Genomic DNA, 288,358 nt, shown 5'->3' on the forward strand with positions numbered 1-288,358 from the left:
CCATGTATCCATGTGCCCCACACATAGATATGTCAGTTTTTTTTCTGGCAGCACGGATTATAATACATACCTCTCACATTCACACGGATGACAAAGAGTGACATCTGTGTGACACGTACCGGAATAGAATGCAGAATACAAATTATAGATGTTTGGGTGTTAAAGTTGTGCAAAGATAGAGATAGAAAGATAAATAGATGGATAGATATGGAGTAAATAGATGATTGATTGATTGATAGATAGATAGATAGATAGATGAATAGATAGATATATACTGAAGATAGATGGATAAATAGATAGATATGGGGTAGAAAGATAGCTAGACAAGTATCCATGGGATTCTTAATTAGTGCCTTTCGTGTGTTGCTTAATGTACATGTATTAAGCTATTAATAAATAAATGACTAAAAAATGACACAGGGTCCCCCCATTTTTCATAACCAGCAAGGGTAAAGCAGACAGCTGCGGGCTGATATTATCAGACTGGGAAGGTTTATGGTTATTTGGCCCTTTCTAGCCTAAAAATACCAGCTTACAGCTGCCCACAAATATACATCACATTAGATGCTCCAATTCTGTCGCATCAATTTTGTCAATGCAAAAGAACAATTGAGAAGAGCAATCAGGGTAGTGGGGCTTGGGTTTGATGTCAGCTGTGATTTGTCAAAAAGCACAGCTGGCATCAGACACCTTCATTACTAACCCAGCAATAAAAAAATAAAAAGAACACACACAGGCGCACAAAAATATTTAGTTTGAATAACAACTCACAGCTGAAATCAATCCCAGCTACCATTATCCCGATTTCCAAGACACCATGACTATTGAGAAGAGCCGAGGCAAAGCGCCAGAACTGGCTCTTCTAATGTGATGCACCACTTCTGGGGCAGATGACGACTGGTATTTTTGCACCGAGAAATGCCCAATAACTATGGATCTTCCCAGCCTGATAATATCAGCTCACAGCTCTCTGCTTTACCATTGCTGGTTATCAAAAATTGGGAAGACCCCACGTCATTTTTTACATTTATTTGCTTAATAGATGTACAGTAAGCTACACACGCAATGCACAAATTATATATCTCATGGGTATATAGCTATCTATCTACTCCATATCTACGGTATGTCAACCTGGGCCGTGGGATAGGTCTTGACATCTCCATGGATACACCTTACCCCCACCCTCTTCCCAGGGACTAGCGGATGTAGAAGTGTGGCAGAAAATAACTTCACCAAACTCCCTGAGTCCAGGAGTTCATTCACAGTCACACCGATCACCATCACCTGGCACAGCTGAGGTTTCTCACCAGGGTATGGTATGGTACTGCACGCTGGATGTGCAAAAAATTTGAATTATTGGCCTACAGAGCAGTTTATCAGTTCTTGATCCATAGGACAATAGACAGCTATATGATCCAGGGCCTGGCACCTCCAACAGCCTTGAAACCGGCTCTGACCCTTCCTGGATCTTGGTGCACCCCTCAGATGTGAACTTGGTCCCTCTCTTTTGGGTATCCAAGAATGGTGACCTCAGGCTCCCTTGATTGCTCAGCTAAATATCTTTCCATGAGGATCACAAGGTTGTCTGCATTCTGGGGATCTCCTTGGGCAACCAAGCTTTTCACTGACTTTGGTCTTAAGGAGGCAAACTGATTCACTATTACTCTTTCCACCAACTGTGCTGGAGAGCAGGTTTCAGACTACAGTCATTTTAGCAACAGGTGTAACAGGTCAAAAATCTGGAACCGGGGAGACCTGTTCCTTTGATGGTGCCATATTCTCTGCCTTCAGCTTGCCGCATTTCTTGACATCCGGCAGGGCAAGGTCTTACTACGCATTCTAAGGGTCCCTAGCAAGCTATGGAGCCAGGACCTATTCCCATTGCTCTGGGGGCAGTTTCCCCCTGTCTGCCACCCTCTCAAAGACAGTGAGGAAAGCCTCAACATTGTCCTCCAGAGTTATTTTCTGCATATCCTCTCGTACTGTTCGCCTCACAAAGGTACCGTCATTGTAGATTGCGGGAGGTGCCATCTCTCTGGCCCGGACAATTTCTGTCAGGAGAGCCATCTGCTGCTGCTGCTAAAACTGCTGCAGGTTGGCCTGGATCAATTGCTTAATAAGCTTCTCCATGATTTCCGAGCATGCTTACAACACTGTAGCTGCCTTTACCCAGGACATTCAGCCTTTAAACTGTAATCACCTGTGCTCTTTGGGACTTCATGCCCCCATTCAACCACCAATTGTAGGCTTTCAGCTCTCTGTATACACACTAGCACAGGGATTTTCAATCAAAACAGCATAAAGTTTATTGCCCATCATAAATTTTACAGCTTCAAAATTAAAGCAACTTTTCTACAGTACAAATGAATAACATAAACAGTCCTTTCTTCAAGGACAATGAAACAAAGTAAGTGTAGCAGCCTCAATAATCTCGATATTGCAGGCAGTATCAGCTCAAGCAGTTTTAAACACGTACATCAAACAAACACAATTTTATTCACCTCCAGCCCAAACTCCACTCTGCTAAGCTAACCCAGCTACTGTTATTAGGCTCGCAAGCCCTGAGCTGGATTATGAGAATAACCTTTCGCACCCAAACTCTTTTGGTTGCTCCTAAATCCTGGACCCAAAATCCAATCAAATAAATTGACAAAAACAGGCACACAGAAAATTATGCATCAGGGCATATTTTCCTTTTGTGGAGACTCCTCCACCCATTCTATTTTCAAAAAAAAGTCATTATCTCAGTAAATTAGAATAATTAGCAACAAAACACCTGCAAAGGCTTCCTACATCTTTAAAAAGGTCCATTAGTCTGTTTCAGTAGGCTCCACAATCATGGAGAAGACTGCTGACTTGACAGATGTCCAGAAGGCCGTCATTGACACACTCCACAAGGAGGGTATGTAACAAAAGGTCATTGCTAAAGAAGCTGGCTGTTCACAGAGTGTTGTATCCAAGCATATTAATGGAAAGTTGAGTGGAAGGAAAAAGTGTGGTAGAAAAAGGTGCACAGCCAACAGGGATAACCGCAGCCTTGAAAGAATTGTTAAGAAAAGGTAATTCAAAAATTTGGGGGAGATTCACAAGGAGTGGACTGCTGCTGGAGTCATTGCTTCCAGAGCCACCACACACAGACGTATCCAGGACATGGGCTACAAGTGTCGCATTCCTTGTGTCAAGCCACTCATGACCAATAAACAACGCCAGAAGTGTCTTTCCTGCACCAAGGAGAAAAAGACCTGGACTGTTGCCCAGTGGTCCAAGGTGTTGTTTTCAGATGAAAGTACATTTTGCATTTCATTTGGAAATCAAGGTCCCAGAGTCTAGAGGAAGAGTGGAGAGGCACACAATTCAAGCTGCTTGAGGTCTGGTGTGAAGTTTCCACAATCAGTGATGGTTTGGGGAGCCATGTCATCTGCTGGTGTAGGACCACTGTTTTTTATCAAGACCAAAGTGAGCGCAGCCGTCTACCAGGACATTTTAGAGCACTTCATGCTTCCCTCTGCTGACAAGCTTTTTGGAGATGGAAATTTCATTCTCCAGCAGGACTTGGCACCTGTCCACACTGTCAAAAGTACTAATAACTGACCCAAAGAATCAAGCTGTCTTATCATGCCTCCCAAAAATCAGAACAGAAATCAATCAAAAAATGTTAGCAAAAAATGGTACCAATAACAAAGTCAACTTATCCCGCAATAAACAAGCCAACACATGACTCTATTGGCAGAAATATAGAAAAATTATAGCTCTCGAAATATGGTGATGCAAAATCTTTTTTTTTCAAAGAAAAGCGTTTTTAAGTATGTGATAGTAGCCAAACATTAAAAACCAATATAAATCTGGTATCGCTGTAATCACACTGACACGAAGAATAAAGCCGTCTATTCACTTATACTGCACAGTGAACGGTATAAAAAAATAAATAAAAGCAATTCTTGACCTACTGTTGATTTGTTCATTCTGCATCCCAAAGATTTCAGCAAGGCTCAGCTCACATTTATCCTGCGCTCTATGCTGAGCTCTTACACCGGGGTTTCCGTGTAAATCTCTGAAGTCCGTGATTGAGACAAAACCCCGAGTGGAAGATTGGCCTATGATCCAGCGGTGTCTGCCTTTTTAAGCGTGTATAACAGCAGAGTTGACCACAGTTTTGTGCACCTCTGAAAAGAAGGACATCATTTAACAGAGGCCAAACAGTGTCCAGAGTAATTCTGCTGCCTCATTATAGTGAATGGATCGCTCAGGAGTTTCATCTGAATCACATTAATCAGAGATTTAGATGGAAACCCCGATGTAAATGCTCCACGTAGAGCCCAGGACAAATGTGCTCCAAAATGTTTTCCAACTATTGCCAATAAAAGCTTAAACTTGATTCACAAAAATGCAAGTCTCCACTCAGGTCTGTTATATATCAATGGAAACATAGGGGGCTTCCACATTACTGGAAGCACAAAGGCTCCGGAAATGCGCTATCGCTGCTCACTCCCCCCCCCCAAAAGAAAGCCAGCAAATTTTTCACTCCCAAATTAAAATGCCTTTCTCCCTTCTGAGCCCCACAGTGTGCCTAAACCACATTTAACATCCACATGATTGACATTTCTGCAGTGATGAGAGCCCACTTAATTTACAGGTCCATGTCTCCAAACGCACGAGCTGGGCATAATGTATGGGCACTACAATGTACTAGACATTACAATGTACTGGGCACTACAATGGTAGATTTGCAATTTTCACTTGCAACATCCACTACTGCTTGTTTCTGGAGAACACCCATGGTGTCAAAATTGTCACTACACCTGTGGATAAATTCCCAGAGGGGTGTAATTTCCAAAATAGAGTCACTTGAGGGGGTATTGTGCTCTTCTGAAACTTAAGGGCTCTGTACATTGAGTCCCCAAACTATTCTACAATATGTTAATTTGTTCTCCAAGAGTCCCTTCCGAGTCTTGCCGTGTGGCTAACCAGTACTATACAGCCACATATAGAGTATTGCCACGTTCAGTAGAAATTGTGTGACATATTTTGGTGCCATTTTTACCCATATGAAAATGTAAAACTTGAGATTAAAGCAACATTTTTGTGCTAAAAATTTAATTATTTTTTCGTCACCACCCAATGGAGAGAAATTCTGACACACTCGTGGTGTCAACATGATCACTGCACACTTAGATGAATTCATTGAGAGGGGTTAGTTTGTAGAATGGGGTCACTTAGGGGGAGTTCTGATGTTCTGTCACTTCACGGGCTCTTCCAGTGGGTCATGGCCCCCTCAATCCATAACAGCAAATGCTCACTACACGACTAGATGAATTTCTCAAGAGGTAAAGTTTCCAAAATTGGGTCACTGATGGAGGTTTCTGCTGTTTTAGCACTTTCCCCAACATATGGGGTATCGTCGTACTGAGGAGAAATTTAACAACAATTTTTTGGATCCATTTTTTCCTGTTACCCTTGTGAAAATGAAAAAGTTGGAGCTAAAGCAACATATTTGTGGGAAAATTTTGATTTTTTAATTTCCTGACACAACATTATAATATTCTGTGAAGCACCTGTGGGTTCAAGGTGCTCATGACAAATAGATTCCTTGAGGGCTGTAGTTTTCAAAATGAGGACACTTATGGGGGGGTTTCCTTTTTTTAGGCACATCCAAAGCTCTTCAATCACGACATGGTGTCTGCAATCTATTCCAGCCAATAATTTTGCTCTCCAAAAGTCAAATAATGCTCCTTCCCTTCCAATCCCTGCTGTGTGTGCAAACAGTAGTTGTTCAACACATATGTGGTATCGATGTACTCAGAAGAAATTGAACTGAAAATTGTATGGTCATTTTTCTCCTTTTACCCTTGTGAAAATGCTACATTTTTGTGGAAAAAGGTAAAATTTTAATTTTTTCCTTCCACATTGCTTTAATTCCTGTGAGGCGCATAAAGGCTTAATAAACTTGTTGAATGTGGTTTTGAGCACATTGAGGGGTGTAGTTTTTAAAAATGTGTCACTTGTGGGTATTTTCTGTTATATAGGTCCCTCAAAGTCACTTCAAACATGATGTGGTACCTACAAAAATTTAGAAAATTATGTACATTTTGCTGGAAAATTGAGAAAGTGCTGATAAACTTTTAATCCTTCTAACTTCCTAACAAAAAAAATATGCTTTAAAATGATGCTGATGTAAAGTAGACATGGTAAATGTTATTGATTAGCTATTTTGTGTAATAAAACTATCTGATTTAAGAGCATAGAAACAAAAGTTTGAAAAATGTGCATGCGCCAAATTTCTGATATATTCACAAATAAATGTAAAACATGCACTCACTTTCCTATAGTACGCTCTATTTTTTACCGTATTATATACCCATATGGTTCCTTTAAGCACCAGGCATGCACACTTCTCACTTCATTTCTCGTCTCACACTCGGCTTTTTCCGATTCTCTTTCAGGCTCGGCACATGCGCACTTTCACAGAATTGTCTCCTCCGTGCACACAAACCAGAAGTGATGCTGCGTTGCATCTCATCCACTATTTAAACGGTGCAGTCTCTTGATCACACCTGATTTCAATGGGACAGGTACGTTTGTTGGATCCAGCATTGCATCTCCTCACATGAGAGCTATATTGTAGGGTTGCTGTGTTTACTGACTTGTGTATGTGATGTGGCGGCTCATTCTCTGATTCACTTTTTCAGGTAACACATGCAATATGATGCACTATGCTGCACAGTTACCTTATGTACCAACAAGACACCCCAGACGTACTGCACTTTGAGAGCTTTCTTCTCTACACCTTGTAATTTAGCTGTTTCCAGTATATTATTTTATCCTTCCCTCTTTTGCTTTTTCTTTCCTCTTTATTGCTTGTCTCTTCCTACTCCTCTGTTCCCCTTCCTCTTTTTTTTCCTCTTTTTCCTTCTCCCTTCTCTGTTCCGCCCCCCCTCCACCTCTCCTATTACTTTATTTTATCCTGCACAACAGGATTGGACATGGTTCAGAATTATATTAATAATATGCACATCTTGTACAGTATACATATGTATTATTAGCAGAGACATACAGTATGTATATACTCCCAGAGATTTTTGTAGTTATTGGATTTAAAATGTTTTATTTTCCTATTTATTAATTTGATTTCTGTTTTATAGACCTTATATGGTTTTCTATATATTCTTCACATCAGCTAAGTGAATAGGATCGCTTCATACCTCTGGAATAACTTTATATGATATCATGGATATTGTTCGAACCAATGTAATCGATTTGAATGATTATGGTCCATGTGACTTTTCTCGGTCCAGCATTTATGGAGGTTTTCATATTTGTTCATACCTTCTTTTCTTTTTCTTTTCATTTTTTGTATATCTATATATTTTTTACTTTATTTATGTATACTGATAATCTTGACAAAGACATACTAGCCGAAACTTTCGATGAATTTATATCTGTTTTTCACCTGTTGATTTGAACTCTTAAATAAATACCTGAGCTTGGATTTATCGTATTCATCTTTTCAATTTTTACCTTACTTTCTGTACTAAAGGTTTTACTACATATGAGAACTTATTTTTTCCTTCTGAGCACAATTTTTTGATGTTGTTGTGAGGGCCTTTATAATCATATAAAGTATATTGTGTCATGAAAAAACAGTCTCAGAATCACTGGGATATGTTGAAGCATTCCAGAGTTATTGCCACATAAAGTGTCATTGTAAAATTGGGCTTGGTCAGAAAGGTGAAAACAGGCTCGGAGGTGAAGGGGTTAAAGCTAAGTTGCAATGATTTTTGCCTCAAATTTATACTTTTTATATATGAGAGTGATTGGTTGGTAAGATTGGGGCACAGTGTCATCTTTATTTGGCTTTGGGAGTAATAGGATTTTTGAATCCAATAATTGATCGTTTGATTATTAATATGCAGTACGTTGAGTTAAGCAGTCTGGTAAGTATAGATGCTATATTTGGCAGGAGAAGCTTATAATGTGAAGCGGAATATCCGTCTTGACCTAAAGCTTATTGTTTGATGCAGAAGACATTGGCGGTTTCACTTCTTCCTCTTTTATTTGAGCATGAAGATAATTTACTTCATGTGTAGATAACTGTTGCAGATCTTGGGCAGTAAGAAATTAGCTAATGGATCCTAGATCAGTAGGAGAAGCTATGTAAATATAGATCTCAAATTTAGATATTAAAGAGAACGTGTCAGCATGATCCTTTCACCCCTTAAAAACCCAGACATTTTATGTTATTGTGCTGGCATTTTTTTCCGCCCCTTATTCCAACTTTTTAATTTTTCCTGTGATGGCTTGTTTTTTCATGCTGAGCTGATGTTATTAATTATACCATTTTGTGGTGCAAATTACTTTTTGATGTATTTTTTTGAGAAGTGGCAGTTACGGAAAAATAGCATTTCTGGTGATAAGATGTTTTCTTTCTTTATTGCTTTTAGTGTATGGTTTAAATAATATTTTGATACATGTGACTTTTTATTTTTTTATTTTTGAAGGAAGAAATGCTGGTGATTTACAATTATTTACGTTTTTTATTTTTTTTTTTAAACTATCTTTCTACTTTACTGTGTTTTTAGTTCTCTCAAGGGACTTGAACCATTTGATTGCTTATACTATATACTATAATGGAACACTATTGCAGTATATTAAGAAATAGTGGTTCTCCTAGGAATACCAGCCTGTGACTGAGTTTCACAGGACTAAAATGACAATTATGGGGGCTTTCAATAGACCCCCTGCCATGGTAACCCACTTGTTCCCTGTGATTGCATCTCAGGGGTACAATGGGAGGCAGTGCACGCTCTCACCAGTTATCACGCATTTAAGGGGAACATTTCACGTGAAAAATGCTATTAAGCTGCAGATATGGGGTTAATCTTCAGGTTAATTGCGTCCTGAACCTGCCCAGTGCTGGCACTTAAACCTCAGCTGCTGGGAGGAAATGAACTGTATTGATTCCAGTAGCATTCAGTGTTCAGTCAAAGGCGTGGCGTTGGTGCAGGTTCAGTCACCGCTTTGTATATTCGCACCCCCGAACCTGACTGACAGCTGGCCCTAATACTGAGCTGCTGTCAGTCAGCGCCAGGGCATGGTTACAGCCGCAGCTATTTATACACAAAGCAGTGACTGAACCCGCACTGGTGCCACCCCCGTGACTGAAACCCAAACGTTACCGGGAGGAATAAAGTTCATTTGTAAAAACTCCATCATGCACTAAAACATGTCTGCTTTTTAATATTCCATTGTATTATGACAACCTATAAAAATAGTCAACCTTTGTAATGCTCCATAATCTTAACATAATAAATATACACTGTGTTCTGAATTATTAGGCAAGAGAGTATTTTGTCCATATCATCATTTTTTTGCAGATTTTGCAACTCCAAGCTGTATAAACTTGAACGCTGACTGGATGATTTGTATTTGTGTAATGAGGGACGATATGAAGGTGTGCAGAATTATTAGTCCAATTGTTTTCAACAGGCAAAATGGGCCGAAAAAGAGATTTAACTGACACAATAATTGATACTAGAGATTAGCGAGTATGTTCGGTTAACCCTTTTGGCGAGTATGCTCGTGTGAGTACCGAGTATCTTCAGCGTACTCGGTGATATGTTTGAATCACTCCCGTGTGCATGATTTGCGACTGTTTGACAGCTTTAATACATGTGAGGAATGCTTGTTTCATTCGCATTCCTCAGATGTATTAAAGCTGTCAAACAGCCGCAAATCATGCACACGGGAGTGATTCAAACATATCACCGAGCAGCTGTAAATACTCAGAGCTCGCCCGAGCATACTCGGCGAAAGGGTTAACAAAACATACTCCCTCATCACTAATTGTTACAAGTCTTACAGAAGGAAACAAATGTTATTTAAATTATATTAAGACATCATTTAAAAATTAAAATACAGGTACCGTACTTTCAAATATCAAATATCCACTATCACCTACAGACTTAAATCATGATTATGAATTTTCACATGCATATGCCACCAATTATGGCAATAACTAAAGTTGCATGCAAATATTCATTTATATTCCAGAGTCTTAGCTCTACCAGTAACCTGGTTTTGTGCGGGATAATTTAGGGTTTTTCATGGTAATACTTTGGGGTACATCACATTTTTTGATCGCTTTCAGTATAAGGTGGGATCCCATTCTTGTGTTCTATGCTGAGCAATTACGTTGGGGTTTCTGTGTAAATCTCTCAAAAATGTGATTCACACGCTCGATAAAACCACTCACTCTAATGAGCCACATGGAGATGCTTTGGAGTCCATCTGGCATCTTCTCCAGTGGTGTCCATCTTTTTAGGTGGTCACAGAACTGTGGTCGACCACATTTGTGTGCTAAAAAAATGCCTAAAAAGAGGGACACAGCTGGAACAGAGACCAGATGGAGTCCAAAGGGACTCCATGTGCCTCATAATTGAGTCGTTCTGTCAGGAAGTTAGTCTGAATCGTGGTTAGGGGGATTTACTGTGTAAGTGCTCAGCAGAGAGCACAGGATAAATGTGATCCGAGCCTTATTACGATTTTTGCGATGTAGAATGAACAAATAGACAGCAGCATAAGAACAGTTCTTTTTTTTTTGTTTGCATGGTTATAAGGCGGATTTATTCTTCAGGTTGGTGTGATTCCAGTGATAACAGATTTATATTGTTTTTTTTAATTTGTTTTGCTGCTATCACATAATATATATATATATTTTTTTTTAATAAAAAATATTTTTTTGTTGCCATATTCTGAGAGAAGCAACTTTTTATTTTTATGGCGAACAGAGCTGTATAAGGGCTTATTTTCTGCGTGACGAGTTGGAGATTTATTTGATACCATTTTGGGTCACATAAAGTTTTTTTATTGCCATTTAATCATATTTATCAGACACAGAATGAACAAAAAACAGCAATTCAGTTATTGCTTTTGCTTTTTATTTTTTGCGCAGTTAGTTGTGTGGTAAAAGTGATAAGACCGATAAATAAATTAAGTGTCAGTATTATAGATCGGGTCGTCCCAGATGCAGCAATACGAATTATGTGTACTTTCTTTGTTTATTTTTATTTTATCACAAAGGCTGCATTTTTTTAGTGGCGATATGGCTTTTTGCGATTTTTGGCCACTTTTTTTTTTACTTTATTACATATTTTCTGTAACTTTTTCACTAATTCACTTAGTTGCAATGTGAGGCATGTATCTATGTATAATTTTTACTTTGATCTCTGGTCTCATACACTACAATACTCATGTGCAGCAGTGGCATGCGACCAGTCAGTGACTCTCTGACAGATCCTGGGGGAACCAGCTTACAGCTGGATCTCACAGGCCACCATATTGTCACGGGTGTGTTGCCACGAAGATCGTCACGAGTACACAGCCTGACTTCTCGCAGCTGACTTGTTGGTGCTTTGTGTTTCTCGGCAGTGAGGGAGTTAATTCTCTCTCTCTCTCTGGGCTAGATGAGGTCCAGCCTCGCCCAGCTGCAATCAATACTTCTGTAGTGAGACTCCTTCATATACCTGCTGGTCTGTTTGGGAGGTGTCGGTGAAAGCATTTCATTCAGACTGACAGAGCGGATCGTGGTGTTTGGAGTTGCTGAGATAAGTGTATTTGGAAGTGTTTTTTCCCTTTCCTCGCTTTATCATTTATCTCCTTTCCCGTTGGTTTTCCCTCTGTTGTAGTTGAGTAGTTGTTTGTATGCAAGGTGGTTTTGGTTTTTCCCTTGTACTGTCTCGTTCGTCTAAATACTGTGTTTGGGCATATTATTTCTTGTTCCCTTTGGTTGTGATCGGGGTCCTTCTCAGGACTAGATTACTGAGGTGCAGGGATCTTCAGGAGGTAGGGGTTACGCTGGTGGCCTGGACCTCTGTACCTTTAACAGTACCTCCAGGTTGAGGGATTAGTCAGGGCCCCAGCTTAGGGTCAGCTTAGGCCCCCTACCTCCAGTATACAGAGACAGCGTGACACATATCCTGGGGTAATCTGATGACCTCAGGGTACCATGGAAAATATTGGCACCCACGATTACAATTGCAGGGGGTCGATTCTGCCTTAGGGGGTCTTTTAACTGCCTTTTAACCTCTTATATACTGCTGTCACATGACAGCGGTATTTAAGGGGTTAATCATCATGGATTGTTTTTAAAACTGGCAGAGGCCAACACTGCAGGATGTCAGCTGTCATGTACAGCTGTCACCTGTGGGAATTTCAGCCACAGGGCAGCGCTATTCACATATTCCTCAGCGCTGTTAAAAAGAGGAGATGAGGAATTAAGCCCCTTAATGACCGGCGTTGAAAGGCGTATTGCGGTCGTTAAGGGGTTAATGTTGTATAAACTGAACCCAAGTGACACCATTTTGGAAATTACTCCCTGTAAGGAATTTATATAAGGATGTTGTGAGCATTTTTAATCCACAGGTGCTTCATTGAATTTTATAACATTGTGCAATTAAAATGAAATATTACTATTTTTCAACAAAAATGTTGCTAAGCCTCATATTTTTAATTTGACAAAGCATACTAGCAGAAATTCGACTTAATTTGTCATGCAATTGCTCTCAAACACAGCAATACCCCATATGTCTCTGTGTATACTGTAAGTCAGGGCCCAGTAAAGAGTACTTTTTGTCTTTTGGAGCGCAATTATTGAAAGACCAAAGACCCCCCTCCCCACAAAAGAGTGATGCCATTTTCAAAACTAAACACCTTAAGGAACTTGTCTAAGGATTCTAGGGGTGTAGTGAGCATTTTGAGCACCCAGGTGCTTCACAGAATTTTTTAATACTGGGACATGTAAATGAAAAATTAAGATTTTTCCACTAAAGTGTTGCTTTAGGCCCCAAATTTTTTTAAGAAGGAGTAATAGAAAATAAATACATAGCAGAGATTGAAATTGAATGCTATTTGACCTTTGTAATATAGATTTTAATGTGCCCAGTGAGTGCTTCTGGAGATTCCCACCCAGTAAGTTGTTAAGGGGGTTCTCCCTGTTAAAGCAATGCCTTCAAGTGGAGGCTAACTTCAGCTTTGGCACACTGCAGGGCTCAAAAGAGAGGGGGCTGTTTGGCTCTGAGAGCACATATTTTGTTGAATTTTATTTTGGTGAGCCCTGAACAGAGACCAGATGCCTTATTATAGTGCCTTATTATAGTGAATAGTTTCTTAAGCAAGTTATTTATTATACATATTTTCCCTTACTTAAGCATTCTCCAAAAAGTACCAACATTTGTTGGGGAATAACATCAAATGCTTTGGAAAACAAAGTTATACAACTAATATTGACTCACGCAGATCCAATCTAAAGCACATCTTGTCATTATGGAAACCTTAAAAATGGTCTTTCTATTACATGGTTCTATTTACTGAGAGTGATTGTCATTTGGATTAGATGATTTGTCTATTTTAGACTCTGCACCTCTACACTTTAACGAATAGGTTATGTTACACCTTAGCGATTCACAGGATAATTTATAGAAGAACACATTTAGCTTTTTACTCGTTAGATTTTTCAATGTGTACATTTTTTGATAAATCTATAAAACTGACTAAACACAAATGTAACTCAAAAAAGAAATCTTTATTAAAGCATTAATTACATGATTAAAACTAATGAAAAAAGTGGGGGGTCATACTGTTACAAGGATCAATAAGGGAGTACATAATTGATAATCAAAAATAGTGATATTGCTTATATATTTTTAGGCTCAGATGTTCTGATACATGAGGATACAACCATGGGGTATAAGTGCTAAGTGCATAAATACATAAACCCTTAAATAGAAAATGCTAAATGTAGTAGAAAATGCATACCAAAAATGTAATAGACGTAACTCATTGAATGAATCATATAGAGACAGAGTAAAGTAATAAAATATTTACCCGAGTTACTACTCCCCAAATATATGCATATCTTCCTCCCTAATCTGTTAAGTAAGAGAAACACAATTAAAGGAGCAAATACATTTATATTCCCTTGTTTGGTTTATCTCAGGTCGCCAAAACACCGAAATCTGATGCCTTTTGCTTATTGGCACCCATGGACCTCGTTCAGAGATTCACCACATTTTCACACTTGTCTTCATGGAGATACCACTCCCTACTCTGGTGACGTAAATTATCAATTCACAATATAATCCAAAGGAACCTTTAAAAAGTCTGCTTTTCTTGAATTAATTTTGTATGGACAGTTTACCTCCGACCCCCTACCTATCCTTTCTACTTTTTCCTTGGTCTTTGGGTGGTTAAGTACAAAAGGTGTGTAACTAAAAAATTGTAAAAAAATTAGGTACTGAAGGTCAAAGTTATTAACTTAATAGCCTGATTTATCAAAGCTGTCTAATAGTAAAACTGTCTTTCTTGCCCATAGCAACCAGCTTTAGCTCAGCTTTAATTTTTATAGACCAGTTTATGAAAGAAAAGCTGAGCTCTGGTGAATTAAAATTGGCTACCAGCAACAGTTTTTCTTTGGGAAAGTCTTGGTGAATGTTAAAAATCTACATTTTTTACATAAGCATGTGTATCCTTCATTTATGCATAATACAATTTTTTGTATTACTTAAAGCCCATCCCCTTGTATAAACATTACCAAACTAACTGTATTTGAAGTTTTTTTTTATTGTTTTGGTAAATTTAAAATGAAAAATATTTAACAGGCTATTGAATAAAATAAGTACATGGCAATACAGTTAGCTTAAACAAATTAAAGGAGCTGCTAATGCTTTATATGATATATTTTATAAGATCCTATGTATCAGTATTTGTAGTATTAGGTTTATATCGCTATTATTTTGGATATTATAAATTGTGAAAGCTTCAGGTGTGTTTTACAAGTGTTTCATTATTATGTGTTTCCCAGCATCTTTCAGTTAATATTATTACATTGAAGCATCATATAATATAGCATCTTCAAGATTGGTAGAAAATTACTGAGAGAGAAAGCAATAAATATTTGACCATGTAACCTACATATTTCTATTGAAAATGGTCCTAAAATTCTGTCTATTCCTTGTGTTTGTTCAGAGTGACTCTACTGTCTTTGTGCATGTGTGTAAAGTTAATTCATCCCTGCAGACATACTTATTGTTTGTTACACTGTGAATTGCTGTCCAATGAGCGAAACTGAAATGTAGCACTTCACAATGACTGCCACATGTGGAGCAGAACTGTGTAATATTTCTATAGGCTCTTCTATTAGTCAAGAAACAGAACAACTCCTGCTGGCAGTTTTATCAAGGATGTGGACAAACTAAAGGAAAGATCAAGATCACCTTTGGTAAAAGCAAGATGAACGTCTAAGGAGATGCTCTGTATTCCTTTGTGTTGTCTGATAAAAATATATCTCACGTAAGAGATTGAAAAGTCTGCTTTTTGTCCTTGCAAAATGAATCATGTGCTGCATTTTCTCTAGAATACAGTACACGCATATAACGCTGTTTTTCTACTATATCTTTACAACATGGATATTTTTTAACTCTGAAAACAAACGTCGTTGAAATGACTTGAAGTTTTATTTGTTATTTTTACTTTCTTGCTAAACATACCCATTATCCAACAAAGACCAATTAACTTGCTAGGCATAAAATGAAAATCTGAATATATATGGACATGTATAGTCAATATAGCAGGTGTCATACTCATGCAGCCTCAAGACTAATGTTCTGCTTCACAAAATGTATGTTGTCTAAGGGCTTGTTCATATTCTGCATTTTTGACACTTTTTTGCACATTTTTGCTGCAGAGAATAAACACAGCATTTTACAGTCCCAGCAAAGTGAATGAGATTTCTGAAGTCTTATGCACATGCTGCTTATTTTTTCCTTGCAGATATGAACCAAAGCGTTTTTTTTAGATCTGCAGTATGTCAATTCTTTAGTGTAGTATTTTTCACCCATTCAAATTAAAAATCTGCTGGAAATTTTCATTATGTGCAGATACCCTACGATTTTGATGTGCAGGAATCCACCTGAAAAAGCAGTTAAAAAATGCTAAAAAGAAATAACACATGCACTGCAATGTCAAAATTAATTGTTATGCTTAGGCCATGGCCGCACTATCAGTATTTGGTCAGCATTCGGTCAGTATTTTTTCTCAGGAGTGGGAGCCAAAACGAGGTGAAGATCAATCAGAGGAAATGTATAATAGAAACAAGGAGAAAATAGGGGAAAATCCAGGTTCAGCACAGCAACCAGGTAAAAATATCAAAAAGTTTATTTAGCCAGTTTAAAAACAGAAAAACTTAAAAACACCTTACACGTTTCTGGCACAGTGAAGCGCCCTTAGTCATAGTATACAAACAGAAAATACAGGCTTTTAAAAATACAGGAAATGACAAAATCACCAGAATGGTGAAAATCACATTACAAATAGTGTTGAGCCACCCCCGTAGTGTTCGGGTCCTGTTCGGTTCGTCGAACACCGGGATTTTCGTGGAACTGTTCGTCGAACACCTTAGAACACTGTCGAACACCGTTAAAACCAATGGCAGGCAAACAAAAACAGTAGAATGTAACCCGCAAGGGCAGCGTCCTCTTCCCTCCGTACCAGTCTATCATTATTAGTTTGTTTACTGTAAGTGATATTTTTACTTGGTATGTAACCCCTTCTTATGTACAGCACCATGGAATCAATGGCGCTATATAAATAAATAATACTAATAATAATAATAACAGAGAAAACACCTTCAAAGGTGTCCAAAAGCTGACAAACTGCTCAGAAGACACTCTCTTTAACAAAGCCGGCCGGCAATTCAGCATCGGTACCCGACAATTTAGAACAGAAAGAATAGAGCATCACACATAGATTAGATAGATAGAAACATGTCAGTCACATATATAAGAAGTACAGTGACAGTGTTGGTTACTGTACTTGTCATTTAGTGCTAAAGGATTTATTAAAAAAAATAATAGTGTTTTCATGCACCTATCTCTTTAAAAAATCTGACCGGCAATTCAGCATCGGTACCCGACATTTTAGAACAGAAAGAATAGAGCATCACACATAGATTAGATAGATAGAAACATGTCAGTCACATATATACTAAGTACAGTGATAGTGTTGGTTACTGTACTTGTCATTTAGTGTTAAAGGATTTGTTAAAAAAAATAATAGTGTTTTCATGCACCTGTCTGTTTAAAAAAGCCGACTGGCAAATCAGCAGCGGTACCCGACAATTTAGAACAGAAAGAATAGAGCATCACACATAGATTAGATAGATAGAAACATGTCAGTCACATATATAATAAGTACAGTGATAGTGTTGGTTACTGTACTTGTCATTTAGTGTTAAAGGATTTATTAAAAAAAATAATAGTGTTTTCATGCACCTGTCTGTTTAAAAAAGCTGACCGGCAATTCAGCATCGGTACCCGAAAATTTAGAACAGAAAGAATAGAGCATCACACATAGATTAGATAGATAGAAACATGTTAGTCACATATATAATAAGTACAGTGATAGTGCTGGTTACTGTACTTGTCATTTAGTGTTAAAATAAAGGATTTATTAAAAAAAAAATTGGCGTTGGGTTCCTCGTAATTTTAGTCTCTAGCGGAGGCTAAGCAGACGGCTGGGGCAGATGTTTGAAGCCTGGGAAGAGGGTAATACCCATGGAGCTTTCCAGGCTACTAATATCAGCCCCCAGCTGAATACCTAACCTTTACTAGCTATTAAAATTGGGAACCAAAAAAAAAATGACGTGGGGTCCCCACTATTTTAATAGCTAGCAAAGGCTAGGCAGACCACTGGGGGCTGATATTAATAGCCCAGGATGGGTGCCAGGAATATTGGCCCCCTCCCAGGCTAGAAACACCAGCCCTCAGCCGTCCCAAAAATGGCGCATCCATAGGATGCGCCAATTCTGGCACTTAGCCTCGCTCTTCCCACTGCCCTGTAGCGGTGGCAGTGGGGTAATAGAGCTGAGGTTGATGTCAGCTTATAATGCCAGCTGACATCAAGCCCAGGTTAGTAATGGAGAGGCGTCTATAAGACACCCCCATTAGTAACCCCATAGTCAAAGTTAAAAAAAACACAAACACCCAGAATAAAGTCCTTTAATTTAAATAAACACACAATTCTTTAATGTTCTAAATTAAACCATACTTATCGTATCGCCCATACCAGCTGAAGCCAACAATCTCCTGCAATAAATGTAAAATAATAAACCAACCTCATTGGACATGTCCAATGAACTCAGCTCACCTCATGCACGTCACTGACAGCGTGGGAGAATTCTCCTGCGCATGCGGTGAGCGTGAGAGAATTCTCCTGCGCTCACTGACAGCGTGAAAGAATTCTCCTGCGCTTGCCGTGAGCGGAGGAGAATTCTCTCACGCTCACCGCATGCGCAGGTGAATTCTCCCACGCTGTTAGTGACGTGCATGAGGTGAGCTGAGTTGATTGGACATGAACTCGGCTCATCTGGATGCTGTCACAGCGAGACACTGAGGAGCGCAAGCATGACTGCGCTTCTCAGTGTCTGCGGCATGGCAAGCTGGATGGCAGCTTTCTGCTGCGATCCAGCCTGTCATGTGAATGTAGCCGAGCTGGAGCCGTCCTGGGAACCATGGAAAGGTAAGGATGAGGTTGGTTTATTATTTTACTTTTATTGCAGGAGATCGTTGGCTTCAGCTAGAATGGGCGTGACGGTAAGTATGGCTTAATTTAGAACATTAAAGAATTGAGTGTTTATTTCAATTAAAGGACTTTGTTCTGGGTGTTTGTGTTTTTTTTAACTTTGACTATGCGGCTTGTAATGGGTGTGTCTTATAGACGCCTCTCCATTACTAACCTGGGCTTGATGTCAGCTGGCATTATAAGCTGACATCAACCCCAACCCTATTACCCCACTGCCACCGCTACAGGGCAGTGGGAAGAGCAAGGCTAAGTGCCAGAATTGGAGCATCTTATGGATGCGCCATTTCTGGGGCGGCTGAGGGCTGGTGTTTCTAGCCTTGGAGAGGGCCAATATTCATGGCACCCTTCCTGGGCTATTAATATCAGCCCCCAGCTGTCCACCTAGCCTTTGCTAGCTATTAAAATATGGGGGACCCCTCGTCATTTTTTTTTTGGGTCCCCCATTTTAATAGCTAGTAAAGGCTAGGTATTCAGCTGGGGGCTGATATTAGTAGCTTGGGAAGCTCCGTGGGTATTACCCCCTTCCCAGGCTTCAAACATCTGCCCCAGCCGTCTGCGTAACCTCCGCTAGAGACTAAAATTACGGGGAACCCCACGCCAATTTTTTTTTTAATAAATCCTTTTTTTAAACACTAAATGACAAGTACAGTAATCAACACTATCACTGTACTTATGATATATGTGACTGACATGTTTCTATCTATCTAATCTATGTGTGATGCTCTATTCTTTCTGTTCTAAATTGTCAGGTGCCTATGCTGAATTGCCGGTCGGCTTTTTTAAAGAGTCGGTGTATGAAAACACTATTATTTTTTTTTAATAAATCCTTTAACACTAAATGACAAGTACAGTAACCAACACTGTCACTGTACTTCTTATTTATGTGACTGACATGTTTCTATCTATCTAATCTATGTGTGATGCTCTATTCTTTCTGTTCTAAATTGTCGGGTACCGGTGTATGCCGTTGCTGAATTGCCGGCTTTTCATGTTTCACTGTGAGCACTGTTCCCATCGATTTGGGCAGCCACTGTAATGCAACAACCACCATGGCTGTGGCATTACAGTGAGTGGCAGACAATCCCTGCATGATGTGAAAAAATACAGTTACGCTTTGGGCGCACGAACAGTTATCGAACATAACCTCGAACAGCCGAATTTTTTGCAAATCGTTAGCGTTCGTCGAACGACTCGAACACCACCCAAAACAGCTCGAATTTGAGACTGGCGAACAGTTCTAGTCGAACACAGCTCATCTCTAATTGCAAATGCAGCAGCTGCACAAAAACTAGGAAACAAATGGATGAATGAACAATAGCACATCAATATATATAGAGCAAGTCGTTCTTAAAATTCATTCCCCTAGAATATTTGGTGTCCAAACGCAATATCCAAAAAGCTTCCATGGCCATAAGATTTTTTTGCCAGTTACCACCACGCTTTGGATATTCTATTTTTTCTAGACCAAAAAATGCAAAATTACTAAGATTTGTGAACAGTCACAAAGTGTTTTGCAGTGCCTGAATAGGAGCTAGTTTTACCATTTATATTTGATATGTGAAGCTTTTTGGATATTGCATTTGGATACCAAATATCCTGGGGAAATTAATTTTAAGAATGATTTGTTCTATATACAGTGAAGGAAGGAAATAATTATTTGATCGCTTGCTGTTTTTGTAAGTTTGTCCACTGACAAAGACATGAACAGTCTATAATATTAAGGGTAGGTTAATTTAAACATTGAGAGATAGAATATCCCCAAAAAAATCAAGAAAATCACATTGTATAAATTAGATAAATTTATTTGCATTTTGCAGTGAGAAATAAGTATTTGATTCCTCTGGCAAACAACACTTAATACATGGTGGCAAAACCCTTGTTGGCAAGCACAGCAGTCAGACGTTTTTTGTAGTTGATGATGAGGGTTGCGCACATGTCAGGAGGAATTTTGGTCCACTCCTCTTTGCAGATCATCTCTAAATCATTCAGATTTTGAGGCTGTCGCTTGGCAACTCGGAGCTTCAACTCCCTCCATAAATTTTCTATGGGATTAAAGTCTGGAGACTGGCTAGGCCACTCCATGACCTTAATGTGCTTCTTTTTGAGCCACACCTTTGTTTCCTTGGCTGTATGTTTTGGGTCCTTGTCTTGCAGAAGACTCAGCCATTTTTAATATCCTGGTGGAGGGAAGGAGGTTGTCACTCAGGATTTTATCGTACATGGCTCCAGCCATTCTTCCATTGATGTAGTGAAGTAGTCCTGTGCCCTTAGCAGAGAAACACCCCCAAAATATATGTTTACACCTCAATGCTTGACAGTGGGGACGGAGTTATTTGGGTCATAGGCAGCATATCTCTTCCTCCAAACACGGCAAGTTGAGTTAATGCTAAAGAGCTCAATTTTTGTCTCATCTGACCACAGCACATTCTCCCAATAACTCACAGAATCATCCAGGTGTTCATTGGCAAACTTCAGATGGGCCTGCACACGTGCCTTCTTGAGCAGGGGGACCATGCAGGCACTGCAGGATTTTAAACCTTTAAGGCGTAATGTGTTACCAATGGTTTTCTTGGTGACTGTGGTCCCAGCTGCCTTGAGATCATTAACAAGTTCCCCCCGTGTAGTTTTAGGCTGATCTCTCACCTTCCTCATGATCAAAGATACCCCACGAGGTGAGATTTTGCATGGTGCCCCAGATCGATGTCAATTGACAGTCATTTTGTATTTCTTCCACTTTTTTTCTATTGCACCAACAGTTGTCTCCTTTTCACTCAGCGTCTTAATTATGGTTTTGTAGCCCATTCCAGATTTGTGCATGTCTATGATCTTGTCCCTGACATCCTTAGAAGCTCTTTGGTCTTGTCCATGTTGTAGAGGCTAGAGTCTGACTGATTAATTGAGTCTGTGTACAGGAGTCTTTTATACAGGTGACTATGTAAGAGAGCTGTCTTTAATGCAGGTAACAAGTTGATTAGGAGCGTCTAACTGGTCTGTAGGAACCAGAACTCATAATGGTTTGTAGGGGATCAAATACTTATTTCTCACTGCAAAATGCAAATAAATTTATCTAATTTTCTTGATTTTTTTTTGATATTCTATCTCTCAATGTTAAAATTAACCTACCTTTAAAGTTATAGACTGTTCACATCTTTGTCAGTGAGCAAACTTAAAAAAACAGCAAAGGATCAAATAATTATTTCCTTCACTGTAGATATAAGGCCATCGAGTTCAATTTATAGCCTAACATATTATTCCAGAAAAAAAGTCAAAAACCCATGAAGCAGACGTTAATTGCCCCATAATAGATAAAAAATTCCTTGCTGAATCTAGATACGGCAATCAGACTAATTCCCTAGATCAATGTCCCATCACAGAATTTAGTTTCCATAAAATAAGACAGGGTTTTATATTATTTTTTCCTCAGAAAGATGTGCTAGGGCTTATTTTCAGGGAATGTCGTCCAATGAACAACAATCCCCAAAGGAAATTTATTAACAAAATTTAGATAAAATACAATTTATTGAAAAATACAAATTAAAACATAAATATATAAATTAGCCGGTAAATGGCACCACACAACAAATAAACAGGGAAAGGTATGCACAAATAAATTACCGCAGTAACCCCAAGTGAAGTATACTGATTGCTAATATTGATTTACCTCCAAAACAATCACACGCACCAGATCCTCAACAATTATGGAAGATTTGGTGTCATGCTACTGGGTTCAAACCTTTGAGCCTGTGCTTTGTGGTCAGCTTCTCTTTCCGCCGAGCCGCAGCAGATACACCTTTTCTTCATGTGTTTAGTTTCTGTTATCCTTGCTTTAGTCTTTTTAGGGTAACGTCTTTTCATTTACTCATTTGTCTGCCTCTCACCTTTCAGGTGTGGCTTTATAATGTTTCCCCTCTGGTATTTCCTGCAGGTGATAGTCTCATTTGGATTTACAGCCATACTGCTGTAGTTTCAGCCAGTCAGTAAAAGACCAGCTAGGGTTTATCTCTCTGCTGTTTATGTTCTTTACCCTGCACCTATATTCTGTTTCCTTTTAGGATATAGGAGGCATATTCTCTAACAGTACATATTTAATACTTTGTTTAGCATTTTGTGGTTTCTTTTACTCACTTTGGGATCTTTTTCTATTTCAGTACACTTTCTCTTCTGTAGTTAATTTGCAATCTGCTCTGCTCTCCGGTTCTTTAGGAGGAACGTAAAGCTCTTGATGGCCTCTCAGGCAGCATAGATCCAAGTTTCCATAGCCTAATCTGTGGTTAGGGCTATCTCAGCTCATAAAGGAACCACTAGCGTTTGCAGTGTCAGGATCTGTAATCTGTACAGGAACCGATAGGGTGAGTTGAAGTTTTTTAGGGAGTTACTGTTATGATCTGCAACAAGTACTAAGGAAAGATAGGGGAAAGCTGTCCCTACAGTAAGACTAAGCTGAATCCCTACGATGTAGCGGGCTGCCTGTTCCTAGTGAACAGACCCGCCTTAGTCCTCGGCTAGTCTGAACGAAGACCTATAGCATAAGGGGAGGGGTCCGTAAAAGAACTAAAGACTGGAACAAAAATGGGACACCTCCTAAACAGAAAAGTTGTTGCAGAACACACAAAAAAAAAACAGACAAAAAGGTACTAGAGGTCCCAGAAGGACCAAGCGAACTGACAGAGATAGGCACTGAAGCACCTGGCTAGAGAACAGTCAAACACTGAAGTCCAGCACAGCCAGAAGGGTGGAGCTGGAATATAAAGGCAGGTGGTCACGTGACCGCAAAACACAAGATGGAAAAAACAAACAGGAGGGTTCTAACTAGAGATGAGCGTTGTTCTACTCGAACTGTTCGCCAATCTCAAATTCGAGCTGTTTTGGGCGGTGTTCGAGCCGTTCGGCGAACACGAACAATTTGAGAAAAATTCGGCTGTTCGAGGTTATGTTCGATAACTGTTCGTGCACCAAAATCATAACTGGATTTTTTCTCAGTAATGATGAAAATTAATGTTAATACGCAGTTTGAGTGTACAGCGGGGTGGGGGGAGGGGCAGGGGATGGATCTCTGCAGGAACAATGAAGATCTCCATTTTTTTTTCTCTTTCCCGCATTTACAGTGGGGAGGTGCAATCTGTCAGCCTATCAGCAGCGCACACACGGAGCGAAGTGCTTTTTTTCACACAAGCAAGGGCATGTGTCATTGGCAGTGTATGTCACATGTCCTTGCCCTATAAGACCAAGCCATTTTCCCCATCGCCACCATTTTCTCACTGCTGCAGCTGCGTGTTAGACGGCACCGCTGTTGCTGTGTGCGCTATACCTTGTTAATTTCAAGCCAATTTTCGCACAAATATACAGATAGCTTGGGAGTAGGGAATAGTTGTGATTGCAGTCCTTTTAAGGACTAGGTTACAGCATTTCCTACGACTTTTATCAGGCAGGTCTGTGCTCTTAAATAGATAGGTTGTGGGAGTAAAGACTAATTGTAATTGGAGTCCTTTTCAGGACTAGGTTACATCAGTTCCTATCAGTTTTTGCCAGGCAGGTCTGTGCCAGTGCTGTGCAAGTTTTTTTCACAGCATTTGGCTGAATCTAGCAAAGCTAATCCTTTTTGGCCTATTGCAGAGTGTGTTAGTCAGTGGAGTAGCCTATCTGTGTTGCAAGATATACCACCTGTGTATAGAATACCAATTTTTTTACTGCACCTAGTGAAGTAAAATCTTTTGGGCATAGCATCATTCTATTAGTCCATCTATACTGACCTCCATCAGGTTGCAAACTGAATCTAATTTTTTTCTGCATCTAGCTCTGAAAAAATATTTGGCCTTCTAGCAGTGTGTCGGACTTTCTCTATTAGTCCATCTATACTGACCTCCATCAGGTTGCAAATTCAAAATAATTTTTATCTGCATCTACAGTACCTCTGAAAAAATATTTGGGCTTCTAGCTGTGTGTGGGACTTGTTGTATTAGTCCATCTATACTGACCTCCATCAGGTTGCAACTGAATATATTTTTTTCTGCATCTACCTCTGAAAAAATATTGGGCTTCTAGCTGTGTGTGGGACTTGTTGTATTAGTCCATCTATACTGACCTCCATCAGGTTGCAACTGAATATATTTTTTTCTGCATCTACCTCTGAAAAAATATTGGGCTTCTAGCTGTGTGTGGGACTTGTTGTATTAGTCCATCTATACTGACCTCCATCAGGTTGCAAACTGAATATATTTTTTTCTGCATCTACCTCTGAAAAAATATTGGGCTTCTAGCTGTGTGTGGGACTTGTTGTATTAGTCCATATATACTGACCTATATCAGGTTGCAAACTGAATATAATTTTTTTCTGCATCTAGCTCTGAAAAAATATTTGGCCTTCTAGTAGTGTGTCGGACTTTCTCTATTAGTCCATCTATACTGACCTCCATCAGGTTGCAAATTAAAAATAATTTATATTTGCATCTACAGTACCTCTGAAAAAATATTTGGCCTTCTAGCAGTGTGTCGGACTTTCTCTATTAGTCCATCTATACTGACCTCCATCAGGTTGCAAATTCAAAATAATTTTTATCTGCATCTACAGTACCTCTGAAAAAATATTTGGGCTTCTAGCTGTGTGTGGGACTTGTTGTATTAGTCCATCTATACTGACCTCCATCAGGTTGCAAACTGAATATATTTTTTTCTGCATCTACCTCTGAAAAAATATTGGGCTTCTAGCTGTGTGTGGGTCTTGTTCTATTAATCCATCTATACAGACCTCCATCAGGTTGCAAACTGAATATAATATTTTTCTGCATCTAGCTCTGAAAAAATATTTGGCCTTCTAGCAGTGTGTCGGACTTTCTCTATTAGTCCATCTATACTGACCTCCATCAGGTTGCAAATTCAAAATAATTTTTATCTGCATCTACAGTACCTCTGAAAAAATATTTGGGCTTCTAGCTGTGTGTGGGACTTGTATTAGTCCATCTATACTGACCTCCATCAGGTTGCAAACTGAATATATTTTTTTCTGCATCTAGCTCTGAAAAAATATTTGGGCTTCTAGCTGTGTGTGGGACTTGTTGTATTAGTCCATCTATACTGACCTCCATCAGGTTGCAAACTGAATATATTTTTTTCTGCATCTACCTCTGAAAAAATATTGGGCTTCTAGCTGTGTGTGGGACTTGTTGTATTAGTCCATCTATATTGACCTCCATCAGGTTGCAAATTGAATATAATTTTTTTCTGCATCTAACCCAGCCAATAGTTTTGGCCTAATACCACAGTTTGGCCACTCAGCTCTGCTCGGTTACCATCCATTGTTTTTTTGTGCAAACAACTCCAGAGTTGTGAATTAGTTAACCACCAAAATGAGTGGAAAAAGGCCTGCTGCTGGTGGAAAGGGGAATAGGCGTGTTGGGAAGGGGAAAAAAGGTTGTGTCCGTGGGGTAGGTGTTAAAGCAACAGTAACATCTGCAGAAGAAAGACCATCTTCCAGCCAAACTAAAATGTCTACTTCTTTTAGCGGACAATGTGATAAGATCCCTTTCTTACGGCCACGCCAATCGCTACAAATTCCAGATGAGGCACAAAAACAGCAGGTGCTTCAACGGATATCAAGTGCTCCTTTAAGTGGGCTCTCCTACACATCAACTTCAACATCACAAATACTCCAGTCCTCAAAGGTGTCACCCAAATCGCACTTGCTTCCTCACAGCTCCCAAATCTCCAGCTGCCCGTCTGAGTATGAGGTAGAACAGATGGTTGAGTCTGCAGAGCTGTTTACTCATACTATAGCCTGGGAATCAGAGGTCGACTCCAGCGCTTCTGTGAATCCAGACGAGGAAATGATCTGCACTGATGCCCAGAATCTTTATGAGTCGGATCCAGGACCAGACGCAGAAGGTTCTGACCATAATGTAGACCCTCATTCCCAAACTGTAACTCCTGTTGGTGGAGACAATGAGGAAGACGATGATAAGACTCAAATACCTGATTGGAGCGACAACTTTAGTTTTTTGTCAGGGCAGGAACAGGTTGGCTCTGAGGACGACGGGTGTGATAACACACAGGGTGATGATGATGAGGTTGGAGATCCCACTTACTGTCAACCTACAGTCAGCCAAGAGATGAGGTCAGCAGAGGAGGTGGAGGAAGATGCTAGTGACGACGAGGTCAGGTTGCGCCTTCCTGGACAGAGACGTAGTACTGGAAGCACGTCAACAACTGCATCCTCAAACACAACTCTGCCTCTCACCACAAGTCGTGGTGGCTCTTCAGGTCGCATGGGTGCTAAGCCTTGCATAGCCTGGGCATTTTTTCAGATCGATAAAGATGACCCAACTCGTGTTATCTGTAACATTTGTCAGCAAAAGCTAAGTAGAGGCCAAAAAATACATAGTTTGAGTACTTCATGCATGAACCGGCACATGGACATGAAGCATAAGTTGCAGTGGGAAGCTCAGTGTGCTACAATGCGGCCTAGCCGGCCGGGCCAACCACCGTCTGCCATATCTTGTGCATCCGCGGCCTCTTCATCCTCTGTGACTGGGGGGACAGCAGTCACACCTGTTTTGGGGCGCAGACCTGCCACCTCTTTACCTGCAACAGCCAGCGTGATTGGCAGGTCATCATTTTCTTTGGAGGTGGTAACACCAGCTGGTGTTGAGCGCTGTCCGACATCGATAGCACCACCTTTGGATCAAGGCAACCTAACATGTCCGCCTGCATCTTCCTCACAGACCGGCAGATTGCCGGGGACACCCTTATCAACCCCGTCTAAGCACAATAGCCAGCCCTCGGTCCCTCAGATGTGGACAAGTAAAAGACCATTTCCTCCTAGCCATGAGAAAGCTAAGAGGTTGAATTTCACCATCTGCAAGCTCTTGGCTACAGAAATGCTGCCTTTCCGCCTGGTGGACACAGAGGATTTTCGAGACCTTATGTCCGTCGCAGTGCCCCAGTACCAGATGCCCAGTCGGCACTACTTCTCAAAGAAAGGTGTGCCTGCGCTCCACCAGCATGTCGCACACAACATCACCGCTTCTTTGAGAAACTCTGTGTGTGACAGGGTGCATTTCACCACAGACACTTGGACGAGTAGGCATGGACAGGGGCGTTACATGTCGCTGACTGGGCACTGGGTAACTATGGTGACAGCAGGACAAGGGGCTGCTGTCCAAGTCTTGCCGTCCCCACGAGTTGTGCGTCAATCCTCTTTATGTCAAAGTTCCTCCACTGATTCTGCCTCCTCAACCTCCTCTCGGTCTTCCACCTGCACCCAAAGCCTGTCTGGTCATGCCACAAGCTTTCTAACTGCGCAGAAGGGATCCTGCACACCTCCTTACTATGCTGGCAGTAGGGCTCAACGTCATCAGGCGGTTTTTACTTTGAAATGTCTGGGAAATGTGAGTCACACAGCTGAGGAGTTGTGGTCAGCTCTGGAGAACCAATTTCATGAATGGTTGTCTCCACTGGACCTGAAACCAGGGAAGGCCGTGTGCGACAATGTTGCAAACCTGGGTGCGGCCCTTCGCCGGGGCAATGTCACACACGTGCCTTGTATGGCTCACGTGTTGAACCTGGTTGTCCAGCAATTTTTAGCCCACTATCCCAGACTAGATGGCCTTCTGCAGAGGGCACGGTCGCTGTGTGCTCACTTCCACCGTTCGCATCCCGCAGCTCAGCGACTTACATCTCTACAGAAGTCGTTGGGCCTGCCACTTCACCGGCTAAAATGCGATGTGCCTACCCGGTGGAATTCAACTCTGCACATGTTGCAGCGACTGTGGCAGCACCGACAAGCCCTGGTGCAATACGTTCTGACGTATAGCCTGGGCCAATGAGATTCAGAGGTGGGGCAAATCACGCTGGAGGAGTGGTCTCAGATCAGGGACCTATGCACCCTTCTGCACAGTTTTGAAATGGCGACGAAGATGTTTAGTGCTGACGATGCCATTATCAGCATGACTATTCCGGTGATTTACATGCTGGAGCACATGTTAAACAGAATTCGGAGTCAGATGGTGGCACAAGAGGAGGTGGAGGAAGTAGAGGAGGAGGAGTTGTATGCGGAAGGGCTAACATCTGCAAGGTCCAGACGGTCGGCAGCACCAAGGCGGCAGGCATGTGAGGGTGGGGGAGATGGTTTTACCAGGGCGCATGGTAGCAGCCAAACTAGTGAGGAAGGTGCAGGAGCCCAGGAAGAAGTGGAGGACGAACTGATGGAAGACTCATCAGATGAGGGAGACCTTGATCACATTTCTGTTGTGCGAGGTTGGGGGGAGAGGACAGAGGAAGGAAGCATGATTGTTACCTCGCCACCAACACAACAGGGACTTGGTGCTCCTGGATGCGCAACACACATGAGTGCCTTCTTGCTGCACTACCTGCAACATGACCCTCGAATTGTGAGAATTAGAAATAATCCTGACTACTGGGTTGCCACACTGTTAGATCCCCGGTACAAAAGTAAATTTGCAGAAATTATTCCTGCCATAGAAAGGGATGCACGCATGCAGGAGTATCAGCAGAGACTGTTGCAGAATCTTACATGTGCTTTTCCACAAAATACCAGTGGTGCACGTAGTGAATCTCACAGTTCCAACTTGCCAACCGTGGGACCGTCAAGTGTTCAGCACTCAAACCGTAACAGAACCACAGTATCTGCTGGTAACATCAATTTTGCGGAATCATTTCACCACTTTTTTAGCCCATCCTTTGCAAGGCCACAGGAGACAAGAAGTCTGACACATAGTCAACGCCTAGAGACGATGGTACAGGAGTATCTCCAAGTAAACATTGAAGCCACGACTGTGTCACTGGACCCTTGCTCTTTTTGGGCTTCCAATCTGGATAAATGGCCGGAGCTAGCCACTTACGCCTTGGAGATCTTGTCATGCCCCGCAGCCAGCGTTCTGTCTGAACGTGTGTTCAGCGCTGCTGGTGGTGTGCTGACAGATAAGCGCACGCGGCTCTCCACTGATAATGTAGACAGACTCACGTTCATAAAGATGAACAAATCATGGATCCGAAACGACTTTTCTACCCCTGTGTCATCCTGGGGAGAGTAAAAGCTTGATGATTGGTTAAAATCACCCTACCAACCGTTTTAAGCTTTCAAATTACTAATCATGTTTATCTGTATCTTGACTGGAAAATAATTTGGGCTGTGTAGCAGTGTGCAGCACTGATCCTATTAGGCCATCTATAATAAGCTCCACCAGATTTAAAATTAAAAATAATTTTTAGCTGCATCTAGCCCGGAAAATAATTTTGGGGCTCCGAGATGCGCAAGACACATAAGTGCCTTCTTGCTGCACTACCTGCAGCATGACCCTCATATTGTCAGAATTCGAAGTAATCATGACTACTGGGTTGCCACACTCTTAGATCCCCCAAACTTTTCGATCAACCTTTTCATTTTAATAAAGACCAAAAAAAATGGTCATTTTTGAAATTATAAGCATTAGCAGGTTGTTAGAAACTGAAATCAAACAGTTTTCAACTCAAAACTTTATTGTAGGTGATGTTACATTTTCACATAGGACCCCTTGTTCGAAAGGAGCTTCTGAACTCTCTCGTCCATTGAATTTGTCAGGTTTTGGATGGTTTCTGCTTCAATTGTTTTGCATGAGGACAGAATACCCTCCCAGAGCTGTTGCTTAGATGTGAACTGCCTCCCGCCATCATAGACACTCCTTTTAATGATGCTCCAAAGGTTCTGAATGAGGTAGAGGTCAGGGGAGCATGGGGGTCACACCATAAGTTTGTCCCCTTTTATGCCCATATCATCCAGAGATGCAGATGTTTTATGTGCAGCATGAGATGGTGCATTATCATGCAGAAAAATGATCTTGCTGTGAAATACACGGTTCTTCTTCTTGAACCATGGCAGGAAGTGCTGTTTGAGAAAATCCACATACATTATGGAGTTCATCTTTAGCGCCTTCAGGGATCCTAAAGGGGCCGACAATCTCTCTCCCCATGATTCCAGCCCAAAACATTACTCCACCTCCTCCCTGTTGGCGCTGTAGCCGTGTTTGCGTGGGGTGTCCATCAACCAGCCATCCTCCACTCCATCCATCTGGACCATCGAGCGCTGCACGGCACTCATCCGTGAACAAAACAGTTTTGAAATCAGTCTTCATGTAATGTTTGGCCCACTGGAGCCGTTTCTGCTTGTGTGAAGTGGATAGAGGAGGTCGACAGGATGGCGTATGCACAGCTGCAAACCTCTGAAGGACCCTGCATCTTGTTGTTCGGGGGACGTTGGAGGCACCAGCAGCTTCAAAAACTTGTCTGCTGCTATGACAAGGCTTTCTTGCCGCTGCTCTTTTAACCTGACGTAATTGCCTGTAGGAAAGAGTCCTCAATTTGCCCTTATCAGCACGCACACGTGTGTACTGTGAATCAGCTACATACTTCTTGATTGCCAAGACACTTCATCCTGATCATCGCACAATGTTGATTGTAGTCATGCCTTGACCTAAACACTCCACAATTTGTTGCTTCTCAGCAGCCGACACATCCTTTTTCTTTCCCATTATGGCAGAAAATGTAGGCTGCTTAATAATGTGAGAGAGCCTTCTTAAGTAGTCTTGCCTTTCATTGGACACACCTGCCAAACTAATTAGCACAGGTGTCTGCAATTGCTTACAGTGATATAAAGAGCCCTGACACACATCACCATCAATGAGTTTAACTGACAAACAAACAAATTCTTCCCTTATCACTCCTAAACACTTTTTGCATAATAATTTGGAACGCAGTGTACATGTGCTTTTCCACAAAACACCAGTGGTTCACGTAGTGAATCTTACAGTTCTAACTTGCCAACCGTGGTCTGTATGGAATTGTTCAATAAAGGGCCCAAAATTAAGATAACATAGATGGGAGAGGTCTCTATGAATAGGAATTCCTAAGTATTTGATACCCTGTGAGGGCCAGGCAAAGGGAAAGTTGGACTGGATGGAATCCTAAATGGATTTGGGGAGGGAGACATCGAGGGCCTCAGACTTCGCTGCATTGATTTTAAAATTTTACCATGTAACAAAGTGATCTATTTCAGCCATAACAGCAGCGATGGATATATGTGATTGAGTGATATATACTAGGACATCATCAGCAAATAGAGAGCACTTGTACTCGGTGCCTCCCACCTCAATCCACCTAATATTGGGGTTATGGCGAATTGATGAGAGCAGGTGCTCCGTCACTAGGATGTATAAGAGAGGGGACAGAGGACATCCCTGCCTTCTCCCATTGGTGATTGTGAAAGGTGATGAAAATGTTCTGACGCACCCCCTGGCCCTTGGGACACCCGGAGCCGGACCCTTTTTGGTGGATGCTGGTGGTTGTAGTCTTCGTGGCGGCGACCCGGTTCCCTGGCTCAGGGCGGTCAAACCAGTGGTGGAACTATTTATGTGGTTTTGATGTTTAAATGTCCGACTACGCCACCCGTGGATTGCGGTCAGAGTGAACCGCCGCTACAGGGCAGACCGCTGAGGCTGGTGTTGTGGGTGCAGCAGAGCGTAGCATAACTCCCCACGGGAGGAGTATAGCCTCAGGGCAGTGTATGCGGAGGATGGAGGTGATGGTGCAGGGCAGCAGCAGTAACGACACGGAGTCAGTGATGCAGTCCAGGGCCTTTACTCACAGTTCTTATTATCCAGACCACGTCTGCAGGTAACGGCTGCCCACGTCGTACTGTGCTCACCAGGTGAGGGGCTCAGACAACTCCCAGATAACTTTGGAGCACTTCACAGGACCCCCTTTGTGTGTCCTTTGTCTGGCCTTTCTTACCAACACTTCTGTCCGGCTGCCTCGGGCCTCCTCTTGGTAAACTTGGAGCCAGTTTCCCTGACCCTATGTGGTGCCTTGCTAGCGGGTGTAGCGAGGGGCTGCGCCACATAAAATGTCAGAGCCTCCGGTTTCTAGCTGAGGGTCGTTTCCTGCCTCCACTAGTTCGGGGACCGGTCTCCCCCTTTGCCCTGACCCCTCCACGCAGGTGGATTCGGGCGTGCGGTGGCGACTCGCCCGTCCGCACCCCTGGGATCCCTTCATTCCTCGTTCCTGGAGCCTTCTCCGCTCCTCTTCCTTCCTTCTCCCTCTTCCAGGCCTGGGCCTCTGTTACTAGGCCCGCCTCCGGAGCAGAGCTCATGCAGAGCCCCTGCTCCCTGCCACTTCTGCTCAGACTTCTCTGCACTGAACTAAGATGGTGCCCACCTTTTATACTCCCTTCTCAATGCACCCATGAACTGCTTCCTCCCTGCTCCTGCACTACAGGGTTCCCCTTCCTCAGTGTTCCCTCCCCCCACTCCAGCCAGGGACAGGGACTGTCGTGCCCATCTCAGGGGCATATTGGTCGCCCTGCCCCACGGCAATGTGGTGTAATGCATGCAGGTGTCGGGTCCTGATCCACACTCTATCCTTACCTGAGAGTGAGATATCACACCTCTGGGTGAGGTGCAATACGTCTGTAGCAACCGAGCCCTCAGGGTGCTACAGTTCCATTTATCTTCAGCCTAGGTGACGTATTGCGATACAGGGCCGTGATTTTGGCTATAAAAGGGTCCCCTAGACCCCTACCCCAAGCTTTTTAAGACAATCATATATGGCGTGCCAGGAGACTCTATGGAATGCTTTCTCAGCATCCAACGAGAGTATCTAATTACAAATTTTTAACTGCATCTAGCCCAGGAAATACTTTGTGCCTAGTAGCAGTGTCTGCTAGTCAGCGGATTATCCCGGCTGTTAAGCAAGCTACACCACCTGTAGTTTAGACACTTAATTTTTTCAAAGGAAATGCTTCGGGACCATGGGATACTTAGTGAAGAGCATCAGGAGGCACCCCAAGGCATAGGGGCTGGGACTGGCAGTAGGATGCCTTGCGGTGGACAGCCGAGCTCGATCCTTATAAAAGCTTTTTAACTGCAGCAGCTTTAGTGGACGCTACTGGAGCTGGAATTACCGCGGCTGCTGGCATGAGACTTGCCCTCCAATAGATCCTTGTAAATGGATTTAAAGTGTATTCATTCAAATTAGAGAGACAATTTAAATTAAAAAGCTTAGAGCTGCCTCCACCACAGGAGGGCTCGCTCGACCCACCAGCGGACAGGCACCAGTATTGGGAGAGGGGGGCTGGCCGTCAGGGTTCACCGCGGCTCTGGCACAAACCCGGCGACACGGAGGTGGCACGGGCAGGAGCGGACTGGCCGTGTCGGCTTCTCACTTTTTGGATTTTAGAAGGGCATGACATGCCTATATCTGTGTCTCCCCCTCCTTTTACTCCTCCACCTCTTTTATTTTCGCATGACTATATGTACTTGTCACTTTTCCATGTGTTAGTTATGTCTTCTGAGCAGTTTGTCAGCTTTTGGACACCTTTGAAGGTGTTTTCTATGTGTTTCTATGTGTTTTTGTTTGCCTGCCATTGGTTTTAACGGTGTTCGAAGGTGTTCGACGAACAGTTCGACGAACAGTTCGGCGAACACACGGGTGTTCGACGAACCGAACCGAACTCGAACACTACGGGGGTGGCTCAACACTAGTTCTAACACTACCCCCTCTTTTATGAGGATCCTCCGGATCCTCCAGGCCCAGGCCTATCCGGAAACCTCCTGTGGAAAGCTCTAACAAGTATAGGAGCAGAGACATCATCCGCCTTTAGCCAGGAGTTATCTTCGGGACCGAAACCTTTCCAGGAGACAAGATACTGTAATCTCCCTCTATGCCATCTAGAATTCAAGATACGAGAAATTTCATATTCGCCGTCTTCCACCACAGGAGGAACTGTGACAGTGGAATCCCTACCTGATACATCAGCCTTTTTCAACAAGGAAACATGAAACAAAGGATTAATCTTCCAGGAAGTAGGAACATCCAACCAAACCGCAGACGGGTTAACATCCTGAAGCACTTTAAATGGACCCACAAACTTAGGACCCAGTTTTTTAGAGGGAATCCTCAACCACAGGTTCTTTGAGGACAACCAAACCATGTCACCACAGTAAACAAAACCTCCTTACGTTTCCTGTCAAAATACTTCTTGGACTTCTTGTTAGCCTCTTGAAGGTTGCAATGTACATTAGTCCAAATTCTCTCCAAATCACCGGAAATATTCTCCTCCTCTGGCACCGCCGACCCCAATTTGGAGAACGAACCAAAAGATGGATGTCTCCCAGTACAACAAAAAAAAGGAGAACACCCAGCAGAGGAGGATGTATGATTGTTAAGAGCAAATTCTGCGAGAGGCAGAAACTCAGACCACACCTCTTGATTGTCCGCCACAAAACAACGCAAAAACTGTTCAACATCCTGGTTCTTTCTTTCAGTCTGTCCATTAGACTCAGGATGATACCCAGACGAAAATGACAAATGGACTCCCAACCTGTCAGAAAAAGCACCAAAAGAGAGCCACAAACTGAGGTCCTCTATCAGAAACAATATCCGTGGGAACACCATGAAGCTTGAAAATCTCCTTAACGAACGCCTTAGCGTTTGTTAAGGCGTTTGTTAAGGAGAACCAAATGACATCTTACTAAAACGGTCAACGACCACCCAGATGACAGTAAAACCCTCGGACACAGGAAGATCAGTAATAAAATCCATTGTGAGATGCGTCCAAGGTGCACTAGAAACCTCCAGAGGGCAAAGCAACCCTGCAGCAGTAGTATGTGAAGCCTTTGACCTAGCACACACCGTACATTGACGCACCCACTTGATGACTTCCTTCTGCCATCCAGGCCACCAAAAACTGCGACTGATAAGTCTCTTAGTCTCAGAAATTCCTGGATGACCTGCCAACCGAGACTCATGACACTCCACAAACAAATCTCTCTTGAAGGTTCTAGGCACGAACAACCTCTAATGTGGAGTATTAGATGGAGCATCATCTTGAGCTTTCAGAATCCCATTCTCCAAAATGGAGTCCAATGCGCCACCACAACTCCTTTCCGTAAAATGCTCTCCTCCTCCTCGGCACTGACCGCAGGAGAGAAGCTGCGAGATAAAGCATCGGCTTTAACATTCTTAGTACCAGGGATATAGGTAACAGAAAAATGAAACCGAGAAAAAAAAAGTGCCCACTTAGCTTGACAGGCATTCAAGCCCTTGGCAGCATCCAGATAGATCAAATTCTTATGATCTGTGAACACCTGAATGGGAAATCTGGCGCCTTCCAAAAAATTACGGCAATGTTCAAACGCGAGTTTAATAGCCAGCAACTCCCGATTTCCAACATCATAATTCAGTTCGGTTTTTTCGAAAAGAAGGCACAAGGATGTACTCCATCCCTGTTCTCCTGAGACAAAACTGCTCCGACCCCCACCGATGAAGCATCGACCTTGACCAAAAAAGGCTTGGTCTCATCAGACTGCATAAGGATAGGGGCAGAACAGAACCTCTCTTTGAGATACTTAAACGCTTCAATGGCCTTAGTAGTCCACTGGACCGTATTCGCACCATTCCTGGTGAGATCGGTTAGAGACTTAACAATTGCAGAAAAATTCTTAATGAATTTCCTGTAATAATTGGCAAAAACCAAAAATCTCTGTATAGATTTCAAACCAATAGGCCTAGGCCATTCCTGCACAGCCTTAACCTTCACCGGGTCCATCTCAAAGCCCTCGCTGGAGACAATGTAGCCCAAAAAACTAATTTTTCTGCAAAGCGAACTCACACTTCTCCAGCTTAGCAAAGAGTGAATTATCACTCAATAACTGCAAAACTTCACGTTCACTCTGCCAATGGGACTCTAGATCTGGTGAATAAATCAAAATGTCATCCAAATACACAACCACATTCTTACCAATCAAAGGTCTCAGGATGTCATTAATAAGGTTCTGAAAAAATGCAGGTGCATTGGTAAGACCGAAAGGCATCACCAGATTCTCAAAATGACCTACCGGAGTGTTAAAAGCAGTTTTCCATTCATCACCCTCCTTCACTCGTAACAAATTGTATGTCCCCTGGAGATCAATTTTAGAGAACCACTTGTCCCCCACCAACTGGTTAAACAAGTCAGGAATTAACGGCAATGGGTAGGAATTGTGTACGGTAATCTTATTAATTTCACGAAAATCCAGACATGGACGTAGACCCCTGTCCTTTTTTTTAACAAAGAAAAATCCAACTGCCACAGGCGACTTAGAAGTTCTAATGTGACCGGCAGCCAGGCTAGTCTGTATGTACTCCTCCAAGGCATTTCTTTCAGGGATAGTCAAATTAAACAAGCGACTCTTGGGAAGAGTAGCTCCCGGAACAAACTCAATGGCGCAATCATAATCCCTATGAGGAGGTAAAACTTGCGACTCCTCCTCCGGAAAAACCCTCCAAAAATCTTGAATAGGTACTGGTAATTCCCCTTTTTCCACAGCTGCAATGCGACCATTACAACGTTTGTCATAGCACTTCGGACTCCAAGACTTAATCACATTAGTAGACCAGTCCAGTAAAGGATTGTGCAGTTTTAACCAAGGCAAGCCTAGAACGATCGGAGAGGGTAAATTATCTAATACAACCAAGTCCAACTCCATTGATAGTGAGGGGAAATGCAGCAACCTTGTGAGTAATACATTTCCAGGGAGTGTTATCAATTGCAATCACAGAAATAGGTGATGACAAAGGTTTGGATCTCAATTTAAGTTTTTCCAAAAACCCTTTATCAATCACATTAAGTGTTGAACCACAATCCACAAATACCTGAAATTCAATCAAATTTTCCTGCAAAGTAATACTCCCTAAAAGAAATACTCCTGCAGAGCGTAAACAAGCTGTACGGGCGTACATGACCTCTTTTTTTTCTTTACTTAAGCGAAGCTCATAATTCTTAATCAAATTGTCAGATTTACTACAATAAAGACACAATCCCTCGGTGAACCTCCGGATTTTTTCCTGAGAGGAGAGCGAGTTCGCCCAAACCTCCATCAGTTCTTCGCCATCAGAGCAGATTAACTGGGGACTAGGACCTGGCTTTACAGGAGTCTTTACCTCATTCTGCCTAAATCTCAGCCTCCTGTCCACACGAACAGCTAATTGCATGGCATCCTGCAGAGTCTCAGGTGCGGGGAATGCAATTAGCAAATCCTTAACACTTTCACTCAGACCAGCAAGAAATAGACATTTCAGAGCAGGATCATTCCATTTGACTTCTGAAGCCCATCTTCTAAAGTGTGTGCAATAATTTTCAACATCACCTGACCCCTGATTCAAACGCCTGAGTTCTGCCTCATCAGATGAGATTCGATCAGGATCTTCATATAATAGACCCATAGCCGAAAAAAATCTTGCTGTTTACCATAAAAAACATCAGGCAGTCCTACCTTGGGTTCCACAAAATGCGCTCCAGAACAGCTACTCACGTGTTGCTGGAGCTCGCCAACCTCCAGAGACAATCCCTGCAAGCATTGAGCCAAAACTTGGATGGAAGCCACACTGATCCCCGAATTTCTTTCCTTTAGTTTTTTTTTTTTTTTTGGGCTGGACTTACTGTTATGATCTGCAACAAGTTCTAAGGAAAGATAGGGGAAAGCTGTCCCTACAGTAAGACTAAGCTGAATCCCTACAATGTAGCGGGCTGCCTGTTCCTAGCGAGCAGACCCGCCTTAGTCCTCGGCTAGTCTGAACGAAGACCTATAGCATTAGCATAAGGGGAGAGGTCCCTAAAAGAACTAAAGACTGGAACAAAAATGTGACACATCCTAAACAGAGAAGTTGTTGCAGAACACAAGAAAAAAACCAAACAGACAAAAAAGTACTAGAGGTCCCAGAAGGACCAAGCGAACTGACAGAGATAGGCACCGAAGCACCTGGCTAGAGAACAGTCAAACACTGAAGTCCAGCACAGCCAGAAGGGTGGAGCTGGAATATAAAGGCAGGCGGTCACGTGACCGCAAAACACAAGATGGAGAAAATAAACAGGAGGGTTCTAACAGTTACCTCTATTCCTGAGTGAGTTGCTACACAGTCATAACAGTTAGCAAGTGGATGCGCTCTCACACACAAACCTGCATTACTGTCACGTTCCCCTGACAATGGTTGGCTCCCCCTCGTGACCAGAAGCAGAAAGAACGCTCACGCTCAGGAGCGGAGTGATGCTGGTATCCATTCTGTGTATGAGAGCTGCAGTGCAATGCAGCCGGAATGGTGAGGGACCTGACAGTAACACAGATCTCTTTGTGAGAACCCATCCACCATCGGCACTTGTCATTTCTAATTGTTTGGGGACTGGGGAGTACGATATTTTGGGGGTGTCTGCTTTCTTTTGAGTGTCTCAGCTTTATTTGATGAAGAGTCCTGTTCTTTAACTTTTTTAGCTGCCTTGACACTTTCTTATTGAACCACAACCAGGGCTTATTTTTGGAGTAGGACTGATACTTTAAGCATACTCCAAAAAGCCTGAAAAATCATGATAGGGCTTATTTTCAAGGTAGATCTTATTTTCAGGGAAAACATTATATTTTTCAAGAAAGGCACCCAGGTCCTCCTTGATCTTTTGTATTAAATCAACCATTACAACTTCATGTAACAGAGAGTTCCAGAGTCTCACTGCTCTTATAGTAAAGAATTACCTTTTGTGATTATAATTTAAGTTTAGTTCATGTGCTTCTATAAACTTTAAATGTACTAATCATGATTACAGCAGAAAAGTGCTTCTTTTCAATTAATTGCATGCTGCTAAAACAAATGTATGCAAAAGAATTGCTAAAGAATTGCAATTCCTAAATTTAATGAGGTCGTAAAAAAATACATAAATAAATAGAATGCACAGAAAAAAAAGTTTAAGCATTTCACTACCTTTGACATACATTTACGTCAACCATTAAGTGCCTCTTACAGCTGCAGGTGGATTGGATCTCCACCAGCTGCTATAAACCAGTTTAGAACCACTGTCAAATACTTACAGCGGGATTTAAAATGTGTTGTCTGGAAGCACATCAAAAATCCCGCCCATTAGCAACCCTGTCATGTGATCGTTGAGCACCAATGGGTTGTCATGACAGCTGGGGGTCTGCAGCATAGCACAGCGAGTCTTCAGCGGTGCAGGTAACAATATATCCCTCTCTTTATCCTTCCCTAGTTGCATGACTGATTGCATTTGAACATAAATAATCTATCTTCATCTGTTTTGAAGCAACAGTCCCTAGGGGTATTTTGTTTGATTCAGTTATCTGTTACAGCAATATATTGGGCTATTTATTTATCTGCCCCAAATGTTCATGTATTTTATAATGACACATGAATCACAAGCACCGATGTATGTTTGTATATTAATGTTTTAAATGTTTTTAAATTTCCTGTCTGTGTTCATATGAATTTATTGTTCTAATAAAATTTTTTGACATTTGATAAATTTTCTTGGGTATACACGACTCCTCTTGCCTTGCGTCTTTTTTGCTAGCCTTTAGACTCCCTTCTAACACTCTCGCACCCCTCCAATCTATCCTAAACTCTGCTGCCCGACTAATCCACCTGTCCCCCCGCTATTTCCCGGCTTCTCCCTTTTGTCAATCCCTTCACTGGCTCCCCATTGCCCAGAGACTCTGCCACGGGTCCACCCCTCACTGTGTCTGGGATGCAGTTACTGACAGCTCAACTGTCCAATCTTGTACAGGGGTGTGCTGGAGTTGTCAGTACTGTGATTGACAGCTCGACCTTCCAATCTGGTACAGGGGCGTGCAATAGCTGTCAGTGTGGTGATTTACAGCTCTGCTGTCCAATCTGAGACTGGGAGGCACTGGCTATCTTCAGGTGTTCATTATCCCAGTTGAATGCCTGGCTAGTTAACTGAGCAGTTTCCCCCAGATCTCTGCCAGACATACATTCAGCTTGTGTGTAGTTTGTTATCTGTGCCTTGAGTTATGTTTATTGATCTTCTGTTGCCTGACCTTGGACCTTCTTCTGACCATCTGTCTGTTTAACCCCTTCTGCTCTGATCTGCTTTCCTCCTGGTATTCTGATCTACAGAACGTTACCTGACTATGCCTTTGCCTCTTCCCTCTGTTTATGACGTACCCTCCTGGCTTTCACTTCGGACTCCTTGACTATCCCGTCTCACAGCCTGGCTGTGAAAAGTGACTCAGTGTTACTGACTCCAGTACGAAACCCTTACTTTGGCATACAAAACCATCCACAATCTGCCTCCTCCATACATCTGTGATCTAGTCTCCCGGTACTTACCTGCACGCAACCTCCGATCCTCACATGATCTACTTCTCTACTCCCCTCTTATCTCCTCTTCCCATAATCGCACACAAGATTTCTACCGTACATGCCCCCCATCTCTGGAACTCTTTAGTCCAACGCATCAGACTCTCGCCTACCATGGAAACTTTGAAAATGAACCAGAAGACCTACCTCTTCCTATAAATGCACAACCTGCAATAACCCTTGCTCCACCATACTGCTGCACAACCATATCTACCCTCACCTACTGTATCCTCACCCATCCCTTGTAGATTGTGAGCCCTCGCGGGCAGGGTCCTCTCTCCTCCTGTACCAGACAATGACTTGTTTTCGTTCAAGAATATTGTATGTGTTGTTTGCTATGTATACCCCTTTTCACATGTAAAGCGCCATGGAATAAATGGCGCTATAACACTAAATAATATTAATAATAATTATACAATTTGTACTCTGGATCAATTGATGCCACATTTCCTGGTGTCTGCCCCATATTTGAGCAGTTTTGGCAGCTTTTGGGCCCCCCTGAAGGTGTTGTCTGTGCTTTTGATTGTCTCCCATTGAAATCAATGGGGTTCGGATATGTTCAGTGAACTTTTCGGCGTTCACCAATCCAAATCGAACCGAACCTTGAAAGGTTTGCTCATCTCTACTTAGCACTGATGCTGATGTACTCAATACAAAACTGCTGACCTCAAAGATAACATGTAGTCTGAAAACACCACTGCAGTCTATCAACAAAGATTACAGGTTTTGGTGGAGAGGCAAAACTGAAGCAGTAGTGTTTCAGTTCAGCTTATTTTGGTAAATTCACCAAAGCCTGTGGAGTCATTAAAGTTAATATTTGGAAATGTCTTTAGGTTGCCCTGCTACCTTTGTACTTATTTTTTTTTAAAGCTGGTGCATGGTTAAATATAGTTTCTTTTTTGCAGAGTGAAGTAAGCATATATTGTTGTTTATTGTTGTGTAGAAACATATGTTTGAATGCATCTGCCATTAACTGGTGTTATAATCCCTTTAAGGGGTTTTCCCATGAACAAAAGTTCATTTTAATCAACAGATCTTGGAATAATAATAAGTTGTACAATTGTATGTGTTTAAATAAAATGTTCCTGTGCTGAGATAATCTTATAAATGTGTCCCTGCTGTGTACTGTGTAATGGCCGTGTCTGACCGTGCAGGAACATGGTCTGATCATACCACATCTCCTGGGCAATTGGGGAGGGGGAAGTATATAAACATTACAGCGTGGGATCACAAATGATTCTTTCTTTGAAGTAATACATTGTTTAAAAACGTGCAGGGAAATGCTTTATGTCACAAATAATCAGTTGTAATCCCCTGCTGTAATATCTGTATACTCTTTTGCGTCCCCCCTGCCCAGGAGCTGTGGTATGATCAGACCATGTTCCTGCACGGTCAGACACAGCCATTACACAGTACACAGCAGGGGCACATTTATAAGATTATCTCAGCACAGAAACATTTTATTTAACACATCCAATTGTGGAATTGTGGAACTTATTATTATTTCAAGATCTATTGATTAAAATGAACTTTTGTTCTTGAGAAAACCTCTTTAAGGAGCGAGTGATATTCAATTTTTTCGTTTTTTTTTCCTCCCCTTATTACAAGAGCCATATCTTTTTTATTTTTCCATCGATATAGCCGTATGAGCTTGTTTTTTTTTTTAAGTACGAGGTGGATTTTCGAATGACAGCATTCATTTTATCTTATAATATACTGGAAATTAGGAAAAAATTACAAAGTGTGGCGAAATAGTAAAAAAGTGTAATTCTACAATTGTTTTTTTTTATTTACAGCATTTATTTTTTGCTAAAATTAACCAGGCTGTATGATTCTTCAGGTCAATATGATTATACAGATACCAAATATGTATACTTTTTGTTTTATTTAATTGGTGAAAGAAAAATTCAGAAATACGTAAAAAAAAAAAAATTGCTTGTGTTGCCACTTTCCAAAAGCTGCCATGTTTTCAATTTTCGGGATATGGAGCTGTATGAGGGCTTGTTTTTTGCACCCCAAGCCAAAGTTGTTATTGATATAATTTTGGGGTAGATATGATGTTTTGATCACCCATTATTATATTTTGTTCTGCTGTAGCTGTTGAAAAACAGAAATTCATGCTTTTTATTTTCACGTTACGCCTTTTACGGATCGGATTAATTTGTTTTATATTTTGATATATCGGATTTTTACGAATGCAGCAACACCAAGTATGTGTATTTTATTTTATTTCTTAATTTTTAATTGGGGAAAAGGATGGTGGCTTTAACTTTTAGATTTTTTTGCTTTTCATATTTTTTAAAACATTTTTATTTACTTTTCACAGTATTTGTGAGTCTCTTCTACTGTATATATCAGAAATCACAGGCTCCTATGAACACCCAACAGCAGGTTGACTTTCACAGGAGTACCGTGATGACAGACACAGGGGTCTTTAGCAGAACCCTTGCTTTCATGGAAACACTTCGGTGTCCCATGATCAGGCAGCGGGAGTGCCAATGAGGGGATAGAACGACGATCCCCCTGTCGGCACGCTGTTATTGCCGCTATCACAGGTTGACAGCAGTATTTAACAGGTTAACTGCAATGGTCAGAGCTTAGCTTCACCTGCAGCTGTTAGAGACAGATGATAGCTGAATACTTCAGCCATTATCTGCTGGGGAAAGATGCGGGCTCACAAGCTGAGGGAGATTATTTATGATGGACATGAGTCGTTAAGGTGTTAAATTGTAAAACATATTATATGCTAGTCCTATGCCAAAGGTCTCCTTCCAAAGCAGTTGTTTGGTGCTTTAAAATACTTGTAAAAAACAATTCCTATAGTTTAAAATAATTTTAAAAGAATGATTTTTTTGTGGTAATTTTATACAAATATTTTTATGAGTGTTCTTAAATCTTATTAACAAAAATGCAAAATAAAAGCTAAACATATTTGTTACTTAACAGTGCATATTTCAATAATTTTATGGATATATACTGCCAACCGAACAAGTGTGTGTTTAGCAAATATGTTTGGAAATAGAGGTCTTGTTTTAAATCAAAATTTTTACAATCTTCAGTTCCTCATAATCAACATATTTAAAAAATAAATATATTACTTTATTATAAGAAACAGTGAACCATTTTTGCAAGTGTTATCAACAGAAATGTAGTCGAGTTAGGGTACGTTCATGTCTGTAGGGCTATCATAATCCATATTCATCCAATGTTGCGGACACGTGACACACCACTGGCAAAAAGCTACTCATTTCTGTATGCTAATTATACATATATACATTATTATTATACATTATACATTGTAAAGTATAGCTAAAATATGAGAGAGAGGAGGTGAGACAATGGAGAGCATTTTAGGCTAGCATCCCCATGAGCATGGCTGGCATTCAGCATATGCCCCTTTCATAGTGAGCATGACTGGCCTTCAGCATATACCTAGAGATGGGTGAGTGTGCTCGGCACTGCTCGGTACTTGATGGAACAACTTGGTGCTTGAGTGAAAAACTCACTACTCAATCGGTTACTCGAGCGCCATGCTCGATTACTCAGCCCGCATCTTCTGCTGTTGATTTTCAGCCACTAAACATGCTGGGATTGCCTGCCAATCATGGTAATGCTATAGCCATGTTGACTACTGGCATTACTGTGATTGGCTGGCCGCATAGCATCATTGGGTCTATATAAGACCCGGTGACGCCAAGTTCGGCACATTGTACCCGGAAATAGTGTATGGAGATTTTCTAATGGAGCAAGGACATTGTGATATAGCATTACAGTACTTGCAGGTGCAGCATTAACCCCTTTACAACCCAAGGTGGTTTGCATGTTAATGACCAGGCCAATTTTTGCAATTCTGACCACTGTCACTTTATGAGGTAATTACTCTGGAACGCTTCAACGGATCCCCCTGATTCTGAGATTGTTTTTTCGTGATATATTGTACTTCATGATTGTGGTAAAATTTCTTTGATATCACTTGCGTTTATTTGTGAAAAAACTGAAATTTATCAAAAATTTTGCAATTTTAAAAATTTGAATTTTTATGCCCTCAAATCAGAGAGATATGTCACACAAAATAGTTGATAAATAACATTTCCCACATGTCTACTTTACATCAGCACAATTTTGGAACCAATTTTTTTTTTTATTAGGGAGATATAAGGGTTAAAATTTGACCAGCGATTTCTCATTTTTCCAACAAAAAATGTACGCTCCCCGCTCTCTGGTGCTTCGCTCCCCACCCGGTCCTAACATCAGGGAGCAGGGAGCGCAGCACCAAATGGGAAAGCCGGCGGGGAAGTCTTTTCACTGCCAGCTTTCCCGCTGGTTATTTCAAATGAACAGCTGAGGTATCAGCTGATGTTGATCAGCTGTTCATTTGAGGTAGCCGCAGTGCCCTCAGAGGGTTCATGTGAGTTCATGCTTGACTGCATGAACTCACATCAACTTTCCCACGGCCGCAAAACTCAGCTACATCTCTGGTAGAGATTCTCTACCAGAGATGTAGCTGAGCTAAAAAAGAAGACTCCACTGGACTACGTCGGACAAAAGATAATTTTTTTTAATAAAGATGGAGTCTTCAAGTGTTTTTTTGCTTTATTTTCATGGCGGTCATGTCTAATATTGACGTGACCCCATGAATTTCGGGCTTAGAACCAGCTGATAATACAAAGCTGGCCCTAACCCCTTTATTACCCAGTGAGCCACAGCACCAGGGTCCTGGATGAGTTGGGTACAGCGCCAAAAAATGGCGCTTCTATGAACGCGCCATTTTCTGGGGTGGCTGTGGACTTCAATTCGCAGCGGGGGAGGGGGGGCAGAAAGCTTGGGCCACCCTGCGCTGCGGATTCCAGCCCCCAGCTGCCTAGTTGTACCAGGCTGGACACAAAAATAGGACGAAGCCCCACGTCAAATTTTTTAAAATTATTTCATGAAATTCATAATTCAAAAAAAGGGCTTCCCGATATTTTTGTTTTCAGCCATGTACATTTAAGCAGCTGGGGGTCTGGGGCAGCCCGTACCTGTCTGCTGTACCTGGCATACAAAAATATGTCGAAGCCCACGTCAAATTTTTGTGAAAATTTAAAAAAAATAGGGCTCACTTGTATCTTCTTCACATCGAATAGAGAAGTCAATAAATAACATCAGGGAAACTTTTTTTAACAACAAAATATCTTTCTTCACTGTCTCAGTGGACAGTGCAGAAAAATATGCATAAATAAAAAAAAAGGCAGAGTATGTGTGCAGCCGTAATGTGTAAATGTTTCAAAAACGCATGGTGTAAATGTATATAACATGGGGGCACCTGGTCAGGGGCTGCACGAGTGTACAAACACTGTGTGAAGTACTGTTATTTATTGAAGGCAGACCGTGACTCGTATGCCATGTACGCACTGAGCTATCATAAGTGATGTAGGAGCGAGTGATGATCGAGGCAATCTTCTGACAGCTCAGTGTGTAAGTGGCGTAAGGATAGCTAACTGCCCTAGGGGTTGTGTGATGGTTAACACAGGAAGAAACCACCCATCATCATCAGTAGTAGGGCTTCTCAATTATAAAAGTTGTACAACTTTACTTGTTGTTCCACTGCCACTGCACAATGTGCAGGCATAGGCATGGTGCCTCAAAACATTAGCCCAAGGGGCTGTCTGATGGTTGATGAAGTAAGGAGGTCCCATCACAAGTGCCTCTGATGGGAAATATAAATTAATGGAACAGTGTTTCTAGGGTTTTGACCATGAGGAACATGTGACAGAAGCAGGAGTAGGGTACTCGTGTAAGATTAAGGAAATTGTTTTGGTATGGAAAGGGATGGACGTGAACACCTGTAGCATAAAAGAACATTTTGCGTGACTTTAGCTTTGGATCATGTCTTCTGGAGGGCTTAAGAACTGTGGTGAAATCCAGTCCTTGTTGAATTTTATCAGAGTCAGCCTGTCTACATTCTCTGTAGTCAGCCGTGTCCGTGTATCGGTGATGATTGCCCCAGCGGCACTGAAAACATGCTCTGACATCACACTAGCAGCACTGCAGGCCAGCACCTCCAAGGTATATAAGGAGAGCTCTGTCCAACTATAAAGCTTGGATACCCAGTAATTAAACAGAACAGAAGCATCAGTAAGGAAGAAGGTATGGTCACTTACATACTCGTTGACCATGCTGTTCAATTTCTCTCTCCTTGACATGGTTACCGGACCACCAAAGCCCTTGCTGATGAGAAGGTTTACTGAAGATGGCCCAGTTTGTGGACATCTTCCCCCCACCTCTTTTGGACATGCTGGGCGTGTCTCTCCCCATGAATGACTGCTGTTGCAAAGAGCAGGTACCTCTGCTAACAGCGGTGTCTGAGGTTGATCTTGTCATCAAATTGTCGACAACAGCCCTCTTGAAGTATTCAATTGTAAAGCCCCTTGGTGACTGCAACAGTAGCGAAGGAAATTTGTCCTTGTACCGTGGGTCCAGAAAGGTGGCCAACCAGTATAGGTTGCTGTTCAAAATGTTGATCACGTGAGGGTCTTGGGACAGACAGTTAGACATGAATTGTGCCATGTGTGCCAAGCTGCAAAGACTCAAATGTTCTGTGTCACCAGAAGGAGGAACAATACCCATCGTGGCCTCACACTGACTCTCCTCCTCCTCCTCTCCAGCCCACCCATGCTGGATAGACATAAAGCTGGGGTTGGGAGTACCCTCGGTAGCATGAGGGTTCCCATCGATACCACAGAAAAAGAAGTCATCTCCCTCCTCGTCTTCCTCATTATCTTCATCCCCCAATCTTGGCTGATGACTAGAGATGAGCGTTGTTCTACTCGAACTGTTCGCCAATCTCAAATTCGAGCTGTTTTGGGCGGTGTTCGAGCCGGTCGGCGAACATGAACAATTTGAGAAAAATTCGGCTGTTCGAGGTTATGTTCGATAACTGTTCGTGCACCAAAATCATAACTGGATTTTTTCTCAGTAATGATGAAAATTAATGTTAATACGCAGTTTGAGTGTACAGCGTGGCGGGGGGAGGGGCAGGGGATGGATCTCTGCAGGAACAATGAAGATCTCCATTTTTTTTTCTCTTTCCCGCATTTGCAGTGGGGAGGTGCAATCTGTCAGCCTATCAGCAGCGCACACACGGAGCGAAGTGCTTTTTTTCACACAAGCAAGGGCATGTGTGATTGGCAGTGTATGTCACATGTCCTTGCCCTATAAGACCAAGCCATTTTCCCCGTCGCCACCATTTTCTCACTGCTGCAGCTGCGTGTTAGACGGCACCGCTGTTGCTGTGTGCGCTATACCTTGTTAATTTCAAGCCAATTTTCGCACAAATATACAGATAGCTTGGGAGTAGGGAATAGTTGTGATTGCAGTCCTTTTAAGGACTAGGTTACAGCATTTCCTACGACTTTTATCAGGCAGGTCTGTGCTCTTAAATAGATAGATTGTGGGAGTAAAGACTAATTGTAATTGGAGTCCTTTTCAGGACTAGGTTACATCAGTTCCTATCAGTTTTTGCCAGGCAGGTCTGTGCCAGTGCTGTGCAAGTTTTTTTCACAGCATTTGGCTGAATCTAGCAAAGCTAATCCTTTTTGGCCTATTGCAGAGTGTGTTAGTCAGTGGAGTAGCCTATCTGTGTTGCAAGATATACCACCTGTGTATAGAATACCAATTTTTTTACTGCACCTAGTGAAGTAAAATCTTTTGGGCATAGCATCATTCTATTAGTCCATCTATACTGACCTCCATCAGGTTGCAAACTGAATATAATTTTTTTCTGCATCTAGCTCTGAAAAAATATTTGGGCTTCTAGCAGTGTGTGGGACTTGGTCTATTAGTCCATCTATACTGACCTCCATCAGGTTGCAAATTAAAAATAATTTTTTTCTTCATTTAGCTCTGAAAAAATATTTGGGCTTCTAGCAGAGTGTGGGACTTGTTCTATTAGTCCTTCTATACTGACCTCCAGCAGGTTGCAAATTGAATATAATTTTTTTCTGCATCTAGCTCTGAAAAAATATTTGGGCTTCTAGCGGTGTGTGGGACTTGGTCTATTAGTCCATCTATACTGACCTCCATCAGGTTGCAAATTAAAAATAATTTTTTTCTGCATCTAACCCAGCCAATAGTTTTGGCCTAATACCACAGTTTGGCCACTCAGCTCTGCTCGGTTACCATCCATTGTTTTTTTGTGCAAACAACTCCAGAGTTGTGAATTAGTTAACCACCAAAATGAGTGGAAAAAGGCCTGCTGCTGGTGGAAAGGGGAATAGGCGTGTTGGGAAGGGGAAAAAAGGTTGTGTCCGTGGGGTAGGTGCAGAAGAAAGACCATCTTCCAGCCAAACTAAAATGTCTACTTCTTTTAGCGGACAATGTGATAAGATCCCTTTCTTACGGCCACGCCAATCGCTACAAATTCCAGATGAGGCACAAAAACAGTAGGTGCTTCAACGGATATCAAGTGCTCCTTTAAGTGGGCTCTCCTCCACATCAACTTCAACATCACAAATACTCCAGTCCTCAAAGGTGTCACCCAAATCGCACTTGCTTCCTCACAGCTCCCAAATCTCCAGCTGCCCGTCTGAGTATGAGGTAGAACAGATAGTTGAGTCTGCAGAGCTGTTTACTCATACTATAGCCTGGGAATCAGAGGTCGACTCCAGCGCTTCTGTGAATCCAGACGAGGAAATGATCTGCACTGATGCCCAGAATCTTTATGAGTCGGATCCAGGACCAGACGCAGAAGGTTCTGACCATAATGTAGACCCTCATTCCCAAACTGTAACTCCTGTTGGTGGAGACAATGAGGAAGACGATGATAAGACTCAAATACCTGATTGGAGCGACAACTTTAGTTTTTTGTCAGGGCAGGAACAGGTTGGCTCTGAGGACGACGGGTGTGATAACGCACAGGGTGATGATGATGAGGTCGGAGATCCCACTTACTGTCAACCCACAGTCAGCCAAGAGATGAGGTCAGCAGAGGAGGTGGAGGAAGATGCTAGTGACGACGAGGTCAGGTTGCGCCTTCCTGGACAGAGACGTAGTACTGGAAGCACGTCAACAACTGCATCCTCAAACACAACTCTGCCTCTCACCACAAGTCGTGGTGGCTCTTCAGGTCGCATGGGTGCTAAGCCTTGCATAGCCTGGGCATTTTTTCAGATCGATAAAGATGACCCAACTCGTGTTATCTGTAACATCTGTCAGCAAAAGCTAAGTAGAGGCCAAAAAATACATAGTTTGAGTACTTCATGCATGAACCGGCACATGGACATGAAGCATAAGTTGCAGTGGGAAGCTCAGTGTGCTACAATGCGGTCTAGCCGGCCGGGCCAACCACCGTCTGCCATATCTTGTGCATCCGCGGCCTCTTCATCCTCTGTGACTGGGGGGACAGCAGTCACACCTGTTTTGGGGCGCAGACCTGCCACCTCTTTACCCGCAACAGCCAGCGTGATTGGCAGGTCATCATTTTCTTTGGAGGTGGTAACACCAGCTGGTCTTGAGCGCTGTCCGACATCGATAGCACCACCTTTGGATCAAGGCAACCTAACATGTCCGCCTGCATCTTCCTCACAGACCGGCAGTTTGCCGGGGACACCCTTATCAACCCCGTCTAAGCACAATAGCCAGCCCTCGGTCCCTCAGATGTGGACAAGTAAAAGACCATTTCCTCCTAGCCATGAGAAAGCTAAGAGGTTGAATTTCACCATCTGCAAGCTCTTGGCTACAGAAATGCTGCCTTTCCGCCTGGTGGACACAGAGGATTTTCGAGACCTTATGTCCGTCGCAGTGCCCCAGTACCAGATGCCCAGTCGGCACTACTTCTCAAAGAAAGGTGTGCCTGCGCTCCACCAGCATGTCGCACACAACATCACCGCTTCTTTGAGAAACTCTGTGTGTGACAGGGTGCATTTCACCACAGACACTTGGACGAGTAGGCATGGACAGGGGCGTTACATGTCGCTGACTGGGCACTGGGTAACTATGGTGACAGCAGGACAAGGGGCTGCTGTCCAAGTCTTGCTGTCCCCACGAGTTGTGCGTCAATCCTCTTTATGTCATTTTTCCTCCACTGCTTCTGCCTCCTCAACCTCCTCTCGGTCTTCCACCTGCACCCAAAGCCTGTCTGGTCATGCCACAAGCTTTCTAACTGCGCAGAAGGGATCCTGCACACCTCCTTACTATGCTGGCAGTAGGGCTCAACGTCATCAGGCGGTTTTTACATTGAAATGTCTGGGAAATGTGAGTCACACAGCTGAGGAGTTGTGGTCAGCTCTGGAGAACCAATTTCATGAATGGTTGTCTCCACTGGACCTGAAACCAGGGAAGGCCGTGTGTGACAATGCTGCAAACCTGGGTGCGGCCCTTCGCCGGGGCAATGTCACACACGTGCCTTGTATGGCTCACGTGTTGAACCTGGTTGTCCAGCAATTTTTAGCCCACTATCCCAGACTAGATGGCCTTCTGCAGAGGGCACGGTCGCTGTGTGCTCACTTCCGCCGTTCGCATCCCGCAGCTCAGCGACTTACATCTCTACAGAAGTCGTTGGGCCTGCCACTTCACCGGCTAAAATGCGATGTGCCTACCCGGTGGAATTCAACTCTGCACATGTTGCAGCGACTGTGGCAGCACCGACAAGCCCTGGTGCAATACGTTCTGACGTATAGCCTGGGCCAACGAGATTCAGAGGTGGGGCAAATCACGCTGGAGGAGTGGTCTCAGATCAGGGACCTATGCACCCTTCTGCACAGTTTTGAAATGGCGACGAAGATGTTTAGTGCTGACGATGCCATTATCAGCATGACTATTCCGGTGATTTACATGCTGGAGCACATGTTAAACAGAATTCGGAGTCAGGTGGTGGCACAAGAGGAGGTGGAGGAAGTAGAGGAGGAGGAGTTGTATGCGGAAGGGCTAACATCTGCAAGGTCCAGACGGTCGGCAGCACCAGGGCGGCAGGCATGTGAGGGTGGGGGAGATGATTTTACCAGGGCGCATGGTAGCAGCCAAACTAGTGAGGAAGGTGCAGGAGCCCAGGAAGAAGTGGAGGACGAACTGATGGAAGACTCATCAGATGAGGGAGACCTTGATCACATTTCTGTTGTGCGAGGTTGGGGGGAGAGGACAGAGGAAGGAAGCATGATTGTTACCTCGCCACCAACACAACAGGGACTTGGTGCTCCTGGATGCGCAACACACATGAGTGCCTTCTTGCTGCACTACCTGCAACATGACCCTCGAATTGTGAGAATTAGAAATAATCCTGACTACTGGGTTGCCACACTGTTAGATCCCCGGTACAAAAGTAAATTTGCAGAAATTATTCCTGCCATAGAAAGGGATGCACGCATGCAGGAGTATCAGCAGAGACTGTTGCAGAATCTTACATGTGCTTTTCCACAAAATACCAGTGGTGCACGTAGTGAATCTCACAGTTCCAACTTGCCAACCGTGGTCTGTATGGAATTGTTCAATAAAGGGCCCAAAATTAAGATAACATAGATGGGAGAGGTCTCTATGAATAGGAATTCCTAAGTATTTGATACCCTGTGAGGGCCAGGCAAAGGGAAAGTTGGACTGGATGGAATCCTATATGGATTTAGGGAGGGAGACATCGAGGGCCTCAGACTTCGCTGCATTGATTTTAAAATTTTACCATGTAACAAAGTGATCTATTTCAGCCATAACAGCAGGGATGGATATATGTGATTGAGTGATATATACTAGGACATCATCAGCAAATAGAGAGCACTTGTACTCGGTGCCTCCCACCTCAATCCACCTAATATTGGGGTTATGGCGAATTGATGAGAGCAGGTGCTCCGTCACTAGGACGTATAAGAGAGGGGACAGAGGACATCCCTGCCTTGTCCCATTGGTGATTGTGAAAGGTGATGAAAATGTTCTGACGCACCCCCTGGGCCTTGGGACACCCGGAGCCGGACCCTTTTTGGTGGATGCTGGTGGTTGTAGTCTTCGTGGCGGCGATCCGGTTCCGTGGCTCAGGGCGGTCAACCCAGTGGCGGAACTATTTATGTGGTTTTGATGTTTAAATGTCCGACTACGCCACCCGTGGATTGCGGTCAGAGTGAACCGCTGCTACAGGGCAGACCGCTAAAGCTGGTGTTGTGGGTGCAGCAGAGCGTAGCATAACTCCCCACGGGAGGAGTATAGCCTCAGGGCAGTGTATGCGGAGGATGGGGGTGATGGTGCAGGGCAGCAGCAGTAACGACACGGAGTCAGTGATGCAGTTCAGGGCCTTTACTCACAGTTCTTATTATCCAGACCACGTCTGCAGGTAACGGCTGCCCACGTCGTACTGTGCTCACCAGGTGAGGGGCTCAGACAACTCCCAGATAACTTTGGAGCGCTTCACAGGACCCCCTTTGTGTGTCCTTTGTCTGGCCTTTCTTACCAACACTTCTGTCCGGCTGCCTCGGGCCTCCTCTTGGTAAACTTGGCGCCAGTTTCCCTGACCCTATGTGGTGCCTTCCTAGCGGGTGGAGCAAGGGGCTGCGCCACATAAAATGTCAGAGCCTCCGGTTTCTAGCTGAGGGTCGTTTCCTGCCTCCACTAGTTCGGGGACCGGTCTCCCCCTTTGGCCTGACCCCTCCACGCAGGTGGATTCGGGCGTGCGGTGGCGACTCGCCCGTCCGCACCCCTGGGATCCCTTCATTCCTCGTTCCTGGAGCCTTCTCCGCTCCTCTTCCTTCCTTCTCCCTCTTGCAGGCCTGGGCCTCTGTTACTAGGCCCGCCTCCGGAGCAGAGCTCATGCAGAGCCCCTGCTCCCTGCCACTTTTGCTCAGACTTCTCTGCACTGAACTAAGATGGTGCCCACCTTTTATACTCCCTTCTCAATGCACCCAGGAACTGCTTCCTCCCTGCTCCTGCACTGCAGGGTTCCCCTTCCTCAGTGTTCCCTCCCCCCACTCCAGCCAGGGACAGGGACTGTCGTGCCCATCTCAGGGGCATATTGGTCGCCCTGCCCCACGGCAATGTGGTGTAATGCATGCAGGTGTCGGGTCCTGATCCACACTCCATCCTTATCTGAGAGTGAGATATCACACCTCTGGGTGAGGTGCAATACGTCTGTAGCAACCGAGCCCTCGGTGCTACAGTTCCATTTATCTTCAGCCTAGGTGACGTATTGTGATACAGGGCCGTGATTTTGGCTATAAAAGGGTCCCCTAGACCCCTACCCCAAGCTTTTTAAGAGAATCATATATGGCGTGCCAGGAGACTCTATGGAATGCTTTCTCAGCATCCAACGAGAGTATCTACTTACAAATTTTTAACTGCATCTAGCCCAGGAAATACTTTGTGCCTAGTAGCAGTGTCTGCTAGTCAGCGGATTATCCCGGCTGTTAAGCAAGCTACACCACCTGTAGTTTGGACACTTAATTTTTTCAAAGGAAATGCTTCGGGACCACGGGATACTTAGTGAAGAGCATCAGGAGGCACCCCAAGGCATAGGGGCTGGGACTGGCACTAGGATGCCTTGCGGTGGACAGCCGAGCTCGATCCTTATAAAAGCTTTTTAACTGCAGCAGCTTTAGTGGACGCTACTGGAGCTGGAATTACGCGGCTGCTGGCATGAGACTTGCCCTCCAATAGATCCTTGTAAATGGATTTAAAGTGTATTCATTCAAATTAGAGGGACAATTTAAATTAAAAAGCTTAGAGCTGCCTCCACCACAGGGGGGCTCTCTCGACCCACCAGCGGACAGGCACCAGTATTGGGAGAGGGGGGCTGGCCGTCAGGGTTCACCGCGGCTCTGGCACAAACCCGGCGACACGGAGGTGGCACGGTCAGGAGCGGACTGGCCGTCTCGGCTTCTCACTTTTTGGATTTTAGAAGGGCATGACATGCCTATATCTGTGTCTCCCCCTCCTTTTACTCCTCCACCTCTTTTCTTTTCGCATGACTATATGTACTTGTCACTTTTCCATGTGTTAGTTGTGTCTTCTGAGCAGTTTGTCAGCTTTTGGACACCTTTGAAGGTGTTTTCTATGTGTTTCTATGTGTTTTTGTTTGCCTGCCATTGGTTTTAACGGTGTTCGAAGGTGTTCGACGAACAGTTCGACGAACAGTTCGGCGAACACACGGGTGTTCGACGAACCGAACCGAACTCGAACACTACGGGGGTGGCTCAACACTACTGATGACATTGGCTGGGCTGGCTAGGATCAGCGAGTGTGAAATCTTGCTACATCCCCAGCTGCTGAGCACTCAAAGATTCAATTTTTAGATTCTGCAGCTCTTCTCTCAGCAGACATAGCATAGGGATCGTTACACTGATAATAGACTGATCACCGCTCACAAGCTTGGTGCAGTGCTGAAAGTTATCAAGCACCTCACAAATGTCAGCGATCCACACCCACTCGACAGTTGTTATGTGTCTTGGCTAAGTCTCAGTCTGACGGGCATGTTTAAGCTGGTATTCTGCAAGTGCCCTCTGCTGCTCACTAATCCTTGCTAACATATGATATGTTGAGTTCCAGCGTGTGGGCAGGTCACAAATGAGTCTGTGGTTCGGCAAATTAAATTGCATTTGAAGCGCTGCAAGACTGGCAACAGCTGTTGATGAATGTCTGAAATGGTCGCAAATCCGGCGCACCTTGTCAAGTAGGTATGTCAAGTCCGGGTAGGTTTTGAGAAATTTCTGCACCATTAGGTTCAGCACGTGAGCCATGCATGGCGCGTGTACCACCTTCCCGAGCTTTAAAGCCGCCACGAGGTTACGCCCATTATCGCTGATGACCAAACGGGGTTGAAGTTGCAGTGGGGAGAGCCAATGATCGGTCTGTTGCTTTATACCTTTCCAGAGCTCTGCTGCAGTGTGCGGTGTTTGACCTAAACAGATTAGCTTGAGCAGAGCGTGTTGTCGCCTTGCTGATGCGCTGCTGCAAAGCTCCCAACTTGGGCGTGATGTTGAGGGTAATTCAGCATTGCATGAGGAAGCGGAGGAGGAAGAGTGTGGACTGGACGTATATGATGAGACGGACACCCTGAATGATGTTGGGCCCGCTATTCATGGCGTGGGTAGTATGTGTGATGGTCCACTTTGAGAAGTTGTCCCACTCTCCACCAGGTTGAGCCAGTGTGCCGTGACAGAGATGTATCGTCCCTGTCCACAGCTACTTGTCCAGGTGTCTGTTGTTAAGTGGACCTTCCCGGTTACGGCATTGGTGAGAGCATGCTTTAGATTGCTTAAGACGTGCTTGTGTAACGCGGGGACGGAACACCGTGAAAAATAGTGCCGGCTGGGAACAGAGTATCGTGGGGCAGCCGGAGCCACAGCCAACAGATCGTGGAAAGACTGTATCCCCACAAGCCTAAATGGTAACATCTCCACGGCTAGCAATGTGCGCTTTAAGCATTTGTGCTTGTGGGTGCGAAGCTTGGTATTTCCGCTTCCTTTCATAGATCTGGGGCACGGACAACTGGACGGTTGGCTGTGACAAACAAGTGGATGGACTTGTGTCCTGTCTCTCTACAACCGCAGCTTGTGAGCTTGTGAGCAGTAAGTATGAGCAGCACCTGCTTCCTGGCCAGCAGATTGGGAAGGACGGATCACAGGTAACATGACAGTGTTTTGACCTGAAGACACAGATTTTGTACCATGTTGTTCCGCCCACTGAGTAGGGTGCTTAGCTGCCATGTGTTTCCGCATACTCGTGGTGCTCTGGTTGCCTTTGCCCTGGCCTCTGCTTAGCTTTGTATAGCAGATACTACAGATTACAACATTTGGTTCAGAAGGAGTATCCAAAAAAAATGTCCAGACAGCGGCTGAACGCACTCTTGCCTTGATTTTGGGCACAGAGGGATTGCTCTTGGCAAGAGTTGACACACTTAGCACTCTGCTCAAACCAGTAGCCCTTGGTGCCTTTGTAGGTGCTAAGTATCCACTTTCTTCCTCTGTGCTGCTGTGCTGGCTATGCATGCCAACATTCCAGGTCAGGGGGTAAGATTGGCGTGCACTCTGTCACAGGTTGAGGTGCAGATGTAATGGGCCAGTAAGCCCAGGTTGAGTATAGTAGAGTTAATACATCGCACTCTCGTATAGATGCAAAGTGTGGTTTATTAAAACAGCATAAGTATAAATACTTAAACCAGACCAGTAGTAGAAGGCGACAATACAAAGAATATAGCGAAGAGTGAAGACATTTCGGCCCACTCGGCCTTATTCAATTCAGTCGCTATTTCTACTGGTTAGTATATGTATAGAATTTATAGCTGTGTATTCAGGTAGGTGGGGTTCGTTAGAAGCTAGACTCTTAGTCCAGGTAAGCGTATAGGGACCGGTAAAACATCTGGTTATAGGCTGTCAGGTAATGGTGGATAGCGATGCTGCCAGCACCTTGCTCTGTGGATCAGCTGCAATTTTTTTAAATTAATTTTTCACCAAAAATTTGACGTGGCCTTCGCCATACTTTTGTGTCCAGCCAGGTACAGCAGGCGGGAACGGGCTGCCCCCAACCCCCATATGCCTATTTGTACCTGGCTGGAAACAAAAATACAGGGAAGCCCTTTTTTTAATTATTTCATGAAATAATTTAAAAAAATTTGACGTGGGGCTTCGCCCTATTTTTGTGTCCAGCCAGGTACAACTAAGCAGCTGGGGGCTGGAATCTACAGCACAGGGAGGCCCAAGCTTTCTGCCTCCCCCACTGCGAATTGCAGTCTGCAGCCACCCCAGAAAATGGCGCGTTCATAGAAGCGCCATCTTCTGGCGCTGTACCCAACTCATCCAGGGCCCTGGTGCGGTGGCTCACTGGGTAATAAAGGGGTTAGGGCCAGCTTTGTAATATCAGCTGGCCCGAAATTCATGGGGTCATGCCAATATTAGACATGACCGCCATGAATTTCTAAGTGAAATATTGAAAAAAAACACAACAAAGAGAAATACATTTTTTATTAGAAATAAAACCCCCCAAAAAATTAGAGACTCCATCTTTATTAAAAAAATTATCTTCCATCCGACATAGTCCAATGGAGTCTTCTTCTTTAGCTCAGCTACATCTCTGGTGGAGATACTCTACCATAGATGTAGCTGAGCTGTGCGGCCGTGGGAAAGTTCATGTGATTTCATGCTGTCAAGCGTGAACTCACATGAACCCTCTGAGGGCACCCCGGCTACTTCAAATGAACAGCTGATCAGCATCAGCTGATACTTCACCTGTTCATTTGAAATAACCGGCGGGAAAGCCGGCAGTGAAAAGACTTCACCGCCGGCTTTCCCGTTCGGTGCTGCACTCCCCGCTCCCTGATGTACGCTCCCCGCACCCCCGCCGCCTCCCATCCCGATCCTAAGTTAGGACCGGGCGTGGGAGCGAAGCACCAGAGAGCGGGGAGCGTACATAAGGGAGCGGGGAGCGCAACACTGAATGGGAAAGCCGGCGGTGAAGTCTTTTCACTGCCGGCTTCCCCGGCCGGGGCCTTCGCTCCCCGCTCACTGGTGCTGCGCTCCCCGCCTGGTCCTAACTTAGGATCGGGATGGGAGGCGGCAGGGGGAATGGAGGATCAGGATGGGAGGCTGCGGGGAAGCGAGTATGGGGCTGATTGATTGTTTAAAAGCAGGCGGCTTTTTACCACCGGCTTTTAAACAATCATGCACCCATTTCAGCCTTATCCACAGTCCCCAGACCACTTTATAGACTCCAGCAGACAATTACTCGGCTTACTCGCATTTCTTATTGACTTACATTGTACTCGTTACTCCTTGCGAGTAATCACAAGGAAACTCGGGGAGTAACGAGTAGCCCAAGTACCGTACTATTCGGCGAATACCGAATAGTAACGAGTATACTTGCTCGTCCCTATATATACTGCATCTATCTTTCTGAACTTTCTGAATTTTTACCCTGATGTTTTCCTTAGTTTTATGATTCCTGTTGCTTTGCAAGCTTGTTTTTTTGTGCATTTATGACCTCCTGCTGTCTTAAGCTATTTGATTGATTGTTAACGAGCTAATTTAGTGATAGATCTAAGAGTAACCTCTCCTATATATTGATACACAGCTTTGGGGAGGTATTTATGTGGGGGAAGGGGCTATTATGTCCATGTATCAAAGTCCCTGCAGCAGTTAATCATGGCAGTTAGACAGGGCAGGAGACAGGTAAGACATTCAAAGACAACTACTTGCACAACATTTGCATTGCAGCAAATAAGCACCATATGTATTTGTATAATTTATATTCTGGCTGCTGCATTCACTTACATCCACCGTCCCTACACACACTCTGTGTACTCCATCCGTATTGGCCCCTCTCATCTCGCCTCTTCTATGTATAGCACTCATGCTCTTTTCACTATCCTAAACTGCACAGATCCATTGACTCCCACCATACAACACAAGAAACCCTCTCACAAATCACTTAACCATCTGCTCACTCTCTCTATCCTCCTTCTCCTAGTCGCAGGAGATATTTCTCCCAACTCTGGCCCTTCTATTAGTAAGTCAGACCCCTCCCCTGCTTCACTCAGAAACCCTGCCAATCTCATTAATATTCCCTGCATGCCGTCTGTCTCCTTAAATTGTGTTCTTTGGAATGCTCGGTCAGTATGTAATAAAACTCTCTTTCATCCATGATTTTTCCTTTCAAACTCCCTGAACCTTCTGGCTCTTACTGAATCCTGGATCCAACAGTCAGACACCACCGCCGCTGGTGCTCTTTCATATAGTGGCCCACAGTTTTCACATACCACCAGACATGAGAGCAGACAAGGTGGAGGTGTTGGGCTGCTCCTATCAGCCAAATGTACTTTTCAGGTTATCCCCCCAGTACCCTCACTTATCTTCCCTTCTTTTGAGGGCCACACTGTCAAACCTTACACGGCATTCTCCGTGCAAGTGGCGGTTGTGTATCGTCCTCCGGGCCCCTCCCGTCAGTTCTTGGATCACTTTGCCACCTGGATTCATCACTTTCTATCCTGTGACATCCCAACCCTCATCATGGGGGACTTCAACATGCTACCTTGCAGAGTGCCCTGGAGGAAACTGCTCCTCCTACACTTAGAACAACTCGGCACAGACGGCGACAACCCTGGCATACACTTCTACAGTGGTGCTCCAGGTGTGCTGAACATCTGTGGACAAAATCTAATCTAGCCGAAGACTTTGTCCATTATGAGTTTATGCTTAAAACATACAACTCCGCCCTTCACCTCTTCAAACAAACCTATTTCAATACCCTCATCACCTCACTTTCCAATAATCCTAAACACTTCTTTGATGCTTTTCATTCCCTCCTCCAACCAAGAGTGAAAGCCCCGACTACCGACCTCAGTGCTGACGATCTGGCTAATTTTTTCAAAGAAAAAATTGACCATATCAGACAGGAAATTTTCTCCCAATCCCCTAATACCATGCACGATCCTCCCTCTCCCATTACATCTATCTAGCTCACTCTCTGTCTTTGAACCAATCACAGAAGAAGAAGTGCTCAGGCTCCTTGCATCTTCTGCCCTACCACCTGCACCAGTGGCCCTATTCCCTCACATCTTCTTCAGTCCCTTTCCCCAGCTGTCACCACTCACCTAACTAAAATATTTAATCTCTCTTAACAGGTATCTTTCCCTCGTCGTTTAAACACTCCAACATACATCCATTACTTAAAAAAACATCACTCGACCAAAACTGTTCTGCTAACTACAGACCTGTGTCTAACCTTCCCTTCATCTCTAAACTCCTGGAATGCTTGGTCTACGCCCATCTAATCGGCTATCTCTCAGACAACTTTCTTCTTGACCCTCTACAATAAGATTTCCACTCTTTACACTCCACTGAAACTACCCTCACTAAAGTCTCTAATGATCTTCTAACAGCTAAATCTAATGGTCACTACTCCTTGCTGATTCTCCTGGATCTCTCTGCAGCATTCGACACTGTGGATCACCAGCTTCTCCTCACTATGTTCCGCTCTATCAGGCTCAAGGACACTACTCTATCCTGGTTCTCCTCCAACTATCTGACCACTCCTTCACTGTACCTTTTGCTGACTTCTCTTCCTCCCCTTTCCCCTTAATGTTGGGGTTCCTCAAGGATCGGTCCTCGACCCCCTCCTCTTCTCCTCATATACCATCCCTATTGGACTAACAATCAGTAGATTTGGTTTTCAGTACCATCTCTATGCTGATGACACCCAATTATCCACATTGTCTCCTGACCTCACGCCTCAATTATTACATAACACTAGTGATTGTCTTTCCGCTGTCTCTAATATCATGTCCTCCCTCTATCTGAAACTGAACCTGTCAAAAACTGAACTTCTTGTGTTTCCTCCCTCCATTAATCTACCTATGCCCAATATTGCCATCTCCGTGTTTGGCTCCACCATTACTCCCCAGCAACAAGCCCACTGTCTTGGGGTTATACTTGATTCCGATCTTTCCTTCTCCCCCCATATCCAATCACTCGCCTGCTCATGTCATCTACACCTCAAAAAAAGTGTTGAGCGAGCATGCTCGACACTACTCGGTACTCACCCGAGCATCTCACTACTCGGGATGTTCAGCGAGCACCGAGCATTTTCGTGTTACTCGGTCGGGAGCTCGGGTCTCCGCCCTGCATGTTTGGCGCTCTTTGCAGAGCCAATGAACATGCAGGGATTGCCAGCCAGTCACTGTAATACAGCAGCCATGTTTGATGTGGGCATTACAGTGATTGGCTGGCCGCACAGCATCACCTCGAGTATTTAAAACCGGGCGCCGCCATCTTGGACACAGTCGCTCTGGATCAGAAAGTGTAGGGAGAGTGCTGCTGAGCTAGGGAGAGATTTATACTGCGAAATAGGTAGTGTAGGGTCTCTAAAGCCTGCAAAATCGAACAAACAGTCCTTCTGAGGACTAATATTCATCCCAGATATCAGGCAGGCAGGCTGTATAGGAGACGCAGTGGTTATACCAACAAACACTGCATTACAGTCCTGTGTGCTGCTGCTGCTCAAATTGCTAGACTTAGCCTCAGGTCTCAGGGGCCAGGAAAAATCTTTTTTTTTCATCTAAATCCTCTTTTTTTTTTCCCTCAGTCAGACTGTACAAATACCCATCTTATTAACCTTTTGGTATTTTCCCCCCCCCCCCCAAAAAAAAAAATGAGTGTGTCTGTTAGTGTTCAGACACAAATATATCTGTTTAAAAAAGTCTGGTTTCAGCCAGATAACTAGAACTGTGGTTTTGCAGTTCCACGGTTTAAATCTCTGTATTATCCACTTTTTTGCCTTTTTTCCATAAAAAAAACAGTTTGAGTGTCTCGGTGACTGTTCAGACACAAATATATCTATTTAAAAAAGTCTGGTATATGCCAGGAAATTAGAACTGTGATTTTCCTCTTCCACGGTTCAAATCTGGGTGTTATCCACCTTTTTGCCTTTTTTCCATAAAAAAAAAACAGTTTGAGTGTCTTGCTGACTGTTCAGACACAAACATATCTGTTTAAAAGATTCTGGTGCAGGCCAGAGAACTAGAACTGTGGTTTTCCTCTTCCACTGTTCAAATTTGGGTGTAATCCACCTTTTTGCCTTTTTTCCATTAAAAAAAACAGTTTGAGTGTCTCGGTGACTGTTCAGACACAAATATATCTGTTTAAAAGATTCTGGTGTAGGCCAGAGAACTAGAACTGTGGTTTTTCTCTTCCACGGTTCAAATCTGGGTGTAATCCACCTTTTTGCCTTTTTTAAATAAAAAAAAAAAGTTTGAGTGTCTCGCTGACTGTTCAGACACAAATATATCTGTTTAAAAGATTCTGGTTTTCCTCTTCCACTGTTCTAATCTCCTTTTTATTACCTTTTTGCCATTGATAGTGCGAGTGTAACCTATTTTACTTCATTTACAATGGGCAAGGCGCGTGGAACTGGAAGTTCTGGTGATGGTGCGTGCTGAGGACGGGGCCGTGGCCAAGGTGAAAATGTGCCACAACCAACAGCCACATCTTCTCGCTCCCACTTCTTGACCGAATTACTAGGGAAGCACACAACAACACCAGTATTGCAAACTGATCAGTGTGAACAGGTTATTAATAGGATAGCAGATAATACTTCCAGTCACCTGGGCACCACCACCTCTGGTCTGTGTTCCACACGGTCAAGTCTTAGTAGCCGTGAGTCAAGACCGCATACTCCTCCTCACTAGAGATGAGCGGTGTTCGACTAGAACTGTTCGCCAATCTCAAATTCGAGCTGTTTTGGGCGGTGTTCGAGTTGTTCGACGAACCCGAACGATTTGCAAAAAATTCGGCTGTTCGAGGTTATGTTCGATAACTGTTCGTGCACCAAAAGCGTGTCCTGCATGTCTGGCGCTATTTAGAGCACCAATCATGCAGGGATTGTCTGCCACTCACTGTAATGCCACAGCCATGGTGGTTGTGGCATTACAGTGATTGCCCAAATCGATGGGAACAGTGCCAACAGTGAAACATGAAAAGCCGGCAATTCAGCAGCGGCATACACCTGTACCCGACAATTTAGAACCGAAAGAATAGAGCTTCACACATAGATTAGATAGATATAAATATGTCAGCCACATATATACGAAGTACAGTGACAGTGTTGCTTACTGTACTTGTCATTTAGCGTAAAGGATTTATCAAAAAAAATAATAGTGTTTTCATGCACTGTCTCTTTAAAAAAGCCGGCCGGCAATTCAGCAGCGGTACCCGACAATTTATAACAGACAGAATAGAGCTTCACACATAGATTAGATAGATAGAAACATGTCAGCCACATATATACGAAGTACAGTGACAGTGTTGCTTACTGTACTTGTCATTTAGCGTAAAGGATTTATCAAAAAAAATAATAGTGTTTTCATGCACCGTCTCTTTAAAAAAGCCGGCCGGCAATTCAGCAGCGGTACCCGACAATTTATAACAGACAGAATAGAGCTTCACACATAGATTAGATAGATAGAAACATGTCAGTCACATATATATGAAGTACAGTGATAGTGTTGGTTACTGTACTTGTCATTTAGTATTAAAATAAAGGATTTATTATTAAAAAAATTGGCGTGGGGTTCCCCTTAATTTTAGGCTCTAGCGGAGGTTAAGCAGACGGCTGGGGCAGATGTTTGAAGCCTGGGAAGGGGGTAATACCCACGGAGCTTCCCAGGCTACTAATATCAGCCCCCAGCTGAATACATAGCCTTTACTAGCTATTAAAATGGGGGACACCCCAAAAAAAATGACGTGGGGTCCCCCATAATTTAATAGCTAGCAAAGGCTAGGCAGACAGCTGGGGGCTGATATTAATAGCCCAGGAAGGGAGCCATGAATATTGGCCCCCTCCCAGGCTAGAAACACCAGCCGTCAGCCGCCCCAGAAATGGCGCATTCATAGGATGCGCCAATTCTGGCACTTAGCCTCGCTCTTCCACGCTGCCCTGGTGCGGTGGCAGGGGGTAATAGGGTTGGGGTTGATGTCAGCTTATAATGCCATCTGACATCAAGCCCAGGTTAGTAATGGAGAGGCGTCTATAAGACACCCCCATTACTAACACCATAGTCAAAGTTAAAAAAAACACAAACACCCAGAATAAAGTCCTTTAATTGAAATAAAGACACAATCCTTTATTGTTCTAAATTAAACCATACTTACTGTCACGCCCATTCCAGCTGAAGCCAACGATCTCCTGCAATAAAAGAAAAATAATAAAGCAACCTCATCCTTACCTTTCCATGGTTCCCACGACAGCTTCAGCTCTGCTACATCGAGATGACAGGCTGGACCGCAGCAGAACGCTGCCATCCAGCCTCTCATCCCGCAGACACTGAGAAGCGCAGGCTTGCTTGCGCTGCTCAGCGTCTCTCTGTGACGACATCCAGATGAGCCGAGTTCATGTCCAATGAACTCGGCTCACCTCATGCACGTCACTGACAGCGTGGGAAAATTCTCACGCTGAAGCGGTGAGTGCAGGAGAATTCTCCCACGCTGTCAGTGACGTGCATAAGGTGAGCTCATGTCCAATGAACTCAGCTCACCTCCTGCACTTCACTGACAGCGTGGGAGAATTCTCCTGCACTCAGCGCTTCAGCGTGAGAATTCTCCCACGCTGAAGCGCTGAGTGCAGGAGAATTTTCCCACGCTGTCAGTGACGTGCATGAGGTGAGCCGAGTTCATTGGACATTAACTCGGCTCATCTGGATGCCCTCACAGAGAGACACTGTGGAGCGCAAGCAAGCCTGCGCTTCTCAGTGTCTGCGGGATGAGAGGCTGGATGGCAGCGTTCTGCTGCGGTCCAGCCTGTCATCTCGATGTAGCAGAGCTGAAGCTGTCATGGGAACCATGGAAAGGTAAGGATGAGGTTGCTTTATTATTTTTCTTTTATTTCAGGAGATCGTTGGCTTCAGCTGGAATGGGCGTGATGGTAAGTATGGTTTAATTTAGAACAATAAAGAATTGTGTGTTTATTTCAATTAAAGGACTTTTTTCTGGGTGTTGTGTTTTTTTTAAATACTTTACTAGAAATTCATGGTGGTCATGTCTAATATTGGCGTGACCCCATGAATTTCGGGCTTAGGGCCAGCTGATAATGACAAGCTGGCCCTAACCCCTTTATTACCCAGTGAGCCACCGCATCAGGGCCCTGGATGAGTTGGGTACAGCGCCAGAAGATGGCGCTTCTATGAACGCGCCATTTTCCGGGGTGGCTGCGGACTGCAATTTGCAGCGGGGGTGGCCCAGAAAGCTTGGGCCTCCCTGCGCTGCGGATTCCAGCCCCCAGCTGCCTAGTTGTACCTGGCTGGACACAAAAACAGGGCGAAGCCCCATGTCAATTTTCTTTAAATTATTTCATGAAATAATTAAGAAAAAAAGGGCTTCCCTATATTGTTGTGTCCGGCCAGGTACAAATAGGCAGCTGGTGGTTGGGGGCAGCCCGTTCCTGCCTGCTGTACCTGGCTGGACACAAATATAGTGCGAAGCCCCACGTCAATTTTTTTTAAATTATTTCATGAATTTCCTGAAATAATTTAAAAAAATTGAAGTGGGGCTTCGCACTATATTTGTGTCCAGCCAGGTACAGCAGGCAGGAACGGGCTGCCCCCATCCACCAGCTGCCTATTTGTACCTGGCCGGACACAACAATATAGGGAAGGCCTTTTTTTCTTAATTATTTCATGAATTTCATGAAATAATTAAAAAAAAAGTACGTGGGGCTTCGCCCTATTTTTGTGTCCAGCCAGGTACAACTAGGCAGCTGGGGGCTGGAATCTGCAGCGCAGGGAGGCCCAAGCTTTCTGGGCCCCCCCCCGCTACAAATTGCAGTCCGCAGCCACCCCGGAAAATGGCGCGTTCATAGAAGCGCCATCTTCTGGCGCTGTACCCAACTCATCCAGGGCCCTGGTGCGGTGGCTCACTGGGTAATAAAGGGGTTAGGGCCAGCTTGGTATTATCAGCTGGCCCCAAGCCCAAAATTCATGGGGTCACGCCAGTATTAGACATGACCGCCATGAATTTCTAGTAAAGTATTTAAAAAAAACACAACACCCAGAATAAAGTCCTTTAATTGAAAAAAAGACACAATTCTTTATTGTTCTAAATTAAACCATACTTACCATCACACCCATTCCAGCTGAAGCCAACGATCTCCTGCAATAAAAGAAAAATAATAAACCAACCTCATCCTTACCTTTCCATGGTTCCCACGACAGCTTCAGCTCTGCTACATCGAGATGACAGGCTGGACCGCAGCAGAACGCTGCCATCCAGTCTGTCATCCCGCAGACACTGAGAAGCGCAGGCATGCTTGCGCTCCTCACTGTCTCGCTGTGACGGCATCCAGATGAGCCGAGGTCATGTCCAATGAACTCGGCTCACCTCATGCACGTCACTGACAGCGTGGGAAAATTCTCACGCTGAAGTGCTGAGTGCAGGAGAATTCTCCCACGCTGTCAGTGATGTGCATGAGGTGAGCTCATGTCCAATGAACTCAGCTCACCTCCTGCACGTCACTGACAGCGTGGGAAAATTCTCCTGCAATCAGCGCTTCAGCGTGAGAATTTTCCCACGCTGTCAGTGACGTGCATGAGGTGAGCCGAGTTCATTGGACATGAACTCGGCTCATCTGGATGTCGTCACAGAGAGACGCTGAGCAGCGCAAGCAAGCCTGCGCTTCTCAGTGTCTGTGGGATGAGAGGCTGGATGGCAGCGTTCTGCTGCGGTCCAGCCTGTCATCTCGATGTAGCAGAGCTGAAGCTGTCGTGGGAACCATGGAAAGGTAAGGATGAGGTTGCTTTATTATTTTTCTTTTATTGCAGGAGATCGTTGGCTTCAGCTGGAATGGGCGTGATGGTAAGTATGGTTTAATTTAGAACAATAAAGGATTGTGTCTTTATTTCAATTAAAGGACTTTATTCTGGGTGTTTGTGTTTTTTTTAACTTTTACTATGGGGTTAGTAATGGGGGTGTCTTATAGACGCCTCTCCATTACTAACCTGGGCTTGATGTCAGCTGGCATTATAAGCTGACATCAACCCCAACCCTATTACCCCCTGCCACCGCACCAGGGCAGCGTGGAAGAGCGAGGCTAAGTGCCAGAATTGGCGCATCCTATGAATGCGCCATTTCTGGGGCGGCTGACGGCTGGTGTTTCTAGCCTGGGAGGGGGCCAATATTCATGGCTCCCTTCCTGGGCTATTAATATCAGCCCCCAGCTGTCTGCCTAGCCTTTGCTAGCTATTAAATTAGAGGGGACCCCACGTCATTTTTTTGGGGGGGTCCCCCATTTTAATAGCTAGTAAAGGCTATGTATTCAGCTGGGGGCTGATATTAGTAGCCTGGGAAGCTCCGTGGGTATTACCCCCTTCCCAGGCTTCAAACATCTGCCCCAGCCGTCTGCTTAACCTCCGCTAGAGACTAAAATTAAGGGGAACCCCACTCCAATTTTTTTAATAATAAATCCTTTATTTTAATACTAAATGACAAGTACAGTAACCAACACTATCACTGTACTTCATATATATGTGACTGACATGTTTCTATCTATCTAATCTATGTGTGATGCTCTATCTTTCTGTTCTAAATTGTCGGGTACCGCTGCTGAATTGCCGGCCGGCTTTTTTAAAGAGACAGTGCATGAAAACACTATTATTTTTTTAAATAAATCCTTTACACTAAATGACAAGTACAGTAAGCAACACTATCACTGTACTTATTATATATGTGACTGACATGTTTCTATCTATCTAATCTATGTGTGATGCTCTATCTTTCTGTTCTAAATTGTCGGGTACCGCTGCTGAATTGCCGGCCGGCTTTTTTAAAGAGACGGTGCATGAAAACACTAATATTTTTTTTAATAAATCCTTTACACTAAATGACAAGTGCAGTAACCAACACTGTCACTGTGCTTCTTATATGTGTGACTGACATGTTTCTATGTATCTAATCTATGTGTGATGCTCTATTCCTTCTTGTCTAAATTGTCGGGTACCGGTGTATGCCGCTGCTGAATTTGCCGGCCGGCTTTTTTAAAGAGCGTGTCTTCTGAGCAGTTTGTCAGCTTTTGGACACCTTTGCAGGTGTTTTCTATGTGTTTCTATGTGTTTTTGTTTGCCTGCCATTGGTTTTAACGGTGTTCGACGGTGTTCTAAGGTGTTCGACGAACAGTTCGACGAACAGTTCCTCGAACATCCCGGTGTTCGACGAACCGAACCGAACCCGAACACTACGGGGGTGGCTCAACACTACTCCTCACCCTGATGCTCCTTCCTCCCACCATGCCGAGTGTCGTCAGACAGCAACTGATCCCACAGTTGGACACTCTGAAGAGCTGTTCACTGTTCGATTTCCATATTTGGGCCCCTCGCCTGCTCAACTTGAAGTGGTGGAACAGGAGATCCCATGTAGCGATGGCCAAATATTTGAACAGCCACGGCCACAGGAAGGCGATGCTGGCAATTTGTCACAAGAGGTGGACGATGACGAGACACAATTGCCACGAAGTGAGGAGGAGGACCTGTTAGGCATCAATCTGTGGCTGGATTTGAAATGGGTCCAGTACCTTCTGTGGTCTTCCATTTCGGTCCAGCCGGGGTTGATGCTGCTCAGCATCATCATCAGCCCCAACGCCTAGCTGGTCCACGAGACGTACAGATTGTCTCCCGTGTATTGGCACCTAGCAATGTTAAGCATGGGTTGCAGAGGGAGACAGGGCGTTTGGAGTCTAAGTCCAGGATTCGCCGCACTGAGCATGCCCGTGACCTGGCGGATCGTGATTGGTGGTTTGGCACCCTCCTGACTCGGTGACCTGGCACCGCCTGATTGGTCCACCGGTAGCGTCACCAATGGCGCATCGTTGGCAGGGCTTAGTCTTTAAAAGGCCCGCCCACAAACATGGCGGCGCGCTCTGATCATTGAGCAGTGATGTGGACGACTGTGTTCCACGAGAAGTTTCTGTCTGGCAGGCTAGTTCCATAGAGGCAGGCTAGTTCCATAGAGGCAGGTAGTTTCGTCTAGTAGTCTGGCTCTGCCAAAGGTGTCGCCTAACACCCCGAGCAGCCTGCAGACGTCCTATCCACGGCTAGCTGTCAGCCACGTGGAGTAGTACCCTTCAGTCCGGTAGCACGACAGCTGGAGGCACATGTACCCGTCGGCGTAGTCACACACGCATCCTAGCGCCGCCAGTGTAGTCCCTGTGTAGTTAACAGGGCTACAGTTACTTCCCCAGTCGCGCATCTCCTGTGCAGTTAACGAAGATTGAGTGAACCGTTATACCCGTTCCTGTGTGCAGTAACACGTAAGGGTTTATCATTTAAGTTGGTTGCTTTCCTTATCACCCGGAAAGTGTTCGGTAGCAGTCCACCAGGCTGCATCGCGGAACCCGGGGTCGGTTGCGTTCCATTTCAATAATGTTGTCTGCAACCGCCCTCCTAACAGTATCAGAGTGCCAGGGTCTTGCCGAACATGGCCAACAACCAGCAATTGCTGCAGTATATACAGCAAATTGAGACCAGACTTAAATCTCTGGAACAGGCTGTCCCGGTCGCTGATATCACTGCAGTAGCTACCCAGGCGGCTTCTTTAGCAGCCAATATTAACTCGGCTGCGTTGAATACTGCAACCACTGCAAGTGCGCCATTACCCCGTTTTGCTCTCCCGGAAAATTTTTCTGGAGACAGTAAATTTTGCAGGGGTTTTATTAATTTATGCTCCATTCACTTGGAGATGATGGAAGCACGGTTCCCCTCTGAAAGAGCAAAAGTGGGCTATGTCATCTCATTACTCTCCCACAGGGCTCTGGAGTGGGCTACTCCTCTATGGGAGCGGAATGATCCGGTTGTAGCAAATGCGGGTCTTTTCCTTAAGACTCTAAAAAGTATTTCCTTGGTCCTCAGGTCACGCATGATACAGCTCTTAAGCTTCTTGCGTTAATTCAGGGTTCGGACACCGCCAGCCACTATGCCATACAGTTTAGAACTGGATTGGTCTGAGCGGTCGCTTATCCTGGTGTTCTGGAAGGCTCTGGCTGGTCATGTTAAAAATGCTCTATCTACCAGAGAAATCTCAACCTCCCTGGAGGAGTTAATATCTCTCGCTAACCGTATAGACTTGCGTCATGCGGAACACAAGTTAGAGCTGGAGGTCGCCAGACCTCAGTATCAGTTGGCACCATCCTTCTCTAGACCCATTTCCAAACCCGAGACTCCCGACCCGGAGCCTGAGGCTATGGATGTATCTCAAACTGAGTCTAACTCTTCTCGTTCCCGACCTGCTCATCTCTTGGAGTCCCCCGTTAATAATGGTTCCAAGCAGTTGGGTAAATGAGTTGGTCTTACCACCGTTTGAGGAGGTGTATTAAATTCTGGGACTTCTTCCTCCAAATTATTATATAATGTGTCATTGTCCTTTGGTACATCTGCAGTTACTGCCAAGGCGTGGGTGGACTCTGGTGCTGATGGCAATTTTTTATCATCTACGTTTGCCCAGAGGCATGCCATCCCTTCAGAGTTAACGGAGATTGAGCGAACCGTTATACCCGTTCCTGTGTGCAGTAACATGGAAGGGTTTATCATTTAAGTTGGTTGCTTTCCTTTTCATCCGGAAAGTGTTCGGCAGCAGTCCACCAGGCTGTATCGCGGACCCCGGGGTCGGTTGCGTTCCATTAAAATAAAGTTGTCTGCAACCACCCTCCTAACAGAACCGTGGTGTGGAAGTGGAAGAGGAGGAGGAGGTGGATGATCTACTGTAGTAACTTACCCAAGGTGGCAGGAGGACACACAGAGAGAGGCAAGCAGCACACAGGGGGAGGGAGGCAGAGTACCCCAACAGGCAGGAAGAAGCAGTGTGATGGCCGCAGACAGAAGGCGGGCAACCGTTCCCCGTAACACATGAGGGACGTTGCCAGTACAACCGGTAGGTCTTCCAGAGTCTGGAATTTTTTTAAAGACTCTGCTGATAAACCCAAAAAGGCCATTTGTACCACCTGCCAGGCCAGCATCAGTAGTGGTAACAAAACTACCAGCCTGACCACCACCAGCATGATCAGGCACATGTCAGCAAAGCACCCGACTTTGTGGGGCGAACCCCAGGGTCCACGACCAGTGTCAGCGGGTGTCACCACTGCTTCTTCCGCTGTTGTGCGTGTAAGAGAACCCCCTGTTGTGTGTGCAAGGCAATCCCCTGTCCATACTGCATGCAAAGATGCCCCTCCTCTCAGTCTTCACTTGTTATGGCAGTTTCTCAAGAAACAGCATCCACGTCCACGTCCCACCATTGCGTTCAATTGTCCATATCCCAGACCTTTGAACGAAAGCGCAAATTAGCAGCCAACGTCCCACAGACCACAGTCCTAAATTTGCATATTTCACGACTGCTTGCATTGGAAATGCTGCCTTTTAGGCTGGTGGAGCCGGAAACCTTCCGCAACCTTATGGCGGTGGCCATCCCTCGGTACTCGGTCCCCAGCCGACACTATTTTGCCCGGTGTGCCACCCCCGCCCTACACAAGCACGTGTCCCAAAACATCTGCCGTGCCCTCAGCAACGAAGTTACTGGGAGAGTCCACCTGACAACAGACATGTGGACAAGTGCTTGTGGCCAGGGACGGTACATCTCCCTGACGGCACACTGGGTAAACATAGTGGAAGCCGGGACCCAGTCGGACCTTGGGACGGAACACATCCTCCCCACACCGAGGATTGCAGGGCCCTATGTCAGTCAGAGTTGCCCCCACAGTGTACAGCTCCTGAGCATCATCCTCCTTCCCATGTTCAGCCTCCATCTCAGATATCACCACATCAGTTACAAGCTGGAAGCACTGCAGTACTGCCTCAGCCAAGCGGCAACAGGCTGTGCAGAAACTCATAAGCTTAGGTGAGAAACCTCACACTGCTTGTGAGTTGTGGACAGCTGTGAAAGAGCAGGCAGATCTGTGGCTGAGACCGCTGTACCTACATCCAGGCATGGTCATGTGTGACAATGGCCGTAACCTGGTGGCGGCTCTGAGGCGAGGCGAGATCACACACGTACCATGCCTGGCTCATGTGCTTATCCTCGTGGTTCAGCGGTTTCTTAAATCATATCCCGAGTTGCCAAATCTGCTTGTCAAAGTACGCCACCTGTCAGCTCATTTTCGGAAGTCGGCTACAGCTTCCGCCGCCCTTGCTGTGTTGCAGCAGCGTTTGAAGCATCCGTCACACCGACTGGTGTGTGATGTCCCCACACATTGGAACTCTACCCTCCACATGTTGCAAAGGATTTGTGAGCAGAAGAGAGCAGTTGTGGAATACCAGCTGCAACAAGGCCGTCGATATTCAGGTCAGACTCCACACATAAGACCTCAGGAGTGGACCTGGATGTCTGAATATGTACCATCCTGAAAAACTTTGAGGAGTCCACCAAGATGGTGAGTGGCGATGACGCCATCATTTGCGTCAGCATCCCACTTTTCTGTCTTTTGCAACGCTCTCCGCAGAGAATTAAAGAGGAGGCAATGCAGCCAGAGTATGATGAGATGGATCAAGAAGCCGTAGCGGGCGATTACACACAGCCCAGCCTAATCTCATCCCAACGTGCATTGGGGGACAATGAGGGAGAGGAGGAGAAGCAGGAAGAACAGGAGCTGGTATCATGCGCTGTATACGGTAGTACCTGTACAACTGTCATACCGTCGGTTCAGCGTGGGTGGCCTGGGGACAGGGGGGAGGAGGAGGAGAGCATGGTCAGTCGTCATCTTGGTGAGGACACGGAAGTCTTGCAGGTTACCTGTCTGGCACGCATGGCTGACTTTATGTTATGCTGCCTTAACTGTGACCCTCGAGTTGTCAAAATGTTGGGTGACAGTCATTACTGGTTGGTGACACTTTTAGACCCCCACTACAAGGAGAACTTTCACTCTCTTATTCCTGAGGTGGAGAGGTCTACAAAAATGGGGCAGTACCAAAAGGCCCTTGCTGCAGAACTGTTAAAAAAAATTCCCATCTGAACACGCTAGCGGCAGAGGTCACAGTTCGTTGCCCAACCAAGGCGTACAGACGAGAGTGACGCAACTCCAATCCAGCAGAGGCAGGGGAACACTGTCAATGTTCTGGGACAGATTTCTGAGACCCGCCCAACTTACAGGCCCTGAGGCGCGGGGTACTTTCACAAGGAGTGGAAAATTTCAAAAGATGGTGAGGGAGTAACTTGCCGACTGTACCAGTGTCCTCCGTGATTCCTCTGTGCCTTTTAATTATTGTGAATCCAAGCTGGACACTTGGAATGAACTCGCTCTGTACACCTTGGAGGTCCTGGCCTACCCTGCTGCTCGTGTGTTATCGGAGCGTGTTTTTAGTGCCGCTGGGGGAATTGTAATGGATAAGCGCACTCGTCTGTCAACTGACAATGCTGACAAGCTGACCCTTATCAAAATGAACAAGGGCTGGATTGGGCCAGACTTCTCATCACCACCAAATGACAGCAGAGTAACATAAAGTCAAATCCACTGTGTTATTTCGGGAGGTGTATTCCCATGCACCGCTTCACACCCACACATGGGTGTATGCTTCCTCATTTTGGCTGTTTTTTGCTCTTCTCCTTATCCTCAGCCTCCACCACCACTATACCACCAGAGTGACCATGCTCCGTGTTGCCAGCATTGCAAGTTCCTCCATCCTAATTTTTGGCAGCTTTTGCTTGGAAGGCATAGGTAAAGACTATGGGAGACCCACTCCCCAATAATGAGAATAATGTTTTTAGTATGCTGTGCTGCATGGCTCTTGTCAGGAGCATTGAAAGTTCCTCGGTCCTAATTTTTGGCAGCTTTTGCTTGGAAGGCATAGGCAAAGACTATGGGAGACCCACTCACCAATAATGGGAATAATGTTTTTAATATGCTGTACTGCATGGCTCTTGTAAGGGGCATTGCAAGTACCTCCATCCTAATTTTTTGCAGTTTTTGCTTGGAAGGCATAGGCAAAGACTATGGGAGACCCACTCCCCAATAATGGGAATGTTTTTAATATGCTGTACTGCATGGCTCTTGTAAGGGGCATTAAAATCGTCTTGTTAAACTACTGTGACCTCCACGTCTCTTCCAAGGGACATTGATATTGTCTTTCTATTCCACTGGGACCTCCATGTCTCTTCCAATGGGCATTAAAACCATCTTGTTAAACCACTCTGAACTCCACGTCTCATCGAAGGGGCATTTAAATCGTCTTGTTAAGCTACTGTGACCTCCACATCTCTTCCAAGGGTCATTGATATTGTCTTTTTATTCCATTGGGACCTCCACCACTCTTCCAAGGGGTATTGATATTGTCTTTTTATTCCACTGGGACCTCCACGTCTCTTCCAAGGGTCATTAAAGCCGTCTTGTTAAACCACTCTGAACTCCACATCTCTTCCAAGGGGCATTAAAACCATCTTGTTAAGCTACTGAGACCTCCACGTCTCTTCCAAGGGCCATTAAAACTGTCTTGTTAAACCACTCTGAACTCCACAGCTCTTCCAAGGGAAATTGAAATGTTATTTTTATTTACCTCTAACCTCCACGACTCTTCCAACGGGCATTGCATTTCCTCCTAATTTAGGCAGCTTTTGCTTTTAAATGCATAGGCGAACACAAAGGGAGACCCACTCCCCAATAATGGGTAGAAGGTTTTTAGTACGCTGTAATCCATGGCATTGCAGTTCCTCATAATTTTTGGAAAGCCTTCCATTCACAGCTTAGGCCAACAGTGTATAGGAGACCCAGTTGCTATAAATGGAAAAAATGGTTTAGTTAAGGCCCTCTGACCTCCATGTCACTTCCAAGGGGCATTGGAGTGCCTCGAAATTTTTGGTAGTCATTGCACTCACTGTATGCCCTATAACTGTGTAGCCGAACTGCTCGTTTTGGTACAGAAACATATCCTACAAGACGTGTGGTTGACTGGCCTGATATTGATGCGAATGGTCCCTGTTCCTCCTGCTCTTCCTCCTTTGACACCACCTCATCCATCATTCATCACCTGAAGCTTTGTTTTAACAGGAGTCATAGAACTGGGATAGTAGCAGGAAAACATCCAGCAATCCTCGGAGGAGGTAGCATATGCGCCAAAACGCTGACCACCTCAGGCCTAGCTGCTACTACATACATGTGCTGGCATTCCAAGGAACAGAAAGCTAAGGAGATAGATGGCCTCATGATCATGAATAATTTACTCATTGTGTATGAGGCCGACCACTGCTGCTGTCTACCTTCTGAACTTTGTGTTGAAGCCTGATTGACCCAGGACCCGCAATCCTCTATGTCTGGAGGACGTGTTGCATCCCAGTGTCCAATTGTGTCCCGGCTTCCACAATATTAACCCAGTGTGAAGGCGTCAGTGACATGGACCATCCCTGGCCACATTCACTTGTCCACGTGTTTGTGGTTAGGCTGTCCTTCCCTCTAAATGCACTGGGGAGGGCACAGGTAATGTTTTGGTATGTGCGCTTGTGTATACGGCGCACCGGGACAAATAGGGGCGGCTGGGGACCGTTTATGGACACCCGGCTGCCCCTTTGCGGCTGGGGACCGTATGTGGGCACCCGGCCGCGGGGCGGCTGGGGACCGAGTATGGACACCCGGCCGCCCCCTGGCAGCTGGGGACCAAGCGTGGACACGCGGCTGCCGGGCGGCTAGGGACTGAGTATGGATACCAGGCCGCTGAGCAGCCATGAAGTGGTGGACAGATTCTGCCTCCACATGCCTAAAAGGCCCAATTTCCAATGCAAGCAAGCAAGCAGTATGGTATTGCAGCCAGGGGGTGGGTGGGTGACAGGGTGCATACTTGCTCTTGCATTGCAAGGAATGGGGGAGGTACAATTGAACACTGCCCTGGGACAAGGACTTGAACGGGGATAGTTGCAAGTCTGCAACGACAGGTGCAGGGCGGGAGGCATCTTCGCATGTGCCATGAACAGGGGGTTGGCGTACACACTATACAGCGGAATAAGCTGTCCTTCTCACTAAATGCACTGGGGAGGGCACAGGTAATGTTTTGTTATGCGCGCTTGTGTTTAAGGCGCACCGGGACAAATAGGGGCGGCTGGGGACCGAGTATGGACACCAGGCCGCCCCCTGTCGGCTGGGGACCGAGTGTGGACACCCGGCCGCCGGGCGGCTGGGGACTGAGTATGGATACCAGGCCGCCGACGCAGGCATGACATGGTGGCCGGCGTCTGCCCCCACAAGCCTAAAAGGCCTCATTTCAAGTGCAAGCAAGCTAGCAGTATGGTATTGCAGCCTGGGGGTGGGTGGGTGGCAGGCTGCACACTTACGCTGGTATTCCAAGAAAACAAAGCAGATGCTAACTTCTATCATCATCATCATGCTCCTCACCTTGGCACTCTCAACTCCCCTGATGGAGAAGCCAGGGCCCACCGGAGGAGTCTCTGGTTGTCTGGTGGGCTCGTCCAATGCTGCCCTAAAGCAGGCCAGGCTAAGAAAAGTGTGGGGAAGGTTCCCGGGAAAAATAGTTGCAGCTGGGGACTGAGTATGGAGACCTCGCCGCTGACGCAGCCATGAGGTAGTGGCCAGATTTGGCCTCCTCCAAACTAAAAGGCCCCATTTCAAGTGCAAGCTAGCAGTATAGTATTGCAGCCTGCAGGTGGGTGGGTGGTTGGCTGCATATTTGCGCTTGCATTGCAAGGAATGGGGGAGGTACAATTGAACACTGCCCTGGGACAAGGACTTGCACGGAGATAGTTGCAAGTCTACATCTTCTGATGCTGCAAGTATCACTTCTGATGGGCACACTTTTCAGCAGTGACCACGGTGCCAGAGATGCTTACAGGGGTCTTCCCCATGCTGCTCCCATGTCTTTTCAGCACTGTGTGCATGTGTCACACAGAACATGGCCAGATAAGGTTGTAAAATGTTAAAATGAGATTTCCCGGTGAATGCATTTGTCATTGTTGAAAGCAATACAAAAGTGCAAAAACGCATAAAAAATGCTACTTGTGAACATAGCCCAAGGTGTGGAGAAGTATTTTTGTTTTTGGTTATTTATTTTACCTTATACACAAGTCTTTACCCTGGAAAGGATGTTCCTTAACATATTTCACAGGAAAACAGTTTCAGTTTCATTTTTGAACGTTTTATTATGAGCCTGTAAAAGTGGCTTAATATTTCTGACCACGTTGTTGACAGCAGTGACCTGGGGGTCAGAAATGCTTCCTGGAGCGATCCCCATGCTGTCCCCATGTCATTTGAGCACTCTCACTATCGTTTTGGGCACTTTTTAGGCTTTCTACAGACTGCCGGGGGTGCCACCCCAAACATGCTCGGGTCTCCCATAGACTAACATTGGGCTCGTTGCTCGGGTCGAGCACCCGAGTATCACGGTGAGCTCGGCCCGAGCTTCGAGCACCCCAGCATTTTAGTGCTCGCTCAACACTAGTGTTGAGCCACCCCCGTAGTGTTCGAGTTCGGTTCGGTTCGTCGAACACCCGTGTGTTCGCCGAACTGTTCGTCGAACTGTTCGTCGAACACCTTCGAACACCGTTAAAACCAATGGCAGGCAAACAAAAACACATAGAAACACATAGAAAACACCTTCAAAGGTGTCCAAAAGCTGACAAACTGCTCAGAAGACACAACTAACACATGGAAAAGTGACAAGTACATATAGTCATGCGAAAAGAAAAGAGGTGGAGGAGTAAAAGGAGGGGGAGACACAGATATAGGCATGTCATGCCCTTCTAAAATCCAAAAAGTGAGAAGCCGACACGTTCAGTCCGCTCCTGCCCGTGCCACCTCCGTGTCGCCGGGTTTGTGCCAGAGCCGCGGTGAACCCTGACGGCCAGCCCTAAGCTTTTTAATTTAAATTGTCTCTCTAATTTGAATAAATACACTTTAAATCCATTTACAAGGATCTATTGGAGGGCAAGTCTCATGCCAGCAGCCGCGTAATTCCAGCTCCAGTAGCGTCCACTAAAGCTGCTGCAGTTAAAAAGCTTTTATAAGGATCGAGCTCGGCTGTCCACCGCAAGGCATCCTACTGCCAGTCCCAGCCCCTATGCCTTGGGGTGCCTCCTGATGCTCTTCACTGAGTATCCCGTGGTCCCGAAGCATTTCCTTTGAAAAAATGAAGTGTCCAAACTACAGGTGGTGTAGCTTGCTTAACAGCCGGGATAATCCGCTGACTAGCAGACCCTGCTACTAGGCACAAAGTATTTCCTGGGCTAGATGCAGTTAAAACTTTGTAATTAGATACTCTCGTTGGATGCTGAGAAAGCATTCCATAGAGTCTCCTGGCACGCCATATATGATTCTCTTAAAAAGCATGGGGTAGGGGTCTAGGGGACCCTTTTATAGCCAAAATCACGGCCCTGTATCGCAATACGTCACCTAGGCTGAAGATAAATGGAACTGTAGCACCCTGAGGGCTCGGTTGCTACAGAGGTATTGCACCTCACCCAGAGGTGTGATATCTCACTCTCAGGTAAGGATGTAGTGTGGATCAGGACCCGACACCTGCATGCATTACACCACATTGCCGTGGGGCAGGGCGACCAATATGCCCCTGAGATGGGCACGACAGTCCCTGTCCCTGGCTGGAGTGGGGGGAGGGAACACTGAGGAAGGGGAACCCTGTAGTGCAGGAGCAGGGAGGAAGCAGTTCCTGGGTGCATTGAGAAGGGAGTATAAAAGGTGGGCACCATCTTAGTTCAGTGCAGAGAAGTCTGAGCAGAAGTGGCAGGGAGCAGGGGCTCTGCATGAGCTCTGCTCCGGAGGCGGGCCTAGTAACAGAGGCCCAGGCCTGGAAGAGGGAGAAGGAAGGAAGAGGAGCGGAGAAGGCTCCAGGAACGAGGAACGAAGGGATCTCAGGGGTGCGGACGGGCGAGTCACCACCGCACGCCCGAATCCACCTGCGTGGAGGGGTCAGGCCAAAGGGGGAGACCGGTCCCCGAAACTAGTGGAGGCAGGAAACGACCCTCAGCTAGAAACAGGAGGCTGTGACATTTTATGTGGCGCAGCCCCTCGCTACACCCGCTAGGAAGGCACCACATAGGGTCAGGGAAACTGGCGCCAAGTTTACCAAGAGGAGGCCCGAGGCAGCCGGACAGAAGGGTTGGTAAGAAAGGCCAGACAAAGGACACACAAAGGGGGTTCTGTGAAGCACTCCAAAGTTATCTGGGAGTTGTCTGAGCCCCTCACCTGGTGAGCACAGTACGACGTGGGCAGCCGTTACCTGCAGACGTGGTCTGGATAATAAGAACTGTGAGTAAAGGCCCTGGACTGCATCACTGACTCCGTGTCATTACTGCTGCTGCCCTTCACCATCACCCCCATCCTCCGCATACACTGCCCTGAGGCTATACTCCTCCCGTGGGGAGTTATGCTACGCTCTGCTGCACCCACAACACCAGCCTCAGCGGTCTGCCCTGCAGCGGCGGGTCACTCTGACCGCAATCCACGGGTGGCGTAGTCGGACATTTAAACATCAAAACCACATAAATAGTTCTGCCACTGGTTTGACCGCCCTGAGCCACGGAACCGGGTTGCCGCCACGGAGACTACAACCACCAGCATCCACCAAAAAGGGTCCGGCTCCGGGTGTCCCAAGACCCAGGGGGCGCGTCAGAACATTTTCATCACCTTTCACAATCACCAATGGGACAAGGCAGGGATGTTCTCTGTCCCCTCTCTTATACATCCTAGTGGCGGAGCACCTGCTCTCATCAATTCGCCATAACCCCAATATTAGGTGGATTGAGGTGGGAGGCACCGAGTACAAGTGCTCTCTATTTGCTGATGATGTCCTAGTATATATCACTCAATCACATATATCCATCCATGCTGTTATGGCTGAAATAGATCACTTTGTTACATGGTCAAATTTTAAAATCAATGCAGCGAAGTCTGAGGCCCTCGATGTCTCCCTCCCCAAATCCATATAGGATTCCATCCTGTCCAACTTTCCCTTTGCCTGGCCCTCACAGGGTATCAAATACTTAGGAATTCCTATTCATAGAGACCTCTCCCATCTATGTTATCTTAATTTTGGGCCCTTTATTGAACAACTCCATACAGACCATGGTTGGCAAGTTAGAACTGTAAGATTCACTACGTGAACCACTGGTGTTTTGTGGAAAAGCACATGTACACTGTGTTCCAAATTATTATGCAAAAAGTGTTTAGGAGTGATAAGGGAAGAATTTGTTTGTTTGTCAGTTAACACTAGAATTACTGATGGAGTCATTTTGACTCCTTTCGTTTTTTATTTCTCTTCTGTGACTACATTTTTCAGAATTCCGGCTTGAAACTCGGTGATTTTTCCTCAAATATGATGTGAAAAAAGATTTTGTGAGAATAAATAATTTTGGTGAAAAATTTGCGCGTTTTTTTCAAAATTTACCAAGAACTACTGAAGGGAGTCATTTTGACTCCCTACTATATTTTGAGGTCCTTTTGTCACTAAATGTTGCTATAAAGTTTTGTGCATAATTTTTTCACTCTGTCTTATTTACCCTGATGTTCATATAGATGTAGTTCAATTTACATGTCAACTTTTCACATTTTCCTTGTGTTTTACCTGCTTGTATTACTGTGTAATGCTGAACAAAATAGCTTGTTTACTCTAGGCTCTTATCTTATGCTAATGAAGGGTGGTGTTTTTCTAAGGTCCTAGCAGGAGACAGTATTCTGGATAGTAACTTTACTTTCAGTTCAGCTGAAGAGACAAAGAGAACAGACACAGACATACGAGCTCTGAAGACTCATACAGGTATGAATTGTTATGAAATAGTTTAGCTGTCTGTCAACTGATTCAGCCCACCTACTTTTGAAGGTGGCAGAACAGTTATTATTTCTTTTAGTTTTCATTTCATTTCTATTTTTCAGCAGGGAACTATATAGAATTATGTAATTTGTGAGGAATATGGAGAGAAGACGTTTGATAAAGCCTCAGGATATTCTGGCTACTTTGCAATCCATACCGGAGGATGAATCGGAATCCGAATTGCAGGAACATGTATTTGATTCTGACAGTGATGAAGATTTCATTCCTCAGAACATATCAAGTGAATCTGAAGACTCAGAAGGAACAAATCCAGAAGGTAAGTAGTTATGTGTATTTATTTGTTCTTCCACACACGGAGTTAGGGCCTGTGCACACTAGCAGAATTCTGGCTGAATAGCCATCTGGATATTCTTGCCGCAATACAGGCCGTACCTGCCCGCTCATGCCTGAAGCTCCGCTCCGAACCCCGGGCTGGAGCCGCTGTCAGGGACAGAGCAGCGCTTGCTTACGTGCGAGCACGGCTCCGTCCCAGACAGCGGCTCCAGCCCGGGGTTCGGAGCGGAGCTTCAGGTATGAAACTCCGCTCTGTACCTGAGCGGGCAGGTACGGGCCGGATTGTGGTGAGAATATCCGGTCGGATATTCCGCCGCTAATCCAGCCAGTGTGCACGGACCCTTACAAAACAAAAATTCTAAATATTCATCAACTTTTTTACAGATATTCCAAGCACATCAACTGGGGATCGGGCTCATGCAGTTATGTTGCCTCGTGACCATCCTCCTGGTCGTGGACAGAAAAAATCAGCAAAACGTCCCAGAAATGAAAGAACAACAGATAACGATGGCGGCGAAGGTAATGCAACAACAAACACCAGAGAAGGCGAATCTGAAGGAATACTAGTTTCAGCGGATGGTATTCAATGGAAACCTGTTGAAATTGGAGAACACTTGCCTGGTAGGCGTGACAGCCAAAATATTCTTCGAGAAGCTCCTGGCCCTACAGGATACGCCAGAAGAAATATCATTATCGATAGTCCTTTGAGCGCATGGCGTTTATTTTTTGATTCATATATATTGACACATATAAAGAACTGTACGCTTGCAGAAGCATGCAGGAACAATAATTTACAGTTTACTCTATCTGATGAGGAGCTAGATGCATTCATTGCGATATTCTATGCTCGTGGAATATCTGGCACGAACCGTCACTCGATTAGCAGTATTTGGTGTAATGACTGGGGAATACCGTTTTGCAAAGCGACAATGTCTAGGGACCGCTTTGTTGAAATTATGAGGCTTCTCAGATTTGATGAGAAATCTACTCGATCGGAGAGACTGCAAACGGACAAGTTTGCTCTATTTTCTACTGTGTGGGACAGGTTTATTGAAAATTGTATTGCGTGTTACAAACCTGGCCCATACATAACGGTGGTTGAGCAACTTTTCCCAAGCAAAACTAGGTGTCCATTCACGCAGTACATGCCTTCCAAACCAGATAAATATGGCCACAAATATTGGCTAGCTGTTGATAAGAGGAGCAAATATCTGGCAAATGGCTTCCCTTATCTAGGCAAAGATGACACACGCCGTGCTGAGGACCGTTTAGCTGACCATGTGGTAATGAAGTTATTGGACCCGTTTTTGAAAAAAGGTCGCAATGTTACAACCGATAATTATTTTACTTCAGTAAAATTAGCTAAACAGCTAAAAAGCAAAGGAACAACCATCGTGGGAACACTGAACAAGATAAGGCGAGAAGTGCCTAAAGAAATAAAATCCATGAAAGAGGAATTGTACAACACTAAAGTGTTTAGAAATGAAGACAATTTTACACTTACAGTATATCAAGGAAAGCCCAACAAAAATGTTGTCATTTTGAGTTCCGTCCATCCAGATGTTGTTGTTGCGTCTGATTCCGCTAAAAAAACTCCAGAAACGGTAAAGTTTTACAATGAAACAAAATATGGAGTAGATGTAGTGGATCAGATGGCACGAAAATATACGACACGAACATGCACAAGGAGATGGCATGTTCATGCATTTGAAAATGCCTTAGACTTTGCGGGTATAAATGCATGGATAATATTCAAGGAGATTACCCACCAAAAAATGTCACGCAAGGCATTTTTGCAAACGCTTGTGAGAGAGTTGAGTGGTCCTTATGTCACAGATAGGGAAAAGGGTTCCACGTCCCAAGTTTCTACATGCTCAGAAGTGATGGTTCAAACAAAATTTTGCCAGATCAAAGAAAAGTGCAAGAAAAATAGATCTGTCGGAAATTGTAAGACTTGTGGTAAGTCTTTGTGTGGGCAATGTACTGCCATAAATCAAAGGCAATGCCTAAAATGCGAAACACCAAATGTTTAGAAGGTGAATTCTGCGCCATATTTTCATTTTTATGCTCCTCCACCTACATTTTCTCTGCTTTTTGTTCTTCAGTTGTTGTTTATATGTGTGCACTTGAATAAAAAATAAAGTTTGAAAAACGTCTATTATAATTATTGTTATTTTCTGTAGAAAAATAAGAAAAGCAGAAAAAAAACAATCAAAAGCATTACTGTTGGATCTCACAATAATAATACATTACAAAAAATATAATTATTAACAAATAACCACAAATGAAACTCTAAAAATAAACGAAAACAGGCAAGGAGTCAAAATGACTCCTTTCAGTAGTTCTAGGCGGGGTCACGAGTCCAGTAGTCCTAGTGTTAAACTCATTGATGGTGATGTGTGTCAGGGCTCTTTATATCACTGTAAGCAATTGCAGACACCTGTGCTAATTAGTTTGGCAGGTGTGTCCAATGAAAGGCAAGACTACTTAAGAAGGCTGTCTCACATTATTAAGCAGCCTACATTTTCTGCCAAAATGGGAAAGAAAAAGGATGTGTCGGCTGCTGAGAAGCAACAAATTGTGGAGTGTTTAGGTTAAGGCATGACTACAATCAACATTGTGCGATGATCAGGATGAAGTGTCTTGGCAATCAAGAAGTATGTAGCTGATTCACAGTACACACGTGTGCGTGCTGATAAGGGCAAATTGAGGACTCTTTCCTACAGGCAATTACGTCAGGTTGAAAGAGCAGCGGCAAAAAAGCCTTGTCATAGCAGCAGACAAGTTTTTGAAGCTGCTTGTGCCTCCAACGTCCCCCGAACAACAAGATGCAGGGTCCTTCAGAGGTTTGCAGCTGTGCATACGCCATCCTGTCGACCTCCTCTATCCACTTCACACAAGCAGAAACGGCTCCAGTGGGCCAAACATTACATGAAGACTGATTTCAAAACTGTTTTGTTCACGGATGAGTGCCGTGCAGCGCTCGATGGTCCAGATGGATGGAGTGGAGGATGGCTGGTTGATGGACACCCCACGCAAACACGGCTACAGCGCCAACAAGGAGGAGGTGGAGTAATGTTTTGGGCTGGAATCATGGGGAGAGAGATTGTCGGCCCCTTTAGGATCCCTGAAGGCGCTAAAGATGAACTCCATAATGTATGTGGATTTTCTCAAACAGCACTTCCTGCCATGGTTCAAGAAGAAGAACCGTGTATTTCACAGCAAGATCATTTTTCTGCATGATAATGCACCATCTCATGCTGCACATAAAACATCTGCATCTCTGGCTGATATGGGCATAAAAGGGGACAAACTTATGGTGTGACCCCCATGCTCCCCTGACCTCTACCCCATTCAGAACCTTTGGAGCATCATTAAAAGGAGTGTCTATGATGGCGGGAGGCAGTTCACATCTAAGCAACAGTTCTGGGAGGGTATTCTGTCCTCATTCAAAACAATTGAAGCAGAAACCATCCAAAACCTGACAAATTCAATGGACGAGAGAGTTCAGAAGCTCCTTTCGAACAAGGGGTCCTATGTGAAAATGTAACATCACCTAGAATAAAGTTTTGAGTTGAAAACTGTTTGATTTCAGTTTCTAACAACCTGCTAATGCTTATAATTTCAAAAATGACCATTTTTTTGGTCTTTATTAAAATGAAAAGGTTGATCGAAAAGTTTGGGGGATCTAAGAGTGTGGCAACCCAGTAGTCATGATTACTTCGAATTCTGACAATATGAGGGTCATGCTGCAGGTAGTGCAGCAAGAAGGCACTTATGTGTCTTGCGCATCTCGGAGCCCCAAAATTATTTTCCGGGCTAGATGCAGCTAAAAATTATTATTAATTTTAAATCTGGTGAAGCTTTAGTATAGATGGCCTAATAGGATCAGTGCTGCACACTGCTACAAAGCCCAAATTATTTTCCAGTCAAGATACAGATAAACATGATTAGTAATTTTAAATCTGGTGGAGCTTATTATAGATGGCCTAATAGAATCAGTGCTGCACACTGCTACAAAGCCCAAATTATTTTCCAGCCAAGATACAGATTAACATGATTAGTAATTTGAAAGCTTAAAACGGTTGGTAGGGTGATTTTAACCAATCATCAAGCTTTTACTCTCCCCAGGATGACACAGGGGTAGAAAAGTCGTTTCGGATCCATGATTTGTTCATCTTTATGAACGTGAGTCTGTCTACATTATCAGTGGAGAGCCGCGTGCGCTTATCTGTCAGCACACCACCAGCAGCGCTGAACACATGTTCAGACAGAACGCTGGCTGCGGGGCATGACAAGATCTCCAAGGCGTAAGTGGCTAGCTCCGGCCATTTATCCAGATTGGAAGCCCAAAAAGAGCAAGGGTCCAGTGACACAGTCATGGCTTCAATGTTTACTTGGAGATACTCCTGTACCATCGTCTCTAGGCGTTGACTATGTGTCAGACTTCTTGTCTCCTGTGGCCTTGCAAAGGATGGGCTAAAAAAGTGGTGAAATGATTCCGCAAAATTGATGTTACCAGCAGATACTGTGGTTCTGTTACGGTTTGAGTGCTGAACACTTGACGGTCCCACGGTTGGCAAGTTGGAACTGTGAGATTCACTACGTGCACCACTGGTATTTTGTGGAAAAGCACATGTAAGATTCTGCAACAGTCTCTGCTGATACTCCTGCATGCGTGCATCCCTTTCTATGGAAGGAATAATTTCTGCAAATTTACTTTTGTACCGGGGATCTAACAGTGTGGCAACCCAGTAGTCAGGATTATTTCTAATTCTCACAATTCGAGGGTCATGTTGCAGGTAGTGCAGCAAGAAGGCACTCATGTGTGTTGCGCATCCAGGAGCACCAAGTCCCTGTTGTGTTGGTGGCGAGGTAACAATCATGCTTCCTTCCTCTGTCCTCTCCCCCCAACCTCGCACAACAGAAATGTGATCAAGGTCTCCCTCATCTGATGAGTCTTCCATCAGTTCGTCCTCCACTTCTTCCTGGGCTCCTGCACCTTCCTCACTAGTTTGGCTGCTACCATGCGCCCTGGTAAAACCATCTCCCCCACCCTCACATGCCTGCCGCCTTGGTGCTGCCGACCGTCTGGACCTTGCAGATGTTAGCCCTTCCGCATACAACTCCTCCTCCTCTACTTCCTCCACCTCCTCTTGTGCCACCACCTGACTCCGAATTCTGTTTAACATGTGCTCCAGCATGTAAATCACCGGAATAGTCATGCTGATAATGGCATCGTCAGCACTAAACATCTTCGTCGCCATTTCAAAACTGTGCAGAAGGGTGCATAGGTCCCTGATCTGAGACCACTCCTCCAGCGTGATTTGCCCCACCTCTGGATCTCGTTGGCCCAGGCTATACGTCAGAACGTATTGCACCAGGGCTTGTCGTTGCTGCCACAGTCGCTGCAACATGTGCAGAGTTGAATTCCACCGGGTAGGCACATCGCATTTTAGCCGGTGAAGTGGCAGGCCCAACGACTTCTGTAGAGATGTAAGTCGCTGAGCTGCGGGATGCGAACGGCGGAAGTGAGCACACAGCGACCGTGCCCTCTGCAGAAGGCCATCTAGTCTGGGATAGTGAGCTAAAAATTGCTGGACAACCAGGTTCAACACGTGAGCCATACAAGGCACGTGTGTGACATTGCCCCGGCGAAGGGCCGCACCCAGGTTTGCAGCATTGTCGCACACGGCCTTCCCTGGTTTCAGTCCAGTGGAGACAACCATTCATGAAATTGGTTCTCCAGAGCTGACCACAACTCCTCAGCTGTGTGACTCACATTTCCCAGACATTTCAATGTAAAAACCGCCTGATGACGTTGAGCCCTACTGCCAGCATAGTAAGGAGGTGTGCAGGATCCCTTCTGCGCAGATAGAAAGCTTGTGGCATGACCAGACAGGCTTTGGGTGCAGGTGGAAGACCGAGAGGAGGTTGAGGAGGCAGAAGCAGTGGAGGAACGTTGAGATAAAGAGGATTGATGCACAACTCGTGGGGGCGGCAAGACTTGGACAGCAGCCCCTTGTCCTGCTGTCACCATAGTTACCCAGTGCCCAGTCAGCGACATGTAACGCCCCTGTCCATGCCTACTCGTCCAAGTGTCTGTGGTGAAATGCACCCTGTCACACACAGAGTTTCTCAAAGAAGCGGTGATGTTGTGTGCGACATGCTGGTGGAGCGCAGGCACACCTTTCTTTGAGAAGTAGTGCCGACTGGGCATCTGGTACTGGGGCACTGCGACGGACATAAGGTCTCGAAAATCCTCTGTGTCCACCAGGCGGAAAGGCAGCATTTCTGTAGCCAAGAGCTTGCAGATGGTGAAATTCAACCTCTTAGCTTTCTCATGGCTAGGAGGAAATGGTCTTTTACTTGTCCACATCTGAGGGACCGAGGGCTGGCTATTGTGCTTAGACGGGGTTGATAAGGGGGTCCCCGGCAAACTGCCGGTCTGTGAGGAAGATGCAGGCGGACATGTTAGGCTGCCTTGATCCAAAGGTGGTGCTATCGATGTCGGACAGCGCTCAACACCAGCTGGTGTTACCACCTCCAAAGAAAATGATGACCTGCCAATCACGCTGGCTGTTGCGGGTAAAGAGGTGGCAGGTCTGCGCCCCAAAACAGGTGTGACTGCTGTCTCCCCAGTCACAGAGGATGAAGAGGCCGCGGATGCACAAGATATGGCAGACGGTGGTTGGCCCGGCCGGCTAGGCCGCATTGTAGCACACTGAGCTTCCCACTGCAACTTATGCTTCATGTCCATGTGCCGGTTCATGCATGAAGTACTCAAACTATGTATTTTTTGGCCTCTACTTAGCTTTTGCTGACAAATGTTACAGATAACACGAGTTGGGTCATCTTTATCGATCTGAAAAAATGCCCAGGCTATGCAAGGCTTAGCACCCATGCGACCTGAAGAGCCACCACGACTTGTGGTGAGAGGCAGAGTTGTGTTTGAGGATGCAGTTGTTGACGTGCTTCCAGTACTACATCTCTGTCCAGGAAGGCGCAACCTGACCTCGTCGTCACTAGCATCTTCCTCCACCTCCTCTGCTGACCTCATCTCTTGGCTGACTGTGGGTTGACAGTAAGTGGGATCTCCAACCTCATCATCATCACCCTGTGCGTTATCACACCCGTCGTCCTCAGAGCCAACCTGTTCCTGCCCTGACAAAAAACTAAAGTTGTCGCTCCAATCAGGTATTTGAGTCTTATCATCGTCTTCCTCATTGTTTCCACCAACAGGAGTTACAGTTTGGGAATGAGGGTCTACATTATGGTCAGAACCTTCTGCGTCTGGTCCTGGATCCGACTCATAAAGATTCTGGGCATCAGTGCAGATCATTTCCTCGTCTGGATTCACAGAAGCGCTGGAGTTGACCTCTGATTCCCAGGCTATAGTATGAGTAAACAGCTCTGCAGACTCAACCATCTGTTCTACCTCATACTCAGACGGGCAGCTGGAGATTTGGGAGCTGTGAGGAAGCAAGTGCGATTCGGGTGACACCTTTGAGGACTGGAGTATTTGTGATGTTGAAGTTGATGTGGAGGAGAGCCCACTTAAAGGAGCACTTGATATCCGTTGAAGCACCTGCTGTTTTTGTGCCTCATCTGGAATTTGTAGCGATTGGTGTGGCCGTAAGAAAGGGATCTTATCACATTGTCCGCTAAAAGAAGTAGACATTTTAGTTTGGCTGGAAGATGGTCTTTCTTCTACAGATGTTACTGTTGCTTTAACACCTACCCCACGGACACAACCTTTTTTCCCCTTCCCAACACGCCTATTCCCCTTTCCACCAGCAGCAGGCCTTTTTCCACTCATTTTGGTGGTTAACTAATTAACAACTCTGGAGTTGTTTGCACAAAAAAACAATGGATGGGAACCGAGCAGAGCTGAGTGGCCAAACTGTGGTATTAGGCCAAAACTATTGGCTGGGTTAGATGCAGAAAAAAATTATATTCAATTTGCAACCTGATGGAGGTCAGTATAGATGGACTAATAGAGAAAGTCCCACACACTGCTAGAAGGCCAAATATTTTTTCAGAGCTAGATGCAGATAAAAATTATTTTTAATTTGCAACCTGATGGAGGTCAGTAAAGATGGACTAATAGAGAAAGTCCCACACACTGCTAGAAGGCCAAATATTTTTTCAGAGCTAGATGCAGATAAAAATTATTTTTAATTTGCAACCTGATGGAGGTCAGTATAGATGGACTAATACAACAAGTCCCACACACAGCTAGAAGCCCAATATTTTTTCAGAGGTAGATGCAGAAAAAAATATATTCAGTTTGCAACCTGATGGAGGTCTGTATAGATGGATTAATAGAACAAGTCCCACACACAGCTAGAAGCCCAATATTTTTTCAGAGGTAGATGCAGAAAAAAATATATTCAGTTTGCAACCTGATGGAGGTCAGTATAGATGGACTAATACAACAAGTCCCACACACAGCTAGAAGCCCAATATTTTTTCAGAGGTAGATGCAGAAAAAAATATATTCAGTTTGCAACCTGATGGAGGTCTGTATAGATGGACTAATACAACAAGTCCCACACACAGCTAGAAGCCCAATATTTTTTCAGAGGTAGATGCAGAAAAAAATATATTCAGTTTGCAACCTGATGGAGGTCAGTATAGATGGACTAATACAACAAGTCCCACACACAGCTAGAAGCCCAATATTTTTTCAGAGGTAGATGCAGAAAAAAATATATTCAGTTTGCAACCTGATGGAGGTCTGTATAGATGGATTAATAGAACAAGTCCCACACACAGCTAGAAGCCCAATATTTTTTCAGAGGTAGATGAAGAAAAAAATATATGCAGTTTGCAACCTGATGGAGGTCAGTATAGATGGACTAATACAACAAGTCCCACACACAGCTAGAAGCCCAATATTTTTTCAGAGCTAGATGCAGAAAAAAATTATATTCAATTTGCAACCTGATGGAGGTCAGTATAGATGGACTAATAGAATGATGCTATGCCCAAAAGATTTTACTTCACTAGGTGCAGTAAAAAAATTGGTATTCTATACACAGATGGTATATCTTGCAACACAGATAGGCTACTCCACTGACTAACACACTCTGCAATAGGCCAAAAAGGATTAGCTTTGCTAGATTCAGCCAAATGCTGTGAAAAAAACTTGCACAGCACTGGCACAGACCTGCCTGGCAAAAACTGATAGGAACTGATGTAACCTAGTCCTGAAAAGGACTCCAATTACAATTAGTCTTTACTCCCACAAACTATCTATTTAAGAGCACAGACCTGCCTGATAAAAGTCGTAGGAAATGCTGTAACCTAGTTCTTAAAATTACTGCAATCACAACTATTCCCTACTCCCAAGCTATCTGTAGATTTGTGCGAAAATTGGCTTGAAATTAACAAGGTATAGCGCACACAGCAACAGCGGTGCCGTCTAACACGCAGCTGCAGCAGTGAGAAAATGGTGGCGACGGGGAAAATGGCTTGGTCTTATAGAGCAAGGACATGTGACATACACTGCCAATGACACATGCCCTTGCTTGTGTGAAAAAAAGCACTTCGCTCCGTGTGTGCGCTGCTGATAGGCTGACAGATTGCACCTCCCCACGGGAAATGCGGGAAAGAGAAAAAAAAAATGGAGATCTTCATTGTTCCTGCAGAGATCCATCCCCTGCCCCTCCCCCCACCCCGCTGTACACTCAAACTGCGTATTAACATTAATTTTCATCATTACTGAGAAAAAATCCAGTTATGATTTTGGTGCACGAACAGTTATCGAACATAACCTCGAACAGCCGAATTTTTCTCAAATTGTTCGTGTTCGCCGAACGGCTCGAACACCGCCCAAAACAGCTCGAATTTGAGATTGGCGAACAGTTCGAGTAGAACAACGCTCATCTCTACTCAACACTACTCATAAACATTTCTAGAATCCGACTTTTTCTTATCTTTGACTCTGAAAAAACACTTACTGTCGCACTGATTCATTCTTGTCTGGACTACTGCAACTCTCTACTAATCAGTCTCCCTCTTTCTAAACTTTCCACTCTCCAATCTGTCCTAAATGCAGCAGCCAGGATCATATTCCTCCCCAACCGCTACTCCAATGCCTCTTCCCTGTGTCAGTTGTTGCACTGGTTACACATCCGCTACAGAGTTCAATATAAACTCATCACCCTCACCCACAAAGCGTTTCATGCTTCAGCACCGCCCTACATCTCCTCTCTTGTCTCAGTCTACCACCCTACCCATGCCATCCTTTCTGCTAATAGCCTAAGATTAACGTCCTCAATAATCCGGACCTCCCACTCCCGTCTCCAAAACTTCTCATGTGCTACACCAATTCTTTGGAATGCATTACCTAGGGCTCTTTGATTAATCCCCAATACCCACAGTTTTAAGCATGCCCTAAAAATGCATTTCTTTAGACTGGCCTATCACCTCACCTCACCTATCTAACTATCTCTTTTATTTATTTTTTTCCCCATACAAAACTTCCTTCCAAATCAGGTCCCTCATATCTTCTGTTCACACACTCCATCACTTACACTCCTGTGTCTGTACTTGTTCAAATACTGGTTGGTGACTGGTTCATTTACCATTATGTTATTACCCTTTTTATTACATTGATTGGTGACCGTACAATACAAGCAATTGTTACCATCCACCTTTCGTGTCTCCACTATTTCTTCATAGATTGTAAGCTTGCGAGCAGGGCCCTCTTTCCTCCTTGTATTTGTTGATTTATGTGATCATTGTTATTCTGTAATGTCTTCTATTGTCTGTACAAGTCCCCTCTAAAATGTAAAGTGCTGCGGAATATGTTGGCACTATAGAAATAACAATTATTATTATTATTGTCCTTGGTGCTACTAAGTACAACCAAAAGTCCTTTCTGGGCCAATTTAAATAGATTCTATTCTATAATAATATCACTCTTATCTGCAATTACTGTAGGGTTATCTGCTGAAGCAGGAATAACACATTAAAGGTATCTAGTCAGGGATTATTGCCTTACAGTCATTGGTGCAGCTACGTACAACCAAAAGTCCTTATCAGTGTTGCATCTATTCTGTTCCCTATTAATACTGCTATTAACTGCATTTAGTGTAAGGATAGGTGCTGGAGGAGGGATAGTTTTGAATTAGAGGAAGAGGCGTACAAGAAAAAGAAGAAACCATGAACCATATACCCATTTTTGGGTAGGAAGGGGTGAAAGGGAATACACCAGAAAAAAAGGAACATTTGAATTGGCTTTATGTTCCTCTGCTTTCATCCAGTGGGGTTAAGAAGTCTGGGCCAATCCAGGCCTTGTTCATATTGATAAGAGTCAGCCTGTCAGCATTTTCAGTTGATTAACCATACTGATATGGCAGCATTTGTTACATCTAGTTGCTGCATAGGTGTATTTGTTATATTTATATTATGTGTGTCTTTAAAAAATGCCATTAAGATGCCATTAAAATGCCACTAAGAGAGTAAAAATTGGCTACAGTACACAATGTTCTCATTTCAGAATATTTGAATTTGGTTTATTGACTATATTTTTTAAATTCAAGAATAGGACAAAATACCCAGTATGATTGGATTTTGTCTGTGATTAAAGGGTAAGTCAAAGTCAGAAACAATATAACTTAGCTTGAATAATCATCATACCTTTTTAAAGTGAATCTGTCACCAGGTTTTGCCACCAATTCTGAGAGCATCATAATGTAGAGATAGAGATCCTGATTCCAGTGATGTATCCCTTTCTGGGATGTTTGCGTTAGTTTTTGTAGAATCACTGTTTTATCAGCAGAAGATTATCATTAGAGGACTTTGTAAAAGAGTTGCTTTGCAGTATTTTATTGCCAAAGTCAAATGCAGTCATATCTCTTCATTGTGCATCTCGTTAGAAAAAAATGTGGAGAATATTCTAAGAACATTAATAAATCCAGTGACTAGCTGGTATTATTTCCACTTATTTTACTTACAGTGCTCTTTGGTAATGCTATATTTCTTAAAGTACCCCTCCAGAGATTTTTTTTATTTCAGTGGTGAAGTGGTGCTAGTAATCTAAGTTCCATCCACCATCTTCAGCTCTTTCTGGCATCGCTCTCGTCCAGCGCTGCCATCTTGGGACCGCAAATTCTGACTAACCGGAGGCCAGAGGTAAAGGTCACAAGCTGTCTATGAAACTCTATGGGAGCCTCGTTCTGGCCTCATTCTTGCTTCTTACATTGAGTTGTGACTTCTGGATTGCTCCAGCAAACACTTGAGGGATCCAGCAGGTCACAATCTGCTGGAGACTAACCGGAGCAACGCCGATAACAGATGAAGACAGCGGCTGGTAAATAAGACTAGGGGCAGGCAACTGAGATTTGTAGCACCACTCTATGCTGCAATAAAAAGAAAGACTGGAGTGGTGCATTAAAGAGAGTCTATCGATTGTTTTAACCTGACAGGCCTTGATAGAAGAGGTGACGGCTTCTTCTTCCATCATTGATTTCAACTGTATCTGCATCCAGAAAGCAGATTCAGTTGAAAATATGATGCCAGTCGGGGTTTGGGGTTTGCGGCGTGGGCGCTGTCACTGGGCTCCACTGACTCATAGAGGCCACATTGTCTGCCACTATTAGCGGTAAGCAACGTCATCCTATATTGAGTAGCTGTTTTAACTGGGTTGGCAGCTCAGATGGATGCTGGGTACATGACTAGGGCTTTCCTGAAGCTTCAGCAAAAGGAGAGCCACTGATCCAAGTCCCTTGTTGTGGACTTCTAGCCTTCCTGAAGCTTCAACAAAGGAGAGCCACTGATCAAAGTCCCTCGCTGTGGCCTTCTAGCCTGGAGGAATAGGGAATGGTTTATTGGGGTCCCTTCTCTTTTCACAGCACTTGGATGAAGAGAGCACAATCTTGGACTTTCAATACAAAAAACAGTACAGTAAATTAAAAAACTCATAAACGTATCATATTTAGGGCTGTTAGCAATTTTGAAGGTTTAAACCTGCTAACAGACTTGCCTTATGGAATAAAGTATTGATTTTGTTGAGTTTTTGAAGATTACCTATGTAACATACATTTTATTTTTAGATAATACAATTGTGAAAATTCATCAGTTCATTAGAATTTGATATGAGAGAGGATAATACAGGTATTGCATTTCCAAACTTGACTGTAAAATCTTTCATTTTAATCACATTCTGTGTATGGTATGGCATTATGATTTCAAATGTCTTTTGTGCCAAAGTTTCATCATTTCTCTAACCCCACAATACAGATAGTTTATTAAGTAATCCTTATATAGGAATTAATATATTTTAAGAGTCTCTCTAAACCTTTAAAAATCATGCAATTTTTTTGCAGTAATGAAAGAAACACAGTTTTTCAACACTGTATTCAATGAATGGTGTTACCTTAAATGGATTTTTCCAAGGCACATTGTAAAAAAGGTTTACACATAATGGGAAGGTTATTTTCTTGTACAATACAAACAATAGCCTCTACCTTGAAATACTTTCTAAATGTATATATTCTGTCTAGTAGCTTGCCAATCACATTCACACAAGTTGTTGCTGTTAGCTTAGATCTAAAATAACATTTACTGTAACTTACTATAGCAAGTATTTTTTGTAATTTTGGTCAGGTTCATATTATAAAGGTGTACTTTACATCTAAACATAAAACAGATTATTATTATATTATATTGCGGTGGCCAAGAAATTTTGAGACTAATAATCTTTGTTTTTCACAAAGTGTCTGCTTTAATGTTTTTAGATATTTTAATCAGATGTTTCTATGGTTACTGAAGTACAATTATAAGAATTTCATAAGTTTTTTAAATTTTATTGACAAATACATTGTGTATCAATATTTAAAGTATTGCTGACCCTTATTTTTTTACACTACTGTAATTCACCCTGGTATGTTGGATATCAGCTTTTGGTCCAAATCCTGACTGACGACAACCCATTTTTGCTTCATCAGTGCTTGGAGTTTATCAGAATTTCTGTGTTTTTGTTTATGCACTTGCTATTTTAGGATTCAGCATAGCTTCTCAATGGGATTCAGATTTGGAGAGTCTCCTAGGGAACCTGTTCCTGGGGCTGTGGGAGAGGAAGATTTTCCTTAACAAACCAGTCCCCATGATCCAACAAGTCGAATTTTGGGGCAGGTATATCAATGACATTTTGTTGATATGACAGGGCCCCTCTCATGAGCTTGACACTTTCATGTCCCATCTCAACAGGAGCCAAACTTAAATTGACTAGATTTACTTAAACAGGTTGACCATCAAGGTTATTTACAAATGGATATTCAGAGAAAGAAGACGTCCACTAATACTCTTTGTGAAGGTATTCAATGTAATCCCCTGTCTATCACTGTGCACTATGTGACAGTGATTACAGAGATCTCCATGTACAATGTAATTTGACACTGTAGCTTGCAAAGGAGGGGGCAGCTGCACAGGGTTTGTCCCTTCCCATCCCACACACCATGTGCTTCTATTGCTCAAGAAACTGTAATTCAACATTGAATTATGGGAAGACGATCATCTGCGGGATACACAAAATAGATTTTCAGAAACCTAAAAGAATGGAGAATCCTACCACTCCTTTCTTCACCGCCCAGCAAGCAAGGCTAAGGAGATATGCGGCACAGCCTTTCAGAAGCCCCTAGGGCCACTATGTTTGGTCTCCAAGCATAGCAGGGGCCCGGCTGGGTCCGTTGACACCAGAACCGGTTCCCTGGGACCATCCAGTAAGGAGGTATAGTCCATTTTAGTTTTAGGAGTTTCTTAACTAAGAGAGACCAGGGGAGGAGATTTGGGCACAGCCATGAGGCCGGATTGGGAGTGATCCAGAGGGGTTTAGTACTCCAGGAACCCTGACATCATCGTCATTTTCCTGGGAGGTTGTGACATCAAGACGTGTGGGAAAAAGTCCATCCACCAAGTGAGGACCCACAGCCTCCCATATGGCAGCCCTCCCCTATAAGACAGGCTTTTCCATCCAAACTGGTAATAGACTCTTAAAGGGAATTTGTCACCACTTTGGAGATTTTAGACCTCTACTATGGGCATAAGGGTATAGAAAAGTAAATCTATACATACCTGTATGGCCCATAGTAGAGGTCTGATTGCAGAGAAATCTGTTTTTATAAACTCCGTTTTTAACAGGCTTGATGTCCGAGGGACGTCAAGCAATCCCCGCCTATGTGCTTATTATTCCCCTAAATCCCTGCCTATATGCTTAATTATTATATTCTCCCCTCCCCTGCACATTACAGGGCCCTGTGACATGCACTGTGCTCCCTCTTGTGCTGGGCATGCGCAAAGCACCGTTCACATAGAGCGCGCTTTGCTTCATCCCGGCCCTGTGTTACGGATCCGGGTGGTGGAACCTCTGTGCTGCGGTGCAAGGAGGGACCAGAGGGGCATAACTAGGTATCAACGTGGACTGACCAAGGTCGCACGGCAGCTCAATCGACTCCGTGGACCAGGGAAGGACCGAGCAGAGGGACCAGGTGCTACTCTGGGTCAGTCCTTGTATGATAGCAGGTGACTCCCACAGGTCAGTAGGCAGGGACTGACTGGTACAGCAGATGAGCACGGCAGGCAGGCTGACGGGTGATCCGGGTAGACAGACTCGCAGACACCACGGGTAACTGGCAGGATCCTCCAGGTAGGCTGGCTGGTAGGCACGGCAGGTAACTGGTACGTTCTACGGGTAGGCAGGCAAGCCTGGCCCATAAACAGACTGGCGGGTTTTGACCGTAGGCTGGCCGTCGGGCTGGAGAGTGTACTTGGCTGGCGGAGACAGGTAGTCAGGCAGGCGGACTGGACTGGTAGTCAGGCTGGTGGATTGGACTGGTAGTCAGGCTGGCGGACTGGACTGGTAGTCAGGCTGGCAGACTGGACTGGTAGTTAAGCTAGCAGCAGGACCTGAGGGCTGAAGCAGAGTTAGAACACAGAGCTACAACCTTGCACGGGCACCTCCATTTTGGAGGAGGTGCCTTTTATGTGAGAAGTCCTCGGGCCATTGGCCGGGGACTCCTTAGGCCCTAAGCACAGTGCCCAGGAAGCTGCTCGTGCCGGCAGCAGCAGCAGCAGAAGAGCCGGAAGACGCCGGGCTAGGAGCGCGACGGTAAGGGGGACGGCGTCTCTGCCTGTCAGGGGGCAGAGAAGCCGATGCTACACCCTGTCTGCCTGTGCACTGAGCCGCAGGTTTCTATTGCACAGGCACAGGGGAGTCACTGTCACTTCCCGGCGCCTGCTCAATAGAACCCTGTGGCGCAGAGCACAGGCAGACTGGGCCGGAATGAAGCAAAGCGCACTCTATGTGAGTGGCGATTTGCACATGTCCGGCACAAGAGGGAGCACAGTGCACGTTACAGGGCCCTGTGACGTGCGGGGGAGAGGGGAATATGATAATTAAGCATATAGGTGGGGATTTGGGGGAATAATAAACACATAGGCGGGGATTTCTTGGCGTCTGGGGGACACCAAGCGTGTGAAGAACTGAGTTTATAAAAACAGATTTCTCTGCAATCAAACCTCTACTATGGGCCATACAGGTATGTATAGATTTACTTTTCTATACCCTGTATGCCCAGAGTAGAGGTCTCATAACTCCAAAGTGGTAACAGATTCCCTTTAAGTTCTGCTTATACTTGTTGTGCCATACTTTTGTATTTGTAACTATGACCACTTTTTATGTATAACCCTTATGTACAGTATATAGCGTATTGTTTAGTGTGCCCCTAAGGTGATTAAATATATAATTTAATCTTGGACTGTTCTGTTATCTTGATCCACGAACCTTACGTCTGTTGTTGGGTCCAACAAACACACTATCGGGCTGGTTTCTAGCTCGATATAAGTCCGTTATATCAAATAGAAACTGGTGGCAGGCTGAAAAGGCTCTTCTTCACCGGAGTAGTGAAGGAGCCTCTCAGCCTGTCAGGGGTGTGAGTGTGGGGCCACGTTAGTGACTGAGTGGACCACCTTTTCTCACTCCCTGGTGACTCTCTGTACCCGTGTGGACAGGGACTGACTGTGTAGAATGGTACCAATTTGACATTACGCATCCTTGAGGGGGGTGCGGAACGTCACATTGGTTCAAAGGGTAGATCCATATCACGTGCTCAGTCTGGCGTAGTGTGACGTCAGGCGGGTGGCGGGGTGTGGATCCATCAGAGGAGGGTGGCAGCAGAGAGGTTTCCTAGGTCTCCCTGCTGCTGTTCCTTCACACTCTTCTTCACTCTTCATCATTACATCCTCTTCATTTGATAAGAAACATTCCTCTGGGTAAATTCCTGCAGGCTCGCAGGATTTGCTCTGGTAATTTTAGCTACAGACGACAAGAAGTGGATCTTACAGATCAATTCAAGGAACGTGGGTACAGTCGATGATGTATCGAAACAGCTAAGAATAGGGCCAGAAAATTCAGGTAATCAGATCTTCTCATCCCCAAATGGAGACAAGAACATGAAGTGGACAAGATTAGATTCTTCTGTAACTTTTACCACAATCAGGTATGGGATATTTTACTCAAGCATTGGCTAGTACTTCTATGTGACAACACCTTGAGTAAGCATCAATCCAGCTATCCCTCAATGTCCTTTAAAAGATGTAAGAATATTCTAAAGGACACCTACTGGTTCATAGCCATCACCAGAGTATTAAACGAGTACAGTCATGGCCAAAAGTTTTGAGAATGACACCAAAATTATATTTTCACATGATCTGCTGGCCTCTGGTTTTTATTAGTGTTTGTCTGATGTTTATATCACTTACAGAAATATAATTGCAATCATATTATGAGTACCAATAGGTTATATTGACAGTTAGAATGAGTTAATGCAGCAAGTCAATATTTGCAGTGTTGCCCCTTCTTCTTCAAGACCTCTCTAATTCTCCCTGGCATGCTCTCAATCAACTTTTGGACCAAATCCTGACTGATAGCAGTCCTTTCTTGCATAATCAATGCTTGCATCTTGCCAGAATTTGTTGGTTTTTGTTTGTCCACCCGTCTCTTGATGATTGACCACAAGTTCTCAAAGGGATTAAGATCTGGGGAGTTTCCAGGCCATGGACCCAAAATCTCTATGTTTTGTTCCATGAGCCATTTAGTTATCACCTTTGCTTTATGGCAAGGTGCTCCATCATGCTGGAAAAGGCATTGTTGGGCGCCAAACTGCTCTTGGACGGTTGGGAGAAGTTGCTCTTGGAGGACATTCTGGTACCATTCTTTATTCATGGCTGTGTTTTTAGGCAAGACTGTGAGTGAGACGATTCCCTTGGCTGAGAAGCAACCCCACACATGAATGGTTTCAGGATGCTTTACAGTTGGCATGAGACAAGACTGGTGGTAGCGCTCACCTCTTCTTCTCCGAATAAGCTGTTTTCCAGATGTCCCAAACAATCGAAAAGGGGATTCATCAGAGAAAATGACTTTGCCCCAGTCCTCAGCAGTCCACTCCCTGTACCTTTTGCAGAATATCAGTCGGCCCCTGATGTTTTTTCTGGAGAGAAGTGGCTTCTTTGCTGCCCTCCTTGAAACCAGCCCTTGCTCAAAGAGTCTCCGCCTCACAGTACGTGCAGAAGCACTCACACCAGCCTGCTGCCATTCCTAAGCAAGCTCGGCACTGCTGGTAGTCCGATCCCGCAGCTGAAACAGTTTTAAGATACGGTCCTGGCGCTTGCTGGTCTTTCTTGGGCGCCCTGGAGCCTTTTTGACAACAATGGAAGCTCTCTCCTTGATGTTCTTGATGATGCGATAGATTGTTGACTGAGGTGCAATCTTTGTAGCTGCGATACTCTTCCCTGTTAGGCCATTTTTGTGCAGTGCAATGATGGCTGCACGTGTTTCTTTAGAGATAACCATGGTTAACTGAAGAGAAACAATGATACCAAGAACCAGCCTCCTTTTAAAGTGTCCAGTGATGTCATTCTTACTTAATCATGACTGATTGATCACCAGCCCTGTCCTCATCAACACCCACACCTGTTTTAATGGATCAATCACTAAAACGATGTTAGCTGCTCCTTTTAAGGCAGGACTGCAATGATGTTGAAATGTGTTTTTGGGGGTTAAAGTTCATTTTCTGGGCAAATATTGACTTTGCAAGTACAGTAATTGCTGTTAAGCTGATCACTCTTTGACATTCAGGAGTATATGCAAATTGCCATTACAAAAAATGAAGCAGTAAACTTTGGAAAAATTACTATTTGTCTCATTCTCAATACTTTTGGCCATGACTGTACATATCTTTGGGTAGCTCTGCTTGTGGTCGCTCTATAGCATACCCCAACATGGGGAATGCCATTGATTTTTATAATTCATCTGGCACCAACACATATAAAATTACTAATTTCATCAATTATTGCACAAGTGGGGTTATATACTATGCATCATGTCCATACAAAAAGATCTATATTGGCATGATCACTAGGGAGCTAAGAAGAAGAGTTAGGGAGCACGAACATGACATTAATACAATGAAAGAAGCAACTACCAGTGCCGACCTTAAACTCATACCAAGTAATTTTTAGCTGGTCCATGGATGCGATAAAAAGTTGCTGCATGTATGTGACATTGACCATATCATTCAGGACCCGTGATGGGGTGATATGAAATGACTATTGGCTCAGAAAGAGTTGCAATGGATTGGAAACACAGAGCTCGTTGGCCTTAATGAATATACTTCTTGCATCACATTTCTATGACATACTGTCTGCATGACATGCACAAATATGCTGTTCAACATTTTTATAAATGATCTAGATAAGGGAACTGAAGGCAAACTAATCAAATTTGCAGACGATGCAAAGCTAGGAGCTAACACTACAGAAGACAGAGAAAGGATTCAGGAGGATCTAAATAAGCTTGAACAATGGGCAGCGACTAATAGAATGGTATTGAACAGTGTGACAGAGTCACTGGTGTTACATACGAGGGGAGGTATGTGTCACTCCAGCTGCTAGCCAGTGTGAACTGAAACCTACAAACTTTCTGCCAGCATGTTATATGCTGGGAGATAACTCTCTTAAAGGGTGTGTTTTTTTGTGACTGGCAAAGAGAGTTGGAAGCCATTCACACTACCTCCCCGCAGGTTGTGGATGAGCAAGTTTAAATGCTCTGTCACTGTTTTTGTCTGTAGTGTGTGGTCTGGAGAGGGAAGTCTCCAAGCTGTGTTTGGTGAAGCTAGAGAGCAACACTGAAGGACCAGTGTTCAGTTAGACTTCACTGTGATACCCGGAGCCGGCGATGCCTCGCTCACTAATGGACTCTGTTGTACTTTATCTTTTGTTTATCCGTTACCATGGAGAGGGCCTGTTTATTTTTGTGGAACCCTGCTGGAGCTTATGTCATCTAAATAAGCCAGCAGGAAGTTAACCCAAGACGTGTGTCCTGTGTGTGCCTCTGGGAGAGCCGAGCAAGTCACTTTACCACAACAGGGAGAAATGCAAGATTCTACATTTGGACAAGAAAAATAAAATTGACATCTACAGAATGGGAGGCATAGAACTAAGCAACAGCACATGTGAAAAAGATTTGGGTATACTAATAGATCACACACTGCACAAGGGTCAACAATAGGACGCAGCAGCTGCAAAAAAGGCAAACACAGTTCTAGGATGTATTAAGAGAAGCATTGAGTCTAGATCACGTGAAATAAGTATGCCCCTCTACTTCTTCTTGTTCAGACCTCATCTGGAATACTGATCAAGTTCAAGTCATGACATTTTGAAAAAAGAGACCGAAAAACTGGAGCAAATTCAGAGAAGAGCTATCAGGATGGTGAGCAGACTGCAAACTATGCCCTATGAGGAACGGTTAAAGAATCTGGGAATGTTAAGCTTGCAAAAAAGAAGGCTAAGGGGAGACTTAATAACTGTCTGCAAATATCTAAAGGGATGTCACAGTGTAGAGGGATCATTATTATTCTCATATGCACATGGAAACACGAGAAGCATGAATATTAGAAAAAAAACTTTGACAGTGAGGGTGAGCAATGAGTAGAACAGGCTGCCACAAGAGGTGGTGAGCTCTCCATCAATGGAAGTCTTCAAACAGAGGCTGGACAGACATCTGTCTGAGATAGTTTTGTGAATATTGAGCAGGGGGGTGGACACGATAACCCTGGAGTCAACTCAAGTCTAATATTCTGTGATATTTTTTCTCAGGACATCTCTGTGTTCTTTATCTCTCTTTATTATTTTTATTTTCTCGTAAAATTTTTCCTCATTTTCATGTCCCTTTATTATTGGGGTTCTCACAGTGCTCACCAACAAATCTGTTTCTGTGTCTCTATGTAGGGAGTTAGTTTGTATGTTCTATTAAAGAAGTTGTCCAGTACTTTATATTACCCCCCCAATGTATCCCCCCGGGGCCCCTAAGGATTTTTGTAAATACCTTACGTTGCTGTTTCTGCCTGTGAGCTGCTCTATCCTTGGCCGCTCACAGGCATCACGTGACCCCGCCATGACGTCACGACAAGTGAGGCGTAACTCAGCACTGGGGTCCCCGCGGTGGCTGCTGGGTTGTGGGCGGGGTTACTCCCCACGTCACACCCAGCATCCACCGCGCGCTTTCCCAATGAATGGGGAGAGGCAGAACGCACGGTGGATGCCGGGTGTGATGCGGGGGGTTAACCCTGCCCACAGCCTGGCATCCACCATGGAACGCAGAAGACAGAGACCCCAGGCTGCTGTCAGCACTTGTCGTGAGGTCAGCGGATGCAGCTGGGGGTCACGTGATGCCTGTGAGTGGCCAGTGATAGCGCCACTCACAGGCAGTATCTACAACGTAAGGTAATTACAAAAATCCTTAGGGGCCCCAGGGGGATACATTGGGGGGGGGGTAATATAAAGTACTGGACAACCCCTTTAAATAATTTGTATCTAATAATTTTTAAATATTTTAAAACTAATCATTGATATTATTTTAGTCCTGGCACACATTCTGTTTTGGTCTACTACCTGTAATTTACCTGCACTGATTTAAGATGTGATTGGTTTGGGCAGCCATAAACCATCCAGCAGCCTTGGACCCCATTCAGTTGCTCAAACTGCTCATGTTGTATACAGTCATTCTAGCTCTTAAAACTAACATTGGGCCAGTGGGCAAAAGTCACCCTGCCCCCTGGCCCAGCCAACACCTCATGCACAATGAGATGAAGATTTTCTTCTCTTAAAGAATAACATCAAGGACAGCCCAACGTTCTGAAGGAATTACATGGGTTGGACTCCAGAGGAAAGGGGAAATGTTATTTTCTTTGATGAAACTTTTTCAGACTGTTTGAGATATCTGGAAGAATTGTTATTCAGCGAAAAAAAGGTGATTGCTGCCATAATTATTGTATAATGCAAACAATAATGCATCCTGAGACCATTCCTGTGTGGGGGCTTTTCATCCATGAAGTTGGGACACTCACAATTTTGCCTAAGGACACGGTTGTAAATATACAATAGTATATAAACATCCTCCAAGAGCACCTTCTCCCAACGATTCAATTTGATGATGCAAAATGTTTTTTCCAGCTTGATGGAGCACCATGCCACAAGGCAAAAGTGATATTTAATTGTCTCAGTGAACAAAGAATTTAAATTTTGGGTCCATGGCAAGGAACATCCTCAGATCTCAATCACATTGAGAGCTTGAGGTCAATCCTTAAAAGATGGGTGGACAAACAAAAACATGAAAATTATAAAAACTGCAAGCACTGAGTAGGCAAGAAAGGAAAACTCCATAATATTCAGGAGAACAGTTGAGTAGAATGGCATAGAAAACTTTATTAAATATCATTAAAAAAGACAGTACGTCACTTTAGTAACATTAGCACATATTTTAGACAAGCAGACATAAAATCCCATATATTTCATATAACTTGGTCAGGACAGGGGTTCACCCCAGCAAGCAAAGGCACCTGCTGATGTTGAGATTGGGAGATGGATACATCAAGCATGAACAATCATGGCCACAAATGGGTAAAGTAGACCCAATAATTCCAACAATCATTTTATGCCAAACTCACCGAGGTATAAAGGGACCCCAGACCAGTAGAGAGTGATGCAGGGACAGGACACAGGGTGGGAGAGGAGCCTCGACATGCGTTTCGCCGATAAATGACCTGGCTTTCTCATGAGAAAGTTTAATAAAGTTTAATAAATAAATTTAATAAAGTTTTCTATGACATTCTACTCAACTGTTCTCCTGAATATTATGTATGTTTTTGAGTAGGCTATGTGGGTATGGGGATCTAGCTCAGTGCGGAGACCCCCTACCCACATAATTTATTATGCGGGTCGCAATCTATTTATTAAGAAAGGAAGACTATCAGTCAGTATTTGGCCCAAAAGCTGATATCCAGCATGCCAGAAGTCGTGAAAAACAGGGGTTATCTTAACACTGTAAAAATTCAGTTTTCACAATAACTTGATGTATTTGTCAATAAAAGTTTAAAACCTTATGAAATCTGTATAATTGCGCCCACTTCCCATACAAACATCTGACTTAAAGGGGTATTCCCATCTCCAAGATCCTATCCCAATATGTAGTAGGTATAATTAGAATAATATTAGCAAATACCTCCAATTAGAAAAGTAGTATAGTTTTTATGATTCGCTATGTCTCTTTCCTCATGTGCAGGCATCGCAGGACCCTAGGTATCCATGGTTACGTACGTCCACTGATATAGCAACAGTTAGTTAGCTAGTTGCTAGTGGTTGTTACCATGGATACCTAAGGTCCTGCAATGCCTGCACATGAGGAAAGAGAGATAGTGAATCAAAAATATTATACTACATTTCTAATTGGAGCTATTTTCTATTATTACTATTATTACACCTACTACATATTGGGATAGGATCTTGGAGATGGGAATACCCCTTTAAAGATCTAAAAACACAGAAACAGAAAACTTTGTGTTAACCAAAATTTGTGTCAGTCTCAAAACTTTTGGCCACCACTGTACTTTGTATGCTATGTCATATTTTACAAATAACTGCCATAAGAAAAAAATACTACTCTTAGAAAAATCATCCACTTTGATTTCATTAGAAATAGAAACTTTTTATTTTTAGAACAGATCTATTTTTCTACTTTAGAAATGTTTAAATATTTATTGGCTATACTTTATTATCACAGGTTATATCTTCCATCTATTTTGGAAAGAAGTTTCACATTAAAATGTGATGTCAGGTTGCCAAGATGTGCTGCTACTTCATTTCCTCACCAAGTTTATTCTAATTTACATTTATCTTTATTAGAATCCTCAATGTTGCATTGAAATATACTAATAGTTAGATATTCCAGGAGAAGATATTATGTTGAAATATCATTTGTAAGCTTTATAGCACTTTGGTAATTGAATGCTCCAACTTTGGTTAGGACAAAAAGAAACCTTAATGATGGCATTTGGCCACCAGACATTTAGTGATAAAATGCAGAGCTAGCAATAGCTATGTAAGCTGTTTCCATTTCCACACCATACATTTTAATGATTGCATTCACTTTTTTTTAGCTCTGAAGGGAATCTGCAAAGCTCATACAACTTGCATGCAAGCACTTTACTGTGGCTTATCATGCCAAAACAGAGAGCTACAACTTATTTTGAATTCAAAAAAGGGTCCATAATGATCTGTCTATAAGTGTGAATATACTTTTCTCGGGATAGTTAGCGATGATATATTCAGCTAAAAGTTAAGTAACTTGAAATTCTTATTTTTTTTTTAAACTGTCAGATAGGTCAATACATACAATAGTTTTAAATCAATATTACTGTATTATCGAGTATTTTAAAGAAGACTGGCCAAAACCTCAATAAATTTTCAATCCATTCATGTATTTTTTGCACTATTTCTCACTTTTGATATTGCACAACTATATTTAAAAAGGCTCAAAAGCCCTAAAATATTAACATAGGTTAAACATTTAAAATATGATTTAGTAAAAACTGGAAAGACAATGAGTGAAATAGGGTCTTATCTGGGTTAAAAAGGGGTGATAAAGAGCAGATTATGCTCACCTTGAGGACCCAATGACGTCATGGCAGGTCCTTCACAACACCGCGACCCATACAGCAGACCAGACGGAGGGGAGAAAACACCGGGAGGACATCGGAAGGTAAGTATAATCTTTATTTTTTATTTTAAATTCTTTTTTTTAACAGGTTCTATGGTAGCCAGGTCTGGAGGAGAGTTTCCTCTCCTCCAGACCTGGGTACCATCCGCACATTGAACCGTGTGATATCCGCATGTACAGATGCAGTGATGCGGATGTCACGTGGTCCAATGCAAGTCAATGGCGGCGATTACGCTGCGTGTCCGCAAAATAAATTGACATGCTGCGTATTTTTCCGCAATGATAATCCGCAGCGGAAATTTCCGCAGCATGTGCACAGCACATGCCGATTATCATTGGGGATCATAGGGCAAGTATTACCAAGTGTTTCTAAGCGTTTTCGCTGCGGAAATTCCGCGGCAAAAACGCTTGAAAAACGCATAGCGGGCACGCAGCCTAAATCCTTTCCTGTCAATGATACAGGATGTGGTAGGACACCAAAAGGTTTGAATACAGTTTTTATTTGAATGCGGTTTTTATTTTATTGTGGTTTGTCCTGATGAAGAAGCATGTGTGTTTCGAAACGCGTTGACAAATAAAAACTTCGTTCAAACCTTTTCAGTCTCCTACCGCATCCTGTACCATTAGTAGCGCAGATTTATATCTACTTTTTTCCAGTTTCACATGAAACATTTAATTTAATTGTAAAAGTAAACAGCAAATGATGGGATTGTCAATATAGATTTCATAGGTTATACTGTATGTATATATCTATCTATCTATCTATATATATATAGATATATATATATATATGTTTTAACGTGCAGCATCTCTAAATGTATCTGAATTGTAAGAGGTTGTCCGATTTAGAAAATTTCTTTACATCAATTTATTAATATGTACTGTCTGCTTGTGTAGATGTTCACAGTGTTGAAATTCATAGTATAGAAAATGACATCCTTAACCCCTTAAGCCCCGCGGGTGGTTTGCACGTTAATGACCGGGCCAATTTTTACAATTCTGACCACTGTCAGTTTATGAGGTAATTACTCTGGAACGCTTCAACAGATCTCCCTGATTCTGAGATTGTTTTTTCGTGACATATTGTACTTCATGATTGGGGAAAAAATTCTTCGATATCACTTGCGTTTATTTGTGAAAAAAACGGAAATTTGGCAAAAATTTTGAAAATTTTGCAATTTTCAAAATTTGAATATTTAAGCCCTGAAATCAGAGAGATATGTCACACAAAAGAGTTAATAAATAACATTTCCCACATGTCTACTTTACATCAGCACAATTTTGGAACCCAAATTTTTTTTTTTAGGGAGCTATAAGGGTTAAAAGTTGACCAGCGATTTCTCATTTTTCCAACAAAATTTACAAAACCATTTTTTTAGGGACCACATCACATTTGAAGTCACTTTGAGAGGTCTTTTTGACAGAAAATATCCAAAAGTGACACCATTCTAAAAACTGCACCCCTCAAGGTGCTCAAAACCACATTCAAGAACTTTATTAACCCTTCAGGTGCTTCATAGGAATTTTTTGAATGTGGAAGAAAAAAATGAACATTTAACTTTTTTCACAAAAATGTTACTTTAGACCCAATTTTTTTTATTTTCACAGGGGTAACAAGAAAAAATGGACCGCAAAATTTGTTGTGCAATTTCCCCTGGGCATGCAGATACCCAATATTTGGGGAAAAAACACTGTTTGGGCGCACTGTAGGGCTCGGAAGGGAAGGAGCGCCATTTGACTTTTTGATTGTAAAATTTGCTTGAATAATTAGCGGACACCATGTTGCGTTTAGAGAGCCCCTGTGTGCCCAAACATTGGAGCTCCCCCACAAGTGACCCCATTTTGGAAACTAGACCCCCCAAGGCACCTATCTAGATGCATAGTGAGCAGTTGCAACCCCCAGGTGCTTCACAAATTGATTCGTAAAAATGAAAAAGTGAAAAAAAAAACACTTTTTCATTGTTACGAATCAATTTGTGAAGCACCTGGGGGTTCCAACTGCTCACTATGCATCTAGATAGGTGCCTTGGGGGGTCTAGTTTCCAAAATGGGGTCACTTGTGGGGGAGCTCCAATGTTTGGGCACACAGGGACTCTCTAAATGCAACATGGTATCCGCTAACAAATTGAATGGAAAATCGGCTCAAATTGTTAGCGGACACCACATTGGGTTTGGAGAGCCCCTCTGTGCCCAAACTTTGGAGCTCCCCCACAAGTGACCCCATTTTGGAAACTAGACCCCCCAAGGCACCTTTCTAGATGCATAGTGAGCACTTGGAACCCCCAGGTGCTTCACAAATTGATTCGTAATAATGAAAAAGTGAAAAAAAAAACACTTTTTCATTTTTACGAATCAATTTGTGAAGCACCTAGGGGTTCCAAGTGCTCACTATGCATCTAGATAGGTGCCTTGGGGGGTCTAGTTTACAAAATGGGGTCACTTGTGGGGGAGCTCCAATGTTTGGGCACACAGGGACTCTCTAAATGCAACATGATATCCGCTAACAATTTGAGCCGACAATTTGTTAGCGGATATCATGTTGCATTTGGAGAGTCCCTGTGTGCCCAAACATTGGAGCTCCCCCACAAGTGACCCCATTTTGGAAACTAGACCCCCCAAGGCACCTATCTAGATTCATAGTGAGCACTTGGAACCACAGGTGCTTCACAAATTGATTCATAAAAATGAAAAAGTGTTTTTTTTTTTCAGTTTTTCATTATTACGAATCAATTTGTGAAGCACCTGGGGGTTCCAAGTGCTCACTATGCATCTAGAAAGGTGCCTTGGGGGGTCTAGTTTCCAAAATGGGGTCACTTGTGGGGGAGCTCCAAAGTTTGGGCACAGAGGGGCTCTCCAAACGCAATGTGGTGTCCGCTAACAATTTGAGCCGATTTTCCATTCAATTTGTTAGCGGACACCATGTCGCGTTTGGAGAGCCCGTGATGTGCCTAAACAGTGGAGCTCCCCCACAAGTGTCCCCATTTTGGAAACTATACCCCTCAAGGATTTTATTAAGGTGTATAATGAACATTTTGAACCCAGAGGTACGGCACAGAATTTGTTTACATTAGGTCATCATATTGAATAAGTTGTCATTATTCTTGAGCGCAAGTGCTCGCTACTTGAGTTTGCATCAGGTACTCAGGTATGCACCATGTACAGCGTGTGCTCGAGTGACATGCTTGAGTCCCTGCTCCGCATGTTTCACGGTTATTAGACACCCAAAAAAAAACATGCGGGGATCGCTCGTGCATGGCAGGCAATCCCCGTAAAGTTTTTTGGCCGCGAAGCATATGGGGCAGAGACTCGAGCATGTCACTCAAATACCCACGATACTCAATGCATACTAGAGCACCCGATGCAAACTCAAGTAGCGAGGACTTGCTCTCAACACTAGTCGCCATATCGTCATCTTTTTTTCATACTTTTGAAAAAAATCCCAACCCCAGCCCTAACCCTAGCCCCAGCACAACCCTAGCCCCAGCACAACCCTAGCCCCAAACCCAGCCCTAACCCTAGCCCAATCCTAACTCAAGAGTTTATTTTTGACGCCGTTCCTTGTGCGGTATAAGTGATTAGACGATTTTATTCTTCGGGTCGGTGTGATTACAGCAATGCCAGAATCATATGAGGTTTTTATGACTGACAGCTGTCACACACTAAAAGACGCATTTTTTGTAAAATCTAGTTTTTGCATCGCCATATTTTGAGAGCTATAATTTTTCCAGATTTTGGCAGACAGTCATGTGACGGCTCGTTTTTTGCGGGATGACTTGACGTTGTTATTGGTGCCATTTTCAGGCACGTGACATTTTTTGATCGCTTTCTATTCCGATTTTTGGGAGGCAGAATAAACAAAAACCAACAATTCAGGAATTGTTTTTTTTTTTTTTTTTTTTATTCTGTTCCGCGTGTGGTAAAATTGATGAGGTAGCTTTATTCTTCGGGTCAGTACGTTTACAGCGGTACCACATTTGTATCATTCTTCTATGTTTTGGCGCTTATACACAATAAAAGCTATTTTATAGAAAAAAATATTTTTTAGTATCGCTTTATTCTGAGAGCTATAACTTTTTTATTTTTCGGCTGATGGAGCTGTATGGTGGCTTATTTTTTGCGGGACGAGATGACGTTTTCAGCGGTATCATTTTTATTTATATGCGTCTTTTTGATCGCGTGTTATTCCACTTTTTGTTTGGCGGTATGGTGATAAAGCATTGTTTTTTGCTTTGTTTTTTTTTTTTTTTTTTTACCGTGTTCACTGAAGGGGTTAACTAGTGGGAAAGTTTTATAGGTCAGGTTTTTCTGGACGCGGCGATACCAAATATGTGTACTTTTATTGTTTTTTTTTTATTTTTTTTATAATAATATTTATTGATGGGTACATTATATTTTTATTTTTGGTGTATTATTTTTTTTATTTTTTTATAATATTTTTGCACATTTTTTTTTTTTTTTTTTCCCACTTTCACACAGTTTATACACTTTTTTACTTTGTCCCACTCTGGGACTTTCACTTTTTTTTTTCTGATCGCCTGCATGGCACAGGAATGGAACACCATCCCTATGCCATGAAGGCTGTCAGAAATGCACAGTGTGAAGATTGCTTGGAGATGCACTGCGCATGTCTAAGCAATCTTCCTGCTCTCTGGTGACCCGGATGTTGTCATGACGACATCGGGTCGTCATGGCAACACCCGGGAAGCCTTTGCAGACTGCGCTGGAAGCCGGAAGAGGAGGTGAGTATCGCCGATCACCTCCCCTTGCCCCCGCAATGCCGCGATCGACTTCGATCGCAGCATCGCGGGGGTTAATGTGCTGGGAGCGGTGCAGGACCGCTCCCTGCACATAGTACCGGGTGTCAGCTGTGACAATCAGCTGACACCCGGCGGCGATCGCGCCTTCACAGCCTGTGTGCGCGCGCGATCGCGATGACGTACTAATACGGGTCTGGCTCTTAAGTCCCAGGGCACAGACGCGTATTAGTACGTCAGATGTTATTAAGGGGTTAAAGAAGTACGCTCATCAACATTTTTATCCTCTTACTATATTGCGGTCATCATATTATGTGGCTCTGTGTACCTACAATTGCTCAATTTGCCCTTCAACCCTATTTATTCTTCTCTTTTCCATTAGCTCTATGATATCACGTGATTTAAAACAGACTAGCTGAAGCCTTCTAAGCTCTATGTAGAAAAAGGAAGTCTATTTTTCCTGCATGAGTCATCACTGCAAAAGTTTCTGGCAGGGGGGAGAAGTTGAGCAGCTAGGTCAAGAGGTGAAGAGGGAGATGACTCATTCAGGGAAAAGACAGTTCCTGTTTCTACATAGAGCTTAGAAGGATTCAGCTAGTCAGTTTTTAATCAAGTGATTTCATAGACCTAATGGAAAAGAGAAGGGTTAACTGGGCAGAAGGGCAAAATTAGCAATTGTAGGTAAACATTGCTATAAAATATGATGATTGCAATGTACTAAGAGAATAAAAACTTTGTTATGAGTGCTTCTTTTCACTAGGTATAGATTCCTATTCGTAAAGTACTACTTTTTATTAAAGACATCTCATTTTGAATAGTTACTTTCTATATTCTCTGTTAGGGCATATAATCTTCAGTGAGAAGGGTATGCTGCTCATGACCTTCCTAGTCAAGCCAAGGCAGAGAGCTGATGTCATACAGGGGCTCTTACTTTGTCACACATAGTTAATAATGTATAACTGTATGTGGGGGCTGCGTATAATACCCAATTTCTCCTGTAGTGGCTGCTCTTATGCCGGCAAAATCATCTGAGCCAGAGGGAAGTGTCTCTTACATAGAAAGGATAGTCTGTAATGTGACAAACTCTTTAAGACTACTTGGATTTACAGAAATTACTTTGTTTTTGTTACTGATCTGGGTGGTGGAACCTCTGTGCTGCAGTGCAAGGAGGGGCCAGAGGTGCGTGACTAAGTATCAACTCGGTCCGCCCACGGTCGCACGGCGGCTCAGTCGACTCCGTGAACCAGAGAGGAACCGAGCAGAGGGACCAGGTGCCATTCTGGGACCGACCTTGTATGAGAGCAGGTGACTCCCATGGGTCAGAAGGCAAGAACTGACCGGTACAGCGGATGAACTTCGGCTGGCAGGCTGTACTACTTTGTTCCGCCACTTATCTTCATTTCCTATGTGTGGAACGCACTCTTCCGCTCTCCTGGAATGCACCATGAGGTCGCGTGACCCGTTTCTAATGTACCGAGCAAATGAATATGTCTCTTCCGCCGCGCTCGGATTTTCTGATTGGCCGCGGCTCCTTCACATTCACTCAGTGTATGTATAAAACACTTCCGGGTGCCTCTCTCACCAGGCGCAGCACACTGACAAGTGGTGGATACCGCGTCAGTATGCCATAGTATAGGAAGCCTGCTATCTGTCATATGGTATGTTTTGACTTCTGTTCTACTGGGGCTGTCTCCTGGCATGGTGTTTACTCATGTTTCTGATCTTTCTTCACAGCCTGACATTTCTCTGATAAGATATCGCTATATCTCCACTACATAGCCTTGCAGGTATGGTCCTCCTCCTCTCAGATCTTTTTCCTTCCCTTTACCCTCCTTCATTAATATGCATTATATCAGAATGTATCTTGTGATTCTTATTTATTAAGCTCAGGTTTGAGCGCCATATATATATTTTTTGTCTGATAGGGATTGCATTTCATCCTTTTCTCCCCCTTCCTTTTTTTGCTTCTCTTCCCGTTTTTTGTCTATTATTTTGGCATTGTTTTACACATGTTATATTGATGTATTGTTTCTTTAGTTTCATTTCTATAGAGTGTACTGATGAAGGTTTTTTAACCGAAACGTCTGCTGTATAACACTCTCTGTTTGCTGGCTCATTAAAATTGTTTGAAACTTCATCTCGAGTGCCGGGCTTTTGCTATATATATTACTGGCGTTGGACCCTACCCACGCACCGTGTATAGGTACTGCAGTGATTAACTACTATATTGAGCAGAAGATCAGACTGGCGAACAGGACTGACTTGCAGAGGACCTGGGGGCTGAATCAAAGTAAGAATCACAAAGCAACAACCTTGCACTGGCACTTCCATATTGGGGGAGGTGCCTCTTATAGGGAAAGCCCTTCTGTGATTGGCCGGGGACTTTTTAGGACGGCGGGCACGGCCCCTTTAAGAGGGAGGGAGCGCGTGCGCCCTAAGCACAGAGCAGCAGCTGCAGGGAGGCCAGAAGACGCTGGAGCAGGACCGCGGGGGTAAGGGTGACGGCGTCTCTGCGTGGCAGGGGGCAGAGACGCCGATGCTACAGTTTTCTCTTTATGCAAATGTATGTATTTAGATTATTTGAGGATATATAGCATGTTGAGTATGTTTTTATTTTTGATACAGTGTTCACATCATGTTTTTATTATTCATTTATTAACTATGATTGCTTACAGCTTTGTTTTTACTTTTACACTGACCACAGTATACAATAGCTACTAATTTATACTGAGGTAGAACCTTGTACATTTTCATGTTTAAAAATGTTGCAAAAAGTGTTGCAAATGTGGGCTGATGGCTACTCAATAACTGAGCATTTGCCCAATAGATTTACATCAGATATCTTGTCTGTTTGTGAATAAGACTATACTGGAATGGTGTTTAACAAAAATAAAATCTTCATTCCTTTTTAACTAATCTCATAATCCCTTTAAACATAACTGCAAATTTTGTAAACGTACAGGATTGTTGGTAATTCTAAGAAATAGGGATGGGCGAACCCGAACGGTAACGTTCGGGATCCGTACTGAACACATAGTGTCCATGCACGGACACCAGACACTTACTTCTCCCTGAAGTCGGTGTTACTGTTTGGGTTCAGCAGCGCAAGAAACACTGCCTCTGATCGGTGGATAGTTTGTTACCGATGGTCAGAGCGCTGCAGTTCCTACACTGTCATACAGATGACAATGTGTGAGCCAAAAGCTGTGACCGGTGGTAAGAGGGTTACCGTTGGTCACAAGCGTTTTCTGATCAGATTACTATTCTCATCAGCGTACATCTGGTCTCGCTAATAGCAGCGAGAGCAGGAAAGGCTGATGAGAGTAGTCATCAGTTGGTGCCTGTGCAATAAATATATAAATTTGAAAAAAAAAGAAGTGCGATCCCCTCTATTTTTGCTAACTAGAGCAAGTAAAGCTGACAGCTGCAAGCTTTATATGGGCTTGTTATCAAAAATAGTGGTCCCACGCCATTTTTTAAAAATTATTTAAATAAATAATTCCAACCCATTTTTGACAACCAGCCAAGCTAAAGCAGACAGCTGGGGTCTGGTATTCTCAGACTGGGAAGGGACCATGGATATTTGTCCTCCCCAGCCTAAAAATAGCAGCCCGCCGCTGGTCAAGAAAAGACTCATCTATTAGATGCGCCAATTCTAGTGCTTTGCCCTGCTCTTCTCACTTGCCCTGGTGCGGTGGCAAGTGGGGTAATATTTGGGGGGTTGATGTCAGCTCTGTGATGTCAGCTGACATCAATCCCAGGGGTTAGTAATGGAGAGGCGTCTATAAGACTCCCCCATTACTAGCCCCAAAGTCAAATGTTATAAAAATACACATAAAGTCTTTTAATTGAAATAAACACACAGACTCCTTTATTTGAAAGAAACACTCCCAACCCTCTTTTTCCCATTTATTGCTGTAAAATTAAAAATTATAAAACACTATATTCCTCACCTGTCCGACGACAATCCTCTCTCTGCTACATATGGATTTCATGGCTGAGCAGTGGCATGATATGACCGGACAGCTGTGAATCCAGGAGACACTGAGATGCTGAGAGCGCAGCTTCAGTGACCTGCAGTAACATCATTGAGGTTACCACAGGTCACAGGCTGCAGTTACCATGGGCAGCTCAGTGTGAGAAACTTTTCACGGTGCTAGAGGTGATCTCATTGAGGACACCGCAGTTCATCGGCCCGCTCACACTGAACTGCTGGTGGGAACCAAAGTCTTCCAGACCCAAACATTCACGGGTTCACCCATCAATACTAAGAACAATTTGACCTAAGTCTGTTGCTCTGTCTGGGTGATCTAAGTGGTTTTGGATCAAAGTGGGTAGTTGAATGTAAATCTGTGGACTGCTTGAGTGCTGCAATTAGCAGAGTTTTATTTTGTTTAGATTTTGTCTTGTACAGGTTTTATTATAGCTGCTGACATACTGTAATTTAAAACCTTATTTTTCATGTGAGCTGTACTACTACTGCTTGGCAGATGTGAGCTTGTTGCCCGCTTTGAAGTTGTGATTGAGATCTGGAAGATCAAAATGCAATGCTGAGGACAAGTAATATTAATATTAATATTAATAATAATCTTTATTTATATACTGCCAATATATTCCACTGCACTTTACAATTCAGAGGTTCATATACAACTGTCATAAGTAACAGTTAAAAATAATGCAATAATTAAAGCAACAATAATGACGACCCTGCTCGTAAGAGCTTACAATCTACAATGATGTGGGTGTGACACGAAGTACAGGTGCTTATTTACAATGATGGTCCAGCCACCTTGAGAAAATGAGGGATATATCAAGGCTACATGAGCTAATCACCAGCCAATACTTGTAGTGCTTTTGGGTGTGGTGGAGTTTAATGGAGAATTATGTTCAGAGAAATAGTGAATGGGCTATAGATAAAAGGACTTCGATTAGGGAACGTGATAGGCCGCCCTAAACAGATGTGTTTATAGGGAGCACCTAAAATTGTGTAAGGTGTAGTGGTTGGTCCTAATTTCTTGGGGTAGAGCATTCCAGAGAATTAGTGCAACTCAGGAGAAATATTGAAGCCAAGAGTGGGAGGTACGAATTAGTGCGGGAGGAGATGTAGCAGGGTACTACACTGTGGATAGCTTTGTGGGTGAGAAAGAGAAATTTAAATTGGATCCTATAATGTATGGGCAGCCAGTGCAATGACTGGCACAGAGCAGAAGCGACCAAGTAATTATTAGCCAGATAGATGACCCTGGCTTCTGCATTAAGGATGGACTGGAAAGGGGAAAGTTGAATGAGGGGGAGGCCAATTAATAGAGAATTGCAATAGTCAAGGCAGGAGTGGATCAAGGCAACAGTGAGGGTTTTTGTTGTTTCCATGGTGAGAAAAAGGGGGAATCTAGAGATGTTCTTCAGGTGCAGGCGACAAGAGTGGGCAAGAGATTGTAAATAGGAGGTGAAGGAAAGATTGGTGTCAAACATAACACCCCAAGAGCCTGCTGCCTAGGAAATTATTGTGTTGCCACTTCAGAGAGGGAAATGTCAGATTTAGGGAAGTAAGTAGAAGGCGGGAGCAGAAGAAGTTCAGTTTTGGAAAGGTTGAGTTTCTCACAGAGAGCGGACATGGTTTTGGAAACTGTGGACAGTCACTGGTGTGCTGTAGTACAGCGGGGGTAAGGTCAGAGGATGAATTGTATAGTTGTGTGTCATCAGCATAAGGACGGTACTGAAAACCAAATTTGTTAATGCTTTGTCCAATTGGGGCCGTGTAGAGAAAGAAGAGAAGAGGGCCAAGGACTGAATCCTGAGGGACCCCAGTTGTGAGAGGAACAGAAGAAGTGGAGCCAGCAAACGATACACTGAAGGAGCGGTCAGAAAGAAAGGAAGAGAACCAGGAGAGAGCAGTGTCTCTTATGCTGATTGAGTGAAGCATAGAGAGTAGGAGGCGGTGGTCAACAGTGTCGAAAGCTGCAGAGAGTTCAAGAAGAATAAGCCGCAAGTAATCACCGCTACATTTTGCTGTCAAAAGGGTTTTGGTGATTTTCCTCCATAAGTGTTCAGCACTGCTAGAGCATTGCTAGAGAAATCGAGTTTGCAGTGTGAGCCAGGGCTGTTTTACTCTGTGTTTGGAGGTTCTGAGGGTGAAGCGCGCTACTTGGTCCAGGGTGCTTCTGAAAGTGTCATTGTAGTGATTTACAGCCAGATCAGGACAGGAAAAAGAGGAGATTGGGGACAGTGATGAGTGTAGGGAGTCTGTAAGTGTATGAGGGTTAATGGCTTGTAGATTTCTGAACGTGTGATAGGTAGGAGTGTGACGCGCCCCTGGGCCTGTGTCGCGCTGCGGTGCGCACGCGGGAGCTTACCCGGAGCCGGATCCGTGGAGGGTTGTAATCTCGTGGCGGTGACCCGGTCCGTGCCCAGGGAGTCAAACTAGACGGCAGTCTATTAGTAGTAAATAGTTGATGACTACGCCACCCGTTGAGTGCAGCCAGGAAGCTGCTGCTGCAGGGCAGACCGCTGAGGCCGGTGGTAGGATTGTGCAGCGTGATAGTATAACCCCCAACGGGAGGGGTATGGCCTCAGGGCAGCCGACGTGGATGATGGGGGTAGCAGGAACCACTCAGAGACGGTACGGTGTAGTTCAGGGTCTTTACTGGTAACAACGACAGACCCTCCCGGAGTACTTGCTAGCAAACGGGGCCTGGTCAGTCTTTGAGCAGATGGGATCTCCCCTGGCCAGGCGTAGTTGTAGGCCTCCCAAACTGACTGTACTCTTCTGGCTACCTTGCTAGAAGCTGATGTAAGTAGCCCACGTCCCTGAGTGTACCGTGTGGTGCTCACCCGTATGGCCGGTGACTCGGGGCCTTCTAATGGCTTCCGCTCCACGATGGCGGTGCTGGTCCCACGCGTGTGACCGTGCCTTCGGGCTTCTGGGCCAGAGGACCTGAAATCCCCTGCCCGACGGATTCTGCTGCTGGGTAGGAGTTAGTCCCCACAGCCTCGGACTCCGGGTCCGGTAAAGAATCTTCTTAGTCAGGGCGAGCTCTGTAGCTGCCAGCCCCTGACTCCTTGTAACTCTGCTGTTTCCTATGCTGCTTCTCTTCTCCACTCTCCTTGTCTGACTCACCCTGCCTCAGCCCCGGGTTTATACAGGGGAAGTTCTTCCCCTCCCAAGACTGGGCAGGAGGTGTGGCATGCACAGGATCCCTGACCAAAGGACCTCCCACCTGCTCTCAGACATAATATCTCTATCACTGTGGCAACCAGACCCCTGGGGTGTCACATTCCCCCCTAGTGAAATTTAGTACTCCGGGACTAAACACATTTAGAAAAACATAACAAAGTATAACAATAACAATACTATAAGAAAAACACATAAGATGGTTACGGCGTGTCCGCAACCGGATGCAGTCTTTGAAGAAAAGCAAAGGTGTCCATTTCACCAACACAGGGAGACGTAACCAGGTAGGGGTCTGTCCTACCCCGAGTCCTTAACAGTCTCTAGTCCATCCTGGGTTACGCTCCAACTATATACAAGGATTCCCGGTAAATCCACCAAGGTTTCCTAAAAATAACTAGAAACACAAAATTATACACAAGCAACAAGACACAGAAAAACATAAATAAAACAATTTATACACTTTAAATTCTCCAGCGTGCGGGTAACTGGCCTCTAGTGGCCCGAGTGGACCTACGGAGCTGACTGTCTGGCCCTGAACTACAGGGTGTAGGAGCTGTCAAGGGTAAACTGGGCAGCTGTCTACCGGCTCTTTGTCTCACTAGGGGTACGGCAGGCTCACTATAAGCAGAGGGTTGATCCTCCTGTTCTGCTTGTGTGGAGTCTTCTGCCTCCTGGACCGGCTGTTCTTCCAGCTCTACCTGTTGCTCCGTAGGTGCTTGGGATGCTGGTTGGAGGAAGGTGAGTACGGGTACCACAACTGCACCATTGACTTGAGTCCAAGACTGAGGAAAGTCCCCGAGCACGGTACTAACCATATCTTCCCTTTCTTCCACGGGTCGATGGTCTTCTTGTTCCTCTTCAGGGTTCCTCAGTTGTTCGGGACACTTCTTCAGGTGGTCCCGGGATACAATGGCTGTGGTTTCCCCTCCGTCTTTACTGATGGTACAGACCTTCGGGTTCTTGTGGCTTGAGGGCAGTACGGTGTACGGGTCCTTCTCCCACTGGTCGTCCAACTTGTGGAGCTGTCTCTTCCTCTTCAAGACCTGCTCTCCGGGTACCAGGGGAACAGCGGGAGCATACTGGTTGTAAGTTTTCTCTTGTCTTTCCCTAGCCTGACAGAGACTTCGCTCCACGCTCTCCTGTACTCTCCGGTACTGCTGCTGCCTCTCTGTGTCCCAGTCTGTTTCTGGTGAAGTGTCCTCGGGGGTCAGGACTCCCATTTCCAGGTCAACAGGTAACTTACCAGGTCTTGCCCTCATTAGGTAAGCCGGGGTACAGTTGGTGGAACCTACCGGGATGTGGTTGTATAGGTCCACCAGATCGGGCAACTTTTCAGGCCACAGACTGCGTTCTTCCAGGGGCAACATTTTTAGAAGATCCATTACCACCTGGTTCATTTTTTCACAAAGTCCATTAGTCTGCGGATGGTAGGGTGTCGTCCTTATCTTCCGGCAGCCATACAGATTGCAGAATTCCTGAAAGACCTCCGCTTCAAAGGCAGGTCCCTGGTCCGTCAGCACTTGGTCCGGGTACCCGTGTGGACGGCAGAAGTGCTGCTGGAAGGCTCTAGCTGCTGTTTGAGCCGTTAAGTCCTTGACGGGGACGACAACCAAGAACCGGGAGTAATGATCCACGATGGTTAACGCGTAGACGTAGCCACTTCTGCTTGGGGTCAGTTTTACATGATCCAAGGCTACCAGTTCCAACGGTTGCCGGGTGACGATGGACTGCAGGGGAGTCTTCTGGCTGGCTCGGTCCTTCCTTCTCAGGTTGCACGGGCCACAATCTCTGCACCACTTCTCGATGGTTCCCCTCATGCCTACCCAGTGGAACCGCTCGCGCAGCAGGAACTCCAGCTTTTTCCACCCAAAGTGTCCAGCTCCGTCGTGGTATGCCTCCATCACCATGGCTGCGTCTCTTCGTGGCACCACTACTTGCCAGAGTAATTCATGCGTCCGGGAGTTAACCATTCTGCGGCACAACTTCCCTTTGTAAAGGAACAGTCGATTCTTCTCTGCCCATAGTTGTTTGGCTTCCTCCGGAGCGTCTGGTTCAAGGCGAGCCTCCGGCCGAGTCAGCATCTCCTTCACCAGTCGGACGGCAGGGTCGCTGTCTTGCGTTTCCGCCCAGTTGTAGTGGGGTAAGGGGTTCAACGTAGCAGCCTGCTTACTCCTTACCCGGTGGGAATACTGAATAGTCCCATGACGGTGGAACGCAGGGAGTTCAACTTCTTCCAGTCCCTCCGGATCTTCTCCTCCGTCCGGCAGGTTGGGCATCCTGGACAGGGCGTCCGCGTTGGTATTGGAGCGTCCTGCCCGGTATTTAATTGTGAACTCGTAGTTGGACAGACGGGCCATCCACCTCTGCTCCAGGGCACCGAGTCTTGCCGTGTCCAGGTGTGTCAGCGGGTTGTTATCCGTGTACACGGTGAACCGGGAAGAAGCGAGGTAATGCTTAAAGCGCTCAGTGATTGCCCATACTACGGCCAGGAACTCTAACTTAAATGAGCTGTAATTCTCGGGGTTCCTTTCGGTGGGTCGCAGTTTTCGGCTGGCGTAGGCGATTACTCGTTCCTTCCCCTGCTGGATCTGGGACAGTACGGCTCCTAGCCCGATGTTACTGGCGTCGGTGTAGAGGATAAAGGGCTGGCTATAATCCGGGTACGCCAGGATTTCGTCCCCCGTGAGGGCCATCTTCAGCTGGCGGAAGGACTCTTCTTCCAGCTCTTCCCATTTGAAGGGCGGCTTCTGGTTCTTGGCCTTCCGGGACTGGCCTATCAGGAGGTCCTGCATAGGTGCTGCCTTTTTGGTGAAACCGGGAATAAACCTTCGGTAGTAGCCTACCAACCCGAGGAACTGCCGCACTTCTTTTACGCTGGAGGGGCTTGGCCATCCCTTAATTGCGGTGATCTTATCGGGGTCGGGAGCCACTCCGTCAGCGCTCACCACGTGTCCCAGGTACTGCACCTTTGGTTTCAGGAGGTGACACTTGGAGGGTTTCACCTTTAGGCCGTAACTCGCCAGAGCCTCGAACACTTCCGCCAGGTGTTTCAGGTGGTCCTCATACGTCTTGGAATATACGATGACATCGTCCAGGTACAACAGGACCGTCTCGAAGTTTCTGTGGCCCAGACAACACTCCATTAGGCGTTGGAAGGTTCCTGGTGCGTTGCAGAGTCCGAACGGCATGCAGGTGAACTCGCTAAGTCCCATCGGGGTGGTGAATGCGGTCTTCTCCCGGTCCGCCTCTGCTACAGGAACCTGCCAGTACCCGCTAGTGAGATCCAAGGTAGAGAAGAAGTTAGCAGATCTTAAAGCAGCCAATGACTCCTCTATCCTTGGTAAGGGGTACGCATCCTTGTGTGTGATACGGTTGATTTTCCGGTAATCTACACACATCCTCATGGTGTTGTCTTTCTTTTTGACTAAAACTAATGGGGCTGCCCAGGGGCTACAACTATCCCGGATTACCCCAGCCTCCTTCATATCTCTAAGCATCCCCTTGGCGTGTTGGTAATGTGCAGGGGGTACGGGTCGATACCTCTCTTTTATGGGAGGATGATCTCCCGTGGGGATGCGATGTTCTACCCCCTTGACTCGCCCGAAGTCTAACGGGTGTTTACTAAACACTCTCTCATACTCTTGAACCACCCGATAGACTCCTTGTTTCTGATGTGAGGGAGTGGAGTCAGTACCCAAATGTAGTTGCTGACACCAGTCCTCCATGTCTTTCTTAGAGCCGTTACCTTCCTCCGGGTGAGATGGAGGCAAGGGTTCCACAGATTGTATAGAACTTTGATTAGTGGTATATAATTTGGCTAGCGTGGCATACCGGGGCAGGTACACTTCCCTCTCCCCGATATTTATTATGCGAATGGGCACCCTCCCATGGCGTACATTGACCACCCCCCGTGCTGCCAAAATGGTGGGCCTACTGTCTGAGTAAACTGGTTCTACCATTGCCTGGTAATCTCTACCTCTCAGACCAATAGCTGCCCGGCACCAAATCATCATTTCACTTTTTGGGGGCATGGCAATAGGAAAAGGGTCACACATTCTTACGCTACCAATCTCACCGCCGGAGAGTTCCACTTGTTGCCGTTGCATCAGTGCCCGGATCTCTTTCTGGAGCACCCGCTGCTCGCCGGAGCTGGCATTCTTGGCAACCTGCTGTAAAAGGAAAATCACCTCTGCAAGACAATTTTCAATTACATTAGTTCCTAGAGTTATTTTTGGGTGACTCTCATGTTTATCGATATCTACAATGATCAGTCCCTGTGCGGCCAGTTCGACTCTACCAATTTTGATGGTCACCTCTTTAAATCCGATCTGTGGCACGGGCTGACCATTGCTGGCGATGATACTCAAGTCGTCGTCGGGGTAGCGGGTAATATCCGAGTCATTCCAGTACTGCTTGAAGAGCACGTACGGGATGGTGGTGACCTGTGACCCGGTGTCCAGTAGGGCACTCATGGGAATGCCATCCAGTACCACAGGCAAGACTGGACGTCCTCCCACATATCTGTCGCGCCAGTTCGATGGGCCTGGTGATCTTTTTCCTGGGGGTTGGCCCTCTACCCCAGGTTGTGCCCGTTTAAAGAACAGTACCTTGCCATATGTCCGGGTTGATTGCAGCGGCGGCAGATGGGTCGTCCGTCCTCACTGTATCGGTCACTGGGTCTTCCTCTGGCCGGTGGGGTCCTCCTTGGTCGACGCCACGGGATGTCCTCCGGTCCGGATGCCAGCTGGATCTTCCCTGGGGTGGAAACCTGTAAAGACTGCACAGTTCGGGTTAGCGCAGCAACGCTCTTAGCTAGCTCTTGGACCTGATGGTGTAGGTCTGGAGCCGGGTCATTGTCCAAAGCCTGCGCATCAGCTCCCACAGGCCCTGCTGACAAGGGCGCCGCCTCCTGGTAGTAAGTGGTAGTGGGGCGTCTGTGGGTCACAACGCCACCTGGTGCCGGTTCTCGGAGCACCCGGATGGCTCTGTCCTTGAACTGTGCAAAGTCCAGATGGGGATCCTGTAAGGCCATTGCCCGCAACTGGGTTCGGTGGGCATTGCAATATAAACCCTCTATAAATTGTTCAGTCAACAGCCTGTCCTCGTTTCCCACCCCATCAGGGTCGGTCTGCTTTATGGCCCTCAGGGCCTCTTGTAGGTTTAGTGCATAGTCCCTTATACTCTCATGCGCTCGCTGCTTGCACCCGTAGAATCTAAGCTTAATCTCGGCTGAGGTGCGGGTATCAAAGGTGTCCTTCAGCCGGGTTAGTATCCCTGCGACAGTCTTCCTCCCAGGTGGCCAGGATTTTACTTCCCTTTTGGCTGCCCCGGTTAGTTGGGCCACCAGGATGCTCACTTTTTGCTCTTCTGTGAGGGGGTACACCTGGAAGAGGCTATCCAGCTTTTCTCTAAAGTCATGCAGGGTATGTGACTCCCCTGAGTACTGGGGTAGCCAAGCTGCTCCCGGGATATAGGGCATGGTGAAGGGCATAACTGCAGCAGCGGTAGCGCTGGCGGGGGTTGAGGCAGTGAAGCTCTCCTCCGTATCCGACATCTTCCTCCCCCCTAGTGGACCGTGGCCTACCTTGCGATGATCCTCTTCCGTAGGCCGCGGCTCCGCAGTGGATCGTCAGGGTTGAGGACCTTCCGTCGCGCTCCTGTGACGTCGGCGTCTGCTGGGCTCCTTCCAGGACCTTACGCAACGTCCGGACGTGAGGCGGGGCTTCAGTTCTCGCGCGCTTTCGGAGTCCACGCCCCTCTTCTTCCCGCGCGGCGTCCTCAAGATGGCGTCCAATGGCGGGAAAACTCCACGGATGGCGGGAAGAAGGTCGAAGATGGCGCCGGATGGCGAGAAAACTTCGCGGATGGCGGGAAGAAGGTAGAAGATGGCGCCGGATGGCGGGAAACCTTCACCACTGGTAAGTTTGAACAGTCTTTGCTTTTCAGGCACGCAGTACCCGGTGGTTGCGGGCACGAAATCCTGCCGACTACGCCAAAGTTGACGCGCCCCTGGGCCTGTGTCGCGCTGCGGTGCGCACGCGGGAGCTTACCCGGAGCCGGATCCGTGGAGGGTTGTAATCTCGTGGCGGTGACCCGGTCCGTGCCCAGGGAGTCAAACTAGACGGCAGTCTATTAGTAGTAAATAGTTGATGACTACGCCACCCGTTGAGTGCAGCCAGGAAGCTGCTGCTGCAGGGCAGACCGCTGAGGCCGGTGGTAGGATTGTGCAGCGTGATAGTATAACCCCCAACGGGAGGGGTATGGCCTCAGGGCAGCCGACGTGGATGATGGGGGTAGCAGGAACCACTCAGAGACGGTACGGTGTAGTTCAGGGTCTTTACTGGTAACAACGACAGACCCTCCCGGAGTACTTGCTAGCAAACGGGGCCTGGTCAGTCTTTGAGCAGATGGGATCTCCCCTGGCCAGGCGTAGTTGTAGGCCTCCCAAACTGACTGTACTCTTCTGGCTACCTTGCTAGAAGCTGATGTAAGTAGCCCACGTCCCTGAGTGTACCGTGTGGTGCTCACCCGTATGGCCGGTGACTCGGGGCCTTCTAATGGCTTCCGCTCCACGATGGCGGTGCTGGTCCCACGCGTGTGACCGTGCCTTCGGGCTTCTGGGCCAGAGGACCTGAAATCCCCTGCCCGACGGATTCTGCTGCTGGGTAGGAGTTAGTCCCCACAGCCTCGGACTCCGGGTCCGGTAAAGAATCTTCTTAGTCAGGGCGAGCTCTGTAGCTGCCAGCCCCTGACTCCTTGTAACTCTGCTGTTTCCTATGCTGCTTCTCTTCTCCACTCTCCTTGTCTGACTCACCCTGCCTCAGCCCCGGGTTTATACAGGGGAAGTTCTTCCCCTCCCAAGACTGGGCAGGAGGTGTGGCATGCACAGGATCCCTGACCAAAGGACCTCCCACCTGCTCTCAGACATAATATCTCTATCACTGTGGCAACCAGACCCCTGGGGTGTCACAAGTGTACTGGGGTAGGCGATGATTTTTGAGCTTGAATGAGAGAATGTTGTGGTCAGAGAGGGGAAGAGGTGAGTTATCAGGAGATTGAACAGAGCCGGACAAAGACCAGATCAAGGGTGTTACCGTCTTTGTGTGTCTCAGATGTTGAAAGCTAGAAATAGAAGCTGGGATGCAGATGGGGTAGTGGGGCTATTTATGGGGATGTTGAAGTCTCCGAGGATAAGGATTGGTAATTCTGAGGACATGAAATGAGGCAGCAAGGCAGAAAAATGGTCAAGGAACTGGGTGGGTGAGCCTGGGGGACAGTATACAACTGCTACTCTGAGGTAGAGGGGATGGAAGAGCCTGATGGTGTGGGCCTTAACCCCTTACTGACATTGGCAGTAATAGTATGTCCCTGTGCACTGGGTCTATTGGACCAGGTACGTACTATTACGCACAATGTGATCGCGCCAGCACAGAAGCTGTGCGGGGTGATCACCACCAGTTGTCAGCTTATTTTCACAGCTGACACCCGGTACTATGTGCCAGGAGCGGTCCCGCTCCTGGCACAATAACTCCCGAAATGCTCCTATCAAAGTCGATCACAGCATCTCAGGGGCAGGCAGTGGTAAGAGTGCCCCTCTTACCTTGGTTCGGGACCCCGCGCTGCGTTCACGTGGTCCTGATCGTTGCCATGGTGACTCTATGTAGTCATGATGACATTCAGGTAACCAGACATCAGCAAGTTAGATAGATGGTGCTAAGTGAACCATCTATCTAACTTGTGTCTGCAATGGTATACAAGCGATCAGCCTGCAATAAATGAAAGTCCCATAGTGGGACAAAGTGTAAAAGTAAAAAATAGTGTAAATAAGTGAAAAAAAATATAAAAATATAAAAAAAATGAAAAATAATACAAAAAAAATAAAAATATACTGTACCCATAAATAAATATTATTATGAAAAAAAAACAATACAAGTACACATATTTGGAATTGTGCGTCCAGAACGACCTAACCTATAAAACTGTCACACTAGTTAACCCCTTTAGTGAACACGTTAAAAAAAAATAAAAAACAAAGCAAAAAACTATGCTTTTTCATCATACCGCGAAACAAAAAATTGAATAAAACGCGATCAAAAAGACGAATGTAAGTAAAAATGTTACCGCTGAAAACATATTTTCCCGCAAAAAACAAGCAACCGTACAGCTCCATCAGCCAAAAAATAAAAAAGTTATAGCTCTCAGAATAAAGCGATACAAAAATATATATATATATACACAGTACAGACCAAAAGTTTGGACACACCTTCTCATTTAAAGATTTTTCTGTATTTTCATTACTATGAAAATTGTACATTCACACTGAAGGCATCAAAACTATGAATTAACACGTGTGGAATTATATACTTAACAAAAAAGTGTGAAACAACTGAAAATATGTCTGATATTCTAGGTTCTTCAAAGAAGCCACCTTTTACTTTGATGACTGCTGTGCACACTCTTGGCATTCTCTTGATGAGCTTCAAGACGTAGTCACCGGAAATGGTTTTCACTTCACAGGTGTGCCCTGTCAGGTTTAATAAGTGGGATTTCTAGCCTTATAAATGGGGTTGGGGCCATCAGTTGTGTTGTGCAGAAGTCTGGTGGATACACAGCTGATAGTCCTACTGAATAGACTTTTAGAATTTGTATTACTTTGTATAAACTTTGAACTTTGTATAAGCTTTGAATGTGTCCCCAAGTGCAGTTGCAAAAACCATCAACCGCTACAAAGAAACTGGCTCGCATGAGGACCGCCCCAGGAAAGGAAGACCAAGAGTCACCTCTGCTTCTGAGGATAAGTTTATCCGAGTCACCAGCCTTAGAAATCGCAGGTTAACAGCAGCTCAGATTAGAGACCAGGTCAATGCCACACAGAGTTCTAGCAGCAGACACATCTCTGCAACAACTGTTAAGAGGAGACTTTGTGTAGCAGGCCTTCATGGTAAAATAGCAGATAGGAAACCACTGCTAAGGACAGGCAACAAGCAGAAGAGACTTGTTTGGGCTAAAGAACACAAGGAAAGGACATTAAACCCGTGGAAATCTGTGCTTTGGTCTGATGAGTCCAAATTTGAGATCTTTGGTTCCAACCACCGTGTCTTTGTGCGACGCAGAAAAGGTGAACGGATGGACTCTACATGCCTGGTTCCCATCGTGAAGCATGGAGGAAGAGGTGTGATGGTGTGGGGGTGCTTTGCTGGTGACACTGATGGGGATTTATTCAAAATTGAAGGCATACTGAACCAGCATGGCTACCACAGCATCTTGCAGCGGCATGCTATTCATCCGGTTTGCGTTTAGTTGGACCATCATTTATTTTTCAACAGGACAATTACCCCAAACACACCTCCAGGCTGTGTAAGGGCTATTTGATCAAGACTGAGAGTGATGGGGTGCTACGCCAGATGACCTGAACCCAATGGAGATGGTTTACTGTGAGCTGGACCGCAGAGTGAAGGCAAAAGGGCCAACAAGTGCTAAGCATCTCTGGGAACTCCTTCATGATTGTTGGAAGACGATTTCCGGTGACTACCTCTTGAAGCTCATCAAGAGAATGCCAAGAGTGTGCAAAGCAGTCATCAAAGCAAAAGGTGGCTGCTTTGAAGAACCTAGAATATAAGACATATTTTCAGTTGTTTCACACTTTTTTGTTAAGTATATAATTCCACATGTGTTAATTCATAGTTTTGATGCCTTCAGTGGGAATGTACAATTTTCATAGTCAAGAAAATACAGAAAAATCTTTAAATGAGAAGGTGTGTCCAAACTTTTGGTCTGTACTGTATATAAATATTTTTTCTATAAAATTGTTTTTAATGTATAAAAGCTCCAAAACATAAAAAAAACTATATCAGTGTAGTATCGCTGTAAACATACTGACCCGAAGAATAAAGCTGGCATATCAATTTTACCACACGCGGAACTTCATAAAAAAAAACAACAAGAAAACAATTCCTGAATTGTTAGTTTTTGTTTATTCTGCCTCCCAAAAATCGGAATAGAAAGTGATCAAAAAATTTAATTTGTCCAAAAATGGTATCATTAAAAACATCAACTTGTCCTGCAAAAAACAAGCCCTTGCATGACTCTGTCGGCCAAAATATGGAGAAATGATAGCAAAAACTAGTGTTTGCAAAAGAAAAAGCGTGTGTGACAGCAGCCAAACATAAAAACCGATATCAATATGGTATCTGTAATTGCCCCGACCCGATGAATAAAGTTGTCTAATCACTTAGACCGCACGAGGAACGGCGTAAAAAATGAACTCTAGGGTTAGGGTTGTTTTAGGGTTAGGGTTGTGTTAGGGTAAGGGTTGTGCTAGGGTTAGAGTTATGCTAGGATTAAGGTTAAGGTTGTGCTACGGTTAGGGTTAGGGTTGTGCTATGGTTGCACTAGGGTTAGGGTTAGGGTTGTGCTAGGGTTAGGGTTGTGCTAGGGTTAGGTTTAAGGTTGTGCTAGGGATAGGGTTGTGCTAGGGTTGTGTTAGGGTTGGGGTTGTGTTAGGGTTGGGGTTAGGGTTGTGTTGTGGTTGGGATTTTTTCAAATGTAAAGAAAAAAAAATGATGACGATATGGCGACTAGTGTTGAGCGCAAGTGCTCGCTACTTGAGTTTGCATCGCGTCCTCGGATATGCACCGAGTATTGCGGGTGTTCGAGTGACATGCTCAAGTCTCTGCCCCATATGTTTCTTGGCTTTTAAACAGCCAAAAAACCTCACGGGGATTGCCTGCCAAGCATGAGCGATCCCCACAAGTTTTTTTTGGGTGTCTAACAACCATGAAACATGCAGGGTGGGGACTCGAGCAAGTCACTCGAGCACCCGCAATACATGATGCATACCCGAGTACCCGATGCAAATTCAAGTAGTGAGCACTTGCGCTCAAGACTAATGACTAGTGTTGAGCCACCCCCGTAGTGTTCGAGTTCGGTTCGGTTCATCGAACACCCTCGAACACCGTTAAAACCAATGGCAGGCAAACAAAAACACATAGAAACACATAAAAAACACCTTCAAAGGTGTCCAAAAGCTGACAAACTGCTCAGAAGACACAACCAACACATGAAAAGTGACAAGTACATATAGTCACTAGTGTTGAGCGAACATGCTCGACACTGCTCGGTACTCGCCCGAGCATCACGCTACTCGGGATGTTCGGCGAGCACCGAGCATTTCTGGGTTACCCGGGCGGGAGCTCGGGTCTCCGCCCTGCATGTTTCGCGCTCTTTACAGAGCCAATGAACATGCAGGGATTGCCAGCCAGTCACTGTAATGCTGCAGCCATGTTGGTTGTGGGCATTACAGTGATTGGCTGGCAGCACAGCGTCACCTCGAGTATTTAAAACCGGGCGCCGCCATCTTGGACACAGTCGCTCCGGATTAGACAGTGTAGGGACAGCGCTGCTGATTTAGGGAGAGATATAAACTGCGAAATAGTTAGTGTAGGGTCTGTAAAGGCTGCCAGAACAAACAAACAGTCCTTTTCAGGACTAATATCCATCCCAGATACCAGGCAGGCAGGCTGTATAGGAGACACAGTGGTTATACCAGCAAACGCTGCATTACAGTCCTGTGTGCTCCTGTTGCTGAAATTGCTGGACTTAGCACCAGTTGTCGGGGGCCAGGAAAAATCCTTTTTTTTCATCTAAATCCTCCTTTTTTTTCCTCCTTCACACTGTACAAATACCCGTCTTATTAACCTTTTGGTGTGTCCCCCCCCCTCCCCCCAAAAAAAAGCGTGTCTCTGATTTTTCAGACACAAATATAACTGTTGAATGCCGGAGGAGCCTGATAGTCCGGTGGGCTCGGCCATTGCTGCCCTAAAGCAGGCCAGGCTAAGAAAAGTGTGGGAAAGGTTACTGGGACAAATAGGGGTGGCTGGGGACCAAGTATGGACACCCGGCCACCCCCTGGAGGCTGGGGAGCAAGCGGGGACACCCGGCCACCAGGCGGCTGGGGACTGAGTATGGATACCAGGCCGCCGACACAGCCATGGCATGGTGGCCAGATTCCGCCTCCACATGCCTAAAAGGCCCAATTTAAAGTGCAAGCAAGCAAGCAGTATGGTATTGCAGCCTGGGGGTGGGTGGGTGGCAGGCTGCATACTTGCGCTTGCATTGCAAGGAATGGGAGAGGTACAATTGAACACTGCCCTGGGACAAGGACTTGAATGGGGATAGTTGCACGTCTGCAACGACAGGTGCAAGGTGGGAGGCATCTTCGCATGTACCATGAACAGGGGTTTGGCATGCACACACTACAGCGGAATAGGCTCTCCTTCCCGCTAAATGCACTGGGGAGGGCACAGGTAATGTTTTGGTATACGCGCTTAATCTTATGTATAAGGCACACCAGGACAAACAGGGGCGGCTGGGGACTGAGTATGGATACCTCGCTGCCGAAGCAGCCATGAGGTAGTGGCCAGCTTCGGCCTCCTCCAAACTAAAAGGCCCCATTTCAAGTGCAAGCTAGCAGTATGGAATTGCAGTCTGGGGGTGGGTGGGTGGCAGGCTGCACACTTACACTTGCATTAAAAGAAAACATAGCAGATGCTAACTTCTGTCATCATCATCTTGCTCCTCACCTTGGCACTCTCAACTCCACCGATGGAGAAGTCAGGGCCCACCGGAGGAGTCTGGTTCTCTGGTGGGCTCGTCCAATGCTGCCTAAAGCAGGCCGGGCTAAGAAAAGTGTGTGGGGGGATGTTCCAAGGAGAAATAGGGGCGGCTGCGGACTGTTTATGGACACCCGGCTGCCTCCAAGCGGCTGGGGATCGTGTGTGGACACCCGGCCGCGGGGCGGTTGGGGACCGAGTATGGACACCCGGCCGCCGGGCGGCTGGGGACTGAGTATGGATTCCAGGCCGCCAACACAGCCATGACGTGGTGGACAGATTCCGCCTCCACATGCCTAAAAGGCCCAATTTCAAGTTCAAGCAAGCAAGCAGTATGGTATTGCAGCCTGGGGGTGGGTGGGTGGCAGGCTGCATACTTGCGCATGTATTGCAAGGAATGGGGGAGGTACAATTGAACACTGCCCTGGGACTAGAACTTGCATGGGGATAGTTGCAAGTCTGCATCTTCTGATGCGGCAAGGATCACTTATGATGGGCACACTTTTAGACAGTGACCTGGGAGTCAGAGATGCTTCCAGGGGTCTTCCCCATGCTGTTCCCATGTCTTTTCAGCACTTTATGCATGTGTCACACAGCACATGGCCAGATACGGTTGTAAAATGTTAAAATGACATTTCCCGGTGAATGCATTTGTCATAGTTGAAAGCAATATAAAAGTGCAAAAACGCATAAAAAATGCTACTTGTGAACATAGCCGAAGGTGTGGAGGAGTATTTTTGATTTTGGTCATTTATTTTAACTTATACACAAGTCTTTTCCCTGGAAAGGATGTTCCTTAACATATTTCACAGGAAAAAAGTTTCACTTTCGTTTTTGAACGTTTTATTGTGAGCCCGTTAAAGTGGCTTAATACCTCTGACCACGTTGACAGCAGTGACCTGGGGGTCAGAAATGCTTCCTGGGGCGATCCCCATGCTGTCCCCATGTCATTTGAGCACTGTCACTATCGTTTTGGGCACTTGTTAGGCTTTTAAAAGACTGCCGGGGGTGCCACCGCAAAAATGCTCGAGTCTCCCATAGACTAACATTGGGCTCGTTGCTCGGGTCGAGCACCCGAGTATCACGGCGAGCTCGGCCTGAGCTTCGAGCACCGGAGAATTTTAGTGCTCGCTCAACACTGATAGTCACGCGAAAAGAAAAGAGGTGGAGGAGTAAAAGGAGGGGGAGACACAGATATAGGCATGTCATGCCCTTCTAAAACCAAAAAAGTGCGAAGCCGACATGGCCAGTCCGTTCCTGCCCGTGCAACCTCCGTGTCGCCGGGTTTGTGCCAGAGCCGCGTTGGACCTTGACGGCCAGCCCCCCTCTCCCAATACTGGTGCCTGTTTGCTGGTGGGTCAAGCGAGCCCCCCTGCGGTGGAGGCAGGTCTAATCTTTTTAATTTAAATTGTCTCTCTAATTTGAATGAGTACACTTTAAATCCTTTTACAAGGATCTATTGGAGGGCAAGTCTCATGCCAGCGGCCACGTAATTCCAGCTCCAGTAGCGTCCACTAAAGCTGCTGCAGTTAAAAAGCTTTTATAAGGATCGAGCTCGGCGGTCCACTGCAAGGCGTCCTACCGCCAGTCCCAGCCCCTATGCCTTGGGGTGCCTCCCCGATGCTCTTCACTGAGTGTCCCGGGGGCCCAAACCATTTCCTTTGAAAAAATTAAGTGTCCAAACTGCAGGCGGTGTAGCTTGCTTAACAGCTGGGATAATCCGCTGACTAGCAGACACTGCAACTAGGCACAAAGTATTTCCTGGGCTAGATGCAGTTAAAAATTTGTAATTAGATACTCTCTTTGGATGCTGAGAAAGCATTCCATAGAGTCTCCTGGCACGCCATATATTATTCTCTTAGAAAGCTTGGGGTAGGGGTCTAGGAGACCCTTTTATAGGCAAAATCATGGCCCTGTATCACAATACGTCACCTAGGCTAAAGATAAATGGAACATTTTCATCACCTTTCATAATCACCAATGGGACAAGGCAGGGATGTCCTCTGTCCCCTCTCTTATACATCCTAGTGACGGAGCACCTGCTCTCATCAATTCGCCATAACCCCAATATTAGGTGGATTGAGGTGGGAGGCACCGAGTACAAGTGCTCTCTATTTGCTGATGATGTCCTAGTATATATCACTCAATCACATATATCCATCCATGCTGTTATGGCTGAAATAGATCACTTTGTTACATGGTCAAATTTTAAAATCAATATAGCGAAGTCTGAGGCCCTCGATGTCTCCCTCCCCAAATCCATGCAGGATTCCATCCAGTCCAACTTTCCCTTTGCCTGGCCCTCAAAGGGTATCAAATACTTAGGAATTCGTATTCATAGAGACCTCCCCCGTCTATGTTATCTTAATTTTGCGCCCTTTATTGAACAACTCCATACAGACCACGGTTGGCAAGTTAGAACTGTAAGATTTACTACGTGAACCACTGGTGTTTTGTGGAAAAGCACATGTACACTGTGTTCCAAATTATTATCTAAAAAGTGTTTAGGAGTGATAAGGTAAGAATTTTTTTGTTTGTCAGTTAAACTCATTGATGGTCATGTGTGTCAGGGCTCTTTATATCACTGTAAGCAATTGCAGACACCTGTGCTAATTAGTTTGGCAGGTGTGTCCAATGAAAGGCAAGACTACTTAAAAAGGCTGTCCCACATTATTAAGCAGCCTACATTTTCTGCCAAAATGGGAAAGAAAAAGGATGTGTCGGCTGCTGAGAAGCAACAAATTGTGGAGTGTTTAGGTCAAGGCATGACTACAGTCAACATTGCCAAGACACTTCATCCTGATCATCGCACAATCAAACAGTATGTAGCTGATTCACAGTACACACGTGTGCGTGCTGAAAAGGGAAAATTGAGGACTCTTTCCTACAGGCAATTACGTCAGGTTAAAAGAGCAGCGGCAAAAAGCCTTGTCATAGCAGCAGACAAGTTTTTGAAGCTGCTGGTGCCTCCAACGTCCCCCGAACAAGAAAATGCAGGGTCCTTCAGAGGTTTGCAGCTGTGCGTAAGCCATCCTGTCGACCTCCTTTATCCACTGCACACAAGCAGAAATGGCTCCAGTGGGCCAAACAATACATGAAGACTGACTTCAAAACTGTTTTGTTCACCGATGAGTGCCGTGCAATGCTCGATGGTCCAGATGGATGGACTGGAGGATGGCTGGTTGATGGACACCCCATGCAAACACGGCTACGGCGCCAACAAGGAGGAGGTGGAGTAATGTTTTGGGCTGGAATCATGGGGAGAGAGATTGTCGGCCCCTTTAGGATCCCTGAAGGGGTAAAGATGAACTCCATAATGTATGTGGAGTTTCTCAAACAGCACTTCCTGCCATGGTTCAAGAAGAAGAACCGTGTATTCCACAGCAAGATCATTTTCATGCATGATAATGCCCCGTCTCATGCTGCACATAACACATCTGCATCTCTGGTTGATATGGGCATAAAAGGGGACAAACTTATGGTGTGACCCCCATGCTCCCCTGACCTCAACCCCATTGAGAACCTCTGGAGCATCATCAAAAGGAGTGTCTATGATGGCGGGAGGCAGTTCACATCTAAGCAACAGCTCTGAGAGGGTATTGTGTCCTCATGCAAAACAATTAAAGCAGAAACCATCCAAAACCTGACAAATTCAATGGACGAGAGAGTTCAGAAGCTCCTTTCGAGCAAGGGGTCCTTTTTTCAAATGTAACATCACCTAGAATAAAATTTTGAGTTGAAAACTGTTTTATTTCAGTTTCTAATAACCTGCTAATGCTTATAATTTCAAAAATGACCATTTTGTTGTTCTTTATTAAAATGAAAAGGTTGATCGAAGAGTGTGGGGGATCTAAGAGTGTGGCAACCCAGTAGTCAGGATTATTTCGAATTCTGACAATCTGAGGGTCATGTTGCAGGTAGTGCAGCAAGAAGGCACTCATGTGTCTTGCGCATCTAGGAGCCCCAAAACAATTTTCAGGGCTAGATGCAGCTAAAAATTATTATTAATTTGAAAGCTGATGGAGCTTAGTATAGATGGCCTAATAGAATCAGTACTGCAAACTGCTACAAGGCCCAAATTATTTTCCAGCCAAGATACAGATAAACATGATTAGTAATTTTAAATCTGGTGGAGTTTAGTATAGATGGCCTAATAGAATCAGTACTGCAAACTGCTACAAGGCCCAAATTATTTTCCAGCCAAGATACAGATAAACATGATTAAAAATTTTAAATCTGGTGGAGTTTAGTATAGATGGCCTAATAGAATCAGTACTGCAAACTGCTACAAGGCTCAAATTATTTTCCAGCCAAGATACAGATAAACATGATTAGTAATTTTAAATCTGGTGGAGTTTAGTATAGATGGCCTAATAGAATCAGTACTGCAAACTGCTACAAGGCCCAAATTATTTTCCAGCCAAGATACAGATAAACATGATTAAAAATTTTAAATCTGGTGGAGTTTAGTATAGATGGCCTAATAGAATCAGTACTGCAAACTGCTACAAGGCTCAAATTATTTTCCAGCCAAGATACAGATAAACATGATTAGTAATTTTAAATCTGGTGGAGTTTAGTATAGATGGCCTAATAGAATCAGTACTGCAAACTGCTACAAGTCTCATATTATTTTCCAGCCAAGATACAGATACACATAATTAGTAATTTTAAATCTAGTGGAGTTTAGTATAGAAGGCCTAATAGAAGCAGTACTGCACACTGCTACAAGGCCCAAATTATTTTCCAGCCAAGATACAGATAAACATGATTAGTAATTTTAAATCTGTTGGAGTTTAGTATAGATGGCCTAATAGAATCAGTACTGCAAACTGCTACAAGGCCCAAATTATTTTCCAGCCAAGATACAGATAAACATGATTATTAATTTTAAATCTGGTGGAGTTTAGTATACAGTGCTGGCCAAAAGTATTGGCACCCCTGCAATTCTGTCAGATAATACTCAGTTTCTTCCTGAAAATGATTGCAATCACAAATTCTTTGGTCTTATTATATTCATTTAATTTGCTTGCAAGGTAAAAACACAAAAGAGAATGAAGCAAAAATCAAATCATTGCACACAAAACTCCAAAAAAGGGCCGGACAAAAGTATTGGCACCCTCAGCCTAATACTTGGTTGCACAACCTTTAGCCAAAATAACTGCGAACAACCACTTCCGGTAACCATCAATGAGTTTCTTACAATGCTCTGCTGGAATTGTAGACCATTCTTCTTTGGCAAACTGCTCCAGGTCCTTGATATTTGAAGGGTGCCTTCTCCAAACTGCCATTTTGAGATCTCTCCACAGTTGTTCTATGGGATTCAGGTCTGGACTCATTGCTGGCGACCTTAGAAGTCTCCAGTGCTTTCTCTCAAACCATTTTATAGTGCTTTTGGAAGTGTGTTTTGGGTCATTGTCCTGCTGGAAGACCCATGACCTCTGAGGGAGACCCAGCTTTCTCACACTGGGCCCTACATTATGCTGCAAAATTTGTTGGTAGTCTTCAGACTTCATAATGCCATGCACACAGTCAAGCAGTCCAGTGCCAGAGGCAGCAAAGCAACCCCAAAACATCAGGGAACCTCCGCCATGTTTGACTGTAGGGGCCATGTTCTTTTCTTTGAATGCCTCTTTTTTTTCCCTGTACACTCTATGTTGATGCTTTTTCCCAAAAAGCTCTACTTTTGTCTCATCTGACCAGAGAACATTCTTCCAAAACGTTTTAGGCTTTCTCAGGTAAGTTTTGGCAAACTCCAACCTGGCTTTTTTATGTCTCGGGGTAAGAAGTGGGGTCTTCCTGGGTATCCTACCATACAGTCCCTTTTCGTTCAGACGCCGACGGATAGTACGGGTTGACACTGTTGTACCCTCGGACTGCAGGACAGCTTGAACTTGTTTGGATGTTAGTCGAGGTTCTTTATCCACCATCCGCACAATCTTGCTTTGAAATCTCTCGTCAATTTTTATTTTCCGTCCACTTCTAGGGAGGTTAGCCACAGTGCCATAGGCTTTAAACTTCTTGATGACACTGCGCACGGTAGGCACAGGAGCATTCAGGTCTTTGGAGATGGACTTGTAGCCTTGAGATTGCTCATGCTTCCTCACAATTTGGTTTCTCAAGTCCTCAGACAGTTCTTTGGTCTTCTTTCTTTTCTCCATGCTCAATGTTGTACACACAAGGACACATGACAGAGGTTGAGTCAACTTTAATCCATGTTAACTGGCTGCAAGTGTGATTTATTTATTGCCAAGACCTGTTAGGTGCCACAGGTAAGTTAGAGGTGCTGTTAATTACACGAATTAGAGAAGCATCACATGATTTTTCAAAGGGTGCCAATACTTTTGTCCACCCCCTTTTTTAGGTTTGGTGTGGAATTATGTCCAATTTGGCTTTAGGACAATTCTTTTTGTGTTTTTTTCATTGAAGACAAATTAAATGAAGATAATAATACCAAAGAATTTGTGATTGCAATCATTTTCAGGAAGAAACTGAGTATTATCTGACAGAATTGCAGGGGTGCTAATACTTTTGGCCAGCATTGTAGATGGCCTAATAGAATCAGTACTGCAAACTGCTACAAGGCCCAAATTATTTTTCAGCCAAGATACAGATAAACTTGATTAGTAATTTTAAATCTGGTGGAGTTTAGTATAGATGGCATAATAGAATCAGTACTGCACACTGCTACAAGGCCCAAATTTTTTTCCAGCCAAGATACAGATAAACATGATTAGTAATTTGAAAGCTTAAAATGGTTGGTGAGGTGATTTTAACAAATCATCAAGCTTTTACTCTCCCCAGGATGACACAGGGGTAGAAAAGTCATTTTGGATCCATGATTTGTTCATCTTTACGAACGTGAGTCTGTCTACATTATCAGTGGAGAGCCGCGTGCGCTTATCTGTCAGCACACCACCAGCAGCGCTGAACACACGTTCAGACAGAACGCTGGCTGTGGGGCATGGCAAGATCTCCAAGGCGTAAGTGGCGAACTCCGGCCATTTATCCAGATTGGAAGCCCAAAAAGAGCAAGGGTCCAGTGACACAGTCATGGCTTCAATGTTTACTTGGAGATACTCCTGTACCATCGTCTCTAGGCGTTGACTATGTGTCAGACTTCTTGTCTCCTGTGTCCTTGCAAAGGATGGGCTAAAAAAGTGGTGAAATGATTCCGCAAAATTGATGTTACCAGCAGATACTGTGTTTCTGTTAAGTTTTGAGTGCTGAACACTCGACGGTCCCACGGTTGGCAAGTTGGAACTGTGAGATTCACTACGTGTACCACTAGTGTTTTGGAAAAAAGCACATGTAAGATTCTGCAACAGTCTCTGCTGATACTCCTGCATGCGTGCATCTCTTTCTATGGCAGGAATAATTTCTGCAAATTTACTTTTGTACCGGGGATCTAACAGTGTGGCAACCCAGTAGTCAGGATTATTTCTAATTCTCACAATTCGAGGGTCATGTTGCAGGTAGTGCAGCAAGAAGGCACTCATGTGTCTTGCGCATCCAGGAGCACCAAGTCCCTGTTGTGTTGGTGGCGAGGTAACAATCATGCTTCCTTCCTCTGCCCTCTCCCCCCAACCTCGCACAACAGAAATGTGATCAAGGCCTCCCTCATCTGATGAGTCTTCCATCAGTTCATCCTCCACTTCTTCCTGGGCTCCTGCACCTTCTTCACTACTTTGGCTGCTACCATGTGCCCTGGTAAAACCATCTCCCCCACCCTCACATGCCTGCCGCCTTGGTGCTGCCGACTGTCTGGACCTTGCAGATGTTAGCCCTTCTGCATACAACTCCTCCTCCTCTACTTCCTCCACCTCCTCTTGTGCCACCACGTGACTCGAATTCTGTTTAACATGTGCTCCAGCATGTAAATTACCGGAATAGTCATGCTGATAATGGCATCGTCAGCACTAAACATCTTCGTTGCCATTTCAAAACTGTGCAGAAGGGTGAATAGGTCCCTAATATGAGACCACTCCTCCAGCGTGATTTGCCCCACCTCTGGATCTCGTTGGCCCAGGCTATACGTCAGAACGTATTGCACCAGGGCTTGTCGGTGCTGCCACAGTCGCTGCAACATGTGCAGAGTTGAATTCCACCGGGTAGGCACATCGCATTTTAGCCGGTGAAGTGGCAGGCCCAATGACTTCTGTAGAGATGTAAGTCGCTGAGCTGCAGGATGCGTAAGGTGGAAGTGAGCACACAGCGACTGTGCCCTCTGCAGAACGCTATCTAGTCCGGGATAGTGGGCTAAAAATTGCTGGACAACCAGGTTCAACACGTGAGCCATACAAGGCACGTGTGTGACATTGCCCCGGCGAAGGGCCGCACCCAGTTTTGCAGCATTGTCGCACACGGCCTTCCCTGGTTTCAGGTCCAGTGGAGACAACCATTCATGAAACTGGTTCTCCAGAGCTGACCACAACTCCTCAGCTGTGTGACTCACATTTCCCAGACATTTCAAAGTAAAAACCACCTGATGACGTTGAGCCCTGCTGCCAGCATGGTATGGAGGTGTGCAGGATCCCTTCTGCACAGTTAGAAAGCTTGTGGCATGACCAGACAGGCTTTGGGTGCAGGTGGAGGACCGAGAGGAGGTTGAGGAGGCAGAAGCAGTGGAGGAACTTCGAGATAAAGAGGATTGACACACATCTCGTGGGGACGGCAAGACTTGGACAGCAGCCCCTTGTCCTGCTGTCACCATAGTTAACCAGTGCCCAGTCAGCGACATGTAACGCCCCTGTCCATGCCTACTCGTCCAAGTGTCTGTGGTGAAATGCACCCTGTCACACACAGAGTTTCTCAAAGAAGCGGTGATGTTGTGTGCGACATGCTGGTGGAGCGCAGGCACACCTTTCTTTGAGAAGTAGTGCCGACTGGGCATCTGGTACTGGGGCACTGTGACGGACATAAGGTCTCGAAAATCCTCTGTGTCCACCAGGCGGAAAAGGAGCATTTCTGTAGCCAAGAGCTTGCAGATGGTGAAATTCAACCTCTTAGCTTTCTCATGGCTAGGAGGAAATGGTCTTTTACTTGTCCACATCTGAGGGACCGAGGGCTGGCTGTTGTGCTTAGACGGGGTTGAGAAGGGTGTCCCCGGCAAACTGCCGGTCTGTGAGGAAGATGCAGGCGGACATGTTAGGTTGCCTTGATCCAAAGGTGGTGCTATCGATGTCAGACAGCGCTCAACACCAGCTGGTGTTTCCACCTCCAAAGAAAATGATGACCTGCCAATCACGCTTTCTGTTGCTTGTAAAGAGGTGGCAGGTCTGCGTCCCAAAACAGGTGTGACTGCTGTCCCCTGAGTCACAGAGGATGAAGAGGCCGCAGATGAACAAGATGTGGCACAAGGTGGTTGGCCCGGCCGGCTTGGCCGCATTGTAGCACAGTGAGCTTTCCACTGCAGCTTATGCTTCATATCCATGTGCCGGTTCATGCATGAAGTACTCAAACTATGTATTTTTTGGCCTCTACTTAGCTTTTGCTGACAAATGTTACAGATAATACAAGTTGGGTCATCCTTATCAATCTGAAAAAATGCCCAGGCTATGCAAGGCTTAGCACCCATGCAACCTGAAGAGCCACCACGACTTGTGGTCAGAGGCAAAGTTGTGTTTGAGGATGCAGTTGTTGACGTGCTTCCAGTACTACGTCTCTGTCCAGGAAGGTGCAACCTGACCTCGTCGTCAAAAGCATCCTCCTCCACCTCCTCTGCTGACCTCATCGACTGGCTGACTGTGGGTTGGCAGTAAGTGGGATCTCCAACCTCGTCATCATCACCCTGTGTGTTATCACACCCGTCGTCCTCAGAGCCAACCTCTTCCTGCCCTGACAAAAAACACAAGTTGTCACTCCAATCAGGTATTTGAGTCTCATCATCATCTTCCTCATTGTCTCCACCAACAGGATTTACAGTTTGGGAACGAGGGTTTACATTATGGTCAGAAGCTTCTGCGTCTGGCCCTGGATCCGACTCATAAAGATTGTGGGCATCAGTGCAGATCATTTCCTCGTCTGGATTCACAGAAGCTCTGGAGCCGACCTCTGATTCCCAGGCTATAGTATGAGTAAACAGCTCAACCATCTCTTCTACCCCATACTCAGACCGGCAGCTGGAGACTTGGGAGCTGTGAGGAAGCAAGTGCGATTGGGGTGACACCTCTGAGGACTGGAGCATTTGTGATGTTGAAGTTGAGGTGGAGGAGAGCCCACTTAAAGGAGCACTTGATATCCGTTGAAGCACCTGCTGTTTTTGTGCCTCATCTGGAATTTGTAGCGATTGGCGTGGCCGAAAGAAAGGGATCTTATCACATTGTCCGCTAAAAGAAGTAGACATTTTAGTTTGGCTGGAAGATGGTCTTTCTTCTGCAGATGTTACTGTTGCTTTAACACCTACCCCACGGACACAACCTTTTTTCCCTTCCCAACACGCCTATTCCCCTTTCCACCAGCAGCAGGCCTTTTTCCTCTCATTTTGGTGGTTAACTAATTGACAACTCTGGAGTTGTTTGCACAAAAAACAATGGATGGGAACGGAACAGAGCTGAGTGGCCAAACTGTGGTATTAGCCCAAAAGCATTGGCTGGGTTAGATGCAGTAAAACAATTTTATTACATACACAGGTGGTGGAGGTTAGTATAGATGGACTAACAGAACAAGTCCCACACACTGCTACAAGCCCAAGCCCAAATATTTTTTCAGAGCTAGATGCAGATAAAAATTATTTTAAATTTTCAACCTGGTGGAGGTTAGTATAAATGGACTAATAGAACAAGTCCCACACACTGCTACAAGCCCAAGCCAAATATTTTTTCAGAGCTAGATGCAGATAAAAATTATTTTGAATTTGCAACCTGGTAGAGGTTAGTATAGATCGACTAATAGAACAAGTCCCACACACTGCTACAAGCCCAAGCCAAATATTTTTTCAGAGCTAGATGCAGATAAAAATGATTTTGAATTTGCAACCTGGTGGAGGTTAGTATAGATGGACTAATAGAAGAAGTCCCACACACAGCTACAAGCCCAAGCCCAAATATTTTTTCAGAGCTAGATGCAGATAAAAATTATTTTGAATTTGCAACCTGGTGGAGGTTAGTATAGATGGATTAATAGAACAAGTCCCACACAATGCTACAAGCCCAAGCCCAAATATTTTTTCAGAGCTAGATGAAGATAAAAATTATTTTGAATTTGCAACCTGGTGGAGGTTAGTATAGATGGACTAATAGAACAACTCCCACACACTGCTACAAGCCCAAGCCAAATATTTTTTGCAGAGCTAGATGCAGATAAATATTATTTTGAATTTGCAACCTGGTGGAGGTTAGTATAGATGGACTAATAGAACAAATCCCACACACTGCTACAAGCCCAAGCCAAATATTTTTTCAGAGCTAGATGCAGATAAAAATTATTTTGAATTTGCAACCTGGTGGAGGTTAGTATAGATGGACTAATAGAACAAGTCCCACACACTGCTACAAGCCCAAGCCCAAATATTTTTTCAGAGCTAGATGCAGATAAAAATTATTTTGAATTTGCAACCTGGTGGAAGTTAGTATAGATGGACTAATAGAACAAATCCCACACACTGCTACAAGCCCAAGCCCAAATATTTTTTCAGAGCTAGATGCAGATAAAAATTATTTTGAATTTGCAACTTGGTGGAGGTTAGTATAGATGGACTAATAGAACAAGTCCCACACAATGCTACAAGCCCAAGCCCAAATATTTTTTCAGAGCTAGATGCAGATAAAAATTATTTTGAATTTGCAACCTGGTGGAGGTTAGTATAGATGGACTAATAGAACAAGTCCCACACACTGCTACAAGCCCAAGCCCAAATATTTTTTCAGAGATAGATGAAGATAAAAATTATTTTGAATTTGCAACCTGGTGGAGGTTAGTATAGATGGACTAATAGAACAAGTCCCACACACTGCTACAAGCCCAAGCCCAAATATTTTTTCAGAGCTAGATGCAGATAAAAATTATTTTGAATTTGCAACCTGGTGGAGGTTAGTATAGATGGACTAATAGAACAAGTCCCACACACTGCTACAAGCCCAAGCCCAAATATTTTTTCAGAGCTAGATACAGATAAAAATTATTTTGAATTTGCAACCTGGTGGAGGTTAGTATAGATGGACTAATAGAACAAGTCCCACACACTGCTACAGACCCAAGCCAAATATTTTTTCAGAGCTAGATGCAGATAAAAATTATTTTGAATTTGCAACCTTTTGGAGGTTAGTATAGATGGACTAATAGAACAAGTCCCACACACTGCTACAAGCCCAAGCCCAAATGTTTTTTCAGAGCAAGATGCAGATAAAAATGATTTTGAATTTGCAACCTGGTGGAGGTTAGTATAGATGGACTAATAGATCAAGTCCCACACACTGCTGCAAGCCCAAGCCCAAATATTTTTTCAGAGCTAGATGCAGATAAAAATTATTTTGAATTTGCAACCTGGTGGAGGTTAGTATAGATGGACTAATAGAACAAGTCCCACACACTGCTAAAAGCCCAAGCCCAAATATTTTTTCAGAGCTAGATGCAGATAAAAATTATTTTGAATTTGCAACCTGGTGGAGGTTAGTATAGATGGACTAATAGAACAAGTCCCACACACTGTTACAAGCCCAAGCCCAAATATTTTTTCAGAGCTAGATGCAGATAAAAATTATTTTGAATTTGCAACCTGGTGGAGGTTAGTATAGATGGACTAATAGAATTATGCTATGCCCAAAAGGTTTTACTTGGCTAGGTGCAATAAAAAAATTTGTATTCTATACACAGGTGGTCAGACAATGTGAACTGAGGTCTAAGATGGCAGACATACAAGAAACAGAGGCATGTTCACACTAGCAAAAAAGAAGCAAGACAAAAATATATCTCATACCCTACCATAATTATATATAAATGTAAAGCAAAATTGCATAATAAATATAGGGTACTTAGTGAACTATTTTTGATCAAAAAAAGTATACAAGCCGTCCCACCAGCGGCAAGGTGACCCTAAATTGGGACGGTACCTATACTGCCTATATTAAAAACCTTACTGTATATCAAAGTTGAAGTAATGCATATAAAAGGGTAGACAAATAGGACCGGGTCCCAACTCCAGACCACCTAGGCCCGTGGTAAGCTACATATATACCAATCAGCTCAACAAAGGGCATGCCACACCCTTAAATTGCACAGAATGCAAACAAGTCAAAAAACCAGACAATGTGAACTGAGGTCTAAGATGGCAGACATACAAGAAACAGAGGCATGTTCACACTAGCAAAAAAGAAGCAAGACAAAAATATATCTCATACCCTACCATAATTATATATAAATGTAAAGCAAAATTGCATAATAAATATAGGGTACTTAGTGAACTATTTTTGATCAAAAAAAGTATACAAGCCGTCCCACCAGCGGCAAGGTGACCCTAAATTGGGACGGTACCTATACTGCCTATATTAAAAACCTTACTGTATATCAAAGTTGAAGTAATGCATATAAAAGGGTAGACAAATAGGACCGGGTCCCAACTCCAGACCACCTAGGCCCGTGGTAAGCTACATATATACCAATCAGCTCAACAAAGGGCATGCCACACCCTTAAATTGCACAGAATGCAAACAAGTCAAAAAACCAGACAATGTGAACTGAGGTCTAAGATGGCAGACATACAAGAAACAGAGGCATGTTCACACTAGCAAAAAAGAAGCAAGACAAAAATATATCTCATACCCTACCATAATTATATATAAATGTAAAGCAAAATTGCATAATAAATATAGGGTACTTAGTGAACTATTTTTGATCAAAGAAAGTATACAAGCCGTCCCACCAGCGGCAAGGTGACCCTAAATTGGGACGGTACCTATACTGCCTATATTAAAAACCTTACTGTATATCAAAGTTGAAGTAATGCATATAAAAGGGTAGACAAATAGGACCGGGTCCCAACTCCAGACCACCTAGGCCCGTGGTAAGCTACATATATACCAATCAGCTCAACAAAGGGCATGCCACACCCTTAAATTGCACAGAATGCAAACAAGTCAAAAAACCAGACAATGTGAACTGAGGTCTAAGATGGCAGACATACAAGAAACAGAGGCATGTTCACACTAGCAAAAAAGAAGCAAGACAAAAATATATCTCATACCCTACCATAATTATATATAAATGTAAAGCAAAATTGCATAATAAATATAGGGTACTTAGTGAACTATTTTTGATCAAAAAAAGTATACAAGCCGTCCCACCAGCGGCAAGGTGACCCTAAATTGGGACGGTACCTATACTGCCTATATTAAAAACCTTACTGTATATCAAAGTTGAAGTAATGCATATAAAAGGGTAGACAAATAGGACCGGGTCCCAACTCCAGACCACCTAGGCCCGTGGTAAGCTACATATATACCAATCAGCTCAACAAAGGGCATGCCACACCCTTAAATTGCACAGAATGCAAACAAGTCAAAAAACCAGACAATGTGAACTGAGGTCTAAGATGGCAGACATACAAGAAACAGAGGCATATTCACACTAGCAAAAAAGAAGCAAGACAAAAATATATCTCATACCCTACCATAATTATATATAAATGTAAAGCAAAATTGCATAATAAATATAGGGTACTTAGTGAACTATTTTTGATCAAAAAAAGTATACAAGCCGTCCCACCAGCGGCAAGGTGACCCTAAATTGGGACGGTACCTATACTGCCTATATTAAAAACCTTACTGTATATCAAAGTTGAAGTAATGCATATAAAAGGGTAGACAAATAGGACCGGGTCCCAACTCCAGACCACCTAGGCCCGTGGTAAGCTACATATATACCAATCAGCTCAACAAAGGGCATGCCACACCCTTAAATTGCACAGAATGCAAACAAGTCAAAAAACCAGACAATGTGAACTGAGGTCTAAGATGGCAGACATACAAGAAACAGAGGCATGTTCACACTAGCAAAAAAGAAGCAAGACAAAAATATATCTCATACCCTACCATAATTATATATAAATGTAAAGCAAAATTGCATAATAAATATAGGGTACTTAGTGAACTATTTTTGATCAAAAAAAGTATACAAGCCGTCCCACCAGCGGCAAGGTGACCCTAAATTGGGACGGTACCTATACTGCCTATATTAAAAACCTTACTGTATATCAAAGTTGAAGTAATGCATATAAAAGGGTAGACAAATAGGACCGGGTCCCAACTCCAGACCACCTAGGCCCGTGGTAAGCTACATATATACCAATCAGCTCAACAAAGGGCATGCCACACCCTTAAATTGCACAGAATGCAAACAAGTCAAAAAACCAGACAATGTGAACTGAGGTCTAAGATGGCAGACATACAAGAAACAGAGGCATGTTCACACTAGCAAAAAAGAAGCAAGACAAAAATATATCTCATACCCTACCATAATTATATATAAATGTAAAGCAAAATTGCATAATAAATATAGGGTACTTAGTGAACTATTTTTGATCAAAAAAAGTATACAAGCCGTCCCACCAGCGGCAAGGTGACCCTAAATTGGGACGGTACCTATACTGCCTATATTAAAAACCTTACTGTATATCAAAGTTGAAGTAATGCATATAAAAGGGTAGACAAATAGGACCGGGTCCCAACTCCAGACCACCTAGGCCCGTGGTAAGCTACATATATACCAATCAGCTCAACAAAGGGCATGCCACACCCTTAAATTGCACAGAATGCAAACAAGTCAAAAAACCAGACAATGTGAACTGAGGTCTAAGATGGCAGACATACAAGAAACAGAGGCATGTTCACACTAGCAAAAAAGAAGCAAGACAAAAATATATCTCATACCCTACCATAATTATATATAAATGTAAAGCAAAATTGCATAATAAATATAGGGTACTTAGTGAACTATTTTTGATCAAAAAAAGTATACAAGCCGTCCCACCAGCGGCAAGGTGACCCTAAATTGGGACGGTACCTATACTGCCTATATTAAAAACCTTACTGTATATCAAAGTTGAAGTAATGCATATAAAAGGGTAGACAAATAGGACCGGGTCCCATCTCCAGACCACCTAGGCCCGTGGTAAGCTACATATATACCAATCAGCTCAACAAAGGGCATGCCACACCCTTAAATTGCACAGAATGCAAACAAGTCAAAAAACCAGACAATGTGAACTGAGGTCTAAGATGGCAGACATACAAGAAACAGAGGCATGTTCACACTAGCAAAAAAGAAGCAAGACAAAAATATATCTCATACCCTACCATAATTATATATAAATGTAAAGCAAAATTGCATAATAAATATAGGGTACTTAGTGAACTATTTTTGATCAAAAAAAGTATACAAGCCGTCCCACCAGCGGCAAGGTGACCCTAAATTGGGACGGTACCTATACTGCCTATATTAAAAACCTTACTGTATATCAAAGTTGAAGTAATGCATATAAAAGGGTAGACAAATAGGACCGGGTCCCAACTCCAGACCACCTAGGCCCGTGGTAAGCTACATATATACCAATCAGCTCAACAAAGGGCATGCCACACCCTTAAATTGCACAGAATGCAAACAAGTCAAAAAACCAGACAATGTGAACTGAGGTCTAAGATGGCAGACATACAAGAAACAGAGGCATGTTCACACTAGCAAAAAAGAAGCAAGACAAAAATATATCTCATACCCTACCATAATTATATATAAATGTAAAGCAAAATTGCATAATAAATATAGGGTACTTAGTGAACTATTTTTGATCAAAAAAAGTATACAAGCCGTCCCACCAGCGGCAAGGTGACCCTAAATTGGGACGGTACCTATACTGCCTATATTAAAAACCTTACTGTATATCAAAGTTGAAGTAATGCATATAAAAGGGTAGACAAATAGGACCGGGTCCCAACTCCAGACCACCTAGGCCCGTGGTAAGCTACATATATACCAATCAGCTCAACAAAGGGCATGCCACACCCTTAAATTGCACAGAATGCAAACAAGTCAAAAAACCAGACAATGTGAACTGAGGTCTAAGATGGCAGACATACAAGAAACAGAGGCATGTTCACACTAGCAAAAAAGAAGCAAGACAAAAATATATCTCATACCCTACCATAATTATATATAAATGTAAAGCAAAATTGCATAATAAATATAGGGTACTTAGTGAACTATTTTTGATCAAAAAAAGTATACAAGCCGTCCCACCAGCGGCAAGGTGACCCTAAATTGGGACGGTACCTATACTGCCTATATTAAAAACCTTACTGTATATCAAAGTTGAAGTAATGCATATAAAAGGGTAGACAAATAGGACCGGGTCCCAACTCCAGACCACCTAGGCCCGTGGTAAGCTACATATATACCAATCAGCTCAACAAAGGGCATGCCACACCCTTAAATTGCACAGAATGCAAACAAGTCAAAAAACCAGACAATGTGAACTGAGGTCTAAGATGGCAGACATACAAGAAACAGAGGCATGTTCACACTAGCAAAAAAGAAGCAAGACAAAAATATATCTCATACCCTACCATAATTATATATAAATGTAAAGCAAAATTGCATAATAAATATAGGGTACTTAGTGAACTATTTTTGATCAAAAAAAGTATACAAGCCGTCCCACCAGCGGCAAGGTGACCCTAAATTGGGACGGTACCTATACTGCCTATATTAAAAACCTTACTGTATATCAAAGTTGAAGTAATGCATATAAAAGGGTAGACAAATAGGACCGGGTCCCAACTCCAGACCACCTAGGCCCGTGGTAAGCTACATATATACCAATCAGCTCAACAAAGGGCATGCCACACCCTTAAATTGCACAGAATGCAAACAAGTCAAAAAACCAGACAATGTGAACTGAGGTCTAAGATGGCAGACATACAAGAAACAGAGGCATGTTCACACTAGCAAAAAAGAAGCAAGACAAAAATATATCTCATACCCTACCATAATTATATATAAATGTAAAGCAAAATTGCATAATAAATATAGGGTACTTAGTGAACTATTTTTGATCAAAAAAAGTATACAAGCCGTCCCACCAGCGGCAAGGTGACCCTAAATTGGGACGGTACCTATACTGCCTATATTAAAAACCTTACTGTATATCAAAGTTGAAGTAATGCATATAAAAGGGTAGACAAATAGGACCGGGTCCCAACTCCAGACCACCTAGGCCCGTGGTAAGCTACATATATACCAATCAGCTCAACAAAGGGCATGCCACACCCTTAAATTGCACAGAATGCAAACAAGTCAAAAAACCAGACAATGTGAACTGAGGTCTAAGATGGCAGACATACAAGAAACAGAGGCATGTTCACACTAGCAAAAAAGAAGCAAGACAAAAATATATCTCATACCCTACCATAATTATATATAAATGTAAAGCAAAATTGCATAATAAATATAGGGTACTTAGTGAACTATTTTTGATCAAAAAAAGTATACAAGCCGTCCCACCAGCGGCAAGGTGACCCTAAATTGGGACGGTACCTATACTGCCTATATTAAAAACCTTACTGTATATCAAAGTTGAAGTAATGCATATAAAAGGGTAGACAAATAGGACCGGGTCCCAACTCCAGACCACCTAGGCCCGTGGTAAGCTACATATATACCAATCAGCTCAACAAAGGGCATGCCACACCCTTAAATTGCACAGAATGCAAACAAGTCAAAAAACCAGACAATGTGAACTGAGGTCTAAGATGGCAGACATACAAGAAACAGAGGCATGTTCACACTAGCAAAAAAGAAGCAAGACAAAAATATATCTCATACCCTACCATAATTATATATAAATGTAAAGCAAAATTGCATAATAAATATAGGGTACTTAGTGAACTATTTTTGATCAAAAAAAGTATACAAGCCGTCCCACCAGCGGCAAGGTGACCCTAAATTGGGACGGTACCTATACTGCCTATATTAAAAACCTTACTGTATATCAAAGTTGAAGTAATGCATATAAAAGGGTAGACAAATAGGACCGGGTCCCAACTCCAGACCACCTAGGCCCGTGGTAAGCTACATATATACCAATCAGCTCAACAAAGGGCATGCCACACCCTTAAATTGCACAGAATGCAAACAAGTCAAAAAACCAGACAATGTGAACTGAGGTCTAAGATGGCAGACATACAAGAAACAGAGGCATGTTCACACTAGCAAAAAAGAAGCAAGACAAAAATATATCTCATACCCTACCATAATTATATATAAATGTAAAGCAAAATTGCATAATAAATATAGGGTACTTAGTGACCTATTTTTGATCAAAAAAAGTATACAAGCTGTCCCACCAGCGGCAAGGTGACACTAAATTGGGACGGTACCTATACTGCCTATATTAAAAACCTTACTGTATATCAAAGTTGAAGTAATGCATATAAAAGGGTAGACAAATAGGACCGGGTCCCAACTCCAGACCACCTAGGCCCGTGGTAAGCTACATATATACCAATCAGCTCAACAAAGGGCATGCCACACCCTTAAATTGCACAGAATGCAAACAAGTCAAAAAACCAGACAATGTGAACTGAGGTCTAAGATGGCAGACATACAAGAAACAGAGGCATGTTCACACTAGCAAAAAAGAAGCAAGACAAAAATATATCTCATACCCTACCATAATTATATATAAATGTAAAGCAAAATTGCATAATAAATATAGGGTACTTAGTGAACTATTTTTGATCAAAAAAAGTATACAAGCCGTCCCACCAGCGGCAAGGTGACCCTAAATTGGGACGGTACCTATACTGCCTATATTAAAAACCTTACTGTATATCAAAGTTGAAGTAATGCATATAAAAGGGTAGACAAATAGGACCGGGTCCCAACTCCAGACCACCTAGGCCCGTGGTAAGCTACATATATACCAATCAGCTCAACAAAGGGCATGCCACACCCTTAAATTGCACAGAATGCAAACAAGTCAAAAAACCAGACAATGTGAACTGAGGTCTAAGATGGCAGACATACAAGAAACAGAGGCATATTCACACTAGCAAAAAAGAAGCAAGACAAAAATATATCTCATACCCTACCATAATTATATATAAATGTAAAGCAAAATTGCATAATAAATATAGGGTACTTAGTGAACTATTTTTGATCAAAAAAAGTATACAAGCCGTCCCACCAGCGGCAAGGTGACCCTAAATTGGGACGGTACCTATACTGCCTATATTAAAAACCTTACTGTATATCAAAGTTGAAGTAATGCATATAAAAGGGTAGACAAATAGGACCGGGTCCCAACTCCAGACCACCTAGGCCCGTGGTAAGCTACATATATACCAATCAGCTCAACAAAGGGCATGCCACACCCTTAAATTGCACAGAATGCAAACAAGTCAAAAAACCAGACAATGTGAACTGAGGTCTAAGATGGCAGACATACAAGAAACAGAGGCATGTTCACACTAGCAAAAAAGAAGCAAGATGTATGTCTGCCATCTTAGACCTCAGTTCACATTGTCTGGTTTTTTGACTTGTTTGCATTCTGTGCAATTTAAGGGTGTGGCATGCCCTTTGTTGAGCTGATTGGTATATATGTAGCTTACCACGGGCCTAGGTGGTCTGGAGTTGGGACCCGGTCCTATTTGTCTACCCTTTTATATGCATTACTTCAACTTTGATATACAGTAAGGTTTTTAATATAGGCAGTATAGGTACCGTCCCAATTTAGGGTCACCTTGCCGCTGGTGGGACGGCTTGTATACTTTTTTTGATCAAAAATAGTTCACTAAGTACCCTATATTTATTATGCAATTTTGCTTTACATTTATATATAATTATGGTAGGGTATGAGATATATTTTTGTCTTGCTTCTTTTTTGCTAGTGTGAACATGCCTCTGTTTCTTGTATGTCTGCCATCTTAGACCTCAGTTCACATTGTCTGTTTTTTTGACTTGTTTGCATTCTGTGCAATTTAAGGGTGTGGCATGCCCTTTGTTGAGCTGATTGGTATATATGTAGCTTACCACGGGCCTAGGTGGTCTGGAGTTGGGACCCGGTCCTATTTGTCTACCCTTTTATATGCATTACTTCAACTTTGATATACAGTAAGGTTTTTAATATAGGCAGTATAGGTACCGTCCCAATTTAGGGTCACCTTGCCGCTGGTGGGACGGCTTGTATACTTTTTTTGATCAAAAATAGTTCACTAAGTACCCTATATTTATTATGCAATTTTGCTTTACATTTATATATAATTATGGTAGGGTATGAGATATATTTTTGTCTTGCTTCTTTTTTGCTAGTGTGAACATGCCTCTGTTTCTTGTATGTCTGCCATCTTAGACCTCAGTTCACATTGTCTGGTTTTTTGACTTGTTTGCATTCTGTGCAATTTAAGGGTGTGGCATGCCCTTTGTTGAGCTGATTGGTATATATGTAGCTTACCACGGGCCTAGGTGGTCTGGAGTTGGGACCCGGTCCTATTTGTCTACCCTTTTATATGCATTACTTCAACTTTGATATACAGTAAGGTTTTTAATATAGGCAGTATAGGTACCATCCCAATTTAGGGTCACCTTGCCGCTGGTGGGACGGCTTGTATACTTTTTTTGATCAAAAATAGTTCACTAAGTACCCTATATTTATTATGCAATTTTGCTTTACATTTATATATAATTATGGTAGGGTATGAGATATATTTTTGTCTTGCTTCTTTTTTGCTAGTGTGAACATGCCTCTGTTTCTTGTATGTCTGCCATCTTAGACCTCAGTTCACATTGTCTGGTTTTTTGACTTGTTTGCATTCTGTGCAATTTAAGGGTGTGGCATGCCCTTTGTTGAGCTGATTGGTATATATGTAGCTTACCACGGGCCTAGGTGGTCTGGAGTTGGGACCCGGTCCTATTTGTCTACCCTTTTATATGCATTACTTCAACTTTGATATACAGTAAGGTTTTTAATATAGGCAGTATAGGTACCGTCCCAATTTAGGGTCACCTTGCCGCTGGTGGGACGGCTTGTATACTTTTTTTGATCAAAAATAGTTCACTAAGTACCCTATATTTATTATGCAATTTTGCTTTACATTTATATATAATTATGGTAGGGTATGAGATATATTTTTGTCTTGCTTCTTTTTTGCTAGTGTGAACATGCCTCTGTTTCTTGTATGTCTGCCATCTTAGACCTCAGTTCACATTGTCTGGTTTTTTGACTTGTTTGCATTCTGTGCAATTTAAGGGTGTGGCATGCCCTTTGTTGAGCTGATTGGTATATATGTAGCTTACCACGGGCCTAGGTGGTCTGGAGTTGGGACCCGGTCCTATTTGTCTACCCTTTTATATGCATTACTTCAACTTTGATATACAGTAAGGTTTTTAATATAGGCAGTATAGGTACCGTCCCAATTTAGGGTCACCTTGCCGCTGGTGGGACGGCTTGTATACTTTTTTTGATCAAAAATAGTTCACTAAGTACCCTATATTTATTATGCAATTTTGCTTTACATTTATATATAATTATGGTAGGGTATGAGATATATTTTTGTCTTGCTTCTTTTTTGCTAGTGTGAACATGCCTCTGTTTCTTGTATGTCTGCCATCTTAGACCTCAGTTCACATTGTCTGGTTTTTTGACTTGTTTGCATTCTGTGCAATTTAAGGGTGTGGCATGCCCTTTGTTGAGCTGATTGGTATATATGTAGCTTACCACGGGCCTAGGTGGTCTGGAGTTGGGACCCGGTCCTATTTGTCTACCCTTTTATATGCATTACTTCAACTTTGATATACAGTAAGGTTTTTAATATAGGCAGTATAGGTACCGTCCCAATTTAGGGTCACCTTGCCGCTGGTGGGACGGCTTGTATACTTTTTTTGATCAAAAATAGTTCACTAAGTACCCTATATTTATTATGCAATTTTGCTTTACATTTATATATAATTATGGTAGGGTATGAGATATATTTTTGTCTTGCTTCTTTTTTGCTAGTGTGAACATGCCTCTGTTTCTTGTATGTCTGCCATCTTAGACCTCAGTTCACATTGTCTGGTTTTTTGACTTGTTTGCATTCTGTGCAATTTAAGGGTGTGGCATGCCCTTTGTTGAGCTGATTGGTATATATGTAGCTTACCACGGGCCTAGGTGGTCTGGAGTTGGGACCCGGTCCTATTTGTCTACCCTTTTATATGCATTACTTCAACTTTGATATACAGTAAGGTTTTTAATATAGGCAGTATAGGTACCGTCCCAATTTAGGGTCACCTTGCCGCTGGTGGGACGGCTTGTATACTTTTTTTGATCAAAAATAGTTCACTAAGTACCCTATATTTATTATGCAATTTTGCTTTACATTTATATATAATTATGGTAGGGTATGAGATATATTTTTGTCTTGCTTCTTTTTTGCTAGTGTGAACATGCCTCTGTTTCTTGTATGTCTGCCATCTTAGACCTCAGTTCACATTGTCTGTTTTTTTGACTTGTTTGCATTCTGTGCAATTTAAGGGTGTGGCATGCCCTTTGTTGAGCTGATTGGTATATATGTAGCTTACCACGGGCCTAGGTGGTCTGGAGTTGGGACCCGGTCCTATTTGTCTACCCTTTTATATGCATTACTTCAACTTTGATATACAGTAAGGTTTTTAATATAGGCAGTATAGGTACCGTCCCAATTTAGGGTCACCTTGCCGCTGGTGGGACGGCTTGTATACTTTTTTTGATCAAAAATAGTTCACTAAGTACCCTATATTTATTATGCAATTTTGCTTTACATTTATATATAATTATGGTAGGGTATGAGATATATTTTTGTCTTGCTTCTTTTTTGCTATACACAGGTGGTGTAGCTTGCATCACAGATAGGCTACTCCACTGACTAACACACACTGCAAGAGGCCAAAAAGGATTTTCTTAGCTAGATTTAGCCAAATGCTGTGAAAAAAACTTGCACAGCACTGGCACAGACCTGCCTGGCAAAAAGTGATAGGAACTGATGTAACCTAGCTCTCAAAAGGACTGCAATTACAATTAGTCTTTACTCCCAACCTATCTATTTAAGAGCACAGACCTGCCTGATAAAAGTGATAGGAACTGATGTAACATAGCCCTCAAAAGGACTGCAATTACAATTAGTCTTTACTAGAGATGAGCGTTGTTCGACTAGAACTGTTCGCCAATCTCAAATTCGAGCTGTTTTGGGCGGTGTTCGAGTTGTTCGACGAACCCGAACGATTTGCAAAAAATTCGGCTGTTCGAGGTTATGTTCGATAACTGTTCGTGCACCAAAAGCGTGTCCTGCATGTCTGGTGCTATTTAGAGCACCAATCATGCAGGGATTGTCTGCCACTCACTGTAATGCCACAGCCATGGTGGTTGTGGCATTACAGTGATTGCCCAAATCGATGGGAACAGTGCCAACAGTGAAACATGAAAAGCCGGCAATTCAGCAGTGGCATACACCGGTACCCGACAATTTAGAACCGAAAGAATAGAGCTTCACACATAGATTAGATAGATATAAACATGTCAGCCACATATATACGAAGTACAGTGAAAGTGCTGCTTACTGTACTTGTCATTTAGCGTAAAGGATTTATCAAAAAAAATAATAGTGTTTTCATGCACCGTCTCTTTAAAAAAGCCGGCCGGCAATTCAGCAGCGGTACCCGACAATTTAGAATAGAAGGAATAGAGAATCACACATAGATTAGATAGATAGAAACATGTCAGTCACATATATATGAAGTACAGTGACAGTGTTGATTACTGTACTTGTCATTTAGTGTAAAGGATTTATCAAAAAAAATATTAGTGTTTTCATGCACCGTCTCTTTAAAAAAGCCGGCCGGCAATTCAGCATCTGTACCCAACAATTTAGAATAGAAGGAATAGAGAATCACACATAGATTAGATAGATAGAAACATGTCAGTCACATATATAAGAAGTACAGTGACAGTGTTGATTACTGTACTTGTCATTTAGTGTAAAGGATTTATTAAAAAAAATAATAGTGTTTTCATGCACCGTCTCTTTAAGAAAGCCGGCCGGCAATTCAGCATCTGTACCCGACAATTTATAACAGACAGAATAGAGCTTCACACATAGATTAGATAGATAGAAACATGTCAGTCACATATATATGAAGTACAGTGATAGTGTTGGTTACTGTACTTGTCATTTAGTATTAAAATAAAGGATTTATTATTAAAAAAATTGGCGTGGGGTTCCCCTTAATTTTAGGCTCTAGCGGAGGTTAAGCAGACAGCTGGGGCAGATGTTTGAAGCCTGGGAAGGGGGTAATACCCACGGAGCTTCCCAGGCTACTAATATCAGCCCCCAGCTGAATACATAGCCTTTACTAGCTATTAAAATGGGGGACCCCCCCCAAAAAATGACGTGGGGTCCCCCCTAATTTAATAGCTAGCAAAGGCTAGGCAGACAGCTGGGGGCTGATATTAATAGCCCAGGAAGGGAGCCATGAATATTGGCCCCCTCCCAGGCTAGAAACACCAGCCATCAGCCGCCCCAGAAATGGCGCATTCATAGGATGCGCCAATTCTGGCACTTAGCCTCGCTCTTCCACGCTGCCCTGGTGCGGTGGCAGGGGGTAATAGGGCTGGGGTTGATGTCAGCTTATAATGCCAGCTGACATCAAGCCCAGGTTAGTAATGGAGAGGCGTCTATAAGACACCCCCATTACTAACCCCATAGTCAAAGTTAAAAAAAACACAAACACCCAGAATAAAGTCCTTTAATTGAAATAAAGACACAATTCTTTATTGTTCTAAATTAAACCATACTTACCGTCACGCCCATTCCAGCTGAAGCCAACGATCTCCTGTAATAAAAATAAAATAATAAAGCAACCTCATCCTTACCTTTCCATGGTTCCCACGACAGCTTCAGCTCTGCTACATCGAGATGACAGGCTGAACCGCAGCAGAACGCCGCCATCCAGCCTGTCATCCCACAGACACTGAGAAGCGCAGGCTTGCTTGCGCTCCACATTGTCTCTCTGTGACGGCATAAAGATGAGCCGAGGTCATGTCCAATGAACTCAGCTCACCTCATGCACGTCACTGACAGCGTGGGAGAATTCTCCTGCACTCAGCACTTCAGCGTGAGAATTTCCCCACGCTGTCAGTGACGTGCATGAGGTGAGCTGAGTTCATTGGACATGACCTCGGCTCATCTTTATGCCGTCACAGCGAGACACTGAGGAGCGCAAGCATGCCTGCTCTTCTCAGTGTCTGCGGCATGACAGGCTGGATGGCAGCGCTCTGCTGCGGTCCAGCCTGTCATCTCGATGTAGCAGAGCTGAAGCTGTCGTGGGAACCATGGAAAGGTAAGGATGAGGTTGGTTTATTATTTTTCTTTTATTGCAGGAGATCGTTGGCTTCAGCTGGAATGGGCGTGATGGTAAGTATAGTTTAATTTAGAACAATAAAGAATTGTGTGTTTATTTCAATTAAAGGACTTTATTCTGGGTGTTGTGTTTTTTTTAAATACTTTACTAGAAATTCATGGCGGTCATGTCTAATACTGGCGTGACCCCATGAATTTTGGGCTTGGGGCCAGCTGATAATACCAAGCTGGCCCTAACCCCTTTATTACCCAGTGAGCCACCGCACCAGGGCCCTGGATGAGTTGGGTACAGCGCCAGAAGATGGCGCTTCTATGAACGCGCCATTTTCCGGGGTGGCTGCGGACTGCAATTTGCAGCGGGGGGGGGCCAGAAAGCTTGGGCCTCCCTGCGCTGCAGATTCCAGCCCCCAGCTGCCTAGTTGTACCTGGCTGGACACAAAAGTAGGGCGAAGCCCCACGTATTTTTTTTTTAATTATTTCATGAATTTCATGAAATAATTAAGAAAAAAAGGCCTTCCCTATATTGTTGTGTCCGGCCAGGTACAAATAGTCAGCTGGTGGTTGGGGGCAGCCCGTTCCTGCCTGCTGTACCTGGCTGGACACAAATATAGTGCGAAGCCCCACTTCAATTTTTTTTAATTATTTCATGAAATTCATGAAATAATTAAGAAAAAAAGGCCTTCCCTATATTGTTGTGTCCGGCCAGGTACAAATAGGCAGCTGGTGGTTGGGGGCAGCCCGTTCCTGCCTGCTGTACCTGGCTGGACACAACAATATAGGGAAGGCCTTTTTTTCTTAATTATTTCATGAATTTCATGAAATAATTAAAAAAAATTGAAGTGGGGCTTCGCACTATATTTGTGTCCAGTCAGGTGCAGCAGGCAGGAATGGGCTGCCCCCAACCACCAGCTGCCTATTTGTACCTGGCCGGACACAACAATATAGGGAAGCCCTTTTTTTCTTAATTATTTCATGAAATAATTTAAAGAAAATTGACGTGGGGCTTCGCCCTGTTTTTGTGTCCAGCCAGGTACAACTATGCAGCTGGGGGCTGGAATCCGCAGAGCAGGGAGGCCCAAGCTTTCTGGGCCACCCCCGCTGCAAATTGCAGTCCACAGCCACCCCGGAAAATGGCGCGTTCATAGAAGCGCCATCTTCTGGCGCTGTACCCAACTCATCCAGGGCCCTGATGCGGTGGCTCACTGGGTAATAAAGGGGTTAGGGCCAGCTTGGCATTATCAGCTGGCCCTAAGCCCAAAATTCATGGGGTCACGCCAATATTAGACATGACCACCATGAATTTCTAGTAAAGTATTTAAAAAAAACACAACACCCAGAAAAAAGTCCTTTAATTGAAATAAACACACAATTCTTTATTGTTCTAAATTAAACCATACTTACCGTCACGCCCATTCCAGCTGAAGCCAACGATTTCCTGAAGTAAAAGAAAAATAATAAAGCAACATCATCCTTACCTTTCCAAGGTTCCCATGACAGCTTCAGCTCTGCTACATCGAGATGACAGGCTGGACCGCAGCAGAACGCTGCCATCCAGCCTGTCATCCCGCAGACACTGAGAAGCGCAGGCTTGCTTGCGCTCCACAGTGTCTATCTGTGAGGGCATCCAGATGAGCCGAGTTAATGTCCAATGAACTCGGCTCACCTCATGCACGTCACTGACAGCGTGGGAAAATTCTCCTGCACTCAGCGCTTCAGCGTAGGAGAATTCTCACAGTGAAGCGCTGAGTGCAGGAGAATTCTCCCACGCTGTCAGTGACGTGCAGGAGGTGAGCTGAGTTCATTGGACATGAGCTCACCTTATGCACGTCACTGACAGCGTGGGAAAATTCTCCTGCACTCAGCACTTCAGCGTGGGAGAATTCTCACGCTGAAGCGCTGAGTGCAGGAGAATTCTCCCACGCTGTCAGTGACGTGCAGGAGGTGAGCTGAGTTCATTGGACATGAGCTCACCTTATGCACGTCACTGACAGCGTGGGAGAATTCTCCTGCACTCAGCGCTTCAGCATGAGAATTTTCCCATGCTGTCAGTGACGTGCATGAGGTGCGCCGAGTTCATTGGACATGAACTCGTCTCATCTTTATGCCGTCACAGCCAGACACTGCAGAGCGCAAGCAAGCCTGCTCTTCTCAGTGTCTGCGGGATGACAGGCTGGATGGCGGCGTTCTGCTGCGGTCCAGCCTGTCATCTCGATGTAGCAGAGCTGAAGCTGTCGTGGGAACCATGGAAAGGTAAGGATGATGTTGCTTTATTATTTTTCTTTTATTGCAGGAGATCGTTGGCTTCAGCTGGAATGGGCGTGACGGTAAGTATGGTTTAATTTAGAACAATAAAGGATTGTGTCTTTATTTCAATTAAAGGACTTTATTCTGGGTGTTTGTGTTTTCTTTTAACTTTGACTATGGGGTTAGTAATGGGGGTGTCTTATAGACGCCTCTCCATTACTAACCTGGGCTTGATGTCAGCTGGCATTATAAGCTGACATCAACCCCAGCCCTATTACCCCCTGCCACCGCACCAGGGCAGCGTGGAAGAGCGAGGCTAAGTGCCAGAATTGGCGCATCCTATGAATGCGCCATTTCTGGGGCGGCTGATGGCTGGTGTTTCTAGCCTGGGAGGGGGCCAATATTCATGGCACCCTTCCTGGGCTATTAATATCAGCCCCCAGCTGTCTGCCTAGCCTTTGCTAGCTATTAAATTAGGGGGGACCCCACGTCATTTTTTGGGGGGGGTCCCCCATTTTAATAGCTAGTAAAGGCTATGTATTCAGCTGGGGGCTCATATTAGTAGCCTGGGAAGCTCCGTGGGTATTACCCCCTTCCCAGGCTTCAAACATCTGCCCCAGCTGTCTGCTTAACCTCCGCTAGAGACTAAAATTAAGGGGAACCCCACGCCAATTTTTTTTAATAATAAATCCTTTATTTTAATACTAAATGACAAGTACAGTAACCAACACTATCACTGTACTTCATATATATGTGACTGACATGTTTCTATCTATCTAATCTATGTGTGAAGCTCTATTCTGTCTGTTATAAATTGTCGGGTACAGATGCTGAATTGCCGGCCGGCTTTTTTAAAGAGACGGTGCATGAAAACACTATTATTTTTTTTAATAAATCCTTTACACTAAATGACAAGTACAGTAATCAACACTGTCACTGTACTTCATATATATGTGACTGACATGTTTCTATCTATCTAATCTATGTGTGAAGCTCTATTCTGTCTGTTATAAATTGTTGGGTACAGATGCTGAATTGCCGGACGGCTTTTTTAAAGAGATGGTGCATGAAAACACTATTATTTTTTTTAATAAATCCTTTACACTAAATGACAAGTACAGTAAGCAACATTGTCACTGCACTTCATATATATGTGACTGACATGTTTCTATCTATCTAATCTATGTGTGAAGCTCTATTCTGTCTGTTATAAATTGTCGGGTACAGTTGCTGAATTGCCGGCCGGCTTTTTTAAAGAGACAGTGCATGAAAACACTATTATATTTTTTAATAAATCCTTTACACTAAATGACAAGTACAGTAAGCAACACTGTCACTGTACTTCATATATATGTGACTGACATGTTTCTATCTATCTAATCTATGTGTGAGGCTCTATTCCTTCTTGTCTAAATTGTCGGGTACCGGTGTATGCCGCTGCTGAATTGCCGGCCGGCTTTTTTAAAGAAAGCGTCTTCTGAGCAGTTTGTCAGCTTTTGGACACCTTTGAAGGTGTTTTCTATGTGTTTCTATGTGTTTTTGTTTGCCTGCCATTGGTTTTAACGGTGTTCGACGGTGTTCTAAGGTGTTCGACGAACAGTTCCTCGAACATCCCGGTGTTCGACGAACCGAACCGAACCCGAACACTACGGGGGTGGCTCAACACTAGTCTTTACTCCCAACCTATCTATTTAAGAGCACAGACCTGCCTGATAAAAGTGATAGGAACTGATGTAACGTAGCCCTCAAAAAGACTACAATTACATTTAATCTTTACTCCCAACCTATCTATTTAAGAGCACAGACCTGCCTGATAAAAGTCGTAGGAAATGATGTAACCTAGTCCTCAAAAGGACTGCAATCACAACTATTCCCTACTCCCAAGCTATCTGTAGATTTGTGCGAAAATTGGCTTGAAATTAACACTCAAAGTATAGCGCACACAGCAACAGCAGTGCTGTCTAACATGCAGCTGCAGCAGTGAGAAAATGGTGGCTACGTGGAAAATGGCTGGGTCTTATAGGGCAAGGACATGTGACATACACTGCCAATGACACTTGCCCTTGCTTGTGTGAAAAAAAGCAGTTCGCTCCGTGTGTGCGCTGCTGATAGACTGACAGATTGCACCTCCCCACTGTAAATGTTGGAAAGAGAAAAAAAAATGGATATCTTCATTATTTATGCAGAGATCCATCCCCTGCCCCTACCCCCGCCCCGCTGTACACTCAAACTGCGTATTAACATTAATTTTCAGCATTACTGAGAAAAAATCCAGTTATGATTTTGGTGCACGAACAGTTATCGAACATAACCTCGAACAGGCGAATTTTTTTCAAATTGTTTGTGTTCACCGAACGGCTCGAACACCGCCCAAAACAGCTCGAATTTGAGATTGGCAAACAGTTCGAGTCGAACACCGCTCATCTCTACTAATGACAACTTATTCAATATGATGACCTAATGTTATCAAATTATGTGTCTTACCTCTGGGTTCAAAATGTTCACTATACCCCTTGTTAAAATCCTTGAGGGGTCTAGTTTTCAAAATGGGATCACTTTAGGCGCATCAGTGGCTCTCCAAACGCGACATGGATTCCGCTCTCGATTCCAGCCAATTTTGCATTCAAAAAGTCACGCAGTGTCCTTCCCTTCTGAACCCTGCCGTGTGCCCAAACACTGTATTTGCCCCACATATGGGGTATCAGTGTACTCAAGAGAAATTGCACAACAGTTTTTGGGGTCCACTTGCTCCTCTTACTCTTGTATAAATAAAAAATTTGGAGCTAAAAATCATTTTTGTGGAAAAAGCTTGATTTTTTTTATTTTCACGGCTCTACGTTATAAACTTCTGTCAAGCACCTTGGGGTTCAGGGTGCTCACCACAAATCTAGACAAGTTCCTTGAGGGGTCCAGTTTCCAAAATGGTGTTGTGGGCGGTTTCCACTGTTTAGACACATCAGGGGCTCTCCAAATGTGACATGGTATCCGCTAATTATTCAAGCAAATTTTACATTAAAAAAGTCAAATGGCGCTCCTTCCCTTCTGAGCCCTGCTGTGTGCCCAAACAGTGGCTATCCCCCACATATGGGGTTTTGGCGTGCTCAGGAGAAATTGCACATCAAACTTTGTGGTCCATTTTTTCCTGTTACCCTTGCAAAAATAAAAAATTTGGGTTCAAAGTAACATTTTTCTGAAAAAAAAGTTAAATGTTCATTGTTTTCTTCCACATTCCAAAAATTCCTGTGAAGCACCTAAAGGGTTAATAAACTTCTTGAATGTGGTTTTGAGCACCTTGACGGGTACAGTTTTTAGAATGGTGTCACTTTTAGGTATTTTCTGTCATAAAGGCCCCTCAAAGTCACTTCAAAAAGGATATGGTCCCTAAAAAAAATGGTTTTGTAAATTTTTGTTGTAAAAATTAGAAATACCTGCTCAAATTTTAACCCTTATTACTTCCTATTCAAAAAAAAATGTTGATTCCAAAGTTGTTTTGATGTAAAGTAGACATGTGGTAAATGTTACAGTGTTGTGCAAATTAATTGGGACAAAGCCAAAAAAAACATATTTTTGCATATTTAATAATAAAATGTTATAATGCACTGTTGCATACTAATTTTAGTAAGAAATATGTCCTCCTTCAGCTGATATGAGAATTTCAATGCGCTTTGGCATTGATTCTACCAAGTTTTTGCATAAATTCTTAAATTCTTCATCATGGAACCACACTTGTATGGCACTGTTTATCATGCGTTCTTTGGTTGTACAGTCCATTTTGCCAAGACGTCTCTTCACAATGCTCCACAAATTTTCTATAGGATTTAAGTCTGGTGAATTGCCAGGCCAGTCCAGCACTTTTACTTTATTTTCTTCCAGGAATTTCTTCACACACTTGGAATTGTGGCATGGAGAAAAAGTACACTAAACCACTCCTCACAGAAACAAGCTCTCAACTGAAGCTGAGGGGGCAGCTAGCTGTTATTTTCTGACTAAAACCAGTCAAACCGCATTTTGTTACTCACGGTTGTACACTCACACCTGTTCAAAGCAGTTAAAACTGGTTTGAATCACTGACTGGTAACCAACTTACGATTTTACTTAAAAAATGCTTTGTCCCAATTAATTTGCACAGCACTGTATTTATTAACTATTTTGTGTGACATATCTCTCTGATTTAAGGGCATGAAAATTCAAAGTTTGAAAATTAAACTTTCGCCAAATTTCCAATTTTTCACAAAGTAACGCAAGTCATATTGAAGAAATGTTATCACTATCATGAAATACAATATGTCACAAAAAAACAGTCTTAGAATCAGGGGGATCCGTTGAAGCATTCCAGAGTTATTAACTCCTAAAGTGACAGTGGTCAGAATTGTATAAATTGGCCTGGTCATTAACGTGCAAACCACCTTCGGGGGTAAAGGGGTTAAAAGAAGGTAATGAGAAAGATGGAACTGGGGGGATGACCTGGAAAGTACATTATGGGGGCAAGAGTATGCCGTTTGTTCGCGGGTCTCGAGGAAAGGGAGAAATGGAAGCCGCCATGAGAAATAGTGGCAGTAGAAACACTGTCAGAATCCTGAATCCAAGTTTCAGTGAGGGCCAGCAGATTAAGAGAGTTATTCAGAAAGTAGTTGTGCAGATAAGGAATCTTATTGCAATACAGGGTTCCACAGTGCACAATTTTGTAGTAGCTGGTTTAATGTATTAAGGGTTGGTAGAAAAAGGTCTATGTAATGGAAGGTAACTACTATTCTGTACTTGCAAGCAAAAAAAGTAAAACTAGGTAATGATGCAAGGGTTCCAGTCTAAAGCACCTGTCTCACATAGCGAGATCGCTAGCGAGATCGTTGCTGAGTCACGGTTTTGGTGACGCAACAGCGACCTCACCAGCGATGTCGCTATGTGAGACACTTTGTAACGATCAGGCCCCTGCTGTGAGGTCGCTGATCGCTGCAACGTGTCCTGGACCATTTTTTGGTCCTTGCCCTCCCGCTGGTCAGCACACATCGCTGTGTGTGACCAGCGGGACCAGCGATCAGGCTGGTAACCATGATAAACAGCGGGTTACTAGGGGCACACGCGCACTTAGTAACCCTCTGTTTATCATGGCTACCACTCTACTACGGTTAGCAGTAACCTCCCGCTCACCGTAGCAGAGTGGTAACCTTGATAAACAGCGGGTTACTAAGTGCGCGTGTGCCCCTAGTAACCCGCTGTTTATCATGGTTACCAGCCTGATCCTGCTTCAGCAGCAGGCTGAGAACCAGGAGCAGGACATTGTGGAAAGATTCTTTCCACGATGTCGCTGCTCCCCTGATTGCTGGTGAGCCTGCCTGTTTGACAGCTCGCCAGCGATCACTTAGCGACGCACCAGCGATACCGGCTAGGTCACATCGTTGTCGGGATCGCTGGTGCGTCATTATGTGAGACGGTACCCTTAGAAATGGCAACTCTAGTGGATACTACTTTTTCTAAGAATCTTTAGAACAACCCAAGAAGCTGGGAGTAAGATAATGAATGTAGGGTAAGACAATTGGTGAACATGGAGGATTCTATTATCAGGAAAATGGATAGAATAATGTATTAGCAAGACCACCTCAACCAAAGAGTTTTCTGCCTCCCCAGTGGTTCTGCATGTGGGTGCTGGTGATGATTCAGCTGTCGTAGTACACATATTAACCAATGACAAAATGAATAATGAAAAACCCGTTCAAAAGACAAGAGGGCATGCTATTTCTCTGGAGGAAAAAAGCTTCAATTTCCAAAAACGATGCAAGGCTTGTTTACCATGGGAAATATTAATCTATGAAACAGACTGCCTCAGATGCTTGTCACTGCATGAACAGTCAATGGTTTAAAAAATGGCTAAGATGTTTTTGAAGAAGAAAAAAACGTAAATACTTTTATAAAACATTCTATATCTTAATGTTGATCCTGGCAATCAACACTTGTGTTCAGGGGTGAAAAATGTGCTCTTTAGGGCAGAATGCGACATGCACTATAGATGTAACTATACCCCTTCCTTTTAACTATACAACATCTGGCAAAAATTATGGAATCACCGGGCTCGGAGGATGTTCATTCAGTTGTTTAATGTTGTTGAAAAAAAGCAGATCACAGACATGGCACAAAACTAAAGTCATTTCAAATGGCAACTCTATGTCTTTAAGAAACACTAAAAGAAATCCAGATAAAAAATGTGGTACTCAGTAAAGGTAATTTTTTTCAGACCACGCAGAGGGAAAAAATTATGGAATCACTCAATTCTGAGGACAAAATTGTGGAATCACCCTGTAAATTTTCATTTCCAAAACTAATACCTGCATCAAATTAGATCTGCTCATTAGTCTGCATCTAAAAAGGAGTGATCACACCTTGGAGAGCTGTTGCACCAAGTGGACTGACATGAATCATGGCTCCAACACCAGAGATGTCAATTGAAACAATGGAGAGGATTATCAAACTCTTCAAAGAAGGTAAATCATCACACAATGTTGCAAAACATGTTGGTTGTTCATAGTCAGCTGTGTCTAAAATCTGGACCAAATACAAACAACATGGAAAGTTGTTAGAGGCAAACATACTGGTAGACCAAGGAAGACATCAAAGCGTCAAGACCGGAAACTTAAAGCAATACGTCTCCAAAACAGGAAATGCACAACAAAACAAATGAGAAACGAATGGGAGGAAACTGGAGTCAATGTCTGTGACCGAACTGTAAGAAACCGCCTAAAGGAAATGGGATTTACATACAGAAAAGCTAAACAAAAGCCATCATTAACAACTAAACAGAAAAAAAACAAGGTTACAATGGGCTAGGGAAAAGCAATCGTGGACTGTGGATGACGGGATGAAAGTCATATTCAGTGATGAATCGCGAATCTGCATTGGGCAAGGAGATGATGCTGGAACTTTTGTTTTGTGCCGTTCCAATGAGATTTATAAAGATGACGGCATGAAGAGAACATGCAAATTTCCACAGTCATTGATGACATGGGGCTGCATGTCAGGTAAAGGCACTGGGGAGATGGCTGTCATTACATCTTCAATAAATGCCCAAGTTTACATTGATATTTTGGACAGTTTTCTTATCCCATCAATTGAAAGGATGTATGGGGATGATGACATCATTTTTCAAGATGATAATGCATCCTGCCATAGAGCAAAAACTGTGAAAACATTCCTTGAAAGAAGACACATAAGGTCAATGTCATGGCCTGCAAATAGTCTGGATCTCAATCTAATTTAAAATCTTTGGTAGAAGTTGAAGAAAATGGTCCATGACAAAGCTCCAACCTGCAAAGCTGATCTGGTAACAGCAATCAGAGAAAGTTGGAGCCAGATTGATGAAGCTATTTCATTGCTGTGCAGTCACATACTATTATTAGGGGAATTAACATGTTTGTGGCTGCATTGCATTTTTTTGCTGCCATCCCAGTAGAACCACATTGGTTTTGTCATGAGTTTTTTTTTAAAAAAAGCAAAAAAAGTAAATATAGCCACAACTTGTGAATACAACCTTAGTTTTTTTCAGTGTTTTATGGCTCACAGTCCTTATCTCAATTGTTAAGCTATGAGCTATGACACTCTCTAACTATCCAAATTCAACATAGAATTGCTGCTGTGTTTCTTACTTTACCTGTTATACAGGCTATGATTGTCCCTAGTGATTGACTATGCTATACTACAGTGGCTACGGAAAGTATTCAGACTCCTTTAAATTTTCCCTCTTTGTTTCATTGCAGCCATTTGGTAAATTCTAAAAAGTTCATTTTTTTTCTCATTAATGTACACTCTGCACCACATCTTGACTGAAAAAAAAACAGAAATGTAGAAAGTTTTGCAAATTTATTAAAAAAGAAAAACTGAAATATCACATGGTCATAAGTATTCAGATCCATTGCTCAGACACTCATATTTAAGTCACATGCTGTCCATTTCCTTGTGATCCTCCTTGAGATGATTCTACTCCGTTATTGGAGTCCAGCTGTGTTTAATTAAACTGATAGGACTTGATTTGGAAAGGCACACACCTGTCTATATAAGACCTCACAGCTCACAGTGCATGTCAGACCAAATGAGAATCATGAGCTCAAAGGAACTGCCCAATGAGCTCAGAGACAGAATTGTGGCAAGGCACAGATCTGGCCAAGGTTACAAAAGAATTTCTGCATTACCCAAGGTTCCTAAGAGCACAGTGGCCTCCATAATCCTTAAATGGAAGAAGTTTGGGACCACCAGAAGTCTTCCTAGACCTGGCCGTCCAGCCAAACTGATCAATTGTGGGAGAAGAGCCTTGGTGAGACAGGTAAAGAAAAACCCCAAGATCACTGTGTCTGAGCTCCAGAGATGCAGTAGGGAGATGGGAGAAAGTTCCACAAAGTCAACTATCACTGCAGCCCTCCACCAGTCGGGCCTTTATGGCAGAGTGGCCCGACGGAAGCCTCTCCTCAGTGCAAGACATAGGAAAGCCTGCATAGAGTTTGCTCAAAAACACATGAAGGACTCCCAGACTATAAGAAATAAGATTCTCTGTTCTGATGAGATGAACATAGAACTTTTGGTGATAATTCTAATTGTTATGTGTGGAGAAAACCAGGCACTGCTCATAACCTGCCCAATACAATCCCAACAGTAAAACATGGTGGTGGCAGCATCATGCTATGGGGTGTTTTTCAGCTGCAGGGACAGGACGACTGGTTGCAATTGAAGGAAACATGAATGCGGCCAAGTACAAAGATATCCTGGATGAAAACCTCTTCCAGAGTGCTCTGGACTTCAGACATGGCCGAAGGTTCACCTTCCAACAAGACAATGACCCTAAGCACACAGCTAAAATAACAAAGAAGTGGCTTCAGAACAACTTTGTGACCATTCTTTACTGGCCCAGCCAGAGCCCTGACCTAGGCTCAATTGAGCATCTCTGGAGAGACCTGAAAATGACTGTTCACCAACGTTCACCATCCAACCTGACGGAACTGGAGAGGATCTGCAAGGAAGAATGGCAGAGGATCCCCAAATCCAGGTGTGAAAAACTTGTTGCATCATTCCCAAGAAGACTTATGCCTGTACTAGCGCAAAAGGGTGCTTCTACTCAATACTGAGCAAAGGGTCTGAATACTTATGACCATGTGATATTTCAGTTTTTCTTTTTTAATAAATTTGCAAAAATTTCTACATTTCTGTTTTTTTTCAGTCAAGATGGGGTGCAGAGTGTACATTAATGAGAAAAAAAAGAACTTTTTAGAATTTACCAAATGGTTGCAATGAAACAAAGAGTGAAAAATTTAAAGGGGTCTGAATACTTTCTGTACCCACTGTATGTGATGTCATAGCTGCAAGACATTATGCGGAAGCCTGAACCAATAACACTAAACTTTGGAATCATAATCAGTAAAAGTAAAATCTATCAATTTATCATATCAATCATTATTGTTGCTTCTTACAATTTTGACATGCAAGCTTTCAGAACAACTGTTGACAGGTTTTTCATGATAACATTTTTTCTTTATTATGTACCTCCAATTGGTCAGAGGGTGGATTAAAGATCCTCCTCTATGAGCAAAAGCATCCACCTCATATCTCAGCACACTTTCTCCCTGTGACTGTTTCTCTTTTATCAAGATTATAGGGGCAGATATCATGTTTATAAAGGCCAGTGTCAGTTATTCAGTTTAAAAAAATCTGGTAAATGCCAAAGATATATATGAAACATAGATACTCCTTAGATCTTATTTTAATAACTAAGGATCCCTTGAAAGGTGAAGGGTATTAATCTTCTTCATCAGTATCCGGAATGTGTGAATCAGCCTGTCAAAGCCCTGAATGGAACAAAACCTTTGAGTTTATTATCCAGAGCATTCTCCATTGTTTTCGCAAATAAGTAATACCAAAGGAGGTGCTCATTTGTTACCGCAGTAACTGGACCACTCAAGAAATACATTATAGTTACATAGTCCATAAGAATACATGAAAGAGAGTATATTGAAAAGTTGGTTAACATGATTTGTCTTAACTTTTGCAACAATGAGCTCTTGAAAGACTTTTTTAAGCCCTTTACTCAGATGAGCTTGGGTATAGTCTTTGCTTTTAAAAAGTTTCTCTGGTGTCCATGCAGCTTGTGTTCCCTCACAAACATAAAAACACCCTATCCTGACTAAGCCTTCACCCAAATGGTAGGAGCAAAAAGCAGGACATGGCCCACTGAGGCACATTTAGTTGTTTTCTGAGTCCTGTGGACATAGTCACACACATAAGAGTCATGCAGCAGGGTAGCGACGTCAGGAATTACATTCCCATACCTGTAGAGCTCCTTGCCCATAATCATTAATTTTGGAGCCTCAACATATTGCCGTTGTAGAGATCTGAGGTTGTGGGTTGTAAATAATCACCTAGGCAAGTTAACGATGAAACAATATTTTATTCCTCACATCCATGTTAATACAAAAATTCCCGGTAAATGGCCAAAATTCAGTGCTCTCAGTCCCCAAGTTCCCAACCTGGAATCAGTAGTTACACTGACTTTGTATCAGGTGATACTCACTGTCTACCAACTTTTGGATGGCCCACAGGTTTCGTTCTCCAGCCAGTATAGTCTGTAGCCGCAGTTCACGATCCTCCAGACAACAGAAAAAACGATGGGAGCACAGGTATCTAGTAGCAACAGTCCTTTAAGAAACTTTAAATCCCATCGACATATCCCACAACTGTAGTACGTTTATCCAACCTGATCTCCAAGACTCCATATGCCATCAATGCATCCATGGTCCAGGTCCTCAGATTAGATCCTACTCCTTCTACATCATTCCCTCAACTTCTTTTCTCCTTCACTGGGATCAGCCCCCATAATGGGCAGTACTGCTCTCACCCTCCACCCAGAGCTAAGTGTGCATTAGTGGAAGTATTTTTCTCAGGTCGAACCCATCACCTGGGTCTGCATGTGAGACTCCCTGTGGTGATGGCTCCACTGGAATTTTCAACACTCACACAATGGGCGTAGTCGCTGTTTAATCAATGGTTAGAGGCTCCTGAGATACTGATAAGATTACTGGAATGCTAGACACTTTACAAGTAAAATTAGTGTACATAAACTGACGAGAAAGCAGTACATTAATAAAACACACCAACAAATCTCTAATAAAACACAATAATATTTATTGATGGAAACGGAGCTCCATGCTGGAAAAGTCTCATCATCTTTAGTGCACTCTAAATGAATAAAAAAACAGCCATTAATATCTAAATAGCTGGCAACAAAAGTGAGTACACCCTTAAGTGAAAATGGCCAAATTGTGCCCAAAGTGTCAATATGTTGTGTGGACACCATTATTTTCAAGCACTAGCTTAACTCTCGTGGGCATGGAGTTCACTAGAGCTTCACAAGTTGCTACTGGAATCCTCTTCCACTCCATAAAATCACAGATACGGTGGATGTTTGAGACCTTGAGCTCATTCACCTTCCATTTGAGGATGCACCACAGAGGCTGAATAGCGTTTAGGCCTGGAGACTTTCTTGGCCAATCCAGCACCTTTACCCTCAGTTTCTCTAGCAAGACAGTAGTCATCTTGGAGGTGTGTTTGGGGTAGTTATCATGTTGGTATACTACCCTGCGGCCAAGTTTCCAAATGAAGGGAATCATGTCACAGTACATGATGGCATGCATGGTTCCCTCAGTGAACTGTAGCTCCCCACAGCCAGCAGCACTCATGTAACCCCAAACCATGATACTCCCACCACCATGCTTTACTGTGGACAAGACACACTTGACTTTTTAATCCTCACCTGCTGAGGATTCAACTTTTTTGGTTGACCATAGCGTTGTAAGTGGAACCTGTCTTGTTAAACCGCTGTATGGTCTTGACCACCGTGCAGCAGCTCAGTTTCAGGGTGTGGCAATCTTCTTTTAGCCTAGGCCATCTTTATGTAGAGCAACAATTCTTTTTTTCAGATCGATCTTCGGAGAGTTCTTTGCCATGATGAGGTGCCATGTTGAACTTCCAATAACTAGTATGAGAGAGTGTGAGAGATATAACACCAAATTTAACACACCTGCCCCTATTCACACCGGAGACTTTATAACACTAATGAGTCACATGACACTGGGGAAGGAAAATGGCTAATTGGACACAACAAATTTTTACTTACGGGTGTCCTCACTTTTGTTTGCAGCGGTTTATACATTAATGGTAGTTGAGTTATTTAGAATGCACACCGAATTTACACTGTTATACAATCTGTACACTGACTACTTTAGATTGTATCAAAGTGTCAAATCTTCAGTGTTGTCCCATGAAAAGATATAATACAATATCTACCAAAATGTGAAAGGTGTACTCGTTTATGTGACATACTGTAAATAACATAGACTACTAAGTTAACGCTGTTTGATCAAAAAAGTGTAAAAGTCATCCCACCGCCACAAGGTGTACCCAATCACTAAAATACCTATCTCTTGTAATTCACCTTATTTTTTGTCAGCAGACATCAAAATAGACAAGGGCGGAACAGGACAGGGTCCCAACTGTTCAGACATCTGCTTGTGGAAGGCTATATAAACAAAATTAAATGCTCAAAAAGAGGTAGCCATGCCCATGTTTGTACAAAGTACAAAAAACTAAAGCAAAGGCAAAAAAATTATCTGGATCATATGTTGGTATAAGTGCAATGCATATTTGTGCATTCACACTTAAGGGTATATGCTCAATTTGTTTTTTGGGGGGTGTTTGTTTGTGAAATGGCTACAGTGTGAACGTGCTGTTACGAACTGCTTGTATACCAACATAGGCTCCTGCTCATTTCTTTGGTTTTGCTGTATTTTCATGTAATTTGTACAAATAGGGGCATGCCCCCCTCTCTGAGTGAGGCATTTATCTATTTAACTTTCCATGGACAGGTGGCTGAACAGTTGGATCCCCTGTCCTGCTCTGCCTTTATTCATATTGAGGTCAGCTGACACAAGGTAAGGTTTTAATACTAGACACAGGCTGGGACCATCCTGATGATTTTTTGATCCAAATAGTGTTACCTAAGTACCCTATGCTATTTACATGTACAATTACTGTTTACTTGTTTACTTACTATAGGGTATATAAGCAATTTGTGTTTTCTTGGGTTTTGTTTGTGAAATGGCCACAGTACGCAGTGTACATATATAAACTTATGCTCATTTTTTGGGGGTTTCCTGTATTTTATTGTACTTTGTACAAACAGGGGTGTGGCGCCCTCTCTGAGCTCAGCATTTATCAATTTATCTTCACATGGACAGGTGGCTGAACAGTAGGGGCCTTGTCCTGCTCTGCCCTCATTCACATTGAGGTCTACTGACACAAGGTAATATTTTAATCCTAGTACCATCCCGACTTGGTATACCTTTTCGTGGTGGGATGGCTTTTATGCTCTTTTGATCAAAATACCGTTAACTACATACCCTATCTTATTTACATGAATTATTACTGTTTACTAATTTACTTACTATATGATATATGCTCAATTTGTTTTTTTGTTTTTCTTGGGTTTTATTTGTGAAATGGCCACAGTGGGAATGTGCTGTGATGCCATATACCAACTTAAGCTCTGGCTCATTTCTTTGATTTAGCTGTGACATCACATCAACAGAGTGCATCACTTTTGTAGCTAACCACTGAGCTTACCGGCTGTGCCAAGGTAAATGTCATCGCTGAAGTCACAACATCGAGACTGGAACAGCAAAGGGAAGTCGTTGCTGGTCCAAGGGAGGGTAAATATCTGCTGTGTTTGTTATTTTAAGTATTTCACAGAGTTTGCTGTCCACTTTCTTGAATATCCTTATATTGCAAGCTTAAGACAATATTTTAAAGTCCATACAGCTGGCTCCCAGAAAATATATGCAACCTGAAATTCATTAATCCATACTTAGGAATTATGCATTTTACCAGACAAGCACTTCTTAGAATTCTCTGTCACAGAGGGGACATGCTGAGTCAGTCTATTTGACTGTCTGTGTCCTTAGCTACCTCCTAACAGACCTATGTTTCAAAACCCACAGAGGTTTATCTTCTGATACATGTTGCAGGTTAATATGCAATGCTTGGAAAAATATGTTGTGATGAATTTTCTGAAGGCAACACAATTTGTAAAATCTAAATGAAGTGAATTGCCGAACACATTAGTAACTCAATTTTTCTCAATTTGTAGACAATAAAATAAAATGCTTTAAAACAGGAATGTTAGTGATGATAACAAGAGGTGATATTCCCATCGCATAATAGTCCATTTGCAAAGTGTTTCAGAATGGTTCAGTAATCACAATCCATGTGTGCAGTTTGTTAAATTATTTAAGCTTATTTCCAGAGGGGAGGGAAAAAAGAAACAGGAAAGAAGGCAACTGACTTGATGCAAATGAAAAGCATCAGAGGCTCCCTATGGTGAAGATATGATTACAGTCATAATAACCAAGACTTTGAAAAATCCAAAGGTTTGAAAAATGTCTGACCAGTCAGCAGTTGCATTTTTTTAAACACTTGCAGCTGGCTGTCATAAAGTCATAGTGGTAACACAATATGTAAATGGACTTGCAACATATGATTAGTGGCATCCCAAATATTAAAATAACTTAGACTAGTTAAAAGGCTCTTCTTTGTATTTTGAGACTTTATCATTATAAATATGACTATTTAACTACATTGTTTAACTCACTTACTATAAATGATGTTCATGTATATCACTAGCATGATGGCAAGAAGGCACAATAGCTGTGCCAGAATGATCAAGTCCGGAAGTGCAGAATTGATCCTGGCAGTTTACCCTTAAATGCACAGTAATTAGTACAGATTGCAGAGCAAACAAAAGAAAGGGTGTTAGGAGGGCGGTTGCAAACAACTTTATTATAATGGAACGCAACCGACCCCGGGGTCCGCGATGCAGCCTGGTGGATTGCTGCCGAACACTTTCCGGGTGAAAAAGAAAGCAACCAACTTAAATGACAAACCCTTCCGTGTTACTGCACACTGGAACGGGTATAGCAATTCGCACTATCTCCGTTAGCAGCACGAGAGATATGCGGTGAAAAACTATCTGTAGACCTGTTACAGCACAGGGACTACACTGGCGGCGCTAGGATGTGTGTGTGACTATGCCGACGGGTACACGTGCCTCCAGCCGGCGTGCTACCGGACTGAAGGGTACTACTCCACGTGGCTGACAGGCGATAGCCGTGGATAGGACGTCTGCAGGCTGCTCGGGGTGTTAGGCGACCCATTTGGCAGAGCCAGACTGCTAGACGAAGCTACCTGCCTATTACCACTACACCTGCCTATGGAAACTACGTGGAACACAGTCGTCCCCACAACAGCATCACTTGCTCAATGATCAGAGCGTGCCGCCATGTTTGTGGGCGGGCCTTTTAAAGACTAAGCCCTGCCCACCGTCGCACCATTGGTGACACCACCTGTGGACCAATCAGGCAGTGCCAGGTCACCGGGTCAGGTGGTTGCCAAACCACCAATCACGGTCCGCCAGGTCACGGGCATGCTCAGTGCGGCAAATCCTGGACTTAGACTCCAAGAGCCCTGTCTCCCTCCGCAACCTATGTTTAACATTGCTAGGCACAAATACCCAAGAGACAATCTGTACATCTCGTGCACCAGCTAGGCGTTGGGGCTGATGATGATGCTGAGCAGCATCAGCACCAGCTGGACCAGAATGGGAGACCACAGAAGGTTCTGGACCCATTTCAAATCCAGCAACAGCCAAACACCAATCAAAGGGATTCCCTTTGTATTGTCCCTGCCAACCCAATAATTTCAGATGCCTGTATATTATATATATATATATATATATATAGCTGCATCTCATTAAATTAGAATATCATCAAAAAGTTAATTTATTTCAGTTTTTCTATACAAGTGAAACTCATATATTATATAGAGTCATTACAAACAGAGTGATTTATTTCTGTTAATGTTGATGATTATGGCTTACAATCAATGGAAACACAAAAGTCATTATCTCAGTAAATTAAAATTATTAATGACGCGCCCCCTGGGACCATGGGGTGCTCGGAAGCCGGGCCAGTCGGTTCTTTTAGGATATATGCAAAAAAACACTGCACAGCTGTTTAAAGTGGTGCACGAGTAGGGGCCGAACCCGTACTGTACTGAAAATAACCTCGGCACTCAATGGATATGAAAGAATAGGATTTTTTATTGCAATTCATGCAGTCCAACCAGAAAAATAAATGTTTCGGTCACAATTGACCTTCATGAGTATTGCAGACTGCTCAATGAAAATGTGCGTGGCTGAACAGCCCGGACAGTAAGTCTCTAAGGCTGCCTGTATGGTGACTTGGATATGGCTTAGGCTACGTGGCATCCCCCGCTGGTAGAGAGCGCGGCGCTCTCTACCAGCGGGGGATACCGCGTAGCTTAAGCCATATCCAAGTCACCATACAGGCAGCCTTACAGACTTACTGTCCGGGCCGTTCAACCACGCACATTTTCATTGGCAGTCTGCCATACTGATGAAGGTCAATTGTGACCGAAACGTTTATTTTTCTGGTTGGACTGCATGAATTACAATAAAAAATCCTATTCTTTCATATCCATTGAGTGCCGAGGTTATTTTCCGTTCTTTAAGGATAGTCACGGCGGCGTGACCTGGTCCGTGGCCCCGGGCGGTCAATAAATAAAGCAAAGAGGGGAATAAACTTTTGGGGATAAGGTTTCGTGACGCCACCCATGGTACGCGGCTATAGGTGGCCGCTGCTGCTGTTCAAGTTCACTGGGGCCGTTGGTGACGCAGCAGAGATGGTTCAGCTCTCCACTGGTAGAGCTAGGCCCCAGGGCAGTTAAAGAGATAATTTTAAGATGTTGTTGGTGTAGTGCAAGGCACGTGACGCAGCAATTAAGTAGAGTACAAAGCGGGGTGCAGTCTTCAAGTTTTTACTCACAGTTCTTACAGTGCTCCAGGTTACAACTCCTAGCCATGTTATGACAGCCCACCGAGTCCTGTGTCCTCCAGGGAAGTGATCCAGCCAACTCTCGGATAACTTGGGTGCACTTGATCGGGACCCCCTTCTGGTGTACCTTCCCGGGTCGTCTCTCTGCGCTGGCTTCCACCCTCCTGCCCTGCACCTCACACACAGTGTCCCGAGTCAGTGGCCGCGGGCCTTGTTGGGCGACGTCCTCTCTGTCCCCTTGGTCTTATATGGCCACCTTTTCAGCAAATGTGTGTGGTTTTGGATACGGCACTTAGAGATACCGCAACCTCCGGTTTGCTAGCTGAGTCTTGCAGTCCTCCACTAGTCTGGGGCCGGTCCCCTACTGCGACCTGATCCCTTCACGACCAGCGTGAACTCGGGCGCACGGGTGGACTCCGCACTTCCCATACCCCTAAGATCCTTTCTCTGTCTCTGGAGCCCTTCTCTAACTCCCTTGCTCCTCTTGTTCTTTCTCTTACTGGGCCCCTCTAACTGCACCCTACTCCTCAACGGTCCTCACTCACTGCTCTCTTGTTCCTACGACCCCTTCTCTCTTCACTCCCTTTGACAGACTCCTGTCACTAACTGCTCTGACTGACTAACTGCCTTTCTAGATCTTTCTACCTTTCCTTTTATACTATCTGTCATGTGACCCACATCACCAACTGTCACTCTATGTGGTCCCCTCTACTTTCAGTCCTTCCTTGTGCTTCTCTAAACTACTTCCTCCACCCACCTCCTCTACCTAGTTCCCTCCTCCAGACAGGTACAGGAACTGTGCTCTCCCTCAGGAGCAATCTCGCCCTTCCCTGGAGTGATGTGGTGTTGGATGTGGGTGTGTGGGTCCCGGGTAGTGCTCCTTCCTTACCTAAGAGTGGGGTACCACACCTCTGGCTGAGATGCAGTACCTCTGTGGCGACTGAACCCACAGGAGCACCACATTAAAAAAAACACCTGCAAAGGCTTCCTAAGCATTTAAAAAGGTCCCTTAGTCTGTTTCAGTAGGCTCCACAATCATGTGGAAGACTGCTGACTAGACAGATGTCCAGAAGGCAGTCATTTACACACTCCACAAGATCCCAGAGCTCCAATTTTCATTTGGAAATCAAGGTCCCAGAGTCTGGAGGAAGAGTAGAGTGGCACACAATCCAAGCTGCTTGAGGTCTAGTGTGAAGTTTCCACAATCAGTGATGGTTTGGGGAGCCATGTCATCTGCTAGTGTAGGTCCACTGTGTTTTATCAAGATCAAAGTCAGTGCAGCCGTCTACCAGGAAATTTTAGAGCACTTCATGCTTCCCTCTGCCGACAAGCTTTTTGAAGATGGAAATTTAATTCTCCAGCAGGACTTGGCATCTGTCCACACAGCCAAAAGTAACAATACCTGGTTTAAAAACAAGTTTCACTGTGCTTGGTTGGCCAGCAAACTCGACTGACCTTAACCCCAAAGAGGAAGTTGAGAGACACCAGACCCAACAATGCAGACAAGCTGAAGGCTGCTATCAAAAACAACCTGGGCTTCCATAACACCTCAGCAGTACCACAGGCTGATCGCCTCCATGTCACGCTGCATTGATGCAGTAATTGATGCAAAAGGAGCCCCGACCAAATATTGAGTGCATTTACTGAACATATATTTCAGTCGGCCAACATTTCGGATTTTAAAATCATTTTTCAAGCTGGTGTGATAAAGTATACTAATTTACTGAGATAATGACTTTTGTGTTTTCATTGGCTGTAAGCCATAATCATCAACATTAACAGAAATAAACACTTAAAATAGATCACTTTGTTTGTAATGACTCTATATAATATATGAGTTTCACTTTTGTATTGAAGGACTGAAATAAACTTTTTGATGATATTCTAATTTAGCGAGAAGCACCTGTATATACTGTGCATATATATTTACATATATACAGTACAGACCAATAGTTTGGACACACCTTCTCATTTAAAGATTTTTCTGTATTTTCATGACTATGAAAATTGTACATTCACACTGAAGGCATCAAAACTATGAATTAACGCATGTGGAATTATATACTTAACGAAAAAGTGTGAACAACTGAAAATATGTCTTATATTCTAGGTTCTTCAAAGTAGCCACCTTTTGCTTTGATGACTGCTTTGCACACTCTTGGCATTCTCTTGATGAGCTTCAAGAGGTAGTCACCGGAAATGGTTTTCACTTCACAGGTGTGCCCTGTCAGGTTTAATAAGTGGGATTTCTTGCCTTATAAATGGGGTTGGGACCATCTGTTGTGTTGTGCAGAAGTCTGGTGGATACACAGCTGATAGTCCTACTGAATAGACTGTTAGAATTTGTATTATGGCAAGAAAAAATCAGCTAAGTAAAGAAAAACGAGTGGCCATCATTACTTTAAGAAATTAAGGTCAGTCAGTGCGAAAAATTGGGAAAACTTTGAAAGTGCCCCCAAGTGCAGTTGCAAAAACCATCAAGCGCTACAAAGAAACTGGCTCACATGAGGACCGCCCCAGGAAAGGAAGACCAAGAGTCACCTCTGCTTCTGAGGATAAGTTTATCCGAGTCACCAGCCTCAGAAATCGCAGGTTAACAGCAGCTCAGATTAGAGACCAGGTCAATGCCGCACAGAGTTCTAGCAGCAGACACATCTCTTCAACAACTGTTAAGAGGAGACTTTGTGCAGCAGGCCTTTATGGTAAAATATCTGCTAGGAAACCACTGTTAAGGACAGGCAACAAGCAGAAGAGACATGTCTGGGCTAAAGAACACAAGAAATGGACATTAGACCAGTGGAAATCTGTGCTTTGGTCTGATGAGTCCAAATTTGAGATCTTTGGTTCCAACCACCGTGTCTTTGTGCGACGCAGAAAAGGTGAACGGATGGACTCTACATGCCTGGTTCCCACCGTGAAGCATGGAGGAGGAGGTGTGATGGTGTGGGGGAGCTTTGCTGGTGACACTGTTGGGGATTTATTCAAAATTGAAGGCATACTGAACCAGCACGGTTACCACAGCATCTTGCATCGGCATGCTATTCCATCCGGTCTGCGTTTAGTTGGACCATCATTAATTTTTCAACAAGACAATGACCCCAATCACACCTCCAGGCTGTGTAAGGGCTATTTGACCAAGAGAGAGAGTGATGGGGTGCTACGCCAGATGACCTGGCCTCCACAGTCACCAGACCTGATCCCAATCGAGATGGTTTGGGGTGAGCTGGACCGCAGAGTGAAGGCAAAAGGGCCAACAAGTGCTAAGCATCTCTGGGAACTCCTTCAAGATTGTTAGAAGACCATTTCCGGTGACTACCTCTTGAAGCTCATCAAGAGAATGCCAAGAGTGTGCAAAGCAGTCATCAAAGCAAAAGGTGGCTACTTTGAAGAACCTAGAATGTAAGACATATTTTCAGTTGTTTCACACTTTTTTGTTAAGTATATAATTCCACATGAGTTAATTCATAGTTTTGATGCCTTCAGTGTGATTGTACAATTTTCATAGTCATGAAAATACAGAAAAATCTTTAAATGAGAAGGTGTGTCCAAACTTTTGGTCTGTACTGTACATGCATATGTATAAATAAAACAGTATATTATGCTTAAAAACATAATTTAAAGTTTACTAATGTGACTACAAATAATAAATGTTAAAATGAAACAAACTTTTAACAAAATGAAATAAGTTATAATTATACATCGCAGAAATATTCACGAAACATTTTTTTTTCAATTGTATTTCAGAAATATAAAAAAAGATATACAGTTAGGTCCATGTATATTTGGACAGAGACAACATTTTTCTAAATTTGGTTCTAGACATTACCACAATGAATTTTAAACAAAACAATTCAGATGCAGTTGAAGTACAGACTTTCTGCTTTCATTTGAGGGTATCCACATTAAAATTGGATGAAGGGTTTAGGAGTAGAGATGAGCGTTGTTCTACTCGAACTGTTCGCCAATCTCAAATTCGAGCTGTTTTGGGCGGTGTTCGAGCCGGTCGGCGAACACGAACAATTTGAGAAAAATTCGGCTGTTCGAGGTTATGTTCGATAACTGTTCGTGCACCAAAATCATAACTGGATTTTTTCTCAGTAATGATGAAAATTAATGTTAATACGCAGTTTGAGTGTACAGCGGGGCGGGGGGAGGGGCAGGGGATGGATCTCTGCAGGAACAATGAAGATCTCCATTTTTTTTTCTCTTTCCCGCATTTGCAGTGGGGAGGTGCAATCTGTCAGCCTATCAGCAGCGCACACACGGAGCGAAGTGCTTTTTTTCACACAAGCAAGGGCATGTGTGATTGGCAGTGTATGTCACATGTCCTTGCCCTATAAGACCAAGCCATTTTCCCCGTCGCCACCATTTTCTCACTGCTGCAGCTGCGTGTTTGACGGCACCGCTGTTGCTGTGTGGGCTATACCTTGTTAATTTCAAGCCAATTTTCGCACAAATATACAGATAGCTTGGGAGTAGGGAATAGTTGTGATTGCAGTCCTTTTAAGGACTAGGTTACAGCATTTCCTACGACTTTTATCAAGCAGGTCTGTGCTCTTAAATAGATAGATTGTGGGAGTAAAGACTAATTGTAATTGGAGTCCTTTTCAGGACTAGGTTACATCAGTTCCTATCAGTTTTTGCCAGGCAGGTCTGTGCCAGTGCTGTGCAAGTTTTTTTCACAGCATTTGGCTGAATCTAGCAAAGCTAATCCTTTTTGGCCTATTGCAGAGTGTGTTAGTCAGTGGAGTAGCCTATCTGTGTTGCAAGATATACCACCTGTGTATAGAATACCAATTTTTTTACTGCACCTAGTGAAGTAAAATCTTTTGGGCATAGCATCATTCTATTAGTCCATCTATACTGACCTCCATCAGGTTGCAAATTAAAAATAATTTTTTTCTGCATCTAGCTCTGAAAAAATATTTGGGCTTCTAGCAGTGTGTGGGACTTGGTCTATTAGTCCATCTATACTGACCTCCATCAGGTTGCAAATTAAAAATAATTTTTTTCTTCATTTATCTCTGAAAAAATATTTGGGCTTCTAGCAGCGTGTGGGACTTGTTCTATTAGTCCATCTATACTGACCTCCATCAGGTTGCAAATTAAAAATAATTTTTTTCTGCATCTAGCTCTGAAAAAATATTTGGGCTTCTAGCAGTGTGTGGGACTTGGTCTATTAGTCCATCTATACTGACCTCCATCAGGTTGCAAATTAACAATAATTTTTTTCTGCATCTAGCTCTGAAAAAATATTTGGGCTTCTAGCAGTGTGTGGGACTTGGTCTATTAGTTCATCTATACTGACCTCCATCAGGTTGCAAATTGAATAAAAAAATTTTCTGCATCTAGCTCTGAAAAAATATTTGGGCTTCTAGCGGTGTGTGGGACTTGGTCTATTAGTCCATCTATACTGACCTCCATCAGGTTGCAAATTAAAAATAATTTTTTTCTGCATCTAGCTCTGAAAAAATATTTGGGCTTCTAGCAGTGTGTGGGACTTGGTCTATTAGTCCATCTATACTGACCTACATCAGGTTGCAAATTAAAAATAATTTTTTTCTTCATTTATCTCTGAAAAAATATTTGGGCTTCTAGCAGCGTGTGGGACTTGTTCTATTAGTCCATCTATACTGACCTCCATCAGGTTGCAAATTAAAAATAATTTTTTTCTGCATCTAGCTCTGAAAAAATATTTGGGCTTCTAGCAGTGTGTGGGACTTGGTCTATTAGTCCATCTATACTGACCTCCATCAGGTTGCAAATTAAAAATATTTTTTTTCTTCATTTAGCTCTGAAAAAATACTTGGGCTTCTAGCAGTGTGTGGGACTTGTTCTATTAGTCCTTCTATACTGACCTCCAGCAGGTTGCAAATTGAATATAATTTTTTTCTGCATCTAGCTCTGAAAAAATATTTGGGCTTCTAGCGGTGTGTGGGACTTGGTCTATTAGTCCATCTATACTGACCTCCATCAGGTTGCAAATTAAAAATATTTTTTTTCTGCATCTAGCTCTGAAAAAATATTTGGGCTTCTAGCAGTGTGTGGGACTTGGTCTATTAGTCCATCTATACTGACCTCCATCAGGTTGCAAATTGAATAAAAAATTTTTCTGCATCTAGCTCTGAAAAAATATTTGGGCTTCTAGCGGTGTGTGGGACTTGGTCTATTAGTCCATCTATACTGACCTCCATCAGGTTGTAAATTAAAAATAATTTTTTTCTGCATCTAACCCAGCCAATAGTTTTGGCCTAATACCACAGTTTGGCCACTCAGCTCTGCTCGGTTACCATCCATTGTTTTTTTGTGCAAACAACTCCAGAGTTGTGAATTAGTTAACCACCAAAATGAGTGGAAAAAGGCCTGCTGCTGGTGGAAAGGGGAATAGGCGTGTTGGGAAGGGGAAAAAAGGTTGTGTCCGTGGGGTAGGTGCAGAAGAAAGACCATCTTCCAGCCAAACTAAAATGTCTACTTCTTTTAGCGGACAATGTGATAAGATCCCTTTCTTACGGCCACGCCAATCGCTACAAATTCCAGATGAGGCACAAAAACAGCAGGTGCTTAAACGGATATCAAGTGCTCCTTTAAGTGGGCTCTCCTCCACATCAACTTCAACATCACAAATACTCCAGTCCTCAAAGGTCTCACCCAAATCGCACTTGCTTCCTCACAGCTCCCAAATCTCCAGCTGCCCGTCTGAGTATGAGGTAGAACAGATGGTTGAGTCTGCAGAGCTGTTTACTCATACTATAGCCTGGGAATCAGAGGTCGACTCCAGCGCTTCTGTGAATCCAGACGAGGAAATGATCTGCACTGATGCCCAGAATCTTTATGAGTCGGATCCAGGACCAGACGCAGAAGGTTCTGACCATAATGTAGACCCTCATTCCCAAACTGTAACTCCTGTTGGTGGAGACAATGAGGAAGACGACGATAAGACTCAAATACCTGATTGGAGCGACAACTTTAGTTTTTTGTCAGGGCAGGAACAGGTTGGCTCTGAGGACGACGGGTGTGATAACGCACAGGGTGATGATGATGAGGTCGGAGATCCCACTTACTGTCAACCCACAGTCAGCCAAGAGATGAGGTCAGCAGAGGAGGTGGAGGAAGATGCTAGTGACGACGAGGTCAGGTTGCGCCTTCCTGGACAGAGACGTAGTACTGGAAGCACGTCAACAACTGCATCCTCAAACACAACTCTGCCTCTCACCACAAGTCGTGGTGGCTCTTCAGGTCGCATGGGTGCTAAGCCTTGCATAGCCTGGGCATTTTTTCAGATCGATAAAGATGACCCAACTCGTGTTATCTGTAACATTTGTCAGCAAAAGCTAAGTAGAGGCCAAAAAATACATAGTTTGAGTACTTCATGCATGAACCGGCACATGGACATGAAGCATAAGTTGCAGTGGGAAGCTCAGTGTGCTACAATGCGGCCTAGCCGGCCGGGCCAACCACCGTCTGCCATATCTTGTGCATCCGCGGCCTCTTCATCCTCTGTGACTGGGGGGACAGCAGTCACACCTGTTTTGGGGCGCAGACCTGCCACCTCTTTACCCGCAACAGCCAGCGTGATTGGCAGGTCATCATTTTCTTTGGAGGTGGTAACACCAGCTGGTCTTGAGCGCTGTCCGACATCGATAGCACCACCTTTGGATCAAGGCAACCTAACATGTCCGCCTGCATCTTCCTCACAGACCGGCAGTTTGCCGGGGACACCCTTATCAACCCCGTCTAAGCACAATAGCCAGCCCTCGGTCCCTCAGATGTGGACAAGTAAAAGACCATTTCCTCCTAGCCATGAGAAAGCTAAGAGGTTGAATTTCACCATCTGCAAGCTCTTGGCTACAGAAATGCTGCCTTTCCGCCTGGTGGACACAGAGGATTTTCGAGACCTTATGTCCGTCGCAGTGCCCCAGTACCAGATGCCCAGTCGGCACTACTTCTCAAAGAAAGGTGTGCCTGCGCTCCACCAGCATGTCGCACACAACATCACCGCTTCTTTGAGAAACTCTGTGTGTGACAGGGTGCATTTCACCACAGACACTTGGACGAGTAGGCATGGACAGGGACGTTACATGTCGCCGACGGGGCACTGGGTAACTATGGTGACAGCAGGACAAGGGGCTGCTGTCCAAGTCTTGCCATCCCCACGAGTTGTGCGTCAATCCTCTTTATCTCAAAGTTCCTCCACTGCTTCTGCCTTCTCAACCTCCTCTCGGTCCTCCACCTGCACCCAAAGCCTGTCTGGTAATTCCACCCGCTTTCTAACTGCGCAGAAGGGATCCTGCACACCTCCTTACTATGCTGGCAGCAGGGCTCAACGTCATCAGGCGGTTTTTACTTTGAAATGTCTGGGAAATGTGAGTCACACAGCTGAGGAGTTGTGGTCAGCTCTGGAGAACCAGTTTCATGAATGGTTGTCTCCACTGGACCTGAAACCAGGGAAGGCCGTGTGCGACAATGCTGCAAACCTGGGTGCGGTCCTTCGCCGGGCAATGTCACACACGTGCCTTGTATGGCTCACGTGTTGAACCTGGTTGTCCAGCAATTTTTAGCCCACTATCCCAGACTAGATGGCCTTCTGCAGAGGGCACGGTCGCTGTGTGCTCACTTCCGCCGTTCGCATCCCGCAGCTCAGCGACTTACATCTCTACAGAAGTCGTTGGGCCTGCCACTTCACCGGCTAAAATGCGATGTGCCTACCCGGTGGAATTCAACTCTGCACATGTTGCAGCGACTGTGGCAGCACCGACAAGCCCTGGTGCAATACGTTCTGACGTATAGCCTGGGCCAACGAGATTCAGAGGTGGGGCAAATCACGCTGGAGGAGTGGTCTCAGATCAGGGACCTATGCACCCTTCTGCACAGTTTTGAAATGGCGACGAAGATGTTTAGTGCTGACGATGCCATTATCAGCATGACTATTCCGGTGAATTACATGCTGGAGCACATGTTAAACAGAATTCGGAGTCAGGTGGTGGCACAAGAGGAGGTGGAGGAAGTAGAGGAGGAGGAGTTGTATGCGGAAGGGCTAACATCTGCAAGGTCCAGACGGTCGGCAGCACCAAGGCGGCAGGCATGTGAGGGTGGGGGAGATGGTTTTACCAGGGCGCATGGTAGCAGCCAAACTAGTGAGGAAGGTGCAGGAGCCCAGGAAGAAGTGGAGGACGAACTGATGGAAGACTCATCAGATGAGGGAGACCTTGATCACATTTCTGTTGTGCGAGGTTGGGGGGAGAGGACAGAGGAAGGAAGCATGATTGTTACCTCGCCACCAACACAACAGGGACTTGGTGCTCCTGGATGCGCAACACACATGAGTGCCTTCTTGCTGCACTACCTGCAACATGACCCTCGAATTGTGAGAATTAGAAATAATCCTGACTACTGGGTTGCCACACTGTTAGATCCCCGGTACAAAAGTAAATTTGCAGAAATTATTCCTGCCATAGAAAGGGATGCACGCATGCAGGAGTATCAGCAGAGACTGTTGCAGAATCTTACATGTGCTTTTCCACAAAATACCAGTGGTGCACGTAGTGAATCTCACAGTTCCAACTTGCCAACCGTGGGACCGTCAAGTGTTCAGCACTCAAACCGTAACAGAACCACAGTATCTGCTGGTAACATCAATTTTGCGGAATCATTTCACCACTTTTTTAGCCCATCCTTTGCAAGGCCACAGGAGACAAGAAGTCTGACACATAGTCAACGCCTAGAGACGATGGTACAGGAGTATCTCCAAGTAAACATTGAAGCCACGACTGTGTCACTGGACCCTTGCTCTTTTTGGGCTTCCAATCTGGATAAATGGCCGGAGCTAGCCACTTACGCCTTGGAGATCTTGTCATGCCCCGCAGCCAGCGTTCTGTCTGAACGTGTGTTCAGCGCTGCTGGTGGTGTGCTGACAGATAAGCGCACGCGGCTCTCCACTGATAATGTAGACAGACTCACGTTCATAAAGATGAACAAATCATGGATCCGAAACGACTTTTCTACCCCTGTGTCATCCTGGGGAGAGTAAAAGCTTGATGATTGGTTAAAATCACCCTACCAACCGTTTTAAGCTTTCAAATTACTAATCATGTTTATCTGTATCTTGACTGGAAAATAATTTGGGCTTTGTAGCAGTGTGCAGCACTGATCCTATTAGGCCATCTATAATAAGCTTCACCAGATTTAAAATTAAAAATAATTTTTAGCTGCATCTAGCCCGGAAAATAATTTTGGGGCTCCGAGATGCGCAAGACACATAAGTGCCTTCTTGCTGCACTACCTGCAGCATGACCCTCATATTGTCAGAATTCGAAGTAATCATGACTACTGGGTTGCCACACTCTTAGATCCCCCAAACTTTTCGATCAACCTTTTCATTTTAATAAAGACCAAAAAAATGGTCATTTTTGAAATTATAAGCATTAGCAGGTTGTTAGAAACTGAAATCAAACAGTTTTCAACTCAAAACTTTATTCTAGGTGATGTTACATTTTCACATAGGACCCCTTGTTCGAAAGGAGCTTCTGAACTCTCTCGTCCATTGAATTTGTCAGGTTTTGGATGGTTTCTGCTTCAATTGTTTTGCATGAGGACAGAATACCCTCCCAGAGCTGTTGCTTAGATGTGAACTGCCTCCCGCCATCATAGACACTCCTTTTAATGATGCTCCAAAGGTTCTGAATGGGGTAGAGGTCAGGGGAGCATGGGGGTCACACCATAAGTTTGTCCCCTTTTATGCCCACATCAGCCAGAGATGCAGATGTTTTATGTGCAGCATGAGATGGTGCATTATCATGCAGAAAAATGATCTTGCTGTGAAATACACGGTTCTTCTTCTTGAACCATGGCAGGAAGTGCTGTTTGAGAAAATCCACATACATTATGGAGTTCATCTTTAGCGCCTTCAGGGATCCTAAAGGGGCCGACAATCTCTCTCCCCATGATTCCAGCCCAAAACATTACTCCACCTCCTCCTTGTTGGCGCTGTAGCCGTGTTTGCGTGGCGTGTCCATCAACCAGCCATCCTCCACTCCATTCATCTGGACCATCGAGCGCTGCACGGCACTCATCCGTGAACAAAACAGTTTTGAAATCAGTCTTCATGTAATGTTTGGCCCACTGGAGCCGTTTCTGCTTGTGTGAAGTGGATAGAGGAGGTCGACAGGATGGCGTATGCACAGCTGCAAACCTCTGAAGGACCCTGCATCTTGTTGTTCGGGGGACGTTGGAGGCACAAGCAGCTTCAAAAACTTGTCTGCTGCTATGACAAGGCTTTTTTGCCGCTGCTCTTTCAACCTGACGTAATTGCCTGTAGGAAAGAGTCCTCAATTTGCCCTTATCAGCACGCACACGTGTGTACTGTGAATCAGCTACATACTTCTTGATTGCCAAGACACTTCATCCTGATCATCGCACAATGTTGATTGTAGTCATGCCTTGACCTAAACACTCCACAATTTGTTGCTTCTCAGCAGCCGACACATCCTTTTTCTTTCCCATTTTGGCAGAAAATGTAGGCTGCTTAATAATGTGAGACAGCCTTCTTAAGTAGTCTTGCCTTTCATTGGACACACCTGCCAAACTAATTAGCACAGGTGTCTGCAATTGCTTACAGTGATATAAAGAGCCCTGACACACATCACCATCAATGAGTTTAACTGACAAACAAACAAATTCTTCCCTTATCACTCCTAAACACTTTTTGCATAATAATTTGGAACGCGGTGTACATGTGCTTTTCCACAAAACACCAGTGGTTCACGTAGTGAATCTTACAGTTCTAACTTGCCAACCGTGGTCTGTATGGAATTGTTCAATAAAGGGCCCAAAATTAAGATAACATAGATGGGAGAGGTCTCTATGAATAGGAATTCCTAAGTATTTGATACCCTGTGAGGGCCAGGCAAAGGGAAAGTTGGACTGGATGGAATCCTATATGGATTTAGGGAGGGAGACATCGAGGGCCTCAGACTTCGCTGCATTGATTTTAAAATTTTACCATGTAACAAAGTGATCTATTTCAGCCATAACAGCAGGGATGGATATATGTGATTGAGTGATATATACTAGGACATCATCAGCAAATAGAGAGCACTTGTACTCGGTGCCTCCCACCTCAATCCACCTAATATTGGGGTTATGGCGAATTGATGAGAGCAGGTGCTCCGTCACTAGGATGTATAAGAGAGGGGACAGAGGACATCCCTGCCTTGTCCCATTGGTGATTGTGAAAGGTGATGAAAATGTTCTGACGCACCCCCTGGGCCTTGGGACACCCGGAGCCGGACCCTTTTTGGTGGATGCTGGTGGTTGTAGTCTTCGTGGCGGCGATCCGGTTCCGTGGCTCAGGGCGGTCAAACCAGTGGCGGAACTATTTATGTGGTTTTGATGTTTAAATGTCCGACTACGCCACCCGTGGATTGCGGTCAGAGTGAACCGCCGCTACAGGGCAGACCGCTAAGGCAGGTGTTGTGGGAGCAGAAGAGCGTAGCATAACTCCCCACGGGAGGAGTATAGCCTCAGGGCAGTGTATGCGGAGGATGGGGGTGATGGTGCAGGGCAGCAGCAGTAACGACACGGAGTCAGTGATGCAGTTCAGGGCCTTTACTCACAGTTCTTATTATCCAGACCACGTCTGCAGGTAACGGCTGCCCACGTCGTACTGTGCTCACCAGGTGAGGGGCTCAGACAACTCCCAGATAACTTTGGAGCGCTTCACAGGACCCCCTTTGTGTGTCCTTTGTCTGGCCTTTCTTACCAACACTTCTGTCCGGCTGCCTCGGGCCTCCTCTTGGTAAACTTGGCGCCAGTTTCCCTGACCCTATGTGGTGCCTTCCTAGCGGGTGGAGCAAGGGGCTGCGCCACATAAAATGTCAGAGCCTCCGGTTTCTAGCTGAGGGTTGTTTCCTGCCTTCACTAGTTCGGGGACCGGTCTCCCCCTTTGGCCTGACCCCTCCACGCAGGTGGATTCGGGCGTGCGGTGGCGACTCGCCCGTCCGCACCCCTGGGATCCCTTCATTCCTCGTTCCTGGAGCCTTCTCCGCTCCTCTTCCTTCCTTCTCCCTCTTGCAGGCCTGGGCCTCTGTTACTAGGCCCGCCTCCGGAGCAGAGCTCATGCAGAGCCCCTGCTCCCTGCCACTTCTGCTCAGACTTCTCTGCACTGAACTAAGATGGTGCCCACCTTTTATACTCCCTTCTCAATGCACCCAGGAACTGCTTCCTCCCTGCTCCTGCACTGCAGGGTTCCCCTTCCTCAGTGTTCCCTCCCCCCACTCCAGCCAGGGACAGGGACTGTCGTGCCCATCTCAGGGGCATATTGGTCGCCCTGCCCCACGGCAATGTGGTGTAATGCATGCAGGTGTCGGGTCCTGATCCACACTCCATCCTTATCTGAGAGTGAGATATCACACCTCTGGGTGAGGTGCAATACGTCTGTAGCAACCGAGCCCTCGGTGCTACAGTTCCATTTATCTTCAGCCTAGGTGACGTATTGTGATACAGGGCCGTGATTTTGGCTATAAAAGGGTCCCCTAGACCCCTACCCCAAGCTTTTTAAGAGAATCATATATGGCGTGCCAGGAGACTCTGTGGAATGCTTTCTCAGCATCCAACGAGAGTATCTACTTACAAATTTTTAACTGCATCTAGCCCAGGAAATACTTTGTGCCTAGTAGCAGTGTCTGCTAGTCAGCGGATTATCCCGGCTGTTAAGCAAGCTACACCACCTGTAGTTTGGACACTTAATTTTTTCAAAGGAAATGCTTCGGGACAACGGGATACTCAGTGAAGAGCATCAGGAGGCACCCCAAGGCATAGGGGCTGGGACTGGCACTAGGATGCCTTGCGGTGGACAGCCGAGCTCGATCCTTATAAAAGCTTTTTAACTGCAGCAGCTTTAGTGGACGATACTGGAGCTGGAATTACGCGGCTGCTGGCATGAGACTTGCCCTCCAATAGATCCTTGTAAATGGATTTAAGTGTATTCATTCAAATTAGAGGGACAATTTAAATTAAAAAGCTTAGAGCTGCCTCCACCACAGGGGGGCTCTCTCGACCCACCAGCGGACAGGCACCAGTATTGGGAGAGGGGGGCTGGCCGTCAGGGTTCACCGCGGCTCTGGCACAAACCCGGCGACACGGAGGTGGCACGGGCAGGAGCGGACTGGCCGTCTCGGCTTCTCACTTTTTGGATTTTAGAAGGGCATGACATGCCTATATCTGTGTCTCCCCCTCCTTTTACTCCTCCACCTCTTTTCTTTTCGCATGACTATATGTACTTGTCACTTTTCCATGTGTTAGTTGTGTCTTCTGAGCAGTTTGTCAGCTTTTGGACACCTTTGAAGGTGTTTTCTATGTGTTTCTATGTGTTTTTGTTTGCCTGCCATTGGTTTTAACGGTGTTCGAAGGTGTTCGACGAACAGTTCGACGAACAGTTCGGCGAACACATGGGTGTTCGACGAACCGAACCGAACTCGAACACTACGGGGGTGGCTCAACACTAGTTGCGAGTCTCCTGGCGAAAGTGTGTTTCCCGGGTTTGTTGAGGTGTAGTCCGTCTCTGGCAAGGAGTCCGTCATAGAGGTAATTCACACCGTGGTCAGGAATCCAAATCCTTGTTGTCTGCACCATCGTCTCAGCCAGTTGTTCACATCAAGGATAATGTTCCATCTCCTGACTCCATGCCCGTCTACTGGAACGATAGAAGAAAAAACTACCTGCGCATCCAGTTCTTTTACTTTCTTCCCCAATGCTTCAAAGTCCTTGCAGATTGTCGGTAGGTCCTTCCTTGCCATGTCATTGGTGCCAACAAGTATCAGAAGAAATGGGTGGACATCCTTGGAACTGATGAGCTTTGGTATCCTATCGGTAACATCCTTGATCTTCGCACCTGGGAGGCAGCATACTTCTCTTGCGGTTATGTCCGGTCTGCAGATAGCTGCTTCTGTTCCTCTCAGTGGTGAGTAGTGTTGAGCCACCCCCGTAGTGTTCGAGTTCGGTTCGGTTCGTCGAACACCTTCGAACACCGTTAAAACCAATGGCAGGCAAACAAAAACACATAGAAACACATAGAAAACACATTCAAAGGTGTCCAAAAGCTGACAAACTGCTCAGAAGACATAACTAACACATGGAAAAGTGACAAGTACATATAGTCATGCGAAAATAAAAGAGGTGGAGGAGTAAAAGGAGGGGGAGACACAGATATAGGCATGTCATGCCCTTCTAAAATCCAAAAAGTGAGAAGCCGACACGGCCAGTCCGCTCCTGCCCGTGCCACCTCCGTGTCGCCGGGTTTGTGCCAGAGCCGCGGTGAACCCTGATGGCCAGCCCCCCTCTCCCAATACTGGTGCCTGTCCGCTGGTGGGTCGAGCGAGCCCTCCTGTGGTGGAGGCAGCTCTAAGCTTTTTAATTTAAATTGTCTCTCTAATTTGAATGAATACACTTTAAATCCATTTACAAGGATCTATTGGAGGGCAAGTCTCATGCCAGCAGCCGCGTAATTCCAGCTCCAGTAGCGTCCACTAAAGCTGCTGCAGTTAAAAAGCTTTTATAAGGATCGAGCTCGGCTGTCCACCGCAAGGCATCCTACTGCCAATCCCAGCCCCTATGCCTTGGGGTGACTCCTGATGCTCTTCACTGAGTATCCCATGGTCCCGAAGCATTTCCTTTGAAAAAATTAAGTGTCTAAACTACAGGTGGTGTAGCTTGCTTAACAGCCGGGATAATCCGCTGACTAGCAGACACTGCTACTAGGCACAAAGTATTTCCTGGGCTAGATGCAGTTAAAAATTTGTAATTAGATACTCTCGTTGGATGCTGAGAAAGCATTCCATAGAGTCTCCTGGCACGCCATATATGATTCTCTTAAAAAGCTTGGGGTAGGGGTCTAGGGGACCCTTTTATAGCCAAAATCACGGCCCTGTATCACAATACGTCACCTAGGCTGAAGATAAATGGAACTGTAGCACCCTGAGGGCTCGGTTGCTACAGAGGTATTGCACCTCACCCAGAGGTGTGATATCTCACTCTCAGGTAAGGATGGAGTGTGGATCAGGACCCGACACCTGCATGCATTACACCACATTGCCGTGGGGCAGGGCAACCAATATGCCTCTGAGATGGGTGCGACAGTCCCTGTCCCTGGCTGGAGTGAGGGGAGGGAACACTGAGGAAGGGGAACCCTGTAGTGCAGGAGCAGGGAGGAAGCAGTTCCTGGGTGCATTGAGAAGGGAGTATATAAGGTGGGCACCATCTTAGTTCAGTGCAGAGAAGTCTGAGCAGAAGTGGCAGGGAGCAGGGGCTCTGCATGAGCTCTGCTCCGGAGGCGGGCCTAGTAACAGAGGCCCAGGCCTGGAAGAGGGAGAAGGAAGGAAGAGGAGCAGAGAAGGCTCCAGGAACGAGGAATGAAGGGATCCCAGGGGTGCGGACGGGCGAGTCGCCACCGCACGCCCGAATCCACCTGCGTGGAGGGGTCAGGCCAAAGGGGGAGACCGGTCCCCGAAACTAGTGGAGGCAGGAAACGACCCTCAGCTAGAAACCGGAGGCTGTGACATTTTATGTGGCGCAGCCCCTCGCTACACCCGCTAGGAAGGCACCACATAGGGTCAGGGAAACTGGTGCCAAGTTTACCAAGAGGAGGCCCGAGGCAGCCGGACAGAAGGGTTGGTAAGAAAGGCCAGACAAAGGACACACAAAGGGGGTCCTGTGAAGCGCTCCAATGTTATCTGGGAGTTGTCTGAGCCCCTCACCTGGTGAGCACAGTACGACGTGGGCAGCCGTTACCTGCAGACGTGGTCTGGATAATAAGAACTGTGAGTAAAGGCCCTGGACTGCATCACTGACTCCGTGTCGTTACTGCTGCTGCCCTGCACCATCACCCCCATCCTCCGCATACACTGCCCTGAGGCTATACTCCTCCCGTGGGGAGTTATGCTACGCTCTGCTGCACCCACAACACCAGCCTCAGCGGTCTGCCCTGCAGCGGCGGTTCACTCTGACCGCAATCCACGGGTGGCGTAGTCGGACATTTAAACATCAAAACCACATAAATAGTTCCGCCACTGGTTTGACCACCCTGAGCCACGGAACCGGGTCGACGCCACGAAGACTACAACCACCAGCATCCACCAAAAAGGGTCCGGCTCCGGGTGTCCCAAGGCCCAGGGGGTGCATCAGAACATTTTCATCACCTTTCACAATCACCAATGGGACAAGGCAGGGATGTCCTCTGTCCCCTCTCTTATACATCCTAGTGACGGAGCACCTGCTCTCATCAATTCGCCATAACCCCAATATTAGGTGGATTGAGGTGGGAGGCACCGAGTACAAGTGCTCTCTATTTGCTGATGATGTCCTAGTATATATCACTCAATCACATATATCCATCCATGCTGTTATGGCTGAAATAGATCACTTTGTTACATGGTCAAATTTTAAAATCAATGCAGCGAAGTCTGAGGCCCTCGATGTCTCCCTCCCCAAATCCATATAGGATTCCATCCAGTCCAACTTTCCCTTTGCCTGGCCCTCACAGGGTATCAAATACTTAGGAATTCCTATTCATAGAGACCTCTCCCATCTATGTTATCTTAATTTTGTGCCCTTTATTGAACAACTCCATACAGACCACGGTTGGCAAGTTAGAACTGTAAGATTCACTACGTGAACCACTGGTGTTTTGTGGAAAAGCACATGTACACTGCGTTCCAAATTATTATGCAAAAAGTGTTTAGGAGTGATAAGGGAAGAATTTGTTTGTTTGTCAGTTAAACTCATTGATGGTGATGTGTGTCAGGGCTCTTTATATCACTGTAAGCAATTGCAGACACCTGTGCTAATTAGTTTGGCAGGTGTGTCCAATGAAAGGCAAGACTACTTAAGAAGGCTGTCTCACATTATTAAGCAGCCTACGTTTTCTGCCAAAATGGGAAAGAAAAAGGATGTGTCGGCTGCTGAGAAGCAACAAATTGTGGAGTGTTTAGGTCAAGGCATGACTACAATCAACATTGTGCGATGATCAGGATGAAGTGTCTTGGCAATCAAGAAGTATGTAGCTGATTCACAGTACACACGTGTGCGTGCTGATAAGGGCAAATTGAGGACTCTTTCTTACAGGCAATTACGTCAGGTTGAAAGAGCAGCGGCAAAAAAGCCTTGTCATAGCAGCAGACAAGTTTTTGAAGCTGCTGGTGCCTCCAACGTCCCCCGAACAACAAGATGCAGGGTCCTTCAGAGGTTTGCAGCTGTGCATACGCCATCCTGTCGACCTCCTCTATCCACTTCACACAAGCAGAAACGGCTCCAGTGGGCCAAACATTACATGAAGACTGATTTCAAAACTGTTTTGTTCACGGATGAGTGCCATGCAGCGCTCGATGGTCCAGATGGATGGAGTGGAGGATGGCTGGTTGATGGACACCCCACGCAAACACGGCTACAGCGCCAACAAGGAGGAGGTGGAGTAATGTTTTGGGCTGGAATCATGGGGAGAGAGATTGTCGGCCCCTTTAGGATCCCTGAAGGTGCTAAAGATGAACTCCATAATGTATGTGGATTTTCTCAAACAGCACTTCCTGCCATGGTACACGAAGAAGAACCGTGTATTTCACAGCAAGATCATTTTTCTGCATGATAATGCACCATCTCATGCTGCACATAAAACATCTGCATCTCTGGCTGATATGGGCATAAAAGGGGACAAACTTATGGTGTGACCCCCATGCTCCCCTGACCTGTACCCCATTCAGAACCTTTGGAGCATCATTAAAAGGAGTGTCTATGATGGCGGGAGGCAGTTCACATCTAAGCGACAGCTCTGGGAGGGTATTCTGTCCTCATGCAAAACAATTGAAGCAGAAACCATCCAAAACCTGACAAATTCAATGGACGAGAGAGTTCAGAAGCTCCTTTCGAACAAGGGGTCCTATGTGAAAATGTAACATCACCTAGAATAAAGTTTTGAGTTGAAAACTGTTTGATTTCAGTTTCTAACAACCTGCTAATGCTTATAATTTCAAAAATGACCATTTTTTTGGTCTTTATTAAAATGAAAAGGTTGATCGAAAAGTTTGGGGGATCTAAGAGTGTGGCAACCCAGTAGTCATGATTACTTCGAATTCTGACAATATGAGGGTCATGCTGCAGGTAGTGCAGCAAGAAGGCACTTATGTGTCTTGCGCATCTCAGAGCCCCAAAATTATTTTCCGGGCTAGATGCAGCTAAAAATTATTATTAATTTTAAATCTGGTGAAGCTTTAGTATAGATGGCCTAATAGGATCAGTGCTGCACACTGCTACAAAGCCCAAATTATTTTCCAGCCAAGATACAGATAAACATGATTAGTAATTTGAAAGCTTAAAACGTTTGGTGGGGTGATTTTAACCAATCATCAAGCTTTTACTCTCCCCAGGATGACACAGGGGTAGAAAAGTCGTTTCGGATCCATGATTTGTTCATCTTTATGAACGTGAGTCTGTCTACATTATCAGTGGAGAGCCGCGTGCGCTTATCTGTCAGCACACCACCAGCAGCGCTGAACACACGTTCAGACAGAACGCTGGCTGCGGGGCATGACAAGATCTCCAAGGCGTAAGTGGCTAGCTCCGGCCATTTATCCAGATTGGAAGCCCAAAAAGAGCAAGGGTCCAGTGACACAGTCGTGGCTTCAATGTTTACTTGGAGATACTCCTGTACCATCGTGTCTAGGCGTTGACTATGTGTCAGACTTCTTGTCTCCTGTGGCCTTGCAAAGGATGGGCTAAAAAAGTGGTGAAATGATTCCGCAAAATTGATGTTACCAGCAGATACTGTGGTTCTGTTACGGTTTGAGTGCTGAATAGAGATGAGCGGTGTTCGACTAGAACTGTTCGCCAATCTCAAATTCGAGCTGTTTTGGGCGGTGTTCGAGTTGTTCGACGAACCCGAACGATTTGCAAAAAATTTGGCTGTTCGAGGTTATGTTCGATAACTGTTCGTGCACCAAAAGCGTGTCCTGCATGTCTGGCGCTATTTAGAGCACCAATCATGCAGGGATTGTCTGCCACTCACTGTAATGCCACAGCCATGGTGGTTGTGGCATTACAGTGATTGCCCAAATCGATGGGAACAGTGCCAACAGTGAAACATGAAAAGCCGGCAATTCAGCAGCGGCATACACCTGTACCCGACAATTTAGAACCGAAAGAATAGAGCTTCACACATAGATTAGATAGATATAAACATGTCAGCCACATATATACGAAGTACAGTGAAAGTGCTGCTTACTGTACTTGTCATTTAGCGTAAAGGATTTATTAAAAAAAATAATAGTGTTTTCATGCACCGTCTCTTTAAAAAAGCCGGCCGGCAATTCAGCAGCGGTACCCGACAATTTATAACAGACAGAATAGAGCTTCACACATAGATTAGATAGATAGAAACATGTCAGCCACGTATATACGAAGTACAGTGACAGTGTTGCTTACTGTACTTGTCATTTAGCGTAAAGGATTTATCAAAAAAAATAATAGTGTTTTCATGCACCGTCTCTTTAAAAAAGCCGGCCGGCAATTCAGCAGCGGTACCCGACAATTTATAACAGACAGAATAGAGCTTCACACATAGATTAGATAGATAGAAACATGTCAGTCACATATATATGAAGTACTGTGACAGTGTTGGTTACTGTACTTGTCATTTAGTATTAAAATAAAGGATTTATTATTAAAAAAATTGGCGTGGGGTTCCCCTTAATTTTAGGCTCTAGCGGAGGTTAAGCAGACGGCTGGGGCAGATGTTTGAAGCCTGGGAAGGGGGTAATACCCACGGAGCTTCCCAGGCTACTAATATCAGCCCCCAGCTGAATACATAGCCTTTACTAGCTATTAAAATGGGGGACCCCCCCAAAAAAATGATGTGGGGTCCCCCCTAATTTAATAGCTAGCAAAGGCTAGGCAGACAGCTGGGGGCTGATATTAATAGCCCAGGAAGGGAGCCATGAATATTGGCCCCCTCCCAGGCTAGAAACACCAGCCGTCAGCCGCCCCAGAAGTGGCGCATTCATAGGATGCGCCAATTCTGGCACTTAGCCTCGCTCTTCCACGCTGCCCTGGTGCGGTGGCAGGGGGTAATAGGGTTGGGGTTGATGTCAGCTTATAATGCCAGCTGACATCAAGCCCAGGTTAGTAATGGAGAGGCGTCTATAAGACACCCCCATTACTAACCCCATAGTCAAAGTTAAGAAAAACACAAACACCCAGAATAAAGTCCTTTAATTGAAATAAAGACACAATCCTTTATTGTTCTAAATTAAACCATACTTACCGTCACGCCCATTCCAGCTGAAGCCAACGATCTCGTGCAATAAAAGAAAAATAATAAAGCAACCTCATCCTTACCTTTCCATGGTTCCCACGACAGCTTCAGCTCTACTACATCGAGATGACAGGCTGGACCGCAGCAGAACGCTGCCATCCAGCCTGTCATCCCGCAGACACTGAGAAGCGCAGGCTTGCTTGCGCTGCTCAGCGTCTCTCTGTGACGACATCCAGATGAGCCGAGTTCATGTCCAATGAACTCGGCTCACCTCATGCACGTCACTGACAGCGTGGGAAAATTCTCACGCTGAAGCGGTGAGTGCAGGAGAATTCTCCCACGCTGTCAGTGACGTGCATAAGGTGAGCTCATGTCCAATGAACTCAGCTCACCTCCTGCACGTCACTGACAGCGTGGGAGAATTCTCCTGCACTCAGCGCTTCAGCATGAGAATTCTCCCACGCTGAAGCGCTGAGTGCAGGAGAATTTTCCCACGCTGTCAGTGACGTGCATAAGGTGAGCTCATGTCCAATGAACTCAGCTCACCTCCTGCACGTCACTGACAGCGTGGGAGAATTCTCCTGCACTCAGCGCTTCAGTGTGAGAATTCTCCCACGCTGAAGCGCTGAGTGCAGGAGAATTTTCCCACGCTGTCAGTGACGTGCATGAGGTGAGCCGAGTTCATTGGACATTAACTCGGCTCATCTGGATGCCCTTACAGAGAGACACTGTGGAGCGCAAGCAAGCCTGCGCTTCTCAGTGTCTGCGGGATGACAGGCTGGATGGCAGCGTTCTGCTGCGGTCCAGCCTGTCATCTCGATGTAGCAGAGCTGAAGCTGTCATGGGATCCATGGAAAGGTAAGGATGATGTTGCTTTATTATTTTTCTTTTATTTCAGGAGATCGTTGGCTTCAGCTGGAATGGGCGTGATGGTAAGTATGGTTTAATTTAGAACAATAAAGAATTGTGTGTTTATTTCAATTAAAGAACTTTTTTCTGGGTGTTGTGTTTTTTTTAAATACTTTACTAGAAATTCATGGTGGTCATGTCTAATATTGGCGTGACCCCATGAATTTCGGGCTTAGGACCAGCTGATAATGCCAAGCTGGCCCTAACCCCTTTATTACCCAGTGAGCCACCGCATCAGGGCCCTGGATGAGTTGGGTACAGCGCCAGAAGATGGCGCTTCTATGAACGCGCCATTTTCCGGGGTGGCTGCGGACTGCAATTTGCAGCGGGGGTGGCCCAGAAAGCTTGGGCCTCAATGCACTGCGGATTCCAGCCCCCAGCTGCCTAGTTGTACCTGGCTGGACACAAAAACAGGGCGAAGCACCACGTCAATTTTCTTTAAATTATTTCATGAAATAATTAAGAAAAAAAGGGCTTCCCTATATTGTTGTGTCCGGCCAGGTACAAATAGGCAGCTGGTGGTTGGGGGCAGCCCGTTACTGCCTGCTGTACCTGGCTGGACACAAATATAGTGCGAAGCCCCACGTCAATTTTTTTAAAATTATTTCATGAATTTCCTGAAATAATTTAAAAAAATTGAAGTGGGGCTTCGCACTATATTTGTGTCCAGCCAGGTACAGCAGGCAGGAACGGGCTGCCCCCATCCACCAGCTGCCTATTTGTACCTGGCCAGACACAACAATATAGGGAAGCCCCTTTTTTCTTAATTATTTCATGAATTTCATGAAATAATTAAAAAAAATTGAAGTGGGGCTTCGCACTATATTTGTGTCCAGCCAGGTACAGCAGGCAGGAACGGGCTGCCCCCATCCACCAGCTGCCTATTTGTACCTGGCCGGACACAACAATATAGGGAAGCCCTTTTTTTCTTAATTATTTCATGAATTTCATGAAATAATTAAAAAAAATTGAAGTGGGGCTTCGCACTATATTTGTGTCCAGCCAGGTACAGCAGGCAGGAACGGGCTGCCCCCAACCACCAGCTGCCTGTTTGTACCTGGCCGGACACAACAATATAGGGAAGGCCTTTTTTTCTTAATTATTTCATGAATTTCATGAAATAATTAAAAAAAAAGTACGTGGGGCTTCGCCCTATTTTTGTGTCCAGCCAGGTACAACTAGGCAGCTGGGGGCTGGAATCTGCAGCGCAGGGAGGCCCAAGCTTTCTGGGCCCCCCCCCCTGCTACAAATTGCAGTCCGCAGCCACCCCGGAAAATGGCGCGTTCATAGAAGCGCCATCTTCTGGCGCTGTACCCAACTCATCCAGGGCCCTGGTGCGGTGGCTCACTGGGTAATAAAGGGGTTAGGGCCAGCTTGGTATTATCAGCTGGCCCCAAGCCCAAAATTCATGGGGTCACGCCAGTATTAGACATGACCGCCATGAATTTCTAGTAAAGTATTTAAAAAAAACACAACACCCAGAATAAAGTCCTTTAATTGAAATAAAGACACAATTCTTTATTGTTCTAAATTAAACCATACTTACCATCACACCCATTCCAGCTGAAGCCAACGATCTCCTGCAATAAAAGAAAAATAATAAACCAACCTCATCCTTACCTTTCCATGGTTCCCAGGACAGCTTCAGCTCTGCTACATCGAGATGACTGGCTGGACCGCAGCAGAACGCTGCCATCCAGTCTGTCATCCCGCAGACACTGAGAAGCGCAGGCATGCTTGCGCTCCTCACTGTCTCGCTGTGACGGCATCCAGATGAGCCGAGGTCATGTCCAATGAACTCGGCTCACCTCATGCACGTCACTGACAGCGTGGGAAAATTCTCACGCTGAAGTGCTGAGTGCAGGAGAATTCTCCCACGCTGTCAGTGATGTGCATGAGGTGAGCTCATGTCCAATGAACTCAGCTCACATCCTGCACGTCACTGACAGCGTGGGAAAATTCTCCTGCAATCAGCGCTTCAGCGTGAGAATTTTCCCACGCTGTCAGTGACGTGCATGAGGTGAGCCGAGTTCATTGGACATGAACTCGGCTCATCTGGATGTCGTCACAGAGAGACGCTGAGCAGCGCAAGCAAGCCTGCGCTTCTCAGTGTCTGCGGGATGACAGGCTGGATGGCAGCGTTCTGCTGCGGTCCAGCCTGTCATCTCGATGTAGCAGAGCTGAAGCTGTCGTGGGAACCATGGAAAGGTAAGGATGAGGTTGCTTTATTATTTTTCTTTTATTGCAGGAGATCGTTGGCTTCAGCTGGAATGGGCGTGATGGTAAGTATGGTTTAATTTAGAACAATAAAGGATTGTGTCTTTATTTCAATTAAAGGACTTTATTCTGGGTGTTTGTGTTTTTTTTAACTTTGACTATGGGGTTAGTAATGGGGATGTCTTATAGACGCCTCTCCATTACTAACCTGGGCTTGATGTCAGCTGGCATTATAAGCTGACATCAACCCCAACCCTATTACCCCCTGCCACCGCACCAGGGCAGCGTGGAAGAGCGAGGCTAAGTGCCAGAATTGGCGCATCCTATGAATGCGCCATTTCTGGGGCGGCTGACGGCTGGTGTTTCTAGCCTGGGAGGGGGCCAATATTCATGGCTCCCTTCCTGGGCTATTAATATCAGCCCCCAGCTGTCTGTCTAGCCTTTGCTAGCTATTAAATTAGGGGGGACCCCACGTCATTTTTTTTGGGGGGTCCCCCATTTTAATAGCTAGTAAAGGCTATGTATTCAGCTGGGGGCTGATATTAGTAGCCTGGGAAGCTCCGTGGGTATTACCCCCTTCCCAGGCTTCAAACATCTGCCCCAGCCGTCTGCTTAACCTCCGCTAGAGCCTAAAATTAAGGGGAACCCCACGCCAATTTTTTTAATAATAAATCCTTTATTTTAATACTAAATGACAAGTACAGTAACCAACACTATCACTGTACTTCATATATATGTGACTGACATGTTTCTATCTATCTAATCTATGTGTGATGCTCTATCTTTCTGTTCTAAATTGTCGGGTACCGCTGCTGAATTGCCGGCCGGCTTTTTTAAAGAGACAGTGCATGAAAACACTATTATTTTTTTAAATAAATCCTTTACACTAAATGACAAGTACAGTAAGCAACACTATCACTGTACTTATTATATATGTGACTGACATGTTTCTATCTATCTAATCTATGTGTGAAGCTCTATTCTTTCTGTTCTAAATTGTCGGGTACAGATGCTGAATTGCCGGCCGGCTTTTTTAAAGAGACGGTGCATGAAAACACTAATATTTTTTTTAATAAATCCTTTACACTAAATGACAAGTGCAGTAACCAACACTGTCACTGTGCTTCTTATATGTGTGACTGACATGTTTCTATCTATCTAATCTATGTGTGATGCTCTATTCCTTCTTGTCTAAATTGTCGGGTACCGGTGTATGCCGCTGCTGAATTTGCCGGCCGGCTTTTTTAAAGAGAGTGTCTTCTGAGCAGTTTGTCAGCTTTTGGACACCTTTGCAGGTGTTTTCTATGTGTTTCTATGTGTTTTTGTTTGCCTGCCATTGGTTTTAACGGTGTTCGACGGTGTTCTAAGGTGTTCGACGAACAGTTCGACGAACAGTTCCTCGAACATCCCGGTGTTCGACGAACCGAACCGAACCCGAACACTACGGGGGTGGCTCAACACTAGTGCTGAACACTTGACTGTCCCACGGTTGGCAAGTTGGAACTGTGAGATTCACTACGTGCACCACTGGTATTTTGTGGAAAAGCACATGTAAGATTCTGCAACAGTCTCTGCTGATACTCCTGCATGCGTGCATCCCTTTCTATGGCAGGAATAATTTCTGCAAATTTACTTTTGTACCGGAGATCTAACAGTGTGGCAACCCAGTAGTCAGGATTATTTCTAATTCTCACAATTCGAGGGTCATGTTGCAGGTAGTGCAGCAAGAAGGCACTCATGTGTGTTGCGCATCCAGGAGCACCAAGTCCCTGTTGTGTTGGTGGCGAGGTAACAATCATGCTTCCTTCCTCTGTCCTCTCCACCCAACCTTGCACAACAGAAATGTGATCAAGGTCTCCCTCATCTGATGAGTCTTCCATCAGTTCGTCCTCCACTTCTTCCTGGGCTCCTGCACCTTCCTCACTAGTTTGGCTGCTACCATGCGCTCTGGTAAAACCATCTCCCCCACCCTCACATGCCTGCCGCCTTGGTGCTGCCGACCGTCTGGACCTTGCAGATGTTAGCCCTTCCGCATACAACTCCTCCTCCTCTACTTCCTCCACCTCCTCTTGTGCCACCACCTGACTCCGAATTCTGTTTAGCATGTGCTCCAGCATGTAAATCACCAGAATAGTCATGCTGATAATGGCATCGTCAGCACTAAACATCTTGGTCGCCATTTCAAAACTGTGCAGAAGGGTGCATAGGTCCCTGATCTGAGACCACTCCTCCAGCGTGATTTGCCCCACCTCTGAATCTCGTTGGCCCAGGCTATACGTCAGAACGTATTGCACCAGGGCTTGTCGGTGCTGCCACAGTCGCTGCAACATGTGCAGAGTTGAATTCCACCGGGTAGGCACATCGCATTTTAGCCGGTGATGTGGCAGGCCCAATGACTTCTGTAGAGATGTAAGTCGCTGAGCTGCGGGATGCGAACGGCGGAAGTGAGCACACAGCGACCGTGCCCTCTGCAGAAGGCCATCTAGTCTGGGATAGTGGGCTAAAAATTGCTGGACAACAAGGTTTAACACGTGAGCCATACAAGGCACGTGTGTGACATTGCCCCGGCGAAGGGCCGCACCCAGGTTTGCAGCATGGTCGCACACGGCCTTCCCTGGTTTCAGGTCCAGTGGAGACAACCATTCATGAAATTGGTTCTCCAGAGCTGACCACAACTCCTCAGCTGTGTGACTCACATTTCCCAGACATTTCAATGTAAAAACCACCTGATGACGTTGAGCCCTACTGCCAGCATAGTAAGGAGGTGTGCAGGATCCCTTCTGCGCAGTTAGAAAGCTTGTGGCATGACCAGACAGGCTTTGGGTGCAGGTGGAAGACCGAGAGGAGGTTGAGGAGGCAGAAGCAGTGGAGAAACTTTGACATAAAGAGGATTGACGCACAACTCGTGGGGACGGCAAGACTTGGACAGCAGCCCCTTGTCCTGCTGTCACCATAGTTACCCAGTGCCCAGTCAGCGACATGTAACGCCCCTGTCCATGCCTACTCGTCCAAGTGTCTGTGGTGAAATGCACCCTGTCACACACAGAGTTTCTCAAAGAAGCGGTGATGTTGTGTGCGACATGCTGGTGGAGCGCAGGCACACCTTTCTTTGAGAAGTAGTGCCGTCTGGGCATCTGGTACTGGGGCACTGCGACGGACATAAGGTCTCGAAAATCCTCTGTGTCCACCAGGCGGAAAGGCAGCATTTCTGTAGCCAAGAGCTTTCAGATGGTGAAATTCAACCTCTTAGCTTTCTCATGGCTAGGAGGAAATGGTCTTTTACTTGTCCACATCTGAGGGACCGAGGGCTGGCTATTGTGCTTAGACGGGGTTGATAAGGGTGTCCCCGGCAAACTGCCGGTCTGTGAGGAAGATGCAGGCGGACATGTTAGGTTGCCTTGATCCAAAGGTGGTGCTATCGATGTCGGACAGCGCTCAACACCAGCTGGTGTTACCACCTCCAAAGAAAATGATGACCTGCCAATCACGCTGGCTGTTGCGGGTAAAGAGAGGGCAGGTCTGCGCCCCAAAACAGGTGTGACTGCTGTCCCCCCAGTCACAGAGGATGAAGAGGCCACGGATGCACAAGATATGGCAGACGGTGGTTGGCCCGGCCGGCTAGGCCGCATTGTAGCACACTGAGCTTCCCACTGCAACTTATGCTTCATGTCCATGTGCCGGTTCATGCATGAAGTACTCAAACTATGTATTTTTTGGCCTCTACTTAGCTTTTGCTGACAAATGTTACAGATAACACGAGTTGGGTCATCTTTATCGATCTGAAAAAATGCCCAGGCTATGCAAGGCTTAGCACCCATGCGACCTGAAGAGCCACCACGACTTGTGGTGAGAGGCAGAGTTGTGTTTGAGGATGCAGTTGTTGACGTGCTTCCAGTACTACGTCTCTGTCCAGGAAGGCGCAACCTGACCTCGTCGTCACTAGCATCTTCCTCCACCTCCTCTGCTGACCTCATCTCTTGGCTGACTGTGGGTTGACAGTAAGTGGGATCTCCAACCTCATCATCATCACCCTGTGCGTTATCACACCCGTCGTCCTCAGAGCCAACCTGTTCATGCCCTGACAAAAAACTAAAGTTGTCGCTCCAATCAGGTATTTGAGTCTTATCATCGTCTTCCTCATTGTCTCCACCAACAGGAGTTACAGTTTGGGAATGAGGGTCTACATTATGGTCAGAACCTTCTGCGTCTGGTCCTGGATCCGACTCATAAAGATTCTGGGCATCAGTGCAGATCATTTCCTCGTCTGGATTCACAGAAGCGCTGGAGTCGACCTCTGATTCCCAGGCTATAGTATGAGTAAACAGCTCTGCAGACTCAACCATCTGTTCTACCTCATACTCCGACGGGCAGCTGGAGATTTGGGAGCTGTGAGGAAGCAAGTGCGATTGGGGTGACACCTTTGAGGACTGGAGTATTTGTGATGTTGAAGTTGATGTGGAGGAGAGCCCACTTAAAGGAGCACTTGATATCCGTTGAAGCACCTGCTGTTTTTGTGCCTCATCTGGAATTTGTAGCGATTGGCGTGGCCGTAAGAAAGGGATCTTATCACATTGTCCGCTAAAAGAAGTAGACATTTTAGTTTGGCTGGAAGATGGTCTTTCTTCTGCAGATGTTACTGTTGCTTTAACACCTACCCCACGGACACAACCTTTTTTCCCCTTCCCAACACGCCTATTCCCCTTTCCACCAGCAGCAGGCCTTTTTCCACTCATTTTGGTGGTTAACTAATTCACAACTCTGGAGTTGTTTGCACAAAAAAACAATGGATGGGAACCGAGCAGAGCTGAGTGGCCAAACTGTGGTATTAGGCCAAAACTATTGGCTGGGTTAGATGCAGAAAAAAATTATATTCAATTTGCAACCTGATGGAGGTCTGTATAGATGGATTAATAGAACAAGTCCCACACACAGCTAGAAGCCCAATATTTTTTCAGAGGTAAATGCAGAAAAAAATATATTCAGTTTGCAACCTGATGGAGGTCAGTATAGATGGACTAATACAACAAGTCCCACACACAGCTAGAAGCCCAATATTTTTTCAGAGGTAGATGCAGAAAAAAATATATTCAGTTTGCAACCTGATGGAGGTCTGTATAGATGGATTAATAGAACAAGTCCCACACACAGCTAGAAGCCCAATATTTTTTCAGAGGTAGATGCAGAAAAAAATATATTCAGTTTGCAACCTGATGGAGGTCTGTATAGATGGATTAATAGAACAAGTCCCACACACAGCTAGAAGCCCAATATTTTTTCAGAGGTAGATGCAGAAAAAAATATATTCAGTTTGCAACCTGATGGAGGTCTGTATAGATGGATTAATAGAACAAGTCCCACACACAGCTAGAAGCCCAATATTTTTTCAGAGGTAGATGCAGAAAAAAATATATTCAGTTTGCAACCTGATGGAGGTCTGTATAGATGGATTAATAGAACAAGTCCCACACACAGCTAGAAGCCCAATATTTTTTCAGAGCTAGATGCAGAAAAAAATATATTCAGTTTGCAACCTGATGGAGGTCTGTATAGATGGATTAATAGAACAAGTCCCACACACAGCTAGAATCCCAATATTTTTTCAGAGGTAGATGCAGAAAAAAATATATTCAGTTTGCAACCTGATGGAGGTCAGTATAGATGGACTAATACAACAAGTCCCACACACCGCTAGAAGCCCAATATTTTTTCAGAGGTAGATGCAGAAAAAAATATATTCAGTTTGCAACCTGATGGAGGTCAGTATAGATGGACTAATACAACAAGTCCCACACACAGCTAGAAGCCCAATATTTTTTCAGAGGTAGATGCAGAAAAAAATATATTCAGTTTGCAACCTGATGGAGGTCTGTATAGATGGATTAATAGAACAAGTCCCACACACAGCTAGAAGCCCAATATTTTTTCAGAGGTAGATGCAGAAAAAAATATATTCAGTTTGCAACCTGATGGAGGTCTGTATAGATGGATTAATAGAACAAGTCCCACACACAGCTAGAAGCCCAATATTTTTTCAGAGGTAGATGCAGAAAAAAATATATTCAGTTTGCAACCTGATGGAGGTCTGTATAGATGGATTAATAGAACAAGTCCCACACACAGCTAGAAGCCCAATATTTTTTCAGAGCTAGATGCAGAAAAAAATATATTCAGTTTGCAACCTGATGGAGGTCTGTATAGATGGATTAATAGAACAAGTCCCACACACAGCTAGAAGCCCAATATTTTTTCAGAGGTAGATGCAGAAAAAAATATATTCAGTTTGCAACCTGATGGAGGTCAGTATAGATGGACTAATACAACAAGTCCCACACACAGCTAGAAGCCCAATATTTTTTCAGAGGTAGATGCAGAAAAAAATATATTCAGTTTGCAACCTAATAATAAATAATAAATGTGTACAAATATGTTAGGGGACAGTATAGAGACCTTGGCCGGGATTTGTTCAAAAGGAGGGATATTACGGTAACAAGAGGGCATTCACTAAGACTGGAAGAGAAAAGGTTTCAGCACCAGCATAGGAAGGGGTTCTTTACGGTAAGAGCAGTGAGAATATGGAATTCACTGAGTGAGGAGACGGTAATGTCGGATTCACTAAACCAGTTCAAGCGGGGACTGGATGCATTTCTAGATACCAGGCAGATTTCTGCATATACTTAAAATTAAAATAAAATAGTAGGTTGATACAGGGATTTATTCTGACTGCTGGTTTCAGAGTCGGGAGGGAATTTTTCCTCAGGTGAAGATTGGCTAAATCATTTGGGGTTTTTGCCCTCCTCTGGATCAACTTTAGGAATTACAGAACTAACAGGTCGAACTTGATGGACGCAAGTCTTTATTCGGCTTTACTAACTATGTATATGTAACTATGTATATGTAACCTGATGGAGGTCAGTATAGATGGACTAATACAACAAGTCCCACACACAGCTAGAAGCCCAATATTTTTTCAGAGGTAGATGCAGAAAAAAATATATTCAGTTTGCAACCTGATGGAGGTCTGTATAGATGGATTAATAGAACAAGTCCCACACACAGCTAGAAGCCCAATATTTTTTCAGAGGTAGATGCAGAAAAAAATATATTCAGTTTGCAACCTGATGGAGGTCTGTATAGATGGATTAATAGAACAAGTCCCACACACAGCTAGAAGCCCAATATTTTTTCAGAGGTAGATGCAGAAAAAAATATATTCAGTTTGCAACCTGATGGAGGTCGGTATAGATGGATTAATAGAACAAGTCCCACACACAGCTAGAAGCCCAATATTTTTTCAGAGGTAGATGCAGAAAAAAATATATTCAGTTTGCAACCTGATGGAGGTCTGTATAGATGGATTAATAGAACAAGTCCCACACACAGCTAGAAGCCCAATATTTTTTCAGAGCTAGATGCAGAAAAAAATTATATTCAATTTGCAACCTGATGGAGGTCAGTATAGATGGACTAATAGAATGATGCTATGCCCAAAAGATTTTACTTCACTAGGTGCAGTAAAAAAATTGGTATTCTATACACAGGTGGTATATCTTGCAACACAGATAGGCTACTCCACTGACTAACACACTCTGCAATAGGCCAAAAAGGATTAGCTTTGCTAGATTCAGCCAAATGCTGTGAAAAAAACTTGCACAGCACTGGCACAGACCTGCCTGGCAAAAACTGATAGGAACTGATGTAACCTAGTCCTGAAAAGGACTCCAATTACAATTAGTCTTTACTCCCACAATCTATTTATTTAAGAGCACAGACCTGCCTGATAAAAGTCGTAGGAAATGCTGTAACCTAGTCCTTAAAAGGACTGCAATCACAACTATTCCCTACTCCCAAGCTATCTGTAGATTTGTGCGAAAATTGGCTTGAAATTAACAAGGTATAGCGCACACAGCAACAGCGGTGCCGTCTAACACGCAGCTGCAGCAGTGAGAAAATGGTGGCGACGGGGAGAATGGCTTGGTCTTATAGGGCAAGGACATGTGACATACACTGCCAATGACACATGCCCTTGCTTGTGTGAAAAAAAGCACTTCGCTCCGTGTGTGCGCTGCTGATAGGCTGACAGATTGCACCTCCCCACTGCAAATGCGGGAAAGAGAAAAAAAAATGGAGATCTTCATTGTTCCTGCAGAGATCCATCCCCTGCCCCTCCCCCCACCCCGCTGTGCACTCAAACTGCGTATTAACATTAATTTTCATCATTACTGAGAAAAAATCCAGTTATGATTTTGGTGCACGAACAGTTATCGAACATAACCTCGAACAACCGAATTTTTCTCAAATTGTTCGTGTTCGCCGAACGGCTCGAACACCACCCAAAACAGCTCGAATTTGAGATTGGCGAACAGTTCGAGTAGAACAACGCTCATCTCTAGTGGTGAGTCTCCCACCACCACCACTCTTCTTCCCTTCTTGGCTGTCCTTTTTCTTGTCGCTTCTGGGTGTTTCTGGGTGCTCTTTTCATCTTTGCTTGCTGGTAGTGCCTCATCCTTAGGTGTGCCATCTTCGTCCTCCACAAGTCCTTGGAATCTGTTTCTCAGTTGTGTGGTTGGTGGTGTCTCCATGGTCCTCTTGCTTCTTTTGGTCACTTGCCTCCACTTGTCTGCCTCTGGAGGTTCTCTGACGCTTCGTTCGCTTTCCGTGACCAGTAGTGACGCTTCTGTTCTGTCCAGGAAGTCTTTATTTTCCTTGTGGCTTGCACCGTGCAGTGAACCCTCTGTATTTACTTTCATGCAGTCTTCTCTTTATGGTAGATTTGGATATTGATACGCCTACCTCCTGGAGAGTGTTGTTCACTTGGTTGGCTGTTGTGAAGGGGTTTCTCTTCAGCATGGAAATTATTCTGTGATGATCCACCACTGTTGTCTTCCATGGGCGCCCAGGTCTTTTTGCATTGATGAGTTCACCAGTGCTTTCTTTCTTTCTCAGGATGTATCAAACTGTAGATTTTGCCACTCCTAATATTGTAGCAATTTCTTGGTTGGGTTTTTTCTCTTTTTGCAACTTAAGGATGGCTTGTTTCACCTGCATGGGGAGCTCCTTTGACCGCATGTTTGCTTCACAGCAAAACCTTCCAAATGCAAGCACCACACCTCAAATCAACTCCAGGCCTTTTATCTGCTTAATTGAGAATGACATAACGAAGGGATTGCCCACACCTGTCCATGAAATAGCCTTGGAGTCAACTGTCCAAGTCCAATTACTTTTAGTCCCGTTAAAAACAGGGTAGCACATGTGTGTTCGCCGAACTGTTCGTCGAACTGTTCGTCGAACACCGTTAAAACCAATGGCAGGAAAACAAAAACACATAGAAACACATAGAAAACACCTTCAAAGGTGTCCAAAAGCTGTCAAACTGCTCAGAAGACATAACTAACACATGGAAAAGTGACAAGTACATATAGTCATGTGAAAAGAAAAGAGGTGGAGGAGTAAAAAAAGGGGGAGACACAGATATAGGCATGTCATGCCCTTCTAAAACCCAAAAAGTGAGAAGCCAACACGGCCAGTCCGTTCCAGCCCGTGCGACCTCCGTGTCACCGGGTTTGTGCCAGAGCCGCGGTGGACCCTGACGGCCAGCCCCCCTCTCCCAATACTGGTGCCTGTCCGCTGGTGGGTCGAGCAAGCCCCCCTGTGGTGGAGGCAGATCTAAGCTTTTTAATTTAAATTGTCTCTCTAATTTGAATGAATACACTTTAAATCCTTTTACAAGGATCTATTGGAGGGCAAGTCTCATGCCAACAGCCGCGTAATTCCAGCTCCAGTAGCGTCCACTAAAGCTGCTGCAGTTAAAAAGCTTTTATAAGGATCGAGCTCAGCGGTCCACCGCAAGGTGTCCTACCGAAAGTCCCAGCCCCTATGCCTTGGGGTGCCTCCTGATGCTCTTCACTGAGTATCCCGGGGTCCCGAAGCATTTCCTTTGAAAAAATGAATTGTCCAAACTACAGGTGGTGTAGGTTGCTTAACAGCTGGGATAATCCGCTGACTAGCAGACACTGCTACTAGGCACAAAGTATTTCCTGGGCTAGATGCAGTTAAAAATTTGTAATTAGATACTCTCGTTGGATGCTGAGAAAGCATTCCATAGAGTCTCCTGGCACGCCATATATTATTCTCTTAAAACGCTTGGGGTAGGGGTCTAGGGGACCCTTTTATAGCCAAAATCATGGCCCTGTATCGCAATACGTCACCTAGGCTGAAGATAAATGGGGGCTCGGTTGCTACAGAGGTATTGCACCTCACCCAGAGGTGTGATATCTCACTCTCAGGTAAGGATGGAGTGTGGATCAGGACCCCGACACCTGCATGCATTACACCACATTGCCGTGGGGCAGGGCGACCAATATGCCCCTGAGATGGGCACGACAGTCCCTGTCCCTGGCTGGAGTGGGGGGAGGGAACACAGAGGAAGGGGAACCCTGTAGTGCAGGAGCAGGGAGGAAGCAGTTCCTGGGTGCATTGAGAAGGGAGTATAAAAGGTGGGTACCATCTTAGTTCAGTGTAGAGAAGTCTGAGCAGAAGTGACAGGGAGCAGGGGCTCTGCATGAGCTCTGCTCCGGAGGCGGGCCTAGTAACAGAGGCCCAGGCCTGGAAGAGGGAGAAGGAAGGAAGAGGAGCGGAGAAGGCTCCAGGAACGAGGAATGAAGGGATCCCAGGGGTGCGGACGGGCGAGCCGCCACCACACGCCCGAATCCACCTGCGTGGAGGGGTCAGGCCAAAGGGGGAGACCGGTCCCCGAAACTAGTGGAGGCGGGAAACGACCCTCAGCTACAAACCGGAGGCTGTGACATTTTATATGGCACAGCACCTTGCTACACCCGCTAGGAAGGCACCACATAGGGTCAGGGAAACTGGCACCAAGTTTTCCAAGAGGAGGCTCGAGGCAGCCGGACATAAGCGTTGGTAAGAAAGGCCAGACAAAGGACACCCAAAGGGGGTCCTGTGAAGCACTCCAAATTTATCTGGGAATTGTCTGAGCCCCTCACCTGGTGAGCACAGTACGACGTTACCTGCAGAAGTGGTCTGGATAATAAGAACTGTGAGTAAAAGCCCTGGACTGCATCACTGACTCTATGTCGTTACTGCTGCTGCCCTGCACCATCACCCCCATCCTCCGCATACACTGCCCTGAGGCTATACTCCTCCCATGGGGAGTTATACTTCGCTCTGCTGCACCCACAACACCAGCCTCAGCGGTCTGCTCTGCAGCGGCGGTTCACTCTGACCGCAATCCACGGGTGGCGTAGTCGGACATTTAAACATCAAAACCACATAAATAGTTCCGCCACTGGTTTGACCGCCCTGAGCCACGGAACCGGGCCGCCGCCACGGAGACTACAACCACCAGCATCCACCAAAAAGGGTCCGGCTCCTGGTGTCCCAAGGCCCAGGGGGCGCGTCAGAACATTTTCATCACCTTTCGTAATCGCCAATGGGACAAGGCAGGAATGTCCTCTGTCCCCTCTCTTATACATCCTAGTGACGGAGCACCTGCTCTCATCAATTCACCATAACCCCAATATTAGGTGGATTGAGGTGGGAGGTACTGAATACAAGTGCTCTCTGTTTGCTGATGATGTCCTTGTATATATCACGCAATCACATATATCCATCCCTGCTGTTATGGCTGAAATAGATCACTTTGTTACATGGTCAAATTTTAAAATCAATGCAGCGAAGTCTGAGGCCCTTGATGTCTCCCTCCCCAAATCCATACAGGATTCCATCCAGTTCAACTTTCCCTTTGCCTGGCCCTCACAGGGTATCAAATACTTAGGAATTCCTATTCATAGAGACCTCTCCCGTCTATGTTATCTTAATTTTGGGCCTTTTATTGAACAACTCCATACAGACCATGGTTGGCAAGTTAGAACTGTAAGATTTACTACGTGAACCACTGGTGTTTTGTGGAAAAGCACATGTACACTGTGTTCCAAATTATTATGCAAAAAGTGTTTAGGAGTGATAAGGGAAGAATTTTTTTGTTTGTCAGTTAAACTCATTGAGGTGATGTGTGCCAGGGCTCTTTATATCACTGTAAGCAATTGCAGACACCTGTGCTAATTAGTTTGCAGGTGTGTCCAATGAAAGGCAAAACTACTTAAGAAGGCTGTCCCACATTATTAAGCAGCCTACATTTTCTGCCAAAATGGGAAAGAAAAAGGATGTGTCGGCTGCTGAGAAGCAACACATTGTGGAGTGTTTAGGTCAAGGCATGACTACAATCAACATTGTGCGATGATCAGGATGAAGTGTCTTGGCAATCAAGAATTATGTAGCTGATTCACAGTACACATGTATGCGTGCTGATAAGGTAAAATTGAGGACTCTTTCCTACAGGCAATTACGTCAGGTTAAAAGAGCAGTGGCAAAAAAGCCTTGTCATAGCAACAGACAAGTTTTTGAAGCTGCTGGTGCCTCCAACGTCCCCCGAACAACAAGATGCAGGGTCCTTCAGAGGTTTGCAGCTGTGCGTAAGCCATCCTGTCGACCTCCTCTATCCACTGCACACAAGCAGAAACGGCCCCAGTGGGCCAAACAATACATGAAGACTGACTTCAAAACTGTTTTGTTCACTGATGAGTGCTGTGCAACGCTCAATGGTCCAGATGGATGGAGTGGAGGATGGCTGGTTGATGGACACCCCACGCAAACACGGCTACAGCGCCAACAAGGAGGAGGTGGAGTAATGTTTTGGGCTGGAATCATGGGGAGAGAGATTGTCGGCCCCTTTAGGATCCCTGAAGGGGTAAAGATGGACTCCATAATGTTTGTGGAGTTTCTCAAACAGCACTTCCTGCCATGGTTCAAGAAGAAGAACCGTGTATTCCACAGCAAGATCATTTTCATGCATGATAATGCACCGTCTCATGCTGCACATAACACATCTGCATCTATGGCTGATTTGGGCATAAAAGGGGACAAACTTATGGTGTGACCCCCATGCTCCCCTGACCTCTACCCCATTCCGAACCTCTGGAGCATCATCAAAAGGAGTGTCTATGATGGCGGGATGCAGTTCACATCTAAGCAACAGCTCTGGGAGTGTATTCTGTCCTCATGCAAAACAATTGAAGCAGAAACCATCCAAAACCTGACAAATTCAATGGACGAGAGAGTTCAGAAGCTCCTTTCGAACAAGGGGTCCTATGTGCAAATGTAACATCACCTAGAATAAAGTTTTGAGTTGAAAACTGCTTGATTTCAGTTTCTAATAACCTGCTAATGCTTATAATTTCAAAAATGACCATTTTTTTGTTCTTTATTAAAATGAAAAGGTTGATCGAAGAGTGTGGGGGATCTAAGAGTGTGGCAACACAGTAGTCAGGATTACTTCGAATTCTGAGAATCTGAGGGTCATGTTGCAGGTAGTGCAGCAAGAAGGCACCATGTGTCTTGCGCATCTAGTAGCCCCAAAATTATTTTCCGGGCTAGATGCAGCTAAAAATTATTATTAATTTTAAATCTGGTGGAGCTTAGCATAGATGGCCTAATAGAATCAGTACTGCACACTGCTGCAAAGCCCAAATTATTTTCCAGCCAACATACAGATAAACATGATTAGTAATTTTAAATCTGGTGGAGCTTAGTATAGATGGCCTAATAGAATCAGTACTGCACACTGCTACAAAGCCCAAATTATTTTCCAGCCAAGATACAGATAAACATGATTAGTAATTTTAAATCTGGTGGAGCTTAGTAGAGATGGCCTAATAGAATCAGTACTGCACATTGCTACAAAGCCCAAATTAGTTTCCAACCAAGATACAGATAAACATGATTAGTAATTTTAAATCTGGTGGAGCTTAGTATAGATGGCCTAATAGAATCAGTACTGCACACTGCTACAAAGCCCAAATTATTTTCCAGCCAAGATGCAGATAAACATGATTAGTAATTTGAAAGCTTAAAACGGTTGGTGAGGTGATTTTAACAAATCATCAAGCGTTTACTCTCCCCAGGATGACACAGGGGTAGAAAAGTCATTTCGGTTCCATGATTTGTTCATCTCTATGAACGTGAGTCTGTCTACATTATTAGTGGAGAGCTGCGTGCGCTTATCTGTCAGCACACCACCAGCAGCACTGAACACACGTTCAGACAGAACGTTGGCTGCAGGGCATGACAAGATCTCCAAGGCGTAAGTGGCGAGCTCCGGCCATTTTTCCAGATTGGAAGCCCAAAAAGAGCAAGGGTCCAGTGACACAGTCATGGCTTCAATGTTTACTTGGAGTTACTCCTGTACCATCGTCTCTAGGAGTTGACTATGTGTCAGACTTCTTGGCTCCTGTGGCCTTGCAAAGAATGGGCTAAAAAAGTGGTGAAATGATTCCGCAAAATTGATGTTACCAGCAGATACTGTGTTTCTGTTACGGTTTGAGTGCTGAACACTCGACGGTCCCACGGTTGGCAAGATGGAACTGTGAGATTGACTACGTGATCCACTGGTGTTTAGTGGAAAAGCACATGTAAGATTCTGCAACAGTCTCTGCTGAAACTCCTGCATGCGTGCATCTCTTTCTATGGCAGGAATAATTTCTGCAAATTTACTTTTGTACCGGGGATCTAACAGTGTGGCAACCCAGTAGTCAGGATTATTTCTATTTCTCACAATTCGAGAGTCATGTTGCTGGTAGTGCAGCAAGAAGGCACTCATGTGTCTTGCGCATCCAGGAGCACCAAGTCCCTGTTGTGTGGGTGGCGAGGTAACAATCATGCTTCCTTCCTCTGTCCTCTCCCCCCAACCTCGCACAACAGAAATGTGATCAAGGTCTCCTTCATCTGATGAGTCTTCCATCAGTTCGTCCTCCACTTCTTCCTGGGCTCCTACACCTTCCTCACTAGTTTGGCTGCTACCATCTCCCCCACCCTCACATGCCTGCCGCCTTGGTGCTGCCGACCGTCTGGACCTTGCAGATGTTAGCCCTTCCGCATACAACTCCTCCTCCTCTAATTCCTCCACCTCCTCTTGTGCCACCACCTGACTCCGAATTCTGTTTAACATGTGCTCCAGCATGTAAATCACTGGAATAGTCATGCTGATAATGGCATCGTCAGCACTAAACATCTTCGTCGCCATTTCAAAACTGTGCAGAAGGGTGTATAGGTCCCTGATCTGAGACCACTCCTCCAGCGTGTTTTGCCCCACCTCTGGATCTCGTTGGCCCAGGCTATACGTCAGAACGTATTGCACCAGGGCTTGTCGGTGCTGCCACAGTCGCTGCAACATGTGCAGAGTTGAATTCCACCGGGTAGGCACATCGCATTTTAGCCGGTGATGTGGCAGGCCCAATGACTTCTGTAGAGATGTAAGTCGCTGAGCTGCGGGATGCGAACGGCGGAAGTGAGCACACAGCGACCGTGCCCTCTGCAGAAGGCCATCTAGTCCGGAATAGTGGGCTAAAAATTGCTGGACAACCAGATTCAACACGTGAGCCATACAAGGCACGTGTGTGACATTGCCCCGGCGAAGGGCCGCACCCAGGTTTGCAGCATTTTCGCACACGGCCTTCCCTGGTTTCAGGTCCAGTGGAGACAACCATTCATGAAATTGGTTCTCCAGAGCTGACCACAACTCCTCAGCTGTGTGACTCACATTTCCCAGACATTTCAAAGTAAAAACCGCCTGATGACGTTGAGCCCTGCTGCCAGCATAGTAAGGAGGTGTGCAGGATCCCTTCTGCGCAGTTAGAAAGCTTGTGGCATGACCAGACAGGCTTTGGGTGCAGGTGGAGGACCGAGAGGAGGTTGAGAAGGCAGAAGCAGTTGAGGAACTTTGAGATAAAGAGGATTGACGCACATCTCGAGGGGACGGCAAGACATGGACAGCAGCCCCTTGTCCTGCTGTCACCATAGTTACCCAGTGCCCAGTCAGCGACATGTAACTCCCCTGTCCATGCCTACTCGTCCAAGTGTCTGTGGTGAAATGCACCCTGTCACACACAGAGTTTCTCAAAGAAGCGGTGATGTTGTGTGCAACATGCTGTTGGAGCGCAGGCACACCTTTCTTTTGAGAAGTAGTGCCGACTGAGCATCTGGTACTGGGGCACTGCGACGGACATAAGGTCTCGAAAATCCTCGGTGTCCACCAGGCGGAAAGGAAGCATTTCTGTTGCCAAGAGCTTTCAGATGGTGAAAGTCAACCTCTTAGCTTTCTCATGGCTAGGAGGAAATGGTCTTTTACTTGTCCACATCTGAGGGACCGAGGGCTGGCTATTGTGCTTAGACGGGGCTGAGAAGGGTGTCCCCGGCAAACTGCCGGTCTGTGAGGAAGATGTAGGCGGACATGTTAGGTTGCCTTGATCCAAAGGTGGTGCTATCGATGTCGGACAGCGCTGAACTCCAGCTGGTGTTTCCACCTCCAAAGAAAATGACGACCTGCCAATCACGCTGGCTGTTGCGTGTAAAGAGATGGTAGGTCTGCGTCCCAAAACAGGTGTGACTGCTGTCCCCTGAGTCACAGAGGATGAAGAGGCCGCGGATGCACAAGATGGGGAAGACGGTAGTTGGCCCGGCCGGCTAGGCCGCATTGTAGCACAGTGAGCTTCCCACTGCAACTTATGCTTCATGTCCATGTGCCGGTTCATGCATGAAGTACTCAAACTATGTATTTTTTGGCCTCTACTTAGCTTTTGCTGACAAATGTTACAGATAACACGAGTTGGGTCATCTTTATCGATCTGAAAAAATGCCCAGGCTATGCAATGCTTAGCACCCATGCGGCCTGAAGAGCCACCACGACTTGTGGTGAGAGGCAGAGTTGTGTTTGAGGATGCAGTTGTTGACGTGCTTCCTGTACTACGTCTCTGTCCAGGAAGGCGCAACCTGACCTCGTCGTCACTAGCATCCTCCTCCACCTCCTCTGCTGACCTCATCTCTTGGCTGACTGTGGGTTGACAGTAAGTGGGATCTCCAACCTCATCATCATCACCCTGTGTGTTATCACACCCGTCGTCCTCAGAGCCAACCTGTTCCTGCCCTGACAAAAAACTAAAGTTGTCGCTCCAATCAGGTATTTCAGTCTCATCATCGTCTTCCTCATTGTCTCCACCAACAGTAGTTACAGTTTTGGAATGAGGGTCTACATTATGGTCAGAACCTTCTGCTTCTGGTTCTGGATCCGACTCATAAAGATTCTGGGCATCAGTGCAGATGATTTCCTCGTCTGGATTCACAGAAACTCTGGAGCCGACCTCTGATTCCCAGGCTATAGTATGAGTAAACAGCTCTGCAGACTCAACCATCTGTTCTACCCCATACTCAGAAGGGCAGCTGGTGACTTGGGAGCTGTGAGGAAGCAAGTGCGATTGGGGTGACACCTCTGAGGACTGGAGTATTTGTGATGTTGAAGTTGAGGTGGAGGAGAGCCCACTTAAAGGAGCACTTGATATCCGTTGAAGCACCTGCTGTTTTTGTGCCTCATCTGGAATTTGTAGCGATTGGCGTGGCCGTAAGAAAGGGATCTAATCACATTGTCCGCTAAAAGAAGTAGACATTTTAGTTTGGCTGGAAGATGGTCATTCTTCTGCAGATGTTACTGTTGCTTTAACACCTACCCCACGGACACAACCTTTTTCCCCCTTCCCAACACGCCTATTCCCCTTTCCACCAGCAGCAGGCCTTTTTCCACTCATTTTGGTGGTTAACTAATTCACAACTCTGGAGTTGTTTGCACAAAAAAACAATGGATAGGAACCGAGCAGAGCTGAGTGGCCAAACTGTGGTATTAGGCCAAAAGTATTGGCTGGGTTAGATGCAAAGAAAAATGATATTGCAGTCCCACACACTGCTAGAAGCCGAAATATTTTTTCCGAGCTAGATGCAGAAAAAAATTATATTGAATTTGCAACCTGATGGAGGTCAGTATAGATGGACTAATAGACCAAGTCCCACACACTGCTAGAAGCCCAAATATTTTTTCAGAGCTCGATGCAGATAAAAATTACTTTTAATTTGTAACCTGGTGGAGGTTAGTATAGATGGACTAATAGACAAAGTCCCACACAATACTAGAAGCTGAAATATTTTTTCAGAGCTAGATGCAGAAAAAAATTATATTGAATTTGCAACCTGATGGAGGTCAGTATAGATGGACTAATAGAACAAGTCCCACACACTGCTAGAAGGCCAAATATTTTTTCAGAGCTAGATGCAGAAAAAAATTATATTGAATTTGTAACCTGATGGAGGTCACTATAGATGGACTAATAGATCAAGTCCCACACACTGCTAGAAGCCGAAATATTTTTTCAGAGCTCGATGCAGATAAAAATTATTTTTAATTTGCAACCTGGTGGAGGTTAGTATAGATGGACTAATAGACCAAGTCCCACAAACTGCTAGAAGCCCAAATATTTTTTCAGAGCTAGATGCAGAAAAAAATTATACTGAATTTGCAACCTGATGGAGGTCAGTATAGATGGACTAATAGACCAAGTCCCACACACTGCTAGAAGGCCAAATATTTTTTCAGAGCTAGATGCAGAAAAAAATTATATAGAATTTGCAACCTGATGGAGGTCAGTATAGATGGACTAATAGAACAAGTCCCACACATTGCTAGAAGGCCAAATATTTTTTCAGAGCTAGATGCAGAAAAAAAATTGTATTGAATTTGCAACCTGATGGAGGTCAGTATAGATGGCCTAATAGACCAAGTCCCACACACTGCAAGAAGCCCAAATATTTTTTCAGAGCTAGATGCAGAAAAAAATTATATTGAATTTGCAACCTGATGGAGGTCAGTATAGGTGGACTAAAGAACAAGTCCCACACACTGCTAGAATTCCAAATATTTTTTCAGAGCTAGATGCAGAAAAAAATTATATTGAATTTGCAACCTGATGGAGGTCAGTATAGATGGACTAATAGAACAAGTCCCACACACTGCTAGAAGCCCAAATATTTTTTCAGAGCTAGATGCAGAAAAAATTATATTTAATTTGCAACCTGATGGAGGTTATTATACATGGACTAATAGACCAAGTCCCACACACTGCTAGAAGCCCAAATATTTTTTCAGAGCTAGATGCAGAAAAAAATAATAATGAATTTGCAACCTGATGGAGGTCAGTATAGATGGACTAATAGATCAAGTCCCACACACTGCTGGAAGCCCAAATATTTTTTCAGAGCTCGATGCAGATAAAAATTATTTTTAATTTGCAACCTGGTGGAGGTTAGTATAGATGGATTAATAGACCAAGTCCCACACACTGCTAGAAGCCCAAATATTTTTTCAGAGCTAGATGCAGAAAAAAATTATATTGAATTTGCAACCTGATGGAGGGCAGTATAGATGCACCAATAGATCAAGTCCCACACACTGCTAGAAGCCAAAATAATTTTTCAGAGCTCGATGCAGATAAAAATTATTTTTAATTTGCAACCTGGTGGAGGTTAGTATAGATGGACTAATAGACCAAGTCCCACACACTGCTAGAAGCCCAAATATTTTTTCAGAGCTAGATGCAGAAAAAAATTATATTGAATTTGCAACTTGATGGAGGGCAGCATAGATGGACTAAAAGAACAAGTCCCACACACTGCTAGAAGGCCAAATATTTTTTCAGAGCTAGATGCAGAAAAAAATTATATTGAATTTGCAACCTGATGGAAGTCAGTATAGATGGACTATTAGATCAAGTCCCACACACTGCTAGAAGCCGAAATATTTTTTCAGAGCTCGATGCAGATAAAAATTATATTTAATTTGCAACCTGGTGGAGGTTAGTATAGATGGACTAATTGACCAAGTCTCACTCACTGCTAGAAGCCCAAATATTTTTTCAGAGCTAGATGCAGAAAAAAATTATATTTAATTTGCAACCTGATGGAGGTCAATATAGATTGACTAATAGACCAAGTCCCACACACTGCTAGAAGCCCAAATATTTTTTCAGAGCTAGATGCAGAAAAATATTATACTGAATTTGCAACCTGATGGAGGTCAGTATAGATGGACTAATAGAACAAGTCCCACACACTGCTAGAAGCCCAAATATTTTTTCAGAGCTAGATGCAGAAAAAAATTATATTGAATTTGCAACCTGATGGAGGTAAGTATAGATGGACTAAGAGAACACGTCCCACACACTGCTAGAAGCCGAAATATTTTTTCAGAGCTCGATGCAGATAAAAATTATTTTTAATTTGCAACCTGGTGGAGGTTAGTATAGATGGACTAATAGACCAAGTCCCACACACTGCTAGAAGCCGAAATATTTTTTCAGAGATAGATGCAGAAAAAAATTATATTGAATTTGCAACCTGATGGAGGTCAGTATAAATGGACTAATAGACCAAGTCCCACACACTGCTAGAAACCGAAATATTTTTTCAGAGCTCGATGCAGATAAAAATTATTTTTAATTTGCAACCTGGTGGAGGTTACTATGGATGGACTAATAGACCAAGTCCCACACACTGCTAGAAGCCCAAATATTTTTTCAGAGCTAGATGCAGAAAAAAATTATATTGAATTTGCAACCTGATGGAGGTCAGTATAGATGGACCAATAGACCAAGTCACACACACTGCTAGAAGCCCAAATATTTTTTCAGGGCTGGATGCAGAAAAAAATTATATTGAATTTGCAACCTGATGGATGTCAGTATAGATGGACTAATAGAACAAGTCCCACACACTGCTAGAAGCCCAAATATTTTTTCAGAGCTAGATGCAGAAAAAAAATGATATTGAATTTGCAACCTGATGGAGGTCAGTATAGATGGACTAATAGAACAAGTCCCACACACTGCTAGAAGCCGAAATATTTTTTCAGAGCTCGATGCAGATAAAAATTATTTTTAATTTGCATCCTGGTGGAGGTTAGTATAGATAGACTAATAGACCAAGTCCCACACACTGCTAGAAGCCGAAATATTTTTTCAGAGCTAGATGCAGAAAAAAATTATATTGAATTTGCAATCTGATGGAGGTCAGTATAGACGGACTAATAGATCAAGTCCTACACACTGCTAGAAGCCCAAATATTTTTTCAGAGCTAGATGCCGAAAAAATTTATATTGAATTTGCAACCTGATGCAGGTTAGTATAGATGGACTAATAGAACAAGTCCCACACACTGCTAGAAGCCCAAATATTTTTTCAGAGCTCGATGCAGAAAAATATTATATTGAATTTCCAACCTGGTGGAGATTAGTATAGATGGACTAATAGAATGATGCTATGCCCAAAAGGTTTCACTTCACTAGGTGCAGTAAAAAAATAGGTATTCTATACACAGGTGGTGTAGCTTGCAACACAGATAGGCTACTCCACTGACTAACACACTCTGCAATAGGCCAAAAAGGATTTGCTTTGCTAGATTTAGCCAAATGCTGTGAAAAAAACTTGCACAGCACTGGCACAGACCTGCCTGGAAAAAACTGATAGAAACTGATGTAACTTAGTCCTGAAAAGGACTGCAATTACAATTAGCCTTTACTCCCAACCTATCTATTTAAGAGCACAGACCTGCCTGATAAAAGTCGTAGGAAATGATGTAACCTAGTCCTTAAAAGGACTGCAATCACAACTCTTCCCTACTCCCAAGCTATCTGTAGATTTGTGCGAAAATTGGCTTGAAATTAACAAGGTATAGCGCACACAGCAACAGCGGTGCCGTCTAACACGCAGTTGCAGCAGTGAGAAAATGGTGGCGACGGGGAAAATGTGACATACACTGCCAATGACACATGCCCTTGCTTGTGTGAAAAAAAGCACTTCGCTCCGTGCGTGCGCTGCTGATAGGCTGACAGATTGCACCTCCCCACTGTAAATGCGGGAAAGAGAAAAAAAATGGAGATCTTCATTATTCCTGCAGAGATCCATCCCCTGCCCCTCCCCCCACCCCGCTGTACACTCAAACTGCATATTAACATTAATTTTCAGCATTGCTGAGAAAAAATCCTATTATGATTTTGGTGCACGAACAGTTATCGAACATAACCTCAAACAGCCGAATTTTTTTCAAATCGTTCGTGTTCACCGAACGGCTCGAACACCGCCCAAAACAGCTCGAATTTGAGATTGGCGAACAGTTCGAGTCTAACACCGCTCATCTCTACTACTAAATAGTGTTGAGCCACCCCCGTAGTGTTCGAGTTCGGTTCGGTTCGTCGAACACCCGTGTGTTCGCCGAACTGTTCGTCGAGCTGTTCGTCGAACACCTTCGAACACCGTTAAAACCAATGGCAGGCAAACAAAAACACATAGAAACACATAGAAAACACCTTCAAAGGTGTCCAAAAGCTGACAAACTGCTCAGAAGACACAACTAACACATGGAAAAGTGACAAGTACATATAGTCATGCGAAAAGAAAAGAGGTGGAGGAGTAAAAGGAGGGGGAGACACAGATATAGGCATGTCATGCCCTTCTAAAATCCAAAAAGTGAGAAGCCGAGACGGCCAGTCCGCTCCTGTCCGTGCCACCTCCGTGTCGCCGGGTTTGTGCCAGAGCCGCGGTGAACCCTGACGGCCAGCCCCCCTCTCCCAATACTGGTGCCTGTCCGCTGGTGGGTCGAGAGAGCCCCCCTGTGGTGGAGGCAGCTCTAAGCTTTTTAATTTAAATTGTCCCTCTAATTTGAATGAATACACTTTAAATCCATTTACAAGGATCTATTGGAGGGCAAGTCTCATGCCAGCAGCCGCGTAATTCCAGCTCCAGTAGCGTCCTCTAAAGCTGCTGCAGTTAAAAAGCTTTTATAAGGATCGAGCTCGGCTGTCCACCGCAAGGCATCCTAGTGCCAGTCCCAGCCCCTATGCCTTGGGGTGCCTCCTGATGCTCTTCACTGAGTATCCCGTGGTCCCGAAGCATTTCCTTTGAAAAAATTAAGTGTCCAAACTACAGGTGGTGTAGCTTGCTTAACAGCCGGGATAATCCGCTGACTAGCAGACACTGCTACTAGGCACAAAGTATTTCCTGGGCTAGATGCAGTTAAAAATTTGTAAGTAGATACTCTCGTTGGATGCTGAGAAAGCATTCCATAGAGTCTCCTGGCACGCCATATATGATTCTCTTCAAAAGCTTGGGGTAGGGGTCTAGGGGACCCTTTTATAGCCAAAATCACGGCCCTGTATCACAATACGTCACCTAGGCTGAAGATAAATGGAACTGTAGCACCGAGGGCTCGGTTGCTACAGACGTATTGCACCTCACCCAGAGGTGTGATATCTCACTCTCAGATAAGGATGGAGTGTGGATCAGGACCCGACACCTGCATGCATTACACCACATTGCCATGGGGCAGGGCGACCAATATGCCCCTGAGATGGGCACGACAGTCCCTGTCCCTGGCTGGAGTGGGGGGGGGGAACACTGAGGAAGGGGAACCCTGCAGTGCAGGAGCAGGGAGGAAGCAGTTCCTGGGTGCATTGAGAAGGGAGTATAAAAGGTGGGCACCATCTTAGTTCAGTGCAGAGAAGTCTGAGCAGAAGTGGCAGGGAGCAGGGGCTCTGCATGAGCTCTGCTCCGGAGGCGGGCCTAGTAACAGAGGCCCAGGCCTGCAAGAGGGAGAAGGAAGGAAGAGGAGCGGAGAAGGCTCCAGGAACGAGGAATGAAGGGATCCCAGGGGTGCGGACGGGCGAGTCGCCACCGCACGCCCGAATCCACCTGCGTGGAGGGGTCAGGCCAAAGGGGGAGACCGGTCCCCGAACTAGTGGAGGCAGGAAACGACCCTCAGCTAGAAACCGGAGGCTCTGACATTTTATGTGGCGCAGCCCCTTGCTCCACCCGTTAGGAAGGCACCACATAGGGTCAGGGAAACTGGCGCCAAGTTTACCAAGAGGAGGCCCGAGGCAGCCGGACAGAAGTGTTGGTAAGAAAGGCCAGACAAAGGACACACAAAGGGGGTCCTGTGAAGCGCTCCAAAGTTATCTGGGAGTTGTCTGAGCCCCTCACCTGGTGAGCACAGTACGACGTGGGCAGCCGTTACCTGCAGACGTGGTCTGGATAATAAGAACTGTGAGTAAAGGCCCTGAACGGCATCACTGACTCCGTGTCGTTACTGCTGCTGCCCTGCACCATCACCCCCATCCTCCGCATACACTTCCCTGAGGCTATACTCCTCCCTTGGGGAGTTATGCTACGCTCTGCTGCACCCACAACACCAGCCTTAGCGGTCTGCCCTGTAGCGGCGGTTCACTCTGACCGCAATCCACGGGTGGCGTAGTCGGACATTTAAACATCAAAACCACATAAATAGTTCCGCCACTGGTTTGACCGCCCTGAGCCACGGAACCGGATCGCCGCCACGAAGACTACAACCACCAGCATCCACCAAAAAGGGTCCGGCTCCGGGTGTCCCAAGGCCCAGGGGGTGCGTCAGAACATTTTCATCACCTTTCACAATCACCAATGGGACAAGGCAGGGATGTCCTCTGTCCCCTCTCTTATACATCCTAGTGACGGAGCACCTGCTCTCATCAATTCGCCATAACCCCAATATTAGGTGGATTGAGGTGGGAGGCACCAAGTACAAGTGCTCTCTATTTGCTGATGATGTCCTAGTATATATCACTCAATCACATATATCCATCCCTGCTGTTATGGCTGAAATAGATCACTTTGTTACATGGTAAAAATTTAAAATCAATGCAGCGAAGTCTGAGGCCCTCGATGTCTCCCTCCCTAAATCCATATAGGATTCCATCCAGTCCAACTTTCCCTTTGCCTGGCCCTCACAGGGTATCAAATACTTAGGAATTCCTATTCATAGAGACCTCTCCCATCTATGTTATCTTAATTTTGGGCCCTTTATTGAACAATTCCATACAGACCACGGTTGGCAAGTTAGAACTGTAAGATTCACTACGTGAACCACTGGTGTTTTGTGGAAAAGCACATGTACACCGCGTTCCAAATTATTATGCAAAAAGTGTTTAGGAGTGATAAGGGAAGAATTTGTTTGTTTGTCAGTTAAACTCATTGATGGTGATGTGTGTCAGGGCTCTTTATATCACTGTAAGCAATTGCAGACACCTGTGCTAATTAGTTTGGCAGGTGTGTCCAATGAAAGGCAAGACTACTTAAGAAGGCTCTCTCACATTATTAAGCAGCCTACATTTTCTGCCAAAATGGGAAAGAAAAAGGATGTGTCGGCTGCTGAGAAGCAACAAATTGTGGAGTGTTTAGGTCAAGGCATGACTACAATCAACATTGTGCGATGATCAGGATGAAGTGTCTTGGCAATCAAGAAGTATGTAGCTGATTCACAGTACACACGTGTGCGTGCTGATAAGGGCAAATTGAGGACTCTTTCCTACAGGCAATTACGTCAGGTTGAAAGAGCAGCGGCAAAAAAGCCTTGTCATAGCAGCAGACAAGTTTTTGAAGCTGCTTGTGCCTCCAACGTCCCCCGAACAACAAGATGCAGGGTCCTTCAGAGGTTTGCAGCTGTGCATACGCCATCCTGTCGACCTCCTCTATCCACTTCACACAAGCAGAAACGGCTCCAGTGGGCCAAACATTACATGAAGACTGATTTCAAAACTGTTTTGTTCACGGATGAGTGCCGTGCAGCGCTCGATGGTCCAGATGAATGGAGTGGAGGATGGCTGGTTGATGGACACCCCACGCAAACACGGCTACAGCGCCAACAAGGAGGAGGTGGAGTAATGTTTTGGGCTGGAATCATGGGGAGAGAGATTGTCGGCCCCTTTAGGATCCCTGAAGGCGCTAAAGATGAACTCCATAATGTATGTGGATTTTCTCAAACAGCACTTCCTGCCATGGTTCAAGAAGAAGAACCGTGTATTTCACAGCAAGATCATTTTTCTGCATGATAATGCACCATCTCATGCTGCACATAAAACATCTGCATCTCTGGCTGATATGGGCATAAAAGGGGACAAACTTATGGTGTGACCCCCATGCTCCCCTGACCTCTACCCCATTCAGAACCTTTGGAGCATCATTAAAAGGAGTGTCTATGATGGCGGGAGGCAGTTCACATCTAAGCAACAGCTCTGGGAGGGTATTCTGTCCTCATGCAAAACAATTGAAGCAGAAACCATCCAAAACCTGACAAATTCAATGGACGAGAGAGTTCAGAAGCTCCTTTCGAACAAGGGGTCCTATGTGAAAATGTAACATCACCTAGAATAAAGTTTTGAGTTGAAAACTGTTTGATTTCAGTTTCTAACAACCTGCTAATGCTTATAATTTCAAAAATGACCATTTTTTTGGTCTTTATTAAAATGAAAAGGTTGATCGAAAAGTTTGGGGGATCTAAGAGTGTGGCAACCCAGTAGTCATGATTACTTCGAATTCTGACAATATGAGGGTCATGCTGCAGGTAGTGCAGCAAGAAGGCACTTATGTGTCTTGCGCATCTCGGAGCCCCAAAATTATTTTCCGGGCTAGATGCAGCTAAAAATTATTTTTAATTTTAAATCTGGTGAAGCTTATTATAGATGGCCTAATAGGATCAGTGCTGCACACTGCTACAAAGCCCAAATTATTTTCCAGTCAAGATACAGATAAACATGATTAGTAATTTGAAAGCTTAAAACGGTTGGTAGGGTGATTTTAACCAATCATCAAGCTTTTACTCTCCCCAGGATGACACAGGGGTAGAAAAGTCGTTTCGGATCCATGATTTGTTCATCTTTATGAACGTGAGTCTGTCTACATTATCAGTGGAGAGCCGCGTGCGCTTATCTGTCAGCACACCACCAGCAGCGCTGAACACACGTTCAGACAGAACGCTGGCTGCGGGGCATGACAAGATCTCCAAGGCGTAAGTGGCTAGCTCCGGCCATTTATCCAGATTGGAAGCCCAAAAAGAGCAAGGGTCCAGTGACACAGTCGTGGCTTCAATGTTTACTTGGAGATACTCCTGTACCATCGTCTCTAGGCGTTGACTATGTGTCAGACTTCTCCTGTGGCCTTGCAAAGGATGGGCTAAAAAAGTGGTGAAATGATTCCGCAAAATTGATGTTACCAGCAGATACTGTGGTTCTGTTACGGTTTGAGTGCTCAACACTTGACGGTCCCACGGTTGGCAAGTTGGAACTGTGAGATTCACTACGTGCACCACTGGTATTTTGTGGAAAAGCACATGTAAGATTCTGCAACAGTCTCTGCTGATACTCCTGCATGCGTGCATCCCTTTCTATGGCAGGAATAATTTCTGCAAATTTACTTTTGTACCGGGGATCTAACAGTGTGGCAACCCAGTAGTCAGGATTATTTCTAATTCTCACAATTCGAGGGTCATGTTGCAGGTAGTGCAGCAAGAAGGCACTCATGTGTGTTGCGCATCCAGGAGCACCAAGTCCCTGTTGTGTTGGTGGCGAGGTAACAATCATGCTTCCTTCCTCTGTCCTCTCCCCCCAACCTCGCACAACAGAAATGTGATCAAGGTCTCCCTCATCTGATGAGTCTTCCATCAGTTCGTCCTCCACTTCTTCCTGGGCTCCTGCACCTTCCTCACTAGTTTGGCTGCTACCATGCGCCCTGGTAAAATCATCTCCCCCACCCTCACATGCCTGCCGCCTTGGTGCTGCCGACCGTCTGGACCTTGCAGATGTTAGCCCTTCCGCATACAACTCCTCCTCCTCTACTTCCTCCACCTCCTCTTGTGCCACCACCTGACTCCGAATTCTGTTTAACATGTGCTCCAGCATGTAAATCACCGGAATAGTCATGCTGATAATGGCATCGTCAGCACTAAACATCTTCGTCGCCATTTCAAAACTGTGCAGAAGGGTGCATAGGTCCCTGATCTGAGACCACTCCTCCAGCGTGATTTGCCCCACCTCTGAATCTCGTTGGCCCAGGCTATACGTCAGAACGTATTGCACCAGGGCTTGTCGGTGCTGCCACAGTCGCTGCAACATGTGCAGAGTTGAATTCCACCGGGTAGACACATCGCATTTTAGCCGGTGAAGTGGCAGGCCCAACGACTTCTGTAGAGATGTAAGTCGCTGAGCTGCGGGATGCGAACGGCGGAAGTGAGCACACAGCGACCGTGCCCTCTGCAGAAGGCCATCTAGTCTGGGATAGTGGGCTAAAAATTGCTGGACAACCAGGTTCAACACGTGAGCCATACAAGGCACGTGTGTGACATTGCCCTGGCGAAGGGCCGCACCCAGGTTTGCAGCATTGTCGCACACGGCCTTCCCTGGTTTCAGGTCCAGTGGAGACAACCATTCATGAAATTGGTTCTCCAGAGCTGACCACAACTCCTCAGCTGTGTGACTCACATTTCCCAGACATTTCAATGTAAAAACCGCCTGATGACGTTGAGCCCTACTGCCAGCATAGTAAGGAGGTGTGCAGGATCCCTTCTGCGCAGTTAGAAAGCTTGTGGCATGACCAGACAGGCTTTGGGTGCAGGTGGAAGACCGAGAGGAGGTTGAGGAGGCAGAAGCAGTGGAGGAACTTTGACATAAAGAGGATTGACGCACAACTCGTGGGGACGGCAAGACTTGGACAGCAGCCCCTTGTCCTGCTGTCACCATAGTTACCCAATGCCCAGTCAGCGACATGTAACGCCCCTGTCCATGCCTACTCGTCCAAGTGTCTGTGGTGAAATGCACCCTGTCACACACAGAGTTTCTCAAAGAAGCGGTGATGTTGTGTGCGACATGCTGGTGGAGCGCAGGCACACCTTTCTTTGAGAAGTAGTGCCGACTGGGCATCTGGTACTGGGGCACTGCGACGGACATAAGGTCTCGAAAATCCTCTGTGTCCACCAGGTGGAAAGGCAGCATTTCTGTAGCCAAGAGCTTGCAGATGGTGAAATTCAACCTCTTAGCTTTCTCATGGCTAGGAGGAAATGGTCTTTTACTTGTCCACATCTGAGGGACCGAGGGCTGGCTATTGTGCTTAGACGGGGTTGATAAGGGTGTCCCCGGCAAACTGCCGGTCTGTGAGGAAGATGCAGGCGGACATGTTAGGTTGCCTTGATCCAAAGGTGGTGCTATCGATGTCGGACAGCGCTCAAGACCAGCTGGTGTTACCACCTCCAAAGAAAATGATGACCTGCCAATCACGCTGGCTGTTGTGGGTAAAGAGGTGGCAGGTCTGCGCCCCAAAACAGGTGTGACTGCTGTCCCCCCAGTCACAGAGGATGAAGAGGCCGCGGATGCACAAGATATGGCAGACGGTGGTTGGCCCGGCCGGCTAGGCCGCATTGTAGCACACTGAGCTTCCCACTGCAACTTATGCTTCATGTCCATGTGCCGGTTCATGCATGAAGTACTCAAACTATGTATTTTTTGGCCTCTACTTAGCTTTTGCTGACAAATGTTACAGATAACACGAGTTGGGTCATCTTTATCGATCTGAAAAAATGCCCAGGCTATGCAAGGCTTAGCACCCATGTGACCTGAAGAGCCACCACGACTTGTGGTGAGAGGCAGAGTTGTGTTTGAGGATGCAGTTGTTGACGTGCTTCCAGTACTACGTCTCTGTCCAGGAAGGCGCAACCTGACCTCGTCGTCACTAGCATCTTCCTCCACCTCCTCTGCTGACCTCATCTCTTGGCTGACTGTGGGTTGACAGTAAGTGGGATCTCCAACCTCATCATCATCACCCTGTGCGTTATCACACCCGTCGTCCTCAGAGCCAACCTGTTCCTGCCCTGACAAAAAACTAAAGTTGTCGCTCCAATCAGGTATTTGAGTCTTATCATCGTCTTCCTCATTGTCTCCACCAACAGGAGTTACAGTTTGGGAATGAGGGTCTACATTATGGTCAGAACCTTCTGCGTCTGGTCCTGGATCTGACTCATAAAGATTCTGGGCATCAGTGCAGATCATTTCCTCGTCTGGATTCACAGAAGCGCTGCAGTCGACCTCTGATTCCCAGGCTATAGTATGAGTAAACAGCTCTGCAGACTCAACCATCTGTTCTACCTCATACTCAGACGGGCAGCTGGAGATTTGGGAGCTGTGAGGAAGCAAGTGCGATTTGGGTGACACCTTTGAGGACTGGAGTATTTGTGATGTTGAAGTTGATGTGGAGGAGAGCCCACTTAAAGGAGCACTTGATATCCGTTGAAGCACCTGCTGTTTTTGTGCCTCATCTGGAATTTGTAGCGATTGGCGTGGCCGTAAGAAAGGGATCTTATCACATTGTCCGCTAAAAGAAGTAGACATTTTAGTTTGGCTGGAAGATGGTCTTTCTTCTGCACCTACCCCACGGACACAACTTTTTTTCCCCTTCCCAACACGCCTATTCCCCTTTCCACCAGCAGCAGGCCTTTTTCCACTCATTTTGGTGGTTAACTAATTCACAACTCTGGAGTTGTTTGCACAAAAAAACAATGGATGGTAACCGAGCAGAGCTGAGTGGCCAAACTGTGGTATTAGGCCAAAACTATTGGCTGGGTTAGATGCAGAAAAAAAATATTTTTAATTTGCAACCTGATGGAGGTCAGTATAGATGGACTAATAGACCAAGTCCCACACACCGCTAGAAGCCCAAATATTTTTTCAGAGCTAGATGCAGAAAATTTTTTTATTCAATTTGCAACCTGATGGAGGTCAGTATAGATGGACTAATAGACCAAGTCCCACACACTGCTAGAAGCCCAAATATTTTTTCAGAGCTAGATGCAGAAAAAAAATATTTTTAATTTGCAACCTGATGGAGGTCAGTATAGATGGACTAATAGACCAAGTCCCACACACCGCTAGAAGCCCAAATATTTTTTCAGAGCTAGATGCAGAAAAAAATTATATTCAATTTGCAACCTGCTGGAGGTCAGTATAGAAGGACTAATAGAACAAGTCCCACACACTGCTAGAAGCCCAAATATTTTTTCAGAGCTAAATGAAGAAAAAAATTATTTTTAATTTGCAACCTGATGGAGGTCAGTATAGATGGACTAATAGACCAAGTCCCACACACTGCTAGAAGCCCAAATATTTTTTCAGAGCTAGATGCAGAAAAAAATTATTTTTAATTTGCAACCTGATGGAGGTCAGTATAGATGGACTAATAGACCAAGTCCCACACACCGCTAGAAGCCCAAATATTTTTTCAGAGCTAGATGCAGAAAAAAATTATATTCAATTTGCAACCTGCTGGAGGTCAGTATAGAAGGACTAATAGAACAAGTCCCACACACTGCTAGAAGCCCAAATATTTTTTCAGAGCTAAATGAAGAAAAAAATTATTTTTAATTTGCATCCTGATGGAGGTCAGTATAGATGGACTAATAGACCAAGTCCCACACACTGCTAGAAGCCCAAATATTTTTTCAGAGCTAGATGCAGAAAAAAAATATTTTTAATTTGCAACCTGATGGATGTCAGTATAGATGGACTAATAGACCAAGTCCCACACACCGCTAGAAGCCCAAATATTTTTTCAGAGCTAGATGCAGAAAATTTTTTTATTCAATTTGCAACCTGATGGAGGTCAATATAGATGGACTAACAGACCAAGTCCCACACACTGCTAGAAGCCCAAATATTTTTTCAGAGCTAGATGCAGAAAAAAATTATTGTTAATTTGCAACCTGATGGAGGTCAGTATAGATGGACTAATAGACCAAGTCCCACACACTGCTAGAAGCCCAAATATTTTTTCAGAGCTAGATGCAGAAAAAAATTATTTTTAATTTGCAACCTGATGGAGGTCAGTATAGATGGACTAATAGAACAAGTCCCACACGCTGCTAGAAGCCCAAATATTTTTTCAGAGATAAATGAAGAAAAAAATTATTTTTAATTTGCAACCTGATGGAGGTCAGTATAGATGGACTAATAGACCAAGTCCCACACACTGCTAGAAGCCCAAATATTTTTTCAGAGCTAGATGCAGAAAAAAATTATTTTTAATTTGCAACCTGATGGAGGTCAGTATAGATGGACTAATAGAATGATGCTATGCCCAAAACATTTTACTTCACTAGGTGCAGTAAAAAAATTGGTATTCTATACACAGGTGGTATATCTTGCAACACAGATAGGCTACTCCACTGACTAACACACTCTGCAATAGGCCAAAAAGGATTAGCTTTGCTAGATTCAGCCAAATGCTGTGAAAAAAACTTGCACAGCACTGGCACAGACCTGCCTGGCAAAAACTGATAGGAACTGATGTAACCTAGTCCTGAAAAGGACTCCAATTACAATTAGTCTTTACTCCCACAATCTATCTATTTAAGAGCACAGACCTGCTTGATAAAAGTCGTAGGAAATGCTGTAACCTAGTCCTTAAAAGGACTGCAATCACAACTATTCCCTACTCCCAAGCTATCTGTATATTTGTGCGAAAATTGGTTTGAAATTAACAAGGTATAGCGCACACAGCAACAGCGGTGCCGTCTAACACGCAGCTGCAGCAGTGAGAAAATGGTGGCGACGGGGAAAATGGCTTGGTCTTATAGGGCAAGGACATGTGACATACACTGCCAATCACACATGCCCTTGCTTGTGTGAAAAAAAGCACTTCGCTCCGTGTGTGCGCTGCTGATAGGCTGACAGATTGCACCTCCCCACTGCAAATGCGGGAAAGAGAAAAAAAAATGGAGATCTTCATTGTTCCTGCAGAGATCCATCCCCTGCCCCTCCCCCCGCCCCGCTATACACTCAAACTGCGTATTAACATTAATTTTCATCATTACTGAGAAAAAATCCAGTTATGATTTTGGTGCACGAACAGTTATCGAACATAACCTCGAACAGCCGAATTTTTCTCAAATTGTTCGTGTTCGCCGACCGGCTCGAACACCGCCCAAAACAGCTCGAATTTGAGATTGGCGAACAGTTCGAGTAGAACAACGCTCATCTCTACTCGCAACACTCATCAGGAGGGCGTTAAACTAGAACAAGAGAGGATGGGAAGAAAAACGCCGGACACGAACATGAAACAAGAGAACATACTAATGAAAGATATGAAGTGCGACAAAGAAGGTCCAAGACAAGATACTTGGAAGGGAGGTAAGAAAATTTCTAATACAATCCACAGGGAGAAGATTGGAACAAAACAAAATCGTGTAAACTGCATGCTAGCAAATGCCAGAAGCCTGACAAACAAGATGGATGAACTGGAAGCAGAAATATCTACAGGTAACTATGACATAGTGGGAATAACATGGTTAGATGAAAGCTATGACTGGGCAGTTAACTTACAGGATTACAGTCTGTTTAGAAGGGATCGAAGAAATCGGAAAGGGTGTGGAGTCTGTCTATATGTAAAGACTTTTCTAAAGCCTACAATACGGGAGGATGTATGGGAGGGAAATGAGGAGGTCGAGTCCTTATTGGTGGAGATACATGGGGCAAAAAACAATAATTAAATTATCATAGGAGTCTGTTATAAACCACCAAATATAGCAGAAGCCACGGAAAGTTTATTAATGAGACAAATAGACGAAGTAGCAAAAAATAACGAGGTGATTGTTATGGGGGACTTCAACTACCCCGATATAGACTGGGAAACCGAAAGCTGTAGATCTCAGAAAGGAAACAGGTTTCTGTCAATTGTCTAAGACAATTATTTGTCACAACTTGTGCAAGAGCCAACTAGAGGGACGGCCCTTTTAGACTTAATATTAACTAACAGGCCAGACAGAATAACTGAGGTGAAGGTCGGGGGGCACCTGGGAAATAGTGATCACAACATTATACAATTCCACATGTGCTTCAGTAGGGTGCCCAGCAAGGGAGTCACAAAAACACTGAACTTCAGGAGGGCAAAGTTTGATCAGCTAAGAGATGCCCTTCACCTTATAGACTGGGATAGCATCTTCAGTAATAGGAGCATGGATAGAAAATGGGAAATTTTCAAAACAGTCCTACATAGTCACTGTAGAAGGTACATACCTTATGGGAATAAAAGGGCTAGGAATAGGAGGAAGCCAATGTGGCTAAATAAGGAAGTCAGGAGGGCAATGAAAAACAAAAAAAGGGCTTTCAGTAAACTTAAACAAGAAGGCAGCGAGGAGGCGCTAATATCTTATAGGGAAAAAAACAAAATCTGTAAGAAACAAATAAGAATAGCAAAAGAGGAGACAGAGAGACTAATTGCCAAGGAAAGTAAAACGAATCCCAAACTGTTCTTTAACTATATAAACAGTAAAAGGATTAAAACTGATGGTGTTGGCCCATTGAAAAATAACCTGGGTAAAATCATAGAGGGTGATGAGGGTAAAGCAAACCTACTCAATAGCTTCTTCTCCACTGTTTTCACAAAAGAAAACAATTTATCGGAGGAAATGCAGAGTGATAAAGTAAACCCTCCACTAAATATCACTCACCTAACCCAGGAGGAAGTTCAGAAACGCCTAAATAATATCAAAATAGACAAGTCACCAGGCCCAGATGGCATACACCCCCGGGTACTAAAAGAATTAAGTAATGTGATAGACAGGCCGCTGTATCTTATATTCAAGCACTCTTTAAGGACAGGGACTGTCCCACTAGACTGGTGCCAAGCAAATGTGGTACCAATATTCAAAAAGGGGTCTAAAAGTGACCCTGGGAACTATAGACCAGTAAGCTTAACGTCTGTTGTGGGTAAATTGTTTGAAGGATTTCTTAGAGATGCTATTGTAGAATATCTTAATGATAATAACTGTCTAACTCCATATCAACATGGATTCATGAGGGATCGCTCCTGCCAAACAAACCTGATCGCCTTCTACAAGGAGGTGAGCTCACAGCTGGACCGGGGAGAGTCAGTGGATGTTGTATACCTTGACTTCTCCAAAGCGTTTGATACCGTGCCACACAAAAGGTTGGTATATAAAATAAGAATGCTTGGTCTGGGGGATAATGTGTGCAAGTGGGTAAATAGGTGGCTGAGTGATAGAAATCAGAGGGTGGTTATCAATGGAGTAAGCTCAGGGTGTGTCAGGGTTACTAGCGGGGTGCCTCAAGGGTCTGTCTTGGGCCCTATATTATTTAATATATTTATTAATGATCTAGTGGAAGGGTTGCATAGTAAAATAGCAATATTTGCAGATGATACTAAACTTTGTAAAGTAGTTAATACAGATGAGAATAGGGCACAGCTACAGGAGAATTTAGATAAATTGGGGAGTTGGGCCAAAAAATGGCAAATGGGGTTCAATGCCGATAAATGTAAGGTCATGCACATGGGAAAGAAAAACAGCAGTCACCCAAACATATTAAATGGGAAACCGTTGGGGAAATCTGACTTGGAGAAGGACCTCGGCGTCTTGGTTAACAGCAAATTAAATTGGAGAGCCCAGTGTCAGGCAGCAGCTGCGAAGGCAAATAGAGTCATGGCATGCATCAGAAGAGGAATAGGGGCATATGATGAGAACATTGTTCTTCCTCTGTATAAAGCGCTGGTAAGGCCGCACTTAGAATATTGTGCACAGTTCTGGGCTCCGGTGCTCAGGAAAGACATATTGGAGCTAGAGAGGGTACAAAGGAGGGCGACTAAGGTAATAAAGGGAATGAAGGGACTAGAATACCCAGAGAGGTTGTCAAAATTAGGCCTATTTACTTTGGAAAAGAGAAGCCTTAGGGGAGACCTCATAAACATGTATAAATACATCAGGGGGCAGTAGAGAGATCTCTCCCATGACCTGTTTATACCAAGGATGGTGACAAAGACGAGGGGGCACACTATGCGTCTGGAGGAAAGGAGGTTCCTGCACCAGCATAGAAGGGGATTCTTTACGGTCAGAGCCGTGAGACTCTGGAACTATCTGGGAGAGGAAGTGGTGATGTCCAACTCACTTAATGAGTTCAAGAGAGGCCTGGACGCCTTTCTTGAGAACAATAAAATTACATTTTATGCTTAGTGATAGCTAATTAATCCAGGGATTTAATCTGACTGCCAGATTGGAGTCGGGAGGTGAATTTTTCCTCAATGATGTAAATTGGCCTATACCGCATGTTTTTTTTTTGCCTTCCCCTGGATCAATGCTGAGGAATAGCTGCAGTGCACAAGAAATAGGCTGAACTGGATGGACGCTTGTCTTTTTTCGGCCTTATAAACTATGTAACTATGTAACTATGTAACTCATAAGCATCAAGAATAAAAAAGCTAGACTGGACTTTGCTAAAAAATATCTAAAAAAGCCTGCCCAGTTCTGGAAGAACATTCTTTGGACAGATGAAACCAAGATCAACCTCTATCAGAATGATGGAAAGAGAAAAGTATGGTGAAGGCGTGGTTCAGCTCATGATCGAAAGCATACCACATCATCTGTAAAACACGGCGGAGGCAGTGTGATGGCTTGGGCATGCATGGCTGCCAGTGGCCCTGGGTCACTAGTGTTTATTGATGATGTGACACAGGACAGAAGCAGCCGAATGAATTCTGATGTATTCAGAGCCACACTGTGTTCTCAGATCCAGCCAAATGAAGCCAAACTGATTGGTCGTCGTTTCATACTACAGATGGACTATGACCCAAAACATAAAGCCAAAGCAACCCAGGAGTTTATTAAAGCAAAGAAGTGGAATATTCTTGAATGGCCAAGTCAGTCACCTGATCTCAACCCAATTGAGCATGCATTTCACTTGTTAAAGACTAAACTTCAGACAGAAAGGCCCACAAACAAACAGCAACTGAAAACCACCGCAGTGAAGGCCTGGCAGAGCATCAAAAAGGAGGAAACACAGCGTCTGGTGATGTCCATGAGTTCAAGACTTCAGGCAGTCATTGCCAACAAAGGGTTTTCAACCAAGTACTAGAAATGAACATTTTATTTACAATTATTTAATCTGTCCAATTACTTTTGGTCCCTTTAAAAACAGTGTGGCGCATGTTAAGGAGCTAAAACTCCTAAACCCTTCATCCAATTTTAATGTGGATACCCTCAAATGAAAGCTGAAAGTCTGAACTTCTACTGCATCTGAATTGTTTTGTTTAAAATTCATTGTGGTAATGTCTAGAACCAAAATTAGAAAAATGTTGTCTCTGTCCAAATATATATGGACCTAACTGTATATCAATTTAATAGAATAATTTAATGCTTTATTTCTTAAAAAAGATTGAATATTAAATGCTACCATATACAGTATATCCCCTATAATTATTCTTAAAAAACCTTAAATAGCATTTGTCTCACAGAAACAAGGTCTCAAATCACTAAATAGTCCTAAAAGTACATTTAATTGTAGCTGGTGGAATGAGAGGAGGTAAAAGCGAGGCAAAATTGGGACAGCCTTGAAGAGTTTAAGACAACCAAATACAGAAGCTTGCGTAAGTATTCACCCCCTTGGCTTTTTACTTATATTGTTACATCACAACCTGTGTGTAAATATTTTTGTAATCCGATTTGTGTGTGATGCATTAGCACTCAATAGTCTACGTTCATGAAGTGTGAAAAATATAGGTATATATTAAATTTATGGGATCAAATAACTAAAAATTAGAATGTACATATGTATTCACTAGTGATGAGCAGGCACTAAAATGCTCAAGTGCTTGAGTCGAGCAAATTGGAATGCTCAAGTGCTCAACCCGAGCAACGAGCCCAATGTAAGTCTATAGGAAACTCAAGCATTCTTCCGGCGGCCCCCCCTCTGGAGGTCTGCAGGGGTCCTAGAAATTGCCAAAATCGATGGGAACAGTGCTGACTAGTGTTGAGCGATACCTTCCGATATCGGGAAATATCGGATCGGATTGGATCGGACCGATACCGAAAAAGTATCGGATATCGCCGATTCCGATACCGGAAACCAATGCAAGTCAATGGGACAGAAATATCGGAATGAAAATAAACCCTTTCTTTCCTTGTAGGTTAATTCTACATGAAGGAAAACAACTAAGAATAATGTAGAATGTATTGGGGGAGGTGGGGGAGACAATAAAGGCATAGAGGTTTAGCCCAATCAAATGGAATAGCAGGAATTAATATTTTTTTTTAAGACGTTCTGAGTTATGGAAATATTGACTATGTTAAGTATTTTTATATTTTGTCAGATATTTATGTTTCACTACTTCCATGCTCTTCACCTTCTTTTTTACGTCTCCCACACTTTCTCCTTCATCATCCTCAGCATCTTTTTCATCCACTTCTTCTTCACCTTCTTCATCTTCTTCGTCTTAACCTTCTTCGTATTATTCTTTTTTTTTACATTCTTCATATTCTACTTCTTCATCTTCTTCATATTCTTCTTCTTCATCATATTCTTATTTGTGACAGGCATTCCTGTAGTTGTTATCTATAAAAGGTTGGACATTACACCTTTCGTTCAGCCCGTCACAAAAGATTTACAGCAGGATTTGTCCGCGTTCAGTTTGGCCTGCAGCAGCAGGTCTTTTCCAGGGGCACCACGAGGAGTAACGGACTCACCCCCATACACTGCTTAGTCATCTTCTGCTTATAATTTAGATATTATCTTTTGCTCTGATTTTTAGTCTTATGCTCAATGTTCTTCCGCTTTTTGTTCTGCAGCTTCTTGTATTTCTGCTTCTTGGTTTTCTGTCTCTTGTTCTTCTGTATCTTGGTGCTTGTCTTCTCTTCTTTGTCCTCTTGGTCAACTTCTTCAGGGTCATCTTCTTGGTCTTCTTCGGGGTGGTCTTCAGGGTCGTCGTCTTCGGGGGTCCTCGTCGTCGGGGTCCTTGTCTTCTTCGGGTTGGTCTTCTGGGTCCTCGTCTTCTGGGTCCTCTTCTTCTTCGGGGTGGTCTTCAGGGTCCTCGTCTTCTTCGGGGTGGTCTTCAGGGTCCTCTTCTTCTTTGGGGTGGTCTTCAGGGTCCTCGTCTTCAGGGTCGTCGTCTTCGGGGTCCTCGTCTTCTTCGGGTTGGCCTTCAGGGTCCTCGTCTTCAGGGTCCTCATCAGGGAGATCCAGAGTGATTACCAAGAACCATTTCAAAAAGCTTGAACTTGGAAATGTAGCAGAAGGTACAAGAAGGCTGAGGAACTACCGAGGACCAGCTGACGGTACTGGAACCCGGATGGGTAGCAGAAGGTACAAGAGCCAATGGAACTACCGAGGACCAGCTGATGGTACTGGAACTCGGTTACTAAGCAGGAGGTACCTGTGCCAGAAAGCACTACCAAGGACCAGCAGACGTTGGTGGAACTTGGATACCGAGAAGGAGGCAGATAATCCAAAGGCACTGCCGAGAACCAGCTGACGGTACTGGAACCCGGATGGGTAGCAGAAGGTACAAGAGCCAATGGAACTACCAAGGACCAGCTGATGGTACTGGAACTCGGTTACTAAGCAGGAGGTACCTGTGCCAGAAAGCACTACCAAGGACCAGCAGACGCTGGTGGAACTTGGATACCGAGAAGGAGGCACCTAATCCAAAGGCACTGTCGAGAACCAGCTGACGGTACTGGAACCCAGATGGGTAGCAGAAGGTACCCATGTAAAAAAAAGTTTCAAGGCCGCGAGCCGGCCGCAGTTACCAAAACCCACAGTCCTACAGGGGGTGCTTGTCCTATTGGCACTATGGAACCAGCCTTCATTGCCAGATCCCGCAGCCCACATAAGAGTCACCTAAACTGCAGGCACCATAGAGTCTGCTAACCCGACCGCAACACGACATGACAACGCATTGGAGGCAAAGTGACATTGACACTACCCGGAAACAGCTGGCGTGCTGGAACCAGGCTGGGCAGGAGGGAGTACCCGTGCCAAAGACACTGCCGAGAACCAGCTGACGGTACTGGAACCCGGATGGGTAGTAGAAGGTACAAGAGCAAATGGAACTACCGAGGACCAGCTGACAGTACTGTAACCCAGATGGGTAGCAGAAGGTACAAGAGCCAATGGAACTGCCGAAGACCAGCTGACGGTACTGGAACTCGGTTACTAAGCAGGAGGTACCTGTGCCAGAAAGCACTACCAAGGACCAGCAGACGTTGGTGGAACTTGGATACCGAGAAGGAGGCACCTAATCCAAAGGCACTGACGAGAACCAGCTGACGGTACTGGAACCCGGATGGGTAGCAGAAGGTACCCATGTAAAAAAAAGTTTCAAGGCCGCGAGCCGGCCGCAGTTACCAAAACCCACAGTCCTACAGGGGGTGCTTGTCCTATTGGCACTATGGAACCTGCCTTCATTGCCAGATCCCGCAGCCCACATAGGAGTCACCTAAACTGCAGGCACCATAGAGTCGGCTAACCCGACCGCAACACGACAGGACAACGCATTGGAGGCAAAGTGACGTTGACACTACCCGGAAACAGCTGGCGTGCTGGAACCAGGCTGGGCAGGAGGGAGTACCCGTGCCAAAGACACTGTCGAGAACCAGCTGACGGTACTGGAACCCGGATGCATAATAGAAGGTACAAGAGCAAATGGAACTACCGAGGACCAGCTGACGGTACTGGAACCCGGATGGGTAGCAGAAGGTACCCATGTAAAAAAAAGTTTCAAGGCCGCGAGCCGGCCGCAGTTACCAAAACCCACAGTCCTACAGGGGGTGCTTGTCCTATTGGCACTATGGAACCAGCCTTCATTGCCAGATCCCGCAGCCCACATAGGAGTCACCTAAACTGCAGGCACCATAGAGTCGGCTAACCCGACCGCAACACGACAGGACAACGCATTGGAGGCAAAGTGACGTTGACACTACCCGGAAACAGCTGGCGTGCTGGAACCAGGCTTGACAGGAGGGAGTAATCGTGCCAAAGACACTGCTAGGAAACAGCTGGCGGTGCTGGAACCCAGGGTAAATACTAAAAACAGAGTGGAGCCAGAGGCGTAATTGGAGCAACTTTAAAATCTGTAGTAGTGTGAATGTGGACAGAGCAGGAGAATTTGCCGAACACACAGCTGGGGAACAGCTGAGGTTACTGAACCCCAATAACACTGGAGCAAGCGTTGACTGTGCAGACGGCACTTCTGAGCAGCAACTAGCGGTATTGGAGCCCAGGGTAAATACTAAAAACAGAGGAACCAGAGGTGTAATTGGAGCAAGTTTTAAATCAGTAGTACAGTGGATGTGGACAAAGCAGGAGAATTTGCCGGACACACAGCTGGGGAACAGCTGACGTTACTGAACCCCAATAACACTGGAGCAAGCATTGACTGTGCAGATGGCACTTCTGAGCAGCAACTAGCGGTATTGGAGCCCAGGGTAAAAACTAAAAACAGAGGAACCAGAGGTGTAATTGGAGCAAGTTTTAAATCAGTAGTACAGTGGATGTGGACAAAGCAGGAGAATTTGCCGGACACCCAGCTGGGGAACAGCTGACGTTACTGAACCCCAATAACACTGGAGCAAGCGTTGACTGTGCAGACGGCACTTCTGAGCAGCAACTAGCGGTATTGGAGCCCAGGGTAAATACTAAAAATAGAGGAACCAGAGGTGTAATAGGAGCAAGTTTTAAATCAGTAGTACAGTGGATGTGGACAAAGCAGGAGAATTTGCCGGACACACAGCTGGGGAACAGCTGACGTTACTGAACCCCAATAACACTGGAGCAAGCGTTGACTGTGCAGACGGCACTTCTGAGCAGCAACTAGCGGTATTGGAGCCCAGGGTAAATACTAAAAACAGAGGAACCAGAGGTGTAATTGGAGCAAGTTTTAAATCAGTAGTACAGTGGATGTGGACAAAGCAGGAGAATTTGCCGGACACACAGCTGGGGAACAGCTGGCGTTACTGAACCCCAATAACACTGGAGCAAGCGTTGACTGTGCAGACGGCACTTCTGAGCAGCAACTAGCGGTATTGGAGCCCAGGGTAAATACTAAAAACAGAGGAACCAGAGGTGTAATTGGAGCAAGTTTTAAATCAGTAGTACAGTGGATGTGGACAAAGCAGGAGAATTTGCCGGACACACAGCTGGGGAACAACTGACGTTACTGAACCCCAATAACACGGCATTAAGTGTTGACTGTGAAGACGGCACTTCCGAGCGCCAACTGGCGGTGTTGGAGCTCAGGGATAATACTGAAAACAAAGGAGCCAGAGGTGTAATTGGAGCAACTTTAAAATCTGTAGTAGTGAGAATGTGGACAGAGCAGGAGAAATTGCCGTCCGCACAGCTGGGGAACAGCTGACGTTACTGAACCCCAATAACACGGCAGCAAGTGTTGACTTTGCAGACGGCACTTCCGAGCGCCAACTGGCGGTGTTGGAGCTCAGGGATAATACTGAAAACAGAGGAGCCAGAGGTGTAATTGGAGCAACTTTAAAATCTGTAGTAGTGAGAATGTGGACAGAGCAGGAGAAATTGCCGTCCGCACAGCAGGGGAACAGCTGACGTTACTGAACCCCAATAACACGGCAGCAAGTGTTGACTTTGCAGACGGCACTTCCGAGCGCCAACTGGCGGTGTTGGAGCTCAGGGATAATACTGAAAACAGAGGAGCCAGAGGTGTAATTGGAGCAACTTTAAAATCTGTAGTAGTGAGAATGTGGACAGAGCAGGAGAAATTGCCGTCCGCACAGCAGGGGAACAGCTGACGTTACTGAACCCCAATAACACGGCAGCAAGTGTTGACTGTGCAGACGGCACTTCCGAACGCCAACTGGCGGTGTTGGAGCTCAGGGATAATACTGAAAACAGAGGAGCCAGAGGTGTAATTGGAGCAACTTTAAAATCTGTAGTAGTGAGAATGTGGACAGAGCAGGAGAAATTGCCGTCCGCACAGCAGGGGAACAGCTGACGTTACTGAACCCCAATAACACGGCAGCAAGTGTTGACTGTGCAGACGGCACTTCCGAGCGCCAACTGGCGATGTTGGAGCTCAGGGATTACAGTTCAGGTGGTAGAAACATGAACACAACAGGAGACCTGGATACTGTTGCCAACCAATTATTTATTCTGGAAGAGGACTGGCAAATTCATGAGAGATCCAGGCCTTGTTCATTTTGAGAAAAGTAAGCCGGTCAACGTTATCGGAGGATAGTCGCATGCGACGGTCTGTTAGTACACCACCTGCGGCACTAAAGACGCCTTCCGATAATACACTAGCAGCAGGGCAAGCTAGCACCTCCAATGCATACTGACTAAGCTCTGGCCATGTATCCAGCTTACAGACCCAAAACTTGAAGGGAGAAGAGCCGCCTGGGAGTACACTAAGAGGGCAAGACATGTAGTCTGTCACCATCTGACGGAAACGTTGCCTCCTGCTGACTGGAGCCGTCTGTGATGGTGTAGACATTTGTGGCGGCGGGGACACAAAACTTTGCCACATTTCGGCCATACTGGTCTTGCCTTGTGCTGAGGCGCTGCTTCTGCTCCCTCTTTGTGCAGAGCTTCCTCCACTGCCTCGACGCACTGAGCTGCTTTGTAAAGCACTAGCAGCACTGCTCTCGGTTGGAATGGAGAACATGATGGAATGCACCAGTGCGTCTTGGTACTCCCGCATTTTACGCTCCCGGTTCAACGGTGTTATGAGGCTTTGTAAGTTGTCCCGGTAGCGAGGATCTAGGAGGGTGGACACCAAATAATCAGCCGTGTTGAGAATGTGGGCGATGCGGCGGTCGTTTCTCAGACATTGCAGCATGAAATCAACCATGTGCTGCAGACTGCCAACTGGCCAAGAAACGCTGTCCCCTGCTTGAGGTGTGATCTCTGCCTGCCCTGCATCACGCCACCCTCGCTCTAGATACTGACTACTAGAGCATTGTGTACCTCCCTCCTCTGGACAGAAGTCTTCCTCATCCATTGACTCCTCCTCATCCTCCTCACAAAGTGTCCCCTGCCTAGGCCTTTGTGAGGAACCACGTTGCGCAGACTGTAGAGAAGCAGATGGCATTTGTGACTCCTCATCCTCCACCTCTTCCAAAACCTCGTCCCTTAGTGCTTGCAGTGTTTTTTCAAGCAGGCAGATAAGGGGGATAGTCATGCTGACTAGTGCATCATCTGCACTCGCCATCCGCGTGGAATAATCGAAGGCACGCAAAACGTGGCAAATGTCCTTCATAGAGGCCCACTCAGTGGTGGTGAAGTGTGAACGGCGCACACTGCGACTTGTTTGCGCCTGCTGCAGCTGGTACTCCATTACTGCTGCCTGCTGCTCACACAACCACTCCAACATATGTAACGTTGAATTCCACCTGGTGGGTAGGTCACATATGATGCGATGTTCCGGAAGACATAATCGGCGCTGCAGAACTGCAATGCGTGATCTTTCGTTGCTGGAACGCCGCAAGTGAGCGCACTCTATGCGGACCTTGTGAAGCAGTGCATCAAGATCCGGATAGTCCCTCAAAAAACTCTGCACGACCAAGTTGAGCACATGTGCCAGACATGGGATGTGAGTGAGGTTGCCTAGGCCCAAAGCAGCCACCAGATTTCGGCCATTGTCACACACTACCATGCCTGGCTGGAGATTTGCTGGCACAAACCACACGTCGCTCTGCTGCTTGATGGCATTCCAGAGCTCCTGCGCTGTGTGGCTTCGATTCCCCAAAGAAATTAATTTTAATAGGGCCTGTTGACGTTTGGCCACGGCTGTGCTCATATTGGTCACCATAACAGGTAACCGTTCACGGGTCGATGTGGAGGTAGACCGTGACGGCTCCTGCAGCGCTGATTCAGAGGAACTGGAGTATGAGGAGGAGTCAATGTGTACAGACTGGATTCCTGCAATCCTTGGTGTTGGCAGAACACGTACAGCGCCACTCTCAAGATCTGTACCCGGCTCCACAACATTTACCGAATGGGCAGTGAGAGAAAGGTATCGTCCCTGTCCATGCTTACTGGTCCATGCATCGGTGGTCAGGTGGACCTTGCTACTGACGGCGTTTTGTAGCACATGTTTAATTTTTCCCTCCACATGATGTTGCAGGGCAGGGACGGCTTGCCTGCTGAAATAAAAGCGGCTGGGCATGTTGTATTGTGGGACTGCCAATGCCATAAAGTTACGGAATGTGTCAGTCTCCACCAGCCTGAATGATAGCATTTCAAGGGCCAGTAGTTTAGCAATGCCAGCATTCAGAGCCTGTGCTCGGGGGTGGTTTGCCGTGTATGGGCGCCTTTTCTCCCATGCCTGTGCTAATAATGGCTGTAGACTGGCCTGGGAGTGTGAGGATGACTGGGAAAGTGGTGCTGTGGGTGGAATTACACTGTGTCTCTGTACAACAGTGCCAGAGATTCTTCCATGGCGATCCTGTGAGGAAGCCAAACCAGCTGTGTGTGAGCTGGAGGAAGAGGCTACAACACGAGCTGAAGAGGTGGTAGGTGGCGCTGTAGGTTGCCTAGGTCTTCAATGTGTTTTTGTAACTCCACCACGTGCTTGGTCCGCACATGTTTCCACATATTTGTGGTATTGAGGTTGCTGACACTTTTCCCTCTTTTCACCTTCTGATTACACAGCTTGCATTTGACAAAGCAAATGTCATCTGCAACTGTGTCAAAAAAGGACCAGGCACTGCAAGTCTTGGGAGCGCCCGCTTTGGATTTTGGAAGAGCCATGCTCCTAATGGGTGCCGAAGTGGAGGCTACAGGCAACCAAGTCTGCCCCCTCCCTCTCCCTCCTTTTTGGGCTGTTTGGGAAATCTCTTCCTCAGAGCTGCTCCCACCACCTTCCTGTCCCTCACGCAATGATGGGTCAAGGACCTCATCATCTACACCACCCTCTTCAAACAACTGCTTCTCCTGGGTAGTCTCGACAGCACAGTACGCACCAGAAAGTGGCACCTGAGTCTCATCATCAGATGCGTACTGAGGTGTGCAGCTGACCATAGGCACTGGCCCACCCGCCTCTTCAGATTCAGAGAGACAAAACGGTTGCGCATCACTGCATACTACCTCTTCTTCAAATTCTCGAATTCTGCTTTGCTGGCCCCCTCTTTCCAAGCAAAGAGTTTCAGAGAACAGAAGTAGAGGTGGCTCCTGTCCAGGGCTCTCTGACTGCCTGGGCAATTTGGCAGGTGGTGAAGAGACAGATGGGTGCTCTTCAGTGCTCAGGACATGAGAGGATCTGGAACTAATTGAAGTCGATGCGTTAGCTGCCATCCATCCGACAACGGCTTCAATTTGGTCCTCCCGCAGCAGTGGGGTACGGCTAGCTCCTACAAAGCTGCGCATAAAGGACTGTTCCCTGGTAAAACTGGGGGATGCTGAGTCACTGGTGCCCGCAGCAGGCACAGAATCCCCACGTCCTCTCCCTGCAGGCACAGAATCCTCATGTCCTCTCCCTGCAGAAACTCCACGCCCACGCCCATGACCACGACCACATGCCTTACTCCCTGCCTTCTTCATCTTGGTAGACTGATAAAGATAGGCAGAAAAGTACTAAGGGCTTAGTGTGCTATTCCTGAACAGCTGCTAACAGGTATAAGAAACACTAATTTTATAAAGTGTGGACTAGACTTTAATATGAGCTAATGTGGCCTACACAACTGTAGAGTGGAGTGTTTGGTGAACTTTATTTAGTTTTTTTTTGTCACAAAAAGACACTGGATGTGCCTAAAGATGTAATACCAATAGTATCACAAACTTTTTGTAGCTATTACAATGTAGGAAGGTAACCAACAATGCAATAGATGAGGCTACAAAAAATAGGCTAATACTAATCTGGCTGGGGCTGCAGGGCCCAATGCTGCAGAAAGGCTCCTCTAACTACTCCTATATAGTGTGTTTGGAACCAATTTAGCTGAATACGGATGGAACCACCACACTAATAGGAGAAATCAGGAAAAATTATGAATTTGCAAAAAAGGACAATGTATGAGGCAGTGACACACACTGAGTGCACTACAACCAGACGTGGCTGAAGCACACACTACAGGGTGAGCTGCACTCACACACACAGACCTTGCAGACAGCGGTGAACAGTACAGATGCAGAGCACTGTGCACTAGCGCTGCAAGACCAAAAAAATTTCTCTATCTACTCCTATATAGTGTGTTTGGAACCAATTTAGCTGAATACGGATGGAACCACCACACTAATAGGAGATATCAGGAAAAATTATGAATTGGCAAAAAAGGACAATGTATGAGGCAGTGACACACACTGAGTGCACTACAACAAGACGTGGCTGAAGTACACACTACAGGGTGAGCTGCACTCACACACACAGACCTTGCAGACAGCGGTGAACAGTACAGATGCAGAGCACTGTGCACTAGCGCTGCAAGACCAAAAAAATTTCTCTATCTACTCCTATATAGTGTGTTTGGAACCAATTTAGCTGAATACGGATGGAACCACCACACTAATAGGAGATATCAGGAAAAATTATGAATTGGCAAAAAAGGACAATGTATGAGGCAGTAACACACACTGAGTGCACTACAACCAGACGTGGTTGAAGCACACACTACAGGGTGAGCTGCACTCACACACACAGACCTTGCAGAAAGCAGTGAACAGCACAGAGAACTGTGCACTAGCGCTGCAAGGCACATCGATTTATAAAGTAGCTTGGGTAAAGCAGAATAGACCAAATAGGTAGCTAAAACTGTCCCTCAGAACAACAGCGTCCTATCCCTAACTGAATTCACAGCAGAGTGAGCTCAAAATGGCGGCGGCGGCGTTTATAGTGCATCATGACATCATTTCAGCAGTCAATCACAGCCATGCCATTAGCTAAGATGCCTACATGCCTAACAGGATGTGCCCACACTTCTTAGGATCCTCATTGGCTGAATAAAATGAAAATGGCTCATTGCATTATGGGAACTTCCGATTCCGGTATACGATATTGCAAAAGTATCGGAATTCCGATACCGCGAATATCGGCCGATACCCGATATTTCAGTATCGGAATGCTCAAAACTAGTGCTGACATGACATGGGAACAGCTTCGGGAAGATTCTTGGAAGCATCACTGCCTCCCTGGTCACTGCTGTAAACAATGTTGTCAGAGTATTACGCCACTTTTACGGACTCACAATTAGACATACAAAAACTAAACCAAAATGGATTTTCCTGGGAAAAATGTTAAGAAACAACCTTGCCAGCGTAATGACTTGTATATAAGGTAAAATAAATAGCCAAAAAATAAAATGCTCCTCCACAACTTGGGCTATGTTCATATGTAGCGTTTTTGATGCGTTTTTGAACTTTTGTATTGCTTTCAATGGTGAAAAATACATTCACCTGGAAATGTCATTTTAACATTTTACTACCTTATCTTCCCATGTAGTTTGCGAGACATGATCATACACATCCTGTTTCATTTATGATGGGGGGACTCTGAAACTCACAAAGCCTATTTTTATAGGGCCATCAGGCAGCCTTTAGTATTCTTAAAGGGCCAGCAGTCGGCCCTCACTATTGTTAGAGAGCCATCAGCCAGCTATGCTTTGTTGTTCCCATTATTAAAGAGTTGGTCTCCTATACTGTTATTGCATATGCAGTGATTGCAAGGGCTGCCAAAAATTTGGACACACCCCAATACCCCTTTGAAGAGACATAGAGGAGTGCCTCAGTAAAAAAAATATTCCCATTATAAAGGATTGGGTCTCCTATAGTGGTAATGGCCATGCAGTGACTGCAAGGGCTGCCTAAATTTGTGAAATACTCCAATACCAATTTGAAGACTTGTAGTAGAGGTGAGCCTCAGTAACAGCATGTTCCCATTAGAAAGGAGCAGTTCTGCTATGCAGTGACTACAACTGCTGCCTAAATTTTGGAAATATCCCAATACCAATTTAAAGACACATAGAGGTGGGCCTCCATAATAACATGTTCCAATTAGAAAGGAGTGATTCTGTAATAACCCAAATGGGCCATTAAAAACATTTCTGCATTCATAGGAGTCTGTGGAATCATTTATGCTTTGATGCATTACCTGGTGTCATTCTGTTACAGTTATATGAAAAAGTTTGGGCACCCCTATTAATCTTAAGCTTATTGTTTTATAAAAATTGGTGTTTTTGCAACAGCTATTTCTGTTTGATATTTGTAATAGCTGTTGGACACAGTAATGTTTCTGCCTTGAAATGAGGTTTATTATACTAACAGAAAATGTGCAATCTGCATTCAAATAAATTTTGACATGTGCATAAGTATGGGCACCTCACCAGAAAAGTGACATTAATATTTAGTAGATCCTCCTTTTGCAAAAATAACAGCCTCTAGTCGCTTCCTGTAGCTTTTAATGAGTTCCTGGATCCTGGATGAAGGTATTTTTGACCATTCCTCTTTACAAAACAATTCCAGTTCAGTTAAGTTTGATGGTCGCCGAGCATGGACAGCCCTCTTCAAATGATCCCACAGATGTTCAATGATATTCAGGTCTGGGGACTGGGATGGCCATTCCAGAACATTGTAATTGTTCCTCTGCATGAATGCCTGAGTAGATTTGGAGCGGTGTTTTGGATCATTGTCTTGCTGAAAGATCCATCCCCTGCGTAACTTCAACTTTATCACTGATTCTTGAACATTATTGTCAAGAATCTGCTGATACTGAGTGGAATCCATGCGTCCCTCAACTTTAACAAGATTCCCGGTGCCGGTATTGGCCACACAGCCCCAAAGCATGATGGAACCTCCACCAAATTTTACTGTGGGTAGCAAGTGTTTTTCTTGGAATGCTGTGTTTTTTTGATGCCATGCATAACGCCTTTTTGTATGACCAAACAACTCAATCTTGGTTTCATCAGTCCACAGGACCTTCTTCCAAAAAGAAATTGGCTTCTCCAAATGTGCTTTTGCATACCTCAGCCGACTCTGTTTGTGGCGTGCTTGCAGAATCGGCTTCTTTCGCATCACTCTCCCATACAGCTTCTCCTTGTGCAAAGTGCGTTGTATAGTTGACCGATGCACAGTGACACCATCTGCAGCAAGTTGATGCTGTAGCTCTCTGGAGGTTGTCTGAGGATTGTCCTTGACTGATCTCACCATTCTTCTTCTCTGCCTTTCTGATGTTTTTCTTGGCCTGCAACTTCTGGCCTTAACAAGAACTGTCCCTGTGTTCTTCCATTTCCTTACTATGTTCCTCACAGTGGAAACTGACAGGTTAAATCTCTGAGACAGCTTTTTGTATCCTTCCCCTGAACAACTATGTTGAATAATCTTTGTTTTCAGATCATTTGACAGTTGTTTTGAGGAGCCCATGATGCCACTCTTCAGAGGAGATTCAAACAGGAGAACAACTTGCAAGTGGCCACTTTAAGTAGCTTTTCTCATGATTGCATACACCTGGCTATGAAGTTCAAAGCTCAATGAGGTTACAAAACCAAAAAAGTGCTTTAGTAAGTCAGTAAAAAGTAGGTAGGAGTATTTAAAACAAAAAAATGATAAGGGTGCCCATACTTATGCACCTGTCAAATTTTGTTTGAATGCAGATTGCACACTTTCTGTTAGTACAATAAACCTCATTTCAAGGCAGAAACATTACTGTGTCCAACAGTTCTTACATATATCAAACTGAAATAGCTGTTGCAAAAACACCAATTTTTATAAAACATTAAGCTTAAGATTAATAGGGGTGCCCAAACTTTTTCATATAACTGTAAATTAAATGTTAATTGTTGCTCTCTAATACCACTGGAGACCAGCAGGTGGTGGTATAAGGGTTGGCAACGGACTGTAGTGGAGGATGTCTGATCAACATCCTCTATAGTCTGGTCACTATGGTGACCAGGGGGAGTTAGCAGTTGGTGGTTAGATAGTTTCAATCTTGTCTAGAGATGAGGCATAGGGTACAAGGGCTGGATTAAAGAAGTTGGCCACATCTTTTTATTATGCCTTTAATGTATCCCCCCGGGGCCCATAAGTGCCTTTGTAATTACCTTCTATTGTAGTTTCTGCCTGTGAGCGACACTATCAGTGGCCGCTCACAGGCATCACGTGACCCGCCACTGATGTCACATCAAGTGAGGTGTGACATCAGTGACGCGGGCCCCGCAGTGAATGCTGGGCTGTGGGCGGGGTTTCCTCACTCGTCACACCCAGCAACCACCGCACACTTTCTCGATGAATGAGAAGAGGTAAAGCACGCGGTGGATGCCGGGTGTGACGTGTGGGGTAACTCCGCCCACAACCCAGCATCCACGGATGGAACGCATTAGACAGAGACCCCCAGCTGCATCCGGAATCATGACGTGACATCAGCAGATGTCAGAGCTGGCTGCAGCTGGGGATCACGTGATGCCTGTGAACGGCCACCGAGAGCACCGCTCACAGGCAGTAACTGCAACAGAAGGTAATTACAAAGACACTTATGGGCCATCGTGGGGGGAATAATAAGTAGTGGACAACCCCTTTAAGTATATTGGCAGAAAATCTTTTTAGAGCCCATCGCAGTAAGGCCAAACCTTTTCCCATATCAGAGTATCAGTCCCGTTGCCATCCAGCTGGCACCTGTATGGAAAACAAGTATTGCAGCTAATTGCTGAAGAACCTGCAGTGGAGAATTGCATTGTTGAAGCAGAGGAACCTCCAGAGGATAATTGCATTGTTGAAGCATAAGAACCTGCAGTGGAGAACTGCAATGTTGAGGCTGTAGAATCTACAATGTAGAATTGTGCTGTAGTAGCAGAAGAAACTACACTGCTCAAAAAAATAAAGGGAACACTTAAACAACAGAATATAACTCCAAGTAAATCAAACTTCTGTGAAATCAAACTGTCCACTTAGGAAGCAACCCTGATTAACAATCAATTTCACATGCTGTTGTGCAAATGGAATAGACAATAGATGGAAATTATTGGCAATTATCAATACACACTCAATAAAGGAGTGTTTCTGCAGGTGGGGACCACAGACCACACCTCAGTACCAATGCTTTCTGGCTGATGTTTTGGTCACTTTTGAATGTTGGTTGTGCTTTCACACTTGTGGTAGCATGAGACGGACTCTACAACCCACAGAAGTTGCTCAGGTAGTGCAGCTCATCCAGGATGGCACATCAATGCGAGCTGAGACAAGAAGGTTTGCTGTGTCTGTCAGCGTAGTGTCCAGAGGCTGGAGGCGCTACCAGGAGACAGGCCAGTACACCAGGAGACGTGGAGGGGGCTGTAGGAGGGCAACAACCCAGAAGAAGGACCTTAACCTCCACCTTAGTGCAAGGAGGAACAGGAGGAGCACTGTCAGAGCCCTGCAAAATGACCTCCAGCAGGCCACAAATGTGCATGTGTCTGCACACACGGTTAGCAACCGACTCCATGAGGGTGGTATGAGGGCCCGACGTCCACAAATGGGGGTTGTGCTCACAGCCCAACACCGTGCAGGACGCTTGGCATTTTCCACCGAACACCAGGATTGGCAAAGTCACCACTGGAGCCCTGTGCTCTTCACAGATGAAAGCAAGTTCACACTGAGCACATGTGACAGACGTGACAGAGTCTGGAGAAGCCATGGAGATCGATCTGCTGCCTGCAACATTCTTCAGCATGACCGGTTTGGCAGTGGGTCAGTAATGGTGTGGGGTGGCATTTCTTTGGATAGCCTTCCATGTGCTCGCCAGAGGTAGCCTGACAGCCATTAGGTACTAAGATGAGATCCTCAGACCCCTTGTGAGACCATATGCTGGTGCGGTTGGCCCTGGGTTCCTCCTAATGCAGGACAATGCCAGACCTCATGTGGCTGGAGTGTGTCAGTAGTTCCTGCAAGATGAAGGCATTGAAGCTATGGACTGGCCCGCCTGTTCCCCAGACCTGAATCCGATTGAGCACATCTGGGACATCATGTCTCGCTCCATCCACCGACGTCACATTGCACCACAGACTGTCCAGGAGTTGGCGGATGCTTTAGTCCAGGTCTGGGAGGAGATCCCACAGGAGAACATCCGCAGCCTCATCAGGAGCATGCCCAGGTGTTGTAGGGAGGTCATACAGGCATGTGGAGGCCACACACAATACTGAGTCTCATTTTGACTTGTTTTAAGGACATTACATCAAAGTTGGATCAGCCTGTAGTGTGTTTTTCCACTTTAATTTTGGGGGTGACTCCAAATCTAGGCCTCCATTGGTTAATAAATTTGATTTCCATTGATGATTTTTGTGTAATTTTATTGTCAGCACATTCAACTTTGTACAGAACAAAGTATTCAATGAGAATATTTCATTCATTCAGATCTAGGATGTGTTATTTGAGTGTTGCCTTTATTTTTTTGAGCAGTGTATAATGGAGAGTTGCGATGTAATACCAGAAAAGAAGAACCTATAATAGATAGTTCATCATAATCATCATCAGAAGAAGGAGAATTGATAAATGAAAACATTGTTGAACCAGAGATCCTTGAAGAAGTGATGCCTCCTCAAGATAACCGCTTAATATCACCATCTTTTGAAGATGTATCTGACAGAATTGAGCAGAATGCATCGCCAAAACTTGCTGATATTTGCTTTATAGCAATACAGGAAGTATAAGTAAAAAGAACAGTATGATCGTTGGTCTGAAACTTCTGATAACAATATTGAACACATATGTTCATATACAGAACCTCTCTCACATCAAAAAGATTTCCAGGAAGATATTCCTGAGCCTCCCAGATTATTTATTATCTGAGGAAGTGAAACATCTTCAGGAACTGACTCCCACAAAAAGGACAAAAAAGTCCTTTAGAAAGCACTCTGGTTCAAATAGTGCTCTATATGAAGCTGATGAAAATATGTTATGACATCTAAAGGATCGTTTTGTGAATACAACTGTAGTAGAGGGCAATGAACCATCAGTAGAATTCTTGCAGGATGTGGCAGAGATGAGGAGAGATCACGTGGAACCAAGTTGTGCTAGAAGAGTTGAAGGGGGAGCAAATTCAGATACGGGACCTGCATATTTGCCACCAGGATGCAGAGTGAAGTAGACTTGCTCCAGAGGAACCGCAAAGCCTGGTGCGACAGGCCTCAGCTGGAGGCCTGCACTGCACAAGAGTCGGACACCGCTTGAGAGGTTCTGGACTCCTCACAGAAGCGCTCTGAGCCCTGCGCATATTGGTCAGAGTCAGGGCCTGCGCCCCAAACTCAGTAAGTTCCCGGGACATGATGCTGCTTGTCAAGAGCCGAGGTCTGGATCCCCTTACCCCAAGCGTAAGAGACTACGGTCGACGGTCAAGCCGAGAAGAACTGAGAGAGTACTGCGACAGGAGAGACGCGCCAGCAACAGTTGTGGAATCCTGCAATTGAACAGGGCCATCACTTCCTACTCTCACCTATGGTACTGGGGACAGTTGGGATTAGGATTTCAGGTGGGGTGGGGGCCAAATGGTGTGTGGGAGGTTAAACGGGAACTGATAGACTTTATCCGGAAGAGACTTGCGGCCTAGAAGGAATAACCGGTGACCCCCACTAGGGCCGTACAAAGAGAACGCACGTGGTGATTCCCATGACTGGGTGCATCACACGTTTGCAAAGAACTTTACCGTTATTCACTGAAACTATTTTTATTGTTATTTTAAGTTGCTGTTTATTATCCCTGTTACTAACCTCTTAGATAATAGTTGTTATACAGTTATATGAAAAAGTTTGGGCACCCCTATTAATCTTAAGCTTAATGTTTTATAAAAATTGGTGTTTTTGCAACAGCTATTTCAGTTTGATATATGTAAGAACTGTTGGACACAGTAATGTTTCTGCCTTGAAATGAGGTTTATTGTACTAACAGAAAGTGTGCAATCTGCATTCAAACAAAATTTGACAGGTGCATAAGTATGGGCACCCTTATCATTTTTTTGTTTTAAATACTCCTACCTACTTTTTACTGACTTACTAAAGCACTTTTTTGGTTTTGTAACCTCATTGAGCTTTGAACTTCATAGCCAGGTGTATGCAATCATGAGAAAAGCTACTTAAAGTGGCCACTTGCAAGTTGTTCTCCTGTTTGAATCTCCTCTGAAGAGTGGCATCATGGGCTCCTCAAAACAACTGTCAAATGATCTGAAAACAAAGATTATTCAACATAGTTGTTCAGGGGAAGGATACAAAACGCTGTCTCAGAGATTTAACCTGTCAGTTTCCACTGTGAGGAACATAGTAAGGAAATGGAAGAACACAGGGACAGTTCTTGTTAAGGCCAGAAGTTGCAGGCCAAGAAAAACATCAGAAAGGCAGAGAAGAAGAATGGTGAGATCAGTCAAGGACAATCCTCAGACAACCTCCAGAGAGCTACAGCATCAACTTGCTGCAGATGGTGTCACTGTGCATCGGTCAACTATACAACGCACTTTGCACAAGGAGAAGCTGTATGGGAGAGTGATGCGAAAGAAGCCGATTCTGCAAGCACACCACAAACAGAGTCGGCTGAGGTATGCAAAAGCACATTTGGAGAAGCCAATTTCTTTTTGGAAGAAGGTCCTGTGGACTGATGAAACCAAGATTGAGTTGTTTGGTCATACAAAAAGGCGTTATGCATGGCATCAAAAAAACACAGCATTCCAAGAAAAACACTTGCTACCCACAGTAAAATTTGGTGGAGGTTCCATCATGCTTTGGGGCTGTGTGGCCAATACCGGCACCGGGAATCTTGTTAAAGTTGAGGGACGCATGGATTCCACTCAGTATCAGCAGATTCTTGACAATAATGTTCAAGAATCAGTGATAAAGTTGAAGTTACGCAGGGGATGGATCTTTCAGCAAGACAATGATCCAAAACACCGCTCCAAATCTACTCAGGCATTCATGCAGAGGAACAATTACAATGTTCTGGAATGGCCATCCCAGTCCCCAGACCTGAATATCATTGAACATCTGGTGGATCATTTGAAGAGGGCTGTCCATGCTCGGCGACCATCAAACTTAACTGAACTGGAATTGTTTTGTAAAGAGGAATGGTCAAAAATACCTTCATCCAGGATCCAGGAACTCATTAAAAGCTACAGGAAGCGACTAGAGGCTGTTATTTTTGCAAAAGGAGGATCTACTAAATATTAATGTCACTTTTCTGGTGAGGTGCCCATACTTATGCACATGTCAAAATTTGTTTGAATGCAGATTGCACATTTTCTGTTAGTATAATAAACCTCATTTCAAGGCAGAAACATTACTGTGTCCAACAGCTATTACAAATATCAAACAGAAATAGCTGTTGCAAAAACACCAATTTTTATAAAACAATAAGCTTAAGATTAATAGGGGTGCCCAAACTTTTTCATATAACTGTACATATAAAGTGGTTTTATAAATCCCTGACTGTTCCCGCCTTGTGTCTCGGTGCATGGCATTCTGGCACCTGTGTTACACAACAGCAAGACAAATCATGGTAATGTTACTGTAACTAGAAATATTAAAGACCCTGAATGAGCTACAAGAACAATCCGCAAAGAGATTTCTAGGTCTGACTTGGACCAAGTCTTCTCTGGTAACAGAATAGTGTCAGATGATCTTACTCAGAACACTCTTGACTTGGAAAATGTAAAGTTTACTTGCAATTTAAAGAAGATTTTATCAAAGTCATCAAAAGAAAAGTACATACAGTGTAAATTATCTAATTTATACAATGTGATTTTCTTGATTTTTTAGGGATATTCTATCTCTCAATGTTAAAATTAAACTACCCTTAAAATTATAGACTGTTCATGTCTTTGTCAGTGGGCAAACTTACAAAAACAACAAGGGATCAAATAATTATTTCCTTCACTGTATATGGACCTCGCTTTCAGATTATGTTTGACTCCAGGAGGATTCCTAGCTGTTCACATCCTACAATTAAGTGTAGAAATCCTCTGCTTATCACTGTGCGTTGCCCATACCCCAGGACAGACTTTAGGAGACCTGACAGCAGACGCTCAAGCACATACAATACTTCACTCTACTATGAGGATGAACCGGTTACCTATTCAAGGACTATAAGAAAAGTTAGAACTCAAAGATATTCTCTCTTTCACTTCAGTTGATTAAGGTATGAAACAGCATCGGACAAATCAAATTCTAACATCTCTGTCATCTTTAATAAGTGTGTACAATCCAATCACTTAAAGTTGAGTAGTGTTGGCTTGGGTAATGCTGCAGTAGATAGAACTTCAGCCAGTCAGCTAGCAGAGGAGGGTGGCCAGCAGGCAAGAACATTTGTAACAGTTTCCTCCAAGTCCCAATCTTTTAAGAACATTATATCAGATCTGCATACGAGTCTGCACTCAAGGTTACAGAATGTTGCAAGAGAGACTGAGCAAAAAATGTATTTTTACATATACAGTTATTGCATATGCAGTGACTGCATTGGCTGCCTGAATGTAAAAAAAAACCCAATACCAATTTAAAGACACATAGAAGTGGGCCTCAGTAACAAAATGTTCCCATTATAAATGAGCGGGTCTCTCATACTGTTCTTGTGTATGCAGTGACTGCAATGACTGCCAAAATTTGGACACACTCCAATGCCCCTTGAAAGAGAAGTTGATGAGGGCCTTATTAAAAAAAAATTCCCATTATTAGGAAGTGGTTCTCCCCTACTGTTATTGCCTATGCAGTGAATGCAAGGGCTGCCAAAAATTTGGAGGCACTCCAATGCCCCTTGCAAGAGACGTAAATATGGTGATATGGTAGATATGGTGGTGATATGTTGGTGCAGGATGAGATGAGGAGAAGGAGGAGGACAACAGCAAATAGACAAAATTAGGAAGCGTATACCCATGTCTGGGTGTGAAGAGGTGCATGGGAATAGACCTCCCAAAAAAAGACACTGGATTTGAGTTTATGTTACGCTGCTATCATTCGGTGGTGTTGAGAAATCTGGCCCAATCCAGCCCTTGTTCATTTTTATAAGAGTCAGCCTGTCAGCATTATCAGTTGATAGGCGGATGCGCCTATCAATTATAATTCCTCCGGAGGCACTAAAAACCCGCTCTGACAAAACGACCAGGACCTCCAAAGCGTAGAGAGACAGTTCATGCCACGTGTCCGGCATGGATACCCAATAATTATAAGGCATGCATAGAGTAGTGGAGGAGGAGGAGAGCATACCCCTGCAGTCAGAGGCTGGCGACCCGGCTGGGCCAGCTTACAGCAAACAGGTGTCTCCCAGGAGGGAGCACCACTATTGAGTCAAATGGAACTGCACTGTATATAGTTACCCGGAAGGGTACATCCTTGTTTGAGTGAACTGAAAACTTTTGTGTGCATAATTACCCATAAGGGTATACAAACTGACAGGCTGAGGACTGTGAGCAGCCAAAAACTTTTACTCTGTACATAGTTTGCACTTATTAAAGTGCCTCTTATTGGTTTTATATTAAAAGACCACTAAACAAAAACCCGTTTGGCGTGGCCGAAGACGTGGTCCAACACTTGGATCACCTATGCCCTGCAGCCACGCCCAGGGCCTACGTTGAGGGTTTTTGGACGGGTCCCTCATGTTCATCAGATTGCAGCTTCTCCAGTGAGATGGACACCCGGTTATGGATCTCAATGTGTTGAGTTGAAAGTTGTGTTTTATGAGAAAAAGTGTTTTATAAATGTGAAGAAAATTGTATTGAAAAAGTTTTAAAATGTTTTATAGAAATTAATAAGAAACATGTAACGTTCAAGAAATGTGCCTCCCATAAAGGGAAGAAAAAGTTTGTTTATGATCTTATATGCGAATGCATTCTAAAATTTGCATGTCTTTAAAATTCTTTGTGTTTTTACTTTGTTCCAGCCCGCGGACATGCTGTGCTTTACCAGGGGGGTATGTGGCGCCCCTGCGTGGCGCCCCTACGTTGAGGGTTTTTGGACGGGTCCCTCATGTTCATCAGATTGCAGCTTCTCCAGTGAGATGGACACCCGGTTATGGATCTCAATGTGTTGAGTTGAAAGTTGTGTTTTATGAGAAAAAGTGTTTTATAAATGTGAAGAAAATTGTATTGAAAAAGTTTTAAAATGTTTTATAGAAATTAATAAGAAACATGTAACGTTCAAGAAATGTGCCTCCCATAAAGGGAAGAAAAAGTTTGTTTATGATCTTATATGCGAATGCATTCTAAAATTTGCATGTCTTTAAAATTCTTTGTGTTTTTACTTTGTTCCAGCCCGCGGACATGCTGTGCTTTACCAAGGGGGTATGTGGCACCCCTGCGGGTTCAGTCGCCACAGAGGTACTGCATCTCACCCAGAGGTGTGGTATCTCACTCTCAGGTAAGGATGGAGTACTGCCCGGGACCCAAACACCTGCATCCAACACTACACTACTCCAGACCAGCAGGAGGGGCAAGATGCACTGTTGCACTGCTGAGCCATGTCCCTGGCTGGAATGGGGGGACCATGTAGTGGGTGTGGATGGAGGAAAAAGATAACGGGAGCACTTGAGAAGGAGGATATAAAAAGGGAAGCCATCTTGGGAGTCAGTTCAGTCAGTTCAGTTCAGTCAGAGGAGGACAGTGAGAGGAGCAGGAGCTCTGTAGGAGATCTGCTCAGGAGGAGTGGGCCTGAGTTGAGAGGCCCAGAAGGGAAGGCTGAGGAGGAAGGGAGCGGAGGAAGGCTCCAGAAGTGAGGGGATCCCAGGGGCACAGGAAGTGCGGATGCCCCCCACGCTTCCGAATCTACCAGGACGTGCAGGGATCAAGCCGCAGAGGGGACCGGCCCCTATACTAGTGGAGAACTACAAGGCTCAGCTAGAAACCGGAGGCTGCTGTACTTGCAAGGTGCAGCTGCCAACCACCATAATTACATCGCCGAAAAGGTGGCTACAGAGGGTCCAGGGGACTACAGGTCGCCCGACAAGATCCGAGCCTACCGGCTTGGGATACTGATTGTGAGGCGCAGGGCAGGAGGGTGAGAGCCAGGGCAGGAAGACGACTGAGGAAGGCACATAGAATGGGGTCCCGTTTAAGTACTCCTGAAATACTTGAGAGATTGCTGAACTTCTTCCTTGGTGAACGCAGGAAGACGTGGGAGGTTACTCTGGTAGCCTGGAGTTCAACAACTGTGAGTAAACCTGAAAGACTGCACCCCACTGTGTCCTAGAGTTATTATCTGCGCATCACCTGCACTACACTGCACAGCAACATCTACCTCATTAATCATCACAGAACCGCCCTGGAGCTTAGCTCTACCTGTGGAGAGCTGAACCAACTCTGCTGTGTCACCATTAGCTCCAGAGAATCTGCACCGCAGCGGCGGCTCCATATAGCCGCATACCACAGGTGGCGTCACCAACTTTATATAAAAACTATAAATCCCCTGTAAATAACCCCTTTTATTGACTGCCCTGGGTCATGGACCGGGTCACTGCCACTGTGACATCCCCTGCACCGACCGGCCCGACACCGAGTACCAAACGGCCCAGGGGGCGCGTCACTAGCAAGCAAATGGAGCAGTAAAATGGTGTACTCTGGATTGCTTTTTAAGCAAATAATCAGGATTAAGATAAAAAAATTAGCCCTGGCCCCTGATATCTGGGGCTATGTCTACGGATATCTGTAACAGCAGGAGCAGACAGAACGTGCAATGGACCCTTTGTGCTGTATACACTGCCACAAACTCTGCCTGCCTGCCTAACTCCTGCTATCAGGATTAATATATGCAGCTAAATTAGTCCTCAGAAGGACTGTTAGTTCAGATGGATATATATACTCCTGGAGTACCACTACCTATATCTAACTATTACACCGCCAATTCGGTCCCTCACACGCAGCATCTCTCCTTACTCTGCCTGTTTCCGGGATAGACTGTGATGAGCCTATAAGGCCAGCCAATCACTGTAATGCCACAACCAACATGGTTATGGCATAACAGTGCGTGGCAAGCAATCCCTGCATGTTCATTGGCTCTCTAAAGAGTGGCAAACATGCGGGGTGGGAACCCGAGCTTCCGCTCGAGCAACCCGGAAATACTCGCCGAGCGCTGAGCATGTCGAGCAGGGTGATGCTTGGGCGAGTACCGAGCAGTGGCGAGCACGCTTGCTCACCATTAGTATTCACCCCTTTTGCTATGAAGCCCCTAAAAATTTCTGGTGCAAAAATTTACCTTCATAAGTTACATGCTTAGTTGAAGGAAGTCCACCTGTTTGCAATCTAAGTGTCACGTACAGTCTGTCCGTATATACACACCTTTTCTGAAAGGCCACAGAGGCTGCAACATCATTAAGCAGGAGGCACCACTAACCAAACAACACCAAGAAGACCAAGGAGATCTCCAAATAAGTCAGGGACAAAGTTGTTGAGAAGTGCAAGTCACAGTTCGGTTATTAAAAAATATACCAATCTCTGAAGATCCCCTGAGCACCATCAAATCTATTATCATCAAATGGAAACAAGATGATATCACAACAAATCTGCCAAGATAGGGCCGCCCACCAAAACTCTCAGCCCGGTAAAGGAGGGTATTAACTAAATCGAAAAAAAATGAACTGGGGTATAAGTTGGTTTGCATGAAAAATGGGGGTCATTCAGAGAGGCAGCACAGAGACCAAAGGTAACATTGAAGAAGCTGCAGACTGAAGTATCTGTCCATACGACCACAATAAGCCGTACACTCCATAGAAGTGGCCTTTATGGAAGGGTGTGCAGAAAAAAGCCTTTACTTACACACAAAAATTGTAAGGCTCATTTTGAATTTGCCAAAAGACAGGATCAGTGATGAATGCTCCCAGGTTGGTTTGTTCATTTCACACCTCTTATCCTGAGAAACCCGGTCCAGAGTGTCCGGAGTCCGCTGGTAGAGAGGGGGGTACAATCACGGGTGTTTCAGAAGTGACAGACAGTCACCCTGCAGTTGGTTGCAGGAGGTCTCTTCGTTTTGCATTACATACAACTTCTTAGAAGCTGTATCTCTAGGACCCAGCAGCTACCTTCCTCTGGCTGATTAACACCTTGGCCTGGGTGTAAAAATACCTGCTGTGTGCCAGAAGAAGGTGCCAGCGATATTCATTACGCCTTGTGAAGGCTTGAGCAGTGCTTCTTCCTCTCTGGTGCTAGAGGATGTGTGAGCATTTGTCTGGAGTCGATTAAAGCTAAGCAATTTTCCCTTGTTTGTCCCCCCTTGTTGTCTTTAGTGTTCAGTGGGGATCAACTAGTTCTCATCCCCTCCCTTCCCTAGCCTGAGCCTAACGCCAGGGAAAGACAGGGCGAGGTATGCGTGCGGTGATTGGTGAAGAACCAATATAGGGACGTTAGTGGAGACATGGTGACACTAGATCAGCCTAGGAGATCTCCACTCCCCCCTTTCCATAGAGTCTGGGCTCCCTTTCCCTCTTCCCTTTGTTTTGCACTTAGTCTTTCCCACAACTTGCATGACATTACCAGAGATTTGTCTCTTGGGCGTGTACCTCTTCCCGCTTATGAGGTTGACTAATCATTAGAAGGCAGCAACACACGGGGTAAAAAAAACACCCCCCTCTCCTCATCTTTCTCATGCAGCTACTGTGTAGAGATACAGCAGAGCTGTGTTATGTATCATTGTTGACGATTCTCCCCTCTCCTTTGCTCCCCTGTATCATGCTGCATTCTTATGATTAGCCCCTTAACAACTAATACGCGTCTGTGCCCTGGGACTTAATGCTGCGATCAAAGTCGATCGCAGCATTGCGGTGGCAAGGGGAGGTGATAGATACTCACCTCCTCTTCCGGCCTCCAGCGTTGTCTGCCGTGGGTTCCAGGATGTTCATAAAAATGAAAAAGTGAAAAAAAAAACACTTTTTCATATTTATGAATCAATTTGTGAAGCACCTGGGGGTTCCAAGTGCTCACTATGCATCTAGATAGGTGCCTTGGGGGGTCTAGTTTCCAAAATGGGGTCACTTGTGGGGGAGCTCCAATGTTTGGGCACACAGGGGCTCTCCAAACGCAACATGGTGTCCGCTAACAATTTGAGCCGATTTTCCATTCAATTTGTTAGCGGACACCATGTTGCATTTGGAGAGTCCCTGTGTGCCCAAACATTGGAGCTCCCCCACAAGTGACCCCATTTTGGAAACTAGACCCCCCAAGGCACCTATCTAGATGCATAGTGAGCACTTGGAAGCCCCAGGTGCTTCACAAATTGATTCGTAAAAATGAAAAAGTGTTTTTTTTTTCACTTTTTCATTTTTATGAATCAATTTGGTACCAAAATTGTGCTGATGTAAAGTAGACATGTGGGAAATGTTATTTATTAACTATTTTGTGTGACATATCTCTCTGATTTAAGGGCATAAAAATTCAAAGTTTGAAAATTGCAAAATTTTCAAAATTTTCACCAAATTTCAGTTTTTTTTCTCAAATAAATGCAAGTGATATCGAAGAAATTTGACCACAATCATGAAGTACAATATGTCACGAAAAAACTATCTCAGAATCAGGGGATCCGTTGAAGCGTTCCAGAGTAATTACCTCATAAAATGACAGTGGTCAAAATTGTAAAAATTGGCCTGGTCATTAACGTGCAAACCACCCTCGGGGGTTAAGGGGTTAATCAACCTTATGCAGGGGAAGAAATACACATCCACAGAGACAAATACTTGGTAAAATCCAATTAACCTACATATATGATTGATTAGAACCTAATATTTACAAGTTAATATCTCTGCAACGAAGAGGAGAAATAAGAAAAATAAAAACTTTGTTTTGCTTGGCAGACACTATTCTAATTGTGACCAATATACCAGGCTCAAACTGGTGAAAGGTCCTCTTTAAGGCTGCATTCACACCAACCATAGTGTATTTCTTTGCCACAGTCATGATTAAACTCCAAGGTATTTGTTGCGATTTTTATAAATCACTACAGATTTTTTTTAGTGGTGAACAAAGCCAAAAGAGAGAAAATAAAAAGTAAAGCAATGATTATAAAGATAGTCGTAAAATATGTAACTAAAACCTACATAATCCTCATTACTTATATATAGTACATAAATCAAACCTTCATACCTATACAGTGCCTAGATAAAAAGTAAATATTGATAAATAGCTCATATAATACTAAATATACAGTACAGACCAAAAGTTTGGACACGCCTTCTCATTTAAAGATTTTTATGTATTTTCATGACTATGGAAATTGTACATTAACACTCAAGGCATCAAAACTATGAATTAACACATGTGGAATTATATACTTAACAAAAAAGTGTGAAACAACTGAAAATATGTCTTATATTCTAGGTTCTTCAAAGTAGCCTACCACTTGCAGCTCATCAAGAGAATGCCAAGCGTGTGCAAAGCAGTCATCAAAGCAAAAGGTGGCTACTTTGAAGAACCTAGAATATGAGACATATTTTCAGTTGTTTCACACTTTTTTGTTTAGTATATAATTTCACATGTGTTAATTCATAGTTTTGATGCCTTCAGTGTGCATGTACAATTTTCATAGTCATGAAAATACAGAAAAATCTTTAAATGAGAAGGTGTGTCCAAACTTTTGGTCTGTACTGTATATAATAAACCAAGCAAGCCAAGTCTGGCACAGATATATCTGGCTATGAAGGGTCGCTTTTAAGGGTCAAAAAATGAAATATGCCAGATACAGTGCATTGTGAAAGTATTTGGCCCCCTTGAACTTTTCTACCTTTTGCCACATTTCTGGCTTCAAACATAAAGATATAAAATTCTATTTTTTTTTGGGAAGAATCAACAACAAGTGGGACACAATCATGAAGTGGAACGAAATTTATTGGATATTTTAAAGTTTTTAAAAAAAATAAAAAATGAAAAAAAGTGGGGCGTGCAATATTATTCGGCCCCCTTGAGTTAATACTTTGTAGCACCACCTTTTGCTGCGATTACAGCTGTAAGTCCTTGGGGTATGTCTCTATCAGTTTTGCACATCGAGAGGCTGAAATTCTTGCCCATTCTTCCTTGCAAAACAGCTCGAGCTCATTGAGGTTGGATGGAGGGCGTTTGTGAATAGCAGTTTTCAGATCTTTCTACAGATTCTCGATTGGATTCTGGTTTGGACTTTGACTTGGCCATTCTAACACCTGGATACATTTATTCTTGAACCATTCCATTGTAGATTTTGCTTTATGTTTGGGATCATTGTCTTGTTGGAAGATAAATCTCTGTCCGAGTCTCTGGTTTTTTGCAGACTCCAACAGGATTTCTTCCAGAATGTTCCTGTATTTGGCTCCGCCCATCTTCCCATCAATTTTAACCATCTTCCCTGTGTTTGCTGAAGAAAAGCACCCCCAAACCATGATGCTGCCACCACCATGTTTGACAGTGGGGATGGTGTTTTGAGGTTGATGAGCTGTGTTGCTTTTACGCCAAACATATCGTTTTGCATTGTGGCTAAAAAGTTAGATTTTAGTTTCATCTGACCAGAGCACCTTATTCCACATGTTTGGTGTGTCTCCCAGGTGGCTTGTGGCAAACTTCAAACGAGACTTTTTATGAGTATCTTTGAGAAATGGCTTTCTTCTTGCCACTCTTCCATGAAGGCCAGATTTGTGCAGTGTATGACTGATTGTTGTCCTATGGACAGACTCTCCCACCTCAGCTGTAGATCTCTGCAGTTCATCCAGAGTGATCATGGGCCTTTTGGCTGCATCTCTGATCCGTCTTCTCCTTGTTCGAGATGAAAGTTTAGAGGGACGGCCGGGTCTTGGTAGATTTGGAGTGGTCTGATACTCCTTCTATTTCAATATGATCGCTTGCACAGTGCACCTTGGGATGTTTAAAACTTGGGAAATCTTTTTGTATCCAAATCCGGCTTTAAACTTCGCCACAACAGTATCTCGGACCTGCCTGGTGTGTTCCTTAGTCTTCGTGATGCTCTCTGCACTTGAAACAGAACCCTGAGACTATCACAGAGCAGGTGCATTTATATGGAGACTTGATTACACACAGGTAGATTCTATTTATCATTACCAGTCATTTAGGACAACATTGGATAATTCCGAGATCCTCACTGAACTTCTGGAGTGAGTTTGCTGCACTGAAAGTAAAGGGGCCGAATAATATTGCACGCCCCACTTTTCATTTTTTATTTTTTCAAAAAAGTTTAAAATATCCAATAAATTTTGTTCCACTTCACGATTGTGTCCCACTTGTTGTTGATTCTTCCCCAAAAAATTTGAATTTTATATCTTTATGTTTGAAGCCAGAACTGTGGCAAAAGGTAGAAAAGTTCAAGGGGGCCAAATACTTTTACAATGCACTGTATGTAACCCCTCGTAACCATTCTTTATCTGACAATCTGTTCTGCTTCACCCACACGTCATTTGACCACATCTGCAAATCACATGCTGCATATCTGACCGTTTTTTCCAAACTGTATTTATCTGTCTCCTGGTACGTCATCTGACCCCATCTGCAAATCCCACTCTGCATATCGTGACCTTTTTTTCCAAACTGTATTTATCTGTCTCCCGGTACATCATTTAAGCCCATCTGCAAATCCCACACTGCATATCTGACTGTTTTTTCCAAACTGTATTTATCTGTCTCCCGGTATGTTTCCTGCATCCAATATCTGCTGTGTAGCCACTGATCCCTGCTAATTTCATTCTATCTGTTGGTATGTTTGATCCCATCTGCACGTTTAGCACCTCAATCCTTTGATCCCAATACACACTGGTCCCTAACTGTCTGTCTGGCACAGACTGGTCTGGATATGAAGGGTCGCTTTTAAGGGTCAAAAAATGAAATGGGCCAGAAATGGGCCAGAAGTGACCAGAAGGTACGAATAACTATTTACTACTTGTACTTAGATTCTCTTTCTCATTCGCACTTAACATTCATTATGCTTACCTATGCCCTTACTGTCCTTGCAACACTAATCCTTACTCTCCTTTGCTATCCCCAAACTCCAGCACCCTCTAACTAAATAATCATCTCTCCTTCCCTCTTATCTCTCCACCTGACCTCATCTGCAGACCTGCTCCTCAATCTCAGATCTATCCTACCAAAACATAACAGAAGCCAGTCACTCCCCTTCTCCCACCTGCTCTAACTCTCTCTTCTTCTCCTCACTGCTGGCGACATTTATACTAATCCTGGACCCCCACAGCTTGCACCTCCCTCCAATTCCCCCATCTATCGCTTCAAACCAACTGCAACCTACAGCAACCTCTCTAACGTAAAATCCGTGCCCTAGATGCCTACCCCCCTGCTCCCTCTCTCTGGAGCACTCTGGAATACCCGCTCTGTCTGCAACAAGCTCCATTTTGTCCACGACCTCTTTACCTCTCTCAATCTCTCCTTCCTGGTCATCACAGAGACATAGCTGACACCCTCCGACACTGCCTCCCCTGCTGCGCTGTGTTACGGTGGCTTCCACTTCACCCACACTGCTCGCCCTGGTAACAGACATGGTGGAGGAGTGGGTCTTCTCCTCTCTAACAACTGCACCTTTAGCCGTACTCCTCCTCTACCCTCCCTTATTCTCCCTTCTTTTGAAGTCCACTCTGTCCGCATCAACTCTCCCTCCAACCTCCAAGTGGCTGTCATATACCAACCTTCAGGCTCAGTCACTGCCTTTATTGACCAAATCTCCACCTGGCTTCTTTACTTTCTGTCTGCTGACATTCCCACAATCATCATGAGTGATTTCAACATCCCCACTGACACTCGCCAGTCAACAGCATCCAAACTCCTGTCGCTTACTTCATCCTTTGGACTTACTCAGTGGTCCTCCTTAGCCACCCACACAGACGGACACACACTAGACCTCATCTTCACCCGACTCTGCTCCCTATCTAACCTCACAACCTCCCCGCTACTCCTATCTGACCATCGTCTACTCACTTTCTCATCCCTGTCCTCCTCACATGTCACCCATGTCCAGCAACTAGCACACCCCCGCAGAAGCCTTGCACATCTAGACATTCACACACTCTCTGACTCTATTCTACCACTGACATCCATATCTTCACTCCACGACACATACAGCACAACTGCTTTCTACAATGCCACTCTCGCATCAGCTATTGACTCTGTCGTCCCTCTTATGCATGGTAGAGTGCGACAAAGTCAACAGGCAACCTTGGCACAACAACCTCACTAAACAGCTTCGACAAGCGTCCAGGGTTGCAGAGCAGCGCTTGAAGAAAACCCTTACACAAGATGACTTCACTGCATTAAAACAAGCAACACTCGTATTCAAATCAGCACTCACCTCTGCTAAACAGGCCTACTTCACAAACCTCAAATTTTCCCTATCCTACAACCCCAAACAGCTATTCAATACTTTTAACTCTGTCTTCTGCCCTCCACTGCCCCCTCCAACCTCCATCATCTCTGCTGAGGAGTTTGCTACACACTTCAGAAGCAAGACTTACCAAACACGGCAAGTCTTTACTGTCCAACCACCACAACACCTTTGTTTTCCACACCATTGCTCTTCCTCCATAACCGCCCATCGCAACATCACGGAAAGAGACCTTACTCGTCTCCTCTCAAAATCACACCTCACCAATTGTGCACTCGACCCTATCCCATCCCACCTCCTCCCCAACCTCACCCCCACATTCATCCCATCCCTAACCCATCTCTTCAACCTATCACTAACTACTGGTACCTTCCCCACTGCCTTCAAACATGCCACAATGACGCCCATACTCAAAAAGCCATCCCTCGACCCAACCGCCTTGTCCAGCTACCGCCCCATATCGCTGCTCCCATTTGCCTCCAAACTACGCAACACATTCACGCTGAACTTTCCTCCCATTTCTCATCTAACTTTCTCTTCAACAACCGACAATCCGGTTTCCACCCCCACCATTCCACCAAAACTGCCCTTACCAAAATCAACAATGACTTACTTACAGCCAAAGCTAACAGACAGTTCTCTGTACTCCTTCTTCTTGACCTGTCCTCTGCTTTCGATACAGTTGACCACTGCCTCCTACTGCAGATCCTCTCTTCCATCGGCATCAAAGACCTTTCCCTATCTTGGATCTCCTCATACCTTTCAAACCGCCCATTTAGTGTCTCCCACTCCCACACTACCTCCTCACCCCGCCCCCTCTCTGTTGGAGACCCTCAAGGCTTTGTCCTCGGACCCCTACTCTTCTCAATCTATACCCTTGACCTGGGACATTTCATAAAATACCATGGCTTCCAGTACCATCTGTATGCTGATGACACCCAGATCTACCTCTCTGGCCCAAACGTCACCTCTCTGCTGTCCAGAATCCCAGCATGTCTAGCAGACATAGCCTCCTTCTTCACCTCCCTCTTCCTCAAGCTCAAAGTGAACAAAACTGAACTCATCATCTTTCCCCCATCTCGCATCTCTTCCCCACCTGATCTTTCTATCACAATAAATGACATCACACTTTCCTCTGTACCAGCAATCTGCTGCCTTGGAGTAACCCTTGACTCTGCCCTGTCCTTCAAACCCCACATCCAAGTTCTCGCCACCTCCTGTCACCTCAGTTCAAAAATATTTCTAGAATCTGTCCTTTCCTCAACCGTCAATCTACTAAACTGCTTGTGCATGCCCTCATCATCTCCCACCTCGACTACTGCAACATCCTCCTCTGTGGCCTACCTGTTAACACGCTCGCACCCCTCCAGTCCATCCTTAACTCTGCTGTGCGACTGGTCCATCTCTCGCCTCGCTACTCCTCTGCTAACTAGTGTTGAGCCACCCCCGTAGTGTTCGAGTTCGGTTCGGTTCGTCGAACACCCTTGTGTTCGCCTAACTGTTCGTCGAACTGTTCGTCGAACACCTTCGAACACCGTTAAAACCAATGGCAGGCAAACAAAAACACATAGAAACACATAGAAAACACCTTCAAAGGTGTCCAAAAGCTGACAAACTGCTCAGAAGACACAACTAACACATGGAAAAGTGACAAGTACATATAGTCATGCGAAAAGAAAAGAGGTGGAGGAGTAAAAGGAGGGGGAGACACAGATATAGGCATGTCATGCCCTTCTAAAATCCAAAAAGTGAGAAGCCGAGACGGCCAGTCCGCTCCTGCCCGTGCCACCTCCGTGTCGCCGGGTTTGTGCCAGAGCCGCGGTGAACCCTGACGGCCAGCCCCCCTCTCCCAATACTGGTGCCTGTCCGCTGGTGGGTCGAGAGAGCCCCCCTGTGGTGGAGGCAGCTCTAAGCTTTTTAATTTAAATTGTCCCTCTAATTTGAATGAATACACTTTAAATCCATTTACAAGGATCTATTGGAGGGCAAGTCTCATGCCAGCAGCCGTGTAATTCCAGCTCCAGTAGCGTCCACTAAAGCTGCTGCAGTTAAAAAGCTTTTATAAGGATCGAGCTCGGCTGTCCACCGCAAGGCATCCTAGTGCCAGTCCCAGCCCCTATGCCTTGGGGTGCCTCCTGATGCTCTTCACTGAGTATCCCGTGGTCCCGAAGCATTTCCTTTGAAAAAATTAAGTGTCCAAACTACAGGTGGTGTAGCTTGCTTAACAGCCGGGATAATCCGCTGACTAGCAGACACTGCTACTAGGCACAAAGTATTTCCTGGGCTAGATGCAGTTAAAAATTTGTAAGTAGATACTCTCGTTGGATGCTGAGAAAGCATTCCATAGAGTCTCCTGGCACGCCATATATGATTCTCTTAAAAAGCTTGGGGTAGGGGTCTAGGGGACCCTTTTATAGCCAAAATCACGGCCCTGTATCACAATACGTCACCTAGGCTGAAGATAAATGGAACTGTAGCACCGAGGGCTCGGTTGCTACAGACGTATTGCACCTCACCCAGAGGTGTGATATCTCACTCTCAGATAAGGATGGAGTGTGGATCAGGACCCGACACCTGCATGCATTACACCACATTGCCGTGGGGCAGGGCGACCAATATGCCCCTGAGATGGGCACGACAGTCCCTGTCCCTGGCTGGAGTGGGGGGAGGGAACACTGAGGAAGGGGAACCCTGCAGTGCAGGAGCAGGGAGGAAGCAGTTCCTGGGTGCATTGAGAACGGAGTATAAAAGGTGGGCACCATCTTAGTTCAGTGCAGAGAAGTCTGAGCAGAAGTGGCAGGGAGCAGGGGCTCTGCATGAGCTCTGCTCCGGAGGCGGGCCTAGTAACAGAGGCCCAGGCCTGCAAGAGGGAGAAGGAAGGAAGAGGAGCGGAGAAGGCTCCAGGAACGAGGAAAGAAGGGATCCCAGAAATGCGGACGGGCGAGTCGCCACCGCACGCCCGAATCCACCTGCGTGGAGGGGTCAGGCCAAAGGGGGAGACCGGTCCCCGAACTAGTGGAGGCAGGAAATGACCCTCAGCTAGAAACCGGAGGCTCTGACATTTTATGTGGCGCAGCCCCTTGCTCCTCCCGCTAGGAAGGCACCACATAGGGTCAGGGAAACTGGCGCCAAGTTTACCAAGAGGAGGCCCGAGGCAGCCGGACAGAAGTGTTGGTAAGAAAGGCCAGACAAAGGACACACAAAGGGGGTCCTGTGAAGCGCTCCAAAGTTATCTGGGAGTTGTCTGAGCCCCTCACCTGGTGAGCACAGTACGACGTGTGCAGCCGTTACCTGCAGACGTGGTCTGGATAATAAGAACTGTGAGTAAAGGCCCTGAACTGCATCACTGACTCCGTGTCGTTACTGCTGCTGCCCTGCACCATCACCCCCATCCTCCGCATACACTGCCCTGAGGCTATACTCCTCCTGTGGGGAGTTATGCTACGCTCTGCTGCACCCACAACACCAGCCTTAGCGGTCTGCCCTGTAGCGGCGGTTCACTCTGACCGCAATCCACGGGTGGCGTAGTCGGACATTTAAACATCAAAACCACATAAATAGTTCCGCCACTGGTTTGACCGCCCTGAGCCACGGAACCGGATCGCCGCCACGAAGACTACAACCACCAGCATCCACCAAAAAGGGTCCGGCTCCGGGTGTCCCAAGGCCCAGGGGGTGCGTCAGAACATTTTCATCACCTTTCACAATCACCAATGGGACAAGGCAGGGATGTCCTCTGTCCCCTCTCTTATACATCCTAGTGACTGAGCACCTGCTCTCATCAATTCGCCATAACCCCAATATTAGGTGGATTGAGGTGGGAGGCACCGAGTACAAGTGCTCTCTATTTGCTGATGATGTCCTAGTATATATCACTCAATCACATATATCCATCCCTGCTGCTATGGCTGAAATAGATCACTTTGTTACATGGTAAAATTTTAAAATCAATGCAGCGAAGTCTGAGGCCCTCGATGTCTCCCTCCCTAAATCCATATAGGATTCCATCCAGTCCAACTTTCCCTTTGCCTGGCCCTCACAGGGTATCAAATACTTAGTAATTCCTATTCATAGAGACCTCTCCCATCTATGTTATCTTAATTTTGGGCCCTTTATTGAACAACTCCATACAGACCACGGTTGGCAAGTTAGAACTGTAAGATTCACTACGTGAACCACTGGTGTTTTGTGGAAAAGCACATGTACACCGCGTTCCAAATTATTATGCAAAAAGTGTTTAGGAGTGATAAGGGAAGAATTTGTTTGTTTGTCAGTTAAACTCATTGATGGTGATGTGTGTCAGGGCTCTTTATATCACTGTAAGCAATTGCAGACACCTGTGCTAATTAGTTTGGCAGGTGTGTCCAATGAAAGGCAAGACTACTTAAGAAGGCTGTCTCACATTATTAAGCAGCCTACATTTTCTGCCAAAATGGGAAAGAAAAAGGATGTGTCGGCTGCTGAGAAGCAACAAATTGTGGAGTGTTTAGGTCAAGGCATGACTACAATCAACATTGTGCGATGATCAGGATGAAGTGTCTTGGCAATCAAGAAGTATGTAGCTGATTCACAGTACACACGTGTGCGTGCTGATAAGGGCAAATTGAGGACTCTTTCCTACAGGCAATTACGTCAGGTTGAAAGAGCAGCGGCAAAAAAGCCTTGTCATAGCAGCAGACAAGTTTTTGAAGCTGCTTGTGCCTCCAACGTCCCCCGAACAACAAGATGCAGGGTCCTTCAGAGGTTTGCAGCTGTGCATACGCCATCCTGTCGACCTCCTCTATCCACTTCACACAAGCAGAAACGGCTCCAGTGGGCCAAACATTACATGAAGACTGATTTCAAAACTGTTTTGTTCACGGATGAGTGCCGTGCAGCGCTCGATGGTCCAGATGAATGGAGTGGAGGATGGCTGGTTGATGGACACCCCACGCAAACACGGCTACAGCGCCAACAAGGAGGAGGTGGAGTAATGTTTTTGGCTGGAATCATGGGGAGAGAGATTGTCTGCCCCTTTAGGATCCCTGAAGGCGCTAAAGATGAACTCCATAATGTATGTGGATTTTCTCAAACAGCACTTCCTGCCATGGTTCAAGAAGAAGAACCGTGTATTTCACAGCAAGATCATTTTTCTGCATGATAATGCACCATCTCATGCTGCACATAAAACATCTGCATCTCTGGCTGATATGGGCATAAAAGGGGACAAACTTATGGTGTGACCCCCATGCTCCCCTGACCTCTACCCCATTCAGAACCTTTGGAGCATCATTAAAAGGAGTGTCTATGATGGCGGGAGGCAGTTCACATCTAAGCAACAGCTCTGGGAGGGTATTCTGTCCTCATGCAAAACAATTGAAGCAGAAACCATCCAAAACCTGACAAATTCAATGGACGAGAGAGTTCAGAAGCTCCTTTCGAACAAGGGGTCCTATGTGAAAATGTAACATCACCTAGAATAAAGTTTTGAGTTGAAAACTGTTTGATTTCAGTTTCTAACAACCTGCTAATGCTTATAATTTCAAAAATGACCATTTTTTTGGTCTTTATTAAAATGAAAAGGTTGATCGAAAAGTTTGGGGGATCTAAGAGTGTGGCAACCCAGTAGTCATGATTACTTCGAATTCTGACAATATGAGGGTCATGCTGCAGGTAGTGCAGCAAGAAGGCACTTATGTGTCTTGCGCATCTCGGAGCCCCAAAATTATTTTCCGGGCTAGATGCAGCTAAAAATTATTTTTAATTTTAAATCTGGTGAAGCTTATTATAGATGGCCTAATAGGATCAGTGCTGCACACTGCTACAAAGCCCAAATTATTTTCCAGTCAAGATACAGAAACATGATTAGTAATTTGAAAGCTTAAAACGGTTGGTAGGGTGATTTTAACCAATCATCAAGCTTTTACTCTCCCCAGGATGACACAGGGGTAGAAAAGTCGTTTCGGATCCATGATTTGTTCATCTTTATGAACGTGAGTCTGTCTACATTATCAGTGGAGAGCCGCGTGCGCTTATCTGTCAGCACACCACCAGCAGCGCTGAACACACGTTCAGACAGAACGCTGGCTGCGGGGCATGACAAGATCTCCAAGGCGTAAGTGGCTAGCTCCGGCCATTTATCCAGATTGGAAGCCCAAAAAGAGCAAGGGTCCAGTGACACAGTCGTGGCTTCAATGTTTACTTGGAGATACTCCTGTACCATCGTCTCTAGGCGTTGACTATGTGTCAGACTTCTTGTCTCCTGTGGCCTTGCAAAGGATGGGCTAAAAAAGTGGTGAAATGATTCCGCAAAATTGATGTTACCAGCAGATACTGTGGTTCTGTTACGGTTTGAGTGCTGAACACTTGACGGTCCCACGGTTGGCAAGTTGGAACTCTGAGATTCAATACGTGCACCACTGGTATTTTGTGGAAAAGCACATGTAAGATTCTGCAACAGTCTCTGCTGATACTCCTGCATGCGTGCATCCCTTTCTATGGCAGGAATAATTTCTGCAAATTTACTTTTGTACCAGGGATCTAACAGTGTGGCAACCCAGTAGTCAGGATTATTTCTAATTCTCACAATTCGAGGGTCATGTTGCAGGTAGTGCAGCAAGAAGGCACTCATGTGTGTTGCGCATCCAGGAGCACCAAGTCCCTGTTGTGTTGGTGGCGAGGTAACAATCATGCTTCCTTCCTCTGTCCTCTCCCCCCAACCTCGCACAACAGAAATGTGATCAAGGTCTCCCTCATCTGATGAGTCTTCCATCAGTTCGTCCTCCACTTCTTCCTGGGCTCCTGCACCTTCCTCACTAGTTTGGCTGCTACCAAGCGCCCTAGTAAAATCATCTCCCCCACCCTCACATGCCTGCCGCCTTGGTGCTGCCGACCGTCTGGACCTTGCAGATGTTAGCCCTTCCGCATACAACTCCTCCTCCTCTACTTCCTCCACCTCCTCTTGTGCCACCACCTGACTCCGAATTCTGTTTAACATGTGCTCCAGCATGTAAATCACCGGAATAGTCATGCTGATAATGGCATCGTCAGCACTAAACATCTTCGTCGCCATTTCAAAACTGTGCAGAAGGGTGCATAGGTCCCTGATCTGAGACCACTCCTCCAGCGTGATTTGCCCCACCTCTGAATCTCGTTGGCCCAGGCTATACGTCAGAACGTATTGCACCAGGGCTTGTCGGTGCTGCCACAGTCGCTGCAACATGTGCAGAGTTGAATTCCACCGGGTAGGCACATCGCATTTTAGCCGGTGAAGTGGCAGGCCCAACGACTTCTGTAGAGATGTAAGTCGCTGAGCTGCGGGATGCGAACGGCGGAAGTGAGCACACAGCGACCGTGCCCTCTGCAGAAGGCCATCTAGTCTGGGATAGTGGGCTAAAAATTGCTGGACAACCAGGTTCAACACGTGAGCCATACAAGGCACGTGTGTGACATTGCCCCGGCGAAGGGCCGCACCCAGGTTTGCAGCATTGTCGCACACGGCCTTCCCTGGTTTCAGGTCCAGTGGAGACAACCATTCATGAAATTGGTTCTCCAGAGCTGACCACAACTCCTCAGCTGTGTGACTCACATTTCCCAGACATTTCAATGTAAAAACCGCCTGATGACGTTGAGCCCTACTGCCAGCATAGTAAGGAGGTGTGCAGGATCCCTTCTGCGCAGTTAGAAAGCTTGTGGCATGACCAGACAGGCTTTGGGTGCAGGTGGAAGACCGAGAGGAGGTTGAGGAGGCAGAAGCAGTGGAGGAACTTTGACATAAAGAGGATTGACGCACAACTCGTGGGGACGGCAAGACTTGGACAGCAGCCCCTTGTCCTGCTGTCACCATAGTTACCCAGTGCCCAGTCAGCGACATGTAACGCCCCTGTCCATGCCTACTCGTCCAAGTGTCTCTGGTGAAATGCACCCTGTCACACACAGAGTTTCTCAAAGAAGCGGTGATGTTGTGTGCGACATGCTGGTGGAGCGCAGGCACACCTTTCTTTGAGAAGTAGTGCCGACTGGGCATCTGGTACTGGGGCACTGCGATGGACATAAGGTCTCGAAAATCCTCTGTGTCCACCAGGCGGAAAGTCAGCATTTCTGTAGCCAAGAGCTTGCAGATGGTGAAATTCAACCTCTTAGCTTTCTCATGGCTAGGAGGAAATGGTCTTTTACTTGTCCACATCTGAGGGACCGAGGGCTGGCTATTGTGCTTAGACGGGGTTGATAAGGGTGTCCCCGGCAAACTGCCGGTCTGTGAGGAAGATGCAGGCGGACATGTTAGGTTGCCTTGATCCAAAGGTGGTGCTATCGATGTCGGACAGCGCTCAAGACCAGCTGGTGTTACCACCTCCAAAGAAAATGATGACCTGCCAATCACGCTGGCTGTTGCGGGTAAAGAGGTGGCAGGTCTGCGCCCCAAAACAGGTGTGACTGCTGTCCCCCCAGTCACAGAGGATGAAGAGGCCGCGGATGCACAAGATATGGCAGACGGTGGTTGGCCCGGCCGGCTAGGCCGCATTGTAGCACACTGAGCTTCCCACTGCAACTTATGCTTCATGTCCATGTGCCGGTTCATGCATGAAGTACTCAAACTATGTATTTTTTGGCCTCTACTTAGCTTTTGCTGACAAATGTTACAGATAACACGAGTTGGGTCATCTTTATCGACTTGAAAAAATGCCCAGGCTATGCAAGGCTTAGCACCCATGCGACCTGAAGAGCCACCACGACTTGTGGTGAGAGGCAGAGTTGTGTTTGAGGATGCAGTTGTTGACGTGCTTCCAGTACTACGTCTCTGTCCAGGAAGGCGCAACCTGACCTCGTCGTCACTAGCATCTTCCTCCACCTCCTCTGCTGACCTCATCTCTTGGCTGACTGTGGGTTGACAGTAAGTGGGATCTCCGACCTCATCATCATCACCCTGTGCGTTATCACACCCGTCGTCCTCAGAGCCAACCTGTTCCTGCCCTGACAAAAAACTAAAGTTGTCGCTCCAATCAGGTATTTGAGTCTTATCATCGTCTTCCTCATTGTCTCCACCAACAGGAGTTACAGTTTGGGAATGAGGGTCTACATTATGGTCAGAACCTTCTGCGTCTAGTCCTGGATCCGACTCATAAAGATTCTGGGCATCAGTGCAGATCATTTCCTCGTCTGGATTCACAGAAGCGCTGGAGTCGACCTCTGATTCCCAGGCTATAGTATGAGTAAACAGCTCTGCAGACTCAACCATCTGTTCTACCTCATACTCAGACGGGCAGCTGGAGATTTGGGAGCTGTGAGGAAGCAAGTGCGATTTGGGTGACACCTTTGAGGACTGGAGTATTTGTGATGTTGAAGTTGATGTGGAGGAGAGCCCACTTAAAGGAGCACTTGATATCCGTTGAAGCACCTGCTGTTTTTGTGCCTCATCTGGAATTTGTAGCGATTGGCGTGGCCGTAAGAAAGGGATCTTATCACATTGTCCGCTAAAAGAAGTAGACATTTTAGTTTGGCTGGAAGATGGTCTTTCTTCTGCACCTACCCCACGGACACAACCTTTATTCCCAACACGCCTATTCCCCTTTCCACCAGCAGCAGGCCTTTTTCCACTCATTTTGGTGGTTAACTAATTCACAACTCTGGAGTTGTTTGCACAAAAAAACAATGGATGGTAACCGAGCAGAGCTGAGTGGCCAAACTGTGGTATTAGGCCAAAACTATTGGCTGGGTTAGATGCAGAAAAAAATTATTTTTAATTTGCAACCTGATGGACCAAGTCCCACACACCGCTAGAAGCCCAAATATTTTTTCAGAGCTAGATGCAGAAAATTTTTTTATTCAATTTGCAACCTGAAGGAGGTCAGTATAGATGGACTAATAGACCAAGTCCCACACACTGCTAGAAGCCCAAATATTTTTTCAGAGCTAGATGCAGAAAAAAATTATTTTTAATTTGCAACCTGATGGAGGTCAGTATAGATGGACTAATAGACCAAGTCCCACACACTGCTAGAAGCCCAAATATTTTTTCAGAGCTAGATGCAGAAAAAAATTATTTTTAATTTGCAACCTGATGGAGGTCAGTATAGATGGACTAATAGAACAAGTCCCACACGCTGCTAGAAGCCCAAATATTTTTTCAGAGATAAATGAAGAAAAAAAATATTTTTAATTTGCAACCTGATGGAGGTCAGTATAGATGGACTAATAGACCAAGTCCCACACACTGCTAGAAGCCCAAATATTTTTTCAGAGCTAGATGCAGAAAAAAATTATTTTTAATTTGCAACCTGATGGAGGTCAGTATAGATGGACTAATAGAATGATGCTATGCCCAAAAGATTTTACTTCACTAGGTGCAGTAAAAAAATTGGTATTCTATACACAGGTGGTATATCTTGCAACACAGATAGGCTACTCCACTGACTAACACACTCTGCAATAGGCCAAAAAGGATTAGCTTTGCTAGATTCAGCCAAATGCTGTGAAAAAAACTTGCACAGCACTGGCACAGACCTGCCTGGCAAAAACTGATAGGAACTGATGTAACCCAGTCCTGAAAAGGACTCCAATTACAATTAGTCTTTACTCCCACAATCTATCTATTTAAGAGCACAGACCTGCTTGATAAAAGTCGTAGGAAATGCTGTAACCTAGTCCTTAAAAGGACTGCAATCACAACTATTCCCTACTCCCAAGCTATCTGTATATTTGTGCGAAAATTGGCTTGAAATTAACAAGGTATAGCGCACACAGCAACAGCGGTGCCGTCTAACACGCAGCTGCAGCAGTGAGAAAATGGTGGCGACGGGGAAAATGGCTTGGTCTTATAGGGCAAGGACATGTGACATACACTGCCAATCACACATGCCCTTGCTTGTGTGAAAAAAAGCACTTCGCTCCGTGTGTGCGCTGCTGATAGGCTGACAGATTGCACCTCCCCACTGCAAATGCGGGAAAGAGAAAAAAAAATGGAGATCTTCATTGTTCCTGCAGAGATCCATCCCCTGCCCCTCCCCCCACCCCGCTGTACACTCAAACTGCGTATTAACATTAATTTTCATCATTACTGAGAAAAAATCCAGTTATGATTTTGGTGCACGAACAGTTATCGAACATAACCTCGAACAGCCGAATTTTTCTCAAATTGTTCGTGTTCGCCGACCGGCTCGAACACCGCCCAAAACAGCTCGAATTTGAGATTGGCGAACAGTTCGAGTAGAACAACGCTCATCTCTACTGCTAACCCCCTTTGCAAATCCCTTCACTGGCTCCCAATTGCCCAGCGTATCAAGTTCAAACTACTAACACTGACCTACAAAGCCATCCATAACCTTTCTCCTCCACACGTCTCTGAACTAATCTCCCGATACGTTCCCTTACGTAATCTCCGGTCCTCCCAAGACGTCCTTCTCTCCTCCACACTTATTTGTTCCTCGTCCAATCGCCTCCAAGATTTCTCCTGAATATCCCCGATCCTATGGAATTCTGTGCCTCAACACGTCCGATTATCCGCCACACTTGGATCCTTCAGACGAAACCTGAAAACCCATCTCTTCAAACAAGCTTACAGCCTGCCATGAACTTGCTTGCTGCCACGTCAACAACACCGGAGCTACTGCAACCCCCCCAACCTACTGTCTCCTTCCCTGTTCCTGTAGAATGTAAGCCTGCAAGGCAGGGTCTTCTTCCCTCTGTACCAGTCTATCATTGTTAATTTATTTACTGTAAGTGATATCTGTATTTTGTATGTAACCCCTCCTCATGTACAGCACCATGGAATCAATGGCGCTATATAAATAAATTATAATAATAATATAATGTCCATATAAATAGCACATATAGGGACCATACCTCACATCTAGTGTGCAGATATTGCCCTATGATAGTGAAATATGCCTTGCATACAAGGCTGAAATAAAAAGTACATATAGATTCCAGAAAAAGAGCTGATAAGAAAAAAGTTATTGAAGATACATTTTAAAATATCTTGTTTCTAGTTCACATTTTGGATTGTGAAAGAAAATGAAGAAACAAATAGCACTAACTATTAAAATACAGCAAATGTGATAAAATATATGCAGTTTTGTGAGTATTACTGTTGTCTGTAACTCACCATATAAAAAGAAAAAAATGTTCTAAAAAAGGAGTAACGGTAGCTCATGCTAGATTGCAGCTCAATATCTTTATCTTATATTAACTGGAAGAAGTTAAAATAATCAGATGTTATATCAGCATCTTTTATTAGAAAGTAATTAAATAATAGTTCATGTAGTTTTATTCTTTGGGGAATTATATCTTTTTCGCCTCTCATCTGCTAAAGCAGAAACATCCATTACGATGAGAGGCTACAACACTTGTCAGAACTTATCAGCTCCAGTTGACTGAAGGTTTACTGACATGTACTCTCTTAAAGCACAGCTTTTTCTCTCCCAAAATCCTCTTGTCCTTTAGAATGCATGTAACAGTCAAAGAAAATCTCATCACACACTGTAGAAATGCAGAGGCATATGGCCACACTGTTACTAGTTGACAAGAAGAAAACAAGCCGCATGTGAAAAAAAACCTATTTAAACATATTGTCTAATGCAAAATAATTGCTATACCAAACATATGTGTGTGATATATGTAAACACAAGGCATATAGGTTCTATATAGACTCCTCAACATTGAAATTGCAACACCAAGAAGGAAAAGTTGTGGAATTATGAATATTACAGTAGCGATTAATATATGAATGATATGCAAATGACATAAAAGTGGATGTAAGAGTGTATGAACGCTGAGTGCAAAAATATAGTCACTAACATGCTGTGGCATGCTATTAATGTTCTGAAGAATGTTCTGCCACACTGAATGCACTTGGGCCACAAATCATCAAGATCCACTGTTGATAGCTCCCTTTGCAATTGTCGACCAATGATGTCTCAGATGTATTTGACAGTACACAAGTCAAAATTTTTAAGTATGCCCATGAAATTATTCAGTGAACCATCACAATCCCAAAGAAAAAGTAATATATCCTCTACCTCATTCGCCAATCGCCACCCGTCTGTCAACTTGGGCCCAGCTGCAGTCACCATCTTTATTTTCACAGGAAACTTTCCTGCATCTGTAAAATGTTCTTGATGCATGATTCCTTTCATCCTGATGATAACGCCACTTGTAAAACGTGTTGTCATGTGTGGCGTGCATCACACTCACTTGCAGGCGGCAGGCCTCAATCTTCTCCACATCTTTGGTTACATGAGCCACTGCACATAGATCAGGGGACACCCAGTTCGTTTTAACATACAGTTGTTTACTCGATATTTCAAGTTCACCAGATTGTAACATGCAGTATTGGGCACAACCTTCTCCATTTCTTGTTTCCTTAGTACAATACAAATCCAACATTTCTAATCCATTCTTCCTGGACTACCCCTACATTCACTGATACTGTCAGCCCCAAAGATTCCCAGTCCAGTTTTGCTGTTCACCCGAGATCCGTTACCTTTCACACACACGGTTTCATGTCCATGTTTCTTTTGTATAGAAAGGGTAGAAGTACTCGCTATAGCATCTGAATAAAGCCTTGAGCTCAGGATATTGCAGGAATATCATCATGAAATTCATGTAAGGCCTCATACTGCCTAGAACAATATGTACTGGCTCTTGGTATCAGGCCTATCTGCCCTTGAACTTGATCTTATCTCACTCATGAACAAACTCCTTTCAAACAGAAAGCAGTCTGCCCTCCCACTGTGGGCTACTACTGAACAATAACTGTATCTGTCCCTGCAGCCTGTTGCTTCATTACTATACACTAAGTATTACAGTATTACAGTATTACACTTACAAATGCTTATCACACTCTGTCTTACCCTAACATCATGTATCTAACTACAGTCACTATATTATCCTGCCTTTGCTATGTCCTAAGTAGTGATGGGCGAGCACTAAAATGCTTGGGTGCTTGATGCTCGGGTTGAGCAAATTGGAATACTCGGGTGCTCGACCCGAGTAATGAGCCCAATTTAAGTCTATGGGAAACTCGAGCATTTTTCAGGCAGCTCCCTCCGGCGGTCAGCAGAGGGCCTAAAAATTGCCCAAATCGATGGGAACAGTGATCAAATGTCATGGGAACAGCATGGGGAAGACCCCTGGAAGCATTTCTGACTCCCAGGTCACTGCTGTCAACAATGTTGTTAGAGTATTATGCCACTTTTACAGACTCACAATAAAACATACAAAAACGAAACCAAAATGGATTTTCCTGGGAAATATGTTAAGGAACATCCTTTCCAGGGTAATGACTTGTATATAAGGCAAAATAAATAACTAAAACCAAAAATACTCCTCCACACCTTGGGCTATGTTAACATGTAGCGTTTTTGATGAGTTTTTGCACTTTTGCATTGCTTTCAACCAAGACAAATGCATTCACTGGGAAATGTCATTTTAACATTTTACAACCTTATCTGGCCATGTGGTGTGTGACACATCATCAGATACATGCATACAGTGCTGAAAAGATATGGGAATAGCATGGTGAAGACCTCTGGAAGCATCTCTGACTCCCAGGTCACTGCCTAAAAGTGTGCCCATCATAAGTGATCCTTGGCTTATGCGAAGATGCCTCCCGTCATGCACCTGTCGTTGCAGACTTGCAACAATCACCATCCACATCCACATCCCAGTGCAGCATTCAGTTGTCCCTACCCCATTCCTTGGAATACAAGCACAAGTATGCAGCCAGACACCTACCCACCCACAGGCAGCAATACTATACTGCCAAATTTTTGACAGCTGCTTGCATTTGAAATGTAGCCTTTTAGGCTCGTGGAGGCGGAAGTTGTCCACAATCTTATGGCGACGGCGGCGACCGGGTATCCATACTCGGTCCCCAGCCGCCACTATTTCTCCCGGTATTGTCTCCGCCTTCCACAAGCACGGGTCACACAACATTACCTGTGCCCTCCCCAGTGCACTTACAGGGAAGGACCACCTAATCACAAACACGTGGACAGGTGAATGTGGCCAGGGACGGTGCGGAGCCAGTCCACAGCTTTTTTTGCTGAGTTGTATTTCACCACAGCCATATTCTTTAGCTTGGTGAAAGGACTTGGGAAACAATATCTACCCAGCTGTCATTTCTCCCAGGAAGTCTTCTAAAGCTGCTTTCACTTGAAATGTGGCCTTTTAGGCTCGTGGAGGTGGAAGTTGTTCATAACCTCATGCCGGAGGCGGCGGCCGTGTATTCATACTCGGTCCTCAGCCGCCACTATTTTTCCCGGTATCGTCTCCGCCTTCGACAAGCACGTGTTCCACAACATTACCCGTGCCCTCCCCAGTACACTTACTGGGAAGGACCGCCTAACCACAAACACATGGTCAAGTGAATGTGGCCAGGGACGGTACAGAGCCAGACTACAGCTTTTTTTGCTGAGTTGTATTTCATCACAGCCATAAGCAAGGGTCCCACAACATTACCCGTGCCCTCCCCAGTGCACTTACAGGGAAGATCCGCCTAACCACAAACACGTGGACAGGTGAATGTGGCCAGGGATGGTACGGAGCCAGTCAACAGCTTTTTTTGCTGAGTTGTATTTCACCACAGCCATATTCTTTAGCTTGGTGAAAGGACTTGGGAAACCATATCTACCCAGCTGTCATTTCTCCCAGGATGTCCCTTAAAGCTGCTTTCACTTGAAATGTGGCCTTTTAGGCTCGTGGAGGCGGAAGCTTTTCACAACCTCATGCCTCATGTCCATACTCGGTCCCCAGCCTCCACTATTCCTCCCGGTGTTGTCTCCGCCTTCTACAAGCGCGGGTCCCTGAACATTACTGCTGGTACTTTTCTGTGTGAATTTGCTTGCCTCCTACCAGCCTGGAATATTTCCAGTAAACTATGGTACGACGCCATGGTATTAGCACTGCCCCCAGTACCAGTAGTGAAGCCATCCCAAATTTCGTTCTCAGGAATTTTATTTGGTAGACTGAGTGACTGCCCAAATACATTAGTTTCTCACAAAGGAGCTGAAGATAGAGGGGCAGTAGGTGCAAGTTTCTCCAGCCTGTTAGATATTAGAGGGTGAACGGCAGCACATTGGATCAGTGGTTAGTACTGAAGCCTTGCAATGCTGGGATCCTGGGTTCAAATCCCAGCAAGGATAACATCTGAAAGGATTTTGTAAGTTCTCCATGTTTTTGTGTGGGTTTCCACCTCAGTTAAAAAGCAGCCATAGAGTGTCCAGGAACCTTCCCACACACTTTTGTTAGCCAGGACTTCTTCTCGGCAGGGTTGGACGATCCCACCAGAGAATCCTCTGGTGTGCCCTGGCTTCTACATCAGGAGAGTTCATGATAGTGCTAACTTTGCAGCTGCTATGGGGCTTTTGAGCGGGGGAGAAAGGTGAGCCCTCGGAATCAAATCCTCTGGTGGGCACAGTGTTTTTCAATCAGAAACAGCTTCTCAGTGAGACTTGTATTTCACCACAGCCATATTCTTTATCTTGGTGAAAGGACTGGCATAGAGGGAAACCGTATCTACTCCAGCTGTCATTTCTCCATCACCAAGTTCCGCCCATTGTCACACACGACCATGACTGGCTGTATGTTCAGCGGTGAGAGACACAGATCAGGCTGCTGTGTTAGGCTATGTGCCCACGATGCGTTTTTAATGCGTTTCCACAGTGTTTTTGCAGCTGCGGAAAAGCATTAAAAATGCATTAAAAACGCTTGGTAGAAGGGCAGCAATGTTACCCAATGATAATCTGCTGCGGATTATCATTGCGGAAAAAAATGCAGCACTACCAATTATTTTGTGGAAGTGCTGCGTCTTCGCCGCCATTGACTTGCATTAGACCGCATGGATTACGCATCACTGTTTATGTAGATGCGTAATCCAAGCGTTCTAATGAAACCAGGGATTGAAGCTTGAAGAGGACAATTTGCATATTCCAGGTGCCTTCTGGGAAAAGCGAAGAGTCTCCTTCAGCTAGAAGATCGTTGGGTACAGCCGGGTACAGCCGGGATCAGCTGCTTGGAAAGCATCGCCAAACCAGGGATTGAAGCTTAAAGAGGACAATTTGCATATTCCAGGTGCCTTCTGGGAAAAACGAAGAGTCTCCTTCAACTAGATCATTGGGTACAGCCAGGACCAGCTGCTTGGAAAGCATCGCCAAACCAGGGATTGAAGCTTGAAGGGGACAATTTGCATATTCCAGGTGCCTTCTGGGAAAAGCGAAGAGTCTCCTTCAGCTAGAAGATCGTTGGGTACAGCCGGGACCAGCTGCTTGGAAAGCATCGCCAAACCAGGGATTGAAGCTTGAAGAGGACAATTTGCATATTCCAGGTGACTTCTGGGAAAAGCGAAGAGTCTCCTTCAGCTAGAAGATCGTTGGGTACAGCCGGGGCCAGCTGCTTGGAAAGCATCGCCAAACCAGGGATTGAAGCTTGAAGGGGACAATTTGCATATTCCAGGTGCCTTCTGGGAAAAGCGAAGAGTCTCCTTCAGCTAGAAGATCGTTGGGTACAGCCGGGACCAGCTGCTTGGAAAGCATCGCCAAACCAGGGATTGAAGCTTGAAGAGGACAATTTGCATATTCCAGGTGACTTCTGGGAAAAGCGAAGAGTCTCCTTCAGCTAGAAGATCGTTGGGTACAGCCGGGGCCAGCTGCTTGGAAAGCATCGCCAAACCAGGGATTGAAGCTTGAAGAGGACAATTTGCATATTCCAGGTGCCTTCTGGGAAAAGCGAAGAGTCTCCTTCAGCTAGAAGATCGTTGGGTACAGCCGGGGCCAGCTGCTTGGAAAGCATTGCCAAACCAGGGATTGAAGCTTGAAGAGGACAATTTGCATATTCCAGGTGCCTTCTGGGAAAAGCAAAGAGTCTCCTTCAGCTAGAAGATCGTTGGGTACAGCCGCGACCAGCTGCTTGGAAAGCATCGCCAAACCAGGGATTGAAGCTTGAAGAGGACAATTTGCATATTCCAGGTGCCTTCTGGGAAAAGCGAAGAGTCTCCTTCAGCTAGATCGTTGGGTACAGCCGGGGCCAGCTGCTTGGAAAGCATCGCCAAACCAGGGATTGAAGCTTGAAGAGGACAATTTGCATATTCCAGGTGCCTTCTGGGAAAAGCGAAGAGTCTCCTTCAGCTAGAAGATCGTTGGGTACAGCTGGGGCCAGCTGCTTGGAAAGCTTTTAATTTAAATTGTCTCTCTAATTTGAATGAATACACTTTAAATCCTTTTACAAGGATCTATTGAAGGGCAAGTCTCATGCCAGCAGCCGCGTAATTCCAGCTCCAGTAGCGTCCACTAAAGCTGCTGCAGTTAAAAAGCTTTTATAAGGATCGAGCTCGGCTGTCCACCACAAGGCGTCCTACCGCCAGTCCCAGCCCCTATGCCTTGGGGTGCCTCCTGATGCTCTTCACTGAGTATCCCGTGGTCCCGAAGCATTTCCTTTGAAAAAATTAAGTGTCCAAACTACAGGTGGTGTAGCTTGCTTAACAGCTGGGATAATCCGCTGACTAGCAGACACTGCTACTAGGCACAAAGTATTTCTTGGGCTAGATGCAGTTAAAAATTTGTAATTAGATACTCTCGTTGGATGCTGAGAAAGCATTCCATAGAGTCTCCTGGCACACCATATATTATTCTCTTAAAAAGCTTGGGGTAGGGGTCTAGGGGACCCTTTTATAGCCAAAATCACGGCCCTGTATCGCAATGCATCACCTAGGCTGAAGATAAATGGAACTTTAGCACCCCGAGGGCTCGGTTGCTGCAGAGGTATTGCACCTCACCCAGAGGTGTGATATCTCACTCTCAGGTAAGGATGGAGTGTGGATCAGGACCCCGACACCTGCATGCATTACACCACATTGCCGTGGGGCATGGCGACCAATATGCCCCTGAGATGGGTGCGACAGTCCCTGTCCCTGGCTGGAGTGGGGGGAGGGAACACTGAGGAAGGGGAACCCTGTAGTGCAGGAGCAGGGAGGAAGCAGTTCCTGGGTGTATTGAGAAGGGAGTATAAAAGGTGGGCACCATCTTAGTTTAGTGCAGAGAAGTCTTAGCAGAAGTGACAGAGAGCAGTGGCTCTGCATGAGCTCTGCTCCAGTGGCAGGCCTAGTTACAGAGGCCCAGGCCTGGAAGAGGGAGAAGGAAGGAAGAGGAGCGGGGAAGGCTCCAGGAACGAGGAACGAAGGGATCCCAGGGGTGTGGACGGGCGAATCGCCACCGCAAGCCCAAATCCACCTGCGTGGAGGGGTCAGGCCAAAGGGGGAGACCGGTCCCCGAAACTAGTGGAGGCGGGAAACGACCCTCAGCTAGAAACCGTAGGCTGTGACCTTTTATGTGGCGCAGCCCCTCGATACAACCGCTAGGAGGGCACCACATAGGGTCAGGGAAACTGGCGCCAAGTTTACCAAGAGGAGGCCCGAGGCAGCCGGACAGAAGGGTTGGTAAGAAAGGCCAGACTGTGAAGCGCTCCAAAGTTATCTGGGAGTTGTCAGAGCCCCTCACCTGGTGAGCACAGTACGACGTGGGCAGCCGTTACCTGCAGAAGTGGTCTGGATAATAAAAACTGTGAGTAAAGGCCCTGGACTGCATCACTGACTCCGTGTCGTTACTGCTGCTGCCCTGCACCATCACCCCCATCCTCCGCATACACTGCCCTGAGGCTATACTCCTCCCGTGGGGAGTTATGCTACGCTCTGCTGCACCCACAACACCAGCCTCAGCGGTCTCCCCTGCAGCGGCGGTACACTCTGACCGCAATCCACGGGTGGCATAGTCA

Source organism: Phyllobates terribilis, unplaced genomic scaffold, assembly GCF_046119375.1.
Source record: "Phyllobates terribilis strain yellow unplaced genomic scaffold, ASM4611937v1 Scaffold_1__5_contigs__length_1240528914, whole genome shotgun sequence".
Classification (NCBI taxonomy): Eukaryota; Metazoa; Chordata; class Amphibia; order Anura; family Dendrobatidae; genus Phyllobates; species Phyllobates terribilis.